General features: G+C 43.5%; 4 protein-coding genes across 14 annotated transcripts; 1 reads left to right on the forward strand and 3 right to left on the reverse strand.

Moving 5' to 3' along the window:
• Positions 1-4,191: 4,191 nt before the first annotated feature.
• On the reverse strand, positions 4,192-22,809 carry KCNIP2 (potassium voltage-gated channel interacting protein 2). Of its 5 annotated transcripts, XM_053668609.1 has the most exons (10): positions 22,459-22,809; positions 8,898-8,993; positions 8,006-8,059; positions 7,246-7,370; positions 6,739-6,808; positions 6,489-6,559; positions 6,257-6,364; positions 5,983-6,087; positions 5,790-5,852; positions 4,192-5,509 (listed from the first exon to the last, which is right to left on the reverse strand). In XM_053668609.1, the coding sequence occupies exons 1-10, from the start codon at positions 22,529-22,531 to the stop codon at positions 5,462-5,464; spliced, it is 813 nt and encodes a 270-aa protein (XP_053524584.1). In that variant the 5' UTR covers positions 22,532-22,809; the 3' UTR covers positions 4,192-5,461. The 5 variants fall into 5 exon arrangements, with proteins under 5 accessions (XP_053524584.1, XP_053524586.1, XP_053524587.1 ...); XM_053668611.1 differs by lacking the exon at positions 8,006-8,059; XM_053668612.1 differs by lacking the exons at positions 8,898-8,993; positions 22,459-22,809 and adding an exon at positions 8,407-8,861.
• Positions 22,810-24,566: 1,757 nt separating this feature from the next.
• ARMH3 (armadillo like helical domain containing 3) lies at positions 24,567-206,130 on the reverse strand. Of its 3 annotated transcripts, none has more exons than XM_037159420.2 (26): positions 205,998-206,130; positions 188,575-188,687; positions 185,734-185,790; positions 185,478-185,624; positions 183,594-183,701; positions 178,515-178,607; positions 177,434-177,508; positions 177,230-177,316; positions 173,113-173,169; positions 171,562-171,605; positions 170,435-170,495; positions 167,709-167,755; positions 166,654-166,729; positions 165,050-165,143; positions 160,948-161,049; positions 155,855-155,913; positions 153,757-153,822; positions 152,610-152,679; positions 151,490-151,550; positions 137,472-137,560; positions 119,465-119,547; positions 118,412-118,538; positions 107,767-107,842; positions 57,153-57,231; positions 28,465-28,581; positions 24,567-26,257 (listed from the first exon to the last, which is right to left on the reverse strand). In XM_037159420.2, exons 2-26 carry the CDS (start codon positions 188,674-188,676, stop codon positions 26,165-26,167), a joined length of 2,070 nt encoding a protein of 689 aa, XP_037015315.1. In that variant the 5' UTR covers positions 188,677-188,687; positions 205,998-206,130; the 3' UTR covers positions 24,567-26,164. The 3 variants fall into 3 exon arrangements, with proteins under 3 accessions (XP_037015315.1, XP_037015317.1, XP_037015316.1); XM_037159422.2 differs by lacking the exon at positions 205,998-206,130 and adding an exon at positions 205,363-205,729; XM_037159421.2 differs by lacking the exon at positions 205,998-206,130 and adding an exon at positions 204,675-204,815.
• Positions 206,131-208,003: 1,873 nt separating this feature from the next.
• HPS6 (HPS6 biogenesis of lysosomal organelles complex 2 subunit 3) lies at positions 208,004-210,703 on the forward strand. Its single transcript, XM_037159509.2, has one exon. It carries the CDS (start codon positions 208,133-208,135, stop codon positions 210,542-210,544), a length of 2,412 nt encoding a protein of 803 aa, XP_037015404.2. The 5' UTR covers positions 208,004-208,132; the 3' UTR covers positions 210,545-210,703.
• Positions 210,704-224,008: 13,305 nt separating this feature from the next.
• Positions 224,009-250,013, reverse strand: LDB1 (LIM domain binding 1). 5 transcript variants are annotated; one of them, XM_053668453.1, is made up of 11 exons: positions 249,631-249,870; positions 241,194-241,296; positions 241,026-241,070; positions 240,838-240,913; positions 240,644-240,746; positions 240,298-240,470; positions 239,694-239,816; positions 239,383-239,466; positions 239,171-239,294; positions 238,821-238,969; positions 224,009-224,101 (listed from the first exon to the last, which is right to left on the reverse strand). In XM_053668453.1, the coding sequence occupies exons 1-11, from the start codon at positions 249,653-249,655 to the stop codon at positions 224,024-224,026; spliced, it is 1,083 nt and encodes a 360-aa protein (XP_053524428.1). In that variant the 5' UTR covers positions 249,656-249,870; the 3' UTR covers positions 224,009-224,023. The 5 variants fall into 5 exon arrangements, with proteins under 5 accessions (XP_053524428.1, XP_037015350.1, XP_037015348.1 ...); XM_037159455.2 differs by lacking the exon at positions 224,009-224,101 and adding an exon at positions 236,309-238,106 and having other exon boundaries at positions 238,827-238,969; positions 249,631-250,013; XM_037159453.2 differs by lacking the exon at positions 224,009-224,101 and adding an exon at positions 236,309-238,106.
• Positions 250,014-251,858: the final 1,845 nt, after the last annotated feature.

Consider the following 251,858-nt stretch of genomic DNA (forward strand, 5'->3'; position numbering starts at 1 on the left):
GCTCTGTTCTGTGAAGCCAACGCTCCAAGGAGCTCAGCTAACCCGTGTCTTGAATCCTTTCCACTTACACCCAATTCGACGCTAATCCCTTTAAAAAAATTCAATCATTCGTTCCTTCAGCCGACACCAATTGAGCTGGCCTCGTGCTGGGCTCTTGAGGCTCTATGGGTTCACAGAATAGTGGTGGAGACAAGCACACTTCCCCTACGGTGAACCCAAGTGTTGCTGGAACGCAGAGAAGAGACTGATTTAATCCTCTTTGGGGAAGAGCGGTTTTGCCATGGATGGTTTTGCTTTTGAGCTATATGTTAAAGAATGAGTATGAGTTAGCCAGGCTGAATAGTGAGGAAAGGAAAAAACCACTCCAAGCAAAAGGAACAGAGTACAAATGTAGGGAGGGATGAAAAGGCCTGGCTTGTTTGGGAATGGGGAACGTGAAGTGTGAAGAAGTGAAATACTTGGGTGCCGGCATAAACATCATTTCCTTGGGGAAGCCTTCACTGAATCCTAGGTCGTCTTGGATCCCCTTGCTATATGTTCTGTCATACTGCATTTAACATTTATGTTGAGCTTTCTGTCTCAACTTGTGCGGTATAAATGTGAACTGAGCATCTCAGTCTAAGACTTGGTATTGTCCATTTTATTCTTCCATGTCATTCATACTCATCTCTTCCAATGGAAGTCCAACTCACAGCTCCAGAAACTCTTACAGCCCCTCTTCTTTTTAGTCCTGGAGCATTGAGATTGGGGATAAGAGCAAGCATTTTTGTAGGGGACTTCCTGTGATGACAATTGGGGGGTCATACACAGCTTCACTGAATACTGCAATCACTTGGGGAACAGGGTTGGTGGGGTGGGTCATTCCAGCCAACCCCAGCCCTCAGTCTCATGGCATTTTCCTTTTTGCCTCATATCTCACATCTGCTAGCAAGTCAGTAGCCACAATTTCATCTGCTCACCACAGTCCAGACTCTGGGGTCTGTGGCCCAAGCAAGATCCACCTTCCATATCTGTACCTCTCAAACTTAAAGGGCCATTCTTGCCTCACACTTTCTCTCCATACCACACCCACAGTAGGAACCAAAGTTTAACAAGCCTATGATAAATATTTGTGGAATGAATGCAATAGGGCCCTACTCTCAGAGTGCACATTCTAGTTGAGGAAACAGACCATAACAAATTCAAGGACATACATAGGAACTCAGTTTGTGATTAAGTAATATGAAGCAAGGAAATTGAGTGATTTAATTAAAAAGTAACCACAGTAAGAAGGGGCTACTTTAGGTAGAAGAATAAGTAATAATCCAGGTGAGTACTGACAGTAGCTTTGCCTAGGGAACAGCAGTAAAGATAGAGAGGGGCTGCACCTTTGGGGGAATTGGTGAATGACTAAAGGAGAGTAGAGGAGGAGTGAGGGAGAGGAAGACATGAAGACTTAAATTTTGACCTGAGCAACTAGGTGGTTCGTATCATTACTTGAAAAGGGGAAGACTGAGAAGGCATGAATCAAAGCTCCGTTTTTGAACAGGTTAAGTTTATTACTGGCCCCCATAAAGTGTCAAATAGGCAACTGCATAAATGGGTGTGGGAACTCAGACAATTCTGGGGATATAAACTTAGGAGTTCCCTGCATATAGATGGTATTCAAGCCATGGGGTTGAATGCGGTTTGGAGAAGAGGCTCAGGTCTGAGCCATGGAGCCTTCCATTTCAAGTTCCAGTTAAAAAGGATGGGTCTGCAGAGAGGGCTGAGAAGAGGCAGCCAGAAATGTAAGAGGAAAACCAGGAAGTGTAAAGTACTGGAAGGCAGAAAAGGAGGGTGTTAGGAGATGGAGCAGCTGCCAACATTCAGAGTCCAACCATTAGCCAGGAAAAATCACAATGCCAACCCGTTATTTTTTTTGGTTCCCATTTTTGTGCCCTGGCTCTGGGGCACTTCGCTTTTCACTAGAAATTCTCAGCTTTAGACTTCCACTTCCCTTAAACTTGGCCCTACTCTAAAATATAGAGAATGCCCCCATACCTAACCCAGTTACGTACACAAATTCACCATGCTCATTCATCCAATCAAGTAAATTATTGAGTGTCTATTATTTGCCAGGCCTCAAGAGTAGGATGGTGAGGGGGGAAAAAAAACAGTCCAGGCACCAAGGAGCCCTCTGTAGCTTACAGTGTAGCAGAGAAGATGGCTACTCAAACATGCACAGTAGTTACAAACTGAGAAGTGCCATGAACTAATAGCACCGTGAGAGCCCGACACAGTGTCACTCTGTTTAGATATGACATGCACAGCGTCCATCCTTACTGTGCCACAGACCCACTCTGAATAGAGACTTCGGGGACTGGGTCAAGTCTCGATCCTCCTATAAATGTGCCTGTTTCCTCTTCTGTGAGACGGAAGGCTGAAAGGTGTCACAGGGTCTTCACTTAGGGCCCATGGGTGGGCTTAAAGGTTACCAAAATAAATGGAGCCTGGCCGCTTGGCTCAGTTGGTTGGAGCATTATCCTGTACACCAAAAGGTAGTGGGTTTGATTCCTGGTCAGACACATACCTGGGTTGCGGGTTCCATCCCCAGTCAAGGCACATAAGAGGGTGGGGGACATATCGATGTTTCTTTCTCACATTGATGTGACTCGCTCTCTCTAAAATCAATGATCATCTCCTCAGGTGATGATTTAAAATGATAAATGAATGAATAAATGAACGAATGTGCATTTTTTTCTTCCTTCTGGACAGTGGGCCCATATATCTCATCAGATCCTTCAGAGGGACCCAATGAAACCCAAGGGCCTAAAGAGCAGATAACTGTGTGATGCGAGTAGGGTCAGCTGACAAGATGAGGGACCCTGGAAGTAAGTTTCTGTTTCTTGGCAATGTGTACGGTAATGGAAGTAAGAGAATAAGTGCCTCTATGTCATCTTGGAATACGGTTAGTAAATGCTGGAGTTATTTTCTGTAATGTATGTCTGTAAAAACAATCTCACTCAAGACATCCTTGGTTTAGAGCTACAGATTCAGTTGGGTACATTTGCTGGTAGCAGAAAAATTCTGCCTAAAATGGGATTAAACCCCAAGGAAAGGTATAAACTCTAATGTAAAAGACACGACAGGTGATGGAGCTCTAGGCAGGGTCTGTTTCCCCTTCTCAGGGTTCCCCTCTGTCCTCTGTGTGTGGCCATTTGATCAAGTTGGTAGGGAGATGACCATACAAACTTCCAAGCTTAACATCTCTATTTATCACCGTTCCTCGGGGACAGGAGAGAGTGGACTCTTGCAGGAGGAGGTTCGAAGGCAAAATCGAATGCAACGGGAAGCATGATATTCCTTGATTTCAGTCTTGAAACTGAGTTACCTCCAAAGACATCCTATGAATAGTGAAATTCAGTCACCATACAACGGTACCCTAGAGCAGGGGTGTCAGACTCATTTTCACTGGGGGCACATCAGCCTCGAGGTTGCCTTCAAAGGGCTGAAACAATTTTAGGACTGTATACATGTAACTACTCCTTAACTGTTAAGGACTTGAAATTGCATTTGGCCTTTTGAAGGCAACCGTGATGCTGATGTGGCCCTCGGTGAAAGTACATTTGACACCCCTGCCCTAGAGGGAGGGTGGGAGGAACCTACCATTGGTGGCTACCTTTCTAGCAGCAAAACCAAGAAAGGTCCCCCGCCCCCACCCCAGGAAGTGTCTAATACCCTAGTGTCACCTGCTCCATGGTAACCTGCCCTCTGATTCCTCATCATTCTTGGCTGGAATATAGACACAAATGTATGTCCATACTGAAGGCAGGGTTGAGATGTTTGCATAACAAAATTTTCATCAGAAGCTAAAGGGAATTCCACCCTCAAAACAAAACACTTTGAGATTAACCGATGTCTGAAAATTAGAAATTCTTGATTCAACTTGTAATAATGTCTAGACAATGACAGAATAGTCTTTGGGGCATTGATATCCTGTCTCTTTCTTGTCTTCTCTAAGGAGAGAGATTCACATAGGTACTTCTTTACTAAGGTCAGGTAGGTTTCCAGCCCTTTCAGAACCCATGTCTTGGTCTTGTGCCAGGAGCTGGCCACACTATGGGAAAGAGAGGCACTTTCTTTCAGAGCTAAAGGGCTGCAGGTGCATGAGTTAAAGGTTGCGAGGTACCTGTGCGGTAGAAAGGACCAAAAGGCAGAGACAGAAGCCTGTGCATAGCCATTGTGTTTTATTGGATTTGGTGTATTTTTTTATTTTACAAAATATACAGAGGAGCCAAAAATGCAAAGCAGTCGACAGTGTTCTGATGGGAAAGGGAGCTCTCTGGGGGCCCTTCCCCCAGGTCCTGGCTAATGAAGCAAGCAGGTATATTAAGGAGTGACAGCATGGCAGGGGTGCTGCTGATGATGTGGGACTTGGATCCTCTGGTTCCTGCCTTCTAGGTATGTTCAGGGCATCTCTGGGTAGATTGAATAGAGTAAGAGGAGACCCTAGGTGGGAATTGAGGAGGCTATTTGGGGGGTTGGATAAAGCTTGGGTAGATCAAAGATTTTAATGAATATCCCCACACTGGTTCAGATGCTATGCCAGTCCCCCTCCTTCCCTTTTCTTCTAGTGTATTCACTAGATGGTCCCTGACTCACTCCATGCTGGTAGGCTGAGCCTTCAGGGGGTATCAGCCAGGACACCTCCCACCCATACTCCCTTTCGGCCACTACTACCATACAAACAGGAAGGAGGGAGAGGAAAAAAGTCCAGGGAAGAGGCAGACATCAGGACCCCAGGCTTTTCTGGGATACTGAGCATGGAAAATTTGTGGGGCGTTTCCAAGGAGAAAAGGTCTTCTGAAGAGCCTAGAAATTCCTATTTTTACAGCTTGGTGGCAGACCTGTGGAGCTCAGAGTGACAGCTCGGCGTGCCTTAGCTCTCACTGCCAATCCCTAGGCCTTTCTACTCTGAACTCCAGCTCCCTCCTAGGACCCAGGACCTTAACCACTGGCTCAAGCCCAAAATTTCTGCCTTTACATTCTTGTCCCCTCCTACAGAGCTCTCAAAGGCCCTGTTCTGAAAGGGCAATCCATGCCAAGGACAGAGAGGCTTCTCTGAGAAGGGAGTCTTATGGAAAATGTTTATGAGATCCGGGATGGGAAAAGCACCATAGCAGGAGAAATTCTGTCTAGTGTTGTGGTTTCTAGAGTGGGGTAGGAGGTGGAGAACCACTTCATTACTATAGCAGGGGCACCCTCAGCACTGAATGTCAGGCAGGAAGGGGGTGGGAGTTGTTGGGAGTTGGGAACACCCAGCAGATGCACTCTGCCCACTCCCTGGCCCCTTTGGCTCCACTAAATCCAAGGCTCTTGGATTCCTACAGACCCTGGGCAGGGCTAGGATGAGAACAGACCTGGGGAGAGAAGGGTGCAGTCCCACTGGACTAGGGCTAGAGTGTGGTCAACGGACACCTGCCCCCCCTGTTCTGGGGAGCTAGATGACATTGTCAAAGAGCTGCATGGACCTCATGATGTTCTCATCCTGTAGCCATGGTGTGAGAGAGAAAGAAAAAGAGCTTGTCAGAGATGGGGAGAGAGACACTGAGTTATAAATGCGGACAGTCGGAGACAGGGAGAAGCAACGAGGAAGGAGACACCCAGAGAGACCAGAGGTGAGGAATGCCAGGCCTCCCCCAGTTGTGAAGGAGCAGGCTTGGGATGGGGCTGAATTAAGATGATACTCTGCCCAAAGGAGCCTTCTCCTACATCATTGAATTAGACCCTGAGTCCAGACCAGGGAAATGTGGGGCGGGGACCTGTACCTTTTGACAAGACTCAATGAATTCCTCAATGGTCACCACTCCATCCTTGTTCCTGTCCATCTTCTGAGGTTTTAGGGAGGGATAACAGGAGAAATGGCAGGAAAGAGGCAGGTAGAATTCAGGTAAGTTCCCCACTGGACCGCAGCTTCTTCCCTTCACTCCAGGACCCTCCAGCCTACCCCATCCTAAGTACCTGGAAGAAGCTCTCCACATGTTCCCTCGGGGCCTCCTCCCGGAGCGCTGGGTATGTATACTTGCCCATCATGTCATAGATGGACTTCATGATATCAAGCATTTCCTGTTAGGCCAAAAAAGAAGAGAAGCCCTCCTCAGAGCCTATAGCCTCCAAGCCGGGAGGCCCAGGGCCCAGGACAAGTGTCGCCCTTGCTGGTAATGCACACATGAGTCTCATTTCCTTCCTGTGGGCCTCTCAGAGCCCCCTCCAGTTCTTCAGTTGCCCTGCACACCTCCTTGGTGATGCAGCCATCCTTGTTGAGGTCATACAGGTTGAAGGCCCAATTCAGTCTGTCATCTATGGTTCCTCGAAGGATCACTGACAAACCAGCCACAAAGTCCTGGGAAGGAGGCAGGGGGGGAAATATGTCTTCAGATACCTTTCACTCAACCTCCTCTCTGGGTTTGGCTCATGGATCCTGACCCAAAGCCCCAGGCCTCCCTGGCCCATCTTCTCTAGCTCACCTCAAAGCTGACAGAGCCATCGTGATTGGTGTCAAAGGCGTTGAAGAGAAAAGTGGCATATGTGCTGGAGTCTGCAGAACAGTGGGCCAGTGAGCTTGGCTTCCAGACAGCAGAGGACTTCTGACCCCCCCGTGGGGCTCCCCAAACACCGCTTATCACTTGGCATTCCCAGGCCCCCCCTACAACCCTCTCCCCAACTCAGCTTAGAGATGGACAGACAGCTGCTTCCTTTCAGGCATTCGCCCCTCACCTCCTTGAGGAAAGAACTGAGAGTAAATCTGCTTGAAGTTCTCCTCATTGACAATTCCGCTGGGACATTCCTGGGCAGTGGGGAGACCACACTGAGGACACGAGCAAAACCTCCTTCCACATCCCTCCCCCTTCCACGCCCAGAGACTCCCAGAAAGGGACAAAATCTTCATGTCTCCGGGGGGCTCACCATGGAGCTCTTCTGATGGGAGGCCAGACTTCTTCCCAGGGCAAACAAGCAAACAAAAAACCAAACCCACAAAACAACCTGACCATCTACAGGCTCCACCCCTTCTCAAACAGACCAGAACCTCCAGCTAGAAGTTCGGTCTGTTGGTCTGCCGGAGGGTAGTGGGGTGGGGGGTGGAAGAGGGAGAAAGGAATTCTCTCTCCTCCTCCCCTTCTGTCTCATGCCCCAAAGCCAGGCCACCTTTCTGATTGGTCCAGGATAGGCCTCGCCCCTCCTGTCCCACCCCTCTCCCAGTTTGGCCTTGCTTTTTACACTCACGTTCTTGAAGCCCCGGTACAGGACTTGCAACTCTTTGCGAGTGAACTTGGTTTGCTCCTGCAGCTGCTCCAGACCCTCGGGCCGGTGGCACACGGTGGACAGTTCAAACTCATCCTCCACGCTGTCTGTGGGGGTTGGGGGAACGAGGGAGGGGGAGAGGCGCGCCTCAGGCCCAGCCCCCATGACCCCTCTTCAAAATCACTGATCCATACATCCCCCCTATCTCCGATACCAGAGACCAGCCTGCCAGTTCCCTGGACATGAAAGCAGGGAGACAAGACTCTGGTCAACTTCAGTGTCTAAGAGCAGGCCCGACCCAAGGCCAGGCCTGTCTCCAGAGCCAGGGATCTGACCGGGCGCTGGCCCCTGGGCCCTTGGTCCCCCGTAGGAATTAAAGGCCCCAACCCATCTTATCCCGTAAGGGGTTGGAATAGTGAAGACAGGTTCGAGAAGGGGCATCTGAGGATGCGAGCTTCTGGGCCTTCCCAGACCCACTCGGATCTGCCACGTCCAGGTCTTGCCCCGCCCAGATTCCCGCCTTCCAGAGCCATGCTGGAGCCATGCCCCGCCCCGCTCCAGCCAAGCCCCATCTAGACCTCACCCCTGGTCTTCACCTCCCGTAAGCCTTAGCCAAGGCCCCACCCCCGGCCCCATCTCAGTCCCCCGAGCCCCCAACATCCAGTCCCCCAGGCAGATGCCCCCACCCCGTTCTCCCAAAGCCCCCCACCCCGCCCCCGCCCCCACCAGGAGAGTAAGTCACCTGGGTCCAGCGGGCGGGGTCTGTGGGGGCGTAGGGAGGCTGGGGCGGCTAATGCTGAAGGGAGCGCACTGTCACCGAGAAAGCCGAAAGCCCGGCCAACTGCAGACACACACCTTGTCTGTCCCTCCCACTCACTGCAGATCTCACAAACCTGCGTGTTACAATGCACACACCCCAGCCCCGCGCACCAAAGCACACATAAGGAACGAGCACAGGCACACACGAAGTGGACCCCACGCACACCTGCATGCGGCACTCACGCCGGTTCTTTTTCCGAATCTACAACGACACTCTCAACTACAAAACGGGCCTTGATGGCTTGCAAAATGAAGTACGATCCTACGACATGGACAAGGCCCAACTGAGAAAACAGGCCTAGAGACAAAGGGAGGTCACTCAACTGGGAACCAGGCTGCCACTAGAAAATCCGAGTATCCTGGCATCTGGTGGAAGGCGGGCTCCATCCGCATGGGCGACATGCATTTTGACAACCATAACATGCCCAGGGATGGGGCAGGAGGCCAAAGTCGCAGACGCTGACCCAGCTAAGCCACGCAGAGGCGCGCAGACCCGCACAGCCGCCTGGACCAGCCAGCAGCACGCCGGTCATAGCACTAGGCTTGGGCCTCGGCCTTGCCGCCCTGGCCACGCCCGACCACACAGGTCCCGCCCATTTCGCACACTGGTGCCGCCCAAACTGACCGTGTCCCCACACTGTGCCTCCTCTGAGGACTGTAGCTACACCTGCTCACTCTCGCGCTAGCCAGTGCCCACCCAAGGGGGGGGGGGGGACACTCGCCGCGTACGCGTGCCCACACACACAGAGGCCCGCTCCAGTCACACCGTCCCACACGACGGGCCCCGCCCCAGGAAGTACAGGAGCGGCACTTGCTTTCACTGACTGAGGGCAGGGCTTGGGGCCCGCAGCAAGGCAGCAGCTTGAGGAACCGCTGCTTCAGCGCTTTTTTAGTGGGCCCTGGAGGGTGGCCTGGGAAGAGAGAAGACCCCGGGAAGGCACATTAACCCCCACTGCCCCTCTGTCCCCTGTCCCTTTCCCACCATCACAAATTAACCCCAGCTGGGGGCGGGATGTTGGGGGAGGGTTGAAGGGGAATGGCAAAGGTAGCTGGGACCGGGTTCGGGGAGCCCAGTGGGTTTCAGAGGCATGGAAAACCCACGGAGGCAGCGAGGGCACCATGCATAATGGGACCCAGCTGGAGAGAGAGAGGCAGCTCAGGGCAGGTGGCACTGGCTTCAGTGTCTGCTGACCCTGTGCCCTCGCCTCCAGCGCTATGGCTGGACCTCTGAGGGCAATATCTGACCCAAGGGCTGCCCGGGTAGGAACACCTCTCTCACACACACACAGACACACGTGTAGAGTGACACACAGAATGGTAAGCCACAGAGTGATGGATGCCATGCAGTGACAGCTTGATATCCAGTCACTCGCACCCTGTGGCCTAATTAAGCAGGCTTCAATACATGTGTGAGCACACACACACTGACCTAAAACTCCTTAAAGCAAACATACAACTGTGGCCTGGGAACAACATGACACACAAGAGGAACTGCACAGGCCATCCTACACACACAGTGTGATCAAACTACAGGAAAACACGTGATGACCCTGAGGACATCATGACACAACATGTTAATGCCACTCAAGGACCTTATAATATTGTGACACACTCCTCGGTCCCTAGGACAAGTGCCCATTATCATACTGTGACCTACGTGCCCATGCACCCAGACACTAAGGCTGCAGCTCACTGCAGAAGCCCCATTTACCCAGAGAATGCCCACCTTTCTTTCCCAAGGAAGGTACCCATATCTTCCTGCCAGTGGAGCAGGGCTCCCCAGCAGCTAACTCATCTACCCTAAAAAAGTCCCTTCCCAGTCTTTTCCAGTATAGCCTACTCTTTGAAGGTGAAATGACATTGAACTTTGAGGCAATAACGGACCTTAAGATGAATAATGTAGCGTAACGTGAGGCTAGCCGAGCCCCTCCGATCATACTTCCTCTCCTTTCCCCTTGTTTGCACACATGTCCTGTAGCTCTCACTGCACCCTAGGGAGCTCCCCACGTCCATGTGCGTCTGTCTCCTGGCTGCACCCACCTCCAGACTCGGGACAGAGTCCGCAGACACTGAGGCTGGCCTCAGTCCCTTTCTGGAAGGGCCCAATGTTCCCTGTGGTTGTAGGTTACTCAGGGGTCTCCACTCCCACACAGGCCCTGCCCTCCAAACGCAGTCTCCACCCTCAGGATAAGGCCCTGCTCCGGGGAGGTAACTGCTGGAAGTCATCGCCTTCTCCCACTCCAGCTGGTGCTCTCTCCCTCCTCCACAGCAGGAGCTCTGGAGAGGTGGGAGGGAGGCAGTGGGCTGGGTGGGGGATCGATGGCGGCCTGGCCCCTGGCCCAGGGCTCCATTAGCCCAGACTTTGGTTTCCCGAAGCTGAAGCTGTATTGCACCTGGGGCCTCTGGTTCTACATAGAGCTGCCACCAGACTGGGGGGCAGCTCCCCACTTCTTCCAACCTTCTCTTCACACGTCCTCCTTACCTACTCCCAAGACTCAATCTCCTCTAGGCTGCTCTAAAGATAGAAAGAGAAAGGGGCTGTCTTCAGCCTATGGGATGCTGCTGGGTTTCCTGGGTGACCCCTCTTCCCACCAAATAGTCTAAAGGAGATGGTAAGTTAGAGCTCAACTGACTTCCTCCAATCATGATTGGATGAGCCCTGACTGGTGTGGTTCAGGGGAATCCAGTTTGATTCCCAGTCAGGGCAAAGGCCAGGGTTGTGGGCCAGGTCCCCAGTTGGGGGCAACCCAGAGATGTTTCTCTCCTTCTCTTTCTCCCTCTTTCCCCTCTCTCTTAAAAAAAAAGATTATAGGAATCCTAGTTCATCTAGGAGCAATTCCTGCTCCCCACCCCATCCCAACAAATGTAGCAGAGGACAGAGGGTGAGCTAGGAGTCTTCTACTCTCACTCAACACTAGAGCAATTCATGGACCTTCGTCTCGTCCTACCTCCTTTCACATCTTTTAGTTCTTCCCTGCAGCCCCCCGTTGTGGTTCTTGTCTGTTCACCTGTCCCTGGTGGAACTGGGGCACAGCTACGCTATGGAGCTGCACAGTTGGTGTAAAGCTGAGGGAGAAGCCAAAACTCTCTGGGGGAGGCAGACATGTTCCCCTCTCCACCTCCAATATCACACTCTCCCCACTTGAGTGGAGAACTGATTTCCCACTCCCAGAGTCTAGGCCCTGGGGACCGTTCTGCCCTTGGATCCTGAGAGGAAGCGGGCACCTGGGAAGCAGGGTCCCTGATCTGACCTGCTCCTCCCTCCTGCCAGAGTGGGTCTATAAATGTCTCCTTCACAGTGTTCTCACTCCTGTCCCTCCAGAACTCACTGCCCTCCTAAGTCTTGGGTATAGAGCTAGTGATGCTCAGGGAGCTCCGGGAACAGCCACGTACACAAAGCAACACCCATGGGGCAGCCACACACACGCTGTCCCCTCAGGCACAGTCAGAACCACCATCTGACAAAGCCACATATCCTGTCACTGAGACACATTACATTCCTGTCACATACACAGGCTCACAGTCACAAGCTTTGCCCTTTCTCGTCACACACATGGACACACAATCACACCCCCTGCATCTCTCACGTACTGAGTCCACACGCACTCTGTAACCACACCTGCAGGGATGAGGCATGAGAATCCCATACATCTTCCCAGCCACTGTGGGCCCCAGCCCCAAACGGGAGTCCCTAGAAGTCCAGTGGTATCTCGGGATCCCCAGAACCTCCTTCCTCTACTCCAGACACCCCCGCCTATTTCCTGACCTCTCATGTCCCCCAGACTCCCCTCATCTCCACACCCCAGTCCTCCCACACTGCGCCCTCATTGCTTCCCCAAATACCCTGTCCCCTGGTCCTCTATCTCCACCTCCATCAGAGACCTAGTCCCCCAGATTTCTTTCTCACTTCCCCCAGATGCTCCACCCCAGCGTCCCCCCCCACCTCTCCCAGATCCCCTGTTCTCCAAGCACCCCCCTCCCAGAAATACTCCATCCCATCACTAATCTGCTCATCCCTGCTCCCAGTCAGAAGTGAGAGTAGCCCCTCCCCAATGCTGGTGGCGGCTGCCCCTCCAGCCAGCAGCCCAGACCTGCCCAGACACCTGGGTTACCTTCCAAGGAGACAGGCTCAAAGAGCCCAAACTGCTCCAGGACCTTGACAAACAGAGCGAGGACCACAAGCACTGCGACCATTTCCAGCCCTTCCAGGTTCATGGTGGGCCCGGGGCATGGCCCCTACCGCTGAGACTCACACAGGCCCGCCTGGCCCTTGGGCTCCCCAGCGTGAGTAGGACCGCCCGCAGCCTCCCTCCCCTTCCCCCTCCCTGGATCTCCTCCCTCTCCCCACTTCTCTCACCCCGCCCCTGCCCCGCTCACCTCCCAGCCACAACCTCCCAGCCACAGCCTCTTCCTCTTCACAGGCCACCTCAGCCTCGGGTCTGGCATCTCCTTGGGAGCTTTTGGTGTGAAGGATTTGGGCCAGGACAGGCCAGGCCAGAGGAGGGAGGCAGTGACCTGCCTCTGTCCCTGAGGACACTTCCCCCAGACACCCTGTGGCTACTCTGTGCCCAAGGGAGGAGGCAGAGGGAGGAGCCGTGCTCAGGGAGAAGGCAGGGAAGGGCAGGGTGTGTGAGAAACGATGAGCTGCACACACATAAGTGATAGATGTGGGGGTCCGAATATCTCAGGGGAGTCTGGGTGTTTTCTTGCATGTATATTCCTGGGTTTGTCTGTATGGACAATGCGTGCCTATGTGTTTGCACATGATTGTGCGCCTGTCTATTGGGTGTGTGTTTGTGTTTAGGAGATGTGACCGGGCTGCCTATGGTGTGTGTGTGAGAGTGCATTGGAATATTTCTGAGTGTGTATGGGGTATGAGGAGTCCGTGTTTCAGGAGGATTGTGGGATGTGGGTCTGCAGACTGGGAGATGATACGGATGCGCCCTATAATTAGGTGCGCGGGTCCATGGTGGTTGTGTAATTGTATCTGCATGGAACTGGATGAGAATATAATAGAGGAGAAGGCAGTGACCTCTCCCGTCGGGAGGACACCATCAACATCGATTGTGGTTGCCATAGAGACTATGAGGGGGGAAGCACCCTCTTCCCACAGGCCACAGACAAGGAAACTGAGGCCCAAGGAGGGAGAATTAGGTCCAATAGCCTAAGCAGGAAAAAGGCTACTTAGCCCTAGCACGGCTCCATGGGGAGGAGACTTATTTTGGCTGCCTTTGTGACCAAGAGACTCCAGCACCTTGGGAGAGGAGGAGGGACTGTCCTCTGCCCTCCCCCCTGGCTGGGGCCTCACCCAGGAGCTGCCAAAGCCCTGCCGCTCCTAGGGAACCATTATTGAGCAGACGGAGAGGCCCAGGGTGGAAGGGAAATCTGAACCCTCTAAGGGCGCCACACCCCACCCCCACCTCCTGGAACATGCCTGGAGCCCCTCCTCCATCCAGCTCCTTCCTGGTAAGTGGTGCTGGTGAGTGGCAGGGGTGGGAGAGGCCTGCAGAGCCAGTGAGCCAGGAGACTAGAGCTGCCGGGTTACAGCACAGCTGACCAACGCTGACCAACGCTGACCAACACTGACCGAGCACTCAGTGCGTATGAGATAGAGTACTTTGTGCTTAACACGTTATTATGTTGAATTTTCACAATAAACCTGTGAAAATGGTACTGTTATCCCCAATTACAGATGGTGAAACTAAGGCAAAAGGAGGTCACATCAGTAAGTATCAGAGCCTTGATTTTAAACCAGTCTGGCTGTGAGCCCACTGTGCTCTAAACCAGCGCACCACACTGGCTCCCGTCTTAGCTTGCCCATCCAGGAGGCTCAGTTTAGGGGGATGGACCCCGGAGGAAGCCCTCCTTCCCGGTCCAGCTCTGGGGTGAGTGTGTCTGAGCCCCAGTTGTGGGGTTGGGGTTGGGGCTGGGTGGCCGCTGCTTCATCTGAGATTCACTGATCTGTATTTCTACAGACCACCACTGGGGCTTAGGCATCCGTTTCATACCTATCTTACCTCTTTACTTCCCCCACTCGACAACCCTGGAAGGGGCTCGAAGGAGGACTGGGAGGGAGGGCAGCCTCAGGCAGGCCCGATCCTCTGCTTCCCCTCCTCCGCTCCCCCAAGAAGAAGTCAACTCAGGGACTGCTTCTGGATTCTCCCACTTCGGAGATTACTGACTGACAAGTGATACCAGCAAATTGTTCCTGTCAGGGTTCCAATTCCGCACCTAGCGTTTAATACCTTTCCCCTTCCCTCATCAGCAGGCCCCCCCCTTTTTTTTTCCAGCCAGTTTATCTTCCTCATTGTCCAGCTATGTCTGTGCCTCTGCTCTTGCGAGTCCCTCTGCCGGGAATACTCTCCCTTCTGCTTTCCTTCTATACCACAGCTTTTGTCTACCCTTTGGAGGCATCTTAAATCCCATCCCTTCAGAGCCTCCAGCCCCCCGCGGGCTCTAGGTGCCTGAATTTCTACTGAAATTAATGTCAGGCTCTCAATACTCAACACCTAATTCTGTAATATTATTAGTGGGAACAACGAAAGGAGGCAGCTTAGCATGCTAGGTAATGACATGGACCCATGTGCTGGATTCCCTGGGTTCAAATCTCAGCCTTGCCTCTTAATTTTAAGCTGCAATTGAATGGGCACGTTCTTAACCCCTGTGTGCCTGAGTTGTTCCTCTCATACGGGTGCTGGGAGGAGTAAATGAATTAGTGCATGGAAAGCTGACGGAATAACTCCTGGCCCAGAGTAAATGCTAAAATGTTTGTGACTGAAAGGGCAAAGCCAGCCCCACTTGCTATGGTGGCCCCACCTGCCTAGCAGGCCTGTGACCTTCTTAAACATGATGCTGTTTTACCCTTCTGAGCTTGTCCCCAGGACTGGGAATTACTGGAAGCAAGAACAGAACTAACTGGCTCCCTACAGCCACAGGCAGAAGACAACATTGGAACAAACTGCAGCCTCAAGTTACAGCGCCCCCAACAGCCCAGGGGCCAAATGGCAACCCCACCTATTTGGTTTTGGGTTTTTTTTTTAGATTTTTATTTATTTTTAGAGAAGGGAAAGGAAGGATAAAGGGAAAGAAACATCCATGTGTGGTTGCCTCTCACGTGCCCCTTACTGGGGACCTGGCCTGCAACCCAGGCATGCGCCCTGACTAGGAATCGAACTGGTGATCCTTTGGTTTACAGGGGGCACTCAATCCACTGAGCTACACCAGCCAGGGCCTCCACCCTTTTTTAATCCAATTATAATCCAATAAAAGCTCAAAGCCCCCACCCCTCGAGGCTGGTTTATTTCTCCACATCATCCCCCTCTCCTTTCTTGGAGAGTGAAAAAAACTTCATTCTCTACACTTTCTTCTCTTCGTGAACTCTTTCACGGCCCGCATCACCAAACTACCTTAACAGTGACCATTATTAATAACATGCCACGCCCTCCTCACACTTCCAGAGCACTGAACAATTCCCAGACATTTCCACAGACATTGCTCTGTCAGTGGCTCCCCATGGCGACCCCACGAGGTAGGCAGAGTGACTCATGTTGTATCCATTTTACTGATGAAATAAACAAGGACCAGAGAGACGAGGGACTTGCTCATAGTTGAATGATGCAGATTTGAATCCAGATATTTCTGGATCAATCCTGCTTCCTCAACTAGTTCCAAGTTCCTAGAGGGCCAGGCTGGTAAAAAATTGGACATGTACAGATTGAACGCCAGGCTCTGCGCTGGTGCCTGTGGAACAAAGGGGAACCCAACGGGGCTTGGCTCCCACTGGGCAGGGAGTCCTCCCACTGGGGGAACTACAAGCCACCTATTCATTCAAAAAGTACTTGCTGCTTGCCCACCACTTGGTAGGAACTGTTTGTTTCTAGGCAAGGCATTAAATGAACTGTAGTAAAAACTTTCTAAGTGGGAGGCCTTTCTAAGTTGGAGAGAGTATTTTTTGAACTGACTCTTATTAAAGGGTGGCCAAAATGTCACCAGGCCACCTTAATAATGGGGTCAATATTTATTGAGCATATTTTGTGTCCTGGATACTTTACATACATTACCTCAGCTAGTCATCAAACCAGATAGGTAGGGTCTATTATTCCAGTGTTTACGGCTGATACAGTCACAGTGAGTAGTAATTACTGGAAGTAATTACTGGAAATTACTGGAAGCAAGAACAGAACTAACTGGCTCCCTACAGCCACAGGCGGAAGACAACATTGGAACAAACTGCAGTCTCAAGTTACAGCGCCCCCAACAGCCCAGGAGCCAAATGGCAACCCCACCTGTTCTGCCAATGAAGAAACTGAGGCTCAGAGAAGTGATTTTCCCAAGAATGCACAGATGCTAAGGGATGGATCAAAACTTGAACCAGAACCAATCATCTGCCAACTCCTTCAAGCTGTCTCTCGAATGGATGTGGGTGTGTCAAGAAATCCTGCTGGTGCCCTGACTGGCACGGCTCAGTGGATTGAGTGCCAGCCTGCGAACCAAGAGGTCACTGGTTCGATTCCATCAGGGCACATGCTTGGGTTGTGGGCCAGGTCCCCAGCTGGGGACATGCAAGAGGCAACTGATTGATGTTTCTTGTGCACATCGATGTTTTTCTTCCTCTCTTTCTCTCTCCCTTCCCCTCTGTCTGAAAATAAATAAATAAAATCTTAAAAAAGAAAAAGAAGAAATCCTGGGGGTGACTGTGACTCAGCCACCCAGAGGAGCTACACATGATAAGAGCAAAAGGGTCAGATTCCACGGAGCCTTGAATGCCAACCTCCCCCATTGGAAGAGGCAGCACGGTAGCATCTCCCTGATTTCAGATGCTGATTCGCAGATGGACAGATTGACAACCTTGCAGCCAGTTGCCCTGTCCCTGACCCTACACTTCCATCTCTCTCTCCTCCTCTCAACCTTCAGAGACCTTGGCCCAGCCGCACAGGGACTCAACATCCTAAATCACCAGGCTGCTAGTGGGAGGGTCTGTCAGAAGTAAAAGAGGAAGTTGTTTTCCAAGTTCTCCCTTCTCCCCACTCAGCATCCTCTCGAGTCTCAGGGCCCTGTGAGAAACGTGCCCGCATCTGTCCTCCCAAGTACTCCTGTGCCACTTAGCTCTTTACTCAAAGGAGTGAAGTCTTAATGGAAACACACCAGGCAGAGTGAGGGCTCAAGGGAAAACTTCCTTTTTTTTTCAGATTTTATTTCTCTTGAGAGAAAGGGAAAGGAAGGAGAAAAACAACAATTAGCTACCTCTCACAACCCAGGTTGTGCTCTTGGGAACTGTGGAACTGGTCCACAACCCACGCATGTGCCCTGACTGGGAATCGAACCGGCAACCTTTGGGTTCACAGGCTGGAGCTCAATCTACTGTGCCACACCAGCCAGGGCAGGGGAAAACTTTCTTGAAGCATTAGGTGGGCCCTCCCTGGGTCTCAAATCTCACCAGAGATACTCCTATCATTTAGTCATTCAAACCTTATGGGGGGCCCACCCGCCCTATGTAACTGTCCCACTTTTCCATCTATCCTCGTTCCCTGAGTGAAGATCCCAGCCAGTGAAGACCCCAAAGCCCTTCTCTCAGTCCCTCAGCCTTACTGTACCCCAGCCAGGACAGAAGACACAGCAGCCCCCAGCTGTATCAGGTGATTAATGAACTCCCTGGGCCTTTGGGCTATTTTGGGGCCTGGAAGTCATGCCTGCTATGATTGAGAGTGGGCCCCGCCTGGCTCTGGCCATCTGTCACTGGAGACAGGCCCAAGCAGTGGGCTTGGGGGACGCATGCTCCCCAAGCAACTTCTAAGCATGACTCTGTCTCAGCCTCATCTCCCCTCCTTCTGGAGAGGCCTGTCTCTACTCCAGGAGCTCAAGTGGAGTGGATCCCATGGAGAGTCAGAGAACTACAGCTCCCAGAATGCCAGGGGGCTAGGCTGTTTTGGTCTCCTCAGGCCAGGTGGGGAGGTGATGCTGGGTTCTGCGGTCCTGCCCAGGCAGCCCGAAGGAAACCCAAGTGGAGGTGCGCACAAGTCTCAGCAGTGCCAGGATACGACACCCGTAACCCCCATATAAATTCCACAAATCCCACACAAAACTACAGCCTTGTGAAGGCTACACAACTTAGTGTGAGGCAGGAACCCCCAACTCAACTCTAAAGCACAAAACTCTAGGTACCTGCAGCTTCACTGTCACTGAATCCCAGGGATACGCAAAGCTAGGGATACACAGCCCCAGTGTTCGCAACCCCAGTGACGCATGCACAGCCCCCATAGGACAGACTCCTAGAGGCAGACAAAATGGTGACACACACTCCTCACGCCACATAAGTCTATCCATCCCATCATGCATGAGCTCACTAGCTGAGTGCATGTTGATCCAGTCCTACCTCTCCAGTCTTCTTAAGACCCCAATAAACTGAACAACTCAATCAAGGGCTGTGCCTTTCCCCTGCTCTGCTGCAAGCTCCCTTCTTTTATCCCTGTGAGGGGCTTTGCCTCTTACACCCGCTACCAGAGGCCCCCTCCCTGCCATCAGTGAGAAGCCCTGCACGCTCCTCCACCGTTGTGGGGGACCATGATGCCCCCCTCTCCTTTCCTCCTTGATGACCCCCTACCTCCTCCACCTTCTCTGTAAGGAATCCTGTCCCGAGCTCCACTTCTGTCAGGGGTATTTCCCTTTAAATCTTTTCTTTGAGAGATTCTGCTCCCTCAGTGTTTGAGGGGCCCTTTCCCTTCCCTCCTTTGTAAGTTCCCTATCCCACTTTGCTCATTTTTTGAGGGGTCCATCCCCTTCCTCCCTTCCTCATACCTGGCGACAGCGACCCAGTCACCAGCTGGTAGAGGGATCGCGCTGCCTGCCCCAATGGGCTCCGGCACCTGCGGGGGCAACGGTTCATGGTTCCGCTGGGAGCACAGTGGCCAAGCTCCGCCCCCAAGTCCCCGGGTGGTCGGGTCTCCGCTGCACCCGAGTGGGCCCTGCGAGGGCTGCGCTGGAGGGCGGGGCCAGCAGGACCAGGACCTCAGACAGCAGAGCCCCGACCTGCTCCAGGTCTTCTCCAGGCCGCACGAGGGGAACTCGCCCCGGCCCCAGCATCTACAGCACCGGACCCCAAAGTTCCTAGACTGAGGCTGAAGTGGAGGCGGGGGTGGGGGTAGAGGGGGGCGCAGCACAGACTTCCTCATAGTCTTCTTTGGGAATATTTTCCGGATTTCTGGTGGGGAAGGGAGGCACCTACGGGTTTTGAAAAAGGACTTGCGAGGTGGGGGGAGAGTTAACCTTATCTTTTATTGCCCCTCTTCAGACACTCCTTTTCCTATCACACCTCCCTCTTCCCATTTTGGCGGAGATAAGGAGGGGTAGGAGGACAGTTGTCATGGCAACTTCCCACACTTCCATAATTCCTGGACCAATGGGAGAGAGAGCAGAAAGGAGGAGGAGGAACTGACCAGTGTACTGGGGTGACAAAAAAGGGCAACAGGGATGTGACCCCACTGGTCTGTCTCCTGGCTCCCAACCCCTTTTTCATAGCTGTTCCTGTTTTGTGTCCTTTTGTTGTCCAGGCGATTCACAGACTTTCCCCATCATGTGTTGACTGCCAGCCAAATGCATCAGAAGCCCCCCTCTCCTCTGTCCCCACCCTGACCCCTTTCCCAGATTCATCCCCATCTGGCTTTACCCAAAGTAAACCTCTTCAAGGATGCACTAATGTCTTCACACTCTGGGACAGCCTACAGAAGGGGCATAGTTCCACTCCTCTGACTGGGATTCCCCCCCCCCTTTTTTTTTTTTTTGCTAAAATAGCTCGCATTTATGAAGTGAAAGTCATTTCCGAACTCCATGCAAATCTTGCCCCTTGATTTGGTGACCCCTCTTCTGATTCAGCTCCACAAGCTGACTATGACCACACGGGGGCGCCCCAGTCCAGGGAACGATATTTATGGCCAGAAGAACTCTGACTCCGGAGATACCAGACCCAGGGACCAGAGCTCAGGCCTTAGCCAGCCTGGTCCCAATTCTCTCCCCATCTTCTCTAGTCCTATCTTTTCTTACAGCTGAGAAAGGCCTGCCGCTAACTTTTCCCACCTCGCTGCACTGCCTAGTAGCCCTGCCCGGCAGGTAAGACTAGAGGGGTTAGATGCGGGGCAGGGTGGCTCTTGGACTTTCTCCTCCCCTAAAGTCGTCTCCGTCTGCACAGGGACGATACTTTGGGAAATTAGATGGCCCCGTTGCACCTCCTGCCAGCCCGTTGTTCAGCACCGCGGACAACGACTCCCTCTCCGGCTTCTTTACACTCAGGCGTTGTCTCCAAGCACACAGCGCTTTAATTCAGGGGGTATCCCGCCCCCATTTGGGACTGCTGTTAAGATAACCCTCCTTCAAAAAGAGAGCTCCTGGGAATCCTATTTCTTATTTCCAAGTCCCGTGTAGAGCTATCTACAGAACGGATGCTTATGACATGAAACACCATTGCCAACATTTGACCTTTCTATTTCCCTTGGTAGTAGGTAGGTAGGCAGGCAGGAAGTAGCATTCCCCATTTTACAGAAAAAAGTGAGGCCCAAAGACAGCAAAAGTCGTACATAGCTAGTACTCACACTTCCATCCCTGCACCTTCTAATACAAGTGCTTCCTCACCTTCTTCACCCAATCAATCTCTGATTCAAACAGCCACGTGGAGGGGGGATGAGTCCCTTAAAGGGGAGACTCAATTAAAGCGGGAGGCAAACACTGACTAATGTGGTGCTAATGAGGGCCCTGGGGGCCCTTACTGCTCTCAAGGACCCAGAGGTGGTGAGAACAGTTCAAAGCAGAGCCAGACGGCTGGGCCTTCAGATTCCATCCAGGTCTCGGGCACATCTAGGACACATGTGGGGCCTGCCCAAGAGGAAGGGCTTCCCTTTCTGGGAATCGTGGCACAGGGATGAGGACCTCCGCAGGGTCGGTGAGTCAGGGAGACACTGTCCGAAGGCATTCCATTCTGGCTCTTATACCCATCCCCAAGTCTTAACCTCGCTCCCCTAGGCACAGACAAGGATCACCTCCTTCCACCTCCCAGCTGGTGCAAACACAGGGGAGAATCTACCCCTTCCCATTCTCTGTTGCAGTTCTTGGGCAGGCTGCACGATAAAAGACAGAAACACACATACGTGGAAATGTACACAAGTGTCACCCCCACACACACATGGATCTGCCTACCGAACCCAGTGACGTGCACGGGCACAGAAGTACTGGTCTCACAGCTCCCCCAGTGTGGGAGAGTGGATGTCTGGGCAGCAGAGGGGTTTGGGGGACAGTTACAAGGGGATGCCACAAGGCACCTTCCAAGCCTCAAGCTGCTATCCCTGGGTCGGGAGAAGAGGCAAGAGGATGTGTTTTCCTTTGGGTTTGGGTGAAGTTCGGGTACGGCTGTTGGGTGTTGAAGGAACTTCTGTGGTAAGAATGATCTCTGAGTACTTTATGGGGGGAGGGCCTGACCCAGCATTAACCAAAGCTCCCAGGTAGGAGCCAGGTGCTGCTCCCAGGAGCCAGGCCACACACCTGGACATCTGAGTCCCTGTTTGGGTCCACCTGGGCTATTTGTAGAAAACATGGGGTAAGCAGCAGTGTGTACTAAAGATCCCCTTCTGCACCAGGAAGCCAGAGAAACAGCTAGCTTAAGACACATCACTGACACTCACAGAGCCCCACTGAAGATACCACATGAAAGTACACAATCAGCATCAAAACACCAATATAACCAGCATAGTCTCACAATCACAAAACACAATGCAACCCGCCTCCACAAACACTTGCCCCACGAGTTCACAAAGTCTTACAAAGAGACATACCACCATGAAGTGAAGCCCTGACACATTCCTGCAGACACGTACCACTTCACACTGAAGCACATACTCAAAGCACAGAGTTGCACATAGAACAGAAACATATGGTCAAACAACTTCATTAGTACAACCAGGGCACTACACAACTTGCTCCATCTGACAAGATCACACGACTGCACAGCCACATACAATCGCACTCACCCTGGCCGTCACCAAGCCCAGGGCACATGGCAACCAGCTGTGGGAGGCGCACACACATATATACACAGACAGACAAAGAATGACAGGCGCTCGCTCACGTATCACCTCCCACCACAACCCTCCCTGCCTTGTGTCACACGGGCCCACACCTGCTGCCTCTCCCCACCTGCCCACCTGCTCTCCCCACCCTGTTACCCCACCTTGGGACCCAAGGCTTTAAACCCCAGTGCCCTGGGGCCCAGAACAGCCAGAGGGTGTCTGGGAATGGGACAGAGTGAGGGTAAGGGCTTGGCAGGGGGTAGAGGCATGAGAGTCTGGGGGGAATGGAATCTACCCTCCCTCCAGCGACCCCCATCCACCGACTCACCGGTGAGCTGGTCATAGGATCCGTCCAGGTCTCGGGAATCGGACAAACTCTCTTTGCGACCCTGGCCCCGCATGGCCCCCGGCGACCCCCTCCCGTCCCGCCTGGGCCTTGGGAGGGGGCGCCGGGTGGCCAGGGTAGGACGCTCACACGGCGCCCTCTGGCGGGTAGCAAACGGAGGGGCTGGGGGCCAGGAGAGTCCCGACTGGGGTGAAGAGTCTGGGGACTTGGATAGGTCTAAGGCCCACCCGGGGGTCCTGAGACAAGAGAGGAAAGGAGCCTTGGGCAGTAGGTGAGCGCAGAGCCGGAGGCAGAGCGGAGCTGAGCAGAGCCCGAGCCGAGCCGCCTCTCTCCTCCCGCCCCCTCCCCGCGGCTGTCATCGCTGCCTCCCCCCTTTGGCGCTGCCGGGATTGGCTCCCCCTACCCCCGCCCCCTCCTCTTTGCAGCTCGGAGGAGGCACCCGGTGAAAGGGTGAGCTGGGAAGTGCGGGGATGGAGACAGGCTCTCCAGCAACACTATCCCCTAAACCTGAAGCCACGGGCCTTGGGGGTGGAGGAGAAAGCAGGGCCAAAAAGGCCCCACTATGAGGAAACCCCGCCCCCAATTCTCAGGCCCTCTTTCCCCACCGCCAGCACCGGTCAGGGGAAGTCTCGTCAGGGTCTCCGGTTAGTCAGTCTCTCTGCAGCCCCAATTTTTCTGTCGTTCTCTGTGGTGGGTCTCTGTGCCCTCCACCGCCAGTGCCCACCCTGCTTGAAGGGGCCTAGAGATGCAGAAGAGGGGTCAACTTGGCCTCTAATGCAGGCTTAGCTCAGGCAATTGGACCGTGATTCTTTCCTCTGAGAAATACCCCAACCCTCACCCACCCCAGGACCCCTATTCATTCATTCTCAGGGGATCTTCTTTCCTGATCTGATGACTGCCCCCCGCTGGCCAACTAGGGAGAATGGGGAAAGAAAGTCAAACATCAGTTTCTCAAGACTTTCTTGCTCTTTGTTTCTTTCAATTTTCCTGGCCCCCTCTCAGTCACCTGCTCTGACCTGGATTCCTTCTGTTTTCCTTAAGATTTGCGGTGATGTGGTGTGGGGGGTACTGAGGGTTTGGGGATCCAGGCAAGGATCCACAGTGGGGAACGTATGCTTGTGTTACGAGTCCCATTCCCTTAAATGAGCTCCTTTTCTGAAGCCCGAGGCTAGCTGGAGCTGGCTTTCTGGAGCTGGCTACCCCCAGCTCCCAGCAACAGCTGGCTGCTTAATGGCTGTGCCTTCTCTTCTGACCTTCCCCAGGATGCTGCCTGGGCTCCTAGCCCAGGCCCCCCAATGCACCAGAGAGCCCGCAACACCCCAGAGAGGACAGAGGCGGGGCAGTGTCTGGGGGGTCTGGGTGCATGGCGGCAGTGTTCCAGGAATTCCTGCGAGCCTCATGGCTCCTTTGGAGGAGTGACCCGTTGAGACTCAAAGTTTCAGCTAAAATGACCCCAACACATTGAACTTCAACTGAATTTAATTTCCAAGTATTTGATTCCGTTAACTGGGCCTAAATTATGGTCGGGCATAAGAAGGGGACAGGCAGCCAAAAGGCTGTCTTTGGGAGCAGGGTCCTGCTCCTAGCTCTCCCCTGGCTCTGCAGGGTCCTGCACAGACCTGACACAGACGAGGGGGGGAGGACAGAGCACGGCAGCTCCTTTTGGGGTTTGACTCTAGAATAGGATGGGACTCCTGTTTAGAGTCCTTAGAATAAGATGGGCCAGAGATGCGTGGGCCTTTACGATGGAATCCTTTGTTTATTACCGCATGCCCTTGACCTGCCCTAATGCACATTGTAGGAAAGACTGGCAGGAATCCATGAGCTGCCCAAATGGGCTGCTGTCCTCAATACCAAGTTTGGAGATAAGGGAACTGTCTTCTCCCTCCTTCCACCCAGAAGGCATGGGAGGCTACACCTCCGAACTGAATTTGCTTCCTCTGCAGCCAGGAGAGTCTGTAAGGATGGCAGGGGGGCCTAGTCAGATGGCACCGGCACCTGGAAGATTACTTTAACTTTGTGTTTGGGAAGTGAGTTTTGGGTAAGAGATTAAGAAGAGGAAGAAAAAAAAAAAGACACTAAAAAGACTGTCCCATACAAATCAATTTTTAATAATTTCAGCTTGCCAACAGCTTCCAGCTCCTCCAGGGTTTACCACTGTGGAAAACACTAAGTGCCCCGGGTTGAGCTGTCTGTCTAGTGACCAGAGGTGACCCAGCTGCTGATCTCTTGAGAATCTACCTCCTTCCTTGGCAGCATGTTGGTGGAGCCTCTGGTCCTAGAGCATGTCCGCTCCACGTCGGAGCCAAAGCTCTGGTTCCAAAGCAGGGCAAGTACCCCTCCCCTGAAGTTTCAGTGAACAGCAACCAAGAAGGTCCCGGGCTTGCGCTCACTGCTGGATTTCTGCACTTCCTCCACACTCCTCCTCCCTGCCATCCTGAGGCTTTAGAAAGTGTTTCAGAAAGGGGGGATCTCAGAGCAGCAGCGACCTAGGAGGCAGCGGTAGGTAGCTGCCTACAGCAGTCCAGAGACTGTCCAGAGGAATCACAGGCCAACTTCTCAAAAGTCAGGAGACTTGCCCGTGGCTCCACCCAGAAAACAGGTAGACAAAATGGCCTCTCCAGGATGCTCACCTGGCCTCTGGTACACGAGGGTAGACGAGGGTGCTCTGCCCCCAGCAGGTTCTCTCCCTCCCAGGCACCAAACCACAGCAGGAACAGATTCCTCCCCAGAGGAAATTCTCAGGCAGGCTGGATGTAAACAACAGCCGGGTGAGGGGGTGGAACTCTGGAGGGGAGCTCAGCAGAGGCAGGAGAGGCTCCCAGAGGAGGGGGTGGCTAGGGAGGTGGGAAAGCTGCTGGAAAGGGAACCAGCAAAGTAGGCACCTGAGGGTTCCAGAAAACCTGTCAATGTTTACTTCACACCCCCCCCAAGACAGTCTAAACCAGATTAAAAGTGAAAAGCTCAAGTTGTGGCCCTACAGTGCTGACGAGCCAATGGGTTGGAGGGTAGGGGAAAGCGAACAGGTACTCCTGGTACCAAGAATCAAATCCAGAAAGTGGTGACGGGACAGCCCAGCACTGGATGGCTTCTAATCTTCAGTCTCCCAGAGAAGTCAGCTCTGGGTTTAGAAAACAGAAAACAGGTACTCCGTTCCTACCCTGCCCGAAGCCTGAGCTAAGAATCCGAACGACTGGACAGAGGGCCAGCAGGGGCGGGGGCGGGGGCAGATTTCAAGCCCAGCTCGGCCCCAGGCCAGAAGAAGCAGAATTAGCTCCACCTGGATCTGAGAGCTGTCAGTTTTCAGAAGCCTAGGAGAGCCATGGATCCTCAAGGTGCTGGCATCACCCGAAGGCTTGCCCCAAGAGCGCCTGGAAATCGGTTAGTAGCCACAACTTGTAATCTGAATTGGAAATGTGAGGGGATGTCCAGGGAGCCCCCTGGCCCCTGGACATGCCCTACATTCTCGAAGGCTTCTCTCTGTGCCCACCCATCCCTCCCCAATTACCCCCAGCTTGCCCCTCCTGGCACCTGCTGTCTAAGCTCCACTGAAGTGCAGCCTTCACCAAGAGAACTCGGTGTCTGTGTTGTTCTCCAACCTTGGGGACAGCCCCTCTCCCCTATGCCCCCTCCAGCCCCGCAGTCTCATGGATAAGGGCGGACAGTGGCTGCTCAGGCTGGCAGGGCCTCAGGAGATAGTGGAGAACTCCTTGAGCAGGACTTCCTGGCTGAGTGTGTGGAAGGCCAGGTTTCTCCGCACGTTGGTGCTAATGGATCGAACCTGGGAAGGGGTGGGGGAAGGTAGGAGGACACAGGCAAAGAGAAAAGAGGAGAGCGTCATTACAAACAGTAGAGGGCAGTGCCTAAGGCAAGAGCATGAGTCAGTGCTAGAAGTTTCTCTTAGGAAATGAACCCTCAACAGCTATCACCCCTGTAGACAAATAAGCAAACAGTTCCGTTTGCTGATAGTGGGAAGAAGAGAGATTGAGAGACCAAAACTCTTCAGTACGGAGAAGAGGATCTGAGCACCTGACAAGACAGGAGCAAGCAGACAGGGAAGGGGGGCAGGGCAGGCCTTTGTCGGGGCCTCTGCCACGCAGAAGGATGACTGGCCTGGCCAGTGGTCTAGTGGAGGAGAAACTGACGCTACTAGACTCCAGCTCTGGAGTACCGCCCTTTGGATGTTTCTGGTCTCCTTACTCTCCCTTTGTATTTATCAACTTTTGGGTGGTTGGGAAGAAAGTCTGGAGGTGCAGCCCGTGTCTGGCATAGATGGCAGGAGTATGAGCCAAGGAGGCTAAGGACCAGGATCAGGTCATACAGCTAGTGAGTCCAGGCCTGGGGCAGGACCCAGGTTTCTCAACTCCTGGTGCAGCCCTCTTTCCATACCACAAACATGTCTTCCCACTTTGGAGGAAAAGTCTGGGGGGTACCCCTGCTGGGTCCCTCCTGCTCACCTCACATTCTTTCTACGCACAAACCCAGAACCTTGCAGAAAGCGGTGCCTGGTTTGGCAGGGACAAAGACCTGAGGGGAAGGGGCTGGAGGGCCAAGCCTGTTACTCCTAGTGCACTCGGAGAGGAATCCAAGGAGACTCGCTCAAGAGAAACAGATGTGAATGCTGTGTGAGAGAGAAGGGGGTGGGGAGGAAGGAGAAAGAGCATGCGCATCTGTGCTGGGCCCCAGAGCCCAGGGAGCTTTCCCTCAGTTTCTCCTCTGCCATGGTGAATGCAATGGAGTTGGCCGGCTGGGGGCAGAGGACAGGGTGGCATGGTGGAGAGCCAGCAGCTCCAGCTCATTAGCTCTCACACCCAACCAGACCCCTCCGTCCCCCTACGCCAGAGGCACAGATGTAAGGAGAACTGAGTGTGGTAGCAGCTAGCATCATGGAGCCTTGAGATGGAGCTCCTCTAGCCCTCTGCTCCACAGCCCCCTTCACCTCCCAGGAACTTACTCTTTGTTACATCTTGGCCCTCAGTAATTGCTCATCACCCTAAAGACTTGCTAACAAATCCATAAAAATACTCTATCTCCTTACACTAATGGCTTCCCCTTTCCCAACTAACTTACCCCGGAGTATGTCTTCCTCACCCTTGGGAAGTCCCAAATCCCAGGAATGGCACATGAGGGTCAGAGTTGGGCCGTGTTCAGTACAACACCGATGAGCTAGGATCCTGCACTCTATCTTGGACTGGGCACAGAGTAGTGAGAGCTGGGCTGATGCCAATCTCTGGCCCAGTGGTGGGAGGTCAGAGGGCACGGGAGTAGGTAAAGAGGTCGGTGTGTCCTGGATGTTCACGTGCAACCAGACAGACGAAGGGGCAGGACCTCAGGGAGGCCGAGCTTTCTCTGAGAGCAGCTGTGAGCAAAGCACAGAAGGGCCATCCATGGGGAGAGTCCAGCTCTGTGGGGAGAGGCTGACTGGGAGGCGGAGTAGGAGGCAGAGCAAATGCTCACTGGCTCCAGGTGGCCGAGGATGGGGGCTGCAGGAAGCTGAGTGATGGGAAAGTGGGAGTGGGGACAGGGAGCAAAGACTGGAGAACTAGATGTAGGGGGGTTGAGGGGGGGCGGCACTAGGACCAGGAGCCAGCTAGTGATTGAGGAAGTGACTGCATAAGGAGAAGATTCAATTACTCTCGTTATTTTCTCTGAGGACATGATACAGAATAATGGGCCAGAGCAACCACTGGGAGCTGGAACCCCAGGCCCAGCTGGAACAGTGCAAGGGCTGTCTCCATGGCTGCCTCTGGCTTCTCATACCCCCTTAGCCTGGCCTCAGTCTCCTGGGGTGTATCTTCTCTCACTGCCTGGTCCAGGTCTGCTTTGGGAGGAAAGCTGCACACCCAATCCCAGCAGTCTCCTCGAGTCTTACTTCAGCCTTTGGCAAACTGAGGTTGCTCCCCAGACGCCCACCTGCATAGCAGAACCCAGTGGCTGGGAAAGGGCCCCCAAAAGACACAGGTAGAGATGAAGATGTAGCAGACTCACCAGCTCTTTGAAGAAGGCCGCTTCCTTGTGCTGCTCCGAGTAGCGCTCATACTGGTCCAGGCCATCCTGCAGCTTCAGCGTGAGGGTGTCATAGTTAGCTCGCACCACCTCCAGCACCTGGGGGAGGACAAAGGCCAGCAGGGCTTAGTCCAGGCAAACTCTAGGTCACTCAGCCCCATGCAGGCCCCTCCTGCTGCCCCACTGCATTGAATTTAGCCTGGGGCAATGCCCCCAGGAGACCTTGCTCACTACTTCTCACCCCTTCCCTCCCTCCAAAATACTCTGGCCACAGGGTGCAGCTCCTCAGGGTTCCAGGATTACTGTCTAATTTCTTCTACTCCCCATTCTTCCTGCCTAGTCCTGCCAGGCCTCCAAGGCTGCTAACTCTGGGTGTGGTAAGAGCATGAGAAGAGGTCACAGACTAGCGCGTGCCTAAGCTCACCGACATCTCAGTATCGTTAGTGTGTTCTCAGCTTTCTCTGGCCAGCTTATCTCGGTTGCTCAGTGAGACTTTGCCAGGGTCTCCTTCCATTCCCCTTTTTGGGAGCCATCTTTCCTCATTCCTGGGATGTTCCTCAGCACCATCTGCCACTTGTTTTCATTTCTCAACGCCAACTCAGTCTTCCTATCCATTGCCTGATCAATCTTTTGCGTATCCCAGCCTTTGGGTATAGGGGACACTTTCGAGACTAAGCTAGAGATAACGTCATCTTTTTTTCCGATGAGGGGCTTTCTCCCCCACCGTGCCTCTCTCTGACTTTCTGTGGTGGGGATTCAGACCCCCACCGACTCCAGGAGCTTGGATCTCTGTGTTTCCAAAAGGGAGGAGCTACTGTAGCTGGTCCTGATGTGACTTTAGTTTATAAGACCGTGATTCAAAGGCAAGGACAATTAGGAAGAGAGGCACTACATCAAGTTAGAAAAAATGAGCTTGGCAGAAAGGAAGGACCAGGAGTGGGAATGGCTTTGACTGGGGTAATCTGGAGGACAGCTGTTTTGCAACCTGATGGGACCTGGGAGGGAAGTCTGTAGCATCATGGAGCTCTCCCAGCTCTGCAGGGAGCTTAGGAGAATGAGTGAGTAATGAGGGAGGCTGAGCTCTAACGGCAGATGGGCCTGAAGGGGTCAGCCAGAGTCAGGACTGGTCAGAGGGCTTGAGGATGAACTCTTGTGGGGCTCAAAGGTGTCTCTGGGCTGTTCTCACCAGTTTGGTCTTGTGCCAAGGCAGACTTCACTTGGTAGCAAACACTTCTGCCTGACAAAAATTCCTGAGGAGAGAGTATGGATGGAAGACACAGGGAAGGCTGTGTCCCGAGTTTGGGAGGAAAGGCCAACTAGGGCAAAGGTATTATTGGCCCAGGCTTTGGGCTCATTACCTCCAGACACCAAGTTCCTCAAGGCGACTTTGCCTGGTTATGTACCCAAAGACCCCAATATGGGCTGGCTCCTTTGCTTCTAATGCCATTTAGAAGGGTGCTGGGCCTCCATCAGCAGGAGGTCCAGCACCCAGCAATGGCAGTTACCCACAAAGTGCTTTGGCCCTCTCATGCACCTGGGCTGTGTTCATGGCTAGAATATCCACAGCCATGGCCTTGGCTCAGAAGCAAGTGGCTCAAGCCCAGAAAAAAGCACAACTCCTCCAAGACGGAAGCAGCCCTCAGACACCAGGCGTGGTAGAATCATGGAGGCCTTCTTGAACTCTGAACGATGAGCAGCCTCAGCAGTACCTACAGCCCAGCAGCTTGGTCTCAGCCCTCCCTGAGGGGTGTCACATGCCAAAAGACAAATATTATGCTAAAGCCAATTTCTGAGAAGGTGCAGCATGTCAAGAGATGCTACTTCCCGAGGGCCAAGGGCCTCAGGCAAGGCTGACTCCATCACCTGGGCTTTTTCTTCGTGCCAGGGCAGAGTAGAAATTCTAAGATCTCACTCAGAGCAGGGACTTGTCCTTTCCCAGTAAAGCTGGCTTTTGCCAGAATAGCTTAGTTCAGTTTCTTGCAGGAAGGTGAAAGCAAAGAAGGGCCCTGAGCTATCAGCTCCTTAGAAGAAAACCAGGGGGCTTGCTGGACTTGGTGCACGATCTCAGCTCTCCTCTGTCCTGACCTTACTTCCTTTCGCCCTCTTTCACCCAGGGGAAAATTGCCTTTCAGTTCCCCTGGCCTCTGCCACTTCCTGCCTCATCACTTCTCTTAAATTCCTAAAAGAAGATGACCTTCCAAGCCTAGGCATGGGCTCTAGCCCATTTGGGACTTTGGAGCACCAGGGGTACTTTCCTAGTTTGGGACTTTGCTCTCTCTAGCTTTGGGCTTTAAGAAATGTGTTGCATTTGGGCCCCACACTCACTACTGGCCCGGGACCTGGCAGGAGCAGCACTTAGTCAGTGGGCTGCCTCCCAACGCCCTTGTGCCTACCGGTCGTAGGTTTCACCGTAATTTTCAACCTCAGCCTCTGGCTTCCAGGCCCCGCCAGGATGAGGTTCCTCCCTAATCCATCAGGTAACAGTCTACCTTCCAAGTACAAGCCTACCTTCTTTCATCAGTTGTTGGGCTTGTGGGCTTCCTAGAAAGAGGCCCACCACCTCAGCTCCAGGCAGCTCCAAAGTCAGTAAGTCACCTGACTACAGGTCACACGCTCTCCAAGGAGTCCGTACTGGCCCTCGGCAGACAGGAACCTAGCAAGAGGCCTGACCGGACAGAACTGGGAGTCCCACTCTCACTGTGGGATCTCAGATAATTCACCTAACCTCTCTGAGCCTTAGCCTTTCTCTATGAAGTAGAACTTAAATTTAGCTTCCTAAAATGACACAGGAATAAAAGTTTCGAGTTCCCGAAAGTAACATACAATTGTTGGAAATGTTATTATCCCAATGGCTCAGCCACTCTTGGGACTCCAGAGTAACTAACCGCCTTCACAGCCCACTTCAAACTACCTCGAAGATCCTGTGTGCATAAATGACTGCTCACCAGAAAGAAACATCTTCTGGATCTAACTGGAAGACACATATGGCCTCTGTTTAGGGAAGAACTAACTGGTGGGACGGGGGACCTAAATCCCTCCCCTGAGGTCTCCTGAGGGGAAGGACCTGACATTGGCCTTGAGGTCAGAGAGACCTGAATTTGGGCCCATCAACCACTAATTAGCTACGTAAACTGATACACATTACTTCATCTCTCCAAGTCTCAGTTTCCTCATCTGCACACTGCAGATGACACTATCTACCTGCTAAGGCTGATGTGAAGATGGAATGAGAAGACTGTCCAGTGTCTGGCACATAATGAAGTCAGTAAGTGGTTACTAATTTTATGACGAAAGCTTCTTTCTGGTGACAATGGGCATTTGGTAGTTTCATTAATCCGCAGATAGTTTTAACCATAAGCCTGGAGCTAGGGCCCTGTACATCTCCATGTAGGCTATGGCATATTCTGGTGAGGAGAAGGCCTCAATCAATATGAAAGCAGGCTTGCCATAATGACCCCACTGTCCTGAGTAAACTGGCAGTGCATCAGCCGCAAGTCAGAGAATACCCAGTACCCACTGCCAGCCTTACCGACCTTGGAAGTGCACAGGGACGCAGGTTATACTAAAGAAACACTGAGAAGAGATACCCACAGAGGCCACCCTGCATCATACGGTTTCCAAGGCTCTTGGCCACAGCAGGATCAGGAAGGACAGAGATACCAGCGCACAGAGTTAGTGTGGAATTGCTAAAGAGGGGTCAGACACACACCTTCCCCCAGCACTCACAGGGACACTCCCCACAGACTGTTCCATGGCCTGTGCCCCATGTGTTTTAACAGAGGCTTTGAAATGAGAAGTTAACTTCTACTCTGAAGATAGCAGCAAAGGAGAATAGGCAAGTTGGAAAAGTTCCTGGCACTGGCTATCCCACCCTGGTGGCAGAGGGCTTTTGCTTTGTGCCTGAAAAATTGCTTAGTCTCAGATCTCTGTTGGACTAAATTTCCAGCAGAATGAGAGCTAGGGGACAACCAAGTAAAAGGATGTGACCTGACAGCAAGCTTCTTTTCATCACCTTCTTCTCAGTTTGAACACACCTTAACAAGGGCATGGCAGAATGTATCAAACCTGGTTTTGAAGAAACTGAAACTGTGGACTGTATATTTGGGGAGTAAAGTGACATTCTTCCCCTTCCTTTCAACCTTTTGCTCATCCTTTCTGCAGGATTTATTTTCAGCACCAGGCCTGAGCCTGAACAGCCTGCCCTTGCGGCGGCAGGCCCCGACAGAGCCCGAACCGTGGGCACCAGACCCACAGACCTGTCAGAGGGAATGGCCCTCCCCAGGGCTGCTGTTCAGGGGCCTGCTTGCTGATGGGGGACTCTGCCCTCAGAATTAGCCGACACAGTAAGGGAAAGTGGAGGAGGTGGTAGATAAAACAGAAGAAACCTTGAATATCTTCCTTTTCCCTGTCTTAAAAGGTGTGACACGATTTCAACCTGGCTGCCCATGCACTGGTTTTGCAGCTGACTCCAAACCAACCCAGTGTTACTGGCTCAACCCTGTTATGTGCTTACATCTGTGGGTATGCACTTCATGGTGGTTTACTCTGATTCCTCATTTTGCTTGTTAGCTCCTTAAAAGCAGAACTTGGCTCTGAGGGCTTTGGTAATCTATCAGAGTGCTGAGAACAGTGCTGGGTGTACGGTAATGGCTTAGCTCTAATCTTACTGTGTGACCTTGGTGAGAGATTCCTTTCCTTTTTGGTTGGGCCTGAGTGTTACTAAATAAGTCCACAAGCATGTTGGATGTTTACTGTTTCTTAGGACTCTGTGAGGCCTTGTGGAAAATCTATAATGTAACACTGGGTCTCTTTCTTCTGAGCCCTGAGAATCAAGCTGTGTCCCAGTTTCAGTGAGGAAACTGACAGTAGCGGCAAGCTTGTTTCTCCGGAAGAGGGCATGCCACTCTGCCCATCTACACCTGCCAATGTGTGCACCTCAACGCCGCGTGTCCTTCCCTCCACAGTGAATCCCTTACTGGTAAGCCTGTAGAGGACAGGTCTCTTCCAGAAAGTCAGGGAGGGCAGCATCTACTTATTTATAACAGGTATTGGATTTTCAGGTCCTAAAAAGCAGCAGTTCATGGAGACATATTAAAATGAAAGGGATAATAATAACAGCTAAGGTTATCAAGCACTTTCTGTGTGTCAAGCAATATGCTTGGCACTTTATATACATTACCTTATTTAATCCTCACTACCAGCCCTGTATGATAAACATTAGTATTATCACCCCCATTTTACAGATGAGTAAGTACAGTGAGACTCACCCAGCTCCAGCCTGCTAGTGAGTGCAGGGTGAAGCTAGGGAATGAGTCCAGGCAGACTGACTCTAGAGCCATGGCCTTAACAATGGTATCTTGAAAATTATTAGCGATTGGCTGAAACTTTTTTCAGGGTCCAGGCATAAACAAGTCCCACAGTGATGCACCAAGGTCTTTACTTGGAGACATCTTTGCAGTACTCCTTGTTCAGCTTTAACTAGTCCTGAATTTGGAAGAATAAGTAGGGATTAGGGAGGAAGAAAATTTTTTTTTTTTTGCTTCTGTCTCACCAAAACTTCCCTTCCAAGCAGTCCAACACCTGATCACTAACTGAAGTCACCTAGTTGTAAGAACGCCTCTGAGAGCCTGTTCTTAGACTGGTGAAATTACAAGGTTAGGGATAAACCTTTATTGCTTCTGGGAGACAAGAGGGCTGCTTCTCATTGGAAAACCCATAACCAGTGCTGGGAAAGGTCTCGTTTAGGGAAAGTAAAGGACGGTGGGAGATTAGATTAGGTCCTTTCAGAGAAAATGAAAGATCAGGGCTCCAATTTCTGTTCAGTCTCTTGCCAAAATTATAGAGCATTCTAGCCCTAATGCCCTGAGTAGGTCATTCTCATTTTTAGGAGAAAAGTTATCTTCTTTGAGTTTCAGCAAATTCCCCAAGTAGTAGAAAGGAAAAGGTTTCAGTCTTCCTGGCTGAGAAAATATGTATCTGATTTCTATTGTCCTCCACGGACAAGGAGAGGGAGACCTCAGTCTGCATACCATAAAAACTGCCTGCAGCTACTTGGACCACCTTCTCCTCTCTGGCTGTCCCATTGGCCACTGACCATCACTGAAAGACTACTTTGTGCGCAACACTCCTCCCTCCCTCCCTCCCTCCCTCCCTCCTTCCCTCCCTCCCTGGTACTGTGTCCTCAATGAGGCAATAGTCACACTTAAGACCAGAGACATCAGGATTATTTTATTGTATATTTTTAGAGAGAGGGGAGGGAGAGAGAGAGAGAAAGAAACATTGATATGAGCAACACTGATCAGTTGCCTCTTGTTTGTGCCTTGACCAAAGATGGAACCTGCATCCTAGGCATGTGCCCTGACTAGGCATTGAACTGACGACTTTTCACTTTGTGGGATGACACCCAATCAACTGAGCCACACTGGTCAGGGGAGCACCACTCCTCTTAGAAACAGGACATTATGCTACAGCAAAGAACAGTTTAGAGGGGTGGCATGGAGAGCAGACCTGTTAGCCAGACCTTCTTGGTTCTGTGGCATAAGGACAGGTTCGTCCCAAATCTGGAATCACTGTCAGGGATGAACTTTGTTTCCCAACAACTTTCTATGGAACGAAATCTGTCATCATTTTACCATCATCAGAATAAGCAGTAGCAGCTCAGCTCCCTCTCACTGATGGGAGACAGAGGCAAAGGCGATGTCTAGACTATGTCTTGTGATGATGCTCTTGCTTATGGTTTCAGAGCCTGATCTCTCAAGCTCTCCTTTCCTGGTTTGTGGAAGAAATGGGGCCAAAAGCCACAATCTCTAACTGGTGAAAAAAAAAAATATCTGAAGCAGATCAGATGCCAGAGGCCAGTGGGAGAAATAGATGGCTATTACCATGAAAAATCCTCTTAAAATCCTCCTTCTTTCTTCCTTTTAACTATTATATCTGTTTCCAATCATCCAGAGATGAATTTCTTCTATGATTAGAGATTTGGCTGAGTTCAAGTGGAACACCCTGGGAGTGGGAACAGACCAGTCACAGCGTCTTTTGGAGAATGGAATGTTGGCCCTGAGGTATGAGCAATCACTGTAGAAGAGATTCAGTGAATCCTTTTAACGCCCACCCAAGCCTAGAGATCACCTGATAGCTGTGATCAAAGAAGCCCAATTAATTAAAGACCTTTGAATTTCAAGCTTCTAAATGGGTATTAAGTAATTAAAATGAAAACGGAAACCTATTTTGCTGATAATGAGTTTTGCCGGTGGTTTATACCAGCTACCCAAGAGCAGAGCTGGTGGAAGCTCACAATCCCTGGAGCTCAGAGGACCCAGAAATCACTGAAGGTCAAACATCAAACTGCTTTACCAGGTTACCTTTCTAGCTCCCCATAGACCATCCTCTCACTTGCTGGGAGTGAATTTGAATTGCCTGAATGGTTGTTCTCTGAGAGATCAAGTTTAACCTGTAAATTCAGAAATGTGCCCCAAGTGAGAACAGGCTGCCAGTGTAGGAAGAGCACTGGACTGGGAGTAAGAAAACTCATTTCTAATTCCAGCTTCGTGTCTTTGGGTAGTTAACTACCTTTCTGGACATCTGTTCCTTCCTATGTGAAAACAGGGCTATGAATTAGGTATCAGATAGGTGATTTCAAAGGCTCCTCGCTGAACTATTGTTTTTATAGTTTTATTGCTATGGTAACACTGCCAAAAAAGAGGTCCGGCTGCCTTCCATGTCACTGTCCTCAAATATGAGTGATGACTCTGCATCCTCCTGGCCACCATTTTAACCACCTGATTCATCTTACTTGAATTCATCAAGTACTTTCTCTTTCTGTTTTCCTTTGTTTCCATCTCAACAGCCTTCATTGATTTGGCACCTTTTATTTGCTAGATACTATCATATATTTTTATGTTTATTTTCTGTATCACCCCTAATCTTCATAATATTGTTAGAAATATTATGATGATGATGACTATTTTACAGATAAAAAAACTAAAGCCAGGACAAGACAAGGACAAGAGCATATAATTAGTAAATAATGATGCAAAAATTTGAACCCAGGTTTCTGACTCCATAGTCTCTTTTCCGTGACATCCCATTGCAAATGTCTTGTTGCAGTCCACATTTATTTCCTATCTATAAGAAGTCTGAGTAAGTTTCTCTATTGGTATCTTGTGATTTTATGCTCATTTGCCAGCCTGGCAGAGAGGCCACACATGTTGCCTGGACTGGGGGGGCTGGTGACAGACTTAAATACTCTCCCCAGATAAGTTATACTGTAGATGTCAGGCCAAACTGAGAAGGTAACGAACACAAGTTGCTGTCAGGTCACAGTCTTTTCCTTAGTGTCTCCTAATTCTTATTCTGCTGGAATTCAGTCCAACAGAGATCTGAGACTGAGCAGTTTTTCAGGCACAACACAAAGCCGTCTGACATCAGGGTGGGATAGCCACTGCCAGGCAGTTTTCCAAAAGTAAAACTGAGGAAAGAAGATAATGAACTCTTTAAAGCAAAAAAGAACAACAATGTACTGTGAAACCTGTAGTAACCATTGAGGAAAACTGTATGACAACACTAGAACAAGGGACAGGAGGGGACAGATGGAAATAAACTATTGCAAGGTGATTACATGTTATATGAAGCCATAGAACATTATCTCAAAGGTACACTGTGATCAGTTTAAAGGTGCGTATTGTAAGCCCTATGACAAACACTAAAAAAAAAATGAAGAGGTATAGCTAAAAAGTCAACAGTAAACATAAAATCAAGTACTAAAAATACTCAGTTAATCCAAAAGAAGGCAGGAAAAAAATGAATGAAGAACAGATAGGAGAAAAAAAAAAGCAAGATGGAATATTTTAACTCAGCCATACTGATAAATTAAATGTAACACTCTAATTAATAGGCAGAGATTGTTAAACTGGATATTAAATCACAACTCAACTATGGGCTATCAAAAAGAAATCTATGTATAATATAAAGACAAATTTGTTGAAAATAAAAAAGATATTAAAATGTTATATAAACACTAACTGAAAGAAGGTAGATTTGTTATACTAATATCTGACAAAGGAAACTTCAGAACAAGGAATCTTATCAAGAATAAAGAATGAAATTTTATAATGATAAAGGGTCTAGTTCATTAATAACACAATTCTATATGTATGTACACCTAGTAACACATCTTTAAAATCCCGAGTGAATCAAAAGTGACAAAACTGAAAAAAGAAATAGAAAAGTCTATTACAGTTGCAGGTTTCAATATTTCTCTCAGTAACTGACAGAACAAGTAGACAGAAAATCAGTATATATAGAAGGTTTAAACAACATTACCAGCCAACTTGATCTAGAGGCAAATATATAGAAAATTCTACTCAACAATAGAATATATATTCTTTTGAAATGCATATAGAACATTCAACAAAACAAGACTATATGCTGGACCATAAAACAAATCTCGATAAAAACTGAAATCACATGGAGTATACTTTCAAACTACCAGAGAATTAAATAAGAAACTAGTAACAGCCCTGGCTGGTGTGGCTCAGTGGACTGAGTGTGGGCTATGAACCAAAGGGTCACCAGTTCAATTCCCAGTCAGGTCACATGCCTGGGTTGCAGGCAGGTCCCCAGTGGGAGCCACTTGAGAGGCAGCCACACATTGATGTTTCTCTCCCTCTCTTTTTCCCTCCCTTCCCCTCTCTCTAAAAATAAATACATAAAATATTTTTTTAAAAAAAGAAATTAGTAACAAAAATTTATCTGGAAAATCCCCAAATAATGAAAACAAAACAACATACTTCTAAATAAATGAGAAAATATTTCTGAACTGAATGAAAATGAAAGCAGAGCATACCAAAATTTGTAGGATGTTGTTAACATGGAAATTTTTTTAAAATTAAATTTATTTATCTTTAGAGGGGAAGGGAAGGAGAGAGGGAGAGAAACATCAATGTATGGTTGCCTTTCGTGCGTCCCCTGCTGGGAATTGGCCTGCAGGGAACCAGCCTGCAACCCAGGTATGTGCCCTGACTGGGAATCGAACCTCGATTGTCTGATTCACAGGCCCGCGCTCAATCCACTGAGCTACAACAGCCAGGGCTAACATGGAAATTTTATAGCTCTAAATTTTTATACTAGCAAAGAAGAGTTAAAAAATCAATGAACTAAGTTGCCATCTAAAAATAATGAGAAAAAAGAGCAAATTAAAACAGAGGAAGTAACAAATAATATAAATCGATAAAATAGAAACAGAAAAACAAAATAAAATTAATGAAACAAAAAGCTGATTCTTTGAAAAAATTAATAAAATTGATAAACCTCTGGCCAGATTGATTAGAAACAAAATAGAAAACACACATTACCTATATCATGAATGATAAAACCTATAGGCATTTAAAGAAAAAAGAGAGAACATTTGTGTGACTTATGCCAATGAATTCAACAACCTCTAAGAATGAACTTCCTCAAAGACACAAACTATAGTTTAAGGCTCAAGAACCACTAGAAAACCTGGAAGTACTACCCACGGTAATCAGACGAAAAGAGGAAATAAAAGGCATCCAAATTGGAAAGGAAGAAGTAAAACTGTCATTATTTGCAGATGACATAATACGTATATAAAGAACCCTAAAGATTCCACCAAAAACTATGAGAATTGATAATTCAGCCAAGTAGCAAGATACAAAATAAATATTCATAAATTGGTTGCATTTTTGTCACCAATAATAAACTATCAGAGAGGGAAACTAAGAAAACAATTCCATTTACATTACATAAAAAAAAATACTTAGGAATAAATTTAACCAAGGAGGTAAAGGCCTGTACTCGGAAAACTATAAGACACTGAAGACAACCCAAAGAAATGGAAGCATATTCCGCACTCACGGACAGGAAGAACAAGCATCATGAGAGCATCTGTACTACCCAGAGCGATCTATAGATTCGGCATAATTCCTATTAAAATACCAACACCGTATTTCACAGAACTAGAATAATAAAAAAATTTATACAAAACCATGAGAGGCGCCGAATAGTTCCAGCAACCTTGAGAAAGATAAACAAAGTTGGAGGTATCACACCACCTGATATCAAACTATAAAAGGCTATATAGTAATCAAAACATGGATGGATCTAAAGGGAATTATGCTAAGTGAAATAAGTTAGTCAAGAGAATGACAAATACCATGTGATTTCACTTATATGTGGAATCCAAAGAACAAAATAAACAAACAAAATTGAAATAGACTCAGAAATACAGAGAACAGACTGATGGTAGCCACAGGGGAGATTGAATGGGACATGGGGTAAAAAAGATTGAAGGGATTAAGAAGTACAAATTGGTCATTACAAAACAGTCATGGGGATGTAAAGTACAGCACAGGGAATACAGTCAATAATATTGTAATAACTATGTACGGCGCCAGGTGGGTACTAGAAATATTGGGGGAACATTTTTGTAAAGTATATGATTGTCTAACTGCTAGCATAGAAACTAGTATGAAGTAATATTGAATGCAAACTGTAATTGAATAAAATTTAAAAATAAAATGATTACTGATTTTAAAAAAAAGAACAAGTAGAAAATCCGATTCTCCCTAACTCTATTAAAGAAATTAAATTAGTAATTAAAATACTGCCCACAGAAGTATAGTAATAAATGCAATTTATTGTGAATATATAAAAATAACATGGATTGATTCAGATCCATCTTATGGATCAAATTATGTGGTAAAGTATAGTAAAATGTAAATGACAATCTAGGTGGTGGTTATATTGGTATTCACATATATTTTTCAATTTTACTGTATGTTTGAAATTTCTCATAATAAAATGTTGTGTAAAAAACACTTCTCACAAAGGAAACTGTAGGTCCAGATACCTTCATTGGTAAATTCTATTCATCGTTAACCAAGAGCTACTACCAATCCTTTACAAACTTTTTTTTCTTTAAAAGAAGGAAGAAATACCCCCCAACTCATTTTATAGAGCAGAATAACTCTACTACCCAAACTAGACAAAGACATCACAAGGAAACTAAACTATGAAGTAATATCCCTCACAAACAGTGACACAAAAATAATCAACAAAATATTAGCAGTTCAAATTCTGTACTATATAAACTAAATACTATATCATAATCAAGAGGGGTTTATCCCAGGAATGTATGGTTGGATATTTAAAATTCAGTCACCACAGTAACAGAATAAAAGCAAAAATCCATATGATCATCTCAATATGTAGAGAAAAAGCACTGAGAAAATTAAACATCCATTTATACTTAAAAATCTCAGCAAACTTGGAATAGAAAGGAAGTTCCTCGACCTCATAAAGGGAATCTATGAAAACTTATAGCTAACACACTTAATGATGAGAGACCAAATGTTTTCTCCTGGAGATCTGGCAAGATGTTTGCTCTTAACCACTGCAATATTGTACTAGAGTCCTTAGCCAGTGCAATAAGAAAAGAAAAAGAAACTAAATGTTTACAGCCCTGGCTGGTGTGGCTGCGGTAGTGTCCTGCTTCTTAGGTTGTGGGTCCAGTTGGGGTTGCATCTCTCTTGCTCCCTCCCTCCTTCCCCCCTTTCTAAAACCAACAGCATGTCCATGAGTGAGGATTAAAAAAATAAATAAAGGCTTACAGATTTTAAAGAAAGCAGTAAAACTGAATTTATTTGTATGCAATATGGTTGCAAACAGAAATAATTCTAAAGACTCTCCAAAAAGGATAAATGAATTTATTAAAGTTGCAGGGGGAAAGGTCAATTTAAAAATAATTATATTTCTGTATACTAGTGAAAAACAACTGGAAATTAAAATTTAAAAATACCATTTATAGGCCTGGCTGATGTAGCTCAGGGGATTGAGCGCGGGCCTGAGAACCAGACAATCATGGTTCGATTCCCAGTCAGGGCACATACCTGGGTTGCAGGCTGGTTCCCTGCAGGCCAGCTCCCAGCAGGGGATGCACAAAAGGCAACCATACATTGATGTTTCTCTCCCTCCTTCCCTTCCCCTCTAAAGATAAATAAATAAAATCTTAAAAAAAAATACCACTTATAGTCCTTGCTGGTGTGGCTCAGTGGATTGAGTGCTGGCCTGTGAACCAAAGAGTTGTTGGTTTACCAGTCAGGGCACATGCCTGGGTTGTGGGCCAGGTCCCCAGTTGGGGGTGTATGAGAGGTAACAGGTCACTGTTTCTCTTGTACATCGATGTTTCTCTCCCTCTTTTTCTCCCTCCTTTCCCCTCTCTCTCTAAAAATAAAAAAATAGCCCTGGCTGGTATGGCTCAGTGGATTGAGTGCCAACCTGCAAACCTAAGGGTTGCTGGTTTGATTCCCAGTCAGGGCACATGCCTGGGCTGAGGCCGGGTCCCCAAGTGGGGGCACATGGGAGACAACCACACGTTGATGTTTCTCTTCCTCTCTTTATCCTTCCCTTCCCCCCTCTCTAAAAATAAATAAGTAAATAAATAAAATAAAATAAATAAAATGTAAAAACCATTTTTGTAAAACAAAAATGAAATATTTAGGGATAGAACAAAGCCTGCCACCAGAGGCAGCTTAATTGTCACTTGCCACTCACTGGTAGGGTTATGATATGCGTCTGCAAGCAATTCCTTTATTACCATCTCTGTGCAGTCAAAACTCTCTGCTAATGATAACCTGTATTTGCAGCCACTCCCTAGCACTGGCATCACTGCCTCAGCCCTGCCTCAGATCATCAGGCCTCAGATTCTCAAAAGTAGCACCTGACCTAGATCCCTCGCATGTTCAGTTCCAGTAGGGATCTTGCTCCTATGAGAATCTAACACCACGCTGACCTGACAGGAGGTGGAGCTCAGGCAGTAAGTGACAGGGAGCGGCTGTAAATACAGACGAAGCTTTGTTTGCTCGCCCGTTGCTCACTTCCTGCTATGTGGCCCAGTTCCTAACAGGCCACAGATGGAGGGATACTGATCCATGGCCCAGGGGTTGGGGACCCCTGCACCAGAAGCCAAGAGTGGGAGATAGCCGACATACTCAAAATATCTAAATCAATAAAGTTATTGGTAAAATGAAAACTGTGACTTTTATTTTATGGAAAAAACTAAGTGGACTTTTAGGCCAACCCAATATATAAACAACTCACACAACTCAACACCAAACAAACAAACAAACAAACAATCCTATTAAAAAAGGGCAGAAAACCTCATCACACACTTCTCCCAAGAAGACATACGAATGGTGAAAAGATGCTCAATTTTACTAGCTACTAGGAAAATGCAAATCAGCAGACTCATAGATAGAGAGCAGGATGACAGCTAAGGGGTGGCGAGGTGAGGGGTGGAGGGATGAGCAAAAAGGAAAAAGGAGACATGGACAATGGCATGGTGACCGCAGAGGGGAAAGGGTATAAGGGGACTAAATGATAATGAAAAAAATATTTTTTTATTTTAAAAAATTACAATAAGATACCACTTTATACCTGTTAGAATGGCTATGATCAACAAGACAGGTAATAACAAGTGTTGGAAAGGTTTTGGAGAGAAAGGAACCCTCATTCACTGCTGGTGGTGAACCTGCACATCCACTATGGATAACAGTATGGCAGTTCCTCCACAAATTCAGAACAGAGTTACCATATGGTCCAGCAACCCCTCTTCTGGGTACCTACCCCCCAAATTTGAAAACATTTATTCATGAAGATATATGCTCCCTTATGTTCACTGCATCATTAGTCACAGAGGCCAAGACATGTAAACAACCAAAGTGTCCTTCGATGGATGGATGGATGGATGGATGGATGGATGGATGGATGGATGGATGAAGATGTGGTACCTATATACAATTGAATACTATTTGGCCATAAGAAAAGATGAAATGCTACCACTTGTGACAATGTGAATGGACCTAGAGAATATTTTGCAAAGTGAAATAAGTCACTGAGAAAAAGCTAAGCACCATGTGATTTCACTCACACGTGGGGTATAAAACTGAAACTCAGACACAGACAACAGTACGGTGGTTACCATCTTTTCAACCATCTCTTGCCATCTCTTCGCCATTTATATGTCTTCTTGGGAGAGCTGTGTGATCAGGTCCTCTGCCCATTTTTAACTGGATTGTCTGCTTGCTGTTGAGGTGTGTCTCCTTTATGGTGGGGATAAACGTGGTGATGGAAGATGATCTGACTTTGGGTGCTGGGCACACAGTGCACTATTGCACAGCATGTGTGATAGAAATGTGCACTTGAGACCAGTGTAATCTTATTAACCAATGTCACCCCAATAAATTTAATTAAAGATAAAATCAAAGTATAAAAAATGAGAAAAGTTTAAAGGTATAAATAAACAGGTTATGATCATGAACTTGAAAAAATATTAGTGTCCATTCTCCCCCAGGTTGATCGATAAAGTTAATGCAATTCCAATAAAATCTTACCAGTCTTTTTTTTGTGTGGTGGTGGTAGTAGTGGTTACATAAAGATATTTTATTATATGTTAATTATATCTCAGTAAAGTTAAAAAAAATAAGTCCAGTAAATCATGACTAGTCAAAAAAAAAGTACGGCATGGCAGTAAGCTTCTGTCTGTTTTTGGTCTTACTATTCCATTCTTGGTTGGGGCCAGGAGCACTCAGACTGCTGTATCACCCACTCTAAGCTAGTGCTTCCTAGAATTTCACCAACGCCAAGGATTCCCCTCACTGTACTCCTCCACTGCATTCCTCCACCCCTGGCAAATTAAATTGACTCTGGGTGGCAATCAACAGTGTTTAGAATAATTTTGAGCTGGGCACTAGCCACATGAGATTTTTTTAAGTGGGTACATTTACCTGCACTTTCTGACAAGCTCAATTGATTTGCCAAGCTCAGGGACTTACACATACATCACAGACATCTAGTGAAGATTCTACTTTTGTGCCTTTTCTATGAAACTGAGGCAGGAATGAGAGGTATGAGATGATCATGGCTCTTCATGTGGAAACTCACTCCAAATAAGGGTCATTAGCCAACCTTTGATGGGTGTACAATGAGGCAGTATTTCACTAGAATGCAAGAGCAGGAAGGTTGACTTATCCTCCTCAGGCTTATAAAGGGGCAGGTGGGGCGACTGCAAGCATGCCAAACACATCGCTGAGGGAGGTCTGAAGGAAGCGCACAGCCAAAGGTCTATGCAAGAAAGTGATGAACCTGATTCTTACAGTGTGAAGTCCTCAAGGATGGGCTGGTTCAATTTTTGTATTTTGATGGCCCCTGGTTTGGCGCAAAGCAGATATTCCTGTACTTTAGCACAGAAAAGAAATAATAAAATATGGGGAACGTGACGTTAGGGCACCCATTATTCCTTGTCTTATTGCACTAACCAAGGACACCCAAGAGCAAAGAATTCTTAGATCAAAGCAGGTTCTGAGAAATTCCCTGAGAAGCAAGAATTGGTTCTTTTTCATAACACTTTAGCTCAAACTGGAAAGAAGAAAAGAAAACAAAGGGAGGAAGGAAGGAAACGAGCCACTAGCACAGGAATTAGAATAAATAGCAGCAACCTGATAAGAAAATCATAGACCTCATTGAATGAGCATCCCTCCCTCCACTGGGTGCTCACAGTGACTTTCTGTCCAAGATAACCTGAATATCTCTCCAGGCACAATTATTCAATATAATTGTTTAGAAATAAGTATCTAAAAGATGGACACAAATCTCTTAGGCTAATAAAATAAAATACTTTTAACTGTTTCCTCTATACAGACACCCTGCATATAACATGCAGAAAAAATTTTTCCTTTCCTACTTTTATCTAATATACTTCAGGATTAAACACAATGGTTTCAGAACCGATTTAAGTTGGCCAGCTCTCCCAGTCCAGCCATGTCTTTCGAGCCTGTTACCAAAGGGCTCTCCACTGCCCTAAGATTTATTGATCTGACGACAGGCTCTGCCCTTCAGCAGGGTGGACCAGGTAATGAACCTCACTGTGGGTGATTAGTGAGAGGCCATCAGCTGGTTAAAGGAGTGGTGACAGCGACTTTCGTTAATTTCCCTGGGCAGTTGCTCCACCTCTCTGACTTTATTTGGCTGAAGCCCTAGACACCCCTTGTGAAGCCTTTCTTTGCACTAATTACAGATCCAGCATGCCTGGACCCTTACCCTGCACAAGCAAGGAATGAAACCATGCTAAGAGGCAGTCACGGTAATGAGGGATGGGGAACACAATAAACTAGTATCACACTAGGCCCTCTCCTTCTCATGGTTTATTGTGGGGGCAGGAGGGCAGAACACTGCCCAGCTCAAACCAAAATGCAGTCATTTCTGTTCTCCCCACCTGAGGTTTCTTTTCCTGGAAATGTATCACGTCTCAGGGAAGGAAACAGAAAACGTGGTCTGTGTACCTTTATTCACTGCTAGTTTGAAATGGGGTCTCTGCCTTCCAACCTAGCTGCACTGGATACCGCCCCCCCAACAGACAAGAGTTCTTTAACAGAAGTCTCATTTGTGGGCTATCCGGCTTCCTTTCTACCTGGCTGGGTCATTTTAAGATTGCCAACTTTCTTTGAGCAGGATCACTGTGAAAGGTCAAAGTGCTGTTAAGGTAGTTAGTAAAAACATTTCCAATCGTCACAGCCATGACAGAGGTAACACATCTGCATAGCAACACTTCTTGCTTCTGATGTTACCACAGAGGCAAACCATGCTTTTCTGAGCATCTTTACCGTTTTAAGCTACCTCCTCAGGAAGAGGTCTTGGTGGAAATAAAACAAAAGTTCCCAGAGATCTGTTTGGAAGGAAGGAGGTGGCTAAAAATCAAACTGAAGAGGGAAGTCCTATCTGCACATTCTTATCTAATAACTAGATAAAGGATCTTTCTTAGGTGAAACCAGGAAAGCAAGGGCTTCTGTCTCCTGGAACCTTTTGAAAAGCTGGTAACTCCTGGAATCCCTGTAAACTGCAACACTATCCCTCCTATGCACTGCCGATGATGCTTCACTGGGCAATGAAGCCTGACTGAGGAAGACCAACAGTTTATGTGACGGGCATTTCAGAATCTGTGCTTCGTTGGAGAAAATGCTGACAGAGGCAGAGAACAATAATAAGCTGAGCTCTTCACCAGCGACCTCAGCATTCATCTAGCTTGGCTCTGGGACATTAATTTTAAGAGTCTTCATTTTGCCTTTTAAAAACAAAATGGAACTACTACTTTAAAAATAATTAAAATTCTGCCTTGGCTGAGTAGTTCAGTTGGTTGGGGAGCCACTCCATGCACCAAAAGGTTGTGGGTTCAATTCTCGGTCAGGGCACATATTGGGGTGTTGGTGGGAGGCAACCAATTGATGTTTCTCTCTCGCATCAGTGTTTCTTTTTCTCTCTCAAATTAGTAAAGCATATCCTTGGATAAGAATTAAAAAAAATTATGCATAGCTCTTCACACAATACAATACACAGATGATGTGTTATAGAATTACACACCTGAGACCTATATAGTTTTGTTAACCAAAGGCACCTCTATAAATCCAATTCAAAATAAAAATAAAAGAAGCAAAATGACATCATAGTTGGATATAACAGCAGAGCAATACATTCAGAGTGGTGAGAGTAAGTTTTTAATTACATCTAAAATCTCATATTTATTTGAATATTTTACTATGTGGGAAAAAGAAATATTTTTCAAATATGTAGACAAAAATAAGAGCCTATCAATTATGTATTCTTTGTACAAAAATTCGTATTAGGTCAGGTATTCTCCAATAAAAAGTAAAAATAGATCCACGAAATTAGAAAAACAGAATCCAAGAAACAACGGAAGTAACTGGGGTGAGTCAGGTTTGGGTGGAAAACTAGAGCCCCCTGGAGTAGGAGTGTACGGATTAAAGTGGGAACAGGAGCGTGTGCAAGTACAAGTATTACATTGGTTTTTTATTTTATGTATTAATTTTTAGAGAGAGAGGAAGGGAGGGAGCAACGCCAGGGGAGAGAGCTATTTGTTGTCTCCCTTATTTATTCATTCACTGGTTGACTCTTGTGTGTGACCTGATCAGGGATCAAACCCACAGCCTGGGGATGATGCCCTAACCAACTGAGCCCCTTGGCCAAAGCCAAAAGTATTAAATTATTTACTGTTATAAAAACAACTACTAGAGCCCTAGCTAGTGTAGCTGAGTGGATTGAGCATGGGCCTGCGAACCAGAGGATTGAGGTTAGATTCCCGGTCAGGGCACATGCCTAGGTTGCGGGCCAGTTCCCAGCAGGGGACCCATGAGACGCAACCATACACTGATATTTCTCTCCCTCTCTCCTTCCCTTCCCCTCTAAAGATAAATAAAATCTTAAAAAAAAAAAAACAACTATTAGAAAAATATGGAAACAATGATATTGCTAATTATAACTGGGCAAATAGGAGGGAACAAGGGCTTCCTGAGTCCTACATTCTTCGTGTTTTACGATGAAGCGTAAACAGATGTTAGGTGGTGACTCAGTACTTTTTGTTGCTGTTTGATTTTGATTTTCCTGGAATAAATAGTTGTCTTTGAAAGAATGATTAAAATGCAGTGTGCAGCCTTTTAGATTTTGCAAGTTACACTTCTCAAAATGCCCAGTGTAACATAAAGTTGATTTCTGAGGTTCAGCAGCTTGTAGAAAAATGAGAATCCCTGTGGCTCTGACTCTGTGCCTTCCCGCTCCAGTGGATCCGGTGAATAAAGAACTCACATCAAACTTTTTTTTCTGCCCAACAGGTCAACTGAAATGCCAGAATCTAAGCAAAGTCCCGCAGGAAGGCCGGGTCAGAGAGCCAGCCCCATGTCACATGCCCACACTCAGTAAGAGTTCCCACAGCAACCATCACTCAGGGTTACTGAGAAAGCCGTGTAAAACCATAGGCTGTTGTAGACAAATACAATGCCAAGTACAGGAAACTGAGTGATGGCTACTGTGGGAGTCTGAAATCTCAGCTCTCCAGCATATGTCTCTGCCAAGGCTGTCTTGCATCGCAGTTAAGGCCTTGTTCTAGCATAAGAAAACATCACAGTGGCTATCCAAGTGGGCTGCTCAGAGGCCTCAGTTGCCTGGGGGAGAACTTTATGTAGGTGGCTGCCATGGGGGAAGTGAACCATAGTCACCTCCTACTCAGAAAGCCCCAACTCACAGCTTTACAGCCCCTTCTCGTAGTCTTCCCCAACCACCAGTGGTGTGCTGGAGCTGGGTCATGCACGCTTGGCCTGTGACAGCTGAGTGTTTCATTTTCAAGCACTGCGAGAGCCACTCTGCTTCACATTGGTACCCGTGGTGGGGGCATTCACACACAACTCCACAAATCAGCCCTCTTCCTGCCATTCACCCCCTCTACCAGTCATTACGCATTTATTAGCACTGAAGGTCCAACAATTCTAAAGCTGAAATATCAGGTTCCATTTTCATAAGCCTTGAAGCTCTTAGAATATTTCTCTTAAAATCTTTTTGGGCTTTCTCTGGATGTTCCCAAGCAGTGGGTGCCACCCAGGGCCCCTAACAACGTTTGCCCCACAAACTAGGACTCTCCTCTTATTCACGTCCCACTTCTCTCAGAGAAGATAAAGCTACGTTTCATTAGGATTTGTAAACACAGCAGTTATTTGTAGTGGCTCTTAGGATCAGGGAAAAATCAAAATGCTTTAGAAAGACTACTAACAGATGGAATACTTAGCTTTCAATGCACACTTCACTCATTAAGATGAAAAGCACTTTTTTTGTTTCCGTAATTTACTTTATAACCTAGTCCCCAAATGAATGATACCCTGCTTTGTTATAATATTTTTGAAGATACCTCTTGTAACATACATTATATAGGCCTCCTCTGAGTCCAGAATTCAAAGCTCTAGTGAGAATGGAGACTTACAGAAATAACAGAAGTTGAAACTCCAAAAAATTCCTAATGCACAAAATTTAGGAGTCTGGGTTAGTGTCCTATGGTCTGTGACATATGGGGGCACCAGCAGGCCGCCTTCTGATCATCCCAGAAAATTCCTACATGTGTCCATAGAGAAATTTTTAGCAGGCCACTTGGTTGAAGGAAACATCAGTTTCAAGGCAGATTTGCTCATTCTTAGAAACAAAGTAGACCAGTTGTTGCCAAAGGTGGATGTGGGGGTTGGGGGTGGGAGTGGGGGGTGGGGGGACAGAAGGGAGGGTGTTGTTCAATGAATAGACCTTTAGTATTGTGAGATGAGAAAGTTCTAGACATAAACTTCACAAAAATGTACATATATTAACATTACTACACTGTATACTTAAAAATAGTTACAGTGATAAATTTTGTTATGTGTTTATTACAAAAAATTTTTTAAATGATAGGTTTGCCTGTTAGCCCTTATAACCTTATAACAGCCTGGCATTGAGGCTGGCTCATACTTGTGAACTGAATCAGAGGCAGTGCAATTATGACAGAGATGAGAGTCAGAGCACCAGGGATTATGGAAGCATATGGGTCATTTAAGTGACTGAATTGTATTTCTAAGTCATCCAGCCTCTGGGTACCCGTGAGCTGAGGACAAGACTTACAGAAAACTCTGGGACTGCTCTCCATTCCTTCTGTCCTTTTCAGGTCCTGACTCAGTACATTTTATAATCTATGCCTCTCTATCTATCCAATACCTATCCCTTCTCTTTCAAGTCCCAACTCAAGTCTTCTCTCCTCTTTCCTCACCACCACAACCTACAGAGATCTTTCTCTACCAGGAACTCACAGATCCCACTGCTAGGACTGCTTAGCTGTTGACAGTAAGTTGCCTTATGCCCTCTCTAGCACTTATTCCATCCTCTGAGGACAAAGGCCCTTTATCACACTTCTGTATCCCTCAACTGGTTAGCACAATCTGAAGCGCACAGCAGGCACTAAAAGCTAAAATACTGGTCCCGAATGAAGGCTGAAGAAAGCAAGAGTGGGCCAGTCATTTACTTGCTTTCCAATGGGATATTTCAAAGGAACAAAACTGGTCATGAACGTGATGGGAAGTTTAAGGAATTGGGTGCTCAGAGGTTTTGACTTAAATCCTAAATTGCCACTATGTACTCTAGATATTCAGTGCTCTGGAGAATCTTCTGTAAAGTTCTGCTATGCTTGCCTATAAGAAAACTAGAGGTGATATAAGTCAATATGTCATGACATTTGTAAACCAAAACAAATAGTGAATAGCCTAAAAAGAGCTCAAGATTCTCAGTGGACATTTCCAAAGGCCTAAGAGCTTTGGGGGCAAGGAAAGTGTGAGATATTATTCAAGGCAGCTTGAAGTGTCAAAGACTGGTTGAAAATTTTTAGAAAGATGGACCCTCATCAAGAAAAAAATAGGAAAAAAAAAAAAAGAAAAAAATAGGACATATACATAATTTTGCACACAATTTCAGAGTGGATAATAATTCTCTAAAGCTTATTCTTGGACCTTAGGTTAAGAAACCGTGAGCTAATATTATTCTGTAAGATTTCGCTTGAGTTGTGGACCCATTCCTAACATGATCCAGCCAAAAACAATAAAGTATTTTTCCTACTTCAATAAGCAAGAATAAAGGAGAGGGAGGAGTATATAAGAGTTTAGGGTAGGCCAGGATAGGGAGAAGCTCCTTCATTTCAGCCTAGTTCTATGAAGGGAGCACTGCATCATCTAGATAGACAGATGTGCTCAAAGCATCCAAACTGAAGACTTAGCCTGGAGTCAAGAGCTTCTTTTAAATACTTTTTCATCTAAATGTATTTAGTACAGACAAAAGGGTCACCGGGATTTATTTAGGAAACACAGGTTGTGTGACTCAGTTATCCTCCTAGGAGAATGAAAATCAGGGTGCAGGCCACTGGTGCGGGGAGAAGCTACCAAATGATTCTCCAGCTAGGGACAGGTGCTTTGCAACAAGCTACACTGGGGAGAAAAAGGAGGTAAGTCTCAGCTAAGTGGGGGTAAGGGGCCTAAAGGGCAATTTTTACAAGATGTACTAGAGTCAAGTAAACCCAATAGAGAATAAACTGAGAGTAGTTTCACTTGGAAAAACAAGCTGTATCTTTTCCATAATCTTTATTCATAAAGATATGTAAAATACAACAAGAAGTCAAATACTCTTACCAAACAACATATACAAATATTAACTCAAAACAGATCAAAGATCGAAATGTAAAAGCTAAAACTATACAACTCTTAGATGAAAACATAGGAGAAAAATTTCATGACACTGCATTTGGCAATGATTTCTCAGGCATGACACCAAAAGGACAGGCAACAAAAGAATAAATAGACAAGCAGGACTTCATAAAAATTTAAAAGTTCTGTGCATCAAGGGACACTGTCAACATAGTAAAAAGGCAACCCATGGAATGGGAGAAAATATTTGCAAATTGCATATCTAATGAGGAATTAATATTCAGAATATATAAACAACCCCTAAAACTTAAGAACAAAAAACCAAATAACCCAATTTAAAAATAGGCAAAGGGCTTGAATAGACATTTCTCCAAAGAAGACAGATAAATGGCCAATAAGCACATGAAGAGACACTCAATTTCAACAATAATTAGGGAAATGTGAATCAAAACCACAATGAGATACCACTTCACATCCAGTAGGATGGCTATATCAAAAAAAACATAAAACAAGTGTTGGCAAGAATGTAGAAAAACTGGGATATAAAATGGTACAACCACTGTAGGAAACAGTATGGTAGCTTCTCAAAAACTTAAACACAGAATTACAATTTGATCCAGCAATTCATTCCTGAACATATATACAGAAGAACTTAAAGCAGGTACTCAAACAGCTGTTAGTGCATTGATGTCTTCACAACAGCCAAAAGGTGAAAACAACCTAAATGTCCACTGATGGATGAATGAATGAACAAAATGTGCTATATAGTGAGATAGTCTCTTCAATAAATGGCATTGGGAAAACTAGACTGGTACATGTGAAAAAATGAACTAGACCACCAGCTTACACCACACACAAGAATAAACTAAAAAAGAGAAGAAAAAGACTTAAACAGAAGCCATGAAACCATAAAATCCCTGGAAGAAAACATAGGCAGTAAAATCTCAGATATCTCACATAACAATATTTGTGCAGATATATCTCCTAGGGAAGGGAAACAAAGGAGAAAAAAACATGATCCTACAACAAATTAAAAAGCTTCTGCACAGCTAAAGAAGCCATCAGCAGGATGGAAAGAAAACCTGCTGTACTGGAGAACATATTCGCCAACGACACATCTAGTAAGAGGTTAATCTCCAAAATATACAAAAAACTAATACAACTCAACTAGGAAGAAAAACGATCCAATCAAAAAACAGGTAAAGGATTTGAATATCCTCTTCTCCAAAGAGGACATACAGATGGCCAACAGACATGTGAAGAACTGTCCAACATCACTAATCATCAGAGAAATGCAAATTAAAACCATAATGAAATACCATCTCACACCTGTCAGAATAGCTATCATCAGTAAATCAACGTATGGCAAGTGTTGGTGAGGATGTGGAGAAAAGGGAACCCTTGTGCACTGCTAGTGGGAATGCAAACTGGTATAACCATTGTGGAGAACAGTATGGAGTTTCCTGAAAAAACAAAAAATGGAACTCCCCTTTGACCCAGTGATTCCACTTCTGAGAATATATCCCAAGAATCCTGAAACACCATTACAAGAAAATATATGCACCCCTAAGTTCATAGCAGTGCTCTTTACTATAACCAATACCTGGAAACAGTCTAAGTGTCCATCGGTAGGTGAGTGGATAAAAAAAGCTGTGGTACATTACACAGTGGAGTACTATCAGCAGTAAAAAAGGAACCTCTTATCTTTTGTGACAGTATGGATAGACCTGGAGGTTATGCTAAGTGAAATAAGCCAGTCAGTGGAAGACAAATACCACATGATCTCACTTATATATGGAATCTAACGAACACAATACACTAGTAAACAAAATAGAAACATAAGTATACATGCAATGCACAGACTGACAGCTGCTGGGAGGCAGTGGGGCCTGAATGAAAGATGGTGAAGGGATTAGCCAAAGAACATTTCTGCATGGCCATGGACAAAAATGATGATATGGGGATTGACTGAGAGAGGGGCAGAGGTGGGGCTGGGTGGAGGTGGGCAAAGGGAGAAAAAGCAGGGACAACCGCAACAGCATAAACAATAAAAAGGTGTGCTATATTGAGATACACACACACACACACACACACACACACAATGCAATATTATTCAGTCTTGAAGAGGAATGAAATTCTGGTACATGCTTCAACTTAGTTGAACCTCGAAGGCATTATGCTAAGTGAAATAAACCAGATACGAAAAGAGAAATATTGCATGATTCCACTTATATGGGCCACCTAGCATTATCAAGTACATAGAGACAGAAAGTACAACAGCAGTTACCAGGGGCTAGAGGGGAGAAGAAATGGGTAGTTGTTAATGTTTAACAGGTATAGGATTTTGGGTTGGGAAGATGAAAAAGTTCTGGAGATGGACAGTGGTGATGGTTGCACAAAATGTGAGTGTACTTGATGCCATTGAACTGTACAATAAAAACGTTCCAAATGGTAAATTTACATTTATCACATAAGAAAGGAGTCAAAATGAGTAAGTTTCACTATCAACCTCAGACAAATGACACCTGTGTGTACAATATAAACATGCATGCAGCCCTGCCTGCTGTGGCTCAGTGGGTTGGGCGTCGCCCACAAACTGAAGGGAGGCAGGTTTGATTCCCAGTCAGGGCACATGCCTGGGCTGTGGGCCAGGTCCCTGGTTGGGGGCGTGAGAGAGGCAACCAATCAATGTTGCTCTCCCTCTCCTCTTCCCTTCCCCTTTCTCTAAAAATAAATGTATAAAATATTTTTAAAATGTATGCAGTTTGTTACATTAGAAAATGCAAAACCATTCAGTCATGCTGAGGGTAGTAACTGATTAAAAAGCTCTGCCCTCCATGAAGCCAATGAGAAGTAACAGAAAAATGTCATCTATCTTCTAGACAACTGAAAAAGAAAAACCCGTGTGAGAGAATGGACTTGGTTTAATAAGCAATAACGGATTTACAAGCATCACCTTGAAATGCCTCACACGGAGGATGGAATGTGTCTAGGGGTTGTCAGAACTTAAAAATTCAACAAGTCTCTTGCTAGAAAAAAGTGTCAGGCTGGGCAGGCGGATCTAGCAAAGAACCCTCTCTTGTCACTATTTACTAGGTGCTATAAATTCCAGTTAATGCTTATTCATGGTATTTAGGTTTTATTTTAGGAGTCCATTAGAATCTACTTGGGGATTAAATTTCTAACTTTTTCTTTCTACTTAATTTGCTGCTAACAACTGCAGGGCCCTACTGCATCTCCAAGCCAGCTCTTTGGGAAGCTGTGAACATACTTAACTTAACATTAAGTGATATTAGCACTGATGTTCATAAGTGAAGGGAGAGAAGTACTCAAACACATGTTGGAGATTAACAAGGCAGTCAAATACTTCCAATCTGATAGTGCTGAGAATAAAATCAAGTGTACCCTAAGCTGTCATGCAGCGCCCTTCAAAGTCAGCAACAACTATTTTGAGAGCAGTTTTGCAAAGGGTCCCAGAATAGTATCACCACCCTTCCCCCACTCGCCAAGTGCAAAGGATTGTTAAGAGAGGGAACGAGTATACAAAAACTGCATGAGAACAAGCACCACACTCCAACTGCTCACCACCAATCCCCACTCCTCAGCACCGCACCTTATATGCAGCAGGCCTGTAACCATTTCTTGACTAAATCAATGTTCGAGAGCTGTTATCCCTTCCCCAATTCTCAAAGAGAACAATGCACTCTCCCTCTCTGTAGAAACTGCCTCATCTCTGGTTTGTGGACTCTTTTTGAGAGGCACTTTCATCACTTCATTTAACTTTGAAAGAAGGTGGAGGAGGGTGAGGACATGTGCTTGCTAATTACTCTCTTCCAGATTGCCTCATGCGCCAGAACAAATTTTTATTATTGGTCTGTGGCTGCTGTAGAAGAATTTCAGCCTGACCTTCCCAAGCTGCTGGGGGATGAATACTGCACATGGCTGACAGGGAAAATGTATCTTTTTTTTAAAAAAATAAAGATTCTATTTAGACTAACCAGAGCTCACTGTGGTAGGAAAGTCACCCTTTTTCTCACTGAACAACATGGATGATGCTGAATCCTTTTGTATAAAAATGGTATAGTAAAATTGATCTGAATTGGTCCATCAGGAAAAAAGTAGCATTTCAAAGCACCTCACAGAGAGCAGTGGTATCAGAGAAGAGGACTTAGGGCTGCTCCATAGGCAGAACAGAAAAAAAGGAAAATAAAACGAAGCCATTTATAAAGGCAGTTTAAATAAGTGAATGGATTCTCGCAGGTGGCCTCACAAAAGAGAACAATTATGTCAAAGGAACAACTGATATACTAATAGAATCCTATCCATCTGGCTGAGGAAAGAGCCACTGGTGGGAATACTGAGAAGCTTGTCTGTTAGCAAAAAGGCTTGCTTGGTGCCTCACTGGGAGAGTGGAACAGCTTTTGGGAACACTGGAAAGCATGCTGAGCCATAGTTGGCTGGCCCCGTTAGCAAGAGGCTCACAGAAGGGTTATACTGATGCACTGGCAAAAAATGCAGTGCAGAGAGTATGTGGGCTTTTAAAAATTAGCTTGGAGCGTATATACCTGGACTCTCATGACTTCATGAATACTCTGGCCCTCCAACTTCCGGATAAAGTGCGAAGGGCCCTGGCCGGCTGGCTCGGATGGTGGGAGCATTGTTCCATACACCAAAACATTGTGGGTTCAGTCCCAGGCAGGGTACATAACTAGGTTGTGGGTTTGATCCCCGCTCGGGGCTCACACAGGCAGCAAGTGATCAATGTTTCTCTCTCACATCAATGTTTCTCTTTCTCCCTCTCCTCCCAACCCCCCCTCTCTCTAAAACAAAACAAAACAAACAATAAACATATCCTTGAGTGAGGATTTTAAAAAAAGAATAAAGTGGAAAGAAAGGAGATTGTGTGACTAGGATGCCTCATTTTGTGCTTTTAAAAATAGGACTCAAGAGTCTCATTCTGAAACATCAAGTTCAAGCCCATGCCATGCACTCAAGTCCCATCTCTACTTTTATATAACACAGAGCTGAGTGCAGGCACTTTGGGAGATGGGGAAATCAGGCCAGACTCAGGAAAAACACACACACAATACTATCTGCTTCTCCAACTCAGTCCACAACATAGAAACACCTGCTCAGAAATAATTTCTCAAGGCAAACAGAACTCAATTACCAAAGAAAATCTGCCCCAATAAGGGCTCGTGTTTTGACAGGCAAACAGCATTAAATTAAGCTGAACTCTGGGGTTTTTTTAATTGGCAGTTTCATCCATTTCTAAGTTTTCATTTCTTACTTTCAAAAATCAAAATGACTCTCTGCCTAAAATTAAAACACAGAAATGCTTTATCACCCACTCTAAAATAAGAATTCTCCAAATTTTCCCCTACATATCTTCTATATAATTAAACAAACCTCTCATTCGGCACAAAAACGGAAGCCATTACTATTTAAAGTATTATCAATAAAGCCCTTACTAATTCCTCTTAGCAGCCTGACTTTTGCCACTCCTGCTAGAAGCCCTGTCACAGAGTCCTTCTGCTACCAGATGGAGGGCAACTTACTCGACTCTAGCCACTGGGGAGGGTCACTCTGGGGAGAGTGATGGCTTACCTGTTCCTCCGACAATTGGGATATGTGATTCACAGCAGCATAGGACTCAATTTTGGGGTTAAAGTGGTTGATGATGGCTCTGAAACAAAGAATTAACATTCAGATAGCACCAGATGCAAGAAAAGGATAAATGAGCTTTAAAAAGTATTGCGTACTCTCTCGTTTAGAGCATGGGAGTGATTGTCAGGTGAGCTGTCCTCTTACTAAACATGAGATCACATGGGGGTGAACGGATAACTCTGAAGGGGGAAGGGTTTAATAATTTATTAGAGACAATAGAATTAAGCATCTCTGCTTTGCAAATAAGCTAGAGAAAACCTCACAACCAAACAAAAAACAAAACCAAGCACCCTTCAGACAAGAAATGGGACCCAGGAGGCCGTCCACTAGGGGGCCCCTGGTGCTTCGGTCAGAATGAGCAGCAGTTCCCTCCACCGTGACTTGGGAGGAGAACAGGGCATCCAGGAAAGCGGAACCGACTGCACGCTCAATACATTCTCTCAAGAGGCTGAGCTTCATCGAAGTCTAGAATTAATCTTCATATGTTAGGCAATATTTCCAATCAAAATTTTATTTCCAGCCATTGAACCCAAAATCTGGGTGCCATTTTCAAACACTATCCCTCACATTCAAGGATCACCAAGTCTTACCAAATCAACCTCTTAAAAATCTCTGAAATCTGAAGTAAATAAATTTCTTTGAAACCAATGCCTTGGTATAGGTCCTTGTCATTTCTTGTCTAGTGTAGCTGAAAAAACACAGGTTTCAGATCAAGGCTTTAGTATGACTCCATATCGATATAAAAATTATTAAATAAATGGAGAGAAGAGAAAATTTTTTAACAGAACAATTTCAAATATGTGTAGATACTTTCCTCCTTAGGAGGTGGAGTTTAGCTCCCATTCCCACTGAGGGTATCCTAGATTAGTAACTTATTTCCAAAGAATAGAGGAGCAAAAGGGAAAAACAGTAACTTTACAGTGAAAAACCCTGAAGAACACCCCCAGTGACATCTGGTCACCTGGTGTCAGGCCACCCCTGGTGTGCTCTGATGGGAAGGGCACCTCACTTCTTTTGTGTGCCTCCTAAAACCCATGACCCTGAACTGTGTCCTGGAGCAGAAAGAGGACATGAGTGGATAAACTGGTGAAATGAAACATAAAATATGGAGTTTAGTTAATAGTAATGTATCAATGCCAGTTTCCTTTGGTTCGGCGCTCAGTCCACCGAGCCACACTAGTCAGGGCTCAATGCCGGTTTCTTAATGCTGATGAATGTACCATGGTAATGTAAAAAAGAAATAATTAGGTTGAGAGACATATTTTGCATTTTTTTCTGTAATTCTAAAATTATTCCAAAATAAAAAGTTTACTAAAATGTGTGTGGCAGCAAAATAGAAATCAATGTTTTCTTTTACTGTAACTTACTGATTGTGGAGAATTACAAAGCCATTTAATCTAATACAGTTAATTAAAGTATAAACTAGAAACTTCACAAAAACATAATTTGGAATCCTATTTTGACCACTTATTATTCTGAATGATTTGGGGGAAGCTATATATCTCATCAGAGGGGGAAAAAGTGGAAATAATAATACTTATCTTAGCACTTAGCACAGTACCTAGGAATAGTACACTGTAGGCGTACAATAAATGTTTGTCTAAAGAGTGACTAAATACTAGAGGATTCTTGCAACATTTATATAACAAAGCAACGTCAAACACCTAGCATAATGCCTGGCACACAGCTGGTGCCCAATAAATATTCAATGAATGAATAAATTAAATACGACGGAAACAGGTCAGGAGCCCCATGCTTTATGCTGCAGAGCTTATATGCTAATATTGTTTGGTGGAGCGTATGACAGATTTGCCACTCTGGGAATTTATATTGGGGGGGGGGTTGGAGAATATATATTTGGAATGAAGATAAAATCACCCTCCAACCTGCTCTATAACATTCTCATCTCAGAGCTTCAGGTCTCAGCAGAGGCTAAAGTCTCCCACCATGCAAGCTGAGGGACTGTTTGGAGACCTGAGAGTTGTGCAACAGCCTAAACCCAGTCAGTAATCTCTAACTCAGCCCCCACAAACGGCATGGAGTACACATCTCTGCTTTACTTTCCTTGCTGGAGATGCCAGGTACAGGGCACTAGGCCTAGGAGGTAAGAAAAAGAGCCTGACGCTAGCTGTCTCCCTTCAGGATCTTTAGCAAGAAATTTGAGAAAAGGCGCTTCTTACTATTAAAATAGAAATATATTCTAAGATTGCAAAGAGATGACAAAACACTGAAACCAGGTTAAGTCAGCCCACACTGAGTGACACATGCCTTTGCAGTGGCTGACATACTTAGTTTCTCCTTCCCCAGGAAGTCTGGAGGCTACTAGAGCTCACCAAAGTTACGATTCCACACTGCCCTAAACTGGGATTTATGTCTGACTAGTTCTCAGTGGAAGAAAGATAAGGTACCAGATTTAAGGATGAGGGAAGAGCCTCTTTTTTTCAGGCTTTCCTTCCCACGGGTATCACCTCCAAAAGGATTTACTACCATCTCTTTTGAACACTGGGTGCAGGGGCGGTGAGGGGGTTTCTCCTGAAAGATTCTGACAGTAGCTCTCTCATTTTTACTGATCGAAACCTGACAAAAAGCAACTATCTGGTGCTGAAGTATAAAATGTGAGTGTTCCAGCAAGGAAGAAATGGCAATTTTTTTAATATCAGAAGATGAATGAGCAGAATGTGAGTTTAAGTCCCTTCTACCCATTCTCTCCAAACCCTGCCCCTACAAAAGAGGGCGGGGTCAGAAAAGGTGAACACTGTAAGTAGGACCCAAGTGCCTTGTTCCTGACTAGCCTGATACAAAATAAAGTTCAGAAAAAGTAGCTGAAGAGACCAGAAAGGAGTCTTGCATGGCCAGGAGGCTGGGGCAGGCTATCTCAGGGCATCCCCATTAGATTCCACTGAATTGTTACGAATACCGTATTTTGTCATGTATAATGTGCTGCCACGTTTTTGGCTCAAACTTTCAGGGGGAAAAAATCTTTTGTTTTAATTTTATAATTCATTCATTCATTCATTTATTTATATTTAGATACTTGTTATTTGTATTCTAGAAGAATTTTTGCATTTGTTTTTGAACATATTATGGTATAAAAATTTTATGTAACAAATAATTACAAAACACAAGAACAGATACAAGGTATTTCAGGTACTACCCAAGTATAATGCACATCCTTATTTTTCCCTAAAAAATTTGGGTAAAAATGTGTGCATCATACACAGTGAATTACAATATTTGTTCCTCAGCCTCCCAATCCATATGTTGAAGCAATAATTTCCAGTATGACTGTATTTGCAGAGAGGGCCTTTATTGAAGTAATTAAGGTTAAATGAGGTCATAAGGGTTGGGCACTGATCCAACATAATTAGTGTACTAATAAGAAGAGATAATAGAAAGATTGCTTGATCTCTCTCTCCACCATGTAGGGACAGCCAAAAGGTGGCCGGCGGGCTGTAAGTCAGGAAGCATCTGCACCAGAAACTTACCCTGCTGGACCTTGATCTAAAGACTTCTAGCACCTATAACTATAAGAAAATAAATTTGTTTTTTAAGCTGCCTAGCCTATAGTATTGTTATGGCAGCTGAGAAAACTAATACATGGATGTTCTACTCCCCACAGGGACCCTGGCATTTGGGCAAAGCAGCTCATGGGCCAGAATCAGTCTTTGTTTATCAAAGTAGTAAAACAGATAAAGTCGGCTTCTCATTATGCAGGTGACTTCCTCTTTTCCTGCCCTTTACCTTGTGGATTACTGTTTCCTTCTTTTCTAGAAGAGGATCATTCTGAGGTTCCTATCCTACAAAGTACCAATCACAAGTGCCACTAATGTAGCGACAGAGGCAATCAGCTTCTCAGACAGACTGGACTTGGCCTTTCAGCCTTTACTAAGTGAGAAACACAGACTTTAGTAAAGAAAGATTTTGCAGGAGTTTTTGAGTGGCCTGTGCCATACAGAAAATCACACACATTCACTGAACAGAGACAATGTCTGAAAGGATAGCAGTGCAGGCAATACCACGCATGGCAAAGAAAGAGCACCCTAAACAGTACTCTATATTCTTAGTGGTCAAACCTCACTCCTCCTCTAACCCTCTTCTCAGCCCCAAGCAACCACTAATCTTTCTCTCTATATAATAATCTATTGGGTTGGCCAAAAAGTCCATTTAGTTTTTTCCATAAACTAAGACATATTATTCATTTTCACCCATAACTTTATTGATTTGGATATTTTGAGTATGTTGGCTCTCTCCTGCCATTGGCTTCTAGTGGGTGGAGGCCAGGGCTGCTGCTAAACACCTTCCGATGCATAAGACAACTCCACAGCAAAGAATTATTTGGCCAGAATGTCAATAGTACCAAGAAACTTCACAAACCATTTTTCACACATTTGATCAGTCACAGAACCTTCTCCATATACTGCCCAAATCTGTTGTTTTTTTGCGTTTCAGTTGCATTTTATCTTTCTTGAAATAATAAAGCATAACACACCATGTTGCATATCCCCTTCTATCTTCAATATTAAAATGGCTGCACAAAATTTCACTAATTTTGACAAGTTTTTTTTAATGCACAGCTGATATGACAGCTGTCACAATGCAATCTAATAAAATAGTTTCAGTGAAGTTAAAGATAACTAAGCACTACTAGAGCCATCACATGAAAAAAACTAAATGAACTTTCTGGCCAACCCAGTACCTATTTTGGACCTTTCCAATAAATGGAATCATACAATATGTGGCTTATTTCAGTTAAAATTGTCAAGGTTCACCCATGTTGTAGTATTTATCAGTCCTTTGTTCCTTTTTATGGCTAGATAATATTATATATAGCTATACCACATTTTGTTTATCCTTTCTTCAGTCTATACATTCATTCTTCAGTTATCAATTCATGGAATTTGGCTTGTTTCTACTTTTTGGCTATTATGAATGATGTGCTATGAATATTTGTATACAAGTTTTTGTGTAGACAGTGTTTTCATTCTTTTGGGCATATACCTAGGAGTAGAATTTCTGGGTCTGTGGTAACTCTTTGTATTAACATTTGAGGAACTGCAGAATCATTTTCCAAAGTGGCTGTACCACGTTACAATCCTACCAGCAATGTATGAGAGTTCTAATTTCTCCATGTCCTTGCCAACACTTGTTATTGTCTTTTTGATTACTGTTCTGCTGGTGGGTGTAAAGTGGTATTGCACTGGGGTTCTGTATCAGATATATGATATGCAAATATTGCCGCCCATTCTGTGAGTTTTCTTTTCACTTTCTTGACCATACCATTTGCAGCACAAAATTTCTTAATTTGACCTGCTTTTGCTTTGTCACTTTGTGCCTTTGGTGTCTAATCTAAGAGTCGCTGCCTAACCCGGGTTGTGACTATAAAATAAAACAATGACTGTACATGTTAAATGGGTAAATTATAATGTGAATAAAATTAAAAACAAAAAGATTAACATTAAGGTCTCTGCCTCGAACAGTTCTTGAGAAAACTGCCTTCCCCAGCAACCAATTCCATTAGAACTCACAGATCCAAGGGTGTTTCACTTACCAAGATAACTTTCCTAGAGCTTGCATATGTTAGCAATGCTGGTGGCAGGAGGAAAAGCAGCTCTTAGCAGAGAGAGTTTAAGGAGCTAGCTGCTGGAGAAGTCTCTGTGGTGCAGTGCCACAAGAGGCAGCAGAGACCTGGGTAAGACTGGCAGTGGAAGCCATGTGTGCAGGGAGGACCAACCCTGCCTAGAAAGAAGAAAAGTTCAACTTCTGGTCATACGCATGGTGTCATTAGATTAAAAGGTCTGCACCTGGCAAGTGATGTCAACTTTCAGCTGCTGAACAAAGAACTCCTTGGAATCACATGCTGGGGTTAGATCGGTAGAGGAGAAAGATGATTTCCTTATTTTTAACACCCCTGACCATTTTTTCCTAAAGAAATGGTGGGAACTGCCCACATTACTCACAGGAAGCCATCCCTCCAGAACTATGAAGAGGGTTTAAAGAAATAAGGTCTAAGAAAAGGGAAAGGAGTCTGGAGGTAGAACTTGATTAAGAAAAAAAGGAATGTAATTTCTAACCAAACTTCTGGCTTTCCTAAAATTGGAACTAAATGTTCCATAAGAGCAAGAATCAAATTTTGTTTGCTCACCAATATATTCCCAGACCTTTAGCAAAATTCTGGGCATACTGAGAGATTTTAAAAACTGAATGAATAAATAAATGAAAGTCTAAGGTTTAGTCTAAGGTTTCTGTCTAGTCTCACCACAAGCAAGGAGGTCCATGATCTCCAGCTAGTCTCCAAAAGTGTGAAAATCACAGTAAGAATGTTTTATCCCCACCTTGTGAGAAAAGGTAGCTCAGACATGAACAGCTGTCCTCCAAAGAAGGAACCAAAGTTGTTACTAAAGACAGTGAAGCTTTCTCATCTTCTCAAGTCATACCAGGAAGCCAGAGAAAAGCCTTCAGGCATTTCCTATTAAGGTAATCTAGTATGTTCCCAAAAGTAAGCCTAAATTTTTGTTTGTTTATTTGGGGATGAGGTGGGACAGCAGTGGGGGAGTGTGTTACACTCTGGTACTTGGTCTCTTAGAGTTACTGAATTAGACAGTCCCCAAGTGGAAAGCGAAAAGAAAAAAGAGAAACGCATAATCAAGGGAAATTGTGAAAGCCAGCCGCAGTGAGGGATGGCTCTGCATCCAAAGCACCTGTAAGGGCAAGTATCTGGGCCACCCTCCAAGCAACTGTCAACTTCTGACTGCTGAAGACAGGGGTCACTTAAACTGAAGCAAAGTGGACAGATGGAACAGCAAGGCTGAGCTGGGGATTTCTTGGTCCATTTTTAACTTATTCTCTCTGACTCATGACTCTGCAAAGCAGCTTTCTTTTCTCTAGTGCTAGGTGGATGATGGCTAAGACACGGAGTTAATGCCCAACTTACCCAGGAAATGCATGGAAATATTACCTTAACAATGTAGACAATGTTGTTTAAGAGAAAATGTGAATTCTTCTTCATATCCAATGTGAATCTAAAGCAAATTCTCCAAAGATGCAATTTCGCACAATACCAGCTATCTCCCACTCACAGGGTGGAGGGGCATCTAAGAGTCTTTTCATGAAGCAATAAGTAAACCATAGTTTCATCTAGGAGCCCAGAGCATAGTGACTGTTTCCTGACTGAGTTATTTCAAGGAAGCAAGCTGTCTCTGAAAGTTGCTATGTAAATCCTTCAGGCAGGTTCTGGCTGAGTAGCTCGGCTGGTTAGTGTATAGTCTCTCTGTGTTAAGGTTGTGGTTTCAATTCCCACCAGGGCACATATAAGAACCAAAGAATGCATAAATAAGTGGAACAACAAATTTGTTTCTTTCTCTTTGTCCCTTCCTCTCTCAAATTAAAAAATTTAAAAAATCATTCAGGCAAAAAGGAGGAAACCAGGCAAAAGTTGTTTACAGAAGTTTCTGGAGCTCTTACTACAAAGAAGGAAACATAACTGGTACACTCGACATGGTACATACTGGAAAGACTCCTGAAGTTTCACCCTGAAACTATTCCTATAAGGCTACCAGATTTACAATAAAGAGACTGTAGGTTAATATTTGAAGTCTGATAAAAATAAATCTGGATCTCAAGCCTCAAACACATAAGAGCATGATAGCCTGTATTTTTAAATACATACTAGACATGTACAACTGGATGTCATACCTTTGTTTACATGGTTTTCCACACATGGAATGCTATTTTTTTCCCACCACTAAAAAGCCAACATCTTATTTTTCCTTGAAGATGCGGTTAAAATACCATCACTTCCCTGAATAACATGGTATTCATAATGTAAAAAGCAAAGCTTTAGAGGCAGTAAACCTGAGTTAAAATCTTGATGACTCCACTTCTGGACTGTGTGTGATCACGGGCAAGACACCAATCTGAGCACCAGTTTCTTCATTGGGTCGATTTCCTTTCCAGAGCTTTCCCTGGGTTTTTCTATATTTCTACCACCTAACTTGACCTAAAGGGAACCTCCCCCTGTACCACCCGCCTCAAGCAGTTTCCCTTTTCCTAGACCCAAAAGAGCAGTCCAGAGTCTCAGATATCCGGGATTAAAGACAAGAAAATCTTCCCATTGCCCCAACTGGTGTGGATCAGTGGATTGAGTCCCAGCCTGTGAACTAAAGGGTTGCCAGTTTGATTCCTGGTCGGGGAACATGCCTGGGTTGCAGGCCGGCTCCCTGGTGAGGGGCGTGCAAGAAGCAACCGCACACTGATGTTTCTCTCCCTCTCTCCCTCCCTTCCCTTCTCTCTAAAATATAAATAAATAAAAATATTTAAAAAAAAAGAAAGCCATCACATTCATAATTGCTTCTACCTGGGAAACCTTCAAATACACATGTAAGAGAATGGCTTTCAAGAAGGGGTGAAGGTATGACTAGGTGGGCTGTGGCAGTGTTTAAAATGGTTCATCTGAGGTCGAGTTATTTAATTTCAAACTAACATTTCTTTTCATTTTCAGAACTACCTCACACACTCCCATTTCATGCAGTAATAAGCTTCCTTCGTCATGGAGTCTACGAATCTTCAGCCCATCCAATTCAACAACAAAAAAAGCAATTTCCCTTGATGCCTGTTAACAGCAGTGCATTACAAGCCTCAGAGACTCTGCTAATTAACATTAAACAAAATAAAACCTCAAATAAGAATTACCTTCTAACCTTTACACTTTGAAACTATCTAGTCAAAACTTCAGTGACTGACCTGTTAGTTAGGGTTATTCCTCTAACTTACCCCTGATGTACCAGGTCTTAACTCTTTCATGCCAATTATCCCCTTCCTTACACTGCTGTTTCTGTAGCCATTCTTTGTAGAAGAGAAAAACAAAAATAGAACCTTACTAACAGAAGCCATTTTGACAACTGCCAGGAGGAATGAGGTACTGGCCAGTATATGCAGTTGCTTGCTTTACCCAATGAGCCAACTATGTAAATTGGCCCAATTACTAAAGAGAACTTGATTTACTTGTGAACACAGAATTACTGGTTGAAGGGAGTAGAATAGAGAATGGATATCACTGATTGCACCACAGTAACCCTCCGATTTTTAACCAGGGGAATGATCTGAGCTAGCATTTCTCTCTATTTCTAGGTGAAAAACACATGTCACACCAGGTGAGTTATTTACCTTACTGGATGACACTTTCATCCAGACTCTGCACTGGACAAATATGAACGTTCAGAATTCATTAACTGAAGGGACACAGGAAAGAGTTAATGTAAGTGAAATCTACATGCACACAGCCTGAGAGGCAGTTACCTCATTTTTCTGAAGCTGTGTGCATGACTATGCATTTGGCAGTTTGAGCTTTCTACTTTGATGCATGACTTTGTCCAATGCAGGTTTCCACCTCATCACCTGCTGGAAATTGGGCAATTAGTTATAGCTACTTTGCTTGAAAAATGAGCTAATTTCTACTTACTGTGGCCCCAAACCATAGATTTAAGTCAAGTAAGATGCCATGAGCTTTACACTTTGGCTAAATTATCTCCTCTAGCACTGCCAAAGAAAAGAATGGAATTCCTTCCTGCTTTAGATACCAACCTGACATTTTTTCACTGTTTACACAATCACAATGAATATAAATGGAGAAGAATGAACCACAGGAGTTGAAGGAACCACAAAAATCAAATGGACCATCTACATTTCCATAAAAGACATCACTTAATCCATTCCCTTTAGAAATGTCTATTTTATATTAAAGCTTTCTCTAAATAAATGAACAGAGGCTCCAAAAGCTTCCTGGGGATGGAAAACCTATGAGATTAGCCTATGTCCCTGTTCACATGCCACTACTCTGTGCTTCAGTCTCCCTTACTCTGTCCCTCGTGGTAGGCTGGACTTGGTGGTAGAGGTCCTAGGAGTACAGAATGCAAACCTTTGACAGCCTTTGCAGCTAGTTTGGCTCTCAATTTCCTAGCTCCAGAAGCAAGGCCTCTCTAAACTTTCAGAAGTTTCTAGTGAATACGAAGGAACAAAATGGGCCACATGAAAATGTCTATTAATAGATTTCTTGCCCCACTTCAGGATACAAAAAAATCCTAATACATACTTGGGAGGACTTCTCAGGCAGTAGAGATAAACTCAAAACACCAAGAAGTGATCTAATTTTAATTAATGATGAACATTTCAATCCCCTGAATGTGACTCAAAAGCTTTTTAAAAACTGGCATGAGCCAAAAAAACTGAAATATGTTAACTACATCTCATTCCCATGAGCCCAATTCAATTTATTATAAGACCTTTAACTTTGAGTAAGAGGGCAAAAAAAAATCAGCAATTGGCTGACTTAGGCTTCTCTTCCTTTCACTTCAAAATTAGAAGGGAATTATTGTAGTGGCTCACATGCTGAGCTGAAGAGACAGAGAAATTTTCTGTGGATCCCATACTAGTTAGAGAAAAAAGGTAAACAGATCCCAAACTAATCATAAGAGCTGTGCATATATCTCAGTGGTGGTGAGGGAGGAACGGAGATCTCATGGGGGCACAGGAAAATATTCTCCGTCAATATTCAGAGTGGTCCAGTGCAGGCCATGTGCACACCATGCCAGACGGGAGTGGTCCTGATGTTCATGCACAGGGGAGAGGATGGTAGACATATGGATCACATACCAGTTTTCCAGTACTCCAAGTAAAGAATGAAATTAAAAGACGTAGAAAAAGGTTTATGCTCCATCCCAGGGGTACTTTTTGGAACTCTTCAGGAAAAGTAATCAGTGAGTCTGCCAAAGTGATTAAGCAAGCAAACATTTACCATAAAGCCCACATTAGTTAAGTGAACAGAGATGAATCTCACTACAGTACACTGTCAGCTCTGAGCCTGCAGGTCCAACCACTGAGAGATGTGGCGTTCCTCAGCCCTGTCTGCCTGTTCACCCACTGTGACTGAGACCTTCGCCCTTCCTGTCAGTGCTAAAAAAGCAGACTGCTCTCACCTGCTCTGGCAGTGACTTATGTTGCCTTCAGAGAGGCTCTAGCATCAGCGGTTTCCTGTAAGAAGCGTGGGTGTAAACAGTAGAGGGAAGAGATGTGGTTGGCTGGAGAACAGATCCTTCAAAGGGAGAGAGGTAGAGGTATGGTAGAAAGCAGGGAAACTGGGTGGCAGTTCAGTTAGATAAGAAAAATGGGATAGGTTAGTATATCAAGAAGTAAATGAAGAATAAATAAGCTGCTCAAAGTATTGAACCATTCGGCTTAGGTGAAGTTGATTGTTCTCTCTCTCACTGATTAGGGAAAAACTTAAAACTTCATCGCCATATTTTCTCCATAGAAGGAGGAAATACTACGGAGGCTTGTTGCTTTTCCAATGTTAATGGCAGCCTCAATATATCAGCTTATTAATAAGTTAGTACCAAAGCTAAAAGGTCAGATTTTCTCAACAACCTAATCAGTATCTATTATTGAACAAAATGCACTGTTTGCTAGTGAAATGGGTTTTTATCAATTACCCTAAGATTTATAGATGGCACCTGGCAAAATGTTTGGCTCTGTTTCTTTCTGAAAATAGTCATGAGAGACAAAATGAAAGCCCCAAACTGAGGAAACGGCAGCCTACTAAGTTAGGATCTTCGAAAAGGAAGACTATAGGAATAACTGTGGAGACAAATTAAAAATCATGCAACATTTTAAAAGCTCACCAAAGGCCATGTGTCTCTCACTCAGAGGAATAAATAAGAGCAGACAAGTAGGTATGTAAGGCCCCTGTGTTCAGAAACCAACAGATCTCTAACTCACAGAGAGGAGATCCTAAAGACATTGGTGGGAGACGGACATGAGCAGCCAATTTCGGAAATGACATGGAATGGGCTTGTGACTGAAATCGATGGCGGCCTCACAGCACATGCACATGCAGGCACTCATACATCTGAGCTTTGCTCTAGGCCTGGAACAAGAGCAAAGAGCTGTGGCAGAAAATAATTTGCAATGATACTTTCGACCACAGCGTTAAGTTTGCACCAGGGCCTGCAGTTTCCTTACTTTCAAAGGCAGTGGGAGGTGGAAAAAGGAGGGGAAACTGATTACTATTCAGAACCAAGCAGTGCTGCCCAGGAGAAGACTTAACTGGAGGATAAATTTGGGGCCCAATTCTTTGACAGCACCTCCAGTAATGGCTGGCAAAGCAGGGGGTGAGGGACAGCTCCAAACATTCATCATAATAGTGCTACAAGGTGGAAGTCTTTGGGGGAGAGCCTGTGAAATGCTGGAGTGAAAAACGAAAAGCCTGCGTGGGGGTGAGGCGGCTGGCTCTGGCAGAGGGTCTCTACGGGAGGCCTGGGTATAACTGCTTTATGTTCATGAAGAAGTTGTTAGTGTTTTCTCTCCAGGATACCAAAAATAGTGGTGAGTTTTTCCCCTCCTAAAAAGGTGACACCACCAAAAGGAGAAATTTAGTCTTACAGTGATTACGGAACTTTATCCTTTATGCACCGTTTTAGAAACAGAGAACTTCTAAATTTTCTTCTCCCTTGCTCTGCACATTGGCTGCTTTCTCACATGATGAAGGAACGCCCTGTCTCCAAGAAGGAAGTTCTGTGGTTTCTGAAGCTAAGGGTTTGTTTCTTAGAACAGCCACTGAGTCTTGACAGTTCAGTCTGTTCGGCAAACATCTGAATACCTACTATGTGCAGGTACTATGCTAGGAAATGAGGGAAGCAAATGAAATTTGATCTGCAATAGCAAGGAATAGATAGATTAGTGGGAAAGACACATACTACAGCCAGGTAATTTCATTATGATGCAGTAAGGGCTGGACAAGGAGCGAAGAGCAGACAAACAGTCTCAGGGAAGCACAAAGGGATGTGGGGACAGTACTTGGCTGAACGTTTAGGAAAGGCATGCTAAAGGAGATGGTGCTTGAGTAAAGTCTTGAAATATGAGTTAATTTAATTAGGCCAAGAAAGGTATCCTCTTGCACACGTTTTTATAGGGAGGGAGACTAATAACCAATTTTTACTATATCAGACTATAGAAACCTTACTAGTTAAATTAGGTTCATCCATTCAAAAACCAGCCAGCAAAATTTTTCCAGTAGAACAAAGTTAGTTTCCTTTCCCAGGGTCTTGTTTTAAAGCGTTTCCAGCTAGGAAGTGGCAGGGTACCTCTGTGAAAACCAGAGCCTGCTGGGGTCCTGTTTGCTCAGTACTGACTCAAAGATGCTCATGGAGAAAGGATACAGCAGGTTCTGTACCTCCGCTCACCTAAAACTAAATGTAAACATAAGGCAGCTATCTAAGCTGAAAGCAGGTCTCTCAATCTCAGATGGGAGTGAATGAATCTCAGCTGTGCTGTGCCCGCCCTCTGCAGCGTGTCAGTCTCCAGCTGGCCATGCAGCTGCTTCACATAAAGCCATACTGAAGCCTCAGTCTCTGATCTCCACCAAACCAGACTGAAGAGAATAAATGGCTCTGCTGCGCAGCTGCCTGCTAATTTTAACAGTTTTCTTGGTTCTCTTTCAGCGTATAAGACAACAAGGTACATTTGGGAAGGCCCTCAGTAAAAAATACACGAGAGAACCTTTAACCTCATAAACAGCCTGGAAAAACACCTAACTGCCAAAAGCAGTAAGGCATATGGACACCTAAACAATGGCACGTGAAACAGCATCAGAACACACACTCCTTCATCAGGGTCCCTGACTTACATAAATGACAGCAACCCATCACTCAGCAAGTGACAGGTGTTTTTAAGGCATCCTTATAAAATCATCTTTAAAATACAGTAGATCTGCAAGATAAAAATAGCATTAATTATCTTGACTTGTTACTTTAAAAAGGAGGAAAAACAGTGCATAATGTTATCAATTATTCACTTCCAAGTGGCTTTAGTGGCCTCAAAGCCCCATTTCAGATCATGGAAACCTTTGGGTTCTCCTCCGATTACCCTGGAAGTAATTAGAAGTCAGTAAATTCTACTGTGTCAGGATAAACAATTCAGCTCATCATTGAGTAAGGGGACTCTTTTGATCATTCCAAAGCACACTTCCTGGCTATACTAAATTAATTCAGGAGCTGCCAAGACTGTATTTCCTGTTGTATATTAAGATCTGAAACAGCCTTTTATAATGGGGCTCCACAGACACATTAGGGAGCACAATCAGAAGAGGAGTCCTACAAGCACTTAGGCATCTCAATATCCACTTCCCAAGCTTAGGCCCTCAGATCAGTTAATCACCCTGGAAAACAATGGTGGCAATTTAAGTTAAGGCTTTAGAAGATGAAACCATTCATTCCAGCCATCCGCTCATTCTTTCACTGTACCATACTGCACTGTGCTAGGGGCGTACATTACAGAAGTAAAAACCACCACCAGCAGCAACAACAACAGGGTCTCTGTCCTTAGGAGCTCACCATCTAATGATGGACAGACAAATAAATGATCACACCACCATGTGGCAAGTGCTTTGAGAGAGAAATGTATTAAGTCCTGTGGTAATATAGGTAGGGATCATTCTCCTTCAAAGAATCCAGAAAGCATTCAAGGAAGGTGACATCTCAGTTAGATTCTGAAGCAAAAATGGGATTGTGCTCGGTGAAAAGAGGAATGAGAAGACATTCTAGGTAAAAGTATGTGCAGAGGTTATTTGAGACTCTGTGGCCAACTCTAATTTAGCCAGATCTTAGGGCAGATGAGAGAGCGAGAGTAAATAAGGCCAGACACAAAGGAAGCTGAGGTTAAGGTGTCATGTGAAGTTTGGATACTCATTAGGAGAACTGGATATTTGGGTCTCTGAGAAGGGCCAGTGGGTGGGCTGTAACTGCTTGTCTTTCGCACCAGTTGTCCTGTTTTCGTCTTTCTAGCTTGAGCTCTGGGAGCCCAGCCAGGGGCAGCATCCCTTCACCGAGATTCACCATTAACTCTGGACTGAAAGCCTAAGGTTAGTCTTGCTGGAAAAGTGTTGTTGCGATGGCTGGGATGCCTCGGTAATGGCTCCTGACACTTCAGGCTGTAACAAGAAGAGCACGATCCTTCTCTCTGGCTACTATGGATTCTGCTGACACAAAGGATGCCATTTATCTGGTGCTGGCTCAGATCTTAAGAACTTGGATCTTTCCCCCATTAGCCAGTGTGAGTGGCTGTCAACTTACTGCAGAAACAAATGCCAAGATATTTGGGGATGCTGAAATAATCAGTTAGCTTTCACTTTATTTTGTCTTAAACAAGCACTTGGTTTTATCAGAAGGATTCCAATAAAACATATTAAAGCAAATAAAGTAGAAGAAGAAGACATTTGGACATTATCCTATCCCTATCAATGATGGGGAATCACACAAGATTTAAAATCTGGAGATTTTTTTGAATGAAATATTTCGGACATAGAAAAAGATGCAGAAAAGAATATACTGAATGTTTGTATATCCAATATCTAACTTAAGAAAGCAGTATAATCGCCTTTCAAACCTTCTACGTACTTCTTGAATGCATATGTCTCTCTCTTTCCAGAAGTAGATACTTTCTTAATTTTGGTATTTATCATTCCTAAAACAGCTTTATTCTAAAAAGAGTATTAAATAACACACTATTGTTTTTATGTTTTTAAACTTACATGCATATTATCTTACATTATGCAATTTACTTTTTATTCAGTATTATATTTATAAAATTTTTACTGATTTATGTAATTCAGCTTCAGTGTTGTTTAATATTCCATTGTATAAAAATAAAAATATACACCCTGGCTTGTGTGGCTCAGTGGATTGAGCATGGGCCTGTGAACCAGAAGATCATGGTTCGATTCCCAGTCAGGGCACATGCCTGGGTTGCAGGCCAGTACCCAGCAGGGACGCACCAGAGGCAACCATACATTGATATTTCTTTCCCTCTCTCCTTCCCTTCCCCTCTAAAGATAAATAAATAAATAAAAATCTTTAAAAAAAAATAAAAATACACTACAGTTCACTTTGTTGACTGTAGGTTATGTTCTTATTTACATATCGTTGTGTTCATTTGGGAAAGTGTCTCAAGGAAATATACCTAGGAATTAAATTACTGTGTCATAAGGTTTGGGCAACTTGGACTTTACTAGACATTGGGAAACAGCTTGCAAAATGATGGTACCAACATACACTCTTACCAGCAGTATAAAGACCCGTGCTTCTGAAATTCAACTCCAGTGACTGAATAAACTGAACAGAGGCTGCTATAGGGGAAAGACTGGAGGAAGCAAGCAGTTGGGAGGCTCCTATAGGTGAGAGTTCATGAGGCCTTGAACTAAAATGATGGTTGTACCAAAGGAGAATTATTTCCTCGAGAAATATTTACAAGTTAAAGCTGAAAGAAGCTACTGACTGGGTAAAGGAAAGAGAAAGCTCTAAAGCAACTCTGAGATTTTTTGCTTCTACTTTATACAACTGATCAGATGATGATGCCATTAATTGAAATAATAAACACAGGAGGAGATGGTTTTTAAATTGTAGGGTAAGGACAATAGGCACATTCTTTTGAATATCAAGTTTAAGGTATTCGTGGGACCTCTAAGTAGGAGATGAAGTTCAAGAGGCAAGACCGTGTTGTCAGTAAAAAACCGTGACGCTTGTTAACCTAGGGAGCAACAAAGAACAACAAAGAATCAGATATGCAGGCTCAAAACAATGAAGGAAAAATAAAGAGAACAGCACTTGCTATTAGTTAACACTAGTTTATCTATTCCAGGAAAAAAATTCAATGATATGCCCCATGATACAAGGGAGGTACCCTTCCCTTAAACTAACTCCATATCTGACTTCCCACCTGACAAGACTGAAATCTTCAGCCTAAGATGGAACAAACAGGGATAAAAGAAGACAGCTTGATAATATCAGACCTCAAAGAGCTACCAAGTTGTGCTTTAAATGTTATTATCAAAGGGGAGGTGACCTGACATCCTGTCTGACAAAGGAAACAAGATTTCACTCCTCTGAGTGTTTTCTACTTAGATACACTCAAGCAATTCTGGACTTTGCTATGCTTTGAACTCCTCGTTCTTCCAGATGTATGAAATGGTGTCTTTTAAGCAAGAAGGAAATATTTACTGAAAAGTTATGATGAACACTTCATTCTCTGCGTAATTTCAACAGAGTGTGAACAGAAGCCCAGGAAATACGGTGACAGCTGTGACCCAGCAGTTTCATCCTGGTGGAATACGAGAACAGCTCAGACTCTACTGTACCACCTGAATCAGGCCTGGTTTTCAACAATAACTGACCTTGGAAAACCTAGGGTTAAAAGCCCTAAGTTACAGTCTAATAAAATAATGTGCTGCCTCTGTATTTTTAGAAAGTAGAGATATTAGAAACCAGGCTAAACTGCCATACTTCAAACCCTGAGGCAAGTGAGAAGTCAGCTGTTGGTAGTAAAACCAACAGTGTCCCCTGCCCTACAGTGTGAGGATGGTAATGTCAGTCCACCCACCATGTCTAATCTTCCAGACCTGTTCCACAGACACTTGGCCATATGTGACCGCTGAGCGCTTGACATGTGGTTAGTGCAACTGAGGAGCTAACTTTTTATTTTAATCAGTTTAAACTAAAAAACTAGAGGAATGTAAAATATTGCTCCGTGAAATACAACTTTGTTTTGGAAGCTGCGTTCACTTTAGTCACTGCTTTGTGTAAGATACTGCTGCTGCACCATCGTGCACATCGGGCACACATGTTGTTTCCAGACTACGCATCTCCAGTCTGGCTGGTTTCAAAGGACTGATTCAGTTCAAATGACTTTCTGTGTACAGATGTAATGTGTTTCTTCAATATTTTATGCAGACAGCATGAGTTACTGACATTTTGGGCTAGATAACTTGTTGTGAGGGGCTGTCCTGAGCACTGCAGAATGTACAGCAGCATCCCTTGTGTTTACGCACTAGACGCCAGTAGCACTCCTCACCCCATCCCCCAAGTTCCGATAATGGAAACATGCCAAATATCCCTTGGCAGGAGAAGCTTGAGTTACAGTGATACCTACATAAATTAGAATTGGTAATTAGAGTAAAATACTTATTTTAAAAATATAATTTTAAAAAGTTAGTATGAACAGATTTTAAAGTTTAAAATAAAGGCGTACTACTGAAGAATTGAGTAGAGATGCAAATAGTAATACTACATTGAAACACTAAAGAAAAATATAAGACTGAAAGAAGGTATGTCGCTAGTTTCATGATGAATGGCAACTGCAGTTTGCTTCAACAAGGCAAAATGAAAAAGCTGTTGTGCAAAAAACTTTTCAAGACAATAAAGTACATACTGTTAAGAAATGTAAGAAAATATAAACTCAGTAAGTTTCTTCCTCACATTAAAACATAAAAAATGAATCAACAAAATAGGCTGTCTGAAATCAGAATGAAATGTCCTACAAAATTTTTAATTATTTTTAACAGGATCTGAGCTTGTTACTTTGGCCACCACACCATATTTTATATTGCAATATAGTAAACAAAAAAAACAAAAAAAACCTGTTACTTCAATTATGGACATTTTGTCATAAAATTATAAGGAAAAAACTAAAAAGCACCTTATAAAAAAAGTGAAAGATCTTCAATTAAACCACCAAGCAATTACTTGTAAAATATAAGACATTTCTGCATAAAATGGAGTAAAGATAGCCTCTTCAACAAATGGTGTTGGGAGAACTGGACAGCTACATGCAAAAAAATGAAACTTGAGCACAGACTTACACCATACACCAAAATAAATTCAAGGTGGATAAAAGACTTAAATGTAAGTCATAACACCATTAAAGTCCTAGAGGAGAACATTGGCAAGAAAATCTCAGATATTTCACGCAGCAACTTCTTTACTGATATGTCCCCTAGAGCAAGGAATGTAAAGGAAAGAATAAACAAATGGGATCTCATCAAAATAAAAAGCTTCTGCATGGCTAAAGAAAACAGTATTAAATTAGCAAGACAACCAACTGTATGGGAAAACATATTTGCCAATGATACCTCAGACAAAGGTTTAATCTCCAAAATATACAAAGAACTTACACGACTCCACTCTAAGAAGACACCCAACCCAATTAGAAAATGGGAAAAGGACTTGAACAAACACTTCTCCAAGGAGGACATACAGAACATTCAGAGACACATGAAGAGATGCTCAATATCATTAGCTATCAGAGAGATGCAAATTAAAACCACAATGAGATACCACTTTACACCAGTCAGGATGGCTATCATAAACAAAGCAACAAACAACAAATGTTGGAGGGGTTGTGGGGAAAAGGGGTCCTTAGTTCACTGTTGGTGGGAGTGCAGACTGGTACAACCATTATGGAAAACAGTATGGATTTTTCTCAGAAAAATAAAAATCGACCTGCCTTTTGACCCAGCAATTCCACTGCTGGGATTATATCCTAAGAATCCTAAAACATCAATATCAAAGAACCTATGCACCACAATGTTCATAGCAGCACAATTTACAATAGCCAAGAGTTGGAAGCAACCTAGGTGCCCATCAGTAAATGAATGGATCCAAAAATTGTGGTACATATACACAATGGAATTCTATGCTGCAGAGAGAAAGAAGGAGCTACTACCCTTTGCAACAACATGGATGGAACTGGAAAGCATTATGCTGAGTGAAATAGGCCAGGTGCTGAAAGACAAATACCATATGATCTCACCTTTAACAGGAAGCTAAACAACAAAACAAACAAGCAAGCAGAAAAAATAAAAAACCCAAAAAACAAAGACAATGAAATAGAGAACAAGGGGATAGTGACCAGAGGGGAGAAGGAAGGGAAGTTAAGGGGAAAAAGGGGGAGGGATTTGGAGGAACAAATAGGAAGGACACAGGAACGAGAACTAAGGGGGGGGGTGGAAATGGGAGGGAGGTGGGGAGCAAGGGGCGGGGGAGGCTGGGATGGGAAAAATAGACAAAAAACTGTACTTGAAAAATAACTAAATAAAATTAAAAAAAAATTGTCGTTTAAGCTAAAAAAAAAATAAGACATTTCTAATGATATAAAAGATTAATTGTTTCAAAATGTTTTAAATTACATGTACTTTTCTTTAGAGTTAGATGATACTGCTCAGTTAATACTTTGGGTATAATCTGACTCTAAGAACTCCCAAATATACAAAGAAATTTGTCAACTTGCAGTCCAGAATCCTGAATTTGTGGCACAAATATTGTAAAATCTTCTACATTTGTCGATGAAGGCTTTGACTAGATATTCTGTAAAGTTCCAACACAGGGATGGTGCTCCAACGATGTTAAGTCAAATCCAGGTTTACTGGCATTTTAAAATAAGACTGAAGTTTCCTTCTGCTTCACTCTACTGCATGGTACATATTAAAAATATTTGTGCAATATTCTGAAGCAGTCTCTCTAAGTGTCATAGATACAGGTGCTAAAGTAATTTAGTCAATGCCTGTGAGAGCTGTGAATGTTGCCCCAACTTCAGTCCACTGGCACTGGTTCCATTCTAGGTCAGGACACATGCTTTGGTTGCAGGCCAGGCTCCTTAGTTGGGGGCATGTGAGGGCCAACCTATTGGTGCCTCTCACACATGGATGTTTTGCTCTCTTTCTTAAAAAAAAAAAAAATCTTTAAAAAAGAACCCCTTTCTCCATTCTTCTCTTTCTAAAAGCAATGGAAAAAAATATCCTCAGATGATGATAAAAAAAAGGTATGAAAATTGCCAGTTCATGGAATAGGTGAAAAATAAAAGACAATGACAATGAGTCAAATCATCCTGAGTCCCTTGCAAATGCTCATTGGTTGAGTTGTAGAAAGGTTTAGAAAAGATTTACTATGCTGTCATTCAACTCAAGATCTTGAAATAAAAGGAGTGCCTGACAAATTTCAATAATAAATAAATATTTTTTTAATTAACGAGTTAAATTTGAAACTCCAAGAAAAGGCTTATTTTGTGACCTATCTGACAAGGTATTTATGTTAAAATGGAAAATTTTCATAATAATAAACATTTTTCTAACATGAATCAATATATTTTAATTGTAACTGACCATACTAACCAGATGCAAAAACTGCAATATAAATGTGAAAAGTGCTCTGTTGATATTGATAAATTTAGTTGCCTTAACAATTTATGCCATACCACTTTGACTTCAGTGTTAACACAAGAGTTATTAAATTTCCTTAAACTGGACAGAAATAGCTAGAAATGAGTTCGAATTCATTTTGTTTTGAAGTAAAATGAATTCTAAAAAAGATGAACCACTTTTATCAATGTGAATGCAAATGTCCAAGGGAAATTATTTTTAGGTACTCAATTCAGTTATGGGAAAACTTTTAAGTATGTTTGGAACAACATGGGTATATAATTTTATTTTTTCAAGTGTAAGTTTTATGAAGTCTAAACAGAGATCAAATATTTCCAGTGAAAATATGTCTCTAGTATTCTGATAATATTTATCAAGAATAGACATCAAGCCTTTTGACCCAGCAATTCCACTGCTAGGATTATATCCTAAGAACCCTGAAACATCAATCCAAAAGAACCTATGCAACCCAATGTTCATAGCAGCACAATTTACAATAGCCAAGTGTTGGAAGCAACCACAGTGCCCATAGTAGATGAATGGATCAAAAAACTATGGTACATTTACGCTATGGAATTCTATGCAGTAGAAAGAAAGAAGGAGCTCCCACCCTTTGCCACACCATGGATGGAACTGGAAAGCTTTATGCTGAGTGAAATAAGCCAGGTGGTAAAAGACAAATACCATATGATCTCACCTTTAACAGGAACCTAAACAACAAAACAAACAAGCAAGCAAAATATAACCAAAGACACCGAAATAGAGAACAGGCTGATAGTGACCAGAGGGGAGAGGGGAGAGAATTTCAGGGGCAGCATTATCCTAATTCCAAAATCAGATACAACAAATAAAAGACACAACAAATAAAAGAAAATTATAGGCCCATATCCCTGATGAACACAGATGCTAAAATTCTTCACAAAATATTAGCAAACTGAATACAGCAATGCATCAAAAAGATCATATACCATGATCAAGTGGGAGTTATACCAGGAATGCGAGGTTGGTGCAACATTTGCAAATCAATACATGTGACACACCACATTAAAAAAAATGAAGAATAAAAACCACATGATCATATCAATAGATGCAGAAAAAGCATTCGATAAAATCCAGCACCCATTTATGATAAAATATCTCAGCAAAGGGGAATTAGAGAGGGAACATACTTAAATATAAAAAGGCCATTTATAGCCCTGGCTGGTGTAGCTCAGTGGATTGAGCGCGGGCCTGCGAACCAGACAATTGCGGTTCGATTCCCAGTCAGGGCACATGCCTGGGTTGCAGGCCAGTTCCCAGCAGGGGACGTAAGAGAGGCAACCATACAATGATAGTTCTCTCTCTCTTTCCTTCCCTTCCCCTCTAAAGATAAATAAAATCTTAAAAAAAAATGTCAACACTACCCAAAGCAAGCTATAGATTCAATGCAATTCCTATCAAGATTCCAATGACGTTTTCACAGAACTAGAACAAATATTTTGAAAATTTATATGGAATCAAAAAAGGCCCCACATTTCAACAATGATCCTGAGAAAAAGGAACAAAGTTAGAGGAATTGTACTACCTAATATCAAACTATACTATAAGACCATAGAAATCAAAACAGCATGATCCTGGCATAAAAACAGACACAGAGATCAGATTAGAGAGCCCAGAAATAAACCTACCCACACCTTTATAGTCAGTCAATATTCAACAGAGGAAGCAAGCATATACAATGGGCCATAGATAGTTTGTGCAATAAATGGTATTGGGAAAATGAGACACATATATACAGAAAAATTAAACTAGACCACCTTCTTACACCACACACAAGAATAAATTCAAAATGAATCAAAGACTTAAATGTTAGATCTGAAACCATAAAAACTGTAGAAGAAACTATAGGCAGCAAAATCTTGGACATTGCTCACAGCAATATTTTATCAAATATATCTCCCCAGGCAAGGAAATAAAAGAAAAAATAAACAAATGAGACTACATCAAACTAAGAAGTTTTTGCACAGCAAAGGACATCATCAACAAAATAAAAAGACAATCCACAGAATGGGAGAATATATTCACTGATACCACTGATAAGGGATTACTATCCAAAATTTATAAAGAATTTAAATAACTCAACACCAAAAAAACCCCCAAAACAACCCAATTAAAAAATGGGCACAGGACCTGAATAGGGCACAGACTTGAAAAAATGCTCAACATCACCAGTCATAAGAGAAATACACATTAAAACCACAATGAGATACCATCTCACGCCAGTCAGAATGGCTGTCATCAATAAATCAACAAACAACAAGTGCTGGCAAGGATGTGAAGAAAAGGGAACCCTACTACACTGTTGGTAGGAATGCAGACTGGTGCAGCCACTGTGAAAAGTAGTATGGAAATAACTAAAAAAATTAAAAATGGAACTGCCTTTTGATCCAGCTATTTCATTTCTGGGAATATATCCAAAAGAACCCAAAACACTAATTCAAAAGAACATAAGACCCCTATGTTCATTCCAGCATTATTTACAATCACCAACATATGGAAGCAGCCCAAGTGTCCATCAGTAGATGAGTGGGTAAAGCAACTATGGGATATTCACACAATGGAGTACTACTTGGTCATAAAAAAGAAGAAAATTTCACCCTTTGCAACAGTATAGATGGACCTGGAGAATATTATGCTAAGTAGAATAAACCAGTCAGAGAAAGATAGAGATCACACAATTTCACTCATACGTGGAGTCTAATGAACAAACTGACCTAACAAGGAAAATGGGGACAGACTCATAGATGAAAAGCCGGATGACAGCTAGTGGGGGGGGGCGTGGTTAGAGGGTGGAGGGATTGAGCAAAAAGAAAAAAGGGCTCATGGACATGGACAACAATGTGGTGATTGCTGGGGGGAGGAGAGTATAAGGACACTAAATGATAATGAAAAACAAGTACAATAAAGTTTAAATCAAAAAAAGAAAAAGAAAACTATAAGCCACTTGATAAAGATGGCTATTTGAGAAAGTTCCATTTCTTTTTAATTTAATTCAACCCTGAACAAAATTGTGAGTGTTGCTCCAATAGCAGACTTCATCTAGTATATCTGTGTTATTTATCATACTAGAAGGAGAAGGGACAGATTTTTGTAAATAGGCATACAAATCAATATGAGGTTTTTAACAGATGGAGTCTTGGTTGGGAGCCACAGCAGCCCCTTCAGGTCCAGTGCTGAAAATCATTCAGCTGAAAATACTGAAAGACCCAGACATTTGTTTGGCAAGTCACTTGGGAAATCTGCATCTTGCTAAATGTAATCTGCCTGGTCTGGGTCAGAATGATGGCCACGCATCTGCTCAGGGTAGTCAGCAGTTAACACACTAAGCCACAGCCACAGAGCTATACTGAATATCTCTGCTGCAAGTAGCGCAATACCACCATGATATAATTCACCCCACTGAGATATTTTTAGATATTGAATGGTTTGGCATTCAGAGAGATGCTTCTAGTTGAACATAAAAGCAAGCACTATACACACAGTTTAGACAAACCATTCAGAGAGATGCTTCTAGTTGAACATAAAAGCAAGCACTATACACACAGTTTAGACCACTGGAGACACAGGGGAGCGGGGCAAAGAGGCTCAGAAGCTATCAGCATTGGTTTAGCATTGGTGGTTCACATATTGCTGGGTCCCTGACATTGTGCAAACTTGCCTTAGACACCCATAGTGTGACCGAGCTTTTTGTTCCAGTCCAAATGCAGAAGGTGTCTCTGAAGTTAGCTCTGGGACACAATTATCCCTAGTACTCTTTAGTGTAATACAACAATTCAACAACGGGAGGGCCCGGACACAAGAAATATATCTTTAAAACAAAAATTAAATCTACGGAAACTCAGATAACTGGATTCAAGCCTAAAATTGGGGAACTGATCCCATTGTCTAAGTCTGATGGGTTCCAGCAAGGTCTAAGAGCTACTCAACTGTGATTTCCTTCTTAAAATAACCCTCCGGTCTGCATACAGGCTTACGTAATGCTGACACCTAAGGAACCCCCCCCCCCCAACTTCTGCTTCCACTCAAAACAACAAAACAAACAAACAGACCTTGGAATTTGCAAGCAACATGAAGAAAATCCAAATCCTCCAATTCTAGCTCCTGTTATGCAAGACATAGCCACATATAAAGCATGGTAGTGATGGTCAAAAGTTGAATTTCCTGCCCTCCCCTATGAAAACCAAAGTTTTTTCTACTTTTTAAATTAAGGCAAAAGTCACATATAGGAAAATTTACCATTTTTACTGTATAGTCTAAAAGTTTTGAAAAATGCATACAGTCATGTAATCGACACCACAACCAAGACTCAGAACAGTTCCATCACCTACACAGTTCCCTCGTGTCCCTCCTTCCAGCTGCAGGCCCTGGCTGATCTGAATTCTGTGCCTATAACTTTGCCATTTCCAGAATGTCATATACATAGAATCATACACTATATAGCCTAACTCTGATCTCTTTCATACTGCATAATGCAACTGAATTCATCCAACATTGTTGTATGGATGAATATAGTAGTTTCCTACTGTTTATCGCTGAGTAGTATTTCATTATATTGGATGTACTAGGGTTCGTTTATACACTCCTCCATTGAGGGTCATTTGGGTTGTTTCCAGTTTTGACAGAATGTATGGATAAAGCTACTGTAAACATTTGTTCAACCCAAGTTTTCATTTCACTTGGGTAAGTACCTAGGAGTGGACTGCTAGAAGATCTACATTTTAGAATATCTGCCTGGTTCTATCTGTGCTATTTCTATAAAACAGTTATGTACTTTCCCAGTGGAATAGCTGTGATGCTATTTCTGTGATGCTTCTCTTCCTGGTCCATCTATATCATTTCTCTGCCCTCCTGGGTATAAGAAAAATCTCCAAATCATTACCACTTACAAACTTCATTAACACTCTGTTTACTTTCAGCCCTAAATCATTAATAAAAATGCTAAATATGCCCAATTTCCTTAGCACCCTGCAGCATCCTAGAAAACAACCCTCATTCCCGACGCAGACACTACCCTTTAGTTTACAGTTGATTTACAGCACACATTGTATCAGTAGTTTCTCCTCTATCTTCTTAATCAATTTTCAAATGAGCCAAGACTTTTCAGTATATCACCTTTAATAACCACAGAAAAACCAAAGAGAGCTTCTTTCAACTCATTTGTAGTTAGTGTACTTGCTGTATACATAAAAACAGACGAGGATCAATTGAGAATAAACTCAGAAAATCTGAGATGTTTCTAATACAAGCCTAAAAGCAAGGCTGGGCTTTGTCCTCCTAGAACAGTGTCCCATTCTAAAAACGGTCTTTGAAAGCCCTGGCTGGTGTAGCTCAGTGGATTGAGCACGGGCCTGTGAACGACACAATCGCGGTTCGATTCCCAATCAGGGCACATGCCTGGGTTGCAGGCCAGTTCCCAACAGGAGACACACATTGACATTTTTCTCCCTCTCTCCTTCCCTTCCCCTCTAAAGAAAAATAAATAAAATTAAAAAATAAAATAAAATAAAAACGGTCTTTGAAATAAATGCTGTATTAATTAAACTAGGGAAGAGAAAAAATGCCAGCATAATTAACATACAAAGCAACAGTATGGCCTAATTAATCACCATGAAGAGCAATCAAATAAAATACTATGCATTTTTGTGGAGCAATTTAATCTGGCAAGCAATTAATCACAGAAACACTAAGCAAAACAAATGGATTTCCCTTTAAGGAAGTCACATTTATCATCTGTAATGTATCCCAAACTCTAATTTGTTATCCTGACTCAAAATTGTCCAGGAGACAATGAATTGTCAGCCTTAGCAGAACACCAATTTCTGGTGAAAAAGAAGAACATTAAGCCTTTCAAATCAAGTTACAATCCCTTAACAACCAAAGAGCTATAAAGCATAAGGGGCAGAGGTACATGGCAATGGGCATGGAGGTCTTAACCTCAAAAGTTCTAAATCTGGGTCAGTTTAGTCAGGTAATTGCTAAATGATTCATGAAAAATAAACACTTGGCATTAGGAGTGATAATTATAGGTCACAGATATTACCAACACTTCAAAGAGAGAAACGTCCATAACTATGACAGAGGTAAACAGCTTTTGATCTTCAGAAGCAGCAAGAGGGGACACATTTCAACAAGGTGAAATTTGACTCAAGAAAACGTATTTCCTTTACTCCTTCCTTCTTTCCTCTCTTCATCTTTCAACAATGACCCACTATCCCTGTGCCCCAATCACTTTACCAGTGTGAAGAATGTCAACAGGCTGATTTTTAAAATTTTTTATTGATTATGCTATTACAGTCATCCTAGTTTTTCCCCTTTTGCCCTCCTCTACCCAGTACCCCCATTCCCTCCGGGAATCCCCCCTGCTTAGTTCATTTCCATGGGTCATGCATATAAATTCTTTGGCTTCTCCATTTCCTATACTGTTTTTTTTTTTAATTTTATTTATCTTTAGAGAGGAAGGGAAGGGGGAAGAGAAATATCAATGTATGGTTGCCTCTCGTGCGTCTCCTGCTGGGAATTGGCCTACAACGGGAACTGGCCTGCAACCCAGGCATTTGCCCTGACTGGGAATCGAACCTCAATCCTCTGGTTCGGAGGCCCACGCTCAACCCACTGAGCTACACCAGTCAGGGCCTCCTATACTGTTCTTAACATCCCCCTGCCTATTCTGTACCTAACAATTTATACTTCTTAATCCTTGCCCCTTTTCCTCCATTCTCCCTCTTCCCCTTCCAACTGGTAATCCTCCAAATGATCTCCATATCTATGGTTCTGTTCCTGTTCTGCTTGTTTGCTCAGTTTGTATTTTTGACTCAGTTGTTGACATTGTGAAGTTATTGCCATTTTAATGTTCATAGTGTTGATCTTCTCTTTCTTAAATAAGTCCCTTTAACAATTCATCTAATAATGGCCTGGTGATGATGAACCTTGTCTGGGTACTTTATCTGCCCTTCCATTCTAAATGGTAGCTTTGCTGGATGGAGTAATCTAGAGTGTAGGTTCCTGCTTTTTATCACTTTGAATACTTCTTGCCAGTCCCTTCTTGCCGGCAAAGTTTCTTTTTAGTAATCAGCTGACAGTCTTATGGGAACTCCTTTGTAGATAACTATCTGCTTTTCTCTTGCTGCTTTAAAGAGTCTCTCTTTATTTTTAACCTTTGGCATTTTAATTATGATGTGTCTTGGTGTGGTCCTCTTTGTGTCCATCTTGTTTGGAACTCTCTGTGTTTCCTGGACTTGTATGTCCATTTCCCTCACCAAATTAGGGAAGTTTTGGAATTTCATTATTTTTTCAAATAAGTTTTCAATTTCTTGATCTTTCACTTCTCCTGACACTCCTATGATTCAAATGCTGGTACATCTGACATTGCTCCAGAGGGCTCTTCCCCTATTCTCGTTTTTTTGGATTCTTTTTTCTCCTTGCTGTTCTGATTTAATTTTTTTCTTCCTTCTGTTACAAATCATTTATTTGATTCTTGCCTTCATCCATTCTGTTGTATCCCTGCAAATTTTCCTTTATTTCACTTAATGTAAACTTTATTTCTGCCTTGGTCTTTTTTATGCTGTTGAAGTAACCAATGAGTTCCTTAAACATCCTAATAATCAGTGTTTTGAACTCTGCATCTGACAGATTGCTTATCTCCATTTTGTTTAGTTCTTTTTCTGGAGTTTTGTTCTGCACCAAGTACAAATTGGTAGTTACAAAATAGTCACGGGGATGTAAAATACAGCATAGAGAATTAGTCAATAATATTGTAATAACTATGTATGGTGCCAGGTGGGTACCGAATATATACGGAGAATACTTTGTAAAGTATAAGATTATCTAACTACTGTGCTGCACACTTCAAATGAATACAAAATACTGAATGTAAACTGTAATTTAAAAATAAAATTAAAGAAAAAGAGAAGTGCACAGTTCCATGGAAAAGGAGGGCTATGAGGGAACTTTGGGAAGATGAAAATGTTGTGTCTTCATCTGGGTGATGATTAAATAGGCACAATCTTGTTCGGTTACATACTTAAGATATCACAAATTTTACCACATATAATAATAGCTCAATTAAAAAGAAACAAAGATAGAGTTTCAGTGAATTGGTAACATTCTATTTCTTTTTTTTTTTTTTTAAAGATTTTATTTATTTATCTTTAGAGGGGAAGAGGGGAAGGAGAGAGGGAGAGAAACATCAATGTATGGTTGCCTTTCGTGCATCCCCTGCTGGGAACTGGCCTGCAGGGAACTGACCTGCAACCCGGGCATGTGCCCTGACTGGGAATCGAACCACGATCGTGTGCTTCGCAGGCCCGCGCTTAATCCACTGAGCTACACCAGCCAGGGCAACATTCTATTTCTTGAGGTGAGTGGTTTACAAGTTCATTTAAGGATCAAGTTTTATTACAAATATACATTAATATATAGCACTCTTTAGAATTTATCAAATAGTTCATATTTTTTAAATAGGAAATTAATTCAGATTAAGTATCCAAAAGGAGCCAATTTAATTTTTTATTTTTAAAAGATTTTATTTATTATTTTTGGAGAGAGGGGAAGGGAAGGAGAAAGAGAGAGAGAGAGAAACATCAATGTGTGGTTGCCCCATTAGGGGGTTGCCTCTCGTGCACCCCTAATGGGGACCTGGCCTACAACCTAAGCATGTATCCTGACTGGGAATTGAACTGGCAACCCTTTGGTTCACAGTTCAGCACTCAATCCACTGAACCACACCAGCCAGGATTAATCCATCTAGTAAATTATCCCATAAGAAAGGTAAGGTACAGACAACACCATGTCCCGCCCCCTTCTGCCCAGAATGAATTCCAACTACAGATGGCTATTCCTGCTGCTGTTTCAGAGCTGTCACCAAGATGAATGCAGAAGAGGAGACCAATGAGAACCAACTGTCTCTGGAGCTTCCTTGAGACTGAGAATTTTTATCATATGAAAAGTGTCAAATGAGAGATAAATTAATGTGCTTTGGTGTACAGGGTAGTGAAAATGCATCAGCGCACACTGTGTTTGACATCCCACTCCAATGTTATTGGTTTTAAAAGAAATTACATAGAAACCCAGCAGAACAAAAAATCTCGTTAAACTTCTTACAACAGAAGCCCGCTTTGCTGAAGCATGCACGATACCTGGGCTCCAGGGAGAAATGCAAAATCAAGGTAAAATTAATCAAAACCTACATAAAAAAGAACAGCAAAAGACATTTTAAGACGAAAATCTTTCCTCCGTGTTAGAAATTCCTAAAGTCTGATCACTGAGTGCATAATTCTGCTTATTATTATCTTCCACTATGTAACACTATATTTATAATTAGGCTGATATCACAGTAAAATGACAGTAAAATGTAGACACAATTCATTTAACAATTAATCTACTGGAGCTAAAAATTCTTACCATGTCATTAATTGCCTGCTTAAAACGCTGCCTCAGTTTTAGTTCTAGATTATCACACGCCTTCTTTAAAAACCCAGGGGAAATGTGATGCACAAGGCAAGGCTTGTTGAGGGGAGAAAGAGCAGGCAGCAGTGAGTGTCACGCGCTTCTCTCCCAATGGACCCAACTCAGAAGAGCCTTCATTATGCCCACCATGCTTACCCCTGATTAAAAGAGAAAACAGGAAAGATCATCTTCTTTCGATAAAGCTCACCCACCCACCTGCACCCTGAACTGCCGTTTTACTGTCCTTTACCTGTCAGTTCTCTCCAATTTATCAATATAAAAACTAAGACTTGCTATAATCTTTTCTTTCTTCTTCTTTTTAAAAATATTTTAATTGGTAAACCTTTCTGTAGGGATTTTAGGAGAGTAGGAGGATAGAGAAAGATTTGAACCACTCTATGAAGGTTGTCGGCTCTGATTGCTCTATAAAAAGATTTTATTTTTCTAGTCTGGCCCTAGCTGATGATTCTCCACCCACAGTTTTTTTGTCACAAATTTATTCTTTACAAAGAGCTTACCAGTTGATTCTTTGGGAATTTTTTTCAGTTTTCAAGTCCATTTTATATAATAGCAGCAAGCCAAAACCCAGAAAGGGGAGTGATTATTTCTAAATCATCCACCAAATCAGTTACAGATGCAGGATTAGATCAAAGCATCAAAACAAAAATTTAGAAAGGAATATTTATCAAAAGTGCTGATGATACAAAGCTGCAAAGGAAAACTAATACATAAAATGACATAATCAGGCCTCAAAAAATATCCTAATAAACTAGAATGATGGGTTTCAATGAACAAGATATATTTAATAAGGATATAGAGTTTCATTTAGATTAGTTTAAAGAAATCAACTGGAGATGTTCAAGAGATTCAAACAGTAATAGTAGGTATTTCTGAATGGTAAAATTTTTTTTATTCTGACCTGAGGACATGCCCATTGATTTTAGAAAGGGGGAAGGGAGAGAGAGAAAGAGGAATAAAACAACAATGGGAGAGAAACACTGATTGGTTGCCTCTCATACAAACCTATACTGGGACCTAACCCACAACTCAGGCATGTGCCTGGAACAGGAATCGAACCTGTGACCTTCCTCTTTATAGGACGATGCTCCAACCAAGACACATGAGCCAAGGTTGAATGGTGAAATTTTAGATGGCTTTACTTTACTTTGTTCTTTGTACTTTTCTGTATTGTTTAAAATTTCTGTGATAAGCAACAAGCATTAAAACAAAACAAATTAGCACAAAGCAAAACATCATTACTAACTAATTACAGGATGGGAAAGAGTTAGCTGGATAGCAAGTCACTTTAAGCATATTTCAAAACAAATTTAAAAATTTTAGTAGGATCCACGCTTGTTAGAAAGCAACAATGCAGGGGATCAAGAGCCTATTTGAAGAAATAATGACCAAAAACTTCCCTACCTGGTGAAGGAAAAAGATGCACAAGTCTAGGATGCAGAGAGTCCCAAACAAGATGAACCCAAAGAGGCCCACACGAAAATACATCATGATTAAAACAGCAAAGGTTAAAGACAAAGAGAGAATCTTAAAAGCCACAAGAGAAAGAGTTACCCACAAGAGAGTATCAATAAGACTGTCAGCAGATTTCTCCACAGAAACATTTCAGGTCAGAAGGGATTAGCATGAATATTTAAAGTGATAAGAAGCAAGGATGTACAACCAAGACTAGTTTGCCCAGCAAGTCTATCATTTAAAATTGAAGGGCAAATAAGGAACGTCCCAGACAGGAAAAAGCTAAAAAAGTTTCTTACAACCAAACCAGTATTACAAGAAATGTTAAAGGGCCTGCAAGAAGGAGAAGAAAGGAAGAGGAAGAAGATGATGACAGTGACAACAGGAACACAGATTAAAAAATAAAGTGGCAATACGTACATACCCATCAATAATCATGTTCAAAGTAAATAAATGCTCCAATCAAAAGACACAGGGTAGCCAAATGGATAAGAAAACAAGACCTATATACATATGCCTTCTACAAGAGACCCACTTCAGTACAAAAAATACATATAGGTTAAAAGTAAAGAGATGGGGAAAGATATTCATGCAAATGGAAAGAAAAAATATCTAGAGTATCAATACTTACATCTGACAAAATAGACTCTAAAACAAAAGCTATAGTAAGAGACAAAGAAGGATACTACATAATGGTAAACAGAACAATCCAACAAAAAGATATTAACCTTTGTATACTACACATTTATGCACGCAACAGAGGAGCACCTAAAAATGTAAAACAAATCTTGATGGACGTAAAGGAAGAGATTGACAGTAATACAGTCATAGTAGGAGATTTTAACATCCACTGACATATATGATAGGCCTTCCAGACAGAAAATCAACAAGGAAATATTGGCCTTAAATGATCCACTAGACCAGATGGATTTAATTCACATCTTCAGGGCATTTCGCCTCAGAGATGTAGAATATATATTCTTTTCAAGTGCATATGAACCATCTTCTAGAACAGACTATATATTAAGATACAAAGCAAGTCTCAATAAATTTAAAAAGATTGAAATCATATCAAGCATCTTCTCTGACCACAGTGCTATGAATCTGGAATCAATCACAAGAAAAAAAGTGAAAACACACAAAGAAATGGAGGCTAAATAATGTGTTACTGCACAATAAGTGGATTAACAATGAAATCAATGAAGAAATCAAAAGATACCTAAACAAATGAAAATGAGAACACAACAATCCAAAATCTATGGGACACATAATAAGTAGTCCTGAGGGGAAAATTCATAGCATTACAGCCCTATCTCAAGAGACAATAAAATTTTCAAATCAAGCCCTGGCTGGTGTAGCTTGGTGGATTGAGCGCAGGCCTGCAAACCACACAATCGCAGTTCGATTCCCAGTCAGGGCACATGCCTGGGTTGCAGGCCAGTTCCCAGCAGGGGACTCACGAGAGGCCAACCATACATTAATATTTCTCTCCTTCTCTCTTTCCCTTTCTCTCTAAAAATAAATAAATAAATAAAATCTTAAAAAATAATAAAATGATAAGGACTCTTTAAAATAAAAAGGAAATATACATTAAAAATTTCAAATCAGCAATCTGACTTTACATTTTATGGAACTTGAGAAAGAACTAAAACAGAGCCCAAACTGAGTAGAAGGCAGGAAATAATAAAGATTAGAACAGAAATAAATAAAAATAATACCAAAGATTAAACCTGGTTCTTTGAAAAGATAAATAGTATCAACAAACCTTTAACCAGACTCATCAAGAAAAAAAAGAGAGGACCCAGATAAATAGAATCAGAAATGAAAGAGAAGTAACAACTGACTCCACAGAAATAACAGAGATTGCAAGAAAATACCATATGCCAACAAATTGGCCAACCTGGGCAAAATGGATACATTTTTAGAAACATACAAACTCCCAAAACTGAATCAGAAGAAACAAAATACTTGAATAGACTGATTACAACTAATGAAAGTAAAGAAGTAATAAAAAAACTCCCAGCAAACAAGAGTCCTGGACTAGATGACTTCATAGGCAAATTTCACCAAACATTCAAAGAAAAATTAACACATATCCTTCTCAAACTACTCCAAATATTTCAAGAGGAGGGAAGACTCCTACATTCATTTTACATGACAAGCATTATCCTAATTCCAAACCAGATAAAGACACTACAAAAAAAGAAATTTATAGGCCAATATCCCTGATGAATGTAGATGCCAAACTCCTCAACAAAATATTAGCTAACCAGATCTACTAATATATTAAAAAGACTGTATACATGACTAAGTGGGAATTATTCCAGGGATGCAAGGTTGGTACCAAATCTGCAAAGCAATAAACATGATACACCACATAAACAAAATGAAGAATAAAAACCACATGATCGTATCAACAGATGCAGAAAAGCATTTGATAAAATCTGTCAATAATAAAACCTCTCAGCAAAGTGGGAATAAAGGGAACATACATCAACATAACAAAGGCCATACATGACAAACACACCACCAACATTATACTCAATGGGTGAAAACTAAAAAAAAAATAGCATTTCCCTTAAGATCAGGAACAAGATAGGGATGTCTGCTCTCATCACTCACGTTCAACGTAGTATCAGAAGTACTAGACATAGCAATCAGAGAAGAAGAAATAAAAGGCATTCAAATCGGAAAGGAATAAGTAAAACTGTCATTACCTGTAGATGACATAATATTGTATACAGAGAACCCTAAAGAAAGAATCCACCAAAAAAACTACTAGAACGAATAAATGAATTCAGTCAAGTAGTGGCATGATACAAAAATCCAGAAATCAATTGCATTTTTAAAAGATTTTTATTTATTTATTTTTAGAGAGAAGAAAAGGGAGAAAAGAGAGAGGGAGAGAAACATCAATGTGTGGTTGCCTCTCACACATCCTCAACTGGAGATCTGGCCTGCAACCCAGGCATGTGCCCCGAATGGGACCCTTTGATTCGCAGGCCAGTGTTCAATCCACTGAACCACACCAGCCAGGGCCAATTATATTTTTATAAATCAATAATGAATTATCAGAAAGGAAAATCAAGAAAATAATCCCATTCATAATTGATACAAAAAGAAGAAAATACCTAAGAATAAGTTTTACCAAGGATGTAAAAGACATGTGCTCAGAAAATTATATGACACTCAAGAAATTGAAGAATATACAAATAAGTAGAAGCATATATCATGTTGATGGATAGGAAAAATTAACATCATTAAAATGTCCATACTACCCAAAGCAATCTACAGATTCAATGCAATTCCTATCAAGATACCAATGGTATATTTCACAGAACTAGAAAAAAATGTTCCAAAAATTTATATGGAACCAAAAAAGACCTGGAATAGCCACAGCAATACTGAGAAAGAACAACAAAGTGGGAGGAACCATGCTACCTGATATCGAATGATATAACACATGGCCATAGTAATTAAAACAGCATGGTAATGGGCACTAGCTGGTTGGCTCTTTTAGTTGGACCATTGTCCCATGCACTCAAAGGTTGTGGGTTCCATCCCTGGTCCGGCCACATGTGGCAGGCAACCAACTGATGATTCTCTTTCACATTGATGTCTTTCTCTCTCCCTCTCTTCCCCTCTCTCTAAAACTCAATAAAAACATGTCCTCAGGTGAGCATTTTTTAAAAAGCACTTAAAAACAGTGTGGTACTGGCACAAGAACAGACATATAGATCAATGGAACAGAATAGAGAGCTCAGAAATAAACCCACGCCTGTACAGTCAATTGATACTTAACAAAGGAAGCAAAAATACACAATGGGGTAAAGATAGTTTATTCAATAAATGGTGTTGGGAAAACTGTATAGATATGTGCAAAAAAAAATGAAACTAGACTACCTTCTAATGCCATACACAAGAATAAACTCAAAATGAATTAAAGACTTAAATGTTAGCACTGGCTGGTGTGGCTGAGTGGATTGAGCGCCAACCTGCACACCAAAAGGTCACCAGCTCGATTTCCAGTCAGGGCACAGACCTGGGTTGTGGGCCCGGTCCCCAGTTGGGGGCACATGAGAGGCAACAAGTCGATATACCTCTCACACATTGATGTTTCTCTCCCTGTCTTCTTTCCTTCCCCTCTCTAAAAGTAAATAAATAAAATCTTTTAAAAAAAGACAATGTTAGACTCAAAACCATAAAAATTCTAGAAGAAAACATAGGTAGTAAAATCTTAGACATCTCTCATAGCAATATTTTTTCTGAAATATCGCCTCAGGTAAGGGAAACAAAAGAAAAAATAAACAAATGAGGCCACATCAAACTGAAAAGTCTTTGTACAGCAAAGGAAACCATCAACAGAATGAAAAGACAACCCACTGAATTGGAGAACATATTTGATACATCTGATTAGGGATTAATATCCAAAATCTATAAGGAACTTATAAAATCCAATACCAATAGAAGAACAGTCCAATTAAAAAGGCAAAGGGCCCTCACAAACAACAGGGGAAAAAGCCTTCTCTCCCTCTCTCCTTCCCCTCCCCTCTAAAGATAAATAAATAAAATATTTAAAAAAAAAAAATGGGCAAAGGCCCTGAACTAGACAGTTCTCCAAAGGGGACAATAGAGGCAGCCAACAGACATATGAAAAAATGCTCCATTGTCACTAATCATCAGAGAGATGCAAATTAAAACTACAGTGAGATACCACCTCACACATGTGAGAATGGCTATCACCAGTAAATCAACAAACAACGAGTGCTGGCAAGGATGTGAAGCAAAGGGAACCTTGTGCCCTGGTGGTGCGAATGCAGACTGCAGCCACTGTGGAAAACAGTGGGGAGTTACCTCAAAAAACTAAAAATGGAACTGCCTTATCACCCAGCGATCCCACTTCTGGGAGTTTATCTGAAGAAACCCAGAACGCTAATTCAAAAGAATACATACACCTGTATGTTCATTGCAGTGTTATTTACAAAGCCCAGTTCAGGAAGCAGAGTGCCCAAGTGTCCATCAATAGACAGTGGACAAAACAAAATGAGACATTTACATAATGGAACACTACTTAGCTGTAAAATGAAGGAAACCTTACCCTTTGTGACAACATGGCTGGACCCAGATAGACTTATGCTAAGTGAAATAGGCCAGAGAGAGAAAGATAACTACCATATGATTTCACTAATCTGTGGAATCTCATAAACAAAATGAACTAACAAGGAAAACAGAGACAGATTCACAGAGAACAGGCAGCTGGGGGGAGGGGAAGGTGGCTTGGTTGGGTGGGGTGGAGGGATTGAGCAGAAAATAAAAAGAAAAAACTCACAGACACAAACAATAGTGTGCTGATTGCCAGGGGGAGGGGGATAAGGAGAAGTGGAGGAAGATGGAAGAGGGTATAGGAGGGATAAATGGTGATGGAAGGAGACTCGACTTGGGGTGGTGAACACACAACATAGTATAAAGGTGATGTGTTGTGGAATTGGGCATCTGAAACTGTAATAGCCATTAGTAATAGAAACATACAAACAGCCGTTAGGCATCTGCAGTTCCTGAGACTGGGTAATAAATAAATGTCAGGGAACGGCTGGGTTAAAATTCCTAGCCAAATAAGGTAACTGACCAAGGCCCGCCAGATGAGACCCCCAGCTCCCACCCACCAATTAGAGACTTTCGCCGTTTTTTAACTTAGCAACCTGGCTAATAGCTAACTGCCACATCTGCTTCTGTAACCCCGCATTCGCTTGCTCTGCCCTATAAAAACCCCGTAGTCTGTGAGCCACGCGCGACTTCCATCTGTAGCTTTAAAAGCTAATGTGACTCCGTTCACATCTGGAAAGCTCGCCCCCTGCGCAGGTAAAGCTTGGCCACCAAATTTATAATTGGACTATTATTTTGTAATCAATAAAACTAGAAATCTTTGAAACCTATTTTCGTCTCCGAGAGCGTGCATTGACTCATCTGTTGCCTACAACAAAACCTCCATAGCTTTGTTAACCAGTGTCACCCCAATAGTTCAATAAAAAAACTCAGGCTGCAAACAAAATATGTCCATATCCTGGGTGTTAATAGTCTCCCTATAATTTAAGCTACTCAGACTATATTTGGATCCAGTTCTGGGTGTTATTAAGACCAGTTAACATCTACTGAACACCATTTGGTACAAGGCATACCCTAACAATATACTTAAGGAATGAAACTGAGAAGTTAAAATATATATAAATACAATCACAATAGCCAGAGATTCCGAACCTATGTCATATGAAGAACAATTGAGGGAAGAAAGGATGTTCTGCCTATCCAAGGGCAATCACATTATCTGCTGACTCATCCCATTAGCAGGTAAACAGTCTACTGCTCAACATGGTTAGAATACCTGAATTATGTGACCAGCAATCTGGCCCGACTTTTGGGAAAGATCGAGAGGGAAAAATAAGGGATAAGATGAAGAACTGCCCACAGTTTAAAAAGATTACTTTCTAAAGTGCCCTGGATATAAAATGCAAAATGGAAAGGAATTAAGGACCTTAGCTATGCCTGTTGACCCCATTATAGGTAGGCTTTCTGTAAGTTATAACTAGAAACCATCAGTTTGTTAACTGAGGCAGAATTAAATGTCTACATTTCCTAGCAAGAGTTCCTTAAAAAAAAAAAAAAAAAAATCAATGTTTTCTCAGCTGAAAGCAAACCTTTTTTTCGTTTTTCTTTTTTAAAAATTTTATTTAGTTATTTTTCAAGTACAGTTTTCTATTTCTCCCATCCCAGCCCACCCTCCCCCGTGCTCCCCACCTCCCTCCCATTTCCACCCCCCTTAGTTCTTGTCCTTGTGTCCTTCATACTTGTTCCTCCAAATCCCTCCCCTTTTTTACCCTTAAATTCCCTCCCCTCTCCCCTCTGGTCACTGTCCCCTTGTTCTCTATTGCAAAACTTTTTTTCTTACCTTGGGATCAATAATTAGAGAGCAGCACAACCCTTACAGGATTAGGGATAGTTGTACCCGCAAAAGCAGTCCATCTCCATAGAGTCAAAGGACAGAAAAAAATGAGAGCTGGTTGGGAAAGAGCAAAGACCCAGGACCATAGGCTCTGAACTTCTGTAAACTCTGGCCCCTTCCCACCACTCTAGCCCTATTATATAATGTGTCCATTGGAAACACCTTCCTTCCTGACCTCCTACAACAAAACAGCAATTCTAGATTACCTCCACTGCCCCCTGGTTCTCAACTCCTCGCATTCAGAAATAGTTGTGAAGATAAGAATGCAGTGACGGGAATAATAAAGAAATGCTCCTAAAGCCACAGGCTTCTAAAGAAAGAATTCCAAATCTGTCTCACACAAACACATAATACTTCCTCTTATTCACTCTTTTCCTCTCTTTCTTGGTTTTTGAGGCTCACCTAAAGAAACTAGAAGTCCTGGCTGGTGTGGCTCAGGGGATTGAATGCCGGCCTGTGAACTAAAGAGTCTCAGGTTCAGTTCCTGGTCAGGGCACATGCCAGGGTTGCAGGCTGGGCCCCCAGTGGGGGGCATGTGAGGGACAGCCATGCATTGATGCTTCTCTCCTTCTCTTTCTCCCTCCCTTTCCCTCTCTAGAAATAAATAAATAAAATCTTTTTAAAAAAGGAAAAGAACCAGAAATAAGATACTAGTTCCTGCTGATTAAAAGATTTGTAGAATGCAGGCCATACATTAGATGGCTCATCTCAGATACCCGTAAAAAAGTTAATACTACACTGAAAACTGAAAATTAATTTACCACACCATAAAATTATAGGCAGGAGATCTAATTAATTACTGATGGGACTAAAGCAAACCAGAGACCTTTGCTGTGTAAATACATATTTACAGAAACAAAGCATGTTGTGAGACTGTGGACCTACAGAGAGAGGGAAGAATTTGGTCTCCTGCCACACAGAGCCATTTATTCAGACTCATGGAATCAAGGGCTAGAACATTCTGGAGGAAAATGCCAATCATACATTTCACCTTCGGTGCTCTCAACAATTCCATCTGCAACTGTCTGCTCAGAACAAAACCCTTCCAACTTGCCTCAAGGCCCAGGGGCTCTTAATTACCTGTTGCCCCCAGGAAATAGCTACTCCATTATCACTGGCTCAGTGACAAAGGCAGTCCTTCCAAGCCACCTCAAAAGGCTCGTTAGTAGGATACTTAGTATAATCATTAAGAAAGAAAAATATCAATGGAATTAACAAGGAAAAAGATTGTCTGATTGCTGAAACAACACTTAAAGTAAGGTCACCAGATACATATACAATCTCTCCCAACTAATTCCCTATTACAAGGTTCCTCAAGTTGGGTAGTCACACCCATACAGAACCCTAGCTTTTACAAAGGGTGAAGCCCCACACCTCGGAAGCCTCGACTGACACTCTCAGAGCATGCACCTCAAACCCACTAAGAAGATCCTATTTCACAGTCCAGTGGCTTGCTTCAGGACAGTGGGCTAGGCTCACTCACTGCTGACTCCTTTTCTCCTAGGAGTTATACTCCAGAAACAGTCCCTTATCTAAGTCAGTAAAAACAGGCCATAATCAGCAGCCTCTATCCTGCTGGAAGAAAATGAGATGCAAAAGACAAGGCACAAGACAAGAATATCTTCCACAAACCAACACTGACTCCGGATATAAAGAACACACCTAACAGCTCCCTCATCCACTCCACATCAAAGTACTGTGTCCTTCTCTCAAAATTATATACCTCCAAAACAACTGCTCGCCAATTTCTCCTGTTACTTTTATGCCTATACTCTTTCTTTGTTGTAAAACTCAACGTGTAGGCATCAAGTGCCATGAGCTCTGATTGCTCGCATTTTGAGTTTAGGAAAAAAAATAGCTGTGCAATATTAGCTCACAGAAGAATAGAGCCTAATCTAGAATGCTGTGTTTAATATTCACATTTGAGAACACCTCTCACAAAGAAGACATATGTATATAAACTCTAAATATAGACTCGCTCCCCCCACTATTGTCTAGTCCTAGCTCCAGATATGATGGACCAAAGTAAGATCTTGTTTCTAAAGCATCCTCATTCTCTCAGAAAATATACAAAATTCTCCTTTTTAGTGTGTTTTGTTTTAGTCTTACCTGTGGTTTCTGTTTTGTTTGTTTTGTTTTTGCTTTTTATTTTTTTCCAGGAAGGAAAAAAAACAAAAACAAAACCAGGGGAATTTACATAACAGTCTCAGGATAGTAAGGGAAAGAGAAAGGCCAGAGGTGCGGAAAGCTCATAAAAAGTGGGTTCCAAATCACTTGGAACATACCCTGGTTTCTCTTCAGACTGTATAAATCTTTTGCCTTTTACCAAATCACATGGAACAGTCTACAGGTCACATCTGGCATCTCATGAGATGACTGGTCATTTTGGCATGCATGTCTGATCCTGGTCTCCTGATCTGCCCCCTTCAGACACCCAAGGTCAGTGAGAGCTGGCCACACCCTGGATATGTGCCACAGATACACTCAGACTTCACAGAAAGACAAGACGATGCAGCCCCTTGGCTTTGTGCTCAAGCATAACACAACCATCTTTCTTACCTAACAGAAGAGTCTGGAAGTGTGAGAGTCACAGTGGGACACACTTTGGCATCACAGTGAACTCCAGGCAGCCACTCATTCATGTACAGACATAGTCTTCACTACCCAAAAGCTGATGATGGCAGCACACTGCAGGAATGTAAGGATGTGGGCAAAGGCATGTGACAGGTGATCTTCAGGACTGGAAGCTAGGGCCCAAAGACATCCAGAAGGAATGCCAAGAGGCTACACAGAATGCTCAGGAAGCAGAAGGTGGCAATGCCCTGCAGAAGCAGTATGGTCTGGAAATTCATGCAGAAATCTTTCAGCAAGTCTGGGTGCACATAACCCAGTTAGAGACCTCCACCTCCTGGTGGGAACAGGTGCCACCATGGATGTGTAGCCAGGCATGCTTAGCAAGGGCTGTGGCACAGCACTGTGATGGACAAGGTGCTGGGCAGGGGCAAGGCTAGATTAAGCTCCTGCAGTTTGGGCAGAGTGCTGCCTCCCTGACTCCTCTAAGTGGGTCCGCCTTGGCAGCTGCACCTGGGGTGGGGGTGGGGGGTGCAGGTGTAGTTGCCCCAGTCTCTCTGCAGTCTCTGATGCTAGTCAATGAGTAGATACCAAAGGTTGTGGGTGTGATCCCCAGTCAGGGCACATACCTAGATTTCAGGTTCAATCACAGGTCAGGGCACATATGAGAGGCAACCATTTAATGCTTCTCACATTGATGTTTCTCTCTCTCTCCACCTCCCTGCCCTCTTTTCCTTCCACCTTCTCCCTAAAAATCAATATATATCCTTGAGTGAGGATTAAAAAAAAAAAAGACAAATATCACAAGAAAAAAAACTGAGCAATATTTCTTATGAGAATGAACACAAAAATCATCAGCAAAATACTAGCAATCTGATTCCAGGAACATATAAAAATAATTACATACCAAAACCAAGTGGGATTTGGCCTAGAAATGCAAGGTTGGTTTAATATCAACTAATTTAATGCAACTATATCAATAGAATAAGAAACAAAAACCACACGGTTATTTCAATAGATGCAGAAAAAGCATCTAACAAAACCCAACACCCTTTCAAGGTAAAAAAATTAAAAAACATGCAAAAAAGTAAGAATAGAAGGGAACTTAGTCTAATAAAAGATGTTTACCCAAAACTCCACAGCTAAATGTTTTTAATACATTAAAAGACAAGAAAATTTAAAATCACCTATAATCCCTCCAACCACAGGAAAGAACACACTGGTGGCTGTCCTTTCAGTTATGTATATGCATATTCATTTCGGGCACATTCTCTTTTACCACAACGATGGCAAGATGGCAGGCTATTCATTCAAAAATGATAAAGCCAAAATTTCATGGTCAAATGTCTCCTCAAAGGGTTGGAAGAGATGGAAAACATAAACTCTCCCCATCCAAACTGTTTTCCCACCAGTGATGCCACAACAGGCTGACAGCCTCAGTTCCAGTGTTGCCCCTGATGTCAGCTTATAAATAATATCATTTTGTATCTCTTGTCCCTTCTAAGCCCATGAGTGGGGCCAAGGGAAATGAACAAAGTTGGATATGAAAGGGACTTGCTTACCTAGAATGAAGCTCCCTGCACATCATCAGAACTGAGTCTAGTAAAACCCCCAGACTGGCACATTCAGGACAATTTTTTAAAAAAACAATAGTAGTGAACGTTTGTACAGCACTGTGTGCCAGGCACTATGCTGTTTTTCATACATATTGTCATTTAATCTTCTCAACAATGACACGTGTTCCATTATTTTCCTCACTTTACGGATGTGGAAACTCCAGCAAAGAATGGTAAGTAACTTGTCCAAAGTAAGCAGTAGGGCTTAGACTCAAACTCAAACAACCCAACTCTAAAGTCCCCACTCTTAAGCACAATATTATGCTATCCCTTAAACAAGAAGGGGAATGAGTAAACCAAAAATACAACAAGAAATGGGGGCATGCAAGAAAATGTGAAGTCCCCATTTCTAGACCTTAGTACTTAAGCTCCAAATTCAGTCTGATTCAAATTAAGAAATCAGAGGTTGTGGTTATCTCAGAAAAGCAAAGTGGCTACTGGGAAAACTGGAGATCTACATGCAAAAAAAAAAAAAAAAAATGAAGGTGAACCCTTACCTTACACCATATACAAAACTTCACTCAAAATGGATCAAAGACCTAAATGTAAGAACTAAACCTATAAAACTCTTAGAAGGAAACATAGAAGGAAAGCCTTATCGTGTGGCTTGGCAATGAGTTCTTACATCTGACACCAAAAGTACAGGCAATAAAAGAAAAAAATAGGTAAGTTGGACATCAGCAAAGTTTAAAATTTTTGTGCTTTAACAGACACTATCAACAGAATGAAAAGGCAACCCAGAGAAAGGGAGATCTTTGCAAACCATATATCCAATAGGAGACTGATCCAGAATATTGAAAGAATTCATAAAATACAACAACAAACCCCCCAAACATCCCAAATGAAAAAATCAGCGAAGGACTTGAGTAGCCATTTCTCAAAAAATGACAGATAAGTGGCCAATGAGCACATGAAAAGATAACACCACTAGTCATTGTGGAAATGCAAATAAAAATCCCAGTGAGATATCATTTCACACCCCTCAGTTAGGAGGGCTATTATCGATACAACAGAAATAAAAAGTGTTGGTGATGATACGGAGAAATTGGAAGCCTTGTGCATCATTGATGGGAATGTAAAACAGTATGGCTGCTGTGGACAAGGTATGGTGATTCCTCAAAAATTTAAAAATAGAATTACTATATGATCCAGCAATTCCACTTTTGGGCATATATCCAAGAAAAGTGAAAGCAGGTTCTCAAATACTTGTGCGCCTGTGTTCATAGCAGCATTATTCACAGTGGCCAGAAGACAGAAGCAATGCAAGTGTCCATCGATGGATAAATAGATAAATAAAATATGGTCTACCCATACATATCATTCAGTCTTAAAAAGGAATGAAATTCTGATACATGCTAAAACATGGAAGAACCATGAGGATATTATGCTAAGTAAAACAAGCCAGTCACAAAAGGATAAATGCTGCATAATTTCTCTCACATGAAGTTCCTAGAGTAATCCAATTCATAGACACAGAAAGCAGAAGGGTGGCTGCCAGGGGCTAGGGGAAGGAGGGAATAAGAAGTAACTGTTTCATGAGTGCAGTACAGGGTTTCAGTTGAGGAGGAAAAAAAAGTTCTGGAGATGGCTGGTGGTAATGGGTGGACAACTATGTGAATGTACTTTAATGCAACAGAACTACAGAACTAAAGATGGTTAAAATAGTACATTTTGTTAAGTTCATTTTTCCACAATTCTTTTTTTAAAAAATCAAAGTGGAAAAAGATCCCAATGAAATTTCAGACTGAGTTAAGTAGGTTTCATATGTTAAAGTTACACTCACCTAAAATCACAGTAGACCCAACTAAAAATCATAGTTTTTTATTACAAATATCTGAATCTCCTAAACCAAGACTTCTTTATTGCACTGCAATTCACCAAGCCCAGCTATGACCTAATGCAAAACCTCACTTTGTAGTATAAACCAAGTTAAGGCAAAGTAGAAGATTAGCCACGTGAGAATCAGTGTTTTGTTTTTAATTTCTAGCTGTAGTCTTACGAGATGGGGGAACAGCAATTATTAGAATAATCTGTAATGCTCCTAGTCACTGGGGACATGATATTATAGCAGCCTCATTTCAGTGCTTTGTTTTAATCTTCATAATGCTTTTCATTCTCTGTAACCAGAGATCATTGGATCGGATTAACAGAAGAAAGGTCATTACTGACAAGTCCTAACCAAGGAGACAATCTGAGCCTGTCACTTTACAATAGACAACTGGACTAGAAGATTATGTTCATGTACTTCTTGCTACTCAAGAGTCATCGGCCCAAATGCCTCTACTCCTGTCATGAATCACTCTAGTCCATATTTACTTTTCACTAGACTAAGCTGCATCCTTCAGCTGAAGTGCCTGGAATCAAACTGCTCCTCCTCTCAACTCATCAGTATCTATTCTGATAAGAAAACTGTGACTAATTTTGTAGCCGAATGGGTACTTGGGCAAGGGGATCTGGGGGAACTTTATGTAACAGAGAGCTCGCACCCCCTTCCCAACCCTAACTCTGCAGCCATCAACAGTGAGTGTGCTCTCTCTGATTCCTGCCTGAAGACTTTCATTCCTCGACACCCAGAATTCTGTGCACAACCTGCTCCAAAGGGTGTGAAGCTCCACGAACCCCCTTATCTAGAGGCTGCTAAGAGCTATTCTTGTCCCTTCGCCTACCAAGCAAAGTGCACATTTAAGGCTTTCCTCTTCCTCCTTTTTTGGAGGGAGTATTTTTTTCCCCAGAGTAAAGAAAAACAGCTACATAAGCACATAAGCAGGAACTGAGGTGAGTGAGAGGAGGATGGACCACCTTAGCATTGGAACAAAAAGACCATGGAGCAAGTAGGGGGGCAAGAGGCAAACACACTAGGTGAACAGTTAAAGAGACTGACAAAGAAATGCACTGAAGTCTCATTCCAAACCCCACGCTTGTCACTAACTATAGCAATATCTAAAAAAGTCTTTCTTGAGGAAAAACTAAACTTCAGCTTAACACGTTCAAAATAAGGGGAAAAATTAATATATAAACCACAGAGTTCAAATTTTACCCAATTTAAAGAAATTACTGATCAGGAAAAAACCCTACTTGCAGTGATTCAGCCACTACTTCTGTGAGCAACCAGAGAATAGGGCTGTGAACTTGGGGCTGATAAAATGCTTGTTAAGTGAAAAGCATTAAGGTGTTAACTTGAAGAGATTCATTTAAGGCTTCAAATTACCATGAAAGTTGTTTGGTTAAATGAAGGTCAAAATTTAGTCTCACATTTTTTTCTCTTTGACTAATTAGGTTAACAGTCAGCACACATCTACAGGACTCCACTGGAGGAATCTGCTAAGCGGTGGCAGGAAATATTTAGTATGGAAGTCTCCAAGCAAAACTTCCCAAATATTTTCTCCTTGCATCCTTGCACCTGGCCCCTCACAGTATCCTTCTTTTCTGGACCAGTAGATCTGTGAAGGCAGCTGCAGCAACAATTATACCAAGTGGAATTTCAAAGATGGAGCTACAATGTTTTATTTTTCTTGTGGCAAAGCAATGGAACAAGCCTCCTATGGGGAGGAACAAACATAGGGCCCTGTATGGTAATGATGTCAGGTGTCCCAACAAAAATAGCAGTTTCTAAGCAGATGCATTTTAAGAATATCTCTGAAGGATCAAACAGGAAGAGAAAGACAAATTGTTTAAATACAAATAACTTTGACAATTAAAGAACTAGCATGACTAAGCCAGGAGAGACAAGTGAAAAGCAAACAGTCTGACACTTGAGCAAATTTAAGACTCCAAACATGTGCAAGTACTTTTTTAATATTCACTATCACAATCTAAACCCCAAAGAACAGAAAGGTCTGCAGCTTTTCTGCTGCCTTTCACCTGCTGGTGACACACTACGTCAGGCTTGCCATTAGATGTACTGCATTCCAGAAGATCCCGAAGGCATAACTTGTAGCCTTGGTCAACCAGCAAATCAGTGTCACAGGCTCCCCCAGCTGTTAGGTGTCTGAAAGTTTCCCATGCAATCCAATCCCTTCCCATGGCTATCAAAGAACATACTACAGGAGAGGCAGCTAAGAGTTCATTTGCTCTGCCTTAGAAATTCTTTCCAGGTATGGGATCAGCACAAACACCTTTATAAAGAACAGAAGTAAATGTCACATACCATCACAATTTTACTGCTAAGCCTTTATACACTCTATCCTTAATGATCAAGTTGGTGGCTACTATTTAAATATCTCACAGTATCCCCGGGGAGACCCACAGGTCCCATTTTCTGACACAGTCTCCTGTTTTCTGAGTCACCCAAATTTACTAGTGTCATGGATACACAACATGAGCTCTTAGAAGAAAGCAAAGGAGCATAAAAATGCAGTGTTCATTACCGTTGGTTCAGTGGAAGAGAGACTTTGCAGGCATGCTGCTTTTTTGCCCTCAGCTGAGAAAAATACTAACACTTCGGAAAAAAAAACCAAAAACTCCCTAGACCCCCAGCATCAAAGAAAAGAAAAGAAACACATCTTTTAAGGCTAAGGGTAACATTTTAACTTTTATAAAAAGGACAAATGAAGCCATACTTAGGAAACATTCTAAGGAAGGCTCAAAATGCTAAACCTGATAAAAGGTATGGCAATTCCTCAAAAAAAATTAAACACTGAATTACCATGTGATCCTACCAGTTCTACTTCTGGGTATACATCCAAAAGAAGTGAAGCAGAGGCTGAACAGATGTCTGCATACCCATGTGCAAATAACTAAAATCACAATAATCAAAATGTGGAAGCAACTCACTGGGGGTTTCATCAGTGGATGAATGAATAAGTAAAATGTGGCATATACTTGCAATGGAATATTATTCAGCATAAAAAGGAAGGAAATTCTGACACATGCTACAATAGGAATGAACCTGAAAGACAGGAGGCTAAGTGAAATGACCAGTATTTTATAGCTTACTAAGCGCTCTCACATACATTACATCCTTTAATTCTCACAACCACTTTCCTAGGAAACAGCTGATATCGTCATGACCTCCATTTTGTAGGGAGTGGAAAGAGGTCCAGAGAGGCTAAATAACTTCAAGGTCATATACTAAGAGACAAAACAAAAAATCCAGTTTCTCTAACTCAAATTTCCACACTCCTTTCAATACATCATGCTGCGTTTTCTGTTCACCTCCATGCAACCCACTGATGCAACTCTACGGAAGGAGGCATTATGGTACAGAAGGAAGAGCCCTGGACTTGGGAGTTAGAGACCTATGATTAATTCTCAGCTTTGCCACATGACCATTGTGGGACTCAGTTTCCTTGTTGATACAAAGTATATATTTAAAAATTTATAATACAGTCTATTTATAGAATTTGAGGACTGAAGAAGACAGTATATATGGATTGAGTGTGGGCCTGTAAACCAGAAGATCGCAGTTCAATTCCCAGCCAGGGCACATGCCTGGGTTGCAGGCCAGCCCCCAGCAGGGGCCAGTTCCCAGCAGGGGACGCACTAGAAGTAACCACACATTGATGTTTCTCTTCCTCTCTCCTTTCCTTCCCCTCTAAAGATAAATAAATAAAATCTTAAAAAAAAAAAAAAGAGCAGCACAAGGTATAGAACTTAAATGAAAATAAATGTCAGAAAGAAAAGAAGTTAACTTTTACAGTCTTAGCATCATCCATATTTTCCCCTGATCTGGCCTTAGTGTGGTAAGTGACATTCAAATACATCTTTCCAGGAACCTCTTGAGAAAAATGACTGCATCTTTCACACGTCTGACACATAGTCTGCGTCTAATTCATTAGCAACAGTGAAGGTGATGTAATAATTCTGCAGCAAATTCATCAAAAAAACCTGAGGAATGAAAATGGGGCACAGGCCTAACAGAGACTAACAAAGAGAAGGAAGAGGTCATGGTTATGGGCATCTGAACTCAGCTCAGTCCTTTCTGGCCTACTCAAAAAAGGGACAGGCCAAGATCTTAAATCAGCTGTCTGATGGTCCTTAAAAAGAATAAGGACAGCTGCCAGGCCAGAAGCCACTGAAAGGAAAAGCAACAAAGTGGGAGATGAAACAAGCAAAAAGGAATGTGATCACGGAAACAGGCCCCAGATGAGAAGGAGCTCCCTGGAAAGCCTAAGTAAACATATGAATAAATAAACGCAACATAAATTATACCCATATGCTCTTCATACTCAAACCGGAATCTGGTGCTTCTTTCAAATACCCACATTTGTCATACTGCCCTTGGGTCACAAAGGGATATTTGGAATAAGGCAGTTTGTAATTTCCAGTTCCTACAGAAAATCACATTTATCTTAAGGCCTCACTACAATATCTGGTTTGTTTGCTAGGTGTAGATATGCATTTATTTGTGAGATTTATAAAACTGTCACTGCTATAAAATGTCTCTGGGGTCAGGTAAGGCAGATCAACCTTCACTGCAGCCTCGTTAGCACGTCTCACCACCATGCTCTCTCACCCCAGCCCTCCCAGCGCACAGTTCACATTTTTTCTTTCATTCCCAGATGTGCCAAACACAATAGTAAATCACTACAGGGACAGAATATATTTTTTGAAAAAGCAGGAAGATATGGAAACACACTGACTACCAACTCTGTCACACATCGGAATCTCTACCAAGTTGTAAATGTACTTCTACTATTACTGGGAATGCTTGGCAAGGCTTACATCTGGGGCTAAATCAAGTTTCTCCATCTGTTGGCTTTGCCTCATCCACTCAAGGTTAATTTTTCAATTGTTTGCAAGAACAATTTAATAACTTGAGAAAAATGGAAAATGATAGGCACAAAGGGAGCAAGGAATATAAGAAAAGTCAGCTTTAGGTTTCCTAATACTGAAAGCACATTCTCTCCATTTATAAACAGCTCACTCCCGTGGCATTTCCTTAAGACCCTAAAGCAACTCCATATGTGACTCAGTTTTATCCAGTACCTACAGCACTCTGTAATTGCCTTGCTGTTTCATAAGGAATCTAAAATGACAGCCCCACGAGCTCCATTTGCCTCTGTTTCCCACAAATAGAAATAGCCATGTGAAGCAAAACGTCAAAGTTCCATATTCCCATGAGTCACTCTTTGAACTGAGAACAGCAGAAAAAAATCTCAGAGAAAAGCTTTCAGATGGCCTCTACACAGAAAATACTTTGGCAGTAAAGATGCCTGAAAAGGCCTTGCAACCCTCTCTGAGTAAGGAGATTCACAGAACAGCACTGTGAGCTATTTCAATATGACAAACGAAAGCCTCATGCACTTCTGTTTTTCCTGATCAAGTACGACAATTTCTTTCACTCCTACAGACATCAGGGCTTAAAATAGTAGTGGGGTTCAACACACTCCACTTAGAAAAGTACAATAAACCTCAGGATGAGCCAATGAACTCTTAAAGAGAGAAAATCTCATTCCTTACCTGATGTTAACCAATGCGTGGGTCACCTTGCTAGCAGCCTCCTTCCACTGGCCTGCATTGGTAGAAAGCCTCAGGACTAGACAGAAGGAAAGAACAAAGATCCGTCAGACCCCTGGTATAAAGTGCAAATAAGAAGAATAAAGATGCATCTCAGAATAGCACTATTAGAATAATCACACAGAGCCTGTGCCAATCTTCCGTTTAAAATGTCTTCATCCTAGAGCAGCGGTTTTCAACCAATGTGCTGCAGGACTTTTAAAAACATGCATCCCTGACTGTTGAGTCAGGGGCACTGACCTCTTTTCCCTTAGATTGTCAAATAAAAAAATGACAGCATTGTCAAATAAAAAAATGACAGCAGCCAACACCACAACAGCCGTCCGGTATGAATGAATCAAACTCATACCTATATTTTTTGTCACATTGGCAAAAAATATCTTTTGGTGTGTCACACAATTAGAGTAATTAGTTTATGTGTGCTGTGAGATGAAAAAGGTTGGAAATCGCTATCCTGGAGGAAAATATAAGGATTTATTTTCAACTATTTTCACCAGGAATTTTTTTCACTTTCTATCAAACTCCTCATCCTCCTCTGCCTTGGGTTCCCCTCCTTCCACTCCCCACTAAAAGGTTTCCGTACTCAGTTTTTGCAATTGTTTATAATCTATACTGGAGCAGTGATATACAGGTAACCTGGCTTCCACATTTATCATTTCCCTAAAGGCTAGGGCTGATTTAGTGGAATTGCAAGGATGAGTCAACTGCCCCCTCCTGCTCCATACATGTATATCTTTCTCCTAAAGGTCAAACAGGACAAATAAGCTTGCCAGATAGAGGATGGTTACGTTTTAATCAAGGAGTGACCTGTTTTAGCTCCCCTGACTTACCTGTGTGACCTACAACATGAATCAACAGGAATATTCTTCCCTTCTCTGACAAAATTCTCTTTCCCACACTTAACCACAAGAGATGATAGAAATGTAGAACATTCTCTTTCAGCTATGAGCTTTAAGACACAGGCACATTATGGTACCCATACCATTTTAAGATTTTATTTATTTATTTTTTAGAGAGAGGGAAGGGAGGGTAAAAGAGAGGGAGAAAAGCACCAATGTGCAAGAGAAATAGCGATCATTTGTCTCTCATACGTGCCCCAACTGGCCTGCAACCCTGCATGTGCCCTGACCGGAAATCGATCCGTTGACCTTTCATTTTGCAGGATGATACCCAACCAACTGAACCATACCAGTCAAGGCATAGTGCCTATACTATTTTAGAAAAGAGATAAACCAGCAGTGCTCCTTGAAAGCACATGGTATGGCATTCTAAGTATAGATTTTTAACAAACAGCTAATAAGAGCTAAATATATAGTGAGTTTACTATGTGCCAAAACTGGACAGAGTTGCATTATATGCAATAGAGCATACAGATTAGAAAACTGACACTCAGGAGACAAGTAACTGATCAAGGTCATTCACACAGTTATTAGTAATGGAACTGGAATTTGAACCTGGAGAGAATGACTCTAGAGCCTGTATTTACAGAGTGAGTAGTTAAGAGTATGAGCTCTGAAGCCAACTGTCAGGGTCTAAGTCCAGCCCCTGCCACTTAATAGAGAATAACCGCAACATTTATATGAAAGGATTACTGTGAAAATTAAATAAGTTAATATATATAAAGACAGATCAGTACCTGGCACACAGTAAATGCTACATACATATTACCTACTATTAATTTAACCAGACTGACTCCCAAACAAATGAATAAAGGTACATGAGACTTTCCCTAAGGAAGGAAAATGGAGCCTAATTAACATTTAAGAAATGTGTAACCAGAGGGTTCCTGCCAAGATGGAGGCGTAGGTAGAAACGCTTCGCTTCCTCACACAACCAAAAGAAGAATAACAACCAATTTTAACAACCAATTTAAAAACAATAAACAACCAGAAGTGCCAGAAAATCAAACTGCATGGTACTCCAACAACCAAGGAGTTAAAGAAACATTCAAACAGACCAGTAGGAGGGGGCAGAGACGGGCAGCCAGGCAGAGAGGACCAGTGGCAAGGCAGCAGACCACACAGGCCAGGGGGGGGATGGCTGAACAGGAAACTAAAGACTCAAAACCTCTAGCTGTAGAATATTGTGGGGATTGTGACATTAGGAGAAACTTCCAGGCTCACAGGAGAGTTCATCAGAAAGTGGGGCTAGGGCAGAGCGAGCGAGTAGCATTGTTCCCTCTCTGTAGCCTCCCCGACAGGCAGCGCCACAATGCAGCAACAACGTGGGGTGCCCAGGCCTGGCAAATACATAAGGCTCTGAACCCTTACGACTTAACAGGTGCACCAAGACCAAGAAATCTGGCCCAAATGAAAGAACAGATCAAAAATCCAGAAAAAGAGCTAAGTGACAAGGAGATAGACAACATATCTGATGCAGAGTTCAAAACACTGGTAATCAGTATGCTCACAGAATTGATTGAGCATGGTCACAAAATGAAGGAAGAAATGAAGGCTCCACAAAACAAAATAAAGGAATACGTACAGGGAACCAACAGTGAAGGAAAGGAGACCAGGGCTCAAATCAAAGATTTGGAACAAAAGGAAGAAACAAGCATCCAACGAGAACAGAATGAAGAAACAAGAATTCAAAAAAATGAGGAGAGGCTTAGGAACCTCCAGGACATCTTTAAATGTTCCAACATCCAAATCATAGGGGTGCCAGAAGGAGAAGAGCAAGACTAAGCAATTGAAAACTTATTTGAAAAAATGAAAGAAAATATTCCCAATCTGGCGAGGAAAACAGACTTCCAGGAAGTCCAGTAAGCCCAGAGAGTCCCAAAGAAATTAGACCCAAAGAGGAATACACTAAGGCACATCATCATTAAGTTACCCAAGATTAAAGACAAAGAGAGAATCTTAAAAGCAGCATTAGGAAAGGATAGAGTTACCTACAAAGGTGTTCCCACAAGATTATCATCTGATTTCTCAAAAGAAACCTTACAGGCAAGAAGAGACTGGAAAGAAGTATTCAAAGTCATGAAAAGCAGGAATCTACATCCAAGATTGCTCTATCCAGCAAAGCTATCATTTAGAATGGAGGGGCAGATAAAGTGCTTCCTAGATAAGGTAAAGTTAAAGGAGTTCATTATCACCCAGCCCTTATTATATAAAATGTTTAAGGGACTTATCTAAGAAAAAGAAGATAAAAAACATGAACACTAAAACAACAACAAACTCACAACTATTAACAACCGAACCTAAAAAAAAAACAAACAAACTAAGCAAACAACTAAAACAGGAAGAGAACCACAGAAATGGAGATCACATGGAGGGTTATCAGTGGGAGAGAGGTAGAAAAGGTACAGAAAAATAAGTAGCATAAATGGTAGGTAGAAAATAGACAGAAGGAGGTTAAGAATAGTATAAGAAATATAGAAGCCAAAGAATGTATATGTATGATCCATGGACATGAACTAAAGAGGGGGAATGTGGGTGGAAGGCAGTATACAGGGTAGAGGGGAATACAGGGGGGAAAACTGAACCTAAAAAACCCCAACAATAACAAAACTAAGCAAACAACTAGAACAGAAACAGAATCACAGAAATGGAGATCACATGGAGGGTTATCAGTGTGGAAGGAGGGGGGAAGAAGGAGAGGAAAGGTACAGGGAATAAGAAGCACAACTGGTAGGCATAAAATAGATGGGGGCAGGTTAAGAAGAATATTGGAAAAGAGAAGCCAAAGAACTTATATGTACAACCCATGGACATGAACTAACTGGGGGGTGGGGAGGAATACTAGATGGCGAAGGAGTGCAGGGCAGAGGGGGGATAAAGTGGAGAAAGCAATTGGGACAACTATAATAGTATAATCAATAAAATATACTTAAAAATAAAATAAAATCCTAGCTCCCCCCAAAAAAGTGTGTAACCAATTTGCACAAGAACTTTATATCGGAGTATCATCACTACCTGCTCCTGACCATTGTTCTTTTAGCAAGAAGAGCAGCAGAAGCAGCAGCAGCAGCAGCTGTATCAGGAGGAGGGCTATGAGCAAACTCATGTGGTTGCTCTCCATCTGTTCTAGCAATACCTTGTTTTTTTATTTTTATTTTTAGAGAGGGGAATGGAGGGAGAAAAACATCCATGTGTGGTTGTCTCTTGTGCACCCCTTACTGGGGACCTGGCCTGCAATCCAGGTATTGTGCCCTGACTGGGAATCGAACCACCAATCCTTTGTTCACAGGTCGGCACTCAATCCACCGAGCCATACCAGCCATAGTGCAATACTTCATTTTTAAAAACTCATGCAATTTTATGAAAAAGAAGATAGAAGCCTTAATAAAACATATTATCCAACTGCTGCTTTTCTAACTTATGAGTTAGTGCAGGTGAACTTGATACACGAGTAGTGTCAAGTTAGAACGCTACAGCCTGAACCCAGGTGTCGCCCAGTGTTGTGCAAATGTATTCATGTAATGAACAAAACTGCTCCAGCAGGTCGGACATAACTTTCCCAACTCAGCTGTGAAAACCATTTAGATATGTTGTGTTTTTCATAAGATCCTCCACGAAATCGCAAGTTCTCTGATTGTACTGGTTCGCTGAATGCCAACCAAAACATTTATGGAATGGAGCTAAATCTCCCATTACTTACCTGAGACAGGTATTTAACTCTGCCCATGCACTACTTCTCTGCAACATCCTGTCAGTTCTGCCCCGTAGCAAACTGGCACCCGGATGACTTCATCACTGCATTTCCTCTCAAAATGCCTTAGCTTTTACATGCTTTTCTAACTTAATACATTTAAACCCAAAATTATTTCAAAATGCCCTAAAAGCCTCAAGCTAATAGAATCATTTATGTAGTAAATTATGATACACAAAAAGAACATACTATGCAGTTATTAAAAAAAGCAAAAACTGAAAACAAGCATAATTTCCTTGAAAAGAATAGTTAAATAAACTATATCCACACTAAGCAAGATAAAGAGAGAAAGACTGAGACTCAAAAAAATTACCCCAAGAATAGAAAAATGTTTTATGATATACACAGGGTGGGGCAAAAGTAGTTTTACAGTTGTATGTGAAACAGAGTTTATTATAAGTGAATTATTATTTATTAATTATTTTATCATTTTCCATATGAACAACTGTAAACCTACCTTTGCCCCACCTTGTAGTTTAAAAAAACACAAACAGAAGGATACCAGGATTACAGTGATGTAAAACGATGCATACACGCGGCTAATTTATAAGGAACCAGGATGCACAGAGAACCAGAATACATGATAAAACAAGGAAACATAACAAATTCTCTCAAGAATAGATAAACAGATGCCAGCGATGACAGAGATGTTAAAATTACCAGACTTTTTAAAGCAGCTATTATGACTATGCTCCATGAAGAAAGGTAAACACATTTCAATGAACAGAAAGATAAAACTTCTCAGCAGAGAAACTGAAACTAGAAGAACCAATGAAAACATTTACATGTAAAATATGTATTATGTAAAATTAAAAATTCACCAAATTGACTTAAGAGCAGAATGGATTGACACAGGAGACCTAAAGACAGAACAACAGAAATTGTTAAACATGAAGAACAGAAAAAAAGGAAAGAAAAACAGCGACCTGTAGGACAGTATCAAAAAGTCTAACATTTGTGTTACTTTAGTCCAAGAAGAGGAGAAAGACACTGGGGCAGAAAAAAAATCTACAAAATAGAATGCCTGAAAACTTCCAAAGTTGGTGAGATTCAAGTTCAGCAAACACCAAACAGGATAAACTCAGAAAAAAAAAATGCCTAGACATATCAAATCAAACTGCTGAAAGCCAAAGAAAAGGAAAAGAGGCCAGAGAAAACATATTATAAACAAGAGAACAATGATTTAAATGACCACAGAGTTATTTTTAGAAACCATGGAGGCTAGAAAAAGGGGAATAACATCTTTAAAATACTTAAGAACTATCAACTTGTCTGGCTGGTGTGACTCAGTTGGTTGGAGCATTGTCTCATAGATCAAAAGATCATGGGTCCGATTACCAGTCAGGGCACATACCCAGGTTGCAGGTTCAATCCCCAGTTGGGGCACATATGAGAAGAAAATCAATCAATCAATCAATCAATCAATCTCTCTCTCTTTCTCTCTGCAATAAGAAAAATATTCTTGGGTGAGAATAAAAGAAAAAAAAAACTATCAACTCAATAGTCTCTATCTAGCAAAAATATCCTTCAGGAATGAAGAAAAACAGAGAACCTGTCACCAGAAGGCCTCCTTTTAAAGAAAATGCTGAAGAAAATTCTTTACGGCTGAGAGACATGACACCAGAAATAGTTCTTCGGGAATAAAAAAAGCAACAAGAATGGAAAATATCTAGGTAAATATAAAAAATATATATATCCCTGTGAAGTTCTTTAGAATATGAATGACTGTCACAGCAAATACTATTGCATTATCTGGTGGGGCTTTCACTGCATGTAAATATAATATATATTACAACTATGATATCAAAGTAAGGATGGGGCTTGGTGATTAAATAAACCTATACAATAGCAAAGCTTTTATATTTTATTTAAGTAGCACAACACTATCTCTAAGTAGACTTGGAAAGGTATATAAAATGTAATCCTAGAGCAAATGCCAAAAATATATAAAGAAATATAATGAAAGCCAGTTGATAAATTAAAATAGAATGTTAAAAATATTCAAATTATCCAAAAGAAGCAAAAAAAGAGGTACAAAAGAACAAAAGAGAAAAGTAGAAAATAGAAAGTGACAGAACTAAAAAAAAAGTATATCAGGTATTACATCAAATGTATATTGTTTAAACACCAAATAAAAGACAGAGATTTCAAACTGGTTAGCAAACAAGACTCACCTATAATCTCTGTACAAAATAGCCACTTAAATATAAAGATATAAATAATTTAATAGTAAATGATAAAAAAGATAGACATGCAGACACTAATCAAAAGAAAATCATGATGGCTATATTAGTATCAGACAAAACAGACTTCAGAACAAGGAATATTACTAAGGATAAAAAGGGACACCACACAGTGATAATTGGGTTAATTCCAGGTTAATTCACCTAACAACAGAGCTACAAAAGGCATGAACCAAAAAGTGAAAGAACCAAAAGAAGAAATAGACAAACTGACAATTAAGAGTTTCAATAGTCCTCTCCATTCCTTTAGAACAAGTAGAAAAGTCTGTGAAAACAGAGAACATTATCAAACAACGTGACCAGACTGAAAGTCATAAAACACTTCACTCCAAGATCAGAATACAAGTGTGTAGGGAACATTTACCAGGATGGACCATATTCTGGCCTATAAAACAGGGTTCAATAAATTTCAAAGAATGGAAATTACACAAAGAATATCCTTGAGCCAAACAGAATTAAATGAGAAATTATTAGCTGAAAGATATCTATAAAAATCCCCAAATATTGGGAAATTACAAAACACGATTCTAAATAATCCAAAGATCACAGAATAAATCATAAGGGAAATCAGAAAATATGTTGAACCTTCTGCACAGCTAAAGAAAACATCAGCAAAATGAAAAGGGAACCAACCATATGGGAAAATGTATTTGCCAATGACACCTCGAACAAGGGTTTGATCTCCAAAATACATAAAGAACTCATATGACTCCACACCAGGAAGACAAACAATCCAATTAAAAAATGGCCAAAGGCCCTGGCTGGTGCAGCTCAGTGGACTGAGTGCCAACCTGTGAACCAAGGAGTCGCTGGTTTGATTCCCAGTCAGGGCACATGCCTGGGTTGCTGGCTGGGTCCCTCATAGTGGGTACTCAAGAGGCAAACACACGCTGGTGCTTCTCTTCTTTCCTTTCACCCTTCTTTCCCCTCTCTAAAAATAAATAAATAAAATCTTTAAAAATATATATTTTAAAAAGTGGACAAAGGTCCAGAAGAGACATTCTCCAAGAAGGACATACAGAGGGCCCAGAGACATATGAAAGGATGCTCAGCATCACTAGTCATCAAAGAGATGCAAATTAAAACTGCAATGAGATACCACTTCACACTGGTCAGAATGGCCATCACAAACAAATCAACAAACAACAAGTGCTGGCAAGGATGTGGAAAAAGGGGAACCCTAATGCACTGTTGGTGAGATCCCAGACTGGTTCAGCCACTGTGGAAAACAGTATGGAGTTTCCTCAAAAAAACTGAAAATGCAAATGCCTTCTGACCCAGTGATTCCTCTGCTGGCATTATACCCTAAAAATCCTGAAATGTCAATCCAAAAGAACCTATGTACCCCAATGTTCATAGCAGAACAATTTACAATAGCCAAGTGCTGGAAGCAGCCTAAGTGACCATCAGTAAATGAATGGATTAAAAAACTGGAATATTTACACAGTGGAATACTACATACAGCAAAAAGAAAGAAGGAACTCCTTACCCTCTGCAACAGCATGGATGGAACTACTGAATATAATCCTAAGTGAAATAAGCCAGGCAGTGAAAGACAAATACCATATGATCTCACCTGTAAGTGGAACCTAATCAATAAAACAAGTGAGCAAAACAGAATCAGAGACATGGAAGTAAAGAAGAAACTGACAGTGACCAAAGGACAAGGACCATGGGGGAGGGGCGGGGGCAGGATTTTATGTGGGAGAAGGAGGCTGAGCATGTCAGGGGAGAGCACTGGGGGAAATATGGGGACAACTGTGATGGAACAACAATAAAAACTTTTTAAAAATATGTTCGATCTGAATAACAATGAAAACATAACAAATAAAAATTTGTGAGATGCAACTAAAGTAGTACTTAGAGGGAAATTTATAGCACTAAATATTTATACTACAATGTAACTTCAAGCTTAAGAAAACTGCAAAAGAAGAGCAAATGAAACTCAAAGCAAGCAATATAGAAAGTAAAGAGCAGAAATCAGTGAAATGAAAACAGAACAACAGAAGAAAAAGAATATCGGTAAAACTGAAAGCTGGTTCTTTGAAAAATACCAATAAGCTTGATATACATATAGCCAGACTGACCAAGAAAAAGAGAAGATACAAATTACCGACACGAGGAAAGAAAGAAAGGGAATCAGTACAGATAAGTCAATATCACAAACAACCATATGCCCATAATACCCGCAACTTAAGGAAATAAAACAAATTCCTTGAAAGACAAAAAGTTCTAGAAGTCACTCCAAAGGAATAGATAACTTAAATAGTCCTACATCAATTAAAGAAATTGAATTCATAGTTAAAAATCATCCAAGAAAGTAAGCTGGCTTCACTGACAATTTCTACTGAACATTTAATGGTGAAATACTATATCACCTCTAAATAAATTCTTCTAGAAAATAGAGGGTGAGAGAACACTCTTCGACTTATTTTATAAGGTAACATTATCTGATGCTAAAGCCAGAAAAGAAAATGACATTAGAAGAAAAGAAAATTATAGCCCTGGTCAGTGTGGCTCAGTTGATTGGAGTCCTGTCCCTTAAACGAAAAGGCTTTGGGTTCAATTCCCAGTCAGGGTACACCTAGGTTGTAGGTTCGATCACCAGCTGATGTTTCTGTCTCTTTCTCCCTCCCTTCCCCTCATTTGCAATTATTCATGAGGGATATTGGGCTTCATTTAGTGAAAATTTCACTTGCCTATTTGTCAGGTTAACACTTTAATTTCCTGGGCAGATTTGAGCATTCCCAGATACTCTCTTATCTTGTTGCTATAGTACTAGGGCTTACCTCATTTGACTGTATACATAGCCCAGTTCAGCAGGTATGACAGGCTTCTATAAAATACCTCCCCCATTCCTCTCCACACTGAAAGACATCTTTACTCATTTATTAATGGGTGCTAAAGCCTGAAGCTATCACAGATATATACATATGGCACAACTTATCAAAAATTGTACATACTACTTCAAATGAGTACAGTTCATTATATACCAGCTATATCTCAATAAAGTTAGTAAGTTGGGGATTTTAACAGACAGCTTTCCTGAGTGAATTTCTGTTTCTGTGCAATCTACAGAAATCTGCCTGATCTTTCAAAGTCCAAGAAGGTTTGACCAGACTCTTTACTCACACTTATAGGGATACATGGCCTCTTTCAGAAATATGTAGTTATATCCACTATGGCCAAAGAGTACATTTTCAGTGAGCCAATCACCAAAAGGTTTGCAAAATTTTTATCTTAATGCCTACTTCCTCTTGTAAGTTATGCTAAAAATACATAGGTACATTAAAACTCCTGAAAATCCTGTACCTTCTCAAATCACACAATGTTCTTTGGGATCCAAGCTCTTCTATTCGCCGCTGTCAGCTCCCACCCACTCTTTCACTCCCATCTAACTGCATTCACTAAATCCACAAGCCTCCCTGTTCTCTCTCTCCTTCTCACAAACATCAAGAAAGGGCTACAGGGCTGCAAACCAGCTTTCTACTGAGATGAATTCTGAGTTCCTAAAGGCAAAAAACTCCACATATTCTTTCCCTGAGCAAGAAGACTATATTTTTATGCCAAGAAAGGGCACTAAGCAACTACAGAATCTTTTGTAGTATTTTCTTCTTATACGCCAAAAATCACAGCTGATGCGGAGAGGAGCAAAAAGAAAAGGAGGAGAGGAGTGAAAAGGAACAACAGCTTACCCATGGAGTACAGGTTGTCAAAGCTCTGGTGCATGCGGATAATCTCATAGTAGAGTTCGTCATAGCTGCTGGGGGTGGGCAGGAAGGTGTCGCCGTATGTGATAAACATATTAAATAGGTTCACAATCTAAAAAAGAAGCAAAAGTCATCATGCTATGAAGACTGGAAGGGTTATTATTATTCGTATACTGTAGCCAGCTCTTACTGGCTTGCAAGGGCTGATTGTTAAATTTTCAGGAATTTGTGAGCTAGTCAGTAAACAAATCCATTCTTAAAAAATAATTATATAAGCTTACAATCCAATAAATTATGTTAAAATGAAGGTGATAAATACTAAAATTATCTTGTCACTTCCTAATTACTTTCTCTCTTTTAGTATTATCTGTGCTCTTAAGGTTAATTTATCCCACTTCCATCTGGTATGTTGGGAATATCGTACAGTGCTGTGTTACTGCTCCTCTTTCACCAACTCTGCATTCAGTGATATGATGTTAACAGCTTGGAACTGGTCATGGTGGGTATAGTTTTACCATGGAAATCAGAAAAAGATATAAATCAGGACTGTTTCCCCCAAAATGTTAAACATTTATGAACACCTGAGAAGATCATAAAATGGCACAGCACCCTCCTACCACCCCAAATAACCAGTCAGATAAGCAGGCATCTGCAATGTCCCTCAGAAACTAAATGCAAACATGATGGAAACACTCATCTGGCTAGGACACCTCTGGAGATCTTGCTAGGTACCAACATAGGTACTACAGAGGTGCACTAGTCTCTCAACTGGAACCAAGGCTCACTACTTATACACAGAGATCTGACCTATACCTGCCGCTGCCAGACAATATATTCTCATAAAAAGGGAAGAGTCCCAGGTTTGCTAAAGATACAGGTGACAGTGGGGGCCACAATATGGAGAGTCTGATCCAAAAGGAAAATAAAGGCCTGGTTCCGCCTATGGCTTAGTCCCCAGAACCCAGCTCCTGTTTCAAAACAACCCATCTCTGCCTTAAAGTATATCTTCAGAAAAAGAAATATTTTTTGGTTACTCACCATAAGGGCTAATGTAAAAATGTTGTGTTTGGCCAAAAGTACAGTCTCATTTGACATAAGGAACTTCAGCAAATTTATCAAGGCTTTAAAAAAAAACAAACAAAAAAAGATATCAACAAGCTATTCAAAGCATAATCAATAAAGTTAAATGAAAGCAATAAAAATCAACTAGCTCTATAGAAATCTAAATAGGTCTAGAATGAGTGAGTCACAGCTACTAGGCACTTTTAAAAGCAGGTAAGATGGGTATATTGGAAGAAAATACTGACCTTCCCATGCACATGTCTGCCTATCTGCCCATAGGTGGTTTTTAAAAAATTTTTTGCCACTTCTTAAATAGCTAATTTTAATTAAGCTCAGCAGTTTGACTATAAAACACATCTTAAGTGCTCTAAATTTATTCCTGCATGGTGAGTTCCCCATCAAATTTGCACAATTTACAGGTCAAAATGAGGGTCCCTCTGTCACCCTAGGCTGCTAGCATCTCATGTCACCAAGTTTCAACTATGCACCTATTTCAAACATCATTATTAAGAGGGCCATTTTTAAATTCTAACTGGTCACCAGATGTGCCAGCTATATTGTAGAACTTATACCTGGGCTTTAGCTTGGGATGGGAAGAGAGCTCATGAAGAAAAAGAAAACAAGCCCTTAACTGTGCCCTCTATTCAAAAAGAAAGTGCAGCTCTGCTCTGTCCTTCCTCAACCACAACAACATGTACCAAAAAGGTCTTTTTCTGCCTGATAATCTTTAATGAGGACAGAGATTGCCAAAACCCAATCAATCTCAGTAAAGAGACTGCTGAGTGCCTAGGTTAGCAGAGCAGCTTTAAAGACACTTTGCAAATAAGTATTAAGCATAAAAGAAATTACCAACTTCCTTGTACTCTTCCACTGAGGGCTGTGAAATGAATTCTGCTTCTGTGCCCCTCATGACTTCTGGTCCTGTCTCAGCACCCCTATTTGATGGGATTCTATAAAGAAGGTGTTCCTCATATGTAGGACCCATGGACATGAACTAAAGGGGGAAATGTGGGTGGGAGGGGGTGTGCAGGATGGAGAGGGGTGAAGGGGGAAAATGGGACAACTGTAACAGCATAATCAATAAAATATATTTGTAAAAAACGGTGTTCAGCCCTGGCCAGTGTGGCTCAGTTGGATGGAGCATCGTCTCGTAGAACAAAGAGTCATGAGTTTGATTCCTGGTCAGGGCACATACCCAGGTTGTGGGTTTGATCGCTGGTGGGGGCATGTATAGCTGATCAATGTCTCTCTGTTTCTGTCTTTCACTCTTTCTCTCTCTTTCTATCTCCCTCCCCCCCCCGCCCACCCCTACCTCTCTTTAGAAATGCAATGAAAAAAATGTCCTCAGATGAGGATTTTTAAAAAATTTTAAAGAACGGGTTCAGCAGCTGAAAGCAATTGGTGGTCCTGTCTTCTCTCCCTCAACCCTCCTCACTTCCATAGACATAAAAAAAGGCTTGACCTCTCCTTTTCTAAGACCATATCTGCTCCTTTGCCAGCAAAGAAGTCAATTCCCCCATGCAGTCTGAGCTTTGTGTGAAGTTTACTACTCTTAGAGAAGAGACATGGGCTTTGATATGGAACAGCAGGGAATAATGAGTAGGAGTAAGATTCTCTGAACACTTGCCGTTTGCCACACAACACCCCTCACCCTCATCCTCTAAAAGCACAGTTACAGTAAAGAAGCAGCAGGCAAGGAAAAGTACAAGAGCCTGTCTACATTCTGTTTCTAAAGCCTGAACCTTCCCTTCAAATAGCAAAAGAGCCTTGCTAGGAATGAAAAGAGGTAGACATCCTCATTTATGAACTCTTCACCCCTGCCCCATCTCAAATTCTTGGAGGTTTCATAATGGAAAAGCAAATGAAAGGCAGCAGGCCCTTTTGATACGGTCTGTTAACAAGGGATCTGCTGGACTGGACCAAAGAGAAAGCTCACGGGAGGCCTTTCTGGATCACACAGCCTGCTTAGCCCCTACCAGGCGCTGAGAGAATGAAGGGGACTAGCTTCACATAACAAGGACTAGCAAAGCCAACACCTCTCTTGTTAATGAAGATCACTTTGCTGAGTTATTTAAGGGCTGTCCGCTCCACCCACTACCCAGGAGCTCAGACAAGCCCTGTTGATGGATAGATCACCTGACATTCACACTCTATAAACTCACAGGAGAAAAGAGGAAAGCACATGTAGCACTCTGCAAAACAATGGGTAGAGAGACAAAGCAGCTTTTACACAAATATAGCACACACAGCCCAAAGTTGCAACCTCAGCAGTGGTTATGTGGTAATTAAGGGACACCAAACCTGGAGAAAAGGCAGTAGAAACAAGGATTTATTGCCCCTCTGCAGTACTATAGTTAGTCTTGATCTCTGGGATTCAGAGTCAGGGATGACAAAGTGATAAATATTAGGGGAGGAAGACAGCAATTCTGGCACAATCCAAGAGGCGACCTGTGTCCCAACTGCAAGAGACATCAGCAAAGCCGAACAGTACTGAGCAGGAGGGTCTGGCACTGCACTCCTGAAAGGCAGTGCCAGGAACACCTGCATTCCGCCCTTGATAATTTAGGTCGGACCTCCCATCTCCCCTCCAAAGAAAAGCCAAGGTTTTATCACCAGAAAGTAGCCGTTCTCTAGCACAGGTGTCCAACCTTTCGGCATCTCTGAGCCACAGTGGAAGAAGACTTATCTTAGGCCATTCTGATTTTGTGATTACAAGACATTGTGACACAAAAATCACCAAAATACTTCATAATGTTTTAAGTAAATTTACGATTTTGTGCTGGGCCACATTCATAGCCATCCTGGGCCAAACGCGACCTGCAGGCCGCAGGTTGGACACCCCTGCAAGGGAATTCACTAGGCAGCTAAAATGCTCAAAGCAACCTTAAAATTGGCTGCCACAAGCCTCTGACATCAGGGACCACATTCCTCTCCAACGGAAAATGTCCCAAATATATTACGAAATAGTGCTTTTTTTCTTTCATCATCCCTCTGACTCTGTAGTCATTCTATCAACTGTTTGGTGTTCACTGCATCACTACACAGATTATCTTCTATGCTCTGACCTGATGGGATGAAGCTGATTACAGATTTTTTAGAGCCAGAGGCCATTAAATGGCCTTGGAGGCCATTTAATTCAATGTCCTTATTTTTGGATTAGAAAACACCCACAGCACCCCTCCAACACCCCAACTAGCTAGGGACTAAATTGGGACTAGAAACTGGTCTCCTTTCAGTGTTTTTTCCTACCATTCATTAAGGTAAGATTAAACAAATAAAGGTGCCAGATGGAATGAAATGTTAACGGAAAGGAACCTTGCCTATAAATGGTATGCTTAGACTTGCTGACGCTACCAACACTTCTCTGGACTCTGGCTCATAACTTTGTCCACCTACTGGCTGCTCCAGGTTATTTTTGTGTAGTATTTGGCTCCTTTTTTTCTCCTAGTCCTCAGCTAGTCAGAGCACAAGTGTTTACTGCCTCGTGCCTGCCTTTCTCCACTGCTCACTTTCAAAACCTAAAGACTCCCAGGAGCTTTTCTCAGCATAAACCACCTCAACAGGCCCTCTGTAGGCACTCTCATCTCTCTCCTTTAAATCTCACCTCTCACACACATCTTTCCATTTGTTTCTGCTTTCTCTCCTAGTATCTTAAAAAAAATAGGGGTTAAAACGTTCAGCCCCCAAGATGGAGGTGTAGGTAGATACACTTCACTTCCTCACACAACCAAAAGAAGGATAACCACCAATTTAAAAACAAAAAACAACTAGGACCACTAGAAAATCAAACTGTGTGGAAGTCCAAAAACCAAGGAGTTGAAGAAGAAACATTCATCCAGACCAGTGGGAGGGGTGGAGACGGACAGCTGGGCAGAAAGGACATGGGGCAAGGCAGCAGCTGGTGGTCCCTCATTCAAGTGCCAAAGAAGAACTGGGGAGAGAGACAGACTGTGCAACCCAGGGTTCCAGTGCAGGGAAAGAAAGCCTCAAAACATCTGGCTGTAAGAACCTGTGGGGGTTGAGGCAGTGGGAGAAACTTCTAGTCTCATAGGAGAGTCCACTGGAGTGGCCAGCAGGGTCCTAGAACATACACTAGCCCACTCACCAGGGAATCAGCACCAGAAGGGCCCAATTTGCTTGCGGGTAGCAGGGGAAGTGACTGAAAGTGGGGCAAGAGTTGAACGAGCAGCACTGTTCCCTCTTAAACCCCTCCCCCACATATAGCACCACAACACAGTGACAGGTTTGCCCCACCCTGGTCAATACCTAAGGCTCTGCCCCTTACAATGTAACAGGTGTGCCAAGATAAAGAAATATGGCCCAAATGAAAAAACAGATCAAAACTCCAGAAAAAGAGCTAAGCTATAAGGAGATAGCCAACCTATCTGATGCAGAGTTCAAAACACTGGTAATGAGTATGCTCACAGAATTGATTGAGTACAGCCACAAAATAAAGGAAGAAGTTAAAACTGTGCAAAGTAGAATAAAGAAAAACCAACAGTGAAGGGAAGGAGACCAGGACTCAAAGCAATGATTTTGACCAAAAGGAGAAAATAAACATTCAACCAGAACAGAGTGAAGAAACAAGAATTCAAAAAAATGAGGAGAAGCTTAGGAACCTCTAGGACAACTTTAAACTTTCCAACATCCAAATCATAGGGGTGCCAGAAAGAGGAAAGGAAGAACAAGAAAATGAAAACTTATTTTAATAGTGAAGAAAAACTTCCCCAATATGGCAAAGGAAATAGACATACAAGTCCAGGAAGCTCAGAGAATCCTAAACAAGTTGGACCCAAAGAGGAACACACCAAGACACATCATTACTAAATGACCCATGATAAGGAAAGAATCTTAAAAGCAGCAAGAGGAAAGGAGAGAGTTACCTACAAAAGAGTTCCCATAAGGCTATCAGCTAATTTCTCAAAAGAAATCTTATAAGCAAGAAGGGGCTAAAAAAGCCCTGGCTGGTGTAGCTCAGTGGATTGAGCTTGGGCCTGCGAACCAGACAATCGCGGTTCGATTCCCAGTCAGGGCACATGCCGGGGTTGCAGGCCGGTTCCCTGCAGGCCACTTCCCAGCAGGGGATGCACGAAAGGCAACCATACATTGATGTTTCTCTCCCTCTCCCCCTCCCTCCCCCTCTAAAGATAAATAAAATCTATTGGAAAAAAAAAAAAAAAGAAGGGGCTAAAAAGAAGTATTCAAAGTCATGAAAAGCAAGGACCTACACCCAAGATTTCTCTATCCAGCAAAGCTATCACTTAGAATGGAAGGGCAGATAAAGTGCTTCCCAGATACTGTAAAGTTAAAGGAGTTCATCATCACCAAGCCCTTATATGAAGTGTTAAACGGACTTACCTAAGAAAAAAAATCAAAACTATGAACGGTAAAATGACAACAAACTCACAACTATCAACAACTAAACCTAAAACAAACTAAGCCAACAACTAGAACAGGAACAAAATCATAGAAATGGGGATCACATGGAGGGTTATCAATGGGGAGGAGGTGGGAGAAAATGGGGAAGAAGGTACAGGGAGAAAGAAACATAATTGGTAGGTAGAAAATAGACAGAGGGAGGTTAAGAATAGTATAGGAAATGGTGAAGCCAAAGAACTTAAATGTACAACCTAAGGACATGAACTAAGGTGGGGACTAATGCTGGAGGAAAGGTGGGTACAGGGCAGAGGGGGATAAAAGGGAGAAAAAAATGGAACTGTGATAGCATAAGCAATAAAACATGCTTTGAAAAATGTAAAAAAAAACAACAAAAACCACAAAACCTTTCAGCTCTGTCTGCCTCCCAGGAAGAGGAAAAGTGCTGGAGATCGAGTTCAATTGCCAATGGTAAATGATTTAACAAATTATACCTATGTTATAAAGCCTCCATTAAAACAAAATAGGGTTCAGAGGGCTGCTGGGTTGGTGAACACATTTACATACAAGGAGGGTGATACACCCCAACTTCTTGGAAACTGAAGCTCCTGAGATCTCAACACTTCAAGACCTTGCCTCATTACCTCTTCATCTGGCTGTTCCTCTGTATCCTTTATAATACTACTTATAACAAACTGGTAAACATAAAAAGAAAACAGGATATAACTGTCAACTAAAACTTATTTCCCTCGCTCAGGGTTACTGCCTTCAAAATTATATATTGCACATGGGATGTGACTGGATCTGAATTTTACAGAGAACCAAGATACCCCTTTCTTTATGCAAAATCTGAACTGACACAAAAAAGTGGGAATAAACGATTAATAGCCAGGCTCACTGACAGTTATTATGTTAGGGAGCTCTACATAAGGTTTAACTGCAGGCCAGAAAAGAGAAAAGCCTCATGTCAGGGGCAGGTTCAAGGACAGTAGAAAACTGGCATTAAGGATCTTAGTGCCAACACACAAGTAGAGCAGAGCTCATGCTGGCTGGCTCCTGGTTCACCACTCTGCACACAAACACATTTTTAGAAAACTGCCCTTGATCCACTTGTCTCCTTTGTGTCATCTGGGCACATTACCAACCAAACTATTCCAAAGACAGTCACGGAAGTAGTAGTACATAGAGGAAAGAGTTAAGATAACTATAATAGATAAGGATTTGGTTGTATAAACATAGCACTGTTAATTAGTCATATACTTCTAAGAGTTTGGTATTAAGTACAATACATGTAGTCATTATAAACAGAATGGAGCAAGATATACTTTTTTTCTTTTTAATTTAAGCTTTTGATTTACTGTTTCGAATTTTTAAATAATAATTTTAAAAAGGAAGCAGGGGAGAAAAGGCTAACACAAACTCCTCCTCACTAAAGACTTGGCCCATAGTCTAAGATATTTCCAAAGAAGAACAGCCAATGTTATAGAAACTCAATGCTGCGTAAACAGGTTTGTCCATTAGGTGAACTATGACTGCTCATCCCCACAAACCAGAATGGCACAGCTTATTACAGGGAGTATGTTTCTGTATGAAGACTAGCTTGGTAAGCAAGACTTTCTAGGCCTTAGTAGACAATTTTCATTGGCCCTCATCCTCCACAGCCTTAGAAGCAGGCTGCCCCAAAACACCAATGCCAGACAGACATATCAAATAGAGGAATGCATCATATCTCCCTGCTGAGTGACAACAACTACACGTTAATACTTGTGCCAGAAACTCACAAAGTATTACAAACCTTCCTCTTTTCTACTGTCCCCTACCTGGTATCTTGAGACACTTAACCACAGCAATCACCTCCCCCAAATTACATTCTCTTTTCTAAGGGAGAAACACAATGATCACAAATAGCAAGTGAGGTAACATTTATTAGGTGCCTGCTATGTGCTAGGCATTATGCAAAGCACTTAAAGTACATTATTCTCACTGAATCATCTTAACTATCCAATGAAGTAGGTACTAATGGTCTCAATTCACAGGTGACCAAATTGAAATTCAGGAAGGTTCTGTAAATTACTCAAAGCCACATAGCCAGTTGGAGCTAAAATGACACTTTAAGTTTGGGAAGATGGAAAAATTTTGGAAATGGAAGGTGGAGATGGTTGCACACCAATGGGAGTTACTTAATGCTACTAAACTGTAGATGTAAAAATTTTATGTTTAAAAAAAAAGAGATCGATGTTTTCCTTTCCACAAACACTACCATGATCCCCACAAACACTCCATCCCAACTTTCTATAACTTCAGTGTAACTGATTATCAGCTGACATGTACATCATGGTACACAGTTCTAAGTATGGGGCCAAGCATACACAGGTGTCTCCTCTTCCACGGAGCAAGGAGAGGAGCCGAGTATACTCACTTAACAGACAGCCATGAACTTTTGGGCAGGAATGCAAATTCAAAATGAACCCTGAGCAGCGTTCAAGACAATCCTATGGCAGTCTTCAGAATAATCATCCAAGTTCACAAAGCCACCAATGCAGTGACTCATTAACAATATTCTAGGAAATCATTGGGGATCTGGGTTTGACTATCTCTAGTCAATCTTTGCTATCTCTACTAAATGAGGCTCTAGATACCTGGCTCCAAATTCTCCTAACGTGAGTGAAAAATAAAGAAGTTATGTCAGTGCAATATTTGAGGTACTGTATTACACACTCAGTATGTTTAAGTTACAGGGCAGTAGGTGCTCCATACACACAGGTTCTTCATTGGAAGGTCTTTTCCACCAGGCACTTTGAAAACTTAGTTGCTGGGCTCTTTTTCAAGAACTACAAATTGACTGCACTTGCTGCCTCTTTTGACTCTGTACTAGAGGCAACTTAGCTTTGGATCAAGCTCCTTTCCTTAGGGAGCCCTGTGCATAAAGTATGGTAGTAGTGTACAACAGTTCTGACTTGAGTGCAGGTGGATACAGGTGAAATAAAGGGTAGTGCACAGGTTCTGGGAAGCTGAGCCAGAAACAGGTACCTTCGTGGTTCCTGGTGTCCCAAGTGAATTCCCAGAGACGAGAGACAACCAATCTATTTTTCAAAGGAGAAGAGCTCAGTAACATCATCTGAGAGTCCTGCCACCTTACACAGACCCCCTCACCCCACAACGAACCTCGTTTGCCCAAGTGCTCCTAGCATTTACGTACCCCCACATTATAAAGCCTTTCCCAGATTTTTTTATCTTCTTTTGAATTCAAGGGGAGAGAAAGAAGGCTGCAGCAAATTGTGTTGCCATGTAGGAGAGTAGAATGAATAATGAATATGGGACTTTACCCAGGACTAAAACCTGTCCCCCACATTGAGGTAAACCAGGTGCATGGAGGAACAAGCCAACCACAGAAATTCACAATTAAGTGGTACCTCAGATGCCTGCCTCAGAGAAGCAGAGGGGAGGTTTAATTACAAACCCAAGTGAATGACATTTAAATAAGATTAAAAACAGGAAGGAGACAGAGAACCTCCAGCAGAGCACAAATAAATGTCTCAGAAGAATCAGGCCAGAGAGAGCTGCCTGTTTGAACAGCTTTTACATGCTATGAAGAGAAAGAGATGCAAAGCAAAGACAAGACTCTGCCAGGCCCTATTTTGTGGCCTGGCACAGGGCTGGGATGAGATGCCACAGATCCCAAATCAAAACCCGCTCATTAGAGAAAATGGATAAGTAACTTCATAGTGACTGAGAGGAGAGAAATATTAACATCTCACTTGCTTAGGAGAAAGGTAGAGGAACTCAAAGGACAGACTAGAAATAGCACTAGTGTAACAAGCCAATGCTTCCAAAACCCCAGAGGCATATAAACTCTAGCCAATTCTAGCATCTCTGGATAAAATCGCCAATTACTCAGAGATATTGCCAGTAATCAGTAGGCTCACTGTCAATCAGCAAAGTGGCACAGGAAGGACTAAGACGCCAGCACCTATCAGTAGAATAATTTAAAATACACTAGGTAACTTCTCAGAATATAGGCATCTGTCTGGCTCCAAACCCAAGCACCTCACTAAAACAGGCCAATGAATCAAACAAGAGAATGAAACGGCTTTGTTGCCAGCTATGAACCTTTCCAGGTGAAGACTGCACAAAAGAATCCATCCAGTGGGAGGATTCTGGGAAGACAGAAAAGTAGGAAGCACTAGGACTTTCTCTCCCCACTTAGACCATAATTGCTCTGGCAGAATCTGTCTGATGCACTGTTCTGGAACTCTGGACTGTGACGAAGATTTGCAGCTTCCAAAAAAGTTGGATAGTATATTTTGGTTAATTTCAGTCAATTTCAGTTCTTGGCACAGTACAGCTACCCATCCCCTACCCTCAGCCATGTGGCAAACCTGTGTACTTGTTCCTGGAGCAGCTTGCACACAGCTTGTGGAAGCTAGGTTGGGCAAAAACGACCCTGTCTTCCTAATACTGGAGGGATCTGTGCTCAGATGCTAACTGCTGCTTCTGATCCTAGGGGTGCAAAGAGGTGGACAGCCACTGTTTCGCAACTCCTCCATTGTTGCAAGCACTTCCCCATCCAGATAAGTGACTTAAGGAGACTTAAAGGGCCAGTACTCCTTTTCCCCCACCTACAACCTTCATTTTTCACTTTCTCCCTTTAGAAAACTAGACATTAAAGACTAGGACATTCAAAAACAACTACACATACAAGGAAGTCAGAAAGTGACAGTGCATGCCCAAGAAAAGGCTCAGAAGAGACCCAAGAAGACATTAAGTTTACAGCTGCAGTTGATGCTCAGCACAGCCTACAACAATAAAAAAAACCAAAAACAGCCCTGGCTGATGTGGCTCAGTAGATTGAGTGCCGGTCTGCAAACCAGAGGTCACCGGTTCAATTTCCCATTGAGGCACACGCCTGGGTGGCAGGCCAGGTTCCCCAGTGTGGGGCGTGCGAGAGGCAACCAAACATTGATGTTTCTTTCCCTCTCTTTCTCCCTCCCTTCCCCTCTCTAAACACAAATAAATAAAACCTGTAAACAAAAACAGAAACCGTAACAAGCCCTGACTGGTGTGGCTCAGTTGGCTCAGCATCTTTCCACAAAGTGAAAAGTTGCCAGTTCCATTTCCAGTCAGGGTACATACGAGAGGCAACAGACTGATGTTTCCCTCACATACGTGTTTCTCCCCCTCTCTTTCTCACATTTTTCCCTTCTCTAAAAATAGATAAAAAATATTTTTTTAAATTAAAAACAAAAACGAAAACAATAACAAAACCAGCAAACTCTGAGAAAGGGGGAGGATCTGATTTCTTGAAACTTGAGGACATTATGTTAAGTGAAATAAGCCTCACAAGAAAGACAAATACCGTATGGTTCCACTTACACTGCATACTTAGAAAGCAGACTCTGGTGGTTGCCAGGGGCCAAGGAAAGGAGGGACTGGAGAGTTACTGTTTAACAGATACAAAGTCTAGGTTTTACAAGATGAAAAGAGTTATGGGAAAAGACGGTGGTGATGTCTGCACAACAATGCGAATATATTTAATGTCATTTAATTGTATACTTAACAAACTGTTAAAATAGTAAATTTTATGTCCTGTGTATTTTACCACAAGAAAATAGAAAGGTCAGTACATCCGTAGGCTGAACTGTCTAAGGGCTTCACACACCTCCAGATGAACTGGAAGAAAAAGAAAACCCTTTCTTTAAGTGGAAGTTATGTTTTATCTAACCATTTTCCTTGTTGAAGTGCATCTGCTAAAAGGGACAGGTCTCAACGACCTCCAGCTCCCCATTTACTCGGAATGCTGCAATCCTCACAGTTACTACCCACCCTGTTCTTCTTCGTGAAAATGAGCTTTTATGTGAAAGTTCCCACACAGAACTTAGACTCTGGGGATTGCAGGATCCCATACACCTCATTCCTGTGTAGCTGCCTCTAAATAAGCATGCTCAGAGGCCACTGCCTTCTTCTAGGGCCCTATACCACCTGCTTATTTTTTCCAACATTACCCAACTAAGAGATAGCCAAAATCACTCTTTAAAAAATCTAATAGTCAATGAGACCATGTATCTGATATAGATCCAAAAACTACTTTCTGCCAGAATGAATGAAAACCAGTAACAGACCTGTCCTGCTCACATATATCCAGAGAATGAAGATACCAAGGAAACTCAATGGTAGGCTCCTTTGGAACCAGGACAGGCACAGCAATGAAAGCACAGCCACTCCTCCTGTCTCTCTAAGTTGATGAGATACTAACAGGCCTCTGGATAGGAAATGACTTCATGTGCAGAGAAAAGAACAGAGACTACTCACTCTTAGGGGTTTTTAGGTGGGAATATTTTTCTCCCTCTAACAGGCTAAACCTGTTAGAAATTCTTATCTTTTACTTCTGCCAAGTTTCTGAGATGAGAAAAAGATTCAAAATAGTGTAAATTCTGGAGTTAGCCAAATGTGGTGAATTGAAGGGAAAAAAAATTAGTTTCCCAGCATTCTTTTCCAGTCCTGGGCTTTCTATACTGCTGTACAGTATCTTTCATTACAAAATTATGGAAACAGAGAAATACATTCTAATGCCCTATATTAGAACACTATGACTTTCAGAAGAACTGATTACCCACAGAAGATAAAAGTCCCCATCTCTGTTCCTGCCAACTAGAGCAGTCTTAATTAGGTGTGTCAAGCCTACCATACATATTCCCCTAAATCTGAGAAAATTGGGGGGAAAGAGGAAGAACAATTTAAAAAGCAACTTAAAAAACAAACAGGAACAGCAGCTGCCAAAATTCCTCTTCCTATCTACTCTGGTTGTTTACTGCTATGTTCTTTCCCACCTGGACACCCTCTCTAAAACTGAAAGAAGCAATAACATAGTTATATAAGATGTCACTATTGGAGGAAGCTGGGTAAAGGACACGAAAATTCTCTGTACTATTTTCGCAACTTCCTCTGAGTCTATAATTAAATTGATATAAAGTTTAAGAAAGAAACTAAACTAAAAGAAGCAGACACTTCAAAGTTCAAAGGGCAGTTTCCCAAAATCAGGAGGGCTACCAAACAGTCAAAGCTATACCTACTCCTGAGTAGATATGCTGCCAGATAAATCTATGGCTCAGGCCATTCTTCCTCTTGAAAATTTTCAGTCCTGTATGACAATACCTACACTACAACAAGCTTCCAAAGAAAGGCTCTCGATTTCCACTCTCACAGTATACCTGAACCATGAAGTCAGTCATAGGCTTCTGCCAATGATGGGAGAGCTAGCTGGATCCAAAAAGCTGTGGCACTCTCTGGGTTTTCCATTTTCCCAGTAGGTATCTGAAAGGTCAGGCAATGTGCAATTTCTCTCTTTTTCACAAAGCTGTGAATGCTTCAGATGCTCTTTAGCACAGTGGAGCTGAACAGATTGTTTTGGGGCTTTAGGGGCCTTTCTTCCTGCAGGGAGGCGAATGTTGCCTAGTGATCTGCGTCTGAACAAAGGAGTCAGGAGCTCTAAGTTCTAATCATGACTCTGTTTAGTGTCTGGTTCCAGGATCCTTAGCAAGCACTTACACTTCTAGCTTCTGCTCCCTTCCCCAACAAACGGTGACAAAAATAATGACTTTTCATACAGGGATGTAGCAGAGTAAGAGGGTAGAAAGGACTGTAATCCATAAATAAATGTCAAATATAAAATGCCAGTATAAATCTGCCTTTATATTGTCCCACATTTTTAGACTACGGAAAGCTATGTTATTTAAATGCAGGCTGCCTCCCCAATGCCCCTTCTGCCTTAAGTGGAAGTAAAATAAACTGACTCCATGAAGCTCTATTCAAGGCTTTCCCTCTCCAACAACTAACTGTATGCTTCTCCCTAAACATTCTACTCATTCTTTGATTAATGGCTTAGAAACCATTAGTTTCCATTTTTACTTGGTTAAAAGCAACCCATGTAACTATAGGTAAGAAAGAAAGAGACAAAAGAGAGAGAAATTTCCCACCACTCCCTTTCACATCAATAACTCAAATTAAAGGTGATGAAGTCACCCTGTCCAGATAGTGCAGTTGGTTAGAGCAGTGTCCCAATACGCCAAGACTGTGTGCTTGATGGCTGGTCAGGGACATATGAGAATCAACCAGTGAAATGCATCAATAAATCAATGTTTCTCTCTCTCCCCGCCCTTCCTCTTTCTCGCTAATATCAATAAATTTTTTTAAGGTGATGAAGTTATCTCAACAGAAACATGACAACAGACATCCTACTGGGTCCTATTATTATGGTTGGTGATGTTGTTTTGAGGCCCAAACACACCATTGTGCTGCTTTAGGAGAATGCTGATTCATCACTAATGGAAATTCTACATATCTATTTATTTACTCTTTCAAATGTTCTCTGAGCCCTATCACAAGCCAAGTGGTGTACTGGGGATGAAACAACAATGAAAACACAAACCTTGCCCTCTGAGAACTTTTCTGAGAGGATATATATTTAAACATAACATAGTACAGGCATATGCAAACATAGCAAAACAATGTGACAGGCTGAAACAGAAGCTCATGTGCTCTGGAAAGACACAGGAAATAAAGCATAGTGACCAAGAGAGGAGATTGTCAAGCTGAAGTTCCCAGGAGGAATGCAGTATGATCAGTAAATACAGGAAAAAATATTTAACAAGCCCTGGCTGATGTGGGTCGGTGTATTAAGTGCTGGCCTGTGAATCAAAGAGTCCTTGGTTCAATTCCAAGTCAGGGCACATGCCTGGGTTGTGGGCCAGGTTCCCCATGGGGACATGTGAGGGGCAAACACACACTGATGTTTCTCTCCCTCTCTTTCTCCCTCCCTTCTCCTCTCTCTAAAAATAAATAAATAAAATCTTTAAAAACTATTTAACAAAATATTAAATTGTTTCACAGATGTTCTGTGAAAAAAGAATTAATTGGGAGTCCATTGAACCTAAAATTAAGCTAGTTCTTAACATGGAATCATGAAGGGGCTCTTAGAGAGTCCACGAGCTTCCTAAAATTACATAAAATTCCCTCTGAAATGATAATATGAATGTGCAAATAGACATTTTTCTGGACACAAAAATCATACCTTTCATTATATTCTCAAAGGTAAAAAAGCTATTTTACTAGAATCTTATCCTAAAACCCATTTTTCTATATGTATGAGGAGAGTTTTAAGACCTAACCTTTTGCTCTACTCAAAACAGGAGATCTGGGGAGCTTAGAGGTTAGAGAAGAGCCTCTGAACTTTCCCTAACTTAGTGAAAAACAGCAATTGCTGAAAAGAGGGCACCGAGAGAGTCCTTCCCATATTCTAGCTGTAGTCAGCCTAAATATATTTCCCCACACACTCAGATACCATGGTGACAGGCGTCATATAAATAGACGGTGGCAGCAGGGAGTAGGTCAGGGCTTGTATAAAACCAACATATCAAGCAGAATTAAATCCCCAATTAACACAGCTGGACTCTCCTTGTCCATTAGAAAAAGCCTGTGAATTCCATGTAAGAATTTACCGAGGGCCCAGCTAGTATGGCTCTGCTGGCTGGAGCATCATCCCACAGCCAAAGAGTTGTAGGTTCGATTCCCAGTTAGGACACATGCCTGCACTGCAGGTTCGATCCCTGATCCGGGTGAGTGTGATCCCTGGTCCAGGGATGAATGGGAGACAGCCAATCAATGCTTACCTCTTGCACTGATGTTTCTCTCTCTCTAAAGACAATGAAAAGATGTCCTCAAGTGAGGATTAAAAAAAAAAAGAATTTACATAGGGACGTCTGGCTACCTCCACCATAACAAAAAGCTACTATAGTCAACAGCATGGAAATATAAGTAAAAAATCACCACCCAAAGTGCTGTGATTCTAAACACCCACACTCCCAATGACAAAGGCTTCTGGACCCTAGCCAACTGCTTCCTAGACATTTAAGGACTTCTGTTCGTCCGAGCTAACAACACATATGTCTTGCCAGTCTCGTTTATAAATAAAATTCAATTAAAGTTTGTAGTACATGTATGGGCAAGCATCTGCACATGTAAGCATATTTGCCATTATGAGTTTCACACACCTCCCTCAAATCCCTAAGTCTAGAAGGCAAAAAAAGAGTGAAAACATGAGCAGACCATCATATGAGGGGTGGCACCAGCCAACAAGTGGGTGGATCCACCAGAGCCACATTTACTTTCACTGACTGAAATATTACACATTATTATGGGCTGATACGTCACACGAGTATAGTGTTTTGCAGCTTTCCTTAACACCTGCTCTGTATCTCACTGCATACAACCATGTACAAACACATGGAGCCAGGGTTCCAAAAGGGCTCATCCAGTCTATATAGGAAAAGGAGCTAACCTCACCCGGCAGAGAGCTCCAGCATAAACGCCTACGCCTTAGGAGCAAGGAGTCATCCAGGGTCTCACTAATAACACTCATATATACCTCCCATCAACCTATCAAGGGCCTTAGAATGCCAATCAATCAGTTCTGAGATAGCACATAATTACTATAAAAACACAGCTGACATCACAGAAAGTACTCAAAGACATAAAGTCAACTGACCAACACAGAATGGTCTCCTGCCCCATAATTTCCTAGCCAGAATGGGCAAATGATAAGAGTCAGAAAAGAAATATAAAAGGCATTTTTAAATTTCTTTAAAAGATAATTGCCTCTTTAAACAAAAAGACAGTAATGCATTGTGGGGTTTACAATCTATGCAAAAGTAAAATGTATGACAACAATAGCACAAAGGACAGGATACCAGGCGGAGGTAGGAGAGCAATGAGAAGCCCGGGGCCCCAGGGAGACAGCTGGAGTGAATGGCAGAAGGTAATACAGAAAGGCAATGGAATACAGCAAAAGAACAGATGATGAGAATGAGAGAAAAGCCAGAGAAATCCCAGATGCCAGAGAAATCCCAGAAGCCAGAGATGGGAGAACTAGGATGGAAAAGAGAAAACAGAATAAAAGAAAATAAAACCAGAAAAGAATCAAAAGCAAGCAGAAACAACTATTACCACCAACTCTTCAGTACTGCAATGTGTGACTTCATTCCAGCTACATACATGAACCATTTGTACTTGTAAGTCCTACAACTGTACCGGCATCCACAGATTTGCACCATTTTTGTGTTTCTCTCTAATCCTAAATTTTTAGAGCCTAACAATCACATAACTAGCTATACACAGGTAACCACAGCAATTCTTTATATTAAAAAGAATTGTTCTACTCTGGCTGGCGTGGCTTTCAGTTGGTTGGAGTGTCGTTCCATCACTGGAAGGCTACTGGTTTGATCCCAGTCAAGGCACGTGCCTAGGTTGCTGGTTCGATCCCCAGTCAGAGTGCATGCGGAAGGCAACCAATTGATGGTTTTTTTTCTCTCTCTTCCGCCCTCTCCCCCTCCCTTGAATAAGAATAAAATTTTTAAAAACCTTAAAAATTTTGTTCCTACCAAAGAAATTCTAACTTCAGTCATTTCCACCTCTTGATCTCTCTTTAGCTCTTCTGACATTTCCTCTGTCTGAAACTCTCACACAATCTCATTTATAAAATAAGAAAATGCCACTATTGTCACTTAGTGTTATTCTCCTATCCCCCCTTCACCATCTAGGCAGCAACTGCAAAGATCTTGCTAATCCATTAATTAAAGATCTCTACTTCCCATTATGGAGGACTAAATTTAGAAAGCCAAATTGGGTTGGAAGGAAACTACATGTCACAACAAGTGAGAAAAATTCCAAGGAAGGGGGCGGGGTTACTGGCCCTTTTCTTTAAAGGCCTCTGACACCTCCCTCTTCTGAGAACACAGAGACGCTCTCCCACACATGGGGCGACCATTCATCACTATAATTATCTGGAGAAGGCTTTATTGTACCATCAGGCCATGAAAGCCACAGGACCGATCAGCAAGTGAATGCCTCAGGGAACATGTCTCTCCTCTACTCTACCCTAAGCTCCAATTAAATTGCACCAAAGAAAGGGGTGGCAAGCCAGCATTAATTGCACCCTTAGAGAAGAGCCACTTCCCGCCTGCAGGGACAGCAGTGACTTTACTGGGCTACCAAAAGGATACAAAGACAAAAGTAAACACTGTAATTTGCTGTTTTTGTCTCTGGCACAGGGGGAGTGGTACAATTGAAACTGTCTGTAAACAGTAATAATGCCAGATGTAACACAAAGAACAGGATTCCCCCATCTCTCCGCCCCCTCCACACCCCCTCTCCCTATGACATTCCTCCTGGGATTACTCATCTTGAAGAAACACACAGAAGCCTCCCGACAGTCCATATGCTGCTACCAAATGGAATCGAGGAAGAATCCAAGTTTGTACTGACTCCTCTCTCTTACTCATAAGATACATTGGAACTCAAGAAATATTCAATTGTTTCTAACAGCTGACAAAAAAATAGAGGGTGGAGAGGAAATATGAGAGAAAGTATGGAAAAGATATGTGATATGTCCAGGTCTGGAGCAGACAAGGCTAAAATGATAAAAAATATATAAATGAAAACAGAAGCATCCTAAACAAACTAAAAAGTTTTTTTTTTAATTCATGTTATGCCCAAGCCGAAGCAAGCACTCATAAAAGATATAGGAAAAGAGGATGAATTAAACAGGGAAAGTTACCTGACCAGAGTTCCCGCCAGGTGTAATGCAGGCGCACTCTACACTTCTTCTGGTAGCAAAGTAGCTTATGTACTACCTGAATGCAGCGTCTGTAACAGAGAGAAGAAAAAGCTGGGGTAATAAGCCTACAAATATGGTGCAACTTACCCTTTCTTCAGTGAGACAGCTTTGCTAAGGCCACTAAAGATGCTGATTATGAATCCATACACATGCAAAAGAAAGAACTTCTGCCAGAAGCTTTCCAGTGGCTAAATATCTCCTCCAACACACATATCTATACACATACTGCTTGTGCTGATTCCCCTTCTCAGGAGGAAAAGGGGGCTATAACCACACATAGACCAACAGTCAAATAGGCACTACAGACACCATTCCCTTGAGTATCTTTCTTTGGAAGAAGAATGGACCAGAATTAGATTACGCTATTCAGTTACCAACACAGGGCAAAATCACATTAATGGTCCTAAGTCATAAATCTATTTAAATTTGTTTTTAATTTCAATTAAAATTTAAATAAATTTATTTTTAAATAATTTGTAATTGACTTTTTAATTTACACTAAAAGTTTAATAAAAAATTCAGTTCTTCAGTTGCACTAACCACATGCCAAATAGCCTCATATGGCGAGGGGCTACCATACTGGTCAGCACAGATACAGAACTTTTCTATCATCAAAAAAACCTCTACTGGATAGTGCTGTTCTAGATCACAGAAACATTCAACAGTATTCATATCCCAACAACATATGTTTTTGACAGTATTTCTGAATAAGCAGTCAGTAGTCTGAGATGGAAGACATTTTTAAACACTATAAACCTAATAAAAAATGTTTTTTCGTGTCGGATTGGGGGAGGGTTTTGACAGCTTAAAAAGTCATAGATGAAGGTACAAAATACTAATAAAATTTACTTCCTAAAACTGAACATTTCATTTGATGAAAAAAATCGTGATGACTAAAATTAAAGCTAAACAATTTGGGAAATTACTCTTGCAGCAAATAACATGAAAGGATTACTATGTTATATATATATATATTTTATTTATTTATACAAATTGATCAAGAAAACATAATAATACCCCTAATGAGAAAGATGGACAAAGAAAATGGACAATGAATTCACCCACCCCTGCACAAGAGGCAAAATATGATAAGTTACCATTTTCCTGCAATGTTCAAATTCGCTTAAAACAAGACTCTAACTTTGCATATCAAATTAATATAGATTTTAATGATGACAAAGGTACAGCAAAATAGACACTTGTACATTATTAGAGAAAGCATAACTGGTATAGAGCCTTTTTAGGAGGAAGTTTGGCAATCTCTATTGATAGTCTTAATAATACATCCTTTGACCCACTTATACCACTCTAGAGAATTTAGTCATAAACCGGAGTGCAAAAGAAAAAAACCTTTATGCAAAAATATGTTCATGCTCATCATCTTATTGGAAACAACTTTCAAAAGAATGTCCAATGCTGAAAGAACAGAAAGTAAACCACTGCACGTGTTATATACTAAATTACAGCCTTCCAAAACTTGTATGTTGTAAGCTCTAACTCCCAATGTGACTGTATTTGGGTATAAGGCCTTAAAAAAGGTATTTAAAGTTAATGAACAAAGGGGTGCATATATTCTTTCAAATTAGTGTTTTGGGATTCTTAGGATTTATTCCCAGAAGGATACCTGGGTCAAAAGGCAGTTGATTTTTAATTTTTTAAAGATTTTATTTATTTATTTATCTTTAGAGGGGAAGGGAAGGAGAGAGGGAGAGAAATATCAATGTATGGTTGACTCTCATGTGCCCCCTGCTGGGAACTGGCCTGCAACCTAGGCATTTGCCATGACTGGGAATCGAACCGTGATCCTTTGGTTCACAGGCCCACACTCAATCCACTGATCTACACCAGCCAGGAAGATTTTTAATTTTTTTAGGAAACTTCATACTGTTTTCCACAACAGCTGCACCACACTGCATTCCCACCAACAGTGCACTAGGATTCCCTTTTCTCCACATCCCTGACAGCACTTGTTTATTGATTTATTGATGATAGTTATTCTGACAGATACGATGTGATACTTCATGTGGTTTTAATTTGCATCTCTCTGATGATTAGTAACATTGAGCATTTTCTCATATGCTTACTGACCACCTGTATGTCCTCTTTGGAGAAGTGTCTATTCAGGTCCTTTACCCATTTCTTTTTTTTTTACTGATATGACAGACAGAGAGAGAACCACTGATTGATTGTCCCACTTACCCATGCATTCACTGGCTGACTCATTTACGTGCCCTGACCAGGGAGTATGCTGCTCTAACCAACTGAGCTACCTGGGCAGGGCCTCTGTCCATTTACTCATTGGACTGTTTGTCTTCCTGGTATTGAGTTGTATAGGTTATTTATATATTTTGGAAATTATCCCCTTATCAGATGTAACATCGGCAAATATGTTCTCGCATACTGTGGGTTCCCTTTTCATTTTGTTGGTGGCTTCTTTTGCTGTGCAAAAGCTTTTTAGTTTGATGTAGTCCCATTGGTTTGGTTTTTTCTTTGCTTCCCTTGCTCTAAGAGATAGATCAGCATAAATTTTGCTATGAGAGATGTCTGAGATTTTACTGCCTGTATTTTCTTCTAGAATTTTTATGATTTTGAGTCTACATTTAAGTCTTCAATCCATTTTGAGTTTTTCCTTGTATATAGTTTAAGTTGGTGGTCTGGTTTCATTTTTTGCATGTATCTGTCCAATTTTCCCATTACCATTTTGGACAGCATAGATATAGAACTTTTCTATTGTCATAAAAATTCTATTGGACAGTGCTGTTTTATATCACAAAAATATTCAACAGTATTCACATCCCAACAACATAAATGGTAATAGGGGGTTTGGGAAGAGAGGTAGAAGAGGGTATGGAAGGATAAATGGTAATAGAATAAGTGCAATAAAAATAAATACAAAATTTTTTTAAGACTTTATTTATTTATCTTTAGAGGGGAAGGGAAGGAGAGAGGGAGAGAAACATCAATGTATGGTTGCCTTTTGTGCGTCCCCTGCTGGGAACTGGCCTGCAGATAACCAGTCTGCAACCCCGGTATGTGCCCTGACTGGGAATCGAACCGCGATTGTCTGGTTAGCAGGCTCGCGCTCAATCCACTGAGCTACACCAGCCAGGGCTTAAATACAAATTTTTAAAAGAATTATCTCCTCCAAATTTGTATTTATTAAAGAAACTGTCTTTAATCCATTGTATGGTCTTGCTCTCTGTCAAATATTCATTGACCATAAAGGCATGGGTTTATTTCTGGGCTCTCTACTCTGTTCCATTGATCTATATGCCTGTTCTTATGCCGGTACCAGGCTATTTTGATCACAATGGCCTTGTAGTACAGTTTGATATCAGGTATGAGATACCATCAACTTTGTGCTTCCTTCTCAAGATTGCTGAGGCTATTAAGGGTTATTTTTGGTTCCATATAAATTTTTTGAATATCTCTTCTATGCCTGTGAAATATGCCATTGGTATTTTAATAGAAATTGTGTTAAGGAATCTATAGATTCCTTTGGGTAGTATGAACATTTTTAATGATCCTAATTCTTCCAATCCATGAACATGGTATATATTTCCACTTATTTCTATCTTGCTCAATTTCTTTCTTCAATGTCATATAGTTATCTGAGTACAGATCTTTCACCTCCTTGGTTAAATTTATTCCTACATACCTTTTTGTTGTTGTTGCAATAGAAATGGGACTGTTCTCTTAATTTCTCTTTCTGATAGTTCATTATTGGTATACAAAAATGTCACTGATTTCTGAATATTACTTTTGTACCTTGCTACTTTACTGAATTTATTTATCAGACCTTGTAGTTTCTTAGTGTAGGACCACATGCTAGGACAAAGTAAGTCCTAACAAATTCGAGAAGACTGAAATCATACTACGCATCTTCTCAGATCACAATGGTATAAAACTAAAAATCAACTACAATAAAAAAAACTAAAAAACTACCCCAGCCAGTGTGGCTCAGTTGGCTGGGCATCATCCTGTGAATTGAGAGGTCACTGGTTCAATGCACAGTAGGGGATTATATGGAAGGCAACAATAGATGTCTCTCATGCATCACTATTTTTCTCCCTTCCCCTCTCTCTAAAAATCAGAAATAAAATAAAAATTTTTTTCAACTGAAAAACATTCAAACACATGGAGGCTAAACAGATGTTATTAAACACTGAATGAGATCAAGGAAGAAATCAAGAATTACCTAGAAACAAATGAAAATGAACACACAACAACCCAAAATTTATGGGACACAGTGAAAGCAGTCCTGAGACAGAAGTTCATAGCATTACAGTCATACCTCAAGAAGCAAGAGAAATCTTAAGTAAACAATCTAACCCTATACCTAAAAGAACCAGAAAAACAAAAACATGCAAAGCCCAGAGTAAGTAGAAGGAAGGAAGTAATAAAGGTCAGGATTGGGGGGTAGAGGGATTGAGCAAAGAAGAGAAAGAACTCGTGGGCATGTAAAACAGTGTGTTGGTTGTGGGGCTGGGAAAAGGTAGAAGAGGGTATGGGGGCGGTAAATGGCAATGGAAAAAATACAATAAAAATAAATTTTAAAAAATAATTATCTCCCCAAAATTTGTATTTAAAAAATAAATAAGTATCAGAGCAGAAATAAATGACATAGACTAAAAAAAAAAAAAATGAAACCAAAGGATGGTTCTTTAAAAAGATAAACAAGATTGACTAATCTTTAACCAGACTCATCAAGAAAAAAAGAGAGAAGATAAAAATAAATAAAATTAGAAATGAAAGAGAAATAACAACTGACTCCACAGAAATGCCAGAGATTCCAAGAAAATAGCATCTGCCAACAAATTGGAAAACCTGGGCAAAATGGATACATTTCTAGAAATATACAAACTTCCAAAATTGAATCAGGGAGAATCAAAAAACCTGAATAAATCGATTACAACTAGTGAAATTAAAGAAGTAATAAAAAAAACTCCCAGCAAACAAGAGTCCTGGACTAGATGGCTTCACAGGCGAATTTTACCAAACATTCAAAGAAAAATTAACACATATCCTTCTCAAACCACTCCAAACATTTCAAGAGGAGGGAAGACTCTTAAGTTCATTTGACATGACCAGCATTATCTTAATTCCAAATCAGATAAATACACAACAAAAAAAGAAATTTATAGGCCAATATCCCTGATGAATGTAGATGCCAAAATCCTCAACAAAATATTAGCTAAGTAGATCCAGCAATACATTAAAGAAATCATATACCATGATCAAGTGGGATTTATTCCAAGAATGCAAGGTCAGTACAATATTCACAAATCAAAAAACATGATACATCATGTAAAAAAATGAAAGATAAAAATCACATGATCATATCAATAGATGCAGAAAAAGTATTTGATAAAATCCAGCACCCATTAATGGTTTAAAAAAAAACCTCTCAGCAAAGTGGAAATAGAAGGATACTACCTCAATACGGTAATGGCATATATGACAAACCTACAGCAAACATGATAATCAATGAGTAAAAACTAATTGCATTTCCCTTAAGGTCAGGAACCAGACAGGATGTCCGCTTCCACTACTTTTATTCAATATAGAACTAGAATTACTAGCCAGAGCAATCAGATAAGAAGAAATAAAAGGCATTCAAACTGGAAAGAAGGAAGTAAAGCTGTCATTTTTCACAGGTGACATGATATTGTACATAGAAAAGCCTAAAAACTCCAATGAATAAAGTTAATTTTGATGTCAATAGTATTTGTCTTTTTTGGGTCATAGAATTATAAATGAATTCTGTTCTTTCTCTTTTTCTATTTCTTCCAAAATTTCTACAACTATATTTTATCTTTACAGCTAAAAAACCACCATTTAGCCCTGGCTGGTATAGTTCAGTGAATTGAGTGTGGGCCTGTGAACCAAGGGATCGAGGTTTGATTCCCAGTCAGGGCACATGCCTCGGTTGCAGGCCAGTTCCTAGCGGGGACTCATGAGAGGCAACCATACATTGATATTTCTCTCCTTCTCTTCCCCTCTAAAGATAAATAAGTAAAATCCTTTAAAAAAAACACCATTTAAAGCAAATTCATTTATAAAAATTTTAGCATCCTCTAGAAAAGAGCACCAAGGAACTTTTTAGAGAATAGAAATGTGTTTCTGCCTTATCTGGGATCATTTGTTACAAGGATATATGCATGTGTCAAAAGTCTTCAAACTTTTTTCCACTGAAATTGTTTATAATTCCTTGGCATTGGGGGTCTAGAAACACAATGCGCAAATCATGAGAGAATAATATAGAGAGAACTAGTATGTTCATCTGTAAACCAAGAATATAAGTTCTCAAGATTTAACTGGTTTTAAGAAATGACAGGGTAAATGTCCCTCTACTTTTGTCAAAGGAGGAAGTCCATGTAAAAACAAAAACTTTGGCTATGGTGAGGAAATAGAGAAACTGGAGCCCTCATACATTGCTGGTAGAAATGTAAAATGGTACAACCACTTTAGAAAACAGATTAGAAGTTCCTCAAAATGTTGAACATAAAGTACTATATAACCCACCACTTTCACTACTAAGTATATACATGAGAAAAACAAAACAGAGTCAGTCCAGAAAAAAAAAAAGAAAAAAGAAATATACATCCACAGTAAAACTTGCACATGAATGTCCATAGAAGCATTATTCATAATAGCCAAAGGTATAAATAACCCAATATCTAGCGACTGAAGGACAAATAAATAAAGTATGTTATAAAATGGAATATTAATTAGCCATAAAAAGAATGAAGTACTAATATATGGATGTACTAATATAGTGAAGTACCAATATATGAAATACTAATATAATCCAAGCTACAACATGGATGAAGCTTGAAAACATTATGATAAGTAAAGGTCAAAGAGGTCATATGTTACATAATTTCACTTATATAAAATATCCAAAGTAGGCAAATATATACAGAAAGTAGAGGGCAGGGACTGAGGGGGCAGATGGAAACAGAGACCCAGAGCTTGGACTACACCCCGCTGAAGCTCCAGACACATCACGCAAATCAAAAATTAAGAAGAAATGTCAGACCTATCTTTTCATTTATTTATTCAACAAATATTAACTGCGTATCAACTAAATATCCAGCACTTCAGTCTTCCTAGAATTAGGTTGTCAAGTTCCCGTAAAGTGGACCCAGATAACCTGCTAATTTCACGCAAATGAAGGAGAGTCTTCCTCTTGAAACTGTTCTGACGTAAAAGAATGAGACAGGCAAAACAAATACAAGAGACAAAATAAGCAAGGCAAAAAGGTATGGCAAAAAGTGGCTCCTTTCTACCTAATATGTCCAATGGCAATTCAACTGAATGACAGCTTCAAGTAAAGAATACTTCTAGTGACAGGACTGAAACTTTATCAGGGTCTATGGCTTTAACCTGAGACAAAGAGTACCCTGAGATCATACTAACTTCAGTAGATACCATATCAGTCTGTAAGGTATCAATCCGACAGTTCACGGAATCAAGCAAAAATGAGGGTAGCTAATTTCTTGGGCCACTTAGCAGAGATGAAAAGAAGACAAGCCCTGGCCCAGTAGCTCAGTGATTAGAGCATCATCCTGATACACCAAGGTTGCAATGGATCCCCAATCAGAGCAAATACAAGAAGCAACCAAGGAACACATAAATAAGTAAAAAGACAAATCAATGTTTCTCTCTCCCTCTCCTCCTTCTTCTCTCTTTATAAACAAAAGGAGGGAGAGGAAGAAGAAGAACAGAAGAAGAAAAAGAAAAGGAGGTGAAACAGAAAATAAGCAACAATTTAAAAACCACTACAAACCTCTCTGTGGTGTGAGAGCCAAAAACACTAGTTAGAGAAATCAAAGTGCCTGATGACATATCAAAGATACAAAATTTACAAATTAAGCCCTGGTTGGTGTGGCTCAGTGGATTGAGAACCAGCCTCTGAACCAGGGGATTGCTGGTTTGATTCCCAGTCAGGGCATGTGCCTGGGTTGCGGGCAGGTCCCCAGTGCAGGGCACATGAAAGGCAACCACACATTGATGTTTCTTTCCCTCTCTCTCCCTCCCTTCCCCTCTCTCTAAAAACAAATAAAACTTTTTTAAAAAATTTACAAGTTAAAATCCTGAAAGTTTTAAAAAATATTCCCAGTAATGGGCCTGCTATGCTACCCTACTTGCCTATTCTTGTCCCTTATTTGCATCTCTCTCCGTTCTTCCCACATCCTGTAGCTCTAGGTCGGAGCCTTAAAGAGAGAACTTTATAAGAAAACTATCTAACAGACCTTTGTGGAAAGACTTCAGTGTCTTCAAGAGTGATATTAAAAATACTTTGCAAACCATACAGAAATATAAATGAATACATAAATCAATATATACATAAAAATTTTTAACTTTTTTATATTCTAAATAACTAAACTGTATCAAAACTACGTACCACTACTAAGACAGGGAGTCAAAGCAGTTCTGCCTGACATGGAAACAAACACAGGAAGGCTGCCAAATTGAGGAGACAAAGAAATATGGCCCAAATGAAAGAACAGAACAAAACCACAGAAAAAGAACTAAATGAAACTGAGAAAAGCAACATATCAGATGCAGAGAGCAGAACATTGGTTATCAGGATGTTCAAAGAACTCATTTAGTACTACAAAAACATTAAAAAACCCCAGGCTGCCCTGGATGGTGTGGCTCAGTGGACTGAGTGCCAGCCTGCAAAACAAAGGATCACCAGTTCAATTCCCAGTTAGAGTACATGCCTTGGTTTCGGGCCAGGTCCCCAGTAGGGGGCATGTGAGAGGGAACCACACATGGATGTTTCTCTTGCTCTCTTAAAGAAAAAAAAAAGACTCAAGCAGAAATGAAGGCTGCATTAAGTGAAATAAAGAAAAATCCACAGGGAACCAACAGTGCAGGGGATGAAGCCAAGATTCAAATCAACAATTTAGAACATAAGGATGAAATAAGCACTCAACCAGAACAGCAAAAAGAAACAAAGAATTTTTTTTAAGTTAGAATGTTATAAGGAGCCTCTGGGACATCTCGAAACGTGCCAACATCCAAATCATAGGGATGCCAGAAGGAGAAGAGGAAGAGCAAGAAGTTGAAAACTTATTTGAAAAAAAAGAAAGAAAACAACTCTAATTTCATGAAGGAAATAGGCAAACAAGTACAGGAAGCACAGAGAGACCCAAACAAGTTGGACCCAATGAGAACCACAACAAGACACATCATAATTAAAATGCCAAGGGTTAAAGATAAAGACAGAATCTTAAAAGCAGCAAGAGAAAAGGAGACAGTTACCTGTAAAAGAGTTCCCATGAGACTGTCAGATGATTTCTCAAAAGAAACTTTACAGGCTAGAAGGGACTGGCAAGAAGTATTGAAAGTAATGAAAAGCAAGGACCTAGATTACTACATCCAGAAAAGCTATCATTTAGAATGAAAGGGCAGATACAGTGCTTCCCAGAAAAGGTAAAACTAAAGGAGTTCATCATTACCAAGCCATTATTAGATGAAATGTTAAAAGGAACTATACAAGAAAAAGAAGATCAAAACTATGAATACTAAAATGGCAACAAATGCATAACTATCAACAACTGAATCTAAAAAAGAAACTGAGCAAACAAACAGAACAGGAACAGAACCACAGATGTAGAGATCATCTGAAAGGTTATCAGCTGGGAGGGGGAAGGAGGAAAAGGTGCAGGGGGTAAGAAGTACAAATTGGTAGGTACAAAATACACAGGGGGAGGTTAAGAACACTATAGAAAATGGAGAAGCCAAAGAACTTATATGCATGACCCATGGACATAACTAAAGGGTGGGGACTGCTGGAGGAAATGGGGGTACCAGGCGGAGGGGAGAAAAGGGAAGAAACTTGGGACAATTGTAATAGCATAATCAATAAAAAATATATTTTAAAAAAACTACTTACCAAAAGATAAAAATTGTAATATAAATCATCCTAATAGTTTCAAAATCATTTGTTCAGTTTTAGAAATTGTGGTATGATTTCCTGCTTGATGTGGTTGCCACTAGCTACAAGATGCCCTTATCTGAGCCATGATTTAATTTAGGAATATACAAACTCTCCTGTCAGTTTCCCCATTTAACTGACAGTCATAGGTCCCTGGTGCTGAAAGCTTTGTTGCAGCCAGCAAGGGTGGCTGGATGCTGCCCATGTATGACCACCCATACATAGCTGGAGACCAGCACTTCTCACATGGCCGGGATCTAGACAGACTGCCTGCACGTTGGCTCTTTTGACAATGCCAACCCAACACTGAGCTACTGTGGAGCAGCAGCGAGATACTACCTACGTCCCCTACCCCTGCTGCCACCACCCTCTGGTGTAAGGCTATCAATGTCCCCTCCTGCTCTGTTCCTACCTCTGCAGCAACCCAAAGTAACATCATTAGCTTTGCGGTCTCAACTTACTCAATTTATGAAGCAGAATGAAATTTTAACACTGCTACAACCTTAAAATTATATATGAGCTGAATAACTCCAAATTTCTTTCATGCATGTTGTGGTTTTCTATTTCAACACAAGACACTTTTACTTTAACCTGAAATTTTCTTCTGAGATCCACTGAAGTCTCTGCTTTCTTCTGTTGCCTACCCACAGATTTCAGGCTCTGTCTTAGAAAAAGTCCAAGTTTTCCACGTAGATCAACTTAAAGAAGCATTTACTCCCCAGAGACTATTTTCCCACAATCCCAAATCCTATGCAGCAGGGGGTGGCAGCAAGAATCAAGAAGCACAGCCAGGGGCAGAAACTAGTTGAGTGTTCCCAACTCTTTCTTTTCTCTCTCCTCCCTTCTTTCCTTCCTCTTTCCCTCCCTCCCTCCTGTCCGTCCTTCCTTCCTTCCTTCCTTCCTTCCTCCTTTCCTTCCTTCCCAGCTTACTTTCTTGCTTTCATGTAAGCACCTCCCCTCATTATTACCTTACCTACAGCATTTATACACAGATGTGAAATTATTTCATTTCTGACCCAGATTCTGGCTTTGAGTATCAAGTCTTTCTACACTCCACATTTCTTCATATTTCACCATGAGGATTATAAACTTACCTGAAATGATAGAAATTTATTTTGCTTTCAACTTCTCGTCTGCTGTCTGCTGCTGAAAAGCAGTACATAATGAGAAGTAGAGCAACAACCTGGCCTGATGCCCAGCTGGGAGCAGATAAGTTCGCCTGAAAAAAACTTGATGCTCCAAATTCCAAACAGTGGAAAGAGGACTGGGGGTCAGGGGGAGGAAGATCTGGAAATATGCCCATGGGTAGTAATGAGGAAGGTGAATTCAGCCTGAGGGTGGGACCTTCTGCCTAGCCTCTGTCAGTTTGATGCCTCATTATATTCTCCACCTTCCCTAACCTCAGGACATTAAATTAGGGAGCAGATGGAAAAAGCAACTGAGAAAGCAAGGCAATACAAAGCATGTTAGGAACTAGGTGGAGAAGGGAGTTCAAGTACTTAGTGTAGGCCAGATTCACTGGCTGGAACATTAAGGTTAAGGCAGATAGATACATACCTGTAACTCTATGTACTGAACATACAATCTTATCACGTCATCCCCACCATCCACTTAATCTCAGGTAATGGTTTTACTTACAACTCTCCCAGCCTTCCTCCATGCACCCTACACTCTAATCATCCTGATTACTTTCTGTTCTCTAAACATGCAAGCTCCCAAGCCCTTGAACATGTTAGTGTGTCCCTCTCCCACTCCCCCATGCAGAAAACTCCTACTATTTCTTTATGACTCAGCCCAAATGCAACGACCTTCTGGTATCTTCTCTGATGCCCCGGGTCAACATTACTCACTCTCTACCACTTATCGCAGTAGTGGTTAAGAGGACAGACTCTGGAGTCAGAGAGACTTAAGTCTGAATCTTAGTGAGGCAATTTACTACATATGCAACTGCGGTGGCCAGCCTGCAGGATGGCCCCCACTGGTCCCCACCTCCTGACATTCACATCTTGTTTAGTCCCTTCCCACATTGTATCAGGCTTGGTCTGTGTGCCTGACAGAAACGGTAGGTCATTTGAAATTAGTTTATAAAGGATTCTACGGCTTCCATTCTAGGCTCTCACTCTCTTTCTCTCTCTCTCTTAAATTACTTGCTTTGGGGGAAGCCAGCTGCTATGGCAAGCAACCCTATGGAGAGGCCCAAGTAGCAAGGAACTAAGTGTGCCAACAACCATGTAACTGAGCTCAGAAGCACACTCTCCACCCTAATAGATGCCTGCAGCCTCAGCTAATACTCTGACTGCAGCCTCATGAGAAACCCTATTCCAAAACTATCCAGCTGAGCTGCTTCTAGATTCCTGAACCACAGAGGCTAAAAAAAATACATGTTTGCTTTAAATTGCTAGGCTTTGAGGTAGTTTGTTATACAGCAATAGATAACTAACACACCTGAGAAGGGATAGCAACAGCCTAGGATTTTTGGTAAGAATATTTGGGGTCACATCTAGGCAATGGTGCTTACTAACAGAATAAACCTGAGAAAGGGGTTTCCAGAGCCTGAGTTTCCTTACTTGGAAAAGGAGAAAACAGATGGTAATAATGCACTACAAAGTAAATAGCGTATCCTAAAACTAGAACATAGTAAAATAATCAAGCTACAAATAAAATCTCTAGCAAAACAAATCTGATCCCTAAGGTACTGAGGTTCAGAGAGCCCATCTAAAATAAGCAGAAAACTCATAAGTGTTATAAAAGCAGCTCTTCATTGTCTTTGAATTGAAATAAAGGGTCAGACTAGTTCTAAATACCCAAATGATACTTTAAAATGCAAACTATAGCCTACTTACCTAAATTAAAATTTGTATCATTATTTAAGACCTAGCACACAAAGGCTATATTGCTTGTAAGCAGTCTAAAAAGCTGGAGGTCTAGTTTATTCCAAGCAAAATTCTTTTTTTTAAGGTTTTATTTATTTTATTTTTAGAGAAAGGGAGGGAGAAAGAGAGGGAATGAAACATCAGTGTGTGGCTGCCTCTCAAGTACCAGCAACTGGAGACGGGGCCTGCGACTCAGGCATATGCACTGGCAGTTGAACCAGCGACCCTTTGATTCACAGGCTGGCACCCAATCCACTGAGCCACACCAGCCAGGGCTGAGGAAAATTCTTTATATTTCCTTCATCCTTCATGCATTCGAATGAGGTACACTGAGCCTCCTTCCTAAGCACCAAACGGTTCTCTTGCTCAAAAAGATGGAGGTACCAATTCTGTTGTCAAACTCAATTCACATGCTTTTTAAGGAATAAAGCTAATATGTAATACATATTTGGGATCACACTAATGTGGCATAGCTGTTCTTGAACATTAAAGATAAGAAGAAAAAAAAAGATAAGAAGAAAGCAGAAACAGCAAAGGAGAGAGAAAGCCTTGAGGCTTAAACTTCACTAAAATATGACTTTCAATTGCCTCTAGTTGTACTGTTTGTCAAGAATTATAAGAGATAATCAGATCACATTAGGAGGAAGGACTCTCCCAGCCAGGCCTCTGTATACATAATCTGCCTACTTAGCAGAGGCTAGACAGCTAGGCCAATGTAAGCCAAGAATGGACCAGAAGTTCTATCCCTCTGGCCTTTCACTACCTTCTAACTACTGATGATAACTTTGATGCTAAAGCCCAGGGATGCCTAAGAAGTCTGCTGGTATTCGCTGCCTTTGGATTAAAACAGCCACCCACAATCCAGTGACTTTCAACGTATCCGCCCTGCTCCTTATGTAATGTGCCTACAAGTGATAATGAAGATCTACATGCAGAATCCAAATTGTGATTTGTATTGTACTCTTCCCCCTTCTGGAAAGATGTATAATAAATCCAGGCCATAAAATGCTCCCTGACACTTCTCCACACACAAATTTGTTTTTTTCCGAAAGAAAGTATACATAAAAACTTTGCTATAAATTTCCTATTACTCAACTCTAATGTGCACACATTAAATGGACCTCGGTACTTACACATAGAGATCCATAGGAAACTCCTTCATCATGTGTGTTACAATAAACTCCACCATCAGGTCTGAATGGGGAAAGGAGAAAAAGTCAATCAATCAGAATAAAATTCACTCCTTGCCTGTGTGTTGGAAAAAACTCTGAGTAAACCTTGCACTCCTGCTGAGTGTCATTTACTTAGCATATCTTTATCCCCATGCTTAGATTTACTTTATTTAAGGCACTTTTGCAAAGCTTTTCACAACCTGTCACTTATAACAAGAACATTACCTCACTCTCCTAGTTACAGAAGGACACCTTGACCTGCCAATAAATTCAGATACAGGGGATTTCGCTGTGCGCGTATTTCATACCATGGTACTGATAAAAAATGCCAGAGGGGGGAATCACATTCTGAGAACAGAGTGACGAGGCGAGCAGAGAAGACGTGATGGATCCCATCCATGCAAACCAGAGACTCGGCCCTTCTGAAGCTCTGCCGACCACATCTCACTGTCACGTTAGGTTTGACAGATATTGACTAAAGTGGTCTGTGGGGCTGTGGGTCAATAGAAGTTTATCAGGTAGTCTTAATCATTGGTTCTGAAGTCAAGAATGTAGGAACTAGGGCTGAACATCCAAATGAAATGGGACTAAGAGTTCATATCATTCCTCTGAGGAAAATGCAGCATTCTGACAAAATTGCCTAAGATACAGCCCCCCTACCTATGAGCTCTGCCAGCCTCACCTCAGCTTAATTTACTCAGAGGAAGTTTTGCATGTCTGAACCTTGTCTGAACCTTGAACTTCAAAAAAGAACCAAGAAAGGGAGGGAAGAATTTGAAATCTTGATCAGGAGTAAGGTATTTCACAAAAGTAAATCATGTATCAAGTTTAGATTTAGCCATTTGTCTCCTTGGAAAGATCTTTTCCTTTGAACAAGAGCACCCTTTAATTGAGCATTTCATTCACCGAAATTAACAATCTTACCAAACTTAACAAAAAACATGGTTTCTTAGGCCAGGAAAGAAATATAACTAGTAAAAACTTCTCTGAGAAAAACGCGTATCAGCCAGAATCCAACCCTCATCTTAATGATGAAATCCTGTCACTGACTCAGAACAACGCCAATCATGATGACACTCACCCAGCACTGCACATACTAAAGGACGGCACGGAAGGTTCTTGTCTGCTGCCTTCTTCCTGTGCCTCATGGGCTTCAAACAAAAAAGAAATTAAATTAATAGGCCCCTGAACTGGTACCCAATGGCTCATCACCACGGTTTTCATGCAAATAAAATCACTACTATACCCCTGGTTGGTGTGGCTCAGTGGATTGAGCTCAGGCCTGCACACTGAAAGGTCACAGCTTGGTTTTGCCTATGGGGCGCATGCCTGGGTTGTGGGCCAGGTCCCCAGTTGGGGGCGTGTGAGGGGCAACCAATCAATGTTTTTCTCCCTCCCTTCCCCTCTCTCTAAAAATAGGTAAATAAGTCTTTTTTACAAATCACTAGTACAGAGCTGTTACCTTTTCTAGCAGTGGGGGCAGCGTGGGGTGGGGCAAGAAGGACTTGTGAATGCTTCTCAGTTATCAATGCAAGCTTGTGATAAAAACACAATTCACAGCAAAACAGCAGCCCTACAGGGGGCTGGAGCATACTATACAATGGGAAAGCTATTGTTTTTACCCTGATTTTATCTGTACAAGTGACAATACAGCAAAAGGTATAATGGTATTTTTCTTCGATAAAATAATATTTAAGAAAAAAAAAGACAAAGTGACTCTGTAGAGGCAGCAAAAGTGGCAGCTGCAAAAAACAAAAGTCAATTTCATATAAAAAACCTCTATATGGGAATTTGAACGTATCTCCAAGTTTTAGGAAACTTCTTGATCCTTCGTATTCTATTTCCCTACCCCACCCCACCCCCATCCCTGCTACTCAGATGAATAAACAAAGTAGTGTCTAGTCTTAACTAAACTAAGATTGGACTACATTTTGAAAAGAAAAGGCGTAGGCCTTGTTGAAACCTGATCACTGATACATTCTAAAACCACTGCCATGGGTATGTGGCAGTGGGTCTTTCCACTTCTCCTAAGAAAGAAACAACTCCAGGCCGCACACAAAGTCCCCAGAAAAGGCCTGGGTCTACTGAACAGCGGACAAGCAAGGCCCTTTAGCAAAACATTCCACCCACGTTTGTTCCAAGTGGGGTCAATTTCGTCCTCCCCAATCCTGTCAACACACAAAAAAATCTCCTCTAAGAAAAAAACAAGAAAGAAGAGTCATACCTACCATTTTATGTAAGTTTACTCGAAAATTCATATTGTCATCATGCAAAAATGCATTGGCATACTGATCCTAATAAAAATAAAAATATAGGGAAAAAGTAAGGAATGAGAGCTATACTTAAGAAATTCAGTTTATGATCTATCATACTTCCTACAAACTCTTGTACTTTAAGAACTACTTTTGAGGATCAGTTGGAGAGCTAATGAGATGAGCCTAGAGCCTTTATGTCAAATCCTACTTATGAGCAGGGGACCCCAAAAACAGCATTATCTTCTGGAGGGAAGGTCTGATGTAGTACAGGCTTCCCCCACTAGGTGAGTGTTCTGGGAACTCTTCTGTAACAGTGTACCAGCTGGCATTGCTGTGAGAGGCTGCATTCAGCTTCGGAGAATTTTTTTTTTTGAAGAATCTTTCAACATATGGTAGGAGCATCATCCCACACGCCAAAAGATTATGAGTTCAATTCCCAGCCAGGATGTATACCTAGGTTGCAGGTTCAATACTCGGTCAGGGCATGCACAGAACCAATGAATGTTTCTCTCTCACATCAATATTTCTTTCTCTCCTCCCCCCCCACACACACTCCTATCCTCTCTCTGAAATCAATAAACATATCTTTGGATGCAGATTTTAAAAAAAAAGAATTAAATGCACAGGGACTTGAAGAAAATGCCGAGAGGAACCTGTTTTCCTATTCTTTCTTCCTTCCCATCTGCCCAAGGAGCCTGCTCTGTTTGTAACAGCTTGAAGTTTTTCACAGGGGCTGCAGGACACAAGTGCAAGCTCCACATGAGGATCTACAATTGAGAAGGTCTGTGGTCCACTGGGAATGGGCTTGGCACGGCAGGAGACAACTGCACAGGCACATGGCAGTATGCGAGACCCCGTCTGTCTCCGGCTTCCCTGAAGACTGATGGGAAATCAAAGACCTCTCACCATGGATGGGTAATAAACATCCCTTGGCCCCTTCCCAACATCTTAGCTGAAGATCTGATATGCCTACAGACTTCAATTATTAAGAACCATTACAATTTGTGAAAAACAACTCCTTTCTTTTTTTTGTTGTTTTTTTTAAATTTTTTTTATTGATTATGCTGTTACAGTTGTTCTATTCCCCCTTCATTCCCCTCCACCCTACCCCTCATCCCCACCATTACCCCCCCTTTAGTTTATGACCATGTGTCTCGAGTCCTTTAGATTCTATATTTCCCATGCTATTCTTGCCCCCCCCCATCTATTTTCTATCTACTGTCTATGCTACTTATTTTCTGTATCTTCTCAAAACAACTCCTTTCAATATTTTCTTAGAAAGCTTTTTGAAAAGCAATGACACCAGGCACTGCTAGTCAGCAGCTGTGCTATAACCAGCTATCCCTACTGGTGAGAAGCAGGTAGCTTTACACAGAAAGCACAGAAGGGGAAAGTGAGAGATCTCTCTCTGCTCCACGTGGCCCACCTTAACTGCTTTAATGAAGGGGAAGGTCGAACTTACAAATTCAGCTCTAAATTGACTCAAGTTCTGCCACACCTGTGTTGCCACCATGATTCAGGGTGAGTTCAGGCCCAATTAATATAGGCAACAGTACGGCCTTATGAAGCCAGAGCACCTCTTTAACTCCTTGGGTTCTTAGTTTGGGGAAACTGCACTCAGCCCAGCTTAACTTGCTTTCTGATTGCCCTTCTTTGGCTTTTCTCTCCACCTCCCCCCACAGGAAACCTGAGCTTTTCTCATTTTGTGAAATGGAAAAGATCCAACATGAGCCACTTTGAAGGGGCAGAATTATTTTTTCTAAAGAGGGTTAAGTCTCTTGTTTCAAACTATTACAAAGTTCTCAATTATAGCAGCTATCATATCATAATTCATTATTAATTCATACAGTAAATACTAAATGAGCCTCTACTACGTGCCAGACACTGAGCATAGACTGGTGAAGTAGACAAAAATACCTGCTATCAGAGCTTACATTCCAGTGGGAGGAGAGAGGGCACATTTTCTCTCCAAAGCTTTAGGGCCCTAACTGTCAGGAAATGGTTAGGAAGGGCAGAAAAAGCTAGCATTTTTTTAAAAATTAGCTAACACCAGGGAACTGGCGAAACTTACCTCTGCAATACACGTGAGGATGATCAGACAGAGTTTGCCGCTGTGAAGCCGGTGCTCATCTGTCAAATGAAAATAAAACCTTTCTCCATAAATCATCCAGACCATGTTTCTACAGAGAATGAAGACGAGTATCATCAAAAAGAACATTCACACTTTTTTCCCCCACATAATTCACAAATAAAAATCAGAGTTCTACTACAGTAATTCTTGCTTTTTTCCTAGGCAAAACGATTCCTCCAGGAGATTTTTTTCTTACATATTCTGATTGACAGCTAACTACCTTCCTGGGAGCCATCCAATTACTGTAATGGTTCTACTGTCATGGCCCAAATCAGGCCCATGCCCTTTGCTTCCAAATCAGACTTTGCTTCTCAACAGGTCCATTCCCTTTCCAACCCCTCCCCGCTCACCAGCTATAAGCACGGCCAACTATCCCCACCTAACTATTCATAGCAAACTGGTAGTGTAATCAGGAAGAAACTAACTGGAGACCAGGGTCCAGCTCAGGCTTCTCCTTACGCTGTGCACATTATTTACAAACACAAAAGCTGTGAGCTCTTGATCATTTTTCTTACTGCCAAAGTAATTTACTCTATAATACCTACTTAGTACCTACTATGTAGCAGGCACTGCACTGGGCACTAGAGATATAGCACTGAACAACACAAAGGACTCTGGTCTCCCAAAACTCACATTCTAGTTGTTAAAAAAAGAAGAAAACAACCTCAATAGTACGGGTCTCAGCCCACACGCATGACCAAGAAAGAGCTACTCCATCCTCTCCAATTACCAGAACCATCAAAGCTTATTTACTTTCCACAATCTTTGTGAGTGAAGGGGTGAAATGGAGGTAAGAAGAAGGTCATACAAGCTCACCCAAAATAGACAAATGGCTAACGATGTTTCAAATTACCTCTGACAGGCTCCAGACTGAAGTTCATTCTGGAGAGAAGATCTATGAACAGACGACAGTACTATCACAGTGAGCTAACAGCACTCAGCCTAACATTAACCTGCCATCAACAAAAACCTGACAATGAGAAAGCATGAGGGGGGTTATAGTGCAGAAACACATTTACCTCTCCTCTGCATGATGACTGTCCCTAGCTGACACTCCCCACAGCTTACACCAGAGCCCCTGGGCAGTCAGAGGAGAAGTGCCCCTGCCCATGCAAATCATGAGACTCTTCCACCACTGCCTCTGGCCACAGAGTTTCTCTGGCATTATCTTCCCTACCCCCAAAACCTGATAAGCAACTCCTGTAGGAAAGACTGCAGCCACTTCTGCACTTAAAAAAAAATGTTTTTGAATGTAAAATAAGCCACATCTCATTATAAACATTTTAATTCAGAAAAGGGCAATAAAAACTAAGTTTAATCATACCACCCAGATGTCATTTCTGTTAAGACTTTGATGAATCAACTTGAAGTCTATATATAGATAAATATGTATTCTAAAAAATTTTTGCCTAATGTCTATTTTCAAGGTTAAGCAGATTCTCCTTTAAGCTGACAACACTAAGTCAGAAGAACCTCAGGGAAAAAAAGACTGAAAGTAGAGCCAAACCAAGGGAGAGACAAACACTAAATTATGGAGAATTGAGAGGAAAGGAGTGAATGGGGAGGGGGCACACAGGTAGCTTCAACAGCATTAATAATTGCTTAAGCTGGGTGGTAAGTTCACATATATTCCTTTTATTACTATACAACTTATGCTATTGATTATACTTATAAACGTTATAACAACATTCATATATATTAAGAGTATATATCTTTAAAGTATACTTTATAGGTGTCGAATGACAAACAAAGGAAAAAGAGATAATATCCAAAAGTGTGAGAAGACAAGGAGAGCAGAGTCAAGAAAAAATGGCTTCTATGCTCCCCCAAACAAGATCTCTTCAGCCAGGGCATACAGAAGGTCACGAGCTTAAGAGACAGGAAAAAAGCCAGTCCAATGAAGCCACACGGGAGCCATTTTTGAAATTAATGCTTCATCATACCTAACCTTGCCCCTTGCCATGTTTAGGCTGCCTGTAGGCAAAGAGCTAACCCAGCCTATGTTTAGAGAGAGAGAGCCTGAGGCAACCCATATGCAATTATTCTGCTCTCAATTTTGCCTTCCATTTCATGGATGGCAAAGTGACCAGGACAAAGAGGTTTATATAATCATGAAAGCTAAAAATGAGTTCCCAGGGCCTCAATTCACTCCATTATATCAAGCAAAACTAAAAGATCATTTTCAGAGTCACATCTACAGTTTCACTTTGCTGTGATATGTTGAGAGAAAGGAAGAGATTACCCCTTTGCATAAGGAGAAGCAATGGCCTCAGGGAACACTTGATACACAAGAGTCTTGTCACCTTTACCTGCCTAACTTTCTGTGCCAAGTCTCAGTGACTCACCCTCTCTGCAGCTCCCCATGGACTGCTCTGTGTAGGAGCTTGTGGCATGGACCACTAGCAGGTAACTCATCCCGGTATATATATAACTGTCTCCCTTGAAGTCACATACTCAGACGGTGTAACAGAAGAAAAAAGTCTAAGAAATCTCCAAGAGCTAATAAAGTATGTCTAAGTATAACAGGATTTAGACTCTGAACACCCAGGTTCCTTTTAACTCTGGCAATTTATTTCCCATATTTATCTTTTAGTTCTCTATCTACCAATGTTTCCTTCTCACTCCCAAAGCCCCCACATCCTGGTCTTACTCTCTTACAAAGCCTTCCGGCTCCATTCTGAAATTCCTGGAAACCCTCATACCAGAAACCTGCCCAGCCCATTTGGCAAATCAGAGCCTTCTAAAGTATACTTTATACCTCAATGAATCTTAAGCCACCTCACAAAGCATTAATCTCCCCTCATAAAAATAAAGTGACACCCTGGCTGGTATAGCTCAGTGGATTGAGCACAGGCCTGCAAACCAAACAACTGCAGTTTGATTCCCAGTCAGAACACATGCCTGGGTTGCAGGCCAGTTCCCAGCAGGGGATGCATGAAAGTCAACCATACACTGATATTTCTCTCCTTCTCTCCTTCTCTTCCCCTCTAAAGATAAATAAATAAAATCTTTAAAAAAAAGTAAAGTGACAACAGTATTTTAGCAATTTTGCTTCTACACTGGTGTTTTTGTTATCTAGGGATCTGAAGCTTATTCATGAACCATAATTTAAGAACCCAAACTTCAATTACTGAGCAGACAAAACAGTTGGCTTCTAAAGTAGGATTTAAAGATTCTTACAAGAAAGGCTTATAAAAGAAGAATATACACCGAATTGTTAATAATGATTAACTCTAAAGAGCTTAATTCCAAAGGAATTTCACTTTGTTAGTTAACCATTGCTAGAATGTTTTAATTTTTAACGAAGACTATTCCAATTACTTTTTTAATCAGGGAAAAAAATCCTTGTAAATGGGAGAAGCCCACTGGATTAAGCAGGGGGTACTGAATAAAACGCTATTAAAACACTATGTGTGGTTATGAAACTATCAGTTATGAAAAACACTTTGGGGATAACTGGGAAAACTAAATATGGACTGAATATTACATGATATTAGAGAGTTATTATTGATTTCCTTAGCTATAATAATGAATATCTTAGAAAATATCCTTCTAATTTTAAGAAAAATTTATTTATTTATTTTTAGAGAGATGGGAAGGGAAGGAGAAAGAGAGGGAGAGAAACATCAATGTGTGGTTGCCTCTTGTACATCCCCTACTGGGGACCTGGCATGTGCCCTGACAGGGAATCGAACCATTGACCCTTTGATTCACAGCCCACACTCAAGCCACTGGGCTACCCCAGCCAGGGTCTTGGAAAATGTCTTTAATTTTGACATACATGCCAATATACTCAAGGTATAAAGTAGAATGATGTCTGCATCTTACTTTAAAATGATTCAGCCAAAATAATAACACACAAAGACATTCAGGGACAAACCAAATTTGGCAAAATGTTAATGGGTATGTGAGTAATCACCAAATGTACTATATGATCCTTTCAACTTCTCAGTATACTGGGAAAAAATTGGAGGGAAAATGCTACCTAAAAGGTTTATTTCTAGAGACTCTTACAACTGGAATATGAGGGCACCTACAGGAGTCAAATTCATAAAGACAAAAAGCAGAATGGTGGTTGCTGGGGGCTGGGGAAAGGAGAGACTGTGGAGAATGGGGAGTTAGTGCTTAACGGGCACAGAATTTCAGTTTCCCGAGATGAAAAGAGTTCAGGAGACAGTGGTGATAGCTGCACAACTAAATGTACTTAATGCCACTGAACTGTAGTCTTAAAATGAACAAAATGGTAAATTTTATGTTATTCATATTTCACCATAATAAAAATAATAGAAATAAATAAAATTATGAACACATACATCCAGTATAAAAAAATAACTGAGCTAAAAAAAGACAAAACTGAAATGTATACTGAATAGAATTTGCTGGGTTTCCTCCCAATCCCTTCTCACTCCCAGCCCAAAGACTCTATTCCCCTACCACCAATTAAAAGACCATAGAAAAACCATAAACAGGAAGAACAGGAACCCACACAGAATAAACTCCCACTTTCCCATGCCCCATTTTTCTCCCACTTTCCACCCTGCGTCTCTGAGCTAGGCATTGACACCTGTGTTTTCAGTGGTAAAGAACACAGTCCCTGCGAGTCTCACCTCTTCCTGCTGTACGTACTCTGCTGACAGTCCTCCACTTCTCACCACAAGCTGGTGTTTTCAGCTCTTGTCCTCAGAAGGGAATTCCCTGAAGCATGCTAATCCCCCCACTTCCCACACAAAAGAGTTTGCATCTACTTATCAAAATCTGCTAAGATGACTTGCCAGTTTTTGTAGAGACCTTTTTTTCCTCTGTTCTATTTCGGAGCACCTTCCCTCCAGTGCCAGGTTTTCCCACCACCACCTAACTACCACTTGGCAGTGGGAAACCACTGTTTTCCAGTAATCAGGACCATCTCCCTGCACAGGCGGCCCAATGGTTCATCTTGTGGAAGCTTCGAAGGATTGATGCTGCTTCCTGCTTCTAGCTAAGCAGCCAGCTGCCACCCCTCCTGCCTCCTGAACCCCCAAAGTAGCATGCCTTACCTTTGGTGTCCTGCATGACAATTGAGCTATACTTTAAGAAGGTTATCAGTAGATTACTGGTCTGTACATCTGCATCCAGTGGGAGTTCCACAGAACTTATAACTGCAAGAGAACAAGGAAATGCAGTTAGCCTATACTATTTAACACTTTTTATCTCCGTAGCCAATTTGTCAGCAGACAAGGAAATCACTAAGCTTTTTCCACAACACAGGGAGGACCAAGCGCTTAATATAAAACTTTTATCTCATCTTCCTAGGCCCCTAGAGCCCTTCCTACTTCGAAGATTAAGCACAGTGCCCATCTCTATCTAGGAGGGCCAAGCTCTAGGAATGGTGCTTTTCTTCCAACATCCGGAAAAGGGTATTTTTTTCAATTATAGTTTATATTCAGCATTATTTTGTACTAGTTTCAGGTGTACAGCATAGTGGTTAGACAATCATATACTCTACAAAGTGTTCCCCCAACATTTCCAGTACTAAAAAGGGTATTTTGATTCCGTTTCTAGCCCCAAATAACACAAAATGGTTCAGGGTCCTTCTTAAGTCACTTTGATTTGTACCTAAGGGAAAGATCTGTACTGAATATAAATGAGCTGTGCTTTGATGAGTCTCTTGCTTAAAATAAATGACAATTCACTCCTAATAAGGAGAAATCTTGTTCAGTTTGAGAATAAGCCTTTAGGCTAGAAATACTGAGGATGGAAGGGGAAACATTTAAGGCAGAACTACAGTCAAATCATACTCCTTAATCCCTTACCCTCAGTGAAAGGGAGCCTAAAAAGAAATACGAGACTGAATATAGGAGGACATTACTGTTTGGGACAGCCTGAGAAATGAGTTTTATACACCTAGCTGCTTGCTGTTTGTTTCCGAGAGAAACCACCCCACCACGGCTGCCACTTTCTAAGCCACAACCCCAGTGAACAGTAAGGGACCAGACCAGAGCTGACCCACACAGAACAATCATATGTAGATGCCTCAAGTTTCTCGGACTTTCAATTAGACCCAGACAGCCCTGGCTGGTGTGGCTCAGTTGGTTGCACATTGTCTAACAAAGTGGAAAGTTGCTGGTTCAATTCTTGGTCAGGTCACGTGTCCAGGTTGCAGGTTTGGTCCCAGTCCCGGGTCAGAGCACTTGCGAGAGGCAGCTGATTGGTGTTTCTCTCGCATATCAATATTTCTCTCCCTCTTTCTCCCCCCATTCCCCTCCCTCTAAAAAATAAATAAAATCTTTTAAAAATAAATTAGACCCAGACATTTTGTTAACTGCTTTACGCTGTCTAAGACATAATATATAAGCAAAAGGAGGCACATAACGGCCCAGACAAGCTAGAGAATCTACCCTTCTGCTGTATTTCCACCCATGAAGACTCAGCTAAGTTTGAGATATTCTTCATAATATGTACTCATACCATAATGGATCCCTATGGAGTTATTATGATATATTCAGAGAACATTTATTAACAATGGGAAACATTTGCATATTATGGATCCATAATACGCAGCAAGCACAGCAAAAAGCCTCATGAGAAGAAATTAGCATGCCCAACCCTTGGCTGTTCTCCCACAGTTCAGCCCCCAAGAATTAATAAAAGACAAACACACTTTTATGTTGAAATACTAAAAGGCCTTAATTCACATTATGGGTAAATGACCTGAGACTGTCATTGCAAACTGTAACAGCCTATTTTGAAGCTCAGAGCCCATAATCATTCCTTTGTCAAACACAATAAGCCATCAAACTGGTAGCTGGGACTTTTTTCCCACTCGCACACAGCAATAACTGGGAAACTGTCTTACATAACACATAGAAATGTAGAAGTATATGTATTTTTAGTTTACCAGAAAGTCCTCTCATGCCAAGGCTGAGTTGTCAAATGTCAAGTGTTAGCTGAGAACAAATGTTACACCTAAACTGTTGGCTTTTAAAAACTGTGGCTCCAGGGCCCTGGCAGGGCATCTCGGTGGGTTAGAGTGTCATCCCAATACACCAAGGTTGCGGGTTAGGTATGGCAAGGGCACATACAAGAATCAACAAATGAATGCATAAATAAGTGGAACAACAAATCAATGTTTCTTCCTCTCTCTCTCCACCCTCTCTTCCCCTCTCCCTGTCTCTAAAAATCAGTAATAGCCTGGCCAGTGGTGGGGACGTGGACTGAGAGCCAGCCTACAAACTGAAAGGTAACCGGTTTGATTCTCAGTCAAGACACACACCTGGGTTGCAAGCCAGGTCCCCAGTTGTGGGCGTGTGAGAGGCAACAGATTGATGTTTCTCTCTCGCTTTTTCTCCCTCCCTTGCCCTCTCTCTTAAAGTAAATATACAAAATCTCTTTTTAAAAAATCAATAATAAAAAAATTTTAAATAATGGCTCCAGTGATATTTCCTCAAATATAGCGGACTACTGAGCACTACTATAATTAAAAAACAAAACCTGAAAACAAGGTTATAATATTTAGGACCTCTACAGAAAGGAAATAAGGTAGGAAAGAGGAAAAAACAAAATAATAAAGAATAAAATCCCTCACAAAATAAAATCTTCTTCCTAGAATAGTTACTCCCTGATCTTTGGCTTCATAATTCTTCCCAGCTGCCTTTGTCAAGGGAGACAGTCATCTGAAAGGGAGCTGACTCCATCTTCCCGTAGGAAAAAAAAAAGCACACTAGTTGTAGGTAAGTAAGCACAAATCCTGCCATTGCATAATCAAATGTGTGGGTGGAAGTGTTCACAATGAACAGTTTGAAAGGCAGTTCTCTGAAGCATCCAAAGCCCAACATCACATGGAACTCAGATATATATGTACATATATATACACACAGCTTTGGATATCCATGGTAACCAGGCAGGCTTCATCCTTAAAGAAAAAGAACAGTATTTCCATTGGATTATTCAGTGACCTGAATAAGCTCAGACAAGTAGGCAATCCTCACTACTGGTTTCTTCTCATTAAAATATTTTGGAATTTGGCTTTCAATTTTAAACAGATCCAATTTGCTACCACAGACTTCAATACCAATGGCAGCTCCCTGTCATGCTTCGGTACCAATACTGCTGTGCTACCTTGCAATGCTACTGCCAAAAGTCCAATATGAAAGTTGAAAGGAGAGAAAGCAGATCACGGAAGGTCATTTCATATACAGACAGTAGGGAGGCACGCAAAAAGAATCGAAGTTAAATTTCCTGTATTTCTTTATCCAAAATGAGGTCAGCATTTAAGGCAAAATATCAAGTATTAACAAAGATTATTTTCTGGTTAAGACATTCCATCAAACATACTCAGCCTACAGTAGAACCAACTCAGATGACATAAAGTTTTTGGGCAAAATTCATAATTTCTTTTTTGTTATCTTTTTCTTAAGTTATAGTCGTAAGATTTATAAAGTGGAAAAATTTTTTTTAATTTTTCAGGGGATGAAGTCTTAAATACCCACCAAACTCCCAATTATAATACCCTCAAAGCTTGCCATTTTCTAAGTGGGAGTGGCTAGCAGACACATAACGGTGAGTAAACATCAGGTTCACTCTCTCATTCATTTATTCAACAAATATTTACTAAGCAATGACCATGGCAGGTGCTCTGCTCAGCAGACAGTAGTGAAAAAAACAGACATGGTTCCCTGCCCTGATTCACGTCTTGGTTCTTGGTTGTAACTCCCACTAACCTTAGGCAAACCACTGAATTCTTTGGCCTCAAGTCCCTCATCTGTCAAATGGCAACATGAGAAAACATTACTATTTTACACGGAAGTCGGCGAGATATTCATAAAACATCTCCCCTGAGCCTCACAAGTATCCTGAGAGTTTGGCAGGACAGGCGGGCATTGCTGGCCTCAGAGATCCCTCCAAGTTCTAGTACTTCATGACTCAAGCATTCCCTGAGGAGGGCACACTGGGATTACATCACTTCTTACCCAGAGAAAAGTACTTAACTATCTTTTTAAAAGTTTTCTTTGGAGCTTAAGGAGTCCTAAAGGACGGTATTTTTTCAAATGGTTTCTTAAGTGAAAGAATCAACAACTGTGTTCTTTGTTAAACACAGCTGTGCTCCCCCTGAAAGATTCAAGACTATATTAGTCAAGAAAACAAAGGTCGTGGGCTTACCATCAGAGGAGGGTGGTGTGGTACCAAGTGGTGTGACTGGGGTTGTTGGGGCAGGGCTGACAGGAGTTGTCACCAGACCCATCTCCGGATGACTCTGAGAAAGAACACAGATGGGTGAGAAAAGAGGAAATCCAGTTCCGAGTATATCCTGATTAACATCCTTTCTGATATCCCTGGCCTCAGAGACACGAAGCTCACTGAGGAGGGACTGCTTCTGCGTTTAGTTCCCATGACTACCTGATTATTGGTGATGCTTGCTAACCACTAATAAGAAGCTCTGTGAGCTAGTTCTTTCTAAGCAACTAAGTTCTCATTATGTAAGTTTTCCCGCAGAACTATACAAATAAAAAACTGGACTAAACAAATACACAGGATTATTCTACAAAAAGGGAGAGGCATTTGCAGTCCTATCTGAACCTGGAAAAGGAATACTCTCTTCAGATCAACCTAAAATACATCTATAGACTATTCTGATGACTACAAAGCTGAAAATAAATGCAGGTGAGCCAAGGGGATAGGAGGTACTATAAAAACAGCTACGAAAATGACAGCCTTCCTGTTCCATAACAAACAAGTGTTGGAATAGGGAGGTAATGGACATCCACTGGGGACCAAAACAGATGGCTGCTCTGTCCCTGACCTTCCTTAGCCATCCCCGCCACATCAGCTCTTGGGAATTAAACTGAGAAGTAGCTACTCCCTGCTCCTCCCCAACAGCTTTACCAGGATTTTATCTTCCCTTACAATCAGTTACAGAATTCAGAAAGCAGACAAGTGAGAATAGTAAATAAAGTCTCTTATGTTATTATGTGTCCTCCGAGGCAGACCCCACACCAGCACACTGCTTTTTGAGCATGACTTTTTGTTTGTTAAACTCAGTCAGTGGATCCCGTACACATTAGCCCTTTGAATAAAGAAACATAAGCAAACTTCCCTTTAAAAGAAACCCACATACATATTTTAAGCAGTCTGGCTTTAAAATGAAAACCCTTTATCAATTTTTAAGACCGCTTTCATGGAGAGCACTTGAGTTGTCAGCCCACTTTAGTCGCACCTGTTCCCACTACTGAGGCTATCCCCGAGGCAAATGACCCAGCTCTCAGTATTCCATGACTTGGTGCTTTTATTTGCAGACCATTTTCTTCTGTTAACAGCCAACCTTAAGGGGGACAGGCTATTTTTTACTTTTCTTCTCTGGAAATTTGTGAGAAACTAAGATAAGTAACTTGGCCTATCATATCTCCAGACATAATTCCAATGGTTTAGAAAGCAGAAAGCCTGATATAAAAATCCATCTGGACAGATAATACCAAGGGATTGCCAGTGAGCCAAATGAAGCAATCTCAACTCACGTGGGTTAACATCAACATCTGGACAAACTGGTCAAAACCATTAACTGTGCATGTTATCTGACCTACTTGGCACCACATGGAATCAGACATACTTGAGGACAGCTCAAAGCAAAGACAACTGATACAACTCTCTGTTACCCCTACTTACCAAAGCAAAGCAGGGCTCAAACAGGCAAATCCAGAGGCTTTTCAATGGCATGATTTGTATGAAATTCAGGAAGAAAAAGAATTGGAGCTTTTAATATAACCAACCTGAGCTAACACTGTGATGAAGTTGCGATTTAAATGAACAGCTTCATAAAGTGCCAGAAGGATAGCCTCATTGGTTCTAAAGAAAAAGAAAACAAATTGAAGAGGCTTTTATAGTGCAGGAGTTAGAACAATATAAGCATCAAAATAAGATTTCATCCCAATTCCTCATTATCAATCCTTTCGAGTTTCTAATGCTTCCTTTATTTCCTTTCCTGGCATATATAAAGTGTATGTAAGCAAAGAGGAAAGAGTAAAGGTCCTTAACTTTAGTTCTTTCATTCTTGCCCTGGCTGGTGTACCTCAGTGGATTGAGCACCACCAGCCTGAGAACCAAAAGGTTGCCAGTTCTTGCCAGGTCGATTCCCAGTCAGGCCACAGGCCTGAGTTGCAGGCCAGGTCCCCAGTAGGGGGCTTGTGAGAGGCAACCACACATTGATGTTTCTCTCCCTTTCTATCTCCCTCTTTTCCCCTCTCTCTAAAAATACATAAATAAAATCTTTTTTTAAAGATTTTATTTCTTTATCTTTAGAGAGAGGGGAAGGAGAGAAACATCAATGTATGGTTGCCTCTAGTGCGCCCCCTGCTGGGAACTGACCTGCAGGGAACTGGCCAGCAACACAGCAATGTGCCCTGACTGGGAATTGAACCGCGATCCTCTGGTTCGCAGGCCTGCGCTCAATGCACTGAGCTACACCAGCCAGGGCTCATAAATAAAATCTTTAAAAAAATTCTTTAGTTCTTATCTACTTCACTCACTATTTTCACTCTTTTTCTCCCCAATCCAGTTAAGTCCTTAACTGGCTCAGATACCCAGCCCTTTTTCATTCCAGGGACAGCTGGGTACAGTTTCTCTGCTTCCTGGGACTCAAAATACGGAACCAAAGTAGAGGTTCCTAAGGGTCCATTAGTGTTAAAAACTCGAGAAACAGTTGATATATTACAAAAAAGTTTGAAACCATAAAAGATTAACAAGAGGTAACGTTTCACACTCTCATATCCAGCTGGCAACTCCACACTAAAGTCCAAGTCACTGCACAAGAATGTCAGTCACTTACTGTACTGATATTTTCTCATGAGCATCTGCTATGAACATGCTGCCCACCTGTGGAAGAAATGGGGAATTGCATACTTACAATAGGAAAATTAGAAAAAGGAGTTCTGCTTAAGAAGTCTTTAATAAAAAAAGTATTTTTTTAAAAATATATTTTATTGATTATGCCCTTACAGTTGTCTTATTTCCCCCCTTCATTCCCCTCCACCCTGCACATCCTTCCCCCACCATTCCCCCCCTTAAAAAAAGTCTTTAGGACTAGTATAAAGGACACATGGACAACAACTAAAAGGGGTGGAAATGGGAAAGAGGTGGGGAACATGGGGAGGTGGGCTGGGATGGGAGTAAAAGACAGAATACTGTACTTGAAAAATAATTAAATTAAAAATTTTTTTAAATAAAAATAAAATTTCAAAGCAAAAAAAGTCTTTTTTAATATATATTTTATTGATTATGCCATTACAGTTGTTCTATTCCCCCCTTCATTCCCCTCCACCCTGCACACCCCCTCTCCCACCATCCCCCCCCTTTAGTTTATGACCACGTGTCTCAAGTTCTTTAGATTCTATATTTCCCCTACTATTCTTGCCCTCCCCCCCCTATTTTCTACCTACCGTCTATGCTACTTATTTGCTGTACCTTCTCCCCCCTTCTCCTTCTCCCACTCCCCTATTGCTAACTCTTCATGTGATCTTCACTTCTATGGTTCTGCTCCTGATCAAGCTGTCCTCTTAGTTTGCTTTTGTTTTAGGTGTGGTTCTTAATAACTGCGAGTTTGCTGTCCTTTCACTGTTCATCTTTTTATCTTCTTTTTCTTAGGTAAGTCCCTTTAACATTTCATATAATAAGGGCTTGGTGATGATGAACTCCTTGAATTTGATCAGTGAAAAAACAAGATACTTGTGGCCCAAGGGAAATTAGAACTCTGGCCCCCAGTTATTCACACAGCCAAATCAGCCCACTTTGAAGATCTTAAAGGACTAAGTAATAAATGAAATACTGATGACTGCACTAATTGTCTTCCCTTAAAGAGACTCAAAAACAATCCTAGTACTTTTTTTTGTCCAGCTCTCCATTTCAATGGGTAAGTTCAGTAAACCACTGATAGCGAGTAAAGTTGACTTAGACATTCTCATCACTGTGCATCTTTCTTGGAAGTTGCTTTGTTTCAGTCAAAAACTAATTCATGAAGAATATCACAGAAAGTAGGCTGACTTCATCCAATGTAGAGACATTTCGGGGAGGAATACTTGAGTTTCAGACCAGAACTATGTGAGATCTATTGTCCATCTTTCAGATCACAACATCTTTAGTCTGTGTCATGGGCAGGGCAGCTGAATAAGTAAATGCAGTGGGCTGCCTCCAATATGTGTGATATCAGAGGCAGTAAGAAAGATGCATATCCCTCTAAAAATGCCTTTCCATATGTTTACTGATGTCCAAAACTATGCAGCTGGAACTTCCTTAGGCAAAGATCCCTGAGAGCAATATAATTGTATCTAAATCATTTAACCAAACACCAAATACAGTGCTCATACTGCTCTGATCTCTGAGAGACTTTAGTTATTGATGCTTCAGAGTTAAAGAGCTTATCAAGTCCTTCCTGAGAGTAGACTCTAAGAAAAAAGGGGAAAGGACATAGTCATTGGTGTGGGGGGGTTACCTTTTAAGGGTAAAGGGATGACTGTTTCTTGCAATGAACTCAAACTTGTCTTGCTCTAGGGCTTATTATTTAAATACTAAGGCCCAAGAAGTCTTTGTGAATCTCCCTAGATTCTAAGACCTGCTAGATTAGTCTTTAAATTAATCGCAGACTATCTGACCCAAAACACCTGTGATGCCCAGGCTGTAAAAACCCTGCTCAGCAGCCTTGCAAAGTGGACTGGTAAGTATTGAAGACCATGGACCTCCCAGCCCATTAAGCCTTTAGACAAGTGGCTCAACTCCACTACATAGATCCCTCAACTCCAGGACCAGCTATGAGGAAATAAGTGACCATAGCAAAGTTAGAATCAGATCTAAACCCTCCTATTGTTGGTACCATAGGGTTGGTCCTCAAACAAAGCCAACTCTACAGAAAGCAGAAGTCTGGCTTAATATGTACTTTTACTGTAGCCTTTAAAAACTAAATTACTGTATTTTGCAATGTATAATGTGCTCCTGTGTATAATGCACTCCCCTGTATAATGTGCACCCACATTTTTTACCAGAACTTTCAGGGGAAAAAAGCTTTTGTTTTAATTTTTTTATTCAATTTTTAATTTATTTATATTTAGAAACAAAACCGAATACCATATTCCAGGGTATTACTTTGTGTATGGATATATTATTGCTTTCTAGAGTTACATTTTAATGCATAAGCATAAATAAAAGAATTTAAAATATTTATATAAATATAAAATTAGATATATTCATGTATAATGTGCATCCTTACTTTTCCTTCAAAAATTCAGGCCAAAAAGTGCACATTATACACAGCAAAACATGGTAATTGATATGAGAAAAAAATCTGTCCCAGGGAAATCAGAGCTCTCCTCTCCCCTATGTCACTTTGGTTTGGAAACTACTAAAAGAGATACAGCTCTCAAAATAATCTGCTCTGAGTAGCCCTCTCTCTCCCCTAATCATGCCATCATCTCAAACATCTTAACTTCTCTGTGTCCAGATTTGTCTACCTCTATAGACCTCTTATATTTCTGAGCAGGAGGAAAAAAAACAAGTAGGACTTACCATATTTGTTAAAGCAGAGAAAAAACCGCTTTGGTGCTCTTCTTCCTTGTCCTTATACTGCCTAAACAAAAATAACTCAATTCAACTTTACTATTATTTATCAAGTACGTCTTTGTCCTTAGCATTCTTGGCAATCAAGGCAGGGCACTTGTAGAATTCACTCCAGAAAACAAAAGCTCTGTGATAATACAGTCGCTGCAGTTTCTCTTGCAAGCGGAGAGGCACCGCATCTGCTCTTGAGGTAGGATGTACCAAAATGCCTGGCTACTTTGGGAGAGACTTAGAAAAGCAAGCTGCAAAAGTGTGAAACTGTTCTAACATATGGCTGATGCGGTTATTTTTCAAACAAAGTATTACTTGAAAAGTGTGGCAGTGAAATTACTTCAAGGCTGTAACAGCAAAAATCTTGTTTGTTTATGAAGGAAGAGGATGGAAGAAATCTGTGAGCTAAACTATTTGTGGAGATGGGACAGATTTGAAATTCCAAGGCCCAATGGTATGTGAGCAAAGTACAGAGAGAAGCAGGAAAGGTCCTGCCTGGCCCTTGCCAGGATTCGGGAAACTCCTGGTTTCCGTTCACTGAATTCAGATCCTTCCCCGTCCACAGCAGGAGGAAAAGCACATGTCAGGGAAGAGAGCCCCCAGAAGAGACAGGGGCTCCAGGAAACCATTGTTGATTCCTGATGAAAAAGAGGCATCTGGCAGACTAAAGGTAATTCAATACTGTCTCCTTTTACTTATTTTTTAAGTGTAGTGCTTTGTAAGCTTTTTTACATAGAAAATGATAATTTCTGTGATACATTGGGCCAAATGGAAGAGCCTGCAAGAGGCTAAAATACTAGTTAAAATGCTCTGCAATAAAATACTAAAGGTTGCAAAGAATGTACCTACTTGTTTAAAGAAAAGATGGACACTAACCTGGTGGCTTCTCCCCTGGTGTTAGAAACAAACCTCCGCTAAAGCCATCCAGCCAAGCTAGAGCAACTAATATCTGCCAGCATCTGTGCCTCTGAATGCCCTTCTAGGACAGGTTAGGGAAGATCACCCTAGAACTCTAACAAACCTGTTTCCTACTCAACCAGTTCAAATGAAAATTAGACCCTTCTCTTCAGGAAAGGTGGACTTACCTGTTGTACTCAGATAAAGCCTGAGCAATCACAAGCCCCATTCCCTAGGAAGGAAAAAGACAGCACAGGTGAAATAAGGGCCTGGTGGCGATGCTATGATTAGGCCAGGGAAAATACTAAATCATATCCCTATGGTCCAAGCCCACAAAGTTCTACCTGACAGTTGGCAATGAGGACAGAAATTCTGAGAGGCATTGCTAAAGCATCAAAAGGAATTTCTCTGATCTACCTTATTTTTCAGACTACTACATGTACTTTCTCTCACTGTCCCCCCAAATTTGGTGGGGGGGTCGTCTTATAGTCTGAATGTAGCTTACCTGGCTCACTGGGGGGAGGCAGTGGGTCACAGGTTATTAAATATTTTACCATATTTTCTGCTTCAAAATTTTTTCCCCATTTTCCTCCTCTAAAACCTAGGTGCATGTTATTGTCTGGTGCATCTTATAGTCCTAAAAATACAGTAATTCTCTTATTATTACTTAATAGAGTAACAGAGGGTGAAACAGACCAGCCCAGATCACTGACACTTTCACTGGGATCATTTTCACCTCATTAGAGAAGATTGAATTAGAAGCTTCAAACGAACCAACAAAAAAAAACCCTCTCATATGGTATATGTCTCTAAAACCGCCACAATAAAAGTGACAATGAGTCCCATGCTAAATAAAGTTGCGTACAGGCAAGCCACTCTCTTCCAGGCCACAGGAAAACAGAAATGTAATGAGCAGAAGCATCCAATAATGTTAAAGTGACTTATCAACTTTCCCTCTAGAATCAGCTAAGTACAACACAAAGATCAATTAAGGCCACATGATGAATCATGTGCACTTCTACTCATAAGGGAAATTAAAAGCATGAAAAGGGCAAGATGGAAAAAGGGTAACGCCAGACACGTGGTCATCTTCCTCTTCCCTATAATCTAAGATGAGACGTTACTTCCCAAACTTTCAAGGACATATTGTAGCGTGTTTCAGCTTTACCAAGTCAGGCTGTAAATACCATCTGGCTAGTTCTACAAGAAGGACTCTCCCATCATTTAGTCACCTAAGCCTTCTTTTTTTAAATTTCAGCTTTATTGAGATATAAATGACATACAAAATTGTAAGCTATTTACAATTTGATATACCATTGATATACTATTTACAATTTGATATATTATATGCATTGATATACCATACACATGATATACCATGCGTATGGCATACCATATGCATGCTGATTTGATATACCATCGAAGCCTTTTTACTCTTGGAAATGTAATTTATTGAATCTGTAGTAGAATAAACCAGTAGAATAAACCTCAGCACATTACAACATGAAATATAACCAACCATTTCTGCATGATAAGCAAGCAAATGTCCCCTCAAACCTTCCTTCCATGATAACAAAATAAAATACCTTAAGATAGGTGCACCAATGCTCTAAAAAAATGTACCAATAACCTCTTTATAGCCAGGTGAAATTAACACAATAGCTCTGTGCTCTCCAAATAGCCACTCCAAGTCCACTGAATGCAAGTAATTAAAAAAATACAAAGATCCAGATACTCACATTGAGCGTGGCCTCATCATCCACAATAGACAGCTTCACAATATAAGGATTCACAGACTGTTAAAGAGGAGAGGAGACTCAAGGTGAGTGTGACTTACTTAAGAACCCATGAACTATTTACAAAGTGTTAACAAAAAGGCCTGTAACAGGCCCTCTCTTTACAGTGATGCTCCTACTACCCAGGCCCAAACCACCTTGCCAGCTGACTCCCCTCATTTCCAGGAAATCTCTCAGTGTGCATGGGCATTCACCATGCACTCATATGCACACACACACAAATTCTGTTCTACCTCCATTTTCCTCTAGGCTGAAGCAGCTCAGGCCTATGTCTGCACCTTCTCCCATCTTTCCTTCTTATTTGTTTCTAAAAAGTAAATGAACACTCCACAAAACTCACTTTGTCCTATCCTGCAAATAATTTACTGAGTCCATAGGGACAACAGTCTTTCGGGGGACATAAAAGCTTCTCTGCCATAAGGTACAAATTTGTAAGTTGCTAACTTACAGTCTCATCCCAAAGGCTCCCTAACCATTCTACAAACGATATGCAAAGACTGATTCACCCACCCATAAAACAAAGCCACCTGGGGGGTGGAAAGTGGCAGCTGCTTAACAGCCAGAGAGGCCATTTATGGATCTGATACCCAAATAACACTGCAGGGAAACTGATAAAAAGGATGTAATTACCCAAACTACAATCTGGTCAGGACACTGGGATTTAATGATCATCCCATCACTTATAGCATTGGAAGATTTCCTGAGTTTTTCCAGACCCAATCTCGGCTGGGCAGCATATGGAAATGAACATATATTTAAACTCATTAAGCAGTTGGGCCATCTCCTACTGGTGAGATGAGAACCAATGACCTGCTCACCTTAAAAACATCCCACCCATGGGATGTGAAAAAAGACCTCATGGAGATCAGGCACCAATTCTAACCCAAGGCAAGCAAGGAACAATAGTTCTCAGATTGGCAGTTTTTACAGCAACCAAGAAAACTCATTATAGAGAAACTTGGAAACCCAACTAAAAGGCTAACCCCCCACATAGAACTTATTTAATCAAGTTTCTGAGGGCATCTTTTGGATGTCAATTGGGAATAGAGAAAGAGACGGCTTTGCTTTTTTAACAGCTCAAATGTTTATAAGGTTTTCTACGACACAATTCAAGGAGTAAAACCCACTCAATCTGTTACCTGATCTAACAAAAGAAAGCTCCCAACACTTCTTCCCATAACCAACCATCAAATCCTGCTGGTGTTACAGATTTCAGATAAGATCCAATGCAAGTGGATGCTTGGAAAAGAAAATCAGCAATTGGCTGACCAAGAGATGCCACCATGATGAGAACAACACTAGAAGGAAATGGCGACTGTTTCTTGGCATAATTTCTGAAAGTCCTAGCCACTCACCTTTCCAAAGTACACTGTTTTAGGTAATAATAAGGGTCACCTGATTACCAAGAACAGTCTGTGATTTTAGCAGCAGTTGGAGGAAAGGCAAGATGGATAAAAGCAAGGGTGTGCGTTCTAGCTCCTCTAGTTACTAATCGTGACATGTTAGGCATACTACTTAAGTTCAATTTCCTCATCTGTAAAATGGGGATATTTTCTTCCTTGGGGTTGCTTTGAGACTTAAATGAAGACATGTAAAATCCTTAGCACAGTATCTAGCATATGGTGAAGGCTCAATAGTTGGTAACTATATTCTTTTCTCCTTTGACATTTTTATCACATTCATAGGAAGTGCTTTGGGAAGGAAAAAAAGAGAAAGAAAGAAAAAGGAACAACTTGCAACTGGACATAATAAACAATTTTGTAATTTCTGGCAGACATCATGTTCAAATGGGCAGCAGTTGGGGAGTGAGTCACTTCATCTCAGGAGACGGGGCCGATGTAGAAGGCCAGGATATTAACACTGTGAAAATTGCTATTCTCCAGACACCTATTCTCCTTAGCACTATATACACGTTGTGCTGGTCCCGTTTTTAAACTGGAGGCAATCTACTTTCCAGCCACAAAACAGAATTACAAACTCAGTGAGCTGTCATGGAGTCATTCTAATAGGGTACTGCCTTTATTTGATCTAAATCATTCTGCACTTACCATTTTTCATTGCACTTCCTTAGGCTTTTTTTTTTCTGCCTCCTCTATCTCTTTCAATAAAATGTCTAAAATGGATTATTTGAGGCAAGGAAGAATTATTTTTTTATATTTACTCCATGGCATGTTTTCCATCACTTCCTTTCCTTAAGTCCAACACCTTATTTGCCTTCCCTGTGTTTAGCTGGGCACCCAGGTACCCTCCGCACCTTTCCAGAAAGGTTACAACCTACTGCGCTGGTCATGAGATTGATTATGGTGTAGCTGGAATGCTGCTCTCCAGAGCACACACCCTCTCACACTAGTTTGCATAAAATTTCACCAGCTTTTGGGTTTTGCTGTGTTCATCTGGAATTCCTCACGTTCCTGTCAAAAAAAAAAAACCTTCCTCCTCCATGGCCACCAGGCTTCCATAATGGTTCCTGGTGAGTGACTTAAATCAAGACCTGCAAAGCCCAGATAAATCATGCCCACCAGCTTGACCTCACCAAGTACATGAATTCTTCTGGGGCTTCTGACAGACTACAGATGCATACCTCACTCCAGAAATACAGTGTTCTCCAGTTCCTTCGCCATGTCCAATTTTTCAGGCTGACATTTCAGAGAGCCCTACTGAGCTGGGCCAGGTTTCACACTTAGAGAAGCCAAACCACTGCCTCAGAGTGGCCTGCATCCAGCAGAATGTCCTAAAAATATTCACTACGGATGATGGCGTTTTCCTATCACATATAACTCAGCTCTCTCTAACCCTCTTTAGCATTTTTCCTCCGCTATTTTTCTCATTGTTGTAATAAGGCCCCAGAGGCTACGACACATGTCAGAGATCAAAATGGCTACCACGCCAACCCCTCCAGATCACCAGTAAAACAGGTGAGGGTGATAAATTACGTATTTATCAGTCGCTGTAAACACCATCCATCAGTTCCTCTTAGACAATGAGAGCCATCAGCTCCTGGGATTTATAACACATTAACAATGCTCTGTATATTCTAGTCCCTCTATAAGTATTCCTTTCTTACAGCCTCCCCTTCTTCCATATCCCTCTGTATAAGAATACGCTCCAGATTTTGTTACTCATCACTTTCGACCTAGCTAGGAAGTACATCTAACATCACTAAGTAAAGATCCAGAAGTTCCAAAATGACAATCATCCCTCAGGCTGGCCCATTTCTCACAGCACTGCTACTTATTTAAGTGAAGAAAGTCAGGTGGCCTTGCAGCAGCTCCTGACTTCTGCGTTTAGTGAAGTCCCACTAGCTCCTGGTTATTCTGAAGCTATCTCCAGGGAGGCCCCTGGTCTTCCTTCAGTGGCTGCCTTCCCTTTCTGTGTGTTCTGCCTTTTGAGAGAAATCAAGTAAACACACCCATCCAAGTAGAAATCTCTCTGAGTTCTGCTCTTCCTCTCAAACACCTATACATCTGTCCCCAGTTAATTCAAGGGCAAAAAGAACTCCAGAATTAACATGAACAGGACCCTGCCTTCAATTGCAATTAAAATCAGGAAGAGTTCCCAGACCAACAGTGACATTTATATAAGTGGATTGCATTAAGGAAACCCAACATATAAAAGTCCAATCTTTCAAAACATGCATTAGGTCAGTGGTTCCCAATCCTGGCAAATCATCACATTCAACAGAGAATCCTTAAACACACACATACAAATTCCCAGGTCCTACCCCCAAGAGATTCTGATTCAGGGTGTTGAGAGTAAAGCCCAAAAATTTATTCTTTTTAAGAAGTCCCTAGATAATTCAAATAATAAGCTGGGTCTAGGAACCACCATATTAAAGGATATTTACTGACTTTATTAGAGGTTGTACTAAGTATTCCTTTAAACAGCTATATCATCTGCCCCATGCATTCAACATAGGATTTTTAGAATTTGGTTTATCAAAATAAACCCACATCATACCATTTACCAAAAGTATGTCTTCCACATCAAGCAAAGACCTCTAGAAGTAGCCACATGTAGGAAGATTATAGAAAGATAACTATCAACTAAGGGGCCCACATACCTCGTATTTCCTGTAGTTCACCAGCAATGCCAAGAGGACTACAGCATCATACCCATGCTCCCTACGGCTTGGGGGGTGGGAGAGTATCTGTAATAAGAACCAGAAATGTGTGAGAGTGCTAACTCCTAGTTCCTAGGAATGTAGAGAAGATTTAAGGAGGCAGTTTTCCCGAAAGAGAAAGAGGTAACAAGGGAAATGACCAACCTGTAAAATTGCTTCGAATATGCTGTTGATCATTACATACTCCAGGATAGTGTTCTGGCTGATGTTATCTGTCACCTGAATGCAATAGAAGGCTTTTTAAAGTCTACACTGAGATACTATGATATCACATATATCTCTCCTACCCTGCAATCTAAGAGAAACAAAAATTTTAAAGCATTCTGCTAGATACCTACTAGACCTTTCATAATCTCCCAAAGCCACCAGAGCTAAACAGATGCTAGACTAAAACAGACTCTAGACAGGTAGGAAATTAGCAAGTTAAATCTCCCTAAAATTTTGAACTTCTCACTGTTTCTCTCATACCCTCACACAAGCATTTGCTTAACAGCTTCTTGGGTTTCAATCCTCAACTGCACAGAAAGAAGTTTATGATCCAAGCCCTGGCTGGTGTAGCTCAGTGGATTGAGCACAGGCCTGTGAACCAGAGTACGCGGTTCGATTCCCAGTCAGGGCACATGCCTGGGTTGCAGGCCAGTTCCCAGCAGGGGATGCATGAGAGGCAACCATACATTGATATTTCTCTCCCTCTCTCCTTCCCTTCCCCTCTAAAGATAAATAAATAAAATCTTTAAGAAGAAGTTTATGATCCAGAAGTCTTTGAGTGGTGGCAGCAGAAGGGAACCACCTAAAATAAGTGAACAATACTTCACACCCCCCCCAACTAACAGGTACAGGCCAGCTTCATGCTATAAAATCTCAGTTAGAACAAATAAAAACATGCAGAATCACAAAGACTGTTTCCAAATGAGACCTGATGAGAAGGGAACTCTGATAATCCAAAAAAGTAGTTTTCCAGGGGTGGTACCTCCAAAGAAACAAATACCACACAGCCTGCATATGAAAAAGCCAGCAGTCGCTCCAGAGAGCAACTTCTAGGAAACGAAAACCCATGCAACTAACTTCCTCCTACACATCTGAATACAACAGAGTGATATAATGCCGCAGTAGCTAATCTGTTTTTCTCTTTTCCTTTCTAGCTTTGGGTTTAAGTATTCAAATAAGCTGGCCCCTGCCATCAATTAACACCCCTGACAAAGAAACACATAGATGAGTTACTTACAGTCACTAAACAAAGGAGAAGTTTCAGACATAAACTCTTCAGACTTTCAGAACCTTCTGCACAAAGCAATGAGTCCAAACTCTCCATCAAGTTCTGAGAAAGAAAATAGTTAAAAATGAAACCATATCAAACAATACCTGCACTGCATCTTTGCCCAGGTCTGGGTTTTGTGACGCAGGGTGATGTGAGTAGCACACAACGAAGCGAGCACATCACTCCCCGAGGCTCAGGCCTTACAAAGTTAGACGAAGAACAGGAAGACTTCTCAGTCTAACTAGTTCAGGGAAACTGCTCTGGAGCGACGGCACAGAACAACAGAATTCACTATTCCACCAAATGAATGTTTGTAGCCTGCCATCCTCATCTAAACCTTTCCATGAGGATGGCATTTTTAACAGGTCAATAATAATGGTTAAATTAAACAATAAGTGTATAAACTAAAAACAATAAATAAGCTAATAAACTTAAATTTAACAATTTAAAAAAATAAATAATTAAATTCAAGGTTAGTAATAACAGTTCAGTAACTAGATACAGTTCATTTTTGATCAAGAAAACATCACCTGAGGCAGGCACACTGAACAAATAATGAGACACTGCAACCTCCAGCTCTGACCCGCCACATGGCACACTGTGCGACAAAACTAGCTTGTGTCCGTCCTGGTCAATTCTACTGGACAATGTGACTGGGCTTTATCACTTGCACTAACAAACCAGCTGTGAGACCCAATGTAATCAAAAGATAAAACCCTTAGATATTACAATAGAAGTAAGAAGAAAAGAAATGTTTTACATTAAATGAAGGAAGAAAATGGAGAGCAGGGATTTAGCAGGCTGAAAGGTCAAGTGAAGGTTCAAAATAAGCTACTTCAGTTCAATTCCACAAATATGGGCTGAGGGTCTACTATATGCTACATATTGTGCTTTCAAAAATACAAGAAAAAATAAGCCCTGACTGGTGTAGCTCAGGGGATTGAGCGTGAGCCTGCGAACCAAAGGATCGAGGTTCAGTTCCCAGTCAGGGCGTGTGCCTGGGTTGTGGGCGAGTTCCCAGTCGGGGACTAAAGAGAGGCAACCATATATTGATGTTTCTCTCCCTCTCTCCTTCCCTTCCCCTCTAAAGATAAATAAATAAAATCTTTTAAAAAATGCAAGAAAAAATAAGACAATGACTCTTGCTCTCAAGGTGTTTTTAGTATAATGGGAGAGGAAAAAAAAGAAAATAGTTTTGATATAATGGTTACTATGACAGAAATATAAACAGAGGAAGAGAATTAGCTCAAATGTCACCTATTGTAGTACTCCTAAAGGGTGTATTGCATTTTGAAAAATAAGTAGAAGTTAATTAAAACTTGAGAAGAAAAGGAATTCTAGGCAGGCTTAGCATGATCAAAGACACATGAAGAATAGAAGAGCTCTGGGTACGAAGTTGGGATGCACAGTTTGTTATTGTGGAAGCCTTGTATAATGAGTGAGGCACAGTGGTAAGAGATGAGACTAGAGAAGTAACTACAGAGCAGGTCATGAAAGTTTTATAAGGCTAACTAGGGAGTTTGGTCTTTATCCTGTTAGTGATAGGAAACTAATGATGGGTTTTAAGCAGGAGAGATTTGAGTGTAAGATACAAACTCTCTGGTGTCAGTGTGGATGACAGATTTAAAGATGGTAAGCCTGGAGGAATGGAGACAAATGAGGACTAATCCATCAGTTTCCTGAAAACAGTTGCCATGTCTTATTTGCCTCTGTATCCCCAGTGCCTGGCACGCAGGACACTAACTAAGGTTTGTCAAAAGAATGAATGAAGACATCACTGTGGTAGTTCAAGTGAGATATAATGGGAACAGTGGCAGCAGGGGAAGAAAAGGTATGAGAAATATAAGCTGAGATAAAATTAGCTGAAGCTGGTGATCATCTGGATATGAAAAATGAGGGAAAGAGAGTTGAGGATGACTCCCAGGTTTTCGGCATTAGGGACTGAGAAGATGGGGGCCCCCCCCCCATTCTAATAGGGAATGAATGAGGAAGAATAGATGCTGAGAAAACAGTAAGTTTCATTCTGAATATCAAGCAAGAGATAATTAGGGATGTTTGAGGGGGTATATTCAGCAAGTGCTTACAGAGTACATATACAACTCTGAGACTCATGAGGGAGATGTTAAAGATAAAGTTAGAGACTTTAAAAAAAGATTTATTTATTTATTTTTAGAGCAAGGGTAATGGAGAGAGAAAAAGAAGAAGAGGAAACAATCAACATGAGAGAAAAACATCAATTGGTTGCATCTCACACACCCCCAACCGAGGACCTGGCCCTCAACCCAGGCATGTGCCCTGACCGAGAACCAAACTGGCAGTAACTTTCTGCTTTGCAGGACAACTCTCAACCGACTGAGCCACGCCAGTCAGGGCTGTAAAATACTTTTGTTCTTTTACTACAATCTAGGGAACTGTGTCAAAGAGTCCTTCCCAGGCCTCGGCCAGCAGGCAGAAGTCTCTCGTCCTCCTCTCATAACAGCCTCTGTGAATGTTCAGATCTGCTTTTCAATTAAAGACACAGTGACATGGTAGATGTCACAAGAAAGGTCGAACCAGTGGCCTTTTGGTTTGCGGGAAGATGCCCAACCCACTGAGCCACACCAGTCAGGGCTAAAGTTAGAGACATAATCAGCAGCACATCAGTACTTAGAATGATGAAAATGAATGAGAAATATGAGATTTTCCCATGATATATACATAAACTGTAAGGGCTTAAATTTAAAAAATGATTCCAAGTACTAAATCTTTGTGTATTCATAATTGTCTGTTCATAACTTTTAAAAATAACCCAATCACTATATGTATTCTTTGGCACAAAGATTTTTTTATTTTGAAATCTTTTCTTTAAGATTTTACTTCTTTATGTTAGAGAGAGGGAAAGGGAGGGAGAAAGAGAAAGAGAAACATCGATGTGTGGTTGCCTCTCACACACCCACCACTGGAGAACTGACCTGGCCTGCAACCCAGGCACGTGCCCTGACCGGGAATCCAACCCACAACTCTTGGTTCAAAGGCCAGTGCTCAATCACCACACCAGCCAGGGCAGATTTTTTATTTTATTTTTTAACATTTTACTTATTTTTAGAGAGAGGGGAAGGGAAGGAGACAGAATGGGAGAAAAACATGTCACATGCCCCCAACTGGGGACCCAGCCTGCAACCCAAGCATGTGCCATGACTAGGAATCGAACCAGTGACCTTCCAGTTTGCAGGCCAGGGCTCAATCCACTGAGCCATACCAGCCAGGGCAGATTTTTTTGAATATTTTATTTATTAATTTTCAGAGAGAGGGGAAGGGAAGGAGAGAGGGAGAGAAATATCAATGTGTGGTTACCTCTCATGTGTCCCCCACTGGGAACTGGCCTGCAACCTAGGCATTTGCCCTGACTGGGAATCAAACCGCGATCCTTTGCTTCATAGGCCTGTGCTCAATCCACTGAGCTACACCAGCCAGGGCAGATTTTTTATTTTAAATTTAGTGATGGACAGAAGACTAGTTCCTCAAAGTTCACCTTATGAACAATATGCATTCAAGATAGTGTCAAGATAAAGCAAATCTGCCCTGACTGGTGTGCCTCGATGTCATTCCACAAAGCAAAAGGTTACCAGTTCGATTCCTGGTCAGGGCACATGCCTAGATTATGGGCCAGGTCCCCAGTTGGGGGGTTGGGGGGAGTCAGCTGATAGATGCCTCTCTCACAGATTGATGTTCCCTCCCTCTCTTTCTCCCTCCCTTACCCTATATCTAAAAAATAAATAAATAAAATCTTTAAAATAATAAACAAAAAAACCCACTGCAAATATGATGCCTGGTAAGGGACTTATATCCAAACTATATAAAGAATTCTCACAACTCAACAACAATCAAAAAAAGAAAGTAACTCAACCTAGAAATTGGCAAAGGGTTTAAATAGCCTTTTCTCAAAACAAAGAAAAATATATACATATACGTACACACACACAAAGACAAAAACCAGCATGGGGGAGGATGTGGAGAAACTGGCCCCTCACACACTGTGGTGAAACTGTAAACTGGAACTGCAGCTTTGGAAAACAGTGTGGGAGTTCCTCAAAATGTTAAACGTAAGGGTACCACATGACCCAGCAATCCTATTCCTACATATATACTGAGGAGAACCGAAAACATATGTCCACACAAAAACTTATACACGACTGTTCATAGCAACATTATTCGTGAGTCAAAATGTTGAAACAGCCCAAATGTGCATCAACTGAAGAATGACTAAATAAAATGATGCAGTGTACTCATACAATGGAATACTAATCAACCATAAAGAATGAAGCACTGATTACATGCTACAACATGGGTGTACCTAGAAAACATGCTAAACGAAAGAAGCTAGAAACAAAGCACCATGTATGATCCCATTGATAAGAGAGTCCCAAACAGGGACACCCTTAGAGACACATCTGACTGAGAGCTGCCAGGCGCTAGAGAGAAGGCAGGATGGGGAAGGCTGGCTAATGGGTCCACGTTTCCTTTCAGGGGTGATGCTTTGAAATTAAAAGTGGTGATGGTTGTACAACTTCATGAATATATGAAAAAAGCACTAAATTATACATACCTTCAAAAGGGGGAATTATATATGTGAATTATTCATCAACAAAGCTGTTATTTTTTAAAAGTGTTAAACGGTAGAAATGAAAATTCTGAGAGACTTTGTGTTAAATAAGAACGCTTAAAGTTTAGAACTAAGGTTACCCTTGTATATTAATTTGTTATGTTTTATTTAAGTTCATAAATGTTTTTAAGACTGTATGATCATATGCTATAAACCATAAAATAAACTGCTCAGTCTTTATCCTGCCGAAAAAGGATGCCTCAACTCAAATTTGAATTTCAAATTTTCCTTTACTCAGAGAAACCAAATCTGTAAAATAAAAACATCCAAATTCAAAGCCAAATTCAATCTTCTATATCTCTTTGAGTCCAAATCTTCTAGTCCATCTAACTGTCTGCAGATGGTGCCCACACACATCTGTCAGCAGTGGCTGCACACAGGTACAGCTGCCACTCGCGCCTCACCTTCATGCACAGCTCCGCCTTGTCAAAGCCCATCAGCATGTTGATAATGTCAAACCCAGAGGTAGACTTATTCTTTTGATGTACTCCTCGGATGAGCGCGCACAAGGTCTGCAGAGACAAGAGAAGGGATTCTTCCTAGAGGAAGTCTCAAACCGAAGGGCACTGATCTGTAGCCTCACACTGCAACCTCACAACCTCCTCCAGGCACAGCTGAAATTCAAGTGCTCTAATGCTTGGGCTTCCAAAACTCGGTCAGAGTCTCAACATGTGCAAAATCCAGACATCGAAAGAGGAATAGCAACTAAAACTGCTGTCACCCTCTTTTTAAAACTGCACTGCAGACAAAGACAGGAAGGTGACATTCAAAAATAAAAAACAGTTCTTGAGTTTGTGTCATAGGATTGATGAAACTTTCCTTTATTTAAAATTAATTTTAGTATTTACATTATAGTTTATCATTTTATATATTTAATAACTACAAGTTATTTAAGTTCCTTTATGACAACAACCAATTGCTTCAAATCTTAAGTTCATTACACTCCACTACTCACCAGCTGTGCCTGGACAAATTAACTTTTCAGTGCCTCAGTTTTCTCACCTATCTCATCTCATTGGGATGTTGTGAGGACTAGGTGAATTAATACCATACAGGACTAAGAACAGTCCCTGGAACTCTGTTAAAGCCCCAATAATAGTACCTGGAACTTTGTTAATAACGTACTATATTTTTATTGGTTACCAGGCGCCTTAATGTCAATTTATTTCCACTGAACTGAAAATAGTTTACAACTCATGCCCCCACAGTGAGCCACTACGATTATAGGAAGTACAATTTCCAACTTTCATTTCAACTTTCAGTGAGCCCCCACAACTGTGATGCTCACAATGTGGAATTTACTGCACCAAAAGTTAATAAAGCCACAGGATAAATATAGTCCCTCTTTCTGGGGCATCAGCTCAAGAGGTAATTTCTACATTCTAGAGATGAGAAAACTGGAGCTCACAAAGTGATCTAACTAGTAAGTTAGAAATTTAAACCCCATCAACCAAAACTTCCAACAAAATCCTTTTTGCTGTCTATCACTGCCCTAAGTCTGTCAATCACTGACGTAGGTGCTCAGTGCTGGATTGGCTACCCTTGGAGCTACTAGTCAATGAACTTTAGAAACTCTGCCCATCATTCGTTCAGTAAAAATTTACTTCTAGACTCTATTTGTCAGGCACTGTTCTGCACACAAAGAACAAAGTACTGAATAAAACTATCAAAGTCTTTGTCCTCAGAAGCCTACAACAAGAGCTCAGTGGTTGGCACATAACAGTCAACCAAGAAATTATCACGCAATGAATCTTCCTGAGGATCATGCCACTTAGCATTAACAATAATGATTCTTAACGTTTTCAGAGTTATAGACCATTTCAAGAATCTGATGAAAGCCCTCTCTCCAGAAAGATTATACATGTACACATAAAGTATTACACATAATGTCAGGGAGTTAAGAACCCTCTGAACCCTCAGATTATGAACTCCTGAACTAGTAAGAACATTTTATATTAAGAATCTCCTCTGATTTTTGTTGTAGACTAAGCAAACTTGCCTCAGTTTCCTCCCTATCTCTTCCTTCCTCAAGTAATAATAAGAATTCTGTCAAACAATCTGCCTTGGCACTAGGTCAGATTATACAAATGGACAAGATTACTACTTTAAGAAATTTGTTTAACCAGGAATATGACTAGGCAAACATGCATAGATGTTTGATTACTTAAAGAAGTAAGAAAAAAAAACCCTCACACCTAAGGGCAATTCTAGGTTCCTCAGATCCCAACAGATGTGCTATAATTCCTTTCTTCTATCAAACAAGACTTCCCAGTTTCCCAGCCTTGTACCTGCAATGCATTGACAACTCGAATTGGATGCTCCTCTCCCAGGGCCTGAATGCAGTGCTGAAATAAGCAATTAATGTTGTCCTTGATCTTCATTAACTCCTCACCATCAAGAGATTCCAGCTTGCCTTCTAGGTACTCTAAATTCACCTACGAAGGAAACAATAAGGGCCTGAGTTCACTTTTAGTATAGCTCCTAGAACTCATGAGAAGGCAATCTCCATTACCAGGAAAATCCACAGATGCCACCAAATCTTACCTTCATGAGGAAGAGCTCCTCCCAAAATCGAGGGCTGCACTTACTGGGGTCCTCTGTCTGAAATCAGAAGATGAGATGGGTTCAATCACCAAATTATTAAGAATACATTTGAAAGGGTCACTATACATAATCAACCTTTCAAAATTAACTTTTAGCTTGGTCATTATAAACTACTATAACAGGAAACAATAGTAATTTGGGATTTTTTTCCTCCAAATGGAAGGCACTTTATATATATACATATATATCTACCTATGTATGTATATACGCATATTCCCTGAACCAAATGTTATTGTGGCTCAAAGAATCTCCCTCAAATCTTTCTCTTCTAGCAAGAAGTGAACCTAATCATCTGGGTAAGTCAGTCAAGTCATGATAAGTCCACACTGCATTTGTATGACGCTCAATTTTCAAAGCCAAGTCACATACATGAAATACAATGATCCAGCGAGCTGAGTGTGGTAGATATAACCATTATCCTCCTTTGAGGAAAGAGGGTCCACGAAGTTAAGTGACTTACACAACAAGTACAGGAGCCAGACCCAAATCATCTCAGTAATATCATGATGGCTTTACAACATCCTGTGTTGACTGCTTCTACCTGCCCTCACATACATATTTAGTCCCCTGTACAGAGTTTTTAATATGCTCTTTCCTCAGTTAAATTGGTCCAAAAAGTTAGCAAAATTATTGCACTAAAATCCAAAATTTCTTAACAATAATTTTCTTTTTTCTTTAAGATTTTATTTATTTATCTTCAGAGGGGAAGTGAAGGAGAGAGGGAGAGAATATCAATGTATGGTTGCCTCTCGTGGGTCTCCTGCTGGGAACTGGCCTGCAACCCAGGCATGTGCCCTGATTGAGAATCAAATCGCGATCCTCTGGTTCGCAGGCCCACACTCAATCCACTGAGCTACACCAGCCAGGGTCTTAACAATAATTTTCAAACAGAAATTCTAGAAAGTCAAAAGCTTCTGGTTAATGAATGAAATAAGAAAAAGATAATCCCCCGACCCTCACTTTACAGGCAAAGTAACGACAAAAATCAGTTGGTCAATTGTCTGCTATAATCTTAATTTAAGTTGACCTTTTAAAATTACTACCAAGAACTAATGTTTTCATTAGTTAAGAACTACTGTTCTAGTAAGAAAATATTATACTAGGAATCTCTTCTAAATTTTTAAGAGCATGACACAGAGAAGTAACATTTCTGGCCTTCTCGAAAGGTCCTCATTTAGCATCTTTCTCTCAAGTCCTACTTCCCAGGAGAGGTCACACTTTGACCCTCACACTTCTGTAATATCATTTTGTTGTCTATGTATGAAACTCAGGGGCCACATGGGAAGGGGGTGTGGGATTATGGTTAAAGAGGTGGGAGGATTAAGAAGTACAAATAGGTAGTTACAGAGTAACCATGGCCTAGTACAGTATAGGAAATGGAGTGGCCAAAGAACTGATATGCATGACCCATGGACATGAACAATGATGGGGACAACTGTAATAGCATAATCAATAAAATATAATTTAAAAAAATAATTTTAAGCCCCGGCTGGTGTGCTCAGTGGATTGAGCGCAGGTCTGCAAGCCGAAGGGTTGCCAGTTCGATTCCCAGTCAGGGCACATGCCTGGGTTGCAGGCCAGGTCCCCAGTATGGAGTGTGCTGGAGGCAACAACACATTGGTATTTCTCTCCCTCTCTTTCTCCCTCCCTTCCCCATCTCTCTAAAATAAATAAATAAAATCTTTAAAAAAAAATAATAATTTTTTTTCAAATGGAACTTGAGGAGCCAACAGAGCCGGCACTCCCCATTCTCAAAGCTCACTCAAGCAGGAATCATATGTATACCAAGCTAACTTCACATAGAAAGAGTCCTAATAGGAGCCTAGTATCTGGTCATTTTCTCTGTATAACCAGCTATACGAACCTGGGCAATTCTGTATTAATTTTTTGCATATCAAAGTCTGTCTTTAAGGCTTTGCCAAGAGTTAGATGTTTCATTTGACTGAATTATTTATCCTGGGCCATACTGCACAGCTGAACAAGGACTCTGGAGTCAGACCCTAGGGTACAAATCACCTTCTAGTTGTGCTCTCGTTTTCTGATTCATAACATGCCCTTTTACAAGGCACAAGTAAAAAACATGGCCCCCTTGCACCATTCTGATCAGAATTAAAGTTAATGTATTTAGTGGTACATTTGGAGTAATGCCAGGCATATGGTAGAAATTCAATGTACATTAACTCTTTTTATAGGTATTATTCTGTATCACATGTACTACCTATGACCAAAAGGCAAGTAAATACCTCTGCAAGGTACCTAATTACTCTGACCTCTCCTGACAGGGTACATTTCACAGCACAGGCTCAGACCATGACCAATGAATAATAATGAAGATCCCAAGAAATCTAACTGCTAATATTCCTCAGTTAACTCATATAGAGAATGAGGTAGTCTAACTAAGCAACTGTTCTGTCCACTAACAGCTTGAGACAGAATGTAACAGAGCATCTTTTTAAAATATCTGATGTGTAGAATTCTAGGTCCAAAAGGAACTTCAAGAGACATCTAGGATAGAGGGGTCCTTAAGTCAGAGAATAAGGAAGACAAGTCTTAAAGATATTCAGAAAAGAAGCTTCCCCAGCCTTCCTTCCTCCTTTCAATTGTTTTACCCAGCTCATGGCAACAATCTATATCAATTAATACAAAACCATAAGTTCTATTAGGAGAGAGTTTCACCCTCTGAAGACCTGGGAGGTAGCAGGCAGAGGTGAGTTATCTTTCATTTTGGAACAAAAAACTAAGGAGTCAAGCCATGCAGAACACTGGGGCTTCAGGTCTTACCATGAAGATCTCGTCATACATCAGCACCACTTTTTCCTTCAGTGGTTTTTTGGAGGCTGAAGACTTTCGGAGCAAACCTCCCCGTTTCTCTACCTGTGCCATGGTTAGAGGATCTGGGAAAAGAAAACCACAGTCAGTGCTAGAAATACTCTCCAAGATTCTGGAGACTTTACTGAAATACCTCTTGGGAAATTTTTTAGGAAGAAATTACACACAACCATGCTATAGATCTTGTGTATCTGTCCAACACCCTCTCCCCTGACAAGGCAATTTTAAGGTTTAAGTCATTGCTTGTCCTACAGCATAACACATTTTACATCCTTAAAGCACGCCGGTAGCCCTGGCTGGTGTGGCTCACACCAGCATCATCGATTGGAGCATTATCCCGTAAACCAAAATGTCACAGGTTCGATAACCGGTCAGGGCACATGCCTAGGTTGTGGGTTTGGACCCCAGTCAGGGTGCATACAAGAGGCAATTGATCAATGTTTCTCTCTCTCCCTCCCTTCCCCTCTTTCTAAAATCAATAAGCATGTTCTCAGGTGAGGATTAAAAAAAAAAACATGCCCAGGAATATGGCTTAAGGCAGATCCAAAACCAAACAGGAAAGTGTAACTAGCTCCATCTGTAATAGGTCTAGCCATATATTTGAGGTTGATGAAAGTCAGGCTGCAAAGCACACAGTGCCCCAGACTAATGGTGAAGTTAAATTTCAAGTATTGATCAAGCTTAGGACCATTAAGACAGGAAGTGTGCTGCAGACTGATGTGCTCCATTGATTTCCCCAAAGTGAGTAGGTTCTCATCACTGCAAAGCACTTGGCCTTCACTGCCTCATAAATCACAATGCACTTTACTGTCTTCAGAAATTCCTCTGGAAAGAGACCCAAGGCAAAAAATAGCAGTTAAAGGCCAACAATTAAACTTGATTTCAAAATAACCGAATATGACAATATGCTCCTTTTAAATTTAATTATATATATGCATATGTGTGTATATATATATGCAATACTACTGCAGATCAAACTTCAATGTATTCTTCAATTTTATATAAAAGCAGTTCCATGAATCGTGCTCAAATTTCCCCATCTTGCTTCAAGGATTTCCCAATTTTTTAAGTGAGAACTTGAAATCTTAGGTCTCCACTGTAGGTTTACACATATTCCCTCACTTCCCAGATTCTTCCTACCTGGAAGAAACCAAATTCCTGTCTGTCTCTTAAATTCTAGGCTTGTGAAACTTAATTTTAAACAATGGCAAATAGGGGGCTAGCAAGGAGCTTGGTTTTTATTTCCAGAGGAACCCAAAGCAGCAGAACAAAATTAATTTTGTCCACTGACTTTTGGAAAATATGCACTTTCAAATCAAAATAAAATTTTTGTTTAAGGAACAGATGCATCAACTAGCATAAAAGATTTTCATCTCAGATATTGTCTTTCTCTAATATATACAGGCAAAAAGAAGATTCACCTTTGAATACAAAAAAGCACAAAGCACAGAAAATTTCCCCAGCTAAACATCAGGCATCTTTACCAAAGGGAATACATCTTACCCTTCTTCTGTAAGCCCACTGCTCATGATAAATACACAGTGTATGCTCGCCACTGACTGATTCTGAAAGAGGAAGAGGCCTGAAAAGTACTAGATCTGACTTAAAATTTTAGTAAGACCTCTTTATTGAGGCCTCAGTAAGGCCTCAAATCCCATTATGGTCCAGAAAAAATTGAAGGGAAAATAACAACAGCAACAAAGAGAAGATTCTGTGGGCAATTTATGCCATATTGATCATGGTTTTGCCTTAAAACATGAAATACAGCCTCTGTTCAAAACATTCCTGTGTCTTTTAAATAGGTTGTCAAGAGGAAGATGTCCTTATAGGGGAGAAAACAAGTTGGAAATCAAGAGGATCCTATTAAACTAAATCAAAAGCAATGCAATTCTAAGCTTAGTGGGTCCAGTCTTTCATGTACTCGGCATCAGCCGGTTGATTAGCAGGAATAGCAGGAACCATAAGTTCCTGGATGTGAAAAGCACGTGTTTACAAACATCCTCCTCTCAGGATTTATAATTGGTTACAGCTAATCAATGTCTACCCCAAATCTAATAAACTCACTTTCTCTATTTCAGAATCAATACTTCCTAATAAGCAAAAGGGAGTAGGAGAGAAAAACAATTCCAATCCAAAGTACCAAATTTCCTAAGAAATTAAATTCTTCCCATCATTCTACTTCCACTTGGAGCAGGGGGAAAATTCAACCAAGGGCCTCAACTCATTACTCTCTGTCATCATCACAGGCACCTGAAATTTACCACCCACACTGTCGAAACCGACAACAGAAAGTCTCCTCCTCCTCCAACACTTCTATCCATGAGACACAGCAAAGGATGGTATGTCTAGGGTAGTTGGCTGAGAGAAATGGAGAAATCTTACAGAAGGGTTTTTGGGGGGGAGAAGGGAGGTCTCAGAAATTAAGCCTGTGCTCCTAAATTTGAAAGTAAAATATGTGACTGGTAGAGCAGCACATCAGTATGTGAGTGCAACCTGTTTACATCCTCATAGCGCTTTTTTCCTATTTTACGACCCTCCTGTTGTACAGAGAGAATCAGTATCAGCTAGGGAGCAGCAAGGCAGAAAGAAGCAACCAACCAACAGAACCGAGACTAGAACACAGGTTTCCCAACCAAGTAGATAGCAGAGTAGGTCTTTACTTCTCAGTTTCCTTACAAGTAAAACAAGGGGACTGGACCAGACATATCATCTAATGATTCTCTCAGCATCCACAAAATCCCATGAACACATAGGGAGTACCTATAATTAGTTTCGGCACCACAGGGTTAATTACAAAGAGGAAACTCCAGACCTGATCCTCTGGGAGCTCACTATCTGTTGGCAGACACAGACACATAATAACGCACAGCACAAGGCAAATCATGAGAAATAAAGAGAGTAAAAGTACAAAAAAAATGCTATAGGACCACGAGGAAGGGAAAGAAGCATTCTATGACTATGACCACTGTTGACTCAGGCTTTTAAATCCTTGTGGTGAAGAAGAAAATACAGCAAAGCCACAGTAATCCCACAGAAATGTCATCTTAGGCTTAATACAGTTTCTCAGAAATCAGACATACTAGGCAAAGTATAAAAGAGAATCAGACAACTTTTCGATACTAACTTCATTTACCACCAAATTTAGGAATGGCTCCAATTCCCCCAAACTCAACAGAAAGTCAATGAAGTCTTTTATTCCTCAACCTCAGGAACTGCTGGCCCCATGATATGCAGTACAATTCTCTGAAAGATCCAAGTCATACTGCTTCTTAAGAACTGTATCTTAAAACAATCGAGCCGCATACTTAAATGCACATCTCTTCACATCCCCTACAGGGTAAAAAAGTAAATAATAAGATTTTAAAACCTAAAGCCAACACTTTGAATGTCTAATATGTAAGGAATGTTAGTTACACTTACTTTATCATCTTCACGAGTATAATACATGGCAACTCTAGTATCAAAAATTAATTTAATAGAAATTCATTCTAATTCCGAGAGAGTTGCCATAGTTAATCTACCAAAAGTTTTGGGTTTTAGTCCCCATTCTTATACTCATTCTACAACCTTAAGTTTCCTTTCCCTCCCTGGGCTTCAATTTGCCAACAATGTAAAAAGAAGCCATGGCAAGAAAGTGCAGAAAAGCAAATCCTTGTGTATGTTTAGTAGGAGGGTAAATTGGTACAGTCACTACAGAAACAGCATGGAGGTTCTTCAAAATATTAAAAACAGCCGTGGCTGGTGTGGCACAGTGGACTCATCAGGGGTGTGCAAACCGAAGGGTTGCTGGATCCATTCCCGATCAGGGCACATGCCTGGATTGCATGCCCCCACTGGGCTGGGTCCCCAGTGTGGGGTGTACAAGAGGCAATCACACACTGATGTATCTCTCCCTCTCTTTCTCCTTCCCTTCCCCTCTAAAAATAAATAAACAAAATATTTTTTAAATATTAAGAATAGAACTACCATAAGATCCAGCAATCCCACTTTTGGGTGTATATCTGAAGGAAATACAATCATTATCGAGAAGAGATATCTGCAGCCCCACGCTCACTGCAGCATTATTCACAAGAGCCAAGACAGGGAAACAACCCAAGTGCCCACCAATGGACAAACGGATAAAGAAAATGTAGTGTGCATACAACGGAGTATTTTTCAGCCATAAAAAAGGAAGTCCTGCCATTTGCAACAACATGGATACCTCCTGAAATGAATGGCACATCCATGTTGTCATTATGCTCACTGAAATAAGCTGGGCAGAGAAAGACAAAAATTATGATCTCGCTTCTACGTGGACTCTAAAAAAGTCCAACTCATAGACACAGAACAGACTGATAATAGACTGGTGGTTGCCAGGGAGCTGGGAGAATGGAGAGATTCTGGTCAAAGGGTCCAAAGTTCCAATGATAAGATAAACAACTTCGGGATCTAATGTATAGCGTGGTGACTGTAGTTAACAATACTCTATTGTACATTTGCAAGTTCCTAAGAGAGTAGATCTTAAATGTTCTCACCACACACACACAAAAAGGTATCTGTGTGAAGCATTAACTAACCATATTATGGCAATCATTTCACAACATATAAGTTTATCAGGTCGTCATACTGGACAACCTGAAGTTACACAATGTGATATATCAATTATATCTCAATAAAGTTTAGGGAAAAACACATGGCTTCCACATTTAATGATCTAGGGTAAGCATCACACTTTCTTCACGGTTGGGGGAGGCTCCAAAACACTGCTGTAGGTAGATGCTGAGATAAACACCCTAAAACATTTCAACCAGTATGTAAGAAGACGAGACGAGAGGGAAATGGGGGGAAAAAGGGAAGTGGGAAATAAGAGGAAATGAACAAAAATAAGTGTGCCCATCATCTACAAAGGAAAAAAAAACATGCACAAATCAGGTAATCAGGTATACGACAAATATTTGCCGTCAAGCACTAAGGATACAGCAGGGAACAAGACAGGTGAGATCCCTGCTGCAGAGTTTTCATTCCAGCAGAAGGAAGAAAGACAGCAAACAAGCTGAGACGGGGGTAAGCATCTTAAAGACAAATTGTCTCAGAGGATATGTTAACAGGGAGATAAGTAGCCTCTGTGAGAAGTAATACATGAGCTGAAATCAGAGTAAAGGAAACAGCCATGTGAAATCTTGGGAAAAATGTTCCAGGCAGCAGGAATGACAAGTGCAAAGGCCCCAAGAATTGAAAAGATTCAGCCTGTTTGAGAAACTGAAATGCCAGGGGGCCTAGACTGGAGTACTAAACAGTCCCTTTTTGAAATGGTCTTGTCGTGTCTACTGAAGTGGTGGTTTTGTATTTGTGTGAGTTTTTTCAATATATATAAAGAGAATTCAAATGTCCATCAGAAGCAGAATGGGATAATTTAATAGTCATACAACAGAATACTACATAGAAATTTTTTAAATTATTGAAACAATATTGATAAGTTTCACAGTTGAATGAAAAACATCTGAAAGAAAAGAGTAGAAACTAACAATCCATTCATATGAAGTTCAATGAAGGCAAAATGAATCTCTAGTAATAGAGGTCAGAATACTGGTTTGCCCTCCGTAAGGAGATGAGTGGAAAGGAGCACAAGGAAGCCTTTTAAGGTGCCCCATATGCTCTCTGTCCTGATCTGAGTGGAGGTCACGCGAATGTGTACATGTGTAAAGAAAATCAAGTTGTACACTGCACATTGTATAACCTATTCCCCAATCTAAAAAAATGTGAATTCATATACATATATAAATTTAATAGGAGGAGACTTCCGCCAAGATGGAGGTATAGGTGGATGTGCCGTGCCTTCTCACACAACCAAGTTTAGGGACAACTAAATATGAGCATCAGAAAACACAACCAGAACACGGAAAATTGAACTTTTCGGAAGTCCGGTAACAACAAATTCTTCAGCCCAACCAGTAAGGGGCGAAACCGGCGTCTCGTGAGGGGTTGCACAGGACTCCGGTCGGACGGACCCAGGCTCGGAATCCAGACGCGCGAATCCAGACGCACGGGTTCCAAACCCAGGATTGGACCTAGTGAGTGACCGAGCAACCCACCGGGTGAGCGACTGCTGAGGAGACAGTGGGGAGGCGGTGCTGCGTGTTGACTGCGGTTGCCTATCTGTGGGCGAGCGGACAGGCGAGGGAGTGGGCGCTTGGACCGGGTCGGCGATCCCCGTGGCTTGCGGCAGTAGAGGGCGCCGCCATTTCCCCGCTCTGACCACGCCCCCACATACAGCGTCACAACCCAGCGACCTGGGAGTCCAAGGCGCCGCTTCTCACATTTAAAGGGCCAGAACAGACCAAAAATGTCGCAGGAAGACCTCAGAGCCCCAGAGATAAATCTAAGCGACGAAGAAATAGCAAAACTCTCAGACGCACAGTTTAAAACACTGGTCATCAGGTTCCTAACAGATCTGGTTGATTATAGCCACAAATTAGAGAAACATATGAAGGCTAAACTAAGGGAAATGAATGGAATTCCACAGAAAACCCATAGAGATGAAAAGGAAACTGGGACTCAAATCAATGGAGTGGACCAGAAGAAAGCAAATAATGGCCAAACAGAAAAGAGTCAAGGAGCAAGAATTCAAAGAAATGAGGAGAGTCTTAGGAACCTCCAAGACATCTTTAAACGCTCCAATATCCGAATTATAGGGGTACCAGAAGGGGGAAAGACACAACCACCAGTGGAAAAATTATTTGAACAAATAATAAAAGAAAATTTCCCCAATCTGGCAAAGGAAGTAGACTTCCAAGAAATCCAAGAAGCTCAGAGAGTACCAAAAAAGTTGGACTCAAGAAGAAACACACCAAGGCATATCATAATTACATTAGCCAAAATTAAAATGAAGGAGAGAATCCTAGAAGCAGCAAGAGCTAAGGGGACAATCACCTACAAAGGAGTCCCCATCAGACTGTCAGCAGATTTCTCAAAAGAGACCTTACAGGCAAGAAGGGGCTGGAAAGAAATATTCCTAGTCATGAAATCTAAAGACCTACAACCAAGATTGCTCTATCCAGCAAAACTTTCATTTAGAATGGAAGGACAGATAAGGTGCTTCTCAGATAAGATCAAATTCAAGGAGTTCATCATCACCAAGCGCTTATTATATGAAATGTTAAAGGGACTTATCTAAGAAAAAGAAGTTAAAGAAACATGAACAGTGAAAGAACAACAAACTCACGGTTATTAACAACCACACCTAAAACGAAAGCAAACTAAAAGGACAGCTAGATCAGGAGTGGAAACATAGAAATGAAGATCTCAAGGAGGGTTAGCAACAGGGGGAGTGGGAGGAGGAGATGGGGGGAGAAGGTACAGAAAATAAGTAGCATAGACAGTAGATAGAAAATAGATGGGGGGGGCAAGAATAGCATGGGAAATATAGAACCTAAAGGACTTGGGACACATGGACATAAACTAAAGGGGGGTAATGGTGGGGATGGGGGGCAGGGTGGAGGGGAATGAAGGGGGGAATAGAACAACTGTAACAGCATAATCAATTTTAAAAAATAAATTTAAAAAAAAAGAAAAATAAAATAAATAAATAAATTTAATAGCACCCATGCACAACACTAGAACAGAGGCTAGTAGAGGCCCCAAGTGAAACACTTAGGACACCAGTTTAAAATGACAACAAAGAGTTAACACTTATTTAGCACTTACTATGTACCAGGCATTGTTCTAACCAATTCATGTACATTAATTTGTTGTTTCCTCACAACAAACCTGTGATCGAGGAACTTTACAATAAGAAAACTAAAGCATGAAGTGGCTTAAAAAAAAACTTGCCAACTTAAGTGAGAGTAGGAACTCAAACCCAGACCATCTTATGTTAGAGAACAGTGGGAACCTGGGAACCTGGTCCACAACCCAGGCATATGCCCTGACTGGGAATCAAACCAGCGACCGTTGATTCGCAGGCCGGCACTCAATCCACTGAGCCCCAACAATAGGGCTACACTGATCTTCACTACAGAATTTTATTGATATTATTTTAATTAAGCTTAGTCAGTGCTGTGAGGATAATTCAGCACCAAAACTTGGAAATGAATGGAAAGTTATAATAAAACAAGACAGAAAGGTGAAGTGGAGAGCCAGTCAAGTATATCAGTACAGCCTTCAGCTTAGGAGAATATGCTTGACCACCACAGAGCTATGACGGCCTGTTTCAGAATCTCCTGGCATACCTCCCGAAAATGTAGATACCTAAGCCCCCTTCCCCATTACTGAAATAGACATTTTAAGTTATGGACTAGGGGTCTACATCTTTAAAAAACACCCGGATCAGTGGTTCTTAAGTGGGGCAATTTTGCCTCCCAGAGGACATCAATGCCTAGAGGTAATTTTGCTTGTCACTAGGAGGAGAGACACTACTAAGAGCTACTGGGTAGAGGCTGGGGATGTTGCTAAACATCCTATAATGCACAAGACAGTCCCCACAGCAACATCCCACAGCAAATCCAGCCAAACATGTCAAGAGTGCCAAGACCGAAAAACCCTGCCCCAAGTATTCTCTGCTCACTGAAGTTTGAGAAGCACCCTCATCAAAGCCTTAAACCAGGCTTTCAAAGGAGTATCTGAGCAGAGATAATTTTCTATTGTTTTTTTTTTTAATATTTTATTTGTTTATTTTTCGAGAGAGGGGAAGGGAAGGAGAAGGAGTGGGAGAGAAATATCAATGTATGGTTGCCTCTCATGCATCCCCTGCTGGGAACTGGCCTGCAACCCAGGCATGTGCCCTGACTAGGAATCGAACCGCGATACTCTGGTTCGCAGGCCCGAGCTCAATCCACTGAGCTACGCCAGCCAGGGCTGAGCAGAGATAATTTTGAGAGAATGCACAAAACTTCTGCCATCTCTAGAAAAGGAACGGAAACAATCCTCACCTATCCTCCATCTCATTCTCCCCATATTAATTTACCAACCATATTCCCTTCCTTTAGGATCTTGGCCCCAGGTTGCCCATCTGTGAAGTACTGCTATAAAAGACACTGATCATAGTAATCCGTATTTCTAGTAAGGAGATGAAAATCCTATCTACCCAGGAGTTGTGGCTGAATCAAACACCACCACTGTCTAACCATGTGCCATTCACACAATACACAAGAGGAAGCAACATGTTTATAAAGCCAGAATAGTCTCCTACCCTGACTCTTCCTAACAGTTCCCTAGTTCCTCCAGATGCAAGGTTTTTGTTGTTCTTAATCTTTAGGCACAAGTTATTTTTTTCCCTAAATTTCCTGTAATGTACACCATGCTCCCTGGAGGCAATACTAACAGTGTGAGCATTTAAGGGAATGCAGGATATTCCTCCAAATCTCAACCCTTCATTTCTCAAACTAGTTCCTAATATGCCTCTTAATTACTGAAGACCTCAAGGATTTAGTCCACTTGCGGGTCCACATAATCCAGACTGGCCTTCTAAATTTAGTCCTGTCTGCCCTGGCTGGTGTGGCTCAGTGGATTGAGTGCCAGTCTGTGAACCAAACAAAGTGTTGCCAGTTCAATTCCCAGTCAAGGCACATGCCTGGGTTATGGGTCAGGTCCTTGGGGGGCGGTACATAAAAGACAACCACACATTAATGTTTCTCGCTTTCTCTTTCTCCCTCCTCTCCCCATTGTCCAAAAATAAATAAATCTTTTAAAAACTGTAAAAAATATTAAAATAAACAAAAAACAAATAAAAAAATTTAGTCTTGTCTGAATCTGTATTTAATTCACTTTCCAGACATAGGTGTGGGCACTGTATTGTGTTGCTACTATTCCACACGGCTCCTTGCCACCACTTCTTTCATAGAATGAAACACAGTTTCCCCAGTCCTACCCTACTGGCTGGCTCTAAAACAAGCAGACAACGACTTCCGCCAAGATGGAGGCATAGGTGGATGTGCCGTGCCTTCTCACACAACCAAGATTAGAGAAAACTAAATATTAGCAACAGAAAACACAGCCAGAACACGGAAAATTGAACTTTTCGGAAGTCCGTTAACAACAAATTCTTCAGCCTGACTGGTAAGGGGCGAAACCAGCGGCTGGCGGAGCAGGGTTGCACAGGAGGTCTGGGTCAGACGGACTCAGGCCTACGGAATCCAGGCGCAGGGTCGGACCTAGTGAGCGACCCAGAGAGCAACCAGGCGAGCAACCGCGGGGGGAGACAGCGGGGCAGCGGGGCTGCGTGTTGACTGAGGTCGCGCATTTGTGCACGGGTGGACAGGCGAGGGAGTGGGGGGTTGGACCGATCCAGCAGGTCCCCACAGCAAGCGGCAGTGGAGGGCGCCGCCATTTCCCTGCTCTGACCCCACCTCCACATACAGCGTCATAACCCAGTGACTCTGAGTGGCCCGGCCCAGGTGAACCACCTAAGGCGCTGCTCCTCCGCACCCAGCTGTGGAAACAGCAGAGGGGGCCGCCATTTCCCCGCTCTGACCACGCCCCCACATACAGCGTCACAACCCAGCGACCTGGGAATCCAAGGCGCCGCTTCTCACAGTTAAAGAGCCCGAACAGACCAAGAATGGCTCAAGAAGAACTCAAAGCCCCAGAGCCAATAGATCTAAGCGATGAAGAAATAGCAAAACTCACAGACGCACAGTTTAAAACATTGGTGATCAGGATCCTCACAGAACTGGCTGATTATACCGACAAATTAGACAAATATATGAAGGCGAAACTAATTGAAATGAATGGAATTGCACAGGACACCAATAGCAATGAAAAGGAAACTGGGACTCAAATCAATGGAGTGGACCAGAAGAAAGCAAATAATGGCCAAACAGAAAAGAGTCAAGAAGCAACAATTCAAAGAAATGAGGAGAGTCTTAGGAACCTCCAAGACATCTTTAAACGCTCCAACATCCGAATTATAGGGGTACCAGAAGGGGGAAAGGCACAGCCACCAGTGGAAAACTTATTTGAACAAATAATAAAGGAGAACTTCCCCAATCTGGCAAAGGAAATAGACTTCCAGGAAATCCAGGAAGCTCAGAGAGTACCAAAGAAGTTGGACCCAAGAAGGAACACACCAAGGCACATCATCATTACATTAGCCAAGATTAAAATGAAGGAGAGAATCCTAGAAGCAGCAAGAGCTAAGGGGACAATCACCTACAAAGGAGTCCCCATCAGACTGTCAGCGGATTTCTCAAAAGAGACCTTACAGGCAAGAAGAGGCTGGAAAGAGGTATTCCAAGTCATGAAATCCAAAGACCTACAACCAAGATTGCTCTATCCAGCAAAACTTTCATTTAAAATGGAAAGACAGATAAAGTGCTTCTCAGATAAGATCAAATTCAAGGAGTTCATCATCACCAAGCCCTTATTATATGAAATGTTAAAGGGACTTATCTAAGAAAAAGAAGTTAAAGGAACATGAACAGTGAAAGGACAACAAACTCACAGTTATTAACAACCACACCTAAAACGAAAGCAAACTAAAAGGACAGCTAGATCAGGAGTGAAAACATAGAAATTAAGATCTCAAGGAGGGTTAGCAACAGGGGAGTGGGAGGAGGAGAAGGGGGGAGAAGGTACAGAAAATAAGTAACATAGACAGTAGATAGAAAATAGATGGGGGGGCAAGAATAGCATGGGAAATATAGAATCTAAAGGACTTGAGACACATGGTCATAAACTAAAGGGGGGTAATGGTGGGGATGAGGGGTAGGGTGGAGGGGAATAAAGGGGGAATAGAACAACTGTAACAGCATAATCAATAAAAAAATTTTTTAAAAAGAAATCTTAAAAAAAAAAAAACAAAAACAAGCAGACAACTCCTTTCCATTGAATGGATTTTTAGTGCTAGTCACTCCAAGTCTTTTGTATCTTCCAAAAGGCATAGGGACTGCCGCATTCTTGAACCACCTGTCTGAATTCCCTCCTTTATGGAGCGCTCCAGGACAGGCCACCATTCCCTTATTCTACCACTTTTCTTTTTGTAATTCCTGGGGATGGAATTCATTACTTCTTCTTTCAAAGCACAGCCTCCCTGTCAGAGTGATATATAATTAAATAACACGACTGTGCATCACCATACACAGGGCACTGTTCTAAGTGCTTTAAATATAGTGTATTTAATCCTTACAATAACCAGATGAAAAAGGTACTATTACCTAATTTTACAATGAGGGTTTTACTTTGCCCAAGGTAACACAACTAGTAAGTGGTAAAGCCACTCAATCTTTCTCCCTGACAGTCCTTCTCCCTATCAGAATACCCTATTAATGCAAAAACTCAGGTGTTGACTAGATGTTTGAATGTTCTATTCAAAATCCAGATTCAGGTAAAGTCTACAAAAACTACAAACTGACACCCATAATACCAACATTCCCGCTTTATCTAAGAAAAGTCATTCAACTCAAGACAGTCTGACAAGCAGCACCCCTACTTTCCAGGTGACCGGGACAAAGCCAGCCTGGTCAGTAAGTGCATGAGCCACTATGGGGTGGCACCAGTTTCCTGTGTGTGCTCTGGCCAGTGCCCACTTCAGAGGAGGTGGTTAGCCTATCTCTGCAAGTGGAAGTAATTCAGGGATTTTCCCGAGACTTAGCAGCAGTGGCAAAGTGCGAAATTTCCCTAACTCTACTCTAGGTATCAGCTACTGTCTGCACCTGCTAAAGGTGAACTAGCTTCAAAGAATTCAGTCCAGTCTCATCAGAATTGACCGAGTCTGCCTAATTTCACAAGCTAATAATACAGATGAAGGGGTTTAAATAAACATGACTACCTTAGGTTCCCCTTTCAAATTACTTTACACAAGAAGCAATGCACTTGCACCTTCAGGAATCAACTTAAATTTGACAGGATTTCAGAAAACTCTGATTGAAAATCACATTCTTCTGACATCTCCCAGAATGAAAATCTGTTTGTAAGATCCTCTTTTCAATGAGCAGCAACCTCCTGTAAATTAATACTGTCTATCTCCTGCTCAAGCCCTGAACTTCCTCAAGCAGCACAACGTCACTCATGTGTTCTTCATTTCCTTTCCTATTGAACCGTACAAGCCTCGTGAATACCACCTAAGTATAAACTGAAAATTATAAAACAGACTCCCATAATCTTCTTAAAGAAAGCCCAGCCCTGGATGGTGTGGCTCAGTGAATTGAGTGCTATCCTTCGAACTGAAAAGTCACTGGTTCAATTCCCAGTCAGGACACATGCCTGGGTTGTGGGCCTGGTCCCCAGGTGAAGGTGTGCACCACACAACTGATCAATGTACCTCTCACACACTGATGTTTCTCTCTCTTTCCTTTTCCCTCCCTTCCCCTCTCTCTCAAAATAAATAAACATTCAAACATCTTTTTTTAAAAGCCCAAAATGATAATTGCAACCTTGCAAAGTAAATTGATTTCCTGCTAACGTAATAACTAACAATTATCAATACATTGTATTAACAGGCATAAGACAAAAAGGGGACCTAAAATTACTATATTATGCCTTGGCTGGTGTGGCTCAGTGGATTGAGCACTGGCCTGCAAAACAAAGAGCTGCTGGTTCAATTCCCAGTCAGGGCACATGGCTGGGTTGCAGGCCAGGTTCTCAGGAGGGAGCATGCAAGAGGCAACCGCACACTGATGTTTCTCTCCCTCTCTTTCTCCTTTCCTCACCCTCTGTCTAAAAATAAATAAGTAAATAAACCTTTCTAAAAATTAAAATAAAATGAAGTTACTATGTTATGGTCCTTGCTTTGAGAAACTCACTATTAAATAGAAGAAGTACATAGTTTGATACTTCTTATTTTTGGATTGTTTTTTAAAGTTTTTATTGTATTTTTTCCATTACCATTTACGCACTTTAAACCCCTCTCCCTCCAGCAATCACCACTGTTGCCCATGTCCATGAGTCCTTGCTCCTTTTTGCTGATACTTCTTTTTTGTTTTCTTTTTCTTTTTTTTATTTAATTATTGTTCAAGTACAGTTTTCTGTCTTTTACTCCCATCCCAGCCCACGCCCTCTGATACTTCTTTATAAACAGACAAAATAAAACCTTTTTCCCCGGGGATTTTTTAAATTTATTTCCCTGGTCATATATGCCCTAACTTCCTCAGAGCTATGGCCAAGGTATTACGCTCACCAGGCCTCTTTATTTCCACTGCCCAACGTCTCTATGTGCATATCCCACAAGCAACTTGATCTCAGCACACCAGACTATCTCCCCTGAGCCTCTTTCCACAGCCACCCCATCTCTCTCTCTCTCTTTTTTTTTTTTACATTTGGAGAAATTGCAGGGCTCAGCACATCCAGAGTGCAATCAATAAGCCTCACCCTGGGAAAATCACCTTCGTGATCCTATCTCCCCTACCAGGTAAGTATTTCAGCCCCAACTCAAAAAATCTGCTCTACTTTTTCCAGGCCAGTGAAATGCCCATTCACCCAATCTCACAAATTAGAAAACTTATCCCACTCTCTCTCTCCAGTCACTGAGTCCTGTTGCATCTATCTCCAAATTATCCATTCCCCACTTCTTCATTCTTACTGCCACACCTTACTCAGACTCTCAATCAATTGCAACAACTCCAATTAGTCTCACTGCCTCATTTCTCATTAATTTTAATTTTCACTTCTGTCACTCCCTAACATAAAAAGCACCTCCTGCCCTGGCCGGGTAACTCAGTTGGAGGGTCATCCCAATAGGTCAAGGTTGCAGGTTCAATCACCAATCAGGGCACATACAAACAAGAGTGTGTGAATGAGTGGAACAATAAATCGATGTTTCTCTCTCTCTGTCTCTCTCCCTCTTCCCCTCTCTCTTCCTAAAATCAATAAACAGGGAGGGGAATAATGATGGATAGAATGGGAAGGGACTAGTCAAAGAACAAGTAAGAATGACCCATGGACATGGACAGCAGTGGGGAGCAGGGGCTAAGGGGCTGGGCTGCGCAGAGGAGGGCAAAGGGGTAAAAACTGGGATAACTGTTACAGAATAACAATTTTTAAAATTTAAATAAAATCAGCCCTGGCTGGTGTAGCTCAGTGGATTGAGCATGGGCCTGCGAACCAGACAATCGCGGTTCAATTCCCAGTCAGGGTACATACCGGGGCTGCAGGCCAGTTCCCTGCAGGCCAGTTCCCAGCAGGGGATGCGTGAGAGGCAACCATACACTGATGTTTCTCTCCCTCTCTCCTTCCCTTCCCCTCTAAGGATAAATAAATAAAATCTTTAAAAAAAAATTAAATAAAATCAGAAAGAAAAAAGCACCTCCTGACAGCTTCCCCACCACACATCCTGACTGGGACAAAGTTCTGACACTTCAGCGTCATGTTATTTTCCTTCCTCCCATTTTCACCGTTTCTATGCACATACTGTTCTAACTGGAATGCCATTTCTTATTTGCGAAAGCTCCTACTCATCCTCATCACCCAACTCAAGTATCTCCCCTTGTGAAGGTTTCTCTGACTCTCCCAGGCAATGGCTATAGTCCTTTCATTCTGTATAAATTCCTCTATAAGGACACGTACCACATGGCACCACAATTTTCATAACCACATTTTTTTATGTTCTTGAGGAAAGATACTCATATTTCCAACCCCAGTGGCATGTACATAGCAAGTGCTCAATAAATGCATATTGAATAAACAGTTCACCTTCATATATCCTGAATCAATTGATTTGGCTCTTTCCCCCAAATATTATGAATTCTTAAACTTGACTTTATGTAAAATTTCAAGTTGCTTTTCTTTTAGAAACAAAAGCCAAGCTTATTAGCTCATTTCTTTGTATTTGAGGTAGTCCTCGATGACATCCTTTGCCTGAGATTCTTTGCCATAGTCCTTAACTGCCACACAACTGCAACCAACCACTTTACTGGGTTTTCCCTCTCTGTTGATTTTGCAGAGGCCTACCCATTCCCCTAGTTTCTTATTGTCGTCAACCTTAATTAGGCTGATTTGCTGTTCAGCACAGAAGGCCTCCACCAACTTGATAAAAAAGGCTCATCACAGTTGGCAAACACACAAAGGTGGGCTTGGCGCTAAATTAAGGCTTGGGCAGCTTCCGTTCCACACCCTGGGGCATCATGGACAAGGGCAGTCTTCACCTCTTGTAAAGCAGTTTTGACATCCATCACAACTCCATCAACAATGCCTTCCTCGGCCACAGCCCCCGCGGTGGGTTATGCATAGAACCGAATCTCTACTGCATCCAAGCCTCTGCCTCTGCACAATTCTGCGGGCCAACTCCACGGAGTCAGGGAAAGAGCGAAATTTCAAGTTTTATAACAACTTCTTTGAGTTGCCAAGAGTTTTTTATTATCATTATACAATGTTGAACAAGTGAATGAACTATAATGCTTAAACGTCCAAGGAAAACACCTTAAAGGCTCCCCTATTCGCTAAAACAATGGTAAATCCGCCTTTACAGTCCTAACAAGAACGATCCACCTTTCTCTAAACTGATTATCTGAGAGGTCTTCATAAAGGAAGTACTGTGCACACAAATCCAACGGAAGGCACACCCAAATAATTTCAGCTAACTTGCGCTAAAGGCAGGTACACAAACCATATTTGCCCCAGTTTACAAAGTCACTGAGAGCTCAGAATAGCAAAGAAACAGCTCTCACTCAGATCAAAACTTTTTCTGTAGAGGAATAACCAGGAAGGGTCTGATGATCAAGTAACATTTATTCGGGCCTGACCCAAATTTCTACTTCCCCCATTCTGCTGAGACAGCACCCAGCTTCTGATAGCCCTCCTTCTCAAGGGAACTACTTTATTCCCCACACTTGCCTGGGAACAGGTTCCTTTCCCAGGTTCATACCAAGTAACCCAGAGAAAACACAGCTGTTCCATTGATTCTGTGCGAAGGGTGGGCTGAAGCCCGTCAGCCATAAAAAGAGAGGCATGACGGAGCTTTCGGGACACCTGAAAACTCAGGGGAGGCGGGCCTTTCCTTAGCCGTTCTCAGATGTCTTCCCCCAAGCCCTCACCCCAGGGCTAGGCCGGGCTGAAGGCCACCCAGGGACCGGAACCATCTGAGAGCGGACACAGCTTTAGGGGTCAGGGTTGGACCCGTGTTGAAGTCAAAGGTCAGCGCCTAGGCTGCCGGGAGGGCCCAAAAGGAACCAAGAGGGACGTGCCCAGCACCCGACCTTCCGCGGGCCTCGCCTCTAGAAAAGCAAGCCTCTTCCCGCTCCTCTCCGCTCCACCGCCCTGGGCCCAGCCTCCCAGCCTCCCCGCCTCACGCAGCTTCAGCCCGCCTCATCAGCTGTCCTCCTTCCTTCCCACCCGCCCCTCGTCACCCGCGTCGTCCCCAAAGCGAGCTCAAGCCCCGCCCCCAGAGCCGCCTCTGGACCAAGGCCTAGTACAGCAGGGCCCGTAGGGGTTGGCCAGGATCGGACACGGCCTGGGCCGGCGCGGCTTACCGAGAGCCCGGTTCCTCCTCCACCACCCGCGCCGCTCCTGGGCGCGCTGGCTCCCGACGCCACCGACGCTGCTCCCGGCTTACGGCTCCACTCGCGACCTCCCCCAGCCCTTCCCCAGGCCTACAGTACCCCGCTGGGTCCTAAAACCCGCCTCTTGATAGGTTTGTCCACGCCCTGGGGCTGGCTCAGACCACGACTCCCAGCAAGCATCACAAAGACAACTCCCGAAATGCACCGCGGAAAAGAAATTAATAAAAGAAACATCTATTAAGTATCTACTGGATGCAAGTTGCAATAGCAATGCTGTTAAATATGGCAGCCTCTGAATGCAGCAATTCTACTTCTACGAATGAATGTATCTTCAAAGATATATACTTCCAATCTGTTTATGACAACTTTGTAAGTGAAAGATTGGAAACAAACTCATTCATTTAATGAGATACTGTGTGCGTACTCAGTGAAAAAAAAAACCGTATATAAGTTTGTGTTAACTAGGCAAATAACCTGAGTCTGTTTTCTCATGCAAAACGAAAGATTCAAAAACATATGCTAGGCATTGACTTCAGTGACTTTATGGAACTCGAACAGAGCTACTTTGGAGCCATTGGCTTACTGGTAATGGCTCAAGCCATGAGAGGGACAGAATGGCCTAGGAAGAAGGTTAAAAGAAAAATTCGGTCAAGATAGAATTTAAACACATACATTTAAAGGATGGTGGAGGAAAATGAACCAACAGCAAATAAAATTCTGAAGAAAGCATTATCTAGAAAAGAGAAAGGTAGAAGAAAAAGATGCTGTGGAAACCACAGGAGGGATTTTCAGGTCAGCAGTGGTTTGAGGAATGAATGGAAGAAAGGACAATGGAGGAAGCAAAAACTTGACCGAAAGGAAAGGGAGAGGGAGCAGTGAGAAGATGAGGATGAAAAAGTGACTTCTAAGCCAGGACAGATAGGAGCGTTTCTGTGCTAAGAGCAAGAGGACAGAATGAAGCTGATGAAGTAGAAATGGATGCAGGTTCTCAGTAAATTTGTGGGAAAAGAAAGGTAGAGGCAGGTCTCAGGAAGAGGCACTGGACTTGGAGGGAGGAAGCATACTGCATCACCTGAGAAGGCAGTCAGAGATGGGAAGGACCCCTACATATCAACTTGTATGTGTTGCCGGAGAAATTACACACAAACTCAGTGCTTCTAAAGTATGGTTTAATCTTGTGTTCTAGCAAGCTGTTAGTTTGGGTGATGAATTGTTGATAAAGTGGTTTTGGTGCACTTACTCTGGACTCACATTGCCTGTAGTTGAAAGCCCACCTCTGCCTCTACTGCTGTGTGATCTTAGTCAATTTACTGATTATCTTTCTGTGCTTTATTTTCCATATATGTAAAAGTGTCTTATTGTATGGAAATATTAACTATTGTAATTATTCTCCACTAAATTGTCACCTCCATGAGGTTGAGGGTTTTTATTTTGTTCAGGGCTATCTACTCAGAGTAGGTGCTCAGCTGGTTGGAGCATCCTCCCATACTCGGGAAGGTTCGATTCAGGTCAGAGCATATGCCAGGGTTGCGAGTTCGATCACGGGTTGAGGAACCCATGTGGGGCAATCAATCGATGTTTCTCTCTCTCTCTCCCCCCCTTCCCCTTCCTCTCTCTCTAAAAAAAGCAATTAAAAAAAGTCCTCGTGTGAGGATAAAAACCCCAACAATTTCATGAATAAATGAGTGAATAAGTTGGGATGAGAGTTTGCAAGGGAAAGGAAGCTTTGGGGAAAGACGCTTTCAGCAGGACCGGAATCCCCAATTCTTAAGTCAGACTCTGGCCGCTCCGAGGCTTCCGGGTGCCTGGACCAGCGTCCCTACGGATAGCACGATCAGAGGCGCTGAGATGTAGCTCACCCCAGGCTCGGCTCCCGTGGCTCCTCCCCCGGTGAGCTTTGTCATGCAGGCGGGGCACCAACAGGGCCAGCCCAGAACAGGCGGGGCGGGGCGGAGCCCACTCTCTGGTCCGGCCTCAACCCACCTCTTCACCTCGGACGGAAGTCACAGCTCCACTCTCGACCTCCTCGGGGAACCCCGGACCCATAGCCCGCCCCCGCCCCACGGGGCAGTGGGGCCTGAGCTTGCCCCGGAGCGCGCGGCACCATGAAGCGTGTGGCGACTCTGCGCCTGCTCTCGGACCTGAGCAACTTCGGCGGCGCGGCCCGGCTGCGGGAGTTTCTGGCTGCGGACCCAGCCATCCTAGTCCGCTACAGCCCAGACGGCCGCCACCTGCTGCTGCTGCGACCCTCGGGGACGCCAGCCCCGCAGCTGCTGGTCGCCGTGCGTGGACCCGGCGAGGAGCTGGAGCGCGCCTGGCCGGCGGACCACCCCTCCCCTCTAGACGCCTTCTTCCTGCCATGGCCCGTGCGACCCGCGCTGGTCTTGGTGTGGGAGAGTGGCCTGGCGGAGGTGTGGGGCGCGGGCGTGGGGCCTGGCTGGCGACTGCTTCAGAGTACGGAGCTTTGTACGGGCGGTGCATCCCGCGTGGTTGCCGTGGCGGCGCCTCGAGGCCGCCTGGTGTGGTGCGAGGAGAGACGTGCTGATGCTGAGGGCCCGCTGCAGCCGCCCTCAGCCGCTTTCAGCCACTACGTGTGCGTCAGAACCCTGGAGCCCAGCGGGGAGGCCGGCACCAATCTAGGCCGCACACACATCCTTCTGCACCACTGCCCCTCTTTCAGTCTACTGGCCTCTCGCAAGGACCTCTTCCTGGTGCCCACTGCCACCACCTGGCCTGGCGTGGACCACATTCTACTCATCTGGAGCCCAGGAAAGGGTAAGTTAATGGTGACTGCCCCAAGTCTTCACCTCTCCTACAGTAAGAGCCTGAATCCTGGACGAGGGGACACATGGGACTTCCGGACCCTGATCCGAGGCCTTCCTGGGCTGCTGTCCCCTAGGCAGCCATTGACTGTACATACCTGGGCCCCAACTCCCCAGGGCCTGCTGTTGCTTGACTTCAGGGGCACTGTGAGCCTGATTCAGTCCCACGGTGGTACCCGGACTGTGGGCACGCTGCAGGAAGCACCTGGAGGCCTGACAGGGTCTGCAGCACTGGGAACATTTCACGGTACTCTGGCCTGTGTGCTGGGTTCCACACTGGAACTGTTGGACATGGGCAGTGGGCAGCTGTTGGAGAGGAAGGTACTCAGTACAGACAGAGTACATTTGCTTGAACCCCCAGCCCCTGGCAAAGAAGATGAGGAGCAGATGGAGACACGAGGGGGTCTGCGTTTGCTTTCAGCCTTGGGTCTGTTTCAAGTCGGGTGGGAAGTCCCACAGGGCCTTGAGCTGCCTTCAGCTGGAGACCTGGTGTTTGAGGAAGCCTGCGAGTACTACCAACGGCGGAGCCTACGCGGTGCCCAGCTCACCCCAGAGGAACTGAGACACAGCAGCATATTCCGGGCACCTCAGGCTCTGGCCTCCATCCTTCAGGGCCATGTGTCCCCATCTACACTATTGACGACGTTGAGGGCCGAGCTCCGAGATTACCGGGGCTTAGAGCAACTCAAAGCCCAGCTGGTGGCTGGGGATGATGAGGAGGCTGGCTGGACTGAGCTGGCAGAGCAGGAAGTGGCACGCTTGCTGAGGACCGACTTGATGGGAGACCAGCTGGCCCAGCTGAACACCATTTTCCAAGCCCTTCCTACAGCAGCCTGGGGTGCCATCCTCAGGGCCCTGCAGCTCCAACCAGATGGGAATGGCAGGTTGAGGTCCCAAGCTCCTCCTGACGTGTGGAAGAAGGTACTAGCAGGTACAGCAGTTGGAAAGGAACTCCCCAATGGAGTACTGCCCCTCTTTGAACTACTATGCCAGTGCCTCTGCCAGCTGGAACCACGATGGTTGCCACCCTTTGTGGAGTTGGCACAGCAGCAAGGTGGGCCTGGCTGGGGGGCAGGGGGCCCAGGGCTCCCCCTGTATCGCCGAGCCCTGGCAGTACTAGGTGAGGAGGGTACCAGGCCTGAGGCACTGGAGCTAGAGCTGCTTTTGGGCAGTGGGAGGCCCAAAGCTGTGCTCCAAGCTGTGGGGCAGCTAGTGCAAAAGGAGCAGTGGGAGCGGGCTCTAGAGGCTGGCCTGGCCCTCGGCCCCTCCAGCCCCCTTCTTCGAAGTGAGATCTTCAAACTGCTGTTGGCCGAATTTGCCAGGCACCGTCGGCTTGATGCTTATCTACCCCTCCTGTGCCGCCTGTGCCCACCAGAACTAGCTCCAGCCGAGCTCCTGCTTCTACTGCGGACACACCTCCCAGATGAGTTGAAGCCCCCCACCCCATTTCCTGAGCCTGGAGTAGAGCCCCCTCTCACTGTGGGCTTGGTCAGAGCTCTGCTGGAGCAGGCAGGGGCTCAAGGACAGCCCACAGGCCCAGTTTTAAGCCTATATGAAGACATCCTCTGGGACTCAGGCACTCCACCCCCGGCTCCACCTCGGGGACCTGTGACTACCCTACAGGCATCAAAGCACGCAGGCCCAGAGGCCTGGGCACCATCTGGACAGGACCTCTGTGTGACTGACATGGGCTGAAAGTCATTTCTGTGTTTGGGGAAGGGGGCCCGGTAGTTGGAGAGGGCCGGGATGGGACCTGTGTGTGCAATACTCCTCTATTCTGGAGCAATGTTGAAATATATGCATATGTTAAATACTGCAGTATAGTAAATGTTTGGTCTTTATCCTCAGGGTTTTTTCCCCCCGGTACCTCCTAAAACCCTTGGATTTTCCTAAGTGATAGGAATGTCTTTTGTTATTCATAATGAACCCCTTTAGCTCTCACCTGCCTTAATGCAAATGAGGATGTGGCCCCCAGCCTCTAGATAAGGCTGGTTACCAGAAAGAGCAATTGATGAGAGGGTTGGAACTTTTGGCCCCATCCCTTACCTCCTGGGAAGAGAGCTTGAACTCTATAATAACTACTGAACAAGGAAATTTGAGGAGCTCCCAAGTTGGTGAACCTGTCAAGGTGCAAAGAGGGTGGGCGACATCCAGAGAGGGCATGGAAGCTGTGGGCACACGACCCCCCACCCCATGCCTCGTCCTACACCCCTCTTCCACCTGGCTTTTCCTGACTTGTATTCTTTGCAATAAACCTGTAAACAGAAGCAAAGTACTTCCCCAGAGTTCTGTGAGTCATTCTAGCAAATTATCAAATCGATGTATAGCATGAGAATCCCCAGTTTATAGCCAGTGAATCAGAAGTACTGGTGACTTGCAGCTGGCATTTCAAAAAAAATCTATATCATTTTATTTTTATTTATTTTTTGTGTGACTGGCACTTGAAATGGGGGCAGTCTTACAGAACCGAGCCCTTAACTTGTGGGGTCTGAACTAACTCCAGGCACTTAGTGTCAGAATTGAATTGGCTTGCGGGACAACCACTGGTGTCCACAGAGAATCGATGCTGGTGTCATAAAGCACGCCAGAAATACATACTCGGCTTGTGTGTTTTTGAGCAGCTAAGGGTCACAGGGGTTGCGGGTTATAGAGGAAGTTGTTGAATCTAAATCTATTGGCCAAAGTGGCCGTTTCCAATAGTGAAAATAGCGAACACTTATGAGCATTTAATGTGCTAGGCTCTCTGCTGGTCTTTAGTAACTTCGCATTTAATGCTTCTAATAACCCCATCAGGAAAGAACTAATATTATCCCCATTTTACAGGTGAGGAAATCGTTTTAGAAACAGGAAATGAGGTTTAGAAAGATTACTCAGCCGAGGTCAGTCAACAAGAAAGTAGCAACTCTGAGATGTGAACCACCTCACTGGACAACCCAGTAGCTGCTATATGCTCGGGCTTGAATGCACTTCTCATTCCTGGCTCAGTGCTAGCTCCCCTAGCCTGTTGTGAGGAGGGGGATCTGCGGAGCTGCAGCCTTTCCTCAAGACTCTTCTGTTTCCATGTAGGCCTGGGCCCATACCTTCCCCCCACCCCCGTCCCCCACAGGATCCCCAGAGCCCCGGGTCGAGGGAAGATTTGCCACAGGAAAGCTACATACAGAGCCCTCTGGTTTAGTAATGAGAGTCACGGGGTTGCTCAGAGGATCTCACACCCCTGTTGACTCCCTAACACAAGAAGCAGGAGCATCTCTGACACAGGTTTCTTTCCATTTATCTGGATTTAGTAAGACTACCTCTGAAGAGGCCCTATATGCCCACTTCTACCCAAGTGACCCCTCAGCCTGGTTCCAGGCTTAGGGTAGGACCCTGGATACTTCTACTTAGCATCATCCTGGGCCCCTAGCTATCCCTTGTCCCAGACTTGGGGCGAAGGTAAGAAATGCCACTCGGCTTTGTCCTCAGCTGCTACCTACAGCTTGGATTCTGCTTAGCCTCATCTTGGGTGTGAGGTAGTCCTCTCCTTTCACATGGGACCAGGGAGAGTTCTTCATTCTCTCGGCAAAGTGGGGCAGCCTCTCAGGCCGGTCAAGGCCTGCTGTTACTCCTCAGTCTCACGGAGGTCCTCAGGTGGCTAAACTGAATGGTCATGTCCTGAGATGGCTCCTTGGGCTCAGTGAAGTCTAAGGACAATACCCTGGCTTCATCCAGGATGTGGATGGCCCTAATCCTGACCCTAAAGCCAGGTCATCAACAACAGCAGGAGTCATGCTGCCAGCCTTTAAGCTATGTCTCCTCCCAGAGGCCTAGAACTAGGGACAAGTCACCTCCTCAGGCCCATCCTGGTTTGGGAGGGGTCCTCTTTCTCTTTTTGAAACTGGGTCCAATCTAGCTCCTGAGTGGGAAGCTGGGGGTGGGCAAAAGCACAAATCTGCTTCCTGTCCATGATCCTGCTGAATTGCAGTGGTTTTTTCACCTGAGGTCTAGCTTGGAGCTCCTTGTATGCTCAGAGAAGGACTTGGACTCAATGGGTCCCTGGGTCGTAGGCAAAAGAAGGGGACCAGATTATCCCTGTAGTCTGTGGCTCCCAGAATTTCCCCAGGACCACCCACTAGTAGGGCCTCCGGGTGGGGAACTACGCACCCTAGCAGCCGTCAGGGGAGCAGGTGCTTAGTTGGGAACTTTCACCTGTTCTTGTCCTTGCTCATACCCGACCTCTAGTGGCGGGGAGGGGTGGTTTGGAGAGCGACCCCAAACCGTGTCTAAGGACTCTGGAGAACAGCTCGGGCATGCAGATGCAGGTGTCCTCACGTGACTGGGTCCTGGCGGAGTGTGAGAGAGGCCCATCGCACGTGTGGTTCAGTGTGGCCTGCCTAAATTGGAGGACTCTGAAGAAGTGACTGACGATCCCGAGTCTGAGGTCTTTGGTTGGTTTGATTTTAGGGCCAGGAGGTAGAGAGGGTCCCTGAACAGGATGTTGAGACCTGGGGAAATGGGAGGTCTAGGAACTGAGGTCCTTGATCTTGGGTGCCCAGGTAAAAAGGAACTTCCTGGGGCTGAAGATTTTGAACCCCAGATTCCAGGTCCAAAGTCCCTGGGAACGCCTAGTTCCCTGGGTAGCTCATAGGTCAGTGAGTAGAAGCATTTCCACAGGTCTGTCTCACCTTTAGAGCTCTCTAAAGTTTATTCGGCAGTAGCTTGTGGGAGCTTAAAGGTGAAGCTAAAACTAGCTGACCAGAATGCTCTGCAAGACCAGAATGCAGTCTGGGCAAAGCTGAGGAAACAAAGCCCAAGGCTTCTCTTCCTGCCTGTAGGGCCATGGGGCCCACCCATTTTCCCAGCCCCAGCTCTACCCTTCCCTTCCTTTTCCAAGGAATCTGCTGTTTGAACACAGACTACAGTTTCCATGCTGCCCAATGACTGGACTAAAGGACTACAGCAACCAACCTGCAAAGGCCACAGGTCAGAGCCTCATCCCTTCCTCTACATGGATGTAGCCTGTAGGAAATCGGACCTGGTGGCCCTGGTGGGCCAGTGTCCAAACTACTCCTGCTTTCCTCCCATGTCCTGACCCAGCCCCAGGTCTGACCCTGACCACCTGTCATTGAGATGGTTACAGTGGGTTCCCAGTTGGTATTCCTGTCTTCTCAAATCTAACCTTGCTTACCAAGAGTATTTAATGAGCAAATATGATCAAGCTCAGCACCTACGTCAATATTCAGGGTAAATGCCCAATTCTCAACAAACATATCTCTTTCTTCATGACTAGACCTGCCTCTTTTTCCAGTTTTCTCTTCAGTCAATCTTCCTTCTCCCACTCTCTGAAAACTGTATTACACTTTGAACTACTTCATGATTCCCTGAGCTCACTAGGTTTCTCATCCCCATGTCTTATGCTTGGCATGCTTTCCACTCTTTGCTATGCCTGGCCTAAATCCCTTAAGACACATTCAAATGTCACCTCCTCTCCTAAGACTTTGCTGTTCTTCCATAGTTCTTGGTACATACCTCTAAAACATTTATCAAATTATGTTGTGATTGCCTGTTTATTTGTTTGTCTCCCTGTTGCATAAACAGATTCCCCGAGGGCAAACACCATGGTTATTTGTACTTTTGTGTCGTTAGCAAGTATCACAGTACCCATGTCATAGTAGGTTCAATTACTATTGCAGGTGCAGTAACGGACTAGTCCCTGTAGCCTAGAGTGAGGGGGACTAGGCTCTGGGTTTTTTATGGAGTCTCTGGCTTTCTTCCCTTCTTCCCTTAGGCCAGATTCATTCACTGTGTGGTTGATCCAGAATTTGATAGCAGTAGGTCAGCTGGAACTGAAAGAAGAACCAGCCTACCTGGGCAATGGTAGGGATGAGGAAGCTGAGCCAGGGTCATCTTGGGAGCTAGAGTGAAGATAGAAGGAATGGATATAACTACTATTACCTAGGGTCCCTGATCCCCAAACCAGGATAGAAGGACTGGTAAAGCCTGGGTCAGTGAGATTCTAGGAGAGGGATGGGTGGAAGGGACTAGTGGGAGTTGTGTGATGAGGTCAAAGGACTGAGGATTGAAACTTGTCCTTAGGAAGTGTTCAGATGCAACAGAATTTGGTTCACACTGACTTGGGTAGTCGGGGAAAGAGAGGGCGCTTCAAGGAGTGGGGAAGGAGCATATCTAGACAACCCGCCCCTCCCACTCCAGCTCCATAGGGAGCCAACCCTGGCTGGGATACCTGGCACCCTTATTGCCCTGGAGAGAAAGGAAGAAATATCCTCGAAGTGGCTCCCAAGGTCCCCACTTAGTCTCTTCCTAGACACAGGCTCCCCCTAGTGGTTCCTCTTATCACTGTCGGCTCCACCCACTACCCTCAAACCTGCACACACTTGGCCATTTCTTGACTAAGGAAAGGAGAAAGTTCCGAAGGTGATAAGTCAAGGTTCTCTGATGGCAAAAGAGAAAGGGGAGGGATATGGGTAGAGGACAGGGCAGAATTCAGAGGGCAAAATCAGGGAGAGGAAGGATCTCTGGACATACAAGGACAACATCATGAAAAAGAAAGGGAACCTGATCTGCCTGGGAAAGCGCAGTGAGATCATATTTTATATGAATTTGAAATATAGGAATAAGATGTTGGGCTTTATTCAAAACCAGTAAAGTTTCACTTTATGGACAAAATGTAAAATAGAGATGACTCCCAAATAAAAAATTTTAAAGATTTTATTTATTTTTAGAGAGAGGGGAAGGGAGAAAGGGAGATAAACATCAATGTGAGATTGCCTCTCGTGCACCCCCTACTGGGGACCTGGCCCGCAACCTCGGCATGTGCCCTGACTGGGAATCAAACCAGCAAGCCTTTGGTTTGCAGGTTGGCATTCAATCCACTGGGCCACACCAGCTAGGGCTCAAATAATTTTTTTTCACAAATCACAATTTCAAGGCTAATGGGCCATGTGAATTGTGGACTATACTTACACTATTACTGCATGGGTCTCTGTTTCTGCTACTAAAAAAAGTCAGGTGTTGAGGGAGGCTGAATCAGGCTGTGAGGTCTGGGTTGAATAACCAGAGTCACTCACCAGTTGTGGACACAGTCTTGGAGTGGTTTCCCCTCTAATTCCCGGAGGAAGAAGGGCCTAGACCTGGCTCTGAAATCTCTGTACAGAAGCAAGACAGGACAGGAACAAGAACAAACATGAGGAGAAACAGAGTCAGGAGATGAGTAAAAGGATGGAGTTGGACCAGGAGAAGAGAGAGGAGACAAACAGATGATAATGGAGAGAGGGTCCTGGGAGAAGCAGAGAAATTCATTCAATCTGGGGAGCAGAGGAAGCTCTGAGGTGCAAATGCTGGGTGGCCGATGGAGGAAGTAGCAGAGGGGAGGTCCCTTGGGGCCTCTCACCAGAATTATGGCCAAAGCATAGAGCGTGTGGAACAGCTGGCCTAGATCTGTTCTCCCAGAGGTTTCCATTATCTGGGAAATAAAGGAAAAGGAAACGAGCTGTGAGGGGCTGGGAAAAGGAGAGTCAGGGGTGGCCTTCACTAAGACTGAGGGTGGCTCACTTCATCCCGGGCTTCCCTTAGCTAAAAGTTCTAGAGGAGCAGACTGTCCCAGTCTTTCACAGATTTCAGGTCCTCGGGTCTTGGCGATCCTCCAGATTCCAAGGTGATACGTGCCTTCTCAGAGTCTCTATTTAATTTTTGTTTTATACTGGGAAACAGTGAGGAAAGATGGGCACTGCCACCACCCCTAACAGCCCCAGGCAGGCTCTCAGCCTAGAACCTCAGAACTGGGGACAGGGTTTTCTCAGCACAGGTGGACAGACCCTTGGTGCTGGGGGTAGGAGGGCTACAGCTGGGTCCTAGCAATCACACTGGGGGAAGGGAAGGGAAGGCCAAGGGGAGGTAAAGGGACAGAGGGGACCCAGAGATAGCCAGATCAGTGTCCTGGGCCACTGCAAGGGGACATGGACCTGGACATTACTGAGATCATTGTCCAGAAGGGAAATCAAGTGACTGCTCATCACTGACTAGACTGGCTCACTGTTCTCATAGGTGGTTTGGGGATATAGCGGGTTAGGCTAGGAAGCAGATTTCTTTGGAGCCTAGAAGAGAAAGGAAGGACACATCAATGACCCACTTCTTTCCTCCACCACACTGGTCAGGCCTTAGTGAATTCCCCAGCATGTGGTTCTCTGTGAATGTTGGGGAAAGGAGACCATCATAAAGTGGCCTTTCCTGGGTATAAGAGAAGGGCTGCTTTAGAAGAAAAGATGGAACTAGCGCCAGAGAAGGGGAGTCAGAAAGACAGAGTGGGTAAGGCTGGCTGGATTTCCTAAACCTTTGTGGTATCTCCAAAAGAGATAGTTTCTCCTTGTAGAATGTACTCCTTCCTGGGTATCCCCAAAAGAACTCTCTACTGAGACCTCTCAGGGGCATGTTTTCTGTTTTAATGACAAGTTTAACTGAAGCTGGGAGTGGGCTCTTGACTCCATGTTTGTCCTTTTTTTAGCCTTGTCCATCATCGACCCTTAACTCAAAGGGAGCCAGGAAGAAAATCTGTGGGAAATCTTTATCCCCTGTGAATAGTTGTTTTTTGTTTTGTTTTAACATTTGTTTGTTTGTTTGTTTTCCTCACCTGAGGACATGCTTACTGATTTTAGAGGGAAGGGTAAGAGGAAGAGAGAGGGAGAGAAACATTGATGTGATGTATGCTCCCCAACCAGACAGAACCTGCAACCCAGGCGTGTGCCCTGACCAGAAATTGACCAGCTGGTCAGTTTACAGGATGACGCACCAACTAACTGAGCCACATCAGCCAGGAATTTTTTGTTTGTTTGTTTTTTAATATATTTTATTGATTATGCTATTACAGTTGTCCCATTTTTTTCTCCCTTTTATTCCCTACCACCCTGCATCCCACTCCCAGCAGAATTCCCCTCCCCCTTAGTTCATGTCCACAGCTATACATGCAAGTTCTTTGTCTTCTCCACTTCCCATACTATTCTTAACTTCCCCCTCTCTATTTTGTACCTACCATTTATGTTTCTTATTCCCTGTACCCTCTTCCCCACTCTCCCATCTCCCCCTCTCCAGTGATAAATCTCCGTATCATCTCCATTTCTGTGATTCTGTTCTAGTTTGCTTAGTTTGTTTTTGGCTTTGGTTTTTTTGTTGGTTTTTTTATTAGATTCCGTTGTTGATAGTTGTTAGTTTGTTGTCATTTTACGGTTCATAATTCCTATCATCTTTTTCTTAGATAAGTCCCTTTAACATTTCACATAATAAGGATTTGATGATGATGAACTCCTTTAACTTGACCTTGTCTGGGAAGCATTTTATCTGTCCTTCCATTCTAAATGAAAGCTTTGCTGGATAGAGTAATCTTGGATGGAGGTCTTTGTCTTTCATGATTTTGAATGCTTCTTTTCACCCCCTTCTTGCCTGTAAGGTTTCTTTTGAGAAATCAGCTTATAGTCTATGGGAACTCCTTTGTAGGTAACTGTCTCCTTTTCTCTTGCTGCTTTTCAAATTCTCTCCTTATCTTTAATCTTGGATAATGAAATTATGAGGTGCCTTGGTATGTGCTTCCTTGGGTCCAACTTCTTTTGGACTTTCTGAGCTTCCTGGACTTCCTGGAAATCTCTTTCCTTTGCCAGATTGGGGAAGTTCTCCTTCATTATTTGTTCAAATAAGTTTTCCATTTCTTTCTCTACCTCTTCTCCTTGTGCCACCCCTTTGATTCAGATGTTGGAATGTTTAAAGTTGTCCCAGAGGTCCCTAAACCTTTCCTCATTTTTTTTGAATTGTCCTTTCTTCATTCTGTTCTGGTCGAATGCTTATTTCTTCCTTCTGTTCAAAATTGTTAATTTGAGTCCAAGTTTTCTTCCCTTCACTGTTGGTTCCCTGTACATTTTCCTTTATTTCATTTTGCATAGCCTTCACTTTTTCCTCTATTTTGCAACCATACTCAACCATTTCTTTGAGCATCCTAATTGCCAGTGTTTTGAACTCTGCATCTGATAAGTTGGCTATCTCTCCATTGCTTAGTACTATTTTTAGAGCTTTGATCTGTTCTTTCACTTGGGGCTTTATCTCAACATGCCTGTTATGTTGTGAGGGGCAGGACCTTAGGTATTTGCCAGGGCAGGGCAACCCACGTTACTGCGTAGTGCTATATGTCGGGGGGGGGGGGCGGTCAGAGAGGGACAGTGCTACTTGCTGGGCTCTCAGCCAACTTTCAGTCACTTTCTCTGCTACCCACAAGCAAATCTGGCCCTTCTGGTACTGATTCCTGGGTGGGTGGTTTTGTGTACTTCTAGGACCCTGTGGGTCTCTCCAAGGAACTCTTCTGTGAGTCTGGGAGTTTCTCCCACCACTGTAACCCCTACAGAGGTTTTGAGGCTTTATTTCTTCATGCTGGAACCCTGGGTTGCACAGTCTACCTCGCTTCCCAGTTGTTCATCCTGGTTTATTTGCACACAAATATGGAACTGCTCAGTCCGCCACCTGCTAACTCGCCTGCCCTGGTCCTCTGCCTTGCTGAGAGTCCTCTCCACCCTAGCTGTCCCTCTCCACCCCTCCTACCAGTCTGAATAAATATTTATTCTTCAATTCCTTGGTTGTCGGACTTTCATACAGTTCTATTTTTTTGGCATTTCTGGGTATTTTTGGTTTTACATTTATTGTTGTCTTTCTTTTGGTTGTGTGAGAAGGAAAAGTATATCTACCTACACCTTCATCTTGGCTGGAAGTTCTTTTTTTTTAAAGTAGAACTCCAAGGGGTCATGTAGGTGGGGACAGCTGAGGCACTATCAAAAAAAAAGAGGGGGGGAACAGTTCTCAGTCAATCCCACATCTTCCCTGCCCATTCCAACTCTGTCCCCCAATTTCTTTTTTTTTTAAAGATTTTATTTATTTATACTTAGAGAGGAAGGGAAAGAGAGAAGGAGAGAAACATCAATGCATGGTTGCCTCTCGTGAGTCCCCTGCTGGGAACTGGCCTGCAACCCAGGCATGTGCCCTGACCGGGAATAGAACCATGATTGCCTGGTTCACAGGCCCGTGCTCAATACACTGAGCTACACCAGCCAGGGCCTGTCCCCCAATTTTGATTCCCCATCACGACCCTGTCAAACCCAGGTCACCCCTTTCCATTGCTCACGTATCCCACACTCCATTCTCACAGTAATGGATTCTGAGCTTGTATGTATTGATGGTCAATCCAATGAATACTATGAAATTCTTAAGTTGAATTCAGCAAATCTTCTGTATTATTGATTCTGTTGACATCCTCCGGCTGTGTAGTTACCTCCAGGGTAGGGGACCGAAATGGGATGAGAGTGCAAGAATAAGATCTGGAATTTACCTGCCACAATGTCTGTGCCTTCTTGTCAACTGTTTTCGGGATATTATACAGAGACTGTGTGTGCCCTAACAGAATCCAAGTTTCTCTGACTCCAAATCTATGTAACTGGTTCAAAAAACAGGGGATTAGGGGTCAACCCTAACAGCCCTCTTCAGAATGAGATCCTTCAGCCTTGGTGGCTCTCATAAAATTCTTTCTTTAAGGGGGCTGTTTCAGCATGAAACTGAGGAAATATAGAGGTGAGAATAACCAACCGGGAGATGCGCAGATGTAGCCATGTTGGTGATAAGGAGTAACATGAATGGTTGGCCTAGTCAGTGTCTTCAGGGCTAAGAGGAGAGGAGAAACAGCCTCTCATTGTGGCAGCTGCTGTCTGTCTGTTCATTGTGGACCAGGGCGGGCTGAAAGTTTCCCAGGCTTTTTAAATTTTAAAGTTTTCACCAGACTACTGACTTCATAACTCTTTACCCATAGTAATCAACTATAAAATATTTGAAAGAGAAAAGTACCATATAATTGTCTTTAGGGAGATCTTAACAGGGGAGAGCTGATCCCTCACTCAGCAACCATTCTACAGGCATGAGGAGCCCCGGGGATTGAATGGGTAGACAGTAAGTAGGCTGAGAATCTTATGGCTTGTAGGAAGGAAGAAGTGGGAGCCTGGAGGATTACCAGCTGCAAGGCCTGTATGGCTCCCAGTTCAGGAAGGGAATCCCCAAAGTGGGAGGAAAAGAAGAAAACAACAACAACAACAAAACCCAGCTGAATGGCTAGGCAGGCCCTTGCAAGAAATGAGAAAACAGGTCTCAGACACCTAGCTTGGATTAACAAAAGGTCCTTCTAGGGGTTTAACCCTGATGGCTTCCCTAGCATATTAAGATACCTCCCATCCTCATGAATAGTCCCATTTCATTGGTGACCATATACGGGTTCAATTGCAAAAAAAAAAAAAAAATTAACAGTGATATCAACTCATTGATACCTGGGAGCTGGGGGAAGAAAGGGGGGTGAGAAAAGACTGGGATCATATGCCCTGCTTACCTCACTTGCCTCATGGAAGCAGAAATTCTCCTTCCCTTCCCCCTCCAAATCCTGACATGAACTAGACGCAATGCCTTCACATTGTTTTATAGAGACCAGTGGTCTGGATTCTTCCAATATTGACCCTTCCCTGCCTCCAATATTTGTGTGTCTGCTTCCATTTAAAGGCTATTGGGGACCAGGCTGGGAATCAAGGTCTTCCCCATCATAAAGGACTTTCTTAAAGTAGAAACAAATTTCTTCTCTCAAACTCAGGAACTCTCCAAGTGTGGGCTTAGCTCTCCTCAATAAATTGGAAACTATAGTGGGCTGAATTGTGATGCTCAAAAGACATGCCTGTCCAGAACCTCAGAATGTGACCTTGTTTGAAATTAGGGTCCTTGTAAGGTAATTACCTTACAAGGTAATTAAGATAAGGATCTCAGAAGGAGAGATCATCCTGGACTAGAGTGGGCCCTAAATTCAAGGACAAGTATCCTTATAAAACAGAAGAAGAGAAAACGCAGAGACACAGAAGAAGAAGGCAGTGTGAAGACGGAAGCAAAGTTTGGAGAGATGGGGCTACGAGCTGAGGAATGCTGAGGATTGCTGCCAGCCACCAGAAGCTAGGAAAGAGGCATAGGATGGAGTCTCCGTCAGAGCTTCCAGAACATTTCAACACTTACAGACACCTGGACTTTGAACTCCTGGCCTCCAGAACTGTTGTTTTAAGTCACCAAGTTTGTGGTCATTTGTTATAGCAATTCTAGAAAGCTTATAAACCTCTCAAGAATGAGGTCAGGTTTCCCTAAAGAGGGGGGTGTGTATCTTGGGTGGAGGCTAGGTCAGTTTCTCTAACTCTGTTATACACAGGAGGAATGTGAGGCTCAGCAGTTTAATCACTGAGTAAAGTACAGCAGAATATCATATAAAGGGGGTTCTAAAATGAATGCATAGGTCAAAAACTGAATTTAGTCAAAACATGAAAATTCTTTATATCACCCTGAAAGTAGAGATGACCTTTCTCTCAAAATTTAAGTTTTTATTTATTGATTTTAGAGAGAGAAAGAGGAAGGGAGAGAGGAAACATCAGTTTGTTGTTTCACTTGCTTATACATTCATTGGTTTATTCTTCTATGTGTCCTGACAGGCAATTGAACCCTCAACCTTAGGGTATCAGGACGGTACTGTAACCAAATTCCCTAGCCAGGGCCCAGACAGCCTCTCAATAGGTCCAGCTCAGCCAGTTTAAAACCCATTGCTGTTGCAATGGTTGAGCACCAGATTTGGATGTTGATTTGCTTTTAGGATCTATGTTTGAAAAATGCTTGAATCATTGAACTTACAGTTAGTGTAACTAAGATTCCATCTCTCTTCTTACCCTGCCAGTTGCTTGGAATCACCTGTGACTGCCTGCACACAGCTGTACTGGCCCTAAGTTAAATGTGTGCCACTGATGCAACTCCATTGTGAAGGAAGCAAGATTTAAACCTCATCGCTATGCTGCCCTTCTGAGCATTTGTTCTTCTAGCTCCGGGGGTCCTGACCATTATCAGCGTGGGCCTGCTTTTTCCTGAGCCTGCTTTGGGTCACCCACCCACAGCCACTCCCCAAACCCATCCCTCTCTCACTCTCAATCAACTCAGACGAGGATTCTAGCCTGAGCTTCTGATGCTGTGATATCGTGATTTATAATAAGAAATGTATATAGGAGTTGGCAAAAAGAGGGTTAGAGTTGCTTCTATGGAAAAAGACATGCAGATTATGATTATTACAAACAATAGCTTTATTAACTCAAAAGAAGGACACAGTGCACTTAAGTACAATCTCGTGTGGTCAAATTGCCAGCCTTCACTATTTACACATGTGTGTAGTCTACTTGCTATACTCAAGCACACTCTGGCACAGAGTTCTTTATTGTCATCAGTTTCTTGACGTGCTCTTCTTATGCAGCGAATCATATCATCCATAGTACATGGTTTTCATGAAAAGACTTTATCTTTGCAACACCCCAGAAAAAGTCTTTTGCAGTGAGGTCTGGTGATCATGGTGGCCATGCCACTGGCCCTTGTCAACCTGTCCACCTGTTGGGTAATTGTTCATCAAGAAACTCACACACCGTTATAGCACAGTGTGGAGGAGCTCCGTCTTTGAAAGAAGAAATCATTATCATGCCATCTCTGTAATTGTGGCAAACCAGTGTCTCTCGGCATGGTAGATACAGGTCACATGTAACAATAGTATGGACAAAAGGGGTCCGAGTATCCCTTTACATGAAAGACCCACCCAAACTGGACTTCACCAGCTGACTCAACTGTCCTATGGTTACACGAGGATTTTCTCTTGAATAGTAGACACCATTGTGCTGGTTTACTGCACCTGACAATTTAAAAGGAGCTTTGTCAGACCACGTGATTTTATCAATGATGCCATTGTCTTGTCTCTCTTCATTCAGAACCACTTCACAGAGTTGTAAACGGCGACCCAATCATCTTCTAATAACCCATGAAACAATCTTGGCCGCTACATTTTCAAACCTAAATGCTGCGGTAGATGACTCAAAGATCTATGGGAAATGCCTAACTCAATAGAAGCTCTTTGTTTTGATTTTTTGGGACTCTCATAAAAAATGCCTGACTCACTAACATCTCATATTCTTGGGTGGTAATAATGACTGATCAACCACTTTTTGGAGCATTACAGATGGACTCAGTTTTATCAAATTTATCACATGTTCTATAAGTTGTTTGTCTACTTGGTGAAGATGTGTCAAATTCTTCAGCCCATTTCTGTTGAAGCTTTTAGTCATCATCTGTTTTCCAGTACTGTTTAAGTATCCACTTTTGTTGGTCGTTGGTTAAATTACCAGCCATCATTACCTAAAAGATAAATCATAAGTAAGGATACAAAATAGTAACAACAATAATAATAAGACAAATGATACAAATAAATAATATAATAATTTGTAAGTAAATAATGCAAGAATAAACCTTGTGTTTTGCATACTCATATAATTTTTAAAACATTTTTAAAGATTTTATTTATTTATTTTTAGAGAGAGGGGAAGGGAGGGAGAAAGAGAGGGAGAGAAATATCAATGCGTGATTGCTTCTCATGCGCCCCCCACTGAGTTCCTGGCCCACAACCCAGGCATGTGCCCTGACTGGGAATGGAATGGGTGACCCTTTGGTTCACAGGCCAGCACTCAACCCACTGAGCCACACCAGGCAGGACTGCATACTCATAACTTTTGCCCACTCCTGTAGTTGGTCCTTGTCCCCACCTCTGGCACAGAGCTTCAAAAACCCTTGGAATTTCCTAAATGATAAGAGCAATAAATGTGTCTTGGTATTCAAAACTAACCTGTTTCATCCTCACCTGAGTTTGTTTTAATGCAGTCACTTTTGGAAAGCACCTAAAGTGGGGGGTTGGTTGCTAGGGAACAAGCCTTGTGATCAGAGAGTTGGAACTTTCATTTCTACAACCCTGACCTCCAATAGCCAATGATTTAACCAACTGTACCTATATAATGAACCCTCCATAAAACCCCAAAAAGATGGTGTTTGGAATGCTTCCATGTTGATGAACCAGAGCAGATTCATGTGCTAGGAGGGTGACAAACCCCAAACTCCATGGGGGACCCTTCCAGACCTCACCCTATGTTTCTCTTCATCTGGCTATTCTTTCATATTGTTAAAAATATTTCCTGGCTGGTATAGCTCTTTGGATTGAGCGCAGGTCTGCGAACCAGACGATCGCAGTTCGATTCCCAGTCAGGGCACATGCTTGGGTTGCAGGCCAGTTCCCTGCAGGCCAGTTCCCAGTGGAGGATGCACTAGAGGCAACCATACATTGGTGTTTCTCTCCCTCTCTCCTTCCCCTCTAAAGATAAATAAAATCTTTAAAAATATATATTGAAGTGAGTAAATTTAAAGATCTAATTGGCTTTATGCAATGATTCATGAATGGAGCAGCATCCATCCAGCATACAAAGGGGCTCTGAGGAGCTCTGTCAAATGAAGGCATTTATAGGCAGAAAGGGTGGGACAAGGAAATCATAAACAAAAGAAAGGATTGTTTCAGGCAAGGTCACCTTCCTTAGGGGGAAGGAGGGGTGTCTATCATGCAAATTACCTCTCCAGTCCCGATAGGTAATTACAGACTGACTGGTTAAAAGTCCCATTCCTGAGAGAGACTGAAACTGCAGTTAAGTTTGCCAGTGTGCGGCTTGGCACAAGTGACTCCATTTTGAGCCTTTTGTTTCTTTCTAACAGTATCCTTTAATGTTCTTTGTAATAAACTAGTAATGTAGTAGGTAAACTGGTTTCCTAAGTTTTGTGAGCCACTCTGGGAAATTAAACCAGGGAGAGGGTCATGGGAATATTCAATTTGTATGTGATTGGTGTCTGAAGTGGGGGTCACTCTTGTAGGATGACACCCTTAACCCGTGGGATCTGATACTATTTTCCAGGTAGACAGTGTCACAATTTAGTTGACTTGTAGGATACCCAGCTGATATCAGAGAATTGCTTGGTGGTGTTGAAAAAACACAACCAACATGGAAGACAATCCACATGGTTTTCCCCAGCAGGGGCCTGAAGTCTGGGGGAGACAGGATGGTGACAAACCAGCAGAGCACCCCACCTCTCCCACCGTAGACTGTTTCCACCTTGCCCAGCAGGTTGGATTAGATTTTTCTAATGGGCTTCCATCCATAGATGGTGTTTATATCCATGTCCTAGGAGGCAGAGGGAGCAGGGTCAGGGTACCAGGAGTAAGAGAAAGTTTGAGAGAAGGGGGTTTCCTGCCCAGAAATGATCCCCAGGGAGAAGAGACAGAGAAATGAGACTGGGTGGGCTGGAGTCAATCAGCTGTGACTGATGCCTGGAATCTGACACTCTTGTGGGTGTGACCCAGGCTCTCTGGGGGACTGGGACTCTGGAGTGGGGGTGGGATCTGGGACTGGCCCAGAGGGAAATTCTCAGGGTGGAGGGAGAGTTAAGTCCACTCTGTGCCTGGAGGATGAACTTAAGGGAGGGGAGAAGGTTGTACTTGTTATTTCCGAGGGAGTAGCTGCTGCAGGAAAAGGCCTCATATGGCTGCTTATTGTTTATGAAACTGCGGGTGTTCCAGCTCCTGGGAAGACAACACAGGAGGGAGAAGGGGAGGGAGCTCAAGTCCAGGTCAGAATGTGGAGAGAGGTAGAGAAAGTCAAGATAGGAGAATGCGGTGAAAGAGGTGGAGGTGTGAAAGTTAGGAAGGGATGGATGGAGGTGAGGGGTCAGGAGTGAGAGAGGAAAATGAAGAGGTGTCAGGGGCAGATGAGAGGAGCCAGGACATGGACAAGGATGGGGTTTGGGGAGTTGTGGAAGCTGGGGCCCAGATAGTCAAAGTGGGAACAAGTTGTATAAAGTAAAGAGGGGTCACAGGTTAGGATGGGATCTTCCTGAGGAGACCAGAGGTGGTTCCCAGCCTGAGGGCCCAGCTTTCAGACATGAGGGGTGGGCACTGGGTGAACGAGGGTGAACATGTAGGAGGAGCAGGGTCATGGCCAGCAGGAAGTGGGGGGGCAGATGCTGGGCACTAGACGGATGGAACTAACAGCCTTTGCAGAACTCATGTAGCCAGCTTCATATTTCAAGACCTGAGAGCAGGGCAGAAGGGAATATGGTCTTACGCTTCAGCCAGACATCTGGTTAGCTACCAATGCATCCTACCTTCTATGTGTGAAGGACAGGGAGGGGCAGTGACAGAGGTGGCCTCTGGAGGCTAGACCAGCAGACAGAGCTCCCCTTATCTTCTTGTAGCTGTCCAACTGGCTGTCCCTATTTTTCATGCTCTCAGCTAGTTTGGGTCTAGGTGGTGCAGGATACAGAGTGGTAAAGCAGAATGAACCCAATTCAGCACCTGCTGAGCCAAGGGGTACAGTCTCCTGCACACCCTCCTTACACCATCCAGAGAGCATCTTGATATATTGACAAGGGACAGGAGGGCTCTGATGGGGTGGGTGTTCCAGAACCTCTCTGCTTTACCACTAGACTAGCATATTTGTTTTGCAATTTCCAAGTTCCTAACTCTCCATTTCTCCACTCCAATCCTCCCACACATCCCATGTTAGGTCCCACCCTTTCCCACTCCTGTGGACTTCGGAGCATTTGACCTCCTGGCAATGAGCTGGCTGGAAGACAGGAGGTAGACGGACTCTCTCTCTCTTTTTAAAAAATGTTTTAAAGATTTTTTAGTTTATTTTTTAGAGAGAGGGGAAGGAAGGGAGAAGAGAAACATTAATGTGTGATTGCCTGTCGCACGCCCCCCAACCAGGGACCCAGCCTGCAACACAGGCATGTTTCCTGACTTGAAATCGAACCAACAACTTTTTGGTTCACAGGCCCACACTCAGTCCACGGAACTACATCAGCCAGGCTGAAGGGACTATTTCTGAACTTACTAAACTCTCTATTATTGATTCATCCTCCTAACAACCCTGTAAGACAGGGGCTTTTATTAGCCCCATTTTGGAGATGAGAAAGCAAGCTCAAAGAGGTTAAATGACTTGTTCAGAGTTAACCACCTATAAAAGGTTGGGCCACGGTTCAACACAGGGCCGTCTATAGCAAGAAGCCACGTAGCAAACCATCGTGCTTTGGTTACTCCGGGGGTCCCCGTGTTAGTTCACAGCATCAGCACCCTCTCAGTTCCTCCATATCTCAACATTGCCTTCCATCCTTCCCACCCACTCATCAGATTCAGTAAACTGCCAAATTGTATCTTTACTCCTCCTTCTGGCCTTTGTTACTTTCCACCAGGATTCCATCTCATTTTAATGTTTAGTATCGGTTATTATAAAGGTACCACAAGTACATTAGAGGAAATTTGAAAATGGCAAAGAAAAAGACACCTAGAGTTCAATCATCTTATTACCACCATAGCTTTATCTTCCCACAGGTTCTTTTCCTATGAATAGTCTCCTTTACATAATTGGAATCACTTCATATTATAATTGGTCATACTTTTTCAGCTAACATTTACCATAAGTGTTTTTTCACATTCTTTTAACCTCTCGCTAAACATCATTTTGATGCCTATGTAGCGTTCCATTGTTAGGATGTCCCATAGTTAGTTGATCAAGCCATTTTCCTATCCATCACCTTCTAGAGTTTCCACATTTTCTGTCATGTAAGTAATACTGTGATTCCCAGAAATGGAACTAGCGGGTCAATCAGCGTGCACATTAACACAAGTTGTTTTTCTGAGAGAATACTCAGAGTATATGAGATTCCAGTCTCTTCCCATCCTTCCCAGCATGGGTAAGATCGTTGAAAATCTTTGTGTCTTGGTGGGTAAGGGAGGTAGAAGAAGAGGTATGGTGGGGATACATGGTGATAGGAGATTTGACTTGGGGTGGTGAGCACACAATACAATACACAAATGATGTACAATAAAATTGTACACCTGAAACCTATGTAATTTTATTAACCATTGTCACCCCAATAAATTCAATTAAAAAAAAAGAAAATCTTTTCCCCTTTAGTGTGATTTTGTTTATATACTTCAAAAACAGGCAAAACTGCCCCATCTGGTGTGGTTCAGTTAGAGCATCGTCTCACACACCAAAAGGTTGTGAGTTCAGTTCTGGTCAGGGCACATACCTAGGTTGCAGGTTCGATCTCCAGTCAGGGGTGCATATGGTAGGCAACCAATCAATGCTTCCCTCTCTCTCTCATATCAATAAAAATATTTTTAAAAAAAACAGGCAAAACTAGCCCTGACCAGGTAGCTCGATTTAATAGAGTATCATCCCGATATGCAGAGGTTGTGGTGGGTTCGATCCCTAGTGAGGGCACAAGCGAAAATCAACCAATCAATGCATTAATTGATTAAGTAGAAAACAAACAAAAAAAGTAGAAAACAAATTGATGTTTCTCTCTGTCTCTCTTTCTCTAAAGTCAAGAAATAATTTTAAAAAACAGGTAAAACTATTCATGGTATTAAAAATCAGGACAGTAGTTACTCTTAGACGGAAGAAAATTATTGGGAAGGGTCACGAGAAATATTTCTGGGGAGCTATAATGTTCTATTTCTTGATCTTAGCACTGGGTACAGAGGACATTCAGTTTTAGAAAATTTGTTAAGTTGTACATTTATTATATGTGTACTTTTCTGTATGTTACACTTCAATACAAAGTTTACCAAATATGCCAAAAGCACAAGTGACAAAGAAAAACTCAGTAATTTGGACTTCGTCAAAGTTTAAATTTTTGTGCTCTAAAAGGCACCCTCAAAGAAGTGAAAGGACAACCCACAAAATAAAAAAATATTTGCAAATCATACATCTGATAAAAGACTTGTATCTAGAAATATAAATAACTCTTAAAACTCAGTATAAAGACAACTCAATATAGAAATGGGCAAAGGGTCCTGGCTGGAGTAGCTCAGTGGATTGAGCGCAGGCTGTGAACCAAAGGATGGCCAGTTCAATTCCCAGTCAGGGCACATGCCTGGGTTGCAAGCCAGGTCCCCAGTGTGAGCCATGTGAGAGGCAACCACACATTGATGTTTCTCTAACTCTCTTTCTTCCTCCCTTCCCCTCTCTCTAAGAATAAATAAAATTTTTAAAAGAAAATATTTTAAAAAATAAACTAAGTGAAAATTGGCAAAGAGCCCTGGCTGGGTTACTCAGTTGGTTAGAGTGTTGTCCCAATAACTAGGGTTGCAGGTTCGATCTTTGGTCAAAGCACATATAAGAAGCAATCAATGAATGCATAAATAAGTGGAACAAGAAATCAATGTTTTTCTCTCTCCCTCTCAAAAAAAAAATCAACTAAAAAAAGTTTTAAGTGGGCAAAAGATCTTAACAGACATTTCTCCAAAGATATAAAAATAGCTAATAAGTATATGAAAAGATGCTCAACATTATTAGTCATCAGGGAAGTGAAAATCAAAACCATAATGAGATACCACTTCCCATACTCCAGAAAGGCTATAATAAAAAAGGCAGACAATGACAAGTGTCAGGGAAGATAGGGAGAAATTAGAATCTTCATACATTTCTGATGGGAATGCAAAATGGTGCAGCCACTTTGGAAAACAGTCTGATATTTGCTCAAAATGTTAAACATAGAATTACCATATGACCCAGCAATTCCACTCAGGTATCTATACCAATGAGAAATCAAAACATGTGTCTAAACAAATATGTGCACACGAATGTTTATAGCGGCATTATTCATAACAGCCAAAAAGTAGAAACAACACAAATGTCCGTCGGCTGACAAATGTATAAATAAAACATTATCTATACAATGGGATATATGGCAATAAAGAGAAATGAAATACTGGTACATGCTACAACATGGAAACACTCTGAAAACACAACTCGAAGACACTCTGCTAAGTGACAGAAGCTAGTCATAAAAGACCACATATGTATGATTCCATTTATATAACATGTCCAAAATAGGCAAATTTATACATATATGAAGTAGATTACTGGAGGTGGGATTGTGGGGGAAATCATTGAATGACTGGTAATGGGTACAGATTTTCTTTTTGGAGTGACGAAAATGTTTGAAAATAGGTGCCCTATTGGTTGATGGGTAGCTCAGGTGAGCTAGTTAAAGTGCTGTCCCTATACACCAAAAGGTTGCAGGTTTGATCCCCGGCAAGGCCACATACCTAGGCTGCAAGCTTGGTCCCCAGTTGGGGGACCAGTCCTGGCACGTACGGGAGGCAACTGATCAGTGTTTCTCTCTCCTATCAACGTTCCTCCTTTATCCCTTCCTCTCTCTCTAAAATCAATGAAAACATGTCCTTGGGTAAATGATTTAAAAAAAGTTGTGATGGTTGAACAAGACTATGAACGTACTAGAAGCCATTAAATTTTACTCTTTAAATGGGTAAATTGTATGGTATGTGAATTATATTGCAGTAGAACTATTATATTTAATTTACTAGGGAAAATATCTTTGTTAATTTAATGAACAAAAACAGCTGTTATTTTAATATACAATCATTTGTTTACTATGTTTTTATGTTATTCTTTGTACTTCCTCCTCTGAAATTGTCCTTCACCCATTAGTCTTCAGGATCCTCCTTTTTTAAACCTATTTTGCATGTATTAGTTACACAACAAGATTGTAACTCATCGTATCTGCTGCAAATATATCTCCCAGTGGGCCCACCTTTCTTTTTTGGGGGGCAGGGGTGGAAATCTAGTTTTTTTCTATGATTTTATCTATTTTTAGAGAAAGGTGACAGGAAAGAGAAATGGAGAGAAACATCATGTGTGAGAGATACATCAATCAGCCACCTCTCGCACACGCCCCAACCAGGACTAAACCCACAACCCAGGCATGCGCCCTGACTGCTGACCCTTTGCCTTGCAGTATGATGCCCTATCGACTGAGCCACACCAACCAGGGCTGTTTTTTATTTATACACACACTTACCAAAGTTGTAAATTTACTCTGTAGGTAACCAAACCCGTCACTCTTTTATTGAGGTGAAATTCACTCTTTTCTTTCTGACTTCTTCTATGGTATTTAAACTTTCAAGTTTGTCCTCCCCACACATATTCCTAGAAGGCTGATGAATATTATTCTATGTTGTTTCCTCTAAGTATACTTGCTTACATTTACTTCATGGCCTCCTAAATCTTCGCTAGTCCTATACACCATGTCAAACTAATCTTATTTAAAAACAGATCTAATTAAGTCGCTTCTCTGTTCAAGAACTGTTGGTGGCTTCCCACTCCCTATAAAATTAAGTTTAAACTTCTAGGCCTGTCATTCAAAACTCTCTACCACTTAGGAAGACTGTGGAAGTCAGTTTCCCTGATTCCTTCGTCCAGCAGTGTGCCCACCATTCCTTCCCCGGACACCTCAAGTTCCCAGTGTACCCCTTGCTGCTATAGCTACACTTGCTTTATTGTCTTTCCCCTGCACCCTCCTGCTTTAGTGCCTTCCCTCAAGCTATCCCTCTACTTAGAGAGTTGGTCCTTGCCGATATCACTTGCCACAGGTCCGCCTCTTTCCAACAAGCACTTTCTGCAAGTCCATTTCACTTTCAGCAAGAGGCCTTCCTGGATCTCTTTGGTCACAACAAAATTCTCTTCCTATAGGTCTCTAACACTTTGCCCACTTTAATTCTATTCCTTGATGTGTGCTTTTTATTCATATTGTGGCAGGGTCTGATTTCCCTGGCTCTGGAAGTTTCTAGAAGGCAGGGACCAGGTCTTCATCGTGACCTGTCTTAGCCCCTTCAGTGACAGCCCATTATGTCTGGATATAATTCAAAATTCTTGCTGACTCCAAGACTTTGGGCAAGCTGCTTGCCTCGCTGGCCTTGGATTCCCCATTTCTGGCCTTTAGTGCTTTCCTGTTAATGAGAGATAATAACAGAACCTGCATCAAGGAGTTGTGGATGGCTTTTACTGAGTTCATTAGTACCATCTACGGCCACACCACCCTGAATGCACTCGATCTGGTTCTGGTCTGAGCTCAGAAACTAAGCAGGGTCAGGCCTGGTTAGTATTTGGATGGGAGGTCATTGATACGAAGGATTTCCCACAAAACCTAGTTTAGTGTAAACATTAACTGTTATCTTTTTCATCGTCACCATCATCGTCTTCATCTTCAACACCACAGCCTTGTCTCATGAGGCCTCAGCCTCTTCCCACCACCGTTTCCCCTTGCTCGCCAGGCTCAGGACCTACTGCTGTCCTGTTCCTTTAACCTGCCAAGCACGTCCCAGCAGGAGGGTCTGTTCCTCGACTTGCTCCACCTGGCTAAGGAGGACTCCTCATCCTTCAAGTCTCAGCAGATACATCTGAGAGGCCTTCCTTCACCAACCAGCTTAAATGAGGTCTCCCCAATATATGTTTATGCTACACTCTTCAGTAATGACGTTCCTATGTGACCATTTGTTCGAAGCCTCCCCACCCAACTGTATGAGCCATGCTGTCTCGTCCACCATTCCATCTCCAGCTCCTGGCATGCTGTAGACACTCACTAAATGTAGCTGGAATTTGACTGGCTGAACAAATGATGAGCAGAGTAGTTTATACAGCAGGGACTCAACAAGCATTTGAACTTTAATTCACATTAACCCCATATAAACTCTCTGCCTGGGCTTCAGAGGTGGAGAACCTTAGTTTTCAGAGATTACACCTAAACATAGAACCAAAAAAAAACTGCAATGTAAGATAGGAAATAGGAATAAAAACATCACATACAGCCCTGGCTGGTGTAGCTCAGTGGATTGAGCGCCGGCCTGCAAATCAAAGGATCACAGTTCGATTCCCAGCCAGGGCACATGCCTGGGTTGCGGGCCAGTTCCCTGCAGGGGACACATGAGAGGCAACCGTACATTGATATTTCTCTTCCTCTCTCCTTTCCTTCCCCTCTAAAGATAAATAAATAAAAATATTTTTAAAAAATTAAAAAAAAAAAACCATCACATACAAGTGTTCTTCATGAGAGCAGAAACCTAGAAAAGGTTTTAGATGGGAAATGGCTCCTTCCCAAGGCTGGAGTAGGAACCTGGAGATGTGGGTCAGCTTCCATTCCCACTCCTCTTCCCCCACACCCCAAGGTGGGAACTGCAGGGTGTATAGTCTCCCACCCATTTCCTGTTCTGCTTCACTGAAGACCTCAGCATGGGGGTAGGGAGGAGTCTCATTAGTGGGTGCTGAGAGGATGGGGCTGTGGCCACATGGTAGACAGTTATTGTAAGCATTCTGGGTACTGGAAGCTGTGCCCAGCAGGGGTCAAAAACAGCATCTTTGAAACTCAGCTTGGAGGCAGGGGGCCTCTGACTCAAAATTTTTTTACACATTCCTTTTCTGTCAGCCTGGCCCAGAAGGTGCCTGGGCCATCCTGCTGCCCTCATCTCCCTTTTTTATTCAGGCTGTAGCTCCTAATCCTCCACCTTTACCTTTACTCTACTAATCCCCAAAGCAAGGCCCCACTTTGTAATTAAAAAAAAAAAAAAAAAAAAAAAAGGAGGGGTGGATGTGCAGAGGCCCTGCAAGGGTAGTTTAGAACTTTCCCCTTAAGGGGATGAGACTTGAGATCAGATTGAAGTGGGCTGGGCTGCAGTGTAACCTTTGGGGAAAGGGGTTAGAGGGTAGACTGGGCTTGCATAAGGGTATGAAGAGGGGCTGGAGGTTATACTGGACTAGACTATCAGTCCTAAAAAAGGGAGCTAGTGGTCAGCCTGGATTGGGCTGGGGTAGGAAACATGGGGAAGGAGGAACTGAACCAAGGCTGAACTGGGAGTCTGCAGTGGGTCCTGGCTGGGCTAAAACAAATTTTCCAGTATCACGCTGGGGCCTGGGGTAGGGCCATCACCTGCACCTGGGAACAGAGGCCATGATGGCCTTGGAGGGCCTGCCCTTCCCCTACCAGAGAGATTCCTCCAGAGTAAGGGCCTTGCTCAGCGAGGTTGCTGAGGCAAACAGGGAGGAGCCAGATCAAGGGGCTCCAGAGGAAGTCGCTGGCCACTATGTTTCCTGAGTTCAGAAAGTGTCTCCCCGTCTGACAGACCTCCTTTCCCCCAGCAGGGCAGAGTCCAAGCCTAGCAGTTCACTTTTCTTGACCCCCACTTCCTCCAACACACACACACACACACACACACACACACACACACACACACACACTATGAGCTTTCAAATGCCCAAACCAGTTCCACAACTGCTGCCGGAGCAGCCCCCAGACCCAACACAATCCCACTGCTAAGCCATGCATTTAACACCACAGCCTCATCTCTGTATCTGTAGCCTCCCACTCACACCAATCATGCCTTCTCTGCCTGGTTCAGAACCGTATCCCTAGCACCTAGAGTTGGGCCTGGCACCTGGAGAGAGCTCAGTGATTAGCTGAAGGAATGACTCCACCAAGACACATACCATAAGCAACTGCATATACTATCCCACATACATATTCACACGTGTATGTTCCATTACATACATATATCTAAACCCTCTCCCAGCTCAGCAGTCCCATACATACATACCCTGGCACACACTTAGGCAAAAAGGCCATATGTACACCCAGTACTGGACAGACACACTCCATGTAGGTGTTACCTAGCATTCCCACGGGGAGTTGGTGGTAGCGGCTGGCTGGCAAATGTCCTTCAGTCAGGTCTGGCCTGCAGAGGAGTGGTGTGTTTCTGTGCGTGCAAATGTAGGCCTTGGGGTCCTGAGGCACTGGGGCAATGAAAAGGAGCTGGGCTGGCAGCAGGGCAGGGCCAAGGTCACTACTGAATTGGAGAGGGGGCGGGGCAGGCCATGAAGTCCTGTCCTCTGGTTTCTTCTGCCAGCTGGGAGGTGAGGGTGGAGGCAGGTCCATGAGGCCTTACTCCAGATCCAGAGACCTTAGTAGGGACCATAGTCTGAGGCCTCATGTTCCCCGGCCTGGGATGAAAATGAGGGAGACTGGATAGGGGGCTTTGTAGGTACTGAGACCCCACCCCCAATTCAGAGTAGTGTGTCCATCTTGCCAATCTTCTTTAATGGCAGGGGAGGAGAGGAGTGGGGGAGCGGGAGTAACTGCCTGGAAAGGAGCCTGTGTCCTCCTCTCTCCCTCTGCGCCCTCATCCAAAGTTAGCAAGGAGACAGATAATCCCGCTACTCTGACTTCCCCTAGGGAACCGGGCTACTCAGCCTCCCCGGTAGGGGCAGGAATCTCACTGACTGAACCTCTCAGGCACTCTAACCACCAACTCCTTCAGAGTACTCTCTGAGGCAAGGATGCCATTCCCCACCCACCCCCAAGAACCTAAGCCAGGACAGGCCATCCCAGGAACACTGCCTCAGGAGGGTCACCTGTCTGGCAACCCCATGACAGGAGTGAGGAACAGTGTGGAGTGGGAAGTGAACTTTTGAGGGAGAGGGGGCCAGGCTAGGACACCTAAGGACCGACGACGCCAGAAGAATAAGGGGGAATGTGAGATGGGAGTGAAAGGGAGTCCTAAATCCAATTCATACCTCCTTCCCAATGGCAGGTCTTAGGACTGCAGGAGGGAGGGGAAAGACTGTCTTGGGCTGAGTCATTACTGAGCATCAATGACCAACCAAGACACGCTCAAACTGAAAAGTCTCTTTATTGATCAGTACCATACATGACTCAAATGGAGGGAAAAAAAGGCATTACAGTTGGAGTGGGCCATCCCTCTTCCCCATCCCTTCCCTCAGCTCCTGACACAACACCCCTCCAGCAGTGGCAACTAAAGTGAAGGAAACAGAGTGGAAAGAGCCCCAGAATCCAGAAGAAGGACTGGGAAGATAGGTGGTACTAGCACTTCTGGAACTCACCACAGGAAAAGGCAACAAAGCCAGAGCTGGCCCCAGACTCATGGGGCCCTACTCTTGGCCTCACCCTGGGCCCTGAACCTCCACGTGTCCAACTGCAGTACAGCTGAGGGCTCTGGCAGCTTTCCCCTCCCTTCTATGAGAGCAAAGACTGGAGGGGATTTGGGAAGATGAACACCCTCTACTTCAGCTGGGGAACAGAGCCCTAATGCTTCCAGCTTAGAGGTGGGACACCCTCAGTGGCTCCCTCCCCACTGTGGAGAGCAGGGGAGGACTAGATTTGCAATCTGAGGGAGTGGATGAGCCCTTCCCCTAAGCCATGCCTACCCAACTGAGACAAAACAAAAAACACAGTGACAAACTGGGCTGCTCCTTCCCTCCATACTCCCCAAGGGAGGGAGCCTCCTCCTGCCCCATCCAAGACAGCTGCTTTAGCGGAGGCTTGTAACGAATATACACACAGGTGGGGGACGGCAGAGGACTGCGGTGCTGGGACTGAGGGAGTTACGAGCAAGCGTCCTGGAGGATGGGGAAACAGAGACAACAGCTGGGAGCTGTTCCAAAGCAATGGCCCCCTACCCCATGGCATGCCTTCCCAACTCCAGTTATCCCAGAGGCAAAGGGAAGAGAGATGGCGAAGTGTCTCCTTGGTCTGAAGCTCTCAAACTATATAAAATGGTAACATATACCCCCCTACCCTACCGATACTCTCACCTCCACCTGGGCCCCAAACCCTGCATCTGCCAGGCATAGGGAGGTAGCTGGACTTTTAATAAGGGGAAGAGGAGGGGGGGGGGACATGAGTGATTTTTTTAACTTACATTTTTAATAATATTATTTTTTTAAAAACTTGGAGCTGGGATAGGTGGTGGAAGAGAGGAGGAGGCCAGAGCTTTACCCCTCTACTTCCAGCCACCTAGGGGGAGGGTCTGGGGAAGGGCACTCAACCAAGCGCCATAACTTTATGTCCCTAAGGGCTGTGAGGATAGACAGCCCAGGCTCGAAGAGGGTTGAGTCAGGAGGATGGGGAACCCATGGGGTGAGGATGGAGGCAAATGCTCTGGGGGGTGGTCAGGACATTTCTCAGAGGCCCAGGGTCCACACAGACATCCACATGAGTACCTCCTTCCCCCAAAAGGCTCTGCAGAGGCCAGGCCCAGCCCAGAGCCACTGCGGGGCAAATCTTGGCACCTGCCCCCAGTGAGTCCAGTTCCTCCCTGAAGTGGGTGGATGGAGGCTGCCCATTTTAGATGCTCAGTCTCTTCATTCTGTCTTCTGCTCCCTGGGGCTTCAAGGGGTGGGGCAGGCAGGCAGAGCGCTGGGTGGCCCTGGTGAAGCCTTTACTGGGAGGCCTGTGATGTGGGGTTCTCCGATTTGCTTTCTTGGCTGGATGGAGGCTTGCTGTTCCAGGGGCTGTTGGCGCCCAGGGCAGGGGAGTTGTTAAAGCTGTCCTCGTCGTCAATGCCGTTGGCTGCGTCAAACTGGGTATTCTCCAGCCGGGTGATGAGCCTCTCGTCCTCGTCCCCGAACTCCCCGCCCATCAGGGTGGGCTCCCCCACCACCATCACATCCTGAGAGTGGCGGAGGTCCCCAAACATAATCGGGGCAGGGGCTCGCCCAGCCCAGGGCAGCAGAAACCCCCAGAGCCCCAATACCCACCCAGAAAACTCAACACCCCCACCCCCTTCTCATACCCCAATTTAAAACATCAACTCCTCTGACACCCTCAGCCCTCGGAATCCTTCCCACTGAAGGACTGCAGAGCACCATGCTCTGTAATACACATCCACTAGATCCTGGGGAAAAGTCAATCTACTCCCCTAGCTCCCCAGTCCATCTCCCCGAAGTTTTAGGGGGCTCCTAAACTTCTGTCCACATGTAAGAGAGGGAGCAGATCAAAAACACCAGTGGGGCAGGTGTGTGCATGTTCATATAGTCTAGATCGACACACAATGAGGATGCACGTCCCTCTGCGAGTGAGTGTCTGTGTCTCCGACGGTCTGTGTGCTCCCAAGCTGTCTGTCCTGAGCGTCCGTGTGTTCTTGTGGCTAACTCTCTCCCTTCACATCTGTATTGCTATGTCTGAGTCTGTGTGATCATACCACACATGTGACTAACAAGGACTCTCATCAGTGATAGGAATCAGCCAGCCCATTCTGGCAGAGCACGCTGGGAAAACTGTCTCTGCTTCTATGCCTGCTGGTAAGCTCACACTGGGACAGGGTCAAGGGTCAGGGGTCAGCAGTGGGGGAGCCCAGAAGAGAGAAGAAAGCCGAGATGCTTACAGGTACCTGGCTGGAGAGGGCGAAGGTGCTGGCTGGGCTTTTCTTCTTGCTGTTGCTGTTGTTGGTGTTGCCGCCCCCAGAGCTCATGGTGCTGCCCCCTGACATCTTCCGTTTCCGCCGTTTGCTGGGCTGCTGCCGGGCGGGCTCCGCTGTGCCAGGAAAAGGAGACTCAGGTGGAGCAGGGTGCTGGGCCCCTGGCACCCCATGCTGGCTCCTAAGAAGCCTGAGCCTACCCCGATGCCAGTCTTGCAGACCCAAAAGCAAGGACAGGGCTTCACAAGGAGATAGACAGAGCCTTGGGGGATGGCATCAGGTCCTGGCAGAAGCAGGTACAGGCCCAAGGCACTCACCGGGGGGTGCTACCATACGCTGCCACTTCTGGAAAAGGCAGGTCTTGAGGCAGTCACGAGGGCTGAGGCTGTAGGTCTTGTGGCGGGACATGAGCTCCTGCATGGGCTCGAGTATCACACACAGCTGTGGCGAGACCAGGAGGGGGCTTGTCAGGAGAGAGACACGAAGCTCAGTCAATGGGAGGGGGCAGAGACTGAGTGATCAGACTCACTCGGAGGTAGTTGAGAGTGGAATTGGACAGCCCACACCGTGTGATATTTTTGGAGAGCTGATCCAACATCTGGGGGTCCTGGGCCTAGGGGAGGAGAAAGACAACAGTGCTAGCACCTGGGTTGCACTTGCTCACCTGCCCTATCATCTGAGCCTGTGACACTCCTGAAAGAGAAGAGGGACTATTATGAAGTCCATTTTTCAGGTGGAGAAACTCTAACCCTTTAAGGTCACTGTCAGGATACGAGACCTTATTCTGTCCTTCCCACTGTCTGCCCTCCCCCTTTCGCCTTGGTTTCTGCCCACACTCACGTGCATGGCAAGAATGCTGCGGGGGATGAGCTCCCGGTGCTGCCGGATGCTGAAGTGCCATGTCTTTATCCGCATCATGTCGTCAAACATGAACTCCAGGTATAACCGCCCCTCCACACATACCTGGAGACAAGGTTGTCACAGCTCTGCCCCTCCCCCATACACAAAAGTGTACCTGTTCCACATTTGCTTACAACTCCCCCGCCACATATACTTCTGCCACCTGCATCCAAATCTGGGTGTACAACTGGCACGGACCATCCCCTCACAGAACTATTATACCCTTGACCCTTGCACACACCACAAACTGAGTAGAAATGCTTAACCAGTCCTGTCCTCTCCCATGCAGTTTGATACACTCATCTGCTATAAGCTTCCTATGAGGGCAGGCTCTTACTCATTGATGTGCACACCCTGGTGGCCCAGAATACAGTCATATACAAGCTCGGTAAATGCCTCCTGAATGCGGTGGCACCCCTGCCCCCCTTCTTATCTGGCCATGCCCCAGTATGCCTCCGTGGGGAACAGCTGAGTACATTTTGGGAAGGGGGAAGGGAATCAGACCCAGGTGCTTCGGCATTCCACATCCATCTGGACTGCTGACCTGGGTGAACATGGGTTTGCCGTGCTGGGTCACCATGCTGCCCTGGTCACAGTCGAGGGACACAAAGTTGCTGTGGAATGCCTCCTTGGGGTGCTTAAGCACATAGTATAGCTCCGTAGCACCCCCCTCGAAGATGCTGCGGAAGTAGCGTGGGATCAGGGTCCGGCCAATGGCTGTAGAGAAGGGAAAGACTCTTCAGAACAGTAGGACCTCAAAAGAGGTCAGGCAGATGCCACTCCTGCCAAAACAGATACCCTGGAACAAATATCCACTCCCAGGCCTTGGAAGGACACAGGAGGTATACACTCCCACAGCAGAACTGGCAGAACCCCCAGAGGCCACTCACTGTATCTCTTTGGTCCATCCTCCAGGCAGAAAGTGATGGTTAACATGGCATCATCCTCAAAGAACTCAGTTGTGAAAGCATCCCACCAGAGATTGTCGCACTCCTAAGAGCACAGGGAAAGGTGTCGGTGTGTATCAGAAGACATCCCACTGCGGTGCCCAGATGGCCCTCTCCCTCCTCTTTCTTCTGGATACCTCTGTCCAGTTTTGAAGCCGTTTGTTAAGCTCGAATATTCTGTAGTCAGTTTGGTTTCCATATGGTGTGTGTCTCCTGGGGTAAGTAAAGAAGGGAGGTTAGTAGAAGCAGAACCTCCCCAAACCGCCCAAGTCTGCCCTCACCCATGTAATGGAAAGTACCTCCTATCCCACTGGACTCCACTTACCCAATCCCAGGCTCCAGGTATGTCGGTGGATACATGGGGGTTGGGCTGTGTAAGGGAAGAGGCTATGAGAATGGGGGTGGAAGACAGGAATTACTGGGGGGTATAACTCCCTCCCCTATTTAGGTAGGATTCCACCTGGAAAAGGGATGAGAAGTGAACAAGACTCACCCCACATCCCGATCTAGCATGGTGCCCGGATGGAATGGGGGGAAGGCGTTGCCGTTCGGGGGCTCCTTCGGTGAGTACAGCTTGAATGACTTTGAGGAACAACCTAGAAGGCAAAGGAAGAAAAAAGGGGACCTGAGTCCCTCTTTGGAACTCTCCTGAAGTTAACTAGACTAAGTGAACAGGGACTGGTCTCCTGGAGCCAGAGAGAATTAGGGGAGAACTAGGGGAGGGGGGACTACCCTAAGAAGCACCTACCTCTGCTTTCAAATCTGGCTCCAACTTTGTGTTATTAAGAAACTAGAAGTACCCAGCCCCAACACCCAAGACCTTATTTCTTCATGTGGCTGAGGCCTGGATGACAGAATTAAAGCTGGGAAGAAATGCCAATACCACAGAATAAGTAAATACCCAAACATTAGAATCGAATTTTAATAAACCCCTTTTCAACAACATTATTATTTTTTTTTTAACTTTTTTTAGAGAGAGGAGAGGGGAGGGAGGAAGAAAGAGAGGGAGACTAACATCCATGTGCAAGAGAAACATCAACTGGTTGCCTCCCACATGCCCACAACCAGGGACCTGGCCTGTAACCCGGGTATGTGCCCCGACCGAGCATGGAACTAGCCTTTCGGTCTGCAGGGCAACGCCCAACCCACTGAGCCACACCAGTCGGGGCTCAACTACATTATTTTGTTCGATCATCACCACCATGGCATGAAGCAGCAGGGTCAGCTGTAACATTCCCATTTTACAGATGACACAACTGAAAGCTCAAGGGGTCTTGCCAAGATCATAGAACTAAGGACTTGGGGCCAGACCCTCTGATTCCATATCCTGAAGTATTTCCACCCTTCTTTTGACCTCTGGAGATCAAGTTGTGGGAGAAAAGAGGGGATTTGGCCAGCTCCCTGCCCCTCCTCCACACCCAGGGTCTCAGGAGGGCAGGGGATGGAAAGATAAAGGGGGGGGGGGGGTGTGCCTGTTGGGTGCCACCCACCAGATAACCAGTTGGGCCTTCTGACTGCCCCCCACCAACGGCGACTCCCTTATCAGCCTGACCCCCTCTTCCACACCCACCACTAGTCTGGTATTGTCTCCAAACCAGAGAAACCCAAAGCCTTAACCCATTCTGTCTTCTAAGACTTACAGCACAGGAGGAAGGTAGAGGGGCCTCCACTGCATCTCACTCTATTTACAAAAGGAAAAGAGGAGGCCTGGGAAGGAGGTTAGGTTCCAGGGGCTCAGTCTAGGATGTAAGTGGTAACTGGACAGGGACCTCTACTCGTACCTGTGCACGTGCGGGATGCCCCCTCACCTAGAAGTATGCAGTTCCTGGTGTACTGTATTACCTGACTGGGAGGAGTGTCAGATTCACAGTTGGGTATGAGACAGGTACCCCTGCAATGCTATCACTCACTCCCCACCCTCCAAGATGACGGAAAACTGAGGCACCATTCCAAAGGTCCTGACCCCAGTTAGAGCTGCTTCCTCATGGTCCCAAACTTGATTGCATTTGGAAGGGTAGCTGTACTGGTTGTGTCTTAGCCTCCTCTCCAATCTAGACACAAAATCTACTTTACTCCTCAGGGGGAAGAGACAAAGGAAGACCCTGTGCCAATGTCTGTCATTTAATTCTCTCCCCAGGGAACCTTCCTCACAATATGGGCAAAAGGAGGGTCCCAGAGAGGCCTGCACTACACAGTCCCTGAAGGTGCCAAGAGTCAGAGCCTGCGTGTACCTGCACATGTGTGTGCCTCATCCTGCTGAGCAGGCTTCTATCCTCAGCTCGCCCCAACATGCCTACCAAGGGCTGGAACCCAGCAGCCCCAGGCAGGATCGCTGTGCCCAAAACAGGCCCTTGCCCCACCCATGAGCTCTCACAGGCCACATCCATATGCTCCCAGCACGGCATACACAGCCTTCACATGCCCTTCTGGACTGAATGAGGAGCCTGTGTCCTCAAGGAAGAGACAGTCCCACCACCCCCAAGTCTCCACACTCCACCGGCAGGTAGACCGAAGCCATATATGGGAAGCCACAACTCATGCAGCTCACCAGAGGCCAGGCCTGGGCAACGAACCCAAGAGTCTAGATGATCAGACGTGGGCCTGACCAGGCCATCCTCCCCGCAAAAGCATCACTGCCCTTGCCCCTCAGTTTCAGAGCCACTTGAAGAAATGTGTCAGCTCAAGACCATAAAAACAAGTGAGGCAGGATACCTGGATTCCTCTCTAACTCTGAAAGAAGTTTCAGAGCTTCAATTTCGCTCACTAGTCAACTAAAAGGCACAGTCTGGGCCCAGGGAACAATTCTGAGGGGCAAAAATCCAAAGCTCTATGGCCTTGATTTACACCTCTAGTGAATGGACGCAAAAACCCTCAGCATCTCTCCAGAGGCATGGCAACTCCCAGTAGCTCCGGCACAAGGGCTTGAGAGTGAGAAGAGAAGGGGAGGGAACATCACCCAGACCATCTGTCCCTGTTGCTGCCTGTCCTCAGCAGCAGGGGTGGAGGGGAAAAGTGGGGGTGGGGGTGAAAGGGCTATGTCATCCAGTCTTGGAGTCAGACATAGCCCCCCTCCCACCTCCAGCAACCTGGGAACCCTTGGGAAGGAGGAGAGAGTAAGAGCCCAGAACTAGTAAAGTTTTCCCAGGATGGAAGCTGCATCCCAGGACTGAGGGGGGCAGCTCCAGCTGGGCATTTCCATGGTAACCAGCCTGCCTCCCTTTTGGGGCTGACCAGAGGTCAGTAGGCCTGGAAGCCCTGGCCTCTCTCAGCTGAGGCACCTCTCCCCCAGCCAGCATACCAGGCCAGTGCCTGACCCAGGACCTTCTTCTACCCACCCCCTACAGCTTGCAAGGTGCCCAGACTTACCTGGGAGAACTGAGGGGGCCAGGAGAGGTGCGGGAGCAACTGGAAGCCCACCAGGGCCCTGGCAGGGGTGAGGACTGAAGGGGGGCCAACTTCAGCCGCTCATGTCCCGAGTGGGACGGGCAGGCCTGGCCGGGAGCTCCACTCCGTGGGCCGCACAAAGACTTGCACGCACAGCCTTGGTCTGCCCCGCAGCGGCCACAGCCCCGGGGGAAAGTTACAATGGCCACTGGGCCGAGGACCGGGGGCCAGGGGGCCGGCCTGGGGGGCGGGGGGCCGCAGGGAGTCTGGAGCCTTCTTTGTTTGCAAGGTTTCCCTCAACAATGGCTGCTCCGCTCTTTCCTCTCTCCTCCTCCTCCTCCTCCTCCTCGGCTCTACCCGCCGCCGCCTCACACTGCCTCTACCTCCAAGCAGCCCGCCTGCCCACCTCAGGCCACCAGGCCCCTCTGCCGGGGCAGCAGACCAGGCACGGCCCGGCACTCACACTCACTCACAACCGCACACGCACAGACACACGCAGCGCCCACCCGTTCTCAGCCTTTTCTCCCTTTCTTTCCTTCCCTCCCTGCTCGCTCACGGAGCCTCTCAGAATGAGGCCCCAGGGCGGGCAGAGGGTGGAGCTGCCCCCACCGGCCCCGCCCCCTCCCAGCCAGGGAAGAGGAAGAGGGAGAGCGAGAGGGAGGGCGCGGGAGCGCAAGAGGCAGGCAGGCAGGCAGGACTGCTGAGAAAAACAAAAGAGAGACAGAGACTGGAAGAGACTGGGATGGAGAGATGGAAACAAAACAGACTGGGCCTGGAGAGACCTGGGTGGAGGGAAGGCCTGTGGGGACCGGGAACTGACTGCTCGCTCCAAGCCCGGAGTGTGGTGCCCAGGAGTGAGCAGGGGAGCCAAAGCTACAGGCAGGGATGGAGGAGGGTGCTCTCCTCTCTGGAGACTCCCAATACCTACAAACCACCTCCCAAACGTGCCCCAAGTCTCTCTTGCCACCCTGGGCTGCAGCCCCTGGTGAAATCCCAGAGCAACTACCTGCGGGGGAGGGAGACTCCAGGGGGTTGTTTTTGACAGAGATACACTCTGACTTCAGCCTATAAACACCTGGCTGAAGGGAGGGGTACACTCCAGGCTCCTGGGCCCCCAACCCAGCCGAGTTCCCAGCCTGATCTGCCTTAACAGGAAGCTCCTTCCCCCACCGCAGCCACCACCACCGGAGACACGTGGGTGCAGGGGAAAGAGGCGCTGTCAGAGCTAGGGAAGGCAAACTTGCCCAACCAAGGATCCCCAGAAGGGGGCCTGGTCTGCTGCTGAATCCTCCCCGCCACCCCAGGAAAAAAGGTGTGTGGTTACTGGGGTAGGAGCTCTTCTCCAATGCAAAGGGGATTCCCAAGAGAGGGGGTATTTCTAAAACTTGGGTAGTGGTCCAGGCCCTACTCCCTGACAGACAGGAAAAAAGAAACACAGAAACACACACACACACACACACACACACACACACACACACACACAGAAGGGGGCAGCATATAGCCTAGTTCACTGCAGGTTGAGTCGCTGCTCCCTATTCCCTGCTCACCCCCACCACGTTCACTCACAGCCCCAGGACAGGGTTCCTCCTGACTCACACACCAGTTGGCTGTGCAGCAAGAATGTCCTGCACCTGGGTCTGTGAACACCCTCCACATGTAAGTAACACATCTCACTTTCACATAAATCAGTACCTGAAACATACATACCTCAAGCTCTAAATAAACCCAAACCCAAGATGCACACACATATACAGATGCGTCAGATCCTGATGTCCATACACACTGGGACTAGTGACATGCACGCCCTGACCCCAATGGACACACCAAAAGTGCCTTATATACCTCCTGAACCTGTGACAGACTTACACACACGTCCTGACAATGCGTTACCACCCAGGCATTAACCCCATAAACTACCACCCTTCCCAAAACCTGCACACTGTTCTCTACCATGGCCTGGCCATGATACACCCAGGTTTTCACAAAAACACCAAAATCTCTGGCATTCAGCCAGTTTGTACAACATACTACCTACACCAGGACTTGAGACATTCTCACTGACCCAAGTTTGCAGCCCAACTCTAAGATAACCCCCACTACTGACAATTCCTGTCATTTGTTTGGTGCCTTTAAACTTTCCAAAGTGTATTCATAGGCAGTATCTCAAAAGTACAGCACATGGGGCCAAATATCAGCCTAACTAGAACAGATTATAATAAGACAGAAAAGCCTGAGGCCCTGGATTTCTAACTTGACCCATCTAAGCCCAGCCCTGGAGCACTGCAGTGATTCCTACTCTCTTCCCCTCCAAAGAACGGCCACTCCAGGCCCAAAAATGACTGTCTACATGGGAAGGGGTATAGGTGTGTGCTCTGGCTTCTGCCCCCAATTCAGGGTGCAGAACCCCTACCCACTATGTCTCCTCAAATTTAGGGGGGAAGGGACCTTAAACACCAAGATGATGTACATACCAAGACTCTGGCATATCATTTGAAATGGGCCCCCTCCTACTTCCTTCTCTAGCAAGTCTGCCCCTCTCTATGTTCTGACTTAATTCCCCCACTTTCACAGGAGCAGGAGAGGTCCAGCTAAAGAGAGCAGGTCTGAATTAGAAAGCCCTAGTAGTCGGGGTGGGGATGGGAGGCATCAAAGGACAAAGGTGATGAAGAAAGAGTAGAGAGAGAGCCCCCCTTCTGGAGGTGAGGACTTTGAAGGGCAGTAGCCTTCAGGATAAGGTACTAGCACTGCCCCCTGCCCGGGCCCCTGGGGCTCCCTGACCCAGGCCTCCAGTGTGCCTGCCCCCCTTCCTTTGTCTGTGCCCGGCCTCCCGTTGGCCTGGCGCTCTGCCATCCTCTTCTCCTGGCTCCCAGCCGCCACCACTGCTGCCTCCTCCCCTCCCCCTACTCCTCCCTGCCTTAACCCTTCTGAGCCACATGCTGCCCCAGACAGGCCCTGGCTCCCTCAGCAACCTGCCCTACCCAGGGTGATGTCCCTTAGCAGAGGTTCTATCTACTCCTGACCAAAGCCCCAGAAGCTATTCCCCACCCCAGAAGCACCATGGGAGCTGGGGGTGTGTGTGTGTATATATCTTGTGGTGTTCCTTCTGCGTGTGCATGTGTGTGGGTCTGTGTGTGCTCTGGCTTCCCTCAGTCACATGTGTGGGGCATGTGCTGTCTCTGCTGGGCTAGGGGAGGAGGAGGAGCTGGGAGACAGCAGAGCACAAAGGAGAGACTCAGACAGCCAGGCAGGCAGGCAGGCAGCAGGCGGGCGGCCTGCCAGGGCGCCTGGGCGCCCACCCTAGGGCTGCTCCAGTTTGGGGAGGGGTCTTTGGACCTGGACTGTACATGCTGCTTTGATGCCCTTGTGTTCAACCATGTGCTCCCACCCACCCATGCAAGCCTGGTCCCCTCTCTTACCCCAATTCCTGCCATTCCCCACCCCCAGGCCACTCTCAAACCTCTCTGCATGTGGTTCTCCTTTAAGTCGAACCTCTATCCATCCTCTGTGGCATCAACCCATAAGACTTCTTCACATTGGGTAAAAAGATTCCCTGCTCTTAGACATCTTTTGCCCCCTCTCCCCCAACCAGGCCACTAGACACACAAATGGAACATGTCCTTTGGGGTGCTGACTGAAGATGCCCTTACACACACACACACACACACACACACCTGTGCACAAGTCCTCTTCCTGGTCCCATGCTGCTCCCAGACAGGCTGAGAAGGAAACTTTCTCCCTTCTCTGCTGGACCCAGGCACCCTGCCCCAACTTCAGGGCCAACCTCTCTCCAACCTGACAACCCCTCTTGCCCACTATTTGTAGAAACTAAGATTCAAAATGTAAGACTTGGGCCCCTTGCCTGTTCAGAGCCTTAGTTCCTACTATGCTCATGTGAGGCAGTGGAGGATCAAGGTCATGGGGTGGACTGAGAGTATGGATGGATCCAACCAAGGTACCCAGCATGGGGCCGTTCTTTGAAAAAAATACACACACAAATATTCACACCAAGCTGGTTATGAGGAGGAATGATGGGGCCGGGCAAGATTCCAGCTTAGTAAACTCTTTCCTGTCCTCTCCCCCACCCTCTGCAACAGGAGCCAGGGGTTCCCACACCTAGATATTCCAGAATCCTCAGGCTCTACTAGCCCTCCCTCTGGGCCCTGGGCCCCTGAAACATCAGTCTCAGCAGGCACTTTAAGTGTGTGCCCAGACCAGAATGGCTTGGGTCACATGATTTTCAAGGAAGCTTCCTCACTGGCAGCTTCCCTTGAGGATTGGGGTTGGGGGCACTCGTGGGGTATGGGCCTCCCAGAAAACAGGGAATCTAAAAGAGCAAAGGACCCGAACCAAGCTAGAAAGTCAGGGACACCTGACTTTCAGATGGAAAGAAGAAAGCTAACTTCAGCCTGGGACGGGAGCAGGGCCTGCAAACAATTCAGCTGGGTAGCTCAATTGGTTAGAGCATCAACCTGATACACCAAGGTTGCAGGTTTGATCCCCAGTCAGGGCACATAAAAGAATCAACCAATGAATGTATAAATAAGTAGAATAATAAATCTATGTTTCTTTCTCTCCCTCCCTCCCTCTCCCTCTCTAGCTCTCTCTCCCCTCCCCTACCACCTCTCTAAAAGTCAATTTAAAAAAAAAAAAAAAAAGAAATGTAAGAACCCAGGGTCCTGGGGAAGTGCATGGACAGTGTTCTGAGGTCCTGAGGTCCTCTGAAAACTACCTCTACAATCACGTTGCCTCTCTTTCCTCTTCGCAGGGAGAGCCTTCCCCTCCCCAGTAAACAATCAGATCCAGGCTGTCACTGGCAAGAACTCTGCTTGGGGGAGGCAGGAATCTGAGTCTAAGTTCTCGATTTGGGGTCAAGCATTGCTCCCCTCAACTCTCACAAATCACTCTAGTCCCTAGCTTGCCTGGGGCTGCCACATTCCCTCTCCCACAGGGCGCTGATGCCAGACCCCAGGGCCCAATTATCTGCCCCCTCCCGGAGTACCTCCTGTCCCTCCAGAGAGCCAACCGTCCCTGGCAACAGGCGGGGAAATTTGGAGGTGGGGGAAGATGGGCCCCCATTAATCCCTCCCCCAAAACACCGTCCTCAAAAACAGCCTGGAGGGGGGTGTCACAGGATCTGTAAGAGGGAATAGGCAGCAAGTGGGGGGGCAACCCAAACCAGCCAATCACAACTCTATGGTGACCTGGGGGGGGTCAAAAGTCTAGACTCACTTCTGATTGGCTAACACCCTGGAATTCTGGGAATTTAAGCCCCCCAAACCCCTCCTCAAGTAGCCTCTCCCCCGACACACAAAAAATCTACACACAAGCTACCCCCAGCACCCCCACCCCGCGCCTCCAGGCTGCTGCGCATTTACATAGTTGGGGAAAACCCTCCCCTCCAGACTGAGGTCCCACATACCCTTCGCAGCCCCCTACCTCCGCCATGCCATCGACGCCCCACACACAAGTTCTCGCCAAACAAGGGGTGAGGGATCCGCGAAGAGGGTAAGGGAGGGAGGGGCCGGGCGGCCGTGCGCCCCACTCACCAGGACAGGCACAGCCCACTGACATCTTCACATCGCCCGCCGCTGGGGGCCCAGCCGAGTCACGGTGCCCGCCCCGCGCGGGGACAAGCCGGGCATGAGCCGCCGCCGCCGCCTGCGGCCCCCGCTGCCCTCGCCGCCGGCCCGGCCAGGCCCGGCCTCTGCCCTATGCGGGCGGGCCCTAGCTGCAGCGAGGAGCCTGTCAGGCGCGGAGCAGACAGGAAGGAAGCCAGGCAGGAAGGCGAGCTGCCTCTGCGTGTGTGCGCGCGGGTGTGCGTCCCCCGAGTGTGTGTCTGTGTGTGCGCGTGTGCGTGTCTGTGAGCTCTCGCTGCCAACGCCGCCGCCGCCGCCGCTCGCTCCCGTCTCCCACTCCTCCCTCCCGCTATCGTAGGCGCCCGCTCCCCGGCCCTAGCGGGGCTGGGCCGGGCTTTATTAATATGCTAATTGCCTGCTAGTGGGAGGGGAGAGCGGTGTCAAAGTGACCCGGGCGGGCGCACAGCGAGCGACGACGTGCAAGCCCCGCGCCGCGGGCGGGCGCGCTGCTTGGGGCCAGGGGCGTTCAAGGAACGGCAAGCATGTGACGCAGCTTTTAAAAAAGGAGACGGAGACAGAGACCCCAGAGAAGGAGGGCGAGGGGGAGGGATAGGAGACATAGGCTCGCACTGTGTGTCCTCCCGGCGCTGCCAGGTTGGGAGCCGTAAATGAGCCGGAGCGGGAGCCGGGACTCGGGGAGGCGGAGCCTGGGTGGGCTATGAGGTGTAGCTCTTTCTCCACCCCAGCAACGAACTGAGAGGGAAGAGGGACTGCTGACCCCCCAACCCCCCACCCATGCTGTCTGTTGAGACTGCAGTCTTACTCGGGATCCTTGTTATGGATCCTCCTCCCCCCATCTCAACCTGGGTGGGGAAAGGACCACTATCCTAATTCTTGTAGCAACCCGTCAACTCACCTCCTCTCTAAATTAACCACCCCTCCCTTGCCTGTTAAACCGGTTGGGACTAGAGCTAAAAGGGTTAATTAAGTGGGGTTCCTGCCCTTCTCCGCCTAAGGGCCCAGGATCTGCGTTTTGCTGGGGGGCGGGGGGAAGGGGCAACGGAATGGCCGCTTGGGTGGACTGGGGAGGTGGGAATGAGCAGGCTGTCCTCCCCCCCTTGCAGGCTCTGACTCATCAGTCAAGACACTCTACTCCCTTCCCCCTTTCTCCATCCAGTCTTGGCCTTCCCCACCCCGCCCCCTGCCTCCCGCCCCTCGCTTGGAAGCCGGTCTCCTTTGAAGGCCTGGCGACTGGGGAGACCTGGAAGCAGACCCCTCCAGTGTACCCTACCCGTAGGGCCTTTGGCCACGGCGGGAGTGGGGTGTGTGGAAGGATGATCTGGACGGTCAATGTAAGGAACACTCCTTCCCCAGGGAGGAGCCTCCCAACCTTCAGGCACTATTCAAGGACTCCCCAACCCAGCCGAAGGGGGGGGACTGCTCCTCCCTCTCCGTCCCTTCCCAAAAGCCCAGCCTTGGCTGCCTCATAAACAGGAAATATCTATTAGCAGGGGGAGGGAGGGGAGCTGTCTGGAAAGGAGAGTTGGCCCCCTCCCTTCTGGGGGGTCCCCAGCTGCTAGCTTCTCTTTCTTAAACTTCAGGGTGGGCTCCAGGAGTAGCGGCCACTGGGGGCCTGAGCTGGTATTCCCCTCCGAAGGGCATGTGGCTTAAACTGGGCAGGGGGTCCTGCTCCCCTTTGTTACTTAGGATGGGATTGATTGTGAAGGTTTCCTTCTACCCAGAGTCTGCACAGCTGGCTGGACTGGCTGGGGGAGGGTTACAGATGTGGAGGCTTAAGTGTTTAAGAGATCCTTTCCACCTTAGCTTTTGCTGAAGAAGCTTGAAATGGTGGATGAGGATCTGAAGGTTGAGAAGACGGCCTTCCTAGGGACAGAGACCCTCTCTCGTATGTTTAGGAGAGTATGGGGGAGGGGAGCTGTGAGTACAGCCACATACTTCAGCATTCCCATCTTCTTTGTGGATTCCCCGCCCACCTTCCCCCTCCCTTCCGCTCCCTATCCCCACCTTCAGGAGAGAGAGTGGGAATGGGAGGGGCAGGGATTGATGTCATCCGCACTTATACAGGTATCCTTGACAGCATCCCCTGCCTGTGACTATCTCCTCCCCATATTCCTCCTCCAGAGAGTGGTCAGTCAGCAACAGAGGGAGTAAAGGGTACCTAAAATAACACCACTGAC

Source organism: Artibeus jamaicensis, unplaced genomic scaffold (genome assembly GCF_021234435.1).
Source record: "Artibeus jamaicensis isolate MK-2021 breed Jamaican fruit bat unplaced genomic scaffold, CSHL_Jam_final contig_490, whole genome shotgun sequence".
Classification (NCBI taxonomy): Eukaryota; Metazoa; Chordata; class Mammalia; order Chiroptera; family Phyllostomidae; genus Artibeus; species Artibeus jamaicensis.

Excerpts from the sequence above, each read along its gene's own strand:
- HPS6 (XM_037159509.2), top strand. The coding sequence starts at position 208,133 with ATGAAGCGTGTGGCGACTCTGCGCCTGCTCTCGGACCTGAGCAACTTC.
- KCNIP2 (XM_053668609.1), bottom strand. The coding sequence starts at position 22,531 with ATGCGGGGCCAGGGTCGCAAAGAGAGTTTGTCCGATTCCCGAGACCTG. Across the intron at positions 8,994-22,458 it reads ATCCTATGACCAGCTCACCG|GCCACCCTCCAGGGCCCACT; the intron begins GTGAGTCGGTGG and ends CTCTCTTCCCAG. Across the intron at positions 7,371-8,005 it reads ACCCCGCCCGCTGGACCCAG|ACAGCGTGGAGGATGAGTTT; the intron begins GTGACTTACTCT and ends CAACCCCCACAG.
- LDB1 (XM_037159453.2), bottom strand. The coding sequence starts at position 249,655 with ATGTCAGTGGGCTGTGCCTGTCCTG. Across the intron at positions 239,817-240,297 it reads GCAAACCCATGTTCACCCAG|GTATGTGTGGAGGGGCGGTT; the intron begins GTCAGCAGTCCA and ends CCTTGTCTCCAG. Across the intron at positions 239,467-239,693 it reads GCAGCATTCTTGCCATGCAC|GCCCAGGACCCCCAGATGTT; the intron begins GTGAGTGTGGGC and ends CTCCTCCCCTAG.
- ARMH3 (XM_037159420.2), bottom strand. The coding sequence starts at position 188,676 with ATGGCACAGGTAGAGAAACGGGGAGGTTTGCTCCGAAAGTCTTCAGCC. Across the intron at positions 185,791-188,574 it reads TGTATGACGAGATCTTCATG|ACAGAGGACCCCAGTAAGTG; the intron begins GTAAGACCTGAA and ends TTCTGATTTCAG. Across the intron at positions 167,756-170,434 it reads TCTCTGCTTTAACAAATATG|GTGGGCAGCATGTTCATAGC; the intron begins GTAAGTCCTACT and ends TTTCTTCCACAG.